General features: G+C 35.3%; 8 protein-coding genes, 1 long non-coding RNA gene and 1 pseudogene across 9 annotated transcripts; 8 read left to right on the plus strand and 2 right to left on the minus strand.

Annotated features, from left to right (window-relative positions):
* The first annotated feature begins 36,195 nt into the window (after positions 1 to 36,195).
* Positions 36,196 to 36,870, plus strand: LOC133322616 (lectin subunit alpha-like). The gene is made up of 3 exons (XM_061531585.1): positions 36,196 to 36,324; positions 36,442 to 36,553; positions 36,626 to 36,870. Exons 1-3 carry the CDS (start codon positions 36,196 to 36,198, stop codon positions 36,868 to 36,870), a joined length of 486 nt encoding a protein of 161 aa, XP_061387569.1.
* Positions 36,871 to 55,290: 18,420 nt separating this feature from the next.
* LOC133322618 (phenoloxidase-activating factor 1-like) lies at positions 55,291 to 60,751 on the plus strand (annotated as a pseudogene).
* Positions 60,752 to 62,211: 1,460 nt separating this feature from the next.
* LOC133322619 (serine protease snake-like) lies at positions 62,212 to 64,706 on the plus strand. The gene is made up of 6 exons (XM_061531586.1): positions 62,212 to 62,269; positions 62,335 to 62,658; positions 62,744 to 62,820; positions 63,721 to 63,833; positions 63,891 to 64,046; positions 64,283 to 64,706. Exons 1-6 carry the CDS (start codon positions 62,212 to 62,214, stop codon positions 64,704 to 64,706), a joined length of 1,152 nt encoding a protein of 383 aa, XP_061387570.1.
* An 892-nt stretch (positions 64,707 to 65,598) lies between these two features.
* Positions 65,599 to 66,196, plus strand: LOC133322620 (lectin subunit alpha-like). Its single transcript, XM_061531587.1, has 3 exons — positions 65,599 to 65,739; positions 65,799 to 65,910; positions 65,967 to 66,196. The coding sequence occupies exons 1-3, from the start codon at positions 65,599 to 65,601 to the stop codon at positions 66,194 to 66,196; spliced, it is 483 nt and encodes a 160-aa protein (XP_061387571.1).
* A 10,625-nt stretch (positions 66,197 to 76,821) lies between these two features.
* Positions 76,822 to 82,157, minus strand: LOC133322621 (non-canonical poly(A) RNA polymerase protein Trf4-1-like). Its single transcript, XM_061531588.1, has 7 exons — positions 81,764 to 82,157; positions 81,341 to 81,721; positions 80,595 to 81,275; positions 80,121 to 80,516; positions 79,678 to 80,057; positions 78,882 to 79,623; positions 76,822 to 76,937 (listed from the first exon to the last, which is right to left on the minus strand). The coding sequence occupies exons 1-7, from the start codon at positions 82,155 to 82,157 to the stop codon at positions 76,822 to 76,824; spliced, it is 3,090 nt and encodes a 1,029-aa protein (XP_061387572.1).
* A 19,052-nt stretch (positions 82,158 to 101,209) lies between these two features.
* On the plus strand, positions 101,210 to 106,472 carry LOC133322623 (myb-like protein A). Its single transcript, XM_061531589.1, has 4 exons — positions 101,210 to 102,017; positions 102,225 to 102,760; positions 104,752 to 106,345; positions 106,408 to 106,472. Exons 1-4 carry the CDS (start codon positions 101,210 to 101,212, stop codon positions 106,470 to 106,472), a joined length of 3,003 nt encoding a protein of 1,000 aa, XP_061387573.1.
* A 7,653-nt stretch (positions 106,473 to 114,125) lies between these two features.
* Positions 114,126 to 205,412, plus strand: LOC133322617 (uncharacterized). Its single transcript, XR_009754060.1, has 3 exons — positions 114,126 to 114,170; positions 114,245 to 114,271; positions 205,270 to 205,412. It is a non-coding gene; the product is annotated as an uncharacterized LOC133322617 (long non-coding RNA).
* Positions 205,413 to 206,673: 1,261 nt separating this feature from the next.
* On the plus strand, positions 206,674 to 212,472 carry LOC133322624 (uncharacterized). The gene is made up of 7 exons (XM_061531590.1): positions 206,674 to 208,289; positions 208,361 to 208,842; positions 208,911 to 208,994; positions 209,169 to 209,476; positions 209,902 to 210,361; positions 211,069 to 211,177; positions 211,251 to 212,472. Exons 1-7 carry the CDS (start codon positions 206,743 to 206,745, stop codon positions 212,470 to 212,472), a joined length of 4,212 nt encoding a protein of 1,403 aa, XP_061387574.1. The 5' UTR covers positions 206,674 to 206,742.
* Positions 212,473 to 220,636: 8,164 nt separating this feature from the next.
* On the minus strand, positions 220,637 to 223,347 carry LOC133322625 (nucleic acid dioxygenase ALKBH1). Its single transcript, XM_061531591.1, has 3 exons — positions 223,245 to 223,347; positions 222,533 to 223,077; positions 220,637 to 221,087 (listed from the first exon to the last, which is right to left on the minus strand). The coding sequence occupies exons 1-3, from the start codon at positions 223,338 to 223,340 to the stop codon at positions 220,637 to 220,639; spliced, it is 1,092 nt and encodes a 363-aa protein (XP_061387575.1). The 5' UTR covers positions 223,341 to 223,347.
* A 2,881-nt stretch (positions 223,348 to 226,228) lies between these two features.
* LOC133322626 (nuclear nucleic acid-binding protein C1D-like) lies at positions 226,229 to 226,717 on the plus strand. The gene is made up of 2 exons (XM_061531592.1): positions 226,229 to 226,462; positions 226,535 to 226,717. Exons 1-2 carry the CDS (start codon positions 226,229 to 226,231, stop codon positions 226,715 to 226,717), a joined length of 417 nt encoding a protein of 138 aa, XP_061387576.1.
* The last annotated feature ends 8,406 nt before the right edge of the window (positions 226,718 to 235,123 follow it).

Genomic DNA, 235,123 nt, shown 5'->3' on the forward strand with positions numbered 1-235,123 from the left:
CAACCAAAATAGCTCGATAAAAAATTCGTGGAAATGCAAATATGCTTCATAAAATTTTTGCAAATTTTTCGCGATTTTCAAAATTTTTTAACCTTTTAAACCTTCCCTGAAGCTCCACGAACATTTCAAGACTAAGATAAGAAAAATCCGTTCAGCCGTTTTCGAGTTTTAGCGAGACTAACGAACAGCAATTCATTTTTATATATATAGATACTAGCTGGCCCGGCAAACGTTGTTTTGCCTTATCAATATTGCATCAATATAAGGTTGGTAAAAAACATTTGCCACTAAGTTTATGTCAATAAAAAGTATTAACTGGTACCCCAATGCAGGCCCAAACACATAACAGTTTATAATTTGGTAGAACTTATTCCACCAAATGGTTTTTCAATAGAAGATCTTGCTTTGTTATTACTCCAACGTTTTTACATTATCTTAATTGTCCCTTTTTGAAGAATTCTTAATTACAATATCATTTTGCTCTTGTCCAACTGTTCTTTTGACTTTTATATTGAAATAAGTATATAAATCGAAAAATTTGAGATTGGGCATACGAATTTAGTGGTTTCGGCACAGTTATAGATGTATTTAATTTTTAAACAAATTGTTTATTAGTTTTCAGATTGCCATTATAGATTTGTATATGTTTGCTATATATATATTATATATATATATAAATGGAGCAAGAAAAATGTATACTAACGCATCAATTGAGAACGGCTGGACCGAGTTGACTCAAAATTTCTTTAAGTTGTCGGAATTATAAAGAAACGGCTGGACCGATTTGACTTAAAGTTTCTGTTAGTAGTCTGTAATTGAAGTGGAAAGATTTTAGTGAAATAACATTTTGAGAAAAATCCGCGAAAATGTTGCAAAATATATTTTGAAAGATATTAGCATTTTCACACATTTTATATCGAACCTTTATGGTTTCATCTTTTCGGAGTTATTTTTGGACATATTTTGGGCGAAAATGGGCAGCGTATATCTTTAAGAAATTATCAATTATGGAAAATTCTCAAAATATGTTAATTTTTTACAATTAATTCGATTGTCATTGCCTTGAAAAATTAATTGCTGTTCGTTAGTCTCGCTAAAACTCGAGAACGGCTAAACGGATATTTCTTATCTTAGTCTTGAAATGTTCGTGGAGCTTCAGGGAAGGTTTAAAAGGTGAGAAAAAATCTAAAACCGCGAAAAATTTTCAAAAAAAAATATTATGAAGCATATTTGCATTTCCAGGAATTTCGAGGAATTTTGGTAGCACCACATCGTAGTTGTTATTTTCGGCGAAAATTAGTAGCGAATCATTCCTTTAATCCTACATTTGCCAATTATTGAAAATTTTCAAAATATTTAATTATACCCTACACAGCTATGTTGTCAGGGTATTATAGCTTTGTGCAGCCCCAAAAGTTTGTAACGCCGCGAAATATTGGTCCTAGACCCACCTTTAAATATACCGATCGTCATATCTCGACTAGCTGAGTCGATCTAGACATGTGTGTCCGTCCGTCTGTCTATTATAATTTGTAAACACGGTACAGGCCACAGTTATGGACCAATCTTCACGAAATTTTTCATGTAGGATGGTTTCTGGCCAATGAAGACCCCTATTGTTTTTGGTAAAGATCAGTTAATATTTAGGGGATGAAATGGACCAAAAACTTTATTTTTGTCGGTTTTTCTGGTCGCTCCAGAGGCCGCAATTATGGCCCAAACACCGCGAATTTTTGCATGGAGAAGGAGATCGGACCAAAGAATAAGTATGCCTGTTTTGATAAAGATCGGTCAATATTTAGCGGGTGGACCCGAACATTTGTGTGAAAAATGACAAAATTTGTATTCTATGGCGTATATATTTACCACTGAAGAACATAGACCCGATAAGTTGATAGTATATCCAGTTGCAGGGCGGAAATATTGCTCTGATCGCTTTGAAATGTTCCAGTTATGGTCAAGGACAACGCCTAAAATGTTAGGTGATGATCAGATAATAATTTTTCGGATGAAGTGGACCGAAAACTTAATTATTTGTACTTTTCGAGTCAAAAGCCGAACATCACAACACAACCCAATGAAAAGAGAATCTGGACAAGTAATTAGAGGGGCTTTACTAACTATTAATAACATTTGCTGACCTCTAGCCAGTCAAAAGTGTGCAAATATCGAGAAATATTGCCCAATCTCAGAATATAGAACCACAGAAAGATAGATTTTCATGGAAGTTGTGTAGGGTATCGTATGGTCGGCCCCGTCCGACTATAGTGCTCCGCTCACTGGTTTTTTCAATTCTATTGACATTGTGTATAAATTTTTTTTATGTGAGAATACAAAAAAGAATTGAAAATTTTATAATTGAGTTTACACGCGATCATTCTATTTAGGGTAAAACAAGGATGGAAAATCAACCATTATATTGTGGTTATATGTCTAATCGTGTGTTAATATCTTTGAACTTATAAACAGAACACCTCACATATAACCTATACCAAAAATGTGTATCAGTAAGCTCAATTAGAAACTTATCAAAACTTGGACATAAATAGAGAATTTTTCGAAAATATGTCACTGTAAGGAAGAGGTGCTGGTGACCTCTAATCGACAAGAGGGTGCAATTATCACGAAATATTGCCCAGACTCGGAATAAACATCCGCAGAAAGTTAGAGTTCCTTGGTGGTTGTGTAGGGTATCATATGGTCGGCTCCGTCCGACTATACTGCTCCGCTCACTGGTTTATACCCTTCACCACATTGTGGTACAGGGTATTATGTCTTTGTGCATATATTTGTAACAGGCAAAAGGAAACGAGATAGACACATGGTTCCTTTTTGAGAATATACATAGAATCCCTTTCTAAGTCAATTTATGCATGTTCGCCCGTCCGTCTTTCCATGTTAAATTGTAATCAAAGTACAGGTCGCATTTATGATCCGAATTGAATGAAATTTGGCATAGATCACTTATATGGCCCAAGGACGAACCCTATTGGAAGTGGGAAAAATCGGTTCAGATTTAGATAAAGCTCCCATATATATTTTCGTCCGATTTAATGGAACCGTAATTGATTGGGTTATTAGTTTTTGGGTTATCGTGCCCGCCATTCGCAAAAGAGAAAAACGCGTTTAAAGTTTGAGAAGCCTTTTAGAGTAAGAATCGGTTTAGATTTAGATATAGCTCACATATAGAGTTTCGTCTAATTTTATGTAAATGGTGCACCAAAGTCCCTATATTTCTTTCGATCTGCACAAAATTTGGCACAGCGCACTTAAATGAGTCTCGAATGATGTATGCTAAGATTCGTGAAAATCGGTTCAGATTTAGATATAGATCCCATATATAGTTTCGTCCGATTCTATGTAAATGGTGCACCAAAGTTCCTATATACCTTTCGATATGCATGAAATTTGGTACAGCGTACTGAATTAGTTCAAGAATGACGTGTGCCAAATTTCGAGAAAATCGGGTTAGATTTGGATATAGCTCCCATATATAGTTTCGCCCGATTTAAGGTAAATGGGGGACCAAAGTCCCTATATATCATTCGATTTTCAAGAAATTTGGCCTAGGGTACTGAATTAGGTCCAAAATGATTTGTGCTAAATTTCGTGAAAATCGGTTCAGATTTAGATATAGTTCCAATATATACCTTGGTCCGATTTAATGTAAATTGTGCACTAAAGAACCAAAGATGGGCCGACCCGCACACAAGTTTGTACAATGTACTGAAGTTACTATAACTTTTCGTGTGTCAAGTTTTCATAAATTTGGTTCAGATTTACATATAACTCCTATATATACTTTCGTCCGATTTTAAGTAAATGGTGTACAAAAAACCCATAGCTAGCCCGAGTGGCAAAACGTAATGAAATTAATATAAGTTAATCTCGGGCAAGTTTCCTTGAAATCGGTTCAGATTTAGTTAATGCATAGCTTCCATATATAATTTCGACCTATTCATGTTGATAGTAAACCAAATAATCAATGGGCGTTTGATTGATATTACATTTTAAACAGTGAAACATACCAAATAGCGTGCGTAAGTTTGCTTAAAGTTTATTTAAAAAGTATGGAATAGATTGCAGAATGGCAAGTGTAAGGATTGACGTTAGTCGGTTTACTTATAGATAAAGATCGCATTTTTAAGTACGTTTAATTTCATGTCAATGTTCCTTCGAAAAGGCGGCATCTGTAAAGACACATATTTAGAATATCCCCAAAGTGATGAAGGGTATCGTATAGTCGACCCAGTCCCAGTACTTTCCTCACTGGTTTCTATTATATTTCTCTTCCTCTCCTTACCATCAATTCAATATACAACAAACGTATTTTCCCCATAAATCCTTCATATTCGAAACGATTATAACACAATAAGACGGCTCTCAATATAGTATTAAAAAATAGTTCGGTACTAAAGTAAATATCCAGAAATTGTGTTGTATTAATAAAAAAGTATGGAATCAATGCGAAATAGCGACGCCAATTGTGTTCCAATTGAAATGACCAGAATTTAATAATACGCAAGTTAGTACTCAACAATGGGACATGTTCAACTGAACATATATTTAAATTTTTAAGAATCTTATGTACTTTCACAATTATTAGTATATTTATATTCACGTTTCTGCTACTGAACTTCGAAGAAAATCCAAGAATACACTGCCAGAATAATATTTTGGTTTTAAGGAATTTCAGTAAGGTTTGCGTGAAGGCTCCGATATGGTTTCAGTATGATTTTGCAGTTTTAGTTTTAATTTCCAGTAATTTAAAAGGTTCCAATATTAATAAATTCTGATTAGTGAACAATTTAAAAAGTTTAATCAACATTGAATCAAAATATATAATTAGGTGGATGCATTTTGCAATATCATGTTAATATATAATTGCTGGAAATAATGAACATAAAAATCAGTTTGACACATTAAATGGAAAGCTATCTTTGAGGAGAGTTTTCAAGTTACAGTAAAAAATCCTTATTTCTTATATCTTTATTCCAAAGCGTAGTCAAAAAAGTTTTTATCCTTATCATCATAATTCTGTGTATCCTTTGAACAATCATAACTACGAGCAATTAATTGAAAATACGTTATTAACCTTTAAAATAGCTTAAAAAGTAGCGGAAAGGGAGGCTTTTATCCATCCGAACGCGAAAAAATGAGCCTGAAGCCTTTAAAAAGTTATAAAAACCTATGTCTCAACATGGTCCACTATTGAAAATTTTCTGCCAGCTGGTTTTTCATATTCGGAGTACTCGAAATGCCAAATTATTGTTACTTTCATTGGAAATTATATTATACTAGCGGACCCGGCGAACTTCGTGTCGCCCAAAAAATTCGTAGATATAAACGCCGCAAATATAATAAAATAATTAAATGTTAAATTTCAATGCAAAATATTTTAATGTAATCCAAATTAATGATGATGGGTTGCCAACACGCAAACAGGCAACTTACAACTAACTGTGCGAAAAACAGGGAATTTCGAGATTAATCCCACTATTTAATCCATGAGTACTCTGGTCTTTTGTTTGAATATTCGTGCTGTAATGTCATGCCGATCTCTGAGAGTTGACCTGTCTGCAAAATATTTGAAATGTCAATCCATTTCGGATTGCAAGTGAAAGTGGTAAATAAATCCGGGTGTAATTCCGTACGTATGTCATCGCGTCATGCATTTGACGTGGGCTTCCAATATAAGTAGTTGGGAGGATGGTTAAACAACCGATGTTGGGCGCATTTCCTTCCGGAGCGATAGTGGGAGCATTATACTGTCTTGCATGCCCCCATTTTTGCAATTGTTAGATTATTTTTGCAATTATTAGATTTCAATAATATATTTGAAAAATATAATGAAAATTATTTTGGTTTGTTGGGGGTAACATAGAGCGGCTGCTATGGCGAATTTGCCCTCGAATCAAATTGTTTTGAAGATTGAAGTAATTGGTAATTTTGAAAATAAAGAGGCGCCATTACCTAATAACTCGGATTGTAGCCGGTTTGATCGACAACTTTGTCTCCAAATGACATCATTTGAAAAATCCATCATATTTTTGTATATTAGACAGAAACTGTTTTGCCTGCATTTTATTACCATAGATCAAGGAATACAATAGCTCAGGAGGATGAACCATATAATGAATCGAACTCAACGCAGCGAACGCCTTTGTAGATGATTGTTGACTCGTATTCAAATCTTGCGCGATTCAAGTCCATATTTATTATTGGTCTTCTTCTATACATATTCAGTCGGATTTGATCCTGTGATTGTGCATTAACTTTTGCATGAACAATGATTTTTTGTTCCAGTAGAGTTACATTATCTCAACAAATAGGCATTAGACAAATAAGTCTTCTAAAATCTACAAATACAGCATAATTCAAGATATTAAAAAAAGCATAATAATAATAATCTATTACAAAAAGACAACTACGGTATTAATGGGCGGAACCCAAGTGAATAATTTTAATTTGTATTTGTTTTTACTTTTTCCTCAATATAAAATGACAATAAAGAAGGAACATGACAAATTTATCACAGCCAAAGACAACGTACAATTTAAAGCAATTTATTAAGTTGTGGCATCCATTCAGCATAGAACCATCAGCTAACTTCTATTATCATGATTTTCATAATTATGCTAAATTTGTAAGAACCGCAAAAAATTTTCTTTTAGAATTTAAATTTATCCATTCGAGAAGCCATTGCGGAGCAACTCCAATCAAACTTACATATAAATAATTACAATGAAATCCAATTTTCATACACAATAGTTTTTTCAAGACAATGACAATCCAATTAATTGTAGAAAATTTACATATTTTGAGAATTTTCCATAATTGACAATTACTTAAAGATATACGCTGCCCATTTTTGAAATGCTAATATCCGACAACTGAAAGACAATGTGAGTCAAATCGATCAAGCCGTTCTCAATTGATGAGTTAGTATACATTTTGTTGGCACCATTTTTATATACATACATATATAGATTTGTAGCTAGAACGCTTAAATTTGATATGGGGATAACTATTTGTAAGCATGTTTAAAATGTGTGAAAACCACCACTGACATTACCGAAGAGTAATGAATTTCGTAAAATTGATATTTATACCTAACATGTATTGAAAATCAGTAGATTTTGTTATAAGAAAGACTTTTCCATATTCTGAACCTATGAAGGTCTAAATGACCATAACGTAATGTTTCAATGTTTTTAAGAAATCGAATTTATGAAATATATGTCTAAGGTATGGATTGACACATTTTTATGTAATTCTAATTTGCTATAGATTAAACTGAGTTTGTTTATAAGAAGATATTACACAAAGTTAATAATACAACATATCGGTTGGTATCATTACGCCATGTATACCAAAAATACAAACAATATGGTTTTTAATGGCTTTTGTTTTAAGAGAACATTTCCGGTTTAGGAAAATAAGTTTCAAGTTTAATTTTTTATTCTGGTTACATAAATTCGGATGCAACTATATCCATATCACCTTTTTTTCCAAAACAATTTCCCACCATGCAATAAAGTCATGTAGTTTTGCAACATTTTGTAAACTCAACTGTAGGAAATCTTGATAAAGTATATTTATAAACAACAGTCAGCAATAATATGCTACAATCCAATACCCACACCGCCACAATCACACACAGGTTAAGTCAATTCTCCCATAACCTGTGTATACTTATGCATTTAATGAAATAAATCTCAGATTTTATTTTCTTCTTAATTTTCGTATGTAAATGATTTATAACTTGGAGAATAAAATTGGTTGAGTACATACTAGGTGGGGATGGTTTGGCGGTGGAAGATAGTTTCGGATAAGGTTATTATCATTTGAAACTACACAGTCATGTAGTTTACAATAAACAGAATCAGTTGGCGGAGCAGTATTGTCGGACGAGGCCAGCCATATGATACCCTATACAACTTCCACTGAGCTCTAAGTTCCTGCCGATCTATATTTCGAACCTTAGTAAAATTACTCGATATTTGCACTTTTTTAGCCGATTAGAAGTCAACAGCTCCTCTGCGGCATCTATTCCGAATAAAAATGTACTCCATAAAATTCAAGTTTTGTTATTTTACACAAAAAAAGTTTGGTTTATTTGACCGTTCATCATCAATACATCCATTCGAACAAGTTGATCAGATCATGGAATATTTATTATAGCCGGCTGATAATTGTTACGTCTAAAGCGACTAGATAAACAGACAAAAACAATTTTTGGTCAATTTCATCCCCAAAATATCATCGACAATTTTAGAAAAGAAAAATGTCTTAGCCATCAGCGTTACATTTCCGCCCTCCAGTGTAATAATGGTAATACTAAACATGAATTTAAATGTCTATCACTCCTCTTGGATATAATGTCAACTTCTCCGGTCTATCATATTCAGGAATAAATATATACCCCATAGAGTGCAAAATTTTCCACTATTCACACAAAAGTCAGGGTTTATTTGATCCGCTAAATATTCCCCTTCTCTATGCAAAAGTTCGGGATGTTCGGGTCATAATTGTGGCGTCTAGGGCGACCAGAAAAAAACAGACAAAAATAAAGTTGTTGGTCTTCTTTGGCCACAATTCATCCTTCATGCAAAATTTCGAGACGATTGGTCCATAAATGTGGTCGGTATCGTGTTTACAAATTATAATGGAGAGACGGAAAAACGGACGTGCTGACACAATTAATTCCGCCCTTTTAAATCTAACCCAATTATAGTCTAACCCAAATATAGTCCAGTTTACTTCGTGTATAAACATCCAATAAACATAAATAAATTGGGATCTAATAATATATTGACGATATCCTACGCCACTTCTCACCCTGGACAGTCTAAGTCTCCAAGGCGTGGATTTGTACAAAATCACAATCACCAAAGGTTTTGTCGAATTCCGAGTAAAATCCAAAATCATGGTTTGTTGATTGTGGAGTCGTTGCACGTCTGAGTCACATAACTTCTCGTTTACGTTAAAAATAAATCTTGAAAAAGAAATTTGAAGCCTGAGAAAAGAACATTTAGTAATAAGTGTTGTAATTGAAACTAAAATAAACACGTTGGATATAGTGAGTGCAGTGAGAAGGATACCAGTGTAACTTTTCAGGAGCCGAAATTCTTTAAAAATAACTTAAATCCGGTAATAAATATTAAACAGTTGCACAATGTGGAATAATCTAAGAAACCCACTAAGAAGTCTTTGTTACTCCATCCCAAGCCTATTCCACTTTTTCAAAAACCAAATGTAGCAAATAATTGGCAAAAACCCTTGCTTACAAGCAGTGGTATTTGTTATTTAAAAATTTGAATTATCGCATTGAATTACCAATTAACATGTTTTATTTCATAGAATAGTCAAAATTCCCACTAAGACGATAAAGGGGGAAGCTTGGAAAAAACATAAGTAAATAAGCTAATGAATATAATAATAATAATATTAATAATCGTTTTTTAACATCCTTGGGATAAAGAAACCCTAAATAGGGTTTTTTTGTTATTGCCATAATAAAGAAATGGGATTTATTTAATATTTTCTTTATCAAATATCTTTTATGAATAACCGGACAAACCTTTGGTTTCCGAATCGAAAAACACTCAAAAGGTTTAATTAGTTACATGTCTTAGCCCGTCAAATATCTTTTATGAATAACCGGACAAACCTTTGGTTTCCGAATCGAAAAACACTCAAAAGGTTTAATTAGTTACATGTCTTAGCCCGTCAATGTTCGTTACATGGGCGAGATTATAAATGTGGTACAAGTCATTCCAGACTCACTTTAGTACCACCATTTACATGCACCATTTACATGAAATCGGACAAAAATATATATGAGAACTTACCTGAACCTAATTTTTCAAAACTCAACACGTGTCTTTCTAGACTCAATTTTCTATCAATGGGACACAATATATATATATATATTTGGAAAATTCCGTTTCAATTGGATAAACTTTGGGTACTTAGTGCACCATTTAAATGAAATCGAGTGAAAATATATAGAAGATAGTATATCTACGATCTCCTTAGATAGAGATTGGAGTTCTATCGTTCAACGAATCCAATTGTATTAAGTTTGAAGAATCCAGAACATTTGTAGATGTTCTATTTATTTCGATCATGGGGCGAACTGATTAATGTGCGAAGCAATAGCCGAAATCGTTATATTTGGGACTACGTCAAGGTATTTTACACTCTGAAAACCCGAACTATAAAATAACATCCACCTAAAGGGGCTACGGTTTTAGGGTTTTATAGTGTTTTTAGCAAGATAAATTATGTAACTTTTGATGTTATCTATGCTGCTGTTATGTTCAAAGAGCAGATAATCTATAATGGAACAAAAAATGAAATGTGCGACCAAACAGACAAAACAAAAGATGACGCTGCGCCGGTTTCAACTTGACCAATGATTTCATTATTTTTACATATTTAATTTAATATCTGTTACAATATATAAATACATCCTCTTTTGTTGTTATTATTCGGTTCTCGCTTTGCACGTACCAAAACAACAACATAATAAAATTACAGGATCAGAGCGAGAAACAATACTCGAAAAAAGCTAACGGGTTATAACCAAGATGAGTAATAGAATGATAACTTGTTGTACGAAAAGTACGCAAGTTTAGAAGAAGAAAAAAAACAAATCCAAGTTATGTTTGGTTTATGCATCGAAAAAAAAACGCAATTCAATTTCTTTTATTAAGAAAAAATTTCCTAAAAATGCATGAAGAGCATAAGTTCAGGCAGGATCGATACTTATCAAATTATGTTGTCTGCTTCACCTTTGAATACACCTCAGCCTTGAATCACATCAACCAAAATAAGAAATAAAATTGCTTATAAATTTTAATGTTTGATCACAAACATTGCCGTATGAGTGTAGGCATTGGTGTAACAAATGTATTCTCTGTCATTTACAGCTAGCAGCAGCAGCAATAAGCAAACAGCTTTGGCATAAACATAAGCAGTTGGTTCTGCGTCGATATACACAACAGCACTTCCTAGCACCATTCAAACTCAAAAATGAGTAGCATAAGAATAATTGAGTGGAAGAGTAAGAGAGTGTTTGGATGTTCGAATCAAAGAAATGCAGTGTTCATTATCACTGCATTTCTTTGATTCGAACATTCGAACAGCATAGAATTAAATAAACGAAAAATTCGAATGAGAATCAAACGAAATCTTTGAGAGAAGAAAGATGCAAATGAGAAATTTAGTGAGTTAACTTTAGCGCAGTGTTGGGCAAAATTAAATTGAGAGCAAGTGTGTGCGAGTGTAACTGAGAATTCACCATTACAAACGACTGACGTAAAAAGAAAGAAAGAGAAAATATGTTTACCAATCGACCCTCTGTTACGGTAGCGTATATGGATAAGCATGCCTGCTTTAGCGAGACAACAATGCTAATGATAGCATATCGCTGTTACCGTCGCCAATTTCAGATGTAAATATACTCAACGTGATCAATGTAAAGAACGCAAAAAGAAAAAAGGAAAACAGAATAGAACTGTTATGATATTTCTACATCTGTAAAGATATCTACATCTGTGGGCGGTGATAAAGCAAAACAAATATCCTACAAGTTACTTTACTTTGGGGACATTGATGTTAATTGTAATGTCTAATTGGGGACATTTATCCCAAAACAAAGGATTTAGAAAAATGTAAACGAATGACTATTGCCACGGACTGCTAGTAAGAGAATGATAGATAACCACTCAGCGTATTTTTGTTTATTTGTTTGGATTACCTCAATGGTATTGTCTTGTGATGTAGTGGGCAAATGTTTTTAATACAGAAATCAATAAAGCTCCATATTTTGACATTAACTCTGCTACATTTTCGGTATATTTACTGTTTTAACCACATTTCCCACAGTAGTTTCCGTACTTTACCATTAACTATTTTTGGGGGCAGAGGAAGATCTATACGAAACATTTTTCTTATGACATAGTCGCCATAAATTGGCGCGCCCATTTTCAATATTTTGAAGGTTTTAGCCGCATTTCTTCATTAGCGTACCTCTAACTTGCAATTCCAGTTTCATAGAAGTTGAGAAACATCGTTGTAGAACATTTTGGTTCTAACTCCATGTTTTGAAAAATTCCTTGTATTCCAATTTTTTTTTGTATTTATACCCTTCACCACACTGTGGTACAGGGTGTTATGTCTTTGTGCATATGTTTGTAACAGGCAAAAATAATCGAGATAGACCCATGGTTCCTTTTGAGAATATGCATAGAATAACTTTCTGAGTCGATTTACGCATGTCCGTCTGTCCGTTCGTCAGTCTGTCCATGTTAAATTGTAAACAAAGTACAGGTCGCATTTATGATCCGAATTGGATGAAATTTGGCACAGGTCACTTAATTGGCCCAAGGACGAACCCTATTGAAATTGGAGAAAATCGGTCCACGTTTAGGCATAGCTCCCATATAAGGGTACCCCCAAATTTTCGGTATTTTGAGGTTCTTGGGCGCGTTTTTTAACTGAATTCGCTTAAATTTTGGTACTTTGAGTTCTTATTGGGTAGCAAATCTCCCTACCAAAAATTATTAATAAAGGTCCATTTTTTCGGATAGCCCCCATATAAGGGTACCCCCCAATTTTCGGTATTTTGAGGTTCTTGAGCGCGTTTTTTAACTGAATTCGCTGAAATTTGGTACTTTGAGTTCTTATTGGGTAGCAAATCTCCCTACCAAAAATTATAAATAAAGGTCCATTTTTTCGGATAGCCCCGATATAAGAGTACCCCCAATTTTCGGTACTTTGGGGGTTTTGATCGCATTTTTCGACCGAATTCGCTGAAATTCGGTACGTTAAGTTTTTATTGGGTAGCAAATCTCCCTACCAAAAATTATAAAGGTCAATTTTTTCGGAGAGCCCCCATATAGAGGTACCCTCAATTTTCGGTATTTTCGGGTTCTTGGGCTCGTTTTATAACTGAATTCTCTGAAATTTTGTACATTGGGTTCTTATTGGGTACCAAATTACTCCACTAAAAATTATAAATATAGGTCCAGTTTTTCTGGTAGTCCCCATATAACGGTACCCCCAAATTTTTGGTATTTTGGGGGTTCTGATCGTATTTTTCGACCGAATAGTACGTTCGACCGAATAGTACGACTCCACTATAAATGATAAATATAGGTCAATTTTTTCTTGAAGCCCCCCATATGAGGGTACCCCCCAATTTTCGGTATTTTGAGGTTCTTGAACCAAATTCTTTTTGTACCCTTCACCACACTGTGGTACAAGGTATTATGTCTTTGTACATACGTTAGTAACATGCAAAAGGAAACGAAATAGACACATGGTTCCTTTTGAGAATGTGCATAGAAAAACTTTTTGTGTCGAATTAAGGACGAAATTTGGCACAGCGTAACAAATTAGGTCTAGAATGATGTGTGTTAAGATTCCTGAAAATGGGTCCAGATTTATATATAGCTCCCATATATATTTTCGTACGATTTAATGTAAATGGTGCAGCAAAGACCCTATATATCATTCGATTTGCACGAAATTTGGCACAGCGTAATGAATTATCTCTAGAATGATGTGTGTTAAGTGTATTTAGATTTAGATCTCATATATATTTTTGTAAGATTTAAGGTAAATTGTGCACAAAAGTCCCTATATATCTCTCGATTTGCACTAAATTTGGCTCAGCGTAATGAATTAGGTCTAGAATGATGTGTGTTAAGTTTCCTGAAAATCGGTTCGGATTTAGATATAGCTCCCATATATATTTTCGTCCGATTTAATGTAAATGGTGCACCAAAGACCCTTAATATCTTTCGGTTTGCACTAAATTTGGCACAGCGTAATGAATTAGGTCTAGATGTGTGTTAAGTTTCCTGAAGTCGGTTCAGAACAATTTAGTATCGGTTGTAGGATGACGTGTTTATGGTTCCAATTTCATTTTACTGGTCCTTTAAAAATGCGACGTCTGTTAGGATTCATCTGTTGAATATACTCAAAGTTGTGAAGGGTATAGTCGGCCCGTCCGACTTTATTACTTTCCTTACTGGTTTCAATATATATTCGACATTTTCTATACCCAGTGGCTACAATTTAGCATTCTGAGGTTTTGGAATGTGAGAATCCTCTATGCAGAAAGTGAAAGCTGTAGGTGTTTAATGTTAAAAATATTTTTCAAAGACTACCAAAGTCTGTTTATGGGCAATATTGCCAATTTTTTAATATTCCATTTTCAAAAAATCTGCTTTTTTGTTTTTGTGGCACATCAATTATTTTTGGTACACATATAGAGAAATATGTTCTGACTCCGAACCCGTTCGCGATCAAACTTTTGGTTGATGCGCGCAAAAGTTATCGAGGTTTTAATTTTGGGCATAAGAAAAAAATCTTAAAATTACATTGACCAAAAACGTTGATATATATCTTCCTCCGTAAAGTAAGAATATTAATATATTATAATAATCGCGATAAAGTTGCACCGCTTCGCGAAATATGAGAAAATTAAAAAATATAGCAGATTACATCAATATTTTCATTATATTAATGACATACACACACACCTAAAAATTAATTTAAAAATATCTACATAATCTAAACACCATGATGAATCAAATGATATCAAAGTCACATTAGTCCGTTTGTATATTACAGCGACAACAAAACAATATAGTGAGGAAAAATATTTGTTTTTGGTTCGAAAAAATAATGTCAGCTTATTTATTTTTTAGTTTTATACAAGAAATTTCAGAAAAAAAATTTGGGGTTATTCTTCTGTTTTACCCGAATTTCGCCGAAAAATTGACATATATAAACTTCTTGTATATAAGTATACACCTTGTGGATTGTAGCAAGACCCTTCGTGGGGTGCTATAGATAAGAATAAATCTTAAAATAAAATAATATTATGAAATATACATTTTAAATTGCGTCTAACTCGCGTAATGCTCAAAATCATTTGATGCGCATGCGGTTTCCAGGAAGTACTGAAGTTTATATTTCAATCCATATATATTTTGCGAAATTTCATTTGACGGCTAAGATGTGCCACACGGGTTCTTGGGCTCGTTTTATAACTGAATTCTCTGAAATTTTGTACATTGGGTTCTTATTGGGTACCAAATTACTCCACTAAAAATTATAAATATAGGTCCAGTTTTTCTGGTAGTCCCCATATAACGGTACCCCCAAATTTTTGGTATTTTGGGGGTTCTGATCGTATTTTTCGACCGAATAGTACGTTCGACCGAATAGTACGTCTCCACTATAAATGATAAATATAGGTCAATTTTTTCTTGAAGCCCCCCATATGAGGGTACCCCCAATTTTCGGTATTTTGAGGTTCTTGAACCAAATTCTTTTTGTACCCTTCACCACACTGTGGTACAAGGTATTATGTCTTTGTACATACGTTAGTAACATGCAAAAGGAAACGAAATAGACACATGGTTCCTTTTGAGAATGTGCATAGAAAAACTTTTTGTGTCGAATTAAGGACGAAATTTGGCACAGCGTAACAAATTAGGTCTAGAATGATGTGTGTTAAGATTCCTGAAAATCGGTCCAGATTTATATATAGCTCCCATATATATTTTCGTACGATTTAATGTAAATGGTGCAGCAAAGACCCTATATATCATTCGATTTGCACGAAATTTGGCACAGCGTAATGAATTATCTCTAGAATGATGTGTGTTAAGTGTATTTAGATTTAGATCTCATATATATTTTTGTAAGATTTAAGGTAAATTGTGCACAAAAGTCCCTATATATCTCTCGATTTGCACTAAATTTGGCTCAGCGTAATGAATTAGGTCTAGAATGATGTGTGTTAAGTTTCCTGAAAATCGGTTCGGATTTAGATATAGCTCCCATATATATTTTCGTCCGATTTAATGTAAATGGTGCACCAAAGACCCTTAATATCTTTCGGTTTGCACTAAATTTGGCACAGCGTAATGAATTAGGTCTAGATGTGTGTTAAGTTTCCTGAAGTCGGTTCAGAACAATTTAGTATCGGTTGTAGGATGACGTGTTTATGGTTCCAATTTCATTTTACTGGTCCTTTAAAAATGCGACGTCTGTTAGGATTCATCTGTTGAATATACTCAAAGTTGTGAAGGGTATAGTCGGCCCGTCCGACTTTATTACTTTCCTTACTGGTTTCAATATATATTCGACATTTTCTATACCCAGTGGCTACAATTTAGCATTCTGAGGTTTTGGAATGTGAGAATCCTCTATGCAGAAAGTGAAAGCTGTAGGTGTTTAATGTTAAAAATATTTTTCAAAGACTACCAAAGTCTGTATATGGGCAATATTGCCAATTTTTTAATATTCCATTTTCAAAAAATCTGCTTTTTTGTTTTTGTGGCACATCAATTATTTTTGGTACACATATAGAGAAATATGTTCTGACTCCGAACCCGTTCGCGATCAAACTTTTGGTTGATGCGCGCAAAAGTTATCGAGGTTTTAATTTTGGGCATAAGAAAAAAATCTTAAAATTACATTGACCAAAAACGTTGATATATATCTTCCTCCGTAAAGTAAGAATATTAATATATTATAATAATCGCGATAAAGTTGCACCGCTTCGCGAAATATGAGAAAATTAAAAAATATAGCAGATTACATCAATATTTTCATTATATTAATGACATACACACACACCTAAAAATTAATTTAAAAATATCTACATAATCTAAACACCATGATGAATCAAATGATATCAAAGTCACATTAGTCCGTTTGTATATTACAGCGACAACAAAACAATATATTGAGGAAAAATATTTGTTTTTGGTTCGAAAAAATAATGTCAGCTTATTTATTTTTTAGTTTTATACAAGAAATTTCAGAAAAAAAATTTGGGGTTATTCTTCTGTTTTACCCGAATTTCGCCGAAAAATTGACATATATAAACTTCTTGTATATAAGTATACACCTTGTGGATTGTAGCAAGGCCCTTCGTGGGGTGCTATAGATAAAAATAAATCTTAAAATAAAATAATATTATGAAATATACATTTTAAATTGCGTCTAACTCGCGTAATGCTCAAAATCATTTGATGCGCATGCGGTTTCCAGGAAGTACTGAAGTTTATATTTCAATCCATATATATTTTGCGAAATTTCATTTGACGGCTAAGATGTGCCACACGTTGCATTGAAGTACCCAAAAACTCGTAAAACGCGAATAATTTCCGAAAACTCCATATGCCATTAACGCGCATCCGATTTCGGTGTGCACCCTAACAAAAACACATCGATCTATACCGATTTCAATGTGGTCCATTAAGAACCATGGATGTGCCAGCTCACACTATTTTTGAGATAAATTGGGTACATCTCTCTTTCGGCTAAAGTTTTTAAAGGTCTCTTTTCGAAAAAGATCAAAAACCGTATGAGGTCATTTATTGAAGCGGAAATGATCCACAGAAAACGCAAATAAATCGGCGATATTTTCAAAAACATTTTTTTGCCAAATTTCGTGTTTTTGGAAGGCCAGTTCCCACCGTTCTAGTTGATGGATTTTCACGAAGAAGATTTTATATCATCCGATATGTAAAAAACCTTATTGCTCGCGGGTACCCATATAATTCAGTTGACAGATCGAAAAATTTGATCCGAAAAATAGGTTTTTTAGAAATTTGTTCGCACAACATTTTCACCTTCGGATGTGCATACTACTACGATTTTTAGAAATTCCTGTAGGCGTATTAAAGCTAGAAGTAAAATTCAAAAAACACTCCAAATCGAGCTTCAAAATGTCAGGATCATTTAAAGGTAGATGCAGTTAAAATTTTGAAAAATGATACATAAGGGGCGTAGTCCCATTTTGTTAGCTTCTAGTTTTACTTTGACACGAAGACCGTGAAATGAGTGGCTTAGTCACAAATCGATAGAGAACATAAAAAACTGGTTCGCCTCAACCTGTTTTTACACAGTTTTTTACATTAAAGTAGACACAGCTTCCTCCAAAATAAATTTTGGAGGTCGATATCATGAGCAGTTTGCAACGACAGTAACCCAAAACTATTCACTTTCTTTCATATACTGAAGTAATTCCCGAGTTATAAAGGGGTGAACCTCCGCTTCAGCTATGTTAAAAAATTGGCAATATTGCCCATATACACTACGCTTTCGATTTTTATCAATTTGGTTATTTATAACTACATGTGTATATTGTTACCAATGTTACCAATTTTAATGAGTATTACGAAGGAACAAATATGTTGGTAATTGAGGAAAGAAAGTTAAATATTTCCAAGAATTTAAGGACCTTTTAGGGAGTATTAAATGACCAAACAATTAAATTTAAATGGGAATCGGAATGAAAATAATTTTACTTTGAAAATATATAAAAGATGCCCGTCACAAACAGATGGAGATAAAGGGATTTTGGAAATTCGTGACCACGCATTTTTCTTTATTCACACTCAACAATAATATTTCCTCTTCTTCGAACTCGAAATATAATAAGTCGATAAGAAAATAGTAAAGTCGTACGGGCTTTGAATATATTCAACAAATACATCCATATAGTCTACCTGTAAACAGACTTAAAGCAATTCATACACATCTCATTCTGCATGCACATTACATTTTATTCGGACAGATTTAGAGTCGTTTGTTTCTAATGAGACAAAATTACGTGAATCTAGAAAAAAAAAAACATTTTGGTGCTCCATTTACTTATGATCTAAATATGAACGGATTTAAATAAAACTTGAATATAAGTTTATTTAAAATCGAACGAGACGTATATGGGAGCTGTATCTTGACACACATTAGTCTATAAGTTAGTCTTGGAAGACAAATTATTGCCATTTTGGGAAAGCAGCATCAATGAAGGACTCGTTTTCAGCAGGACAACGCGCCAGTTCATAAAAGTCGCCATACTCAAATCGAAAAATATAAAAATTTCCGACCAGAATCCCATCGAGAACATATGTGGAATCTTGACTCGTCGTGTCTATGCAGAAAACCGCCAATACCAAACTGTATTTATGTCTAAGAAGTGATTATCGATGAATGGCGGTCAATCGATAAAGATTTGCGAAAAATTTTGATCAACAGAGTGATGGATAAAATGGTTTAACTTATTCAAAATAAGGGAGACCCTACCCATTAATGATTAAAATTATTTTATTTTGTTTAAGTTTTTAAAAATAAATTTATCTAATTTTGTAAAGGTGCGTTTATAGTTATACAACACCAGTAACATGAAACCATTAACATGAAATTGGATGAAATAAAATATGTGATATTTATCAAAATGTGAATCGGACTAGATCTATCCATAAACATGTCATTCGTTTGGGACAAAAGTATGAAAAATCGACTTCTAGAAAACGTAACTATGTTTTTCTAGGCTCATTTTGAACGTTGTGCAAAATTTGATGTCAATCTGACAAACATGAGGAGTTTGATGTACAATTTACTTAAAATCGGACGAAAATATATCTGGAAACTATACCCAAATATGAAACGATTTCAACGAAACTTGTCACAGGTTAATTTATACTAATTTCGGTACGTTTAGTTCCTATCAGTCATATATAGGTTTCTTGGTGCGTCAATTATTTCATATCAGCTATATCTAAATCTCAACCGATTTTTACGAAACTTGGCACACAAAATTCTGGACTAAATTCAGTACGTTATGCAACATAAGAACTTTGGCACATTATTTAAATTAAATCGGACGAAAAAATATATATCTAGATCTGAACCGATTTTCACGAAACTTGGCACATCATTCTGAACCTAATTCACTACTCTGTGCCAAATTTTATGCAAATCGAAAGATATAGAGGGACTTTGGTGCCCCATTTACCTTAAATCGGACGAAACTATATATGGGAGCTATATCTAAATCTGAACCGATTTTCTTGAAACTTGGCACACATCATTTTGGACCTAATTCAGTACGCTATGCCAAAACTTGTACAAATCGAAAGATTTTCAGGTACTTTGGTGCACCATTTACCAAAAATCGGGCGAAACTATATATGGGAGATATATCGAAATCTGAACCGATTTTCTCAAAACTTGGCACCATGGACCGAAAATAACAGTTATTTTTTAAAATGCGAACAAAAAAATCTTCATGTTAGAGACATGGGACACCAATAGTGTCATATACCAATAGATTCGTACTGAGGAGCCCATTAAGGATATTGATTGATCTTGAGAAAACACTCTCAGTTCCCATGTTAAGGATTATTTTTTAACGGAAAAAATAAACTTTGATTTTTAACTGTTAAAAATGATTTTTATTTTTTCCGTCAAAAATAAAAGTCTTTTTGCGATTTTTATTTTTTCCGTCAAAAATAAAAGTCTTTTTGGGACTTTTATTTTTTCCGTCAAAAATAACAGTCTTTTTGGGACTTTTATTTTTTCCGTCAAAAATAAAAGTCTTTCTGGGATTTTTATTTTTTCCGTCAGAAAATAAAAGTCCTTTTGGGATTTTTATTTTTTCCGTCAGGAAATAAAACTCTTTTTATGTAAAGAAGTTTATACAACTTGTAATCAGTTATAAAATTACAATTTATAAATCGCTGTCCTTATTACAATAAGTGTACACATAAGTAATCAAGATCAAAGGTAAAAAATATTTGTTATAAATTTTTAAAAAATAGTCTAGTGTACCAAATCATGAATATAAATTAAAGAATCATTCCCCTGACTATTAGGTCAAAGGTTATATAACTGGTACCAAACTCTATATGTTTATTTAGGTAAAAAGACTTTTATTTTCTGACGGAAAAAATAAAAATCACAAAAAGACTTTTATTTTTGACGGAAAAAATAAAAGTCCCAAAAAGACTTTTATTTTTGACGGAAAAAATAAAAGTCCCAAAAAGACTTTTATTTTTGACGGAAAAAATAAAAGTCCCAATAAGACTGTTATTTTTGACGGAAAAAATAAAAGTCCCAAAAAGACTTTTATTTTTGACGGAAAAAATAAAAATCCCAAAAAGACTTTTATTTTTGACGGAAAAAATAAAAATCATTTTTAACAGTTAAAAATCAATGTTTATTTTTTCCATTAAAAAATAATTAATTAAAGTGGATTTTTTTTATTTAGGTCACATAATAACAGTTATTTTTTACCTGATTTGATATAAGTTATAACCGTTACGGTCCCTGCTTGGCACACATCATTCTGGACATAATTCAGTACGCTATGCCAAAATTCGTGCTAATCGAAAGATTTTCATGGTCTTTGGTGCACCATTTACCAAAAATCGGACAAAAATATATATGGGAGATGTATCTAAATCTGAACCGATTTTTCCCAATTTCAATAGGGTTCGTCCTTGGGCCAAATAAATGAGCTGTACCAAATTTCAGCCAAATCGGATTAAAAATGCGACCTGTACTTTGTTTACAATTTAACATCAACAGACGGACGGACAGATATGCATAAATGGACTTAGAAAGTTATTCTATGCATATTCTCAAATGGAACCATGTGTCTATCTCGTTTATTTTTGCCTGTTACAAACATATGCACAAAGACATAATACCCTGTACCACAGTGTGGTGAAGGGTATAAAAATATATATTTAAAAGCGAGCCTACTGATGGTTCCCGCAGAAGGGGAAGGCCACAAATTAGATCGAAAGACCAAGTGGAAGACAACACCTTGGCACGAGGTTTTTCAAATTGGAGGAAATGCGCACAAAACTTTCCGCATAATATTTTCCTCACGGCGGTAAACCTTCCAATATTTTAAGTAATTAAGCATGTGTGGTATTTCAGTTTATCAATTTGTCGAACTTATTCCACCAAAAATGTTTCAGGAGAATGTAAAGTTTTGATCACTATTCCTATTTTGATCACATACAATTCATAAGTCCTTTGAATCATGAATATTGTTGCAGACGTTCTTTAGTTATAAAAGGTGTAACATTCGTTCTGCGGGAACCATCAGTAGGCTCGTTTTTACATGCCTTTTGAGCTGGAGCCACCGTAGTTGCTGCAGGTCAATACGACGTCCGCGTTTAAATTGTAAAGCTCGTGGTTCATTCGGCGGCGACATTCACGGTCGACGCAGATAAGCCCGTAGATCTTTCGGAAAATTTTCCATTCAAACACCCCAAGAGCTGCCTCATCTGCTTGCGCAAGTACCCATGCTTCAGATCCATATAACAGCACGGATAGTATCAGCGTCTTGTAAAGTGTGAGTTTGGTCTGGCGGGAGGTGGTCTTGTTTCTAAACTGCTTACTTAGACCATAGTAGCATCTGTTGGCCATCACAATCCTTCTCCGAGTAAAGTTAGCCTGCATAGCCGCATTCATTTTATAGTAATGTCGAACGTATACATGACTTTAAACACCTCTGATAGGGCTGTCGAATGCGGCTTTATAGTCGACGAATAGGTGGTACATGTCGACGTGTTTTTAGTGGATCTTTTCCAGGATTTGGCGTAAAATGAAAATCTGGTCAATGGTGGACTTGCCAGGAGTGAAGCCGCATTGGTATGGTCCAATAATGTAATTGACCATTGGCTTCAGTCGTTCACAAAGCACGCCGGATAGCACTTTATATGCAATGGGAAGGATACTTATTCATCTATAGTTTGCACATATCGTATTGTTTCCTTTTTTTGTGCACGGGACATAGGATGCTGAGGTTCCAATCGTTGGGCATGCATTCCTCTAGCCAAATTTTACTAATCAGCTGGTGCATGCTGCATACCAGCATCTGACCACCAGTCTTAAATAGTTCGGCTTGTAACCCATCGGTAACTGCTGCTTTATTATTCTTTAGCCGATTGATTGCTATTCTCACCCCATCTTGGTATACACACTATACAGTAGATATCGTATATAAGCACATCTCATATAAGAAAAAATTGGAAGATCATCAAAAACACCGAGCCTTTTTACATCTTTTCAGTGTAAAAATTGCTTCATATAAGAAAAACGCGAATAAGAAAAACACTGGTATAAGACATGTTTGTCAAACACCAAAGTTGACAAAGGTATTTGAAAACGTTTCATATAAGAAAATATTTAAGATTGTTGGCCACACTGAATATATTTAAATATGATTTTAAATTTGGTAATTTTTGTTTATTTAAATTTTTAGTTTTTAAGATACTGATTTTTTTCTTGCCAAACTATAATTTATAATTTTGTTTTATTTATATTCTTTAAAACATGCTTTTCATTTAAACATTTTACTTTAAGAATATAAATATTCGTATAAGAAATATATTTCATATATGCGTATGTACTCTTATAAGAAACAGCTTTCTTATATCTGATAATTTCATATGAGAAAAAAGCGCATATAAGAAAGAAATTTGTGACTTTTTTTGAGTTTCTTATATCCGATATCTACTGTACCATTATCTCTTATTGGTTCTGGGGTATCGTCTTCACCACCACTATTTGATACAAGAAGCTTTTTAAAATGCTCCTTCCAGATAGTCAACCCGCAGTCTGCATCTTTTTCCAGGTTTCCTTCTTCCTCTCTACAGAAGGATGTGCCCGCACCAAAACCTTAGATTTTGTGTTTTACACGTTGGTAAAATTTCCGGACTTCATTCTGACTCCTGTACATCTTTGTTTCTCCTCTCTCTTTTTCTCCCACCTTTCGTCTATCACAACATGATCAATTTGATACCTCGTTGTTTGATCGAGATGCTTGAATCTGGTGCTGCTAACTACCAAGTTTTTTGTCTTCGTAATCGTAATCGTCTGATATTTTACGCCTGTCCCTTTCCATCGCATTTCCTGTAATGCAATAATATCGGCTTTGTACTTCATGAGTACATCCACCAAAGCGAGAACTGCCCCTGTTCTGTACATCGTGCGCACATTCCAAATGCAGATTCGCAGATCTTGGTCCTTTATAGGTTTGCGGGAGTCGTCAGCATTAGGGGGATTTGGTTTTCTTTTTCTTTGCTTTTTCATAGTAGAAGGGTTTTTCCGAGTGTGGGCTACTAAACCGACGCCTCAACCCATCTTTTATATTTCTTATGGGTGAACTAGCGGCACATATCAGCTCACTATTTCAACAGGTGGTGAAAATAGCTACCCCAGGTGACACCGCGGGGAGGCCAGTGTCAACAATTTAGATGCAAGAGGGACCTAAGTAAGCCTGGACTACGCCATGTTAAAGCCAATTAGAGCCGTTGCTTGGTATCGATCATCCTCTACGCCACTCTTTCCCCTGCAATTAAAAACAATAATATGTGAGTCAAATTGTTGCAATCGTTATCAATGGAAAAATTGTTCACACCATGAAAAATATATTTGAACAATAAAGGCACATATAAGTTAGACATCTAGAGCATCTAATGCCCAATTTTCTCCATGTAGGATTCGAATTTATATATATATACTTCCCGAATATAAGCAAATTTTCAATAATACCCTCCAAAGCTAGCTAAATTGTTGTGGTATTTGTAATCTTTTGTTGCAATTATTGAACATTTTAAATGGACATGTTGGTATATCCTAAATATAACAACGCATGTATTTACAGTTTTTCACAAATATATCTGGTTTTGATTCCTAATTAGAATGCGTTTCAGACTAAGTTTCAGCCAATTATTCAGATATCGTGTGGGTTATACGACATGTGTTGGTTTTATAACATAAAAAAATTAGCTCGCCATTATTTGGGCTAAATACAAAATAGTTCTATACTTTACCTCCAAAGGGTGGGCGGAATTTTGATGACGGAAAGCCGATATAAGCCCAATCAAAAGAATCCATAAATGGAAAAAAGTAGAGATCAATTTTTACGATTGCAATTATTTTTGTTCATTTTAGTGGAACAAAATACAAACGCTCCTTTTTGTAAAGAAGGAACTGGAATTGTTTCGTCTTTGAATTTCTAGTTAATATTGAGCAGGAAAAATATTCCGAAAGTATAATACTTTTTTCTTATTTTTTCCTACAAATTGAACATAGTGAAAACTAAAGGCTGAGGAGGAAAACAGGGTCTACTGAAGGATTCAAACGCAATATCCTCCTACATCTAGTGGACTGGAGTCTCCAAAGAGCAAAATATTAAAGAAAAACTAAATTTTCCGTTAGAGGGGTGTATATAAAATAATATATTTTTCTCCCCACCCACATTTAACATAAAATGTCTTTGACAATAATAGCATTCCATTGTAAGTATTTGGCAAAAGAAAGGCTGGTTTCTTTTGCCAAATATAAGTTTGTGTTTGTTACATACCAACATATGTATTAAGACTATCAATACTTTCGGGACTACTTCAAGTACATATTTCAATTGTTTTCCCTTAAAAGGGTTGTATTTGTAGCTCCTTCTCAAGATTGTATACTATATAAAAACATTTTCTTTACTCAAAACGTGTCCCAAGCATCATCATATTCCAATTCGAAAATACTCCTTTGGAGACTTATACAAATTTACATAACCATTTTCTGTTCCGAAGTTTTACATTTCATTACACTTTCTGTAGCAGTAATCCTATTTATTATCAGTTGAACATTCTAGATTCGTATTCTTGTTTTAAGTTGTTTGTTGTGACCATTAAATGGATGTGGTTTTGACGTATTCTTTGTAATTTTATAATCTATATATATAAAATAGAAAAAAATTTGTTTGTTTGTATGTTACCGATAGACGCAAAAACCGCTGAACAGATCTTAATGAGATTTACACTGTATGTCGGGGCATGGCCTGAAAGTAACATAGGCCATATAAACTTCTAAAATTCCGCGTGGATGCAGAGTTATAGCATCAATAGTTAACATACCTCAAAATTTCTGAACATGTAATATGCGTATATCTTAAGAACCGTTACATGTACCGTCTTTAAAATTTGTCTGAATGACGTAGGTGTTAATACACATCATCCATACAAAATTGAGCGTGGAACGATTGCACTTAAATAATTTACATGAAGGAAATAAAAAATGTTTCGCTTCTAGACTCAAAAACCGTTAAACCGATTTTACTGAGATTTTCACCGCATGTCGTACCATCCCAGGGAAATAACATAGACTATACACACTTTAAAAATTCCGCGTGGATATATATATATATATAAATAATATTACATTGCTATGCTTATATATTAGGAAGGGTTACAGATTTAACTTCAAAATTTGTCTAGGTGAATACCCATCATCCATATAAAAATTGGCGTGACAAAAGGGGGGGGGGTGGTCGAATATATGCATCAAAAGTAATCATACCTCTAAACTAATATATAGTTTCTATGTATATCTTTAATAAAATGGTTCATAAACGTGTGTATTATACTCAGATAATTAGACATCCAATTTTAAATGACCGGGATTTAAAAAATTAATTCAAATCAAGAATTTTCGACTAATAATTCTTGGTCATATTATGTCATTATCAGTAATAACAATAACCACCAGTTAAATAATTTCGTTAAAAATTTGTGTAAAATGAAAAAATATTGACATTATATTTTTTTCATTTTGTCAGTTTGGTTTCAAAAATTTTACATCTATTAGAAAACGTATTAATTCTATAAAAGTATGTATCAACAGTATAAGTGAGACATACAAATGCAAAAAGGCGGATTTTGGATAAAAAGTTATAAGATTCAAAAATCTCTGGTGGATTATCATCACAGCTGACTTGAAATGATTATGAGTAACTTAATTGTCACTCCATCTTCGGAATTGATCTTAGTTACTTAAAAATACCATAAAATTACATGGTAAGTCCAATTATATAGGTTCGGTAAAAATATAAAGTTGTGATGATGTATTCTGTTTGAAACCCTTTTTTTGCAATAAAACAAAGATACAAAATTTCAAGCTAACAAGGATTATGCAGCAAGGATCGTTGTAATATTAATCAGAGCGAAAAAGGGATCCAAACCATATTATGGGCAAACTGCTGAAAATACAGAAATAAAAGTAGGCGGTAATGGGAATGAAGGGTACTACAGTAGGTTTTGCAGAAGGGTAAATTCCATCAAATGGTAGGTTCTTCAAAAAAACATTGCATTTACGTGGACTACCCTATGTTAATACTTAAGTAGGCAGCGAAGCGCCACGGGTTCAGCTAGTTTTTTATAAAATGTCGTTGAGATTTGTTTTACAGGATCTAGCTTCTCAAGTTACTAGCCGACAACACTTTGGGAAAACCTGACAACACATAAAGCGATACGCAGTATGAACTGTAAATTGTAATAGAGTGTCTCTTCGTGAATATCTGAATGAGGAGACGAAGATACTTCCTTCTCTGTCGATGCAGAATTTGGTTGGGTGTTACATAAACATTCACCAAGTCACCATCCCATGGAGAGCTATCCACCGACAAACAATGGCGGTGTAAAAACAATTGAAATCAGAATGGTGCAATCGTCTGTGTCCAAGTAGTTGCTACAAAAACATACTTGTAAAATGTTTGATCTCCATTATCTATAGGATGTACAGTAACTATTAATTTTATTTCATGGGACAACAGCGTTGACTGGAAACTAAATCTACCAACAAATGTGTCTATAGTCTATATATATGTAGTTAACAGCGGAACAAAATTAAAAGGACTTGTCGTAGGTGAATGAAATTTTGCTCATTGTCGAATAAGTGAATCGCCGAACCTTGATAGATTGAGTCAAGATTTGGTACACCTTGGTATTGCTATCATACATATTTTTCCGATTTCTTATAAATGGTATATTGAAGACGCTAAGTCTACCCGATTTTTCACAGATTCTTAAATGACATGTTTATGGATTGATTGAAGTTGGATAATGTATAAATATATAAAACATTATTAATTCCATCAGCTTTAATGCCAATGGTCCTCCAAATATACAACGTCTTCCGATCTGCAGTATATTTTAAACATTCAAGCAAAATCATTAGAGAGGAACATTTAATAAGGTTGGTATTAATCGACATAAAATAATTTTATTCTGATCGTGAGATTTCATAGACTTTCTCTATTTTTAACGGATTCCTTTTAAAAAACGTGTATTATTAAAAATAATATACACTGTAGATTATGAAGAAGCTACGACTTTGTCTGAAATATTTATCATAGATAGATCTCATTACGAGACACACAGCGAATAATCGCATATGCAAATCACTTGCATACTAATGTGGAATGAATTTTCTGCTCTGAAATCAATTTCATACGTTTCTATAACCGTTTATATATAATAGAAGTACAAATTGTACGATGCAGCGGTTCTATTCTTCTAGCAACGGATCCACTTAACTGTTAAAATATGGGCAATCCAGCCAGGATGGCAAGACTAACATAATATGATAACATTTTTCTAAAATTAACTGCAGAAAAAAAGAAGATAATTATGCCCCTGTATTCACACTTACCAGATCAGCGATACCTGATTGTTTCGACATCCGACTGCAAATATATTTCTCACCTTTCAGTAGCCCAGAATGACAGCTTCAGGGGTAATTTAATATTTTAGATACTATAACTCAATAACTCATCTGCCTGTCATTTTCAAAAAAATTTGAACTTTGGATCTGTTTTAGGTCTACTTTTTCCCTAAAATGTTTACTCAGATGAGTACTAACCTAGATGTATTTCTTGGTTTACAGGTAAATTAAATCCTCAATTCTATACATTGTATGTGAGAGGGTTCAAGAGAGTGATATCCCTTCATTCCTCTGATCACCAAATTAGTATTTCGACACATAAAATTGGTTGATTTAAATACCAACTTTGCACCAAAATTTAAAAAGCTTACACATACACATATTATGAACATACTTTATTTAAAACTCCAGTTATTGTAATAGTAATTACTATACACCCTCCTCTTTATGTTCACCAAATGTTTCCTTTTCACAATTTAATTTCTGTTCTGTTTTTTAGCAGTTATTATCCACAAATGATTACAATGCCGATATTGGTAAACTTTTATAGCTAGTATTTCTCTCATTTAATTTCCTTCAAAGTTAAACGAACTCTGTAACTCTAAATAATGTCATCGCACTAAGTACCGATAAGGCATGCAAAATAGTAATATGTGGAGAAGAAAATAAAAAAAGAAGTTTATAATGAGATTTACTTTTTGGCGCCGTCATATGTTGCTTACAAAATTTCTAGCAGTTTGACAGTTATTTGGAAAACACAGGGAAGATAATTTGCTGCTACTGCCACCACCATTGGTGTTTCCATACAATCCTTTGTGGAGTCAGTTGTGAAAATCAAACAGTAAGCATTTTATTACATACTAGCGGGCCCGGCAAACTTTGTCTTGCCTAGCAATATTGTTGATGTATAATTTTCGGAATTTTACGTTTGTTTATATACCCTCCACCATAAGGTGGATTGTACAGATTCTTGTAATACTTTGATGTTAATGAGTGAGTCGGTGGATATAAGGTTATAAATTATTGAATTCGTGAAAAATAAATTTAAATGCACGTATAATTTAGACTTTCGGTTATAATTCAATTTTTCCCAATATATATAAGACTTCCATATAACGGTAGCGCAATATAAAGCTAGTTTTTGTAACCTTCACGATCTAAAATACAACTTTGAAATTTGCACATACATTTCTACTACTTATAAGATATTTGGTATTGAAAATGTTCAACAGAATTGCTTCTAATTTAATATTAGCAATACTTATTGAGTAGAAAATGACCCTAATTAATAAAATATTTACCCAAGAATTCGGACAGCTCCCATATAATGGTATCCCTTAATATTCGGGATTTGGCTGTAATTTTATATTCGCCCAAGTTTTCAAATATCTCCCATCTAATAGTACCCCAAATTTGTTGATGCTGTGGGGATTTTGACACGTTTTTAAATCAAATCGGCTGTTATTTGACATTGGGTTGTTATTTTGTAGAATGAATCCCACTAATGTTATCTATATTGGTCCACTCTTTGAGGTAGCTCCCATATACCATTACTCAAAATATTCGATACAGTATTTTTCGGTTAATTGACCCTACGGTTAATTGGTTTCCACGCTTAATTGAACCAATGTGGGCCAAAAAATATTTCATAGGAAAATACATATAAATGTAATTAAAATTTTGATTTTCCCGCTTAAATGGTTCAAAATTCATGTCATCAAAAATAAATTTCCTTTTACTTTTCACCGGTTAAAAACAATAATTGAAACATAATCTGCCATTTTTTTACATACATATTTGACATAATTTGTGAAAAAGAAAATAATTTGCTAAGAAAAAACCGAAAAAGCGTAATTTTGTTTGGCTTTTTTAAATCATAAATAGTTCCAGTTATACGTGATTACTGTAATTGAACCAAAAATTAATATATATCCAAATTTTTATTCCCATTGTATTACCAATGTGACTGTAATGTTTAATTTTGGATGATCAAAATCTCTTTACCAAAAATTATCAATATTGCTAAAAGCTTTCGAGTAGCCCCATATAATGGTATCCCCCATTGTTTGGCATTTTGACGAAACATTTTTGAGGAAACATTTCAATTTAGGCCCAAACTCCTACATACTCCATTTTCGGAATTGTGAAGACTTTGACCGAATTTTCTCATAGAGTTGGCCAAACGTATTAAAAAGGAGCCATATATGTTTCCCGTTTAATTTTCGGCATGTTAAAGTTCTTACACCCTTTTTCCAACCTGAGTGTCTATAATTTTGAACATATTCTTAAAGAGCATGGACAACCTACTACCTAATAGTGTTGTAACATTGTATTCATATAAATGTCCCAACAGATTTAAGGAATACACAGATGAAAAGTTCGATCTTAACAACATGTTATTAGATCTCCTAATTTAATTTATCGGTAGTTGACATATTGAGGTATTTGTAACTTTATAGTCACAGGTTCAATACGAATAGGTAACATCATGTTTTTTTGATATGAACTTAATGATAGAATTTTGTACAAAAAATATCATCGTACATATGTATATTAGTTTTCTCTGTGATACACATTATTGGTATCGGATATATGCGGTGTTAAGTTTATAAGTTCAAAGATACTAACCAACGAATAGGCAAATAACCACCATATAATGGTGCCACTTGATTTCCATTGGCATAGCAAAGTTTTAGGTACTTTAAGGAATAAAATGTCCCTATGGAACTATTTTTATTATTTTAAGAAAATAATCTTGGACAGGGATCTTACCATCAGAACTCTATTCCGGATGTCTTCTGATTTTCATCCTTGCATTTGTCCCAAATGTACGGGCATTCTATGGAAAACGTGTACATTCAATGATACTGCTCAATTATTTATTGAATTCAAACAAAAAAATTTCAATACAATGTCAATCCAATTGAAAAGAATATTTTCAAAACTTTCAATAATTGACAAATGAAGGCTTAAATGAATGAAACTACGACGTGGTGCAATCATAATAGCTCGATACTAAATTCGTGGAAATACAAATATGCTCCATAATATTTTTTCGTAAATTTTTCGCGGTTTTCAATTCTCACCTTTTAAACCTTCCCTGAAGCTCCACGAACATTTTAAGACTAAAATATGAAACATCCGTTCAGCCGTTCTCGAGTTTTAGCGAGACTAACGAACAGCAATTCATTTTTATATATATAGAAGAAGAAGATAGATAGAAGATTTATAAAGATTCTCACAAAAATATTAAAAATATTAATATGGCGAATATTTCGGTATGTACCGACTATAGGGTGCAAATTAGAAATATACCCTAGATAGGTATGCGAGTATATATGCTAATTATATATTTTTATTTCCAAAAAATAACCCGAAATCAAATGACAATTTGTCAAAAAATTATTAATTGATACGATAATTTACTAGTGAAAACTGCTTATTAATTGGCGAAAGTAGGGTGAATTTGTATAAAAGTCCAAAAGACTACTACGCACTAACAAAAATAATTTATTGTTTTTTTTAAAATATTCCAAAAAAATATTATTGGAAAATCATAATTTTTTCACACGGTCCCACTGTGCGTTGCTGAATACCGCATACCGCACAAAAGGGAATAAAACACAAGCAGCGTTGGGAGAGCGACTATCACAATACAAACAAACCAACACCAACGAACCAACAGTGATAGGTGGAGAGAATAATAAATTGTTGGTACGTTTGTTGTTGGTGATATTTAAATTGAGTGGACTGTAAAATGTTTAATATCAAGAAATAGACGAAGGCGACCAGTACCGCGAAATATTTAAACAAAAACAATTTTTCACTGCGGTATTTTTTCCCTTTTTTAAGCTCACAATAAAAACACTGAACTTACGTACCTTGTTTTTGTTGAGTGTTGATGAGTAGGTGATGAAGGTGATTAATGCGGTGGATGACGGTACACTGATAAAAAAATTGAGTATTCCGTACTTAAATGAAGCCGGAGCGGTGTCAAAAGTACGGTAAGTGCGGGTTTTCTTATACCAAGATGAAAAAACTTGATTTAAGTACGGTTTCTTCTAGTGCGGATTTCTTAATTTTAGCACCATTTGTGCCGGATTGTGCTTGCTTTAAGCTCAGAAGAGTCTTGATTTAAGAAAACTGGAATTGATTTAAGTTAATTTTAGTTTCGATCTAAGTACGAAATATACTTGGTAAAAGATCGCTAGGATTGATTTAATGCTTAATAAAACTTGATTCAAGCGCAACGTGGCCTTGATTTGAGCATTCTATAAATCGGAATTATCTCACAATATTCTTGTTTCAAGAATTTTGTTCCTGATTAAAAGATTAAATTAAGAGTACCACAGTTTGAAATGATAAAAAATATATTTCCAAACTTGATTTAAGCAAAACTCTCACTTGTTCCAATTCAAAAATAAAATTGATTTAAGAAATGGCGGTGATTGAAATTATCCCAAAGTCATTTAAATTGAGTTTTTCGAGCTGAATTTAAGCTATTTTCCGTGTTTGATATGAAATAAAACAATGGCTGATTTACGTAAAATATAGTTTATTTGATTTTTAAGAGAAATTATAAAGTAATACCAAAAATAAATGAAAAATCATTTTTAAATATATATAATACAAAAAACTCCTCATGTTTACCTAGTTGTTGTGTGTCCTTCACTTGAAATTTTGTGACATATGACTCTTGCCTGGATACATAAGTTCGAAATCAATTTGGATCTGAAAAGATAATACGAAATATAAAATCTATGGTGGTAAATTTATCAAATGAGACTGTAATGAAGACTATGTTAAATAATTGCTAATTTTTTGCAAATAATTATATAAGTTAATGCTTACCAAATCAGCAGTTTCTCATGGAACTCTTTTCCTGTCAACCAATTGTCGACTTTGGATTGCACAGAAATTGTTTCGTCATCGATACCAAACTATAAAATAACATTGAAAAATCAATTTAATTTGCCAAATCATATACTCATTAAATTTTATTACCTGCTATTGAAAAGTTTTGAAAAGTTTTGTTTGAAAAGTTTTTCTCGAAATTCTATTCGAAGACCAAGAGGAGGTATTGCTTCTTTTATATCTTCTGTTTGCATGTATTGCAAACTTCTATACCGCACTTGAGCAGCTAAATAAATAAGGATATAAATTTATTGTTAAACCATAAAGATAATATGGAAATATTGTAATTGAAGAATAATATAAAACACAACTAATGTAAAGCGCAACGACAAATAACGATATCAACAAAATTCTTTAGAACTATCAATGCATTTTGCTACATAACACAAAAATAATGAATACACAAAAAAACTCTACATGACTAACGGTATTTCACAACTCAAAACTGAAAAACATAGTAAGCGACGACCAGGGATACGAATAAATTCAATGAGAACGGAATAGAGCATAAAATTTGGATTTGCTTCAACACTCTCTCTCCTTCCAAAAAATACACAATACAACAGACAATAACAGAGACATTTTGGTTTGCTTTCAACTCGCTCTCTCCACTTAGATTAAGTGTGTTGCACTTACGTTAAGAATTTGTAATACTTAAAATATATGCGCGTTAGAAATGCAAGAAGTATATTCTTGATCTAAGAAATTTTGCGCTTATCTTATCGTTTTGAAGATAGCGCTTTTGTTGCATGGTAATATGTGTATACCAAGTAGGTGTTTGTGTGTACACATATATATTTTATACAAACAGTTTGCGAAAGCAAACAGGCGTTGTTGAGCTTTATGAACATTTTCATAAGAATTTTTCGGAAATACACCGTTATTAAAATGTGTATGTAGAAATAGTCAATATATTTGGAGTAAAATATTACATATGTATAAAAAAACACACGCGCACACTTTTATAAACACTTCAAAATATTCGGATATATATTTTATTTTTTTCGCCATCTTTGTTATACTCACCTTTCAAATAATCAAAGACTGATTCCAATTGAAACTCCTGGAGTAATTTGCGCATACGGGAGTCGTCGTCCACAGGAGGCGTCTCTTTCACAGTTGAAAAAACACATTCACTCATTTTTGGGCACACAGAAAAACAATCAATTCTACCAACCGTCTACTGGCACGCGCAAATCGAACTAATACTGTTTTTCCACAATGTTCTGTATCAAAGCTAGAAATGAACAAACGCAACTAAGAAAAAAATGCAGCCGAGAGAGTTTTTGCATTCCATCATTTTCCTCTCTCAAGGCTTGTTATAAGAATGTTCTTATTTCAAGTGATATTCCGCTTACTTTTCATTAGTATCTGAGAGAGTAAATTTGTTATGTGCTCATTGTTTTTCTCTCAAAGCTTGTTTAAAGAATTTCCTTTTTAATTCAAGTTATATATGACTTACTTTTCATTATTAGAAATTTTTTCTTGAATTAAATACAAATCTTAACTTAATATGAGAAGTCAAGAAATTAATACTTATTCCAATAATTTCCGTACTTGAATTTATAAAACTATCCAAAATTGTACTTATTTTAAGAATAACTAAGTACGAATTTTTCTTAATTTTTTAAGTACGATTTTAGTAAAAACTGAGTGTATTCGGCTTAAATTTGAAGTGCCATTTTTCTATCAGTGTATGCACCAAGAACTTTCAAATCGAAATGGCAGGAACTACGGTTTGATATACATTCAAAAAGTTCACTTAAAATCGTTTTTACTCACTACAGCCTTATCATAGAATAAGGTTAGATTAAACCACAATCCTCAAATACTATAAAGAATGAATAGCCCATCCGGATTTTCCCAAGTTATAGCTCAATTGCAGGATTTCTCATTGCCTCCGCGGAATAAATTTGAAAAGTTGAAGATGGTGCCTTAACCCCCTCTATAGTATTTGTAAATAGAGGATCGACTAAAATTTCTGAATGGTTTACTTTATACTGAGCATATGCCTTCTCGGGCATGGTGTCATGGATTGTTCTAAGGGAACAATCAAAGTCTCCGGGGATGAAGGAAATGCAAATGTGATAGTTTTGTGCCGTTCGTGAACGACCTAGTTCAATTGAATTCAGTTTTTATTATTGTCGTTCACTGAATAATTTTGTTTACCAAACGCAGTCGGTCTCTGAACGACGTTGCTCAATGAATGACTCACTCGTTCAGTGGACTGACTCGTTCAATTGAACCACGTCGTTCACGAACGGCACAAGACGAATTCTAAACTATTATACTGAAGAATGCTGGTCACAGTTACGCATATTACCATTCCAATGAAATTTGTGGAAGAAAATTGCCCACACAAATCCGAGAATACAAGTTGTTCGGTCCCCGTTGTTCGGCGTAGGCCATTTGGTGTACACGGTGTCATTTCTGTTCACATTTGCATCTCGTATGACCTCTTCCAGGAGGATTTTAAGCAGATCACACGACAAAATGTCACCTTGTCTGAATCCTCGTTCGGCATTGAGGGAGATAAGAAAACTTCTGATCGATTTCAATGTAAAATTCAGCACCTTGAAACATCTACTGTAATTATGCTGAATGTAATATTTTCCCCCACTCCATTTTATGGATTAAAGCGCATTTAGACAATAGCTTTTATCGTGCATCCAAGAATAAAATATATATTTATTACACAGTCTTATCTACGTCCTTCTGCTATTTTTACTGGAGTTCTTTGTTATTTTGACCCAAATCAAATGTTCTGCAGCCAGTTTAACGCACAAAGAAAAATTTCGCTATCACAAAGATAACACGAAATCTAAAATAAAAAATATATTGGTCAAATATTCAGTTCAATTTTTAAACATTTTTTTCTATTTAAAAGTCCAACATTCGTTGAAAATTTAGCTCCGTTTTCTTTGTGAATTTATTGTAAACAGAATGAAAATCGCTACTGTAATATTTTTTACATTCTGCGCGGTGGCAGGACTTTTGTCTCCAGCTAATGCCGATCTAACGCTGCAACGTGGAATTCAAGGTGGTGAATTTTACATTGAAATCAATCAGAAGGTAGGATTTAATTTCGAGTGTACAACTCGGATTTAAATGACATATGACCTACAGTACATATGTCGGCAATAATCTCACTTCCCACTTCTCTTCCCCATTTATCTTCTCTTTCTTTAGTACAATTGGTTTCAAGCATCCCACGAATGTGCTCGCAAAGGCTTGAGACTCGTTGAAATACCAGACGCCGTCAAGAATGCGGAATTAATCAGTGCACTGAGGACATATGTTGGTATGTAAAACGAGACTTGGTCACACCATTTTCAAATTAAATTTTTTTCATTTTCACACTATTTCAATTCAGGAAATGCCAAAAATTTTTGGATAGGAGCAAATGATGAATATAATACAGCCAACGATTTACAACGTCCTTTCTATTGGTCGTCGTCTGGCGAGCGTGTAACATTTACAAATTGGGCAAAAGGCGAACCGAACAATCATCAAAACAATGAACACTGTGTACACATATGGTCAATAGGAAACAACTTCGAATGGAACGATTTTCCTTGTATTGTTAAAATGGGATTTATATGTGAAAAATCAAATTAAATGTTCAATATATTCTACAATTTTTAATTCATTTTTATATTAGAAGTTTTAGAAAATACTTGACAATTATTTTGAAAGTAATATTTTAGGCTAAAATATGATTCCAAAATTATGGCATATAAAAACAGAACACTTGCACCTTATAGCGGTGAAAGGGAAATTAGTTCATAATATTCCCAAAGGAATTGAAACCTTTTTCCGAATCTAGTGCATTTTCTAACAATGAAAGTATCCGCGGTCGAAGGAAATGCAAATGTTATAGTCTTGTGTAGTTTGAGAACGACCTAGTTCAATTGAACGAATCAGTCCACTGAACGAGTGAACGACATAGTTCAGTTTTTATTATTATCGTTCACTGAACTCAGTCGGCCTCTGAACGACGTTGCTCACTGAACTGACTGCTCGATGAGCGCCGTCGGTCACTGAACGACATTGTATTTTCTTCTACACCTTGAGTTTTGTTCACAGATCCCCTACCTTGACCAACTGAACGGCTTCAAATAAGAACAATTTCATATAAAATCTGTTAAATTGAATGAAGGTGAGTGTAATATATGTTTGTCCGATTTCATGGAATGCGATGCTTAAAAGACCAAATGCTGCAGTAGTGTTTTACGTGTAGCTGGAGGGTCAGTAAAAAATATGAAGCGACATTTAAAAGCAAAGCACCCCCGTTGACAACCGTGGAGCTGGAAACCACGGAAAATAGACAAAGGTGTCCGGAACAACAACTGCACCGAAAACAAGTGTACAGCCGAATATAACCATACCATTATGAATTTCTTGTCCCGATAAACCTTTTTTTATGTAAATATGCGACTTTTTGGACACCTGTTTCTATATGGCCCATAGATCTTCCGGAGAATTTTTCTGCCAAACTCTCCAAAAGCTTTCTCACCTGCTTGCGCAAGTACCCATGCTTCAGATCCATACAACAACACCGGAAATATCAGCGTCTTGTAGAGTGTGAGTAATCATACTTCTGCTGATTTGGAAATATGTTATTTTTAAAATCTTCCCCTCCAAATCCAATAAAGCATTGCATGAATAATTGCAACATATCTTGAATTGTTTTAGCATACAAAACAAAACAATTCGATATTGTTTGTTTTTTATCAAGATAAGAAAAAAATATTTGATTTAATTTTACCGCAGGAGGCAAGCAAGTACACTGAAAAGGCTAATGTCCGATACAAAATAAACTCAGTTTTCTTTGAAAATCAATCGGAAACAGAATGAAAATCGCTACTGTAATCGTTTTGACATTCTGCATAATGACAATACCTTTGCCACCTGCTGGAGCTGTTCTAAGACTGCAGCCTGTATTTCAAGGTAGTGAATTTTACATCGAAGTAGATCAGAAGGTAGGTTTACATTTCAAGCATAGAAGCCTATCGATTAATATATTTGGGGAGAATATACTTTTCCATCTTATAAATGGAATAACCACTTTTTTGTTAGGAGCTAATAAACCGAATACTCTTAACAACAATGAACACTGTGTACACATATTGACATATGCAAAAAATGTCGGATGGAATGATAAGCCTTGTACTGTGAATATGGGATTTATGTGAGAAAAGATAACCAATTGAGTTTAAATTAATATAATATTGTTTTAAAGTTATGATGATTTAAGTACATTATTCGAAATTTGCCTGAAGTTCCAATTCTAGTCACTCGTTAGATTTTGCTACTACCTTTTGCCTTAAGTACGTGTTCAAAACACTTTGAACAGAATTTTGTGTTACATAAGATTTGATCGCTGGAGGGTTTTAAGATAAGTCAATACGTCTGACTATGACGATCTCCGAGAATAGATGGTATAGCTCATGGTGTAGTATAGTATAGGCGATATTCACCGTCGACGCAGATCGGTCCATAGATCTTCCGGAGAATTTTTCCCTCAAACACTCCAAGAGCTGTCCAACTGCTTGCTCTCAAATACCCATGCTTCAGATCCATATAACAGCAGGGGTAATATCAGCGTCTTGTAGAGTCTGAGTTTAGTCTGGCGAGATGTGGCCTTGTTTCTAAACTGCTTACTTAGACCATAGTAGCATCTGTTGGCCATCACAATCCTTCTCCGAATTTCAAAACTGATGCCATTCATTTTATTTATGGCGGTACCAAGGAATATAAAAGCTTTAACTACCTCGAAGCTGTTCCACAGTTTTTCCGAGTCTACGGAACAACTTGTGCGTTCATACCATCAGTTTGGTCTTCACGCCGTTTACTGCCAGACCCACTTTGGCAGATTCCTTCTCAATTTGTTCAAAGGTAGCTGTTACTACTCGCAATTTTCGACCCATTCTGTCGATGTCGCGGGCGTAGGCGAGTAACATATGCCGTTTGGTGTACATAGTGCCATTTCTGTTCACATTTGCATGTCGTATGCCCTTTTCCAGCAGGATGTTGAACAGGTCACACGACATACCTTGTCTGAATCCTTCTTCGGTATTGAATGGCTCCGAGAGCTCCTTTCCTACTTTAACAGCTGACATTGTACCACTTAAAGATATCCTGCATAGCCGAGTATAAATAGTTTACTGATAAGTGTTTTGTGTTTTTCAGATTAGGTTAAGACCTTTGTATTTATATCAGTAGTATTAAGGTATGTACTCGTATATATGACAGTTATTCTAGCATATTTTCAGGGATACACAAAGTCTAATAGTGTTTAGTGATACAATTGTAAACACTAGAGGGCGCAAACGTCGCGAGATATTTTCCATACTATGGAATTAATTTAAATATTCTTCTCCATAGAAAAAATAATATCTTGAAGTACTAATTTTGAATTGTAAGTGGATTTTGATTGGTCAAATGAAACGAAAATTAATAGATTCGGGTCAAATGGGAAGCAATGTCCACTGTGGTGTAACGTGGTTTTCTCGTCGATTGAGATTAGCCCAGTTGTGTCCATGATTTCGGGTGACTTAATGTAACTGGTGATTATTGGGAGCTGTAATAATAGCTAATGCTTAATTTCGCGGAAACCGGCTTGGAGTGCGGCTTGGAGGGCTATTTTACAAGATTCGTATATTCCCAGTCTATACATATTCGGTTTGGAACCACGACAGGATAATATATTTATGAAAGGCAACGACCCCACTACTAATATAATCTGCTTCAATTTCTACAAAATAGATTGAAGAAAATGATATCAATTCTCAATCATCGGATTTTAAGCCGATAGAACACCTTTAGTCATTAATTTTAAAAAGAACGATTTTGATATTAAAGGGCTCCGATATCCCTTTAATATCGAACGAGGATTCAGACAAGGTTACAGTTTGTCATGTAGGTTTTTTGACATCCTGCTCGAAAGATTATACGAGAGGCAAAGATGAACAGAAATGGGACTCTGTACACCAAACAACAAATGTTTCTCGCCTACGCCGATGACATCGATATAATGGGTCGAACATTGCGAGTCTCTGCCCAAGTGGTTCTGGCAGTAAATGGCGAGAAGACCAAGACGTCCAGTAGACTTGGACCAACTGTGGAACTTGAGAACTACACTTCTAGGTAGTCAAAGATTTTATATACCTTGGTACCGCCATAAATAAAACTAATGACATCAGTTTTTGAATTCGGAGAGGAATATTGTTGTGTCGTGATGTTTTATTAATCTGAAGCATGGGTACTTGTGCAAGCAGATGAGGCAACTCTTCGAGTGTTTGAAAGAAAAATTTTCCGATTTATGGGCCGATCTGCGTCGACGGTTAATATCGCCGTCGAATGAAACATGAGGTGTACTATCGTTTGTCGTAAATTCTGTAAAAAAAACTAAGATCACCGAATTCTTTTTAAAAAGCATGATCAAATTAATATGATGTACATTATATCAGGATTCAGTCCATAAAATTGCTTAAAAAAGAATAGTTGTGGACTATAGGCGAAAACCACTGTAGCATGAGAGACATTGAAGGCTGCGATAAGGCCCCACTGCTGCAGTTTATTTCCCAAGTAGATGGATTGTATCGGTCTCTCATCACAGTCATAAACCACATTATTTACGTGCCATAATTTTCAACCATTATTAACGTCTAATCCATCGTATCCACTGTACAATTTCAAAAATTTATTGAGCAAATAAAGATTATACTTTGGGAGTAAAAACTAATCTGGTATTTTGCACAATAATCGAAATCATCGAATTAATGGCATAATAGTTAAAAATTGAAGTTGAAATTCCGATTTTCCATTACACCGATTACGGACACGTTCCTGACCCGTATTTCGATTTTACTTTTATTTTATTGTCAGTTATTCCCTTTTAAATTCAAAACTTTTTGCAGAAACAAATTTTATGATTTTTTTACATATTACGAAGTGTATCGTATGCTCAAAATATCGAAATTTGAGGGTACCGTAATATGGGTGCTACCAAAACATTGAAGCAAATTTGATAATTTTTAGCAAGAATATTTTGTTGCCAATTAGAATCTTACTTACATAGCTGGCTTGTGACAGAACATTGTTCCATAAGACGAGCTTAAAAAAGATTTCCAAGCGCGTCGGTCGTCTTCCTGATATCAGAGCCAGTTTCGTCTACCTTCGTCAGTGGATTCTCGTGGCAGTGTTCTGTGACGTTGATTTGACTCAGCTTTCTTTTCGGTGGATGGGAAGCGTTTTTCTTTTTGGCGGATTTGACAGTCGTCTGATCATCCGGAGATGTTAGTCGCTTCCGCAGAAGTGGAGGAAAGGTCAGGCTTATCCTTTTGAGCCGCTGTCTGCATCTCGCACTTTTTGTTCATCCGGTTCATTCTGGCCACTTCCGCCTTTCTACCCCAGACAACTGATTGTGAGTTTAGTGATATCTTTACTCACTTCCTCTATCATCTTGTCAGCCTCTTCTCAGCCTCTTCTCTCTTCCGTGTAAATCCAATTAAATGTTCATATTAATGGTCAATTTGTTTAATTATTTGTTTAATACCGGGGAAAGGGAAATTAGTTATTGAGTTAACTAGTCTTGGGCAATCTCGTTCAGTTGAGTGATTGAACAAACTAGATCATTTTTATACCCTTCACCACACTGTGGTACAGGGTATTATGTCTTTGTGCATATGTTTGTAACAGGCAAAAGGAAACAAGATAGACACATGGTTCCTTTTGAGAATATGCATAGAATCACTTTCTGAGTCGATTTATGCATGTCCGTCCGTCCGTCTGTAGATGTTAAATTGTAAACAAAGTACAGGTCGCATTTATTATTTATATTTATTATTTAGATATAGCTCCCATATATAGTTTCGTCCGATTTTATGTAAATGGTGCCCCACAGTCCCTAATTATCTTTCGATTTGCACGAAATTTGGCATAACGTACTGAATTGAGCCTAGAATGATGTCTGCCAAGTTTCGTGAAAATCGGTCAAGATTTAGATATAGCTCCCATATATAGTTTCGTCCGATTTCATGTAAATGGTGCCCCAAAGTCCCTATATATCTTTCGATTTGCACGAAATTTGGCATAACGTACTGAATTGAGCCTAGAATGATGTCTGCCAAGTTTCGTGAAAATCGGTCAAGATTTAGATATAGCTCCCATGTATAGTTTCGTCCGATTTTAGGTAAATGGTCCACCAAAGTCCCTATATATCCTTCGATTTGCACGAAATTTGGCATAACGTACTGAATTGAGCCTAGAATGATGTCTGCCAAGTTTCGTGAAAATCGGTCCTGATTTAGATATAGCTCCCATATATAGTTTCGACCGATTTTATGTAAATGGTGCACCAAAGTCCCTATATATCCTTCGATTTGCACGAAATTTGGCATAACGTACTGAATTGAGCCTAGAGTGATGTCTGCCTTGTTTGGTGAAAATCGGTCCGGATTTAGATATAGCTTCCTTTTATTATAGATTGATTTTAAGTAATTGACGCACCAAGGAATCAATAGGCTGATAGGAACAAAACGTTCTGAAATTAGTATAACCTAACCTGTGACAAGTTTGTTTGAAATCGCTTAATATTTGGATAGAGCTTCCATATATATTTTCGCCCGATAGTCCTGTTTAATATACCCATAGTGGTGAAGGGTATCATATAGTCGGCCCCGTCCGACTTTACTACTTTCCTTACTGGTTTAAAAGTGAACTAGGTCGTTCACTTCATTCAGTTGCTTATATCGTTCAAATGGTTACTCAGTTCAATTCTAATTCAATTCTTGTTATATTCGGCAGCACACTTGTTTGCGCTGCAGTTGCTGTTCTGGACACCATTGCCTCTTTTCCGCGGAAACCGCGGAAAAGAGGCAATGGTGTCCGGCTCCTCGCTTGTCTATGGGGGTGATTTGCTCTTAAATGTCGCATCATATTATTTACTGACTCTCCAGCTATACGTAGAACACTACTGCTGCACTTGATCTTATATATTACACGTACCTTCATTCCACTTAACAGATTTTATATGAAATTGTTCTTATTTGTCGCCGTTCAAATTCAGTGCACCTGTGAACAACGCTGCAGGTGTAGAAGAAAATACAATGTCGTTCAGTGACCGATAGCGTTCATTGAGCAAAGTCATTCAGTGAGCAACGCCGTTCAGAGACCGAGTGCTTTTGGTAAACATAATCGTTCAGTGAACGAGAATAATAAAAACTGAACTATGTAGTTCACTCGTGACGAACTATGTCGTTCAGTGGACTGACTCGTTCAATTGAACTAGGTAGTTCACGAACGACACAAGACTATTTTTCAGGATTTTTCGAATAGCGTCAGGGCAGATGGTCTTGCGAAATGGTTTTTTACGCGTTCAACAATTTGCGATTTCTAGTCATTTTTTGAACTTTCATTTTCTCCTGTTACTTGAGAAACAAAGGAAGGTTGTTGAGCATTTTTTCTAGCGGTATTACCGTCATTTGTGCTTCCTTCTCCTGACATAGGAATATCAATGGAAAGGAATGTTAAAAGCAGTGTTGGGCAAAATTAAATTGAGAGCAAGTGTGTGCGAGCGTAACTGCGAATTCTCCATTAAAAACGACTGACGTAAGGAGAAAGAAAGAGAAAATGTGTTTACCCATCGACCCTCAGTTACGGTAGCGTATATGGGTAAGCATGCCTGGTTTAAACCGAAGTTTCAATAGAATAATTCGATTTGTGTATAGACTGCGTCCATGTGAACATGTTACACAGTATGTTTTAGATTTTTTTGGGAGGTTCGTTTGATAGTTTCATCCAAATCAGATTGCTATTATTATTCTATAAAGCATTTAAATATGGATCTCCGCAGTACATTTTGACAAATGCGATTGAACACATTGATATGTCTGAGGTTTAATTCTCTTGTAATGCAGCACTCTTTTGAGGCTTGAATTTGTAGACTTCAACATACATATATGCCATATGCAGAAAGAAACTTCTCTCACGCTATACCAGCGTTTCATAGCAAAATTATGCGTTATTTGCAATAGATAAAAATATCTCTATTGATAATGGCCTAATTTGTATTTGTAAATATATATGTAAGTATAAATCCCATTCCTATGATATATTGAAATATTTTAAATTGTTTTATATACAAATATATATAAGATATATTATATGCCATCAGAAATTGAATTAACCTTGTAATGAAATTGGCAGTAGGGCTTTATGATTATGATTAAATATAAAGAAATGAAATGAGAAATGAAATGAATCTGAAAAGAAGTACCAAAGAACGGTATTTTGGACAGTTAAATCCAATGTGGAGATATGTACAAGGTAGCTAAATCAAAACTACCCTCACCTTATGTGGGAAGGTATAATAAATTATCAAAGAGTGATTTTTTAATAAAAAAAAATTATAATTTTTAACAAAAAAAAATGAACTTACCCCTTTCAAAAGTTACAGCATTTTGCATAGAAAAAAACGATTCCGAACCACTATGCGACGATAATTAACGGCAACAACTGCTCCGAATTTGCAACAAATTAATAAGCACAATTACTGCATTACAGCAAAAAACATCATCAACTGGCACTGGAGTGTTGAACAAAAACAACAACAACAAGACTACCAAAAAGAGAATAGAGGAGTGCTTGTGACTGCATTAAAACACAACACACATTTGATTTAAATATTTTAAACACAATTTCAAAAACGATTTTCGTTAGGAATTTTAAGCTATATTTTTTCTATTTTTTAAAGAAAAACATTTCACAAACACTTGAGATAAATTTTCACATATTTTTCTATTAATATAATTGAAAATATCATGTTTAATCATGCATTGAAACGGGCACACTTTATTTATCATTTTTTCTCGATCTTAACGCACGCACGGACAAATAATCACCGACGCATTGTCAAAAAGCACAATGAAGTTGTGACAATAATTACTGAGAGTGTGCCACACTCTTTTCAAATGCATACGAATGAAACAAAACAACAACAACAACACTACGAAAGAGTTAAGAGAGCAGTGAGACTCCATTAAATGACGCCATATTTGATGGTTGGGGGCATTGGAAATTCACAATTTTAAAACACAATTTTAACAGGGAATTTTAATTATTTTTGGATATTTTTATTACAAAATCTGTTTAATAACAATTAAAGAACAGTTTTATATAATTTTTCTATAAGAAATTCGACAATATCGTGTTTAAAAATGCATTAAAAGGGACACCACTTTTTCTCGATCTTAACGCACGCACAATTAATTTCAGACTAATTGTCAAGAAGGAGCACAATGAAGATGAGACAATAATAATGATTACTGTTATTCCTCTCTATGTGTATGTGTGCGGATGTGTTGTTGTTGTATGCAATGAGTGGGGAGAGCTCCAGTGATTTGAAAGGTTTTTTTTTATACCCTTTAACATAAGGTGTTTGTTGAAATCAACGCAGAGCTCGCAATTTTGAAGATAGAGCTTTGAAATTTTGCACAGACATTGGTAGTACTTCTAGGATGTTTGATATTGGAAATGGGAGAAATTGGTCCAAGTAATCATATATCCAGCTTATTATAGTACAGGGATGCGAAATGAAATTATTGAAATTGTACTGGCTTTCAATAAAAAGAGTACTTTTTTCAGTCCGATTGTACTTTTTATATATTTTTTAATAAAAATTTTGTTGTTATTAACAATTAATAAAAACATACATAAACAAAATTAATTAAGATTTAAAGCAGTCGATGCTTTAAATCTTTAAATCTTTGGTTTTAATTATATTTTGATATGAAAATACCCTTTCCACATTTGTAGATGAATGTGGAATATATAATTACCCTCTAAGAATTTGTGATATATAAGGAAACATATCTTCGTTTCGTTAATTTTTGACTTCAGTCACCATTGACCAATAAGTGCATATATTGTCGTTTTTGAAAGTCTTAAAAATTTCTACATGCATTCTGGCATCCTCAGACTGCATTTCTAATTTGATATTATTTATAATTTTTGTACATATTGCAAGAACAAAAATAACAGTAACCAGTAAGGAAGGTTCAAAAGTCGGACGATACCCTTCGCCACTTTGGGTACATACAAGATATGCTAAAATATAGATATTTGTACATATTAAAAAACGTACACGTACCATTCTGAAATCAATGTAAAATTGCATATCAAAAATGGCTTGCCAGACTTGAATTCTTTGGTGTCTTTTGTTTTTAAACCGTTGCATACACCATTTGGTTTTTGCAACTTTAAGGGGACCCCCCATTCTCGGTTTCAAAAAATTTAGTTTTGTATTTTGATTTAATTCGAACCTACACTAATTCAAGAATGTCCCTATAAATTTCCAAGTGAAAATCTCAAAATTTTTTTAAGATATAGCAGATTTATTGTGTTAGCATCAAGTGACGGCAAGAGGGCTTCTCAAACTTTAAACGCGTTTTTCTCCAAACAGAGTTTTTAATACGCATGACTCAAAACTCAATTTAATACAATTCTCCAATAAATAAGTCAATAAAACTTGGCACACATCAGTCTAGACCTAATCCAGTACTCTGTGCAATTTGTTTTCTCAATCGGACAAATATTGGGATATTGGTGCACCATTCACATAAAATCGGACGAAACTATATATGGGAGCTATATCTAATTCTGAACCGATTTCAATACAACTTGGCGTGTATCAGTCTAGACGTAATTCAGTACTCCGTGCAAAATGTTGTCTCAATCGGAAATATATTGGGAGTTTGGTGCACCATTTACATAAAATCGGACGAAACTATATATGTGAGCTATATATAAATCTGAACCGATTTTCCCCAATTTCAAATTTCCCAAATTCAAATTCCCAAATTTCATTCAAATCAGATAATAAATGCGACCTGTACTTTGTTCACAAAAATACATTGACGGGTGGACAGACGGGCGGACGGAAATGCATAAATCGACTCAAAAAGTGATTCTATGCATATTCTCAGAAGGAACCGTGGGTCTATTTCGAATCCTTTTACCTGTTACAAACATATGCACAAAGACATAATACCCTGTATCACAGTGTGGTGAAGGGTATAAAAAGGGTTTGAAAATTCTGAAATAATAGAATTGAGCCTTAACTTTTGGGAATCAGCTTTGAAATCATTATTAAAATAATATTGAAGTGATTGCCACTGCGCCAAAATTGTTTCAATAACTTCTTGACGTGAAAGCCACCGAGTTGGTGAGTATTTAAAAACAACAGAAATATCTGTACCGAAATATTCCTGAAACAATGAAAAATCATCTCTCTCATAGAACTGTTACAAAAATAATAATTAATATCTTTACTGAATTTATCATTCTGATCGGAAATACTGAATTTGCATAGGACACTACGGTTAAACTATTTCAAATTCATCCATTCGTAACGACAGCGGGGGATGGCGATCCATTTCATATTGTATGTTTAAGCACTTATAATACTTTTAACTGAGAATAGTTTAACTGAGAATAGTTTAGAAATAGTGCTAAATATGTCATTGGGGTGCTATTGTATTTTTGACTTCCAAATAGTGCTAAAATTAGTACAATTGTGCCCACTTTTGCATCCCAGTGATAGTACCTCCAAAAAATTTTTTATAGGCAGCTGTGGGCTCATTTTTCAACCGAAACGACTGTAATTTGGTTTTTTGGTTTTTTCATTGGGTGACAAAACTTCCCACGAAATATGATCTAAACCGAACCACTTTTTAGGGTAGCTCACTTATAGGGTCCCCTCAAAAATGTCAGTATTTTGGGTAATTTTAGTGGCATTTTTCAACCAAATTGGCTGTAATTTGATATTTTGGGTTCTCATTGTATTGGACATTTGTCTACCAAAAATTATCAATATTGATTGATTTTGTAGGGTAGCCCCCAAATAAAAGCACCCCCAAGTTTAGGGTTTTTAGGATTCTGGGTACAATTTGCAACCGAATTGGTTGTAATTTGGTATTTTATGTTATCAGTAAATAGCTTACAAATAATTATCAATATTGGTTAACTTGTTCTGAAATTTGATAATTTTGGACTCGTTTTTTTACCAAATTGACTGTAATTTGACATTTTGAGCTCTCATTATGTAGGAAATCCTCCAACCAAAGATTCTCAATATTGATCCATGTTTCAGGATAGCAGGCTCCATTTATAGGCACTCCCTATTTCAGTATTTTTGGTATTTTCGACACGTTTTTAACCGTATTGAAGTACAAAGACTATATTCTTGCCTTGCGAAGGAAAGGGACTGGCGTAAATAAATCAGATGATTACGACCTGTTTATAGCTGTCATGAAAGGAGACATGAATTTGACTGCAGATTTATGGTAAATAGGTGAATAAAATACCTCATCTCCAGATTCACTCCTGTAGATGAGCGAATTCTATAATCCGTTCTTCTATATCACTCTTATTTGCGCCCACAAACAGCATATGACCGCTGTCCTGGCATTAAAATTCTACTAGGAGATTTTAATGCATGGAAGGTAATATATTGTTGAAGTCAATCAACCTCATATCCAACAACGGCATGAGGTTGATTGACTTCGTGGCAACAAAAAACATGGTAATTGCCAGCACCAGATTCAAGTATATCGATATACACAAGGCCACATGGATTTCTCCTGATCAAGCAACGAGATATCAAATTTATCATGTTGTGATAGACGGAATGCATTCGTCCAGTGTTTTAGACGTTCAACTGATACGAGGAGCAAATATCGATTCTGACCATTACCTTGTGACAGCCAAGGTTCGCACACGTCTTAATGTAGCAGCAAAGATGCGATCTAATGTAAAACGGAAAATCGACTTCGAAAAGCTGCAAACACAACAGATAGCAGAAGCATACTCCGCTCAACTTACCCAACTGCTTGGCGAAAGCACTCCCTGTCCCGATAATAATATAGAAAGCCATGACTGCGTTCGTCATTCCTGCCAAATTAATACGGCTATGCAGGATAACTTTAATTGGCACATGATCAGCAGTTAAAGTCGGAAAGGACTTCTCGGAGCTCTTTAATACCGAACGAGGATTAAGACAAGGTGACTGTTTGTCGTGTGACCTGTTTAACATCCTACTGGAAAAGGTCACTTTGTACACCAAACAACTCATGTTTCTCGCCTACGCCGATGACATCGATATAATGGGTCGGACATTGCAAGCGGTTACAGCCACCATTGAACAAATTGAGAAGCAGTCTGCCAAAGTGGGTCTGGCAGTAAATGGCGAGAAGATCAAGTTGAAGGTATTAACGCGCAAGACGTTCAGTAGATTCGGACCAACTGTGGAACTTTAGAACTACAGCTAAGAGGTACTCAAACATTTTTTATACCATGGTACCGCCATAAATAAAACTAATGGCACAGTTTTTGAAATTCTAAGAAGAATTGTGGCCAACAGATGTTACTATGGTTTAATTAAGCAAATTGGAAACAAGACCACCTCTCGCCAGACCAAACTAACACTCTACAAGACGCTCATACAACCCGTGCTTGTGTATGGATCAGAAGCATTGGTACTTGTGCCAGCAAATGACGTTCGTTAACACAGTGGTTTTCAATTGTCAATTCCTTTGCGTATATGTTAAATAAATCCTCATATAGTAGGTTAACGCGGTAAAAAGTTCTAATGCGAAGTACACCCTTTCGGCAAGATTTTCGATACAAACACCCAACGATACGAGCAAGTAAAAAGAGGTTCTGGTCTTCTCATAAAATGCATACAGGGCAACAATGGAGAAATTGATGCGTATTACTTTATAAGGATTAAGATATTAGTCCACTCTTTAAAGGACGACTGTCATCAATCGGATGTTTCAATGAACATCAATGGAAGACCAAAGTTTGGCTGATTTATGTCGTGAAGCTTTTAAACGTCGCTCTGAAAAAATTCGAAATTTTTTAACCACTGCCTTAGAGACTAGTATTATTTAACCACTGCATTATAGGTCAAACAGACCATTTTACTGGCCAAAGGCGAATTTTAAAAATTGTCTTATCACTTCTTTTGAGTTACAATCGAGTAAGGAACACTTCAAAACAAATAAAAATTAATTTTGTTTTTGCTTAATCACTTATATCATTGTATGGCAAGCTGTCAAACGTGAATTATTAAAATATCATAAAAAATGTGTTCATTTGATATGTTACTTGTTAAGATTTAAAGTGGAAATAAAATATAAGTATAACTATAAGTAAAGAATTAATAAGAAAGTATTCGTTATTTTTTATCAGAAAATGTTTCTATGCATATGTGTATGTGTAAAAATAGTATTAAAATAAGCATAACTTTAGAATGATCGCAGAAATTTTTAAACATTGAGGTTATGAAAGCATTAAATACGTGGGCAACGTTTGGCAATTGAAATAAAAATTGATATTTGTTTATTGAACCCTCCTTAATCTAAATAACCTAATGTGGTTTTGCGGAGTTGTGCGGTTTTGTGCCATTTACCGAAATACGAATTAATTTAAATTTGAAATAACTGGAGTAGAGGTAAATCTTATATTTCGCCTCAAATTTATTTTAATTTCATTATTATGTCAGTTTTCATTAGATTTAAACATATTTCGAACTTGTTGTTATGAAACAGCTAATTTAATATTGAGGGAATATTCTTGGCTGTCCATGACTGCTAGTGTACATAAGGCACAAATTCATTCGACGCAGATAATGGAAATTTGTGGACTTCCATTAGGGGTTCATGGAGAAGATGCTGCTGAATCTAGGCATAAAATGTATAAGGCCGACAGGTTACATCAAGTTCGTAAGAGCAGCCGAATGAATAACATCTTAGATATATTTCCTAGAGCCTTGGATACATTAGATCCTTTAATAACAGCAATTAGCTTAAAGGCATGTAGCAGCGAAAACGTTAAAGCTTGAAATGCTAAAATGTCAAAATTCTATTGATGAATTCGAATCTCTAAAACTAAATTCGACTGTTTTAGAGATTTCAATTCATCAATAGAATCAAACTATTAAAGGTGAAGACAGATCACATGATGAGAGCGATGAGTTGAATGAAGCGGACTACAAAGTATATAAATATTCTTAATGACTTAGATTTAGAAAATGAAACGGACTTTATTTAGTCACTGACGTAGCAAAGTGGAGGGCTGTCCTTGGTGCTCGACACCGCCCGAATTGTTATTGTTTACATTAACTTTTGTTATGCAACAGAAAATTTTTCATTTTTTCACAAATACCAAACTTATCACATAACCCCGCCCCCTTCCTTTTTCGAAAAACTGCATACGACCCTGCATGTGATGATATTCCATAATTTTATTTATTCACAATAATAAGAATATTTATAAATAAAATGTTACCAAATATATGAAATAAATTATTTTTGTCCCCAAAGGGTTAATACATTAATGACTTAAAGGGTTATTTTCTAAAAAAACATTGTTCCTTTATTATTTCCGATGGTTAAGAAAGCTATTCTGGTTGAAATACATTTTTTTTCAATTTTATGACTTTTGGCCACAAAAATTGCCACTTTGACCTATAGTGCACTGCCTTAAAAATAGATTATCCAAAAAATGCTATTTTCAGGCTATTTGACGAGCACTGATTAATTATTAATTATTATTAATTATCTTTTAGGCTGTTCACCGAATACATACAGGACGACAACGGAGAAATTGTCGTACATAACTCTAAAAAAAATTTCAACATTACCAGTTTTCTAAAAATATGTATCCGAAGGTTTTCAATTGAAGAAAGAGGACTAATATCTATTGGCATAGACTTTTTCAAAGCATTTGATACGTTATGACAACATGGAAAGGGACAAGAACTATTGATATCATCTGCTCCAAAAACTGGAACAACGTTAGCCTTCGTGAGAGTTACACAGCAATTTTCCTACTATCACCCTTTGGCAAACTGTTCGGGCAAATCATTCTGTGAAATTTCCACTGTATGAAAGAAAGGCAATACAAAGTGCGGAAGCCTATTTTTTAAAATAAACAAAATTTGTGTATTTACGGTATTCCATATGAGTAAAAGTCTACTATTTTAGTATGCACAAATATTAATAAATTTTATTGAATTTAATATTTTCATCATTTGAAATAATGACAATATTTTGTCCATTATTTTCGCTGCAATTTATTCAGGTTTTTCACATATAAATCCCATTTTCAGAGTACAGCGCTCGTCGTTCCACTGGAAATCTGTTGTTGCCGACCACAAGTGTAAACAATGTTCAGCTTGGTCTAAATTGTCCGGTTGACCACTGCTCCAATATGTAAATGTTACAAGTTTGCCAGATGACCAATAAAAATTAGCGTGGATTAGCTTCATTATATTCATCATTGGCTCCTAGCCAAAAGTTATTGGAATTTCCTAAAATTTTGAAAAAAATATCAATATATATTTTATTGCGACTACAATAAATTCCATTATCGTTTTTCCAAGGCTCCGGGAGAAAATATCCATTTAAACATCAGACGATGAATGTCCTGCATTTGGTGTACTGATATCGTGTTTGTTGTCCTGTATGAATTTATGAGAAGTCGATCACCTCACTTTACTTGTCTGTAGATAGCGTTCTTTCTTGTAGGATAATAAATTTACTATAAGGATGAGGTGACGATCAGAATTTGCTAATTTTGCTAACCGGTCATATACTCAGGACTTATGTTCGCTACATAAATCCACAAGTGATACATACTTGCCAAGACTGAGGAAGCAAATATCCATTTAAAATATCAGATTGGTGGATGTCCTGCATAGGGTGGACTAATATATTGGTTGTTGTCCTGTGTGAATTTTATGAGACTTTACTTGTCCATATGTTTGGGGATTTTCATCAAACACTTTGGTCTGTAAATTGTTTCTTTCGTGTAGGATAATAAATTTACTAATGTCAACTATGAGGTGACGAACAGGATTTGAATTTTGCCATCCCCAAGTGATACATGTTTACCAAATAATTCCAATGCCATTTTGTCATGACTGAAGAAAGGAAATTTCCATTGAAACATCAGATTGATAGATGTCCTGCATAAGGTGGGCTAATATCTTGGTTGTTCTCCTGTATGAAATTTATCAATATACTTGGTCTTATTTTTGGGATCTTGAAGTGGTCTGTAAGATATATTCTTTCCTGTAGGTTGATAAATTTACTGATGTCTGCTTTATCGGTCATTTGTTTTTATAACTATGAAGACTTGTAATTATTCAAATTATTTGTATGCCTCTATATCGCTTTTAAAACCCTCTCAAAACACCGCTAATTCCTGACCCACCTCCAGATTTTATTCAGTGCTTATCTTCGTATTTATAAATTGTTTTATAATATTGTATTCAACGCCTAGTCACACGTGTCTCACAAAGGGTCACTCTAGGGCCAATAATGATAGTTTGTAAGGCTTACTGACTACCTTCTTAGCTCAGTTCAATTCAAAACGCCTAGTAAATCACTACACCTTTAGCGACGGCATATCGATTGACATTGTTTTCCCATTTATAAATTATAATTATGGCAATTTGTTGGCATATATTATATATTTTTGCAATTATTTTGCTATATGCAAATTGTAAGTTTGAATGTTTAGTAAGAAAAATTCCACAAACATATTTCATAAGAAATGTATACTTGTATAGTTGGCACAAGGGTCGAGGGCTATTCTCGACCACAACGTAACGTTATATATCCACAAGATAATTGGGATAATTGTTATATCGATAAGGAGTCTAAAATTGCGGGACTGTGTAAAAATGTCAACGATTGTCCGGTGGTTCTAAAAAAGTGGCAGGAGGATAAAATATATCCAAAAACATGTTATTTTATAAAAACGGAACAATTTATATGCTGTCCCATAACAATGGATGATGACAGGAATGTGAACTCAACCACGTCCCCCACTACTACAACGGAAAGTAGGGGAGACTGGGGCACCTTCGGCTCTTTTTTTTAGAGCTCTATATCTCAGTACTTACTCAACATATATAACAACTTTATGGCTGATTATTTTCCTCAAACACTTAATTATAAAAAATAGTACCAAAAAAATATAAAAACATAGTATTAGTAAAAAAATTTTACAGTTTTGTAAAAAAAGTCAAATTCGCCGAATGTGCCCCAACCCGTGGTAGCTTCGGCATTCGATGGGGCACATTCGGCACCATAGCCATAGCCGGGTAATCGTCATCGCTATCAGTATGGTTGAAATTCTGATCGTCTAAAGACTCTATTTGGTTTTAATACGCCACACAATGTTTGAATTATATGACCTTATTTTCTAGCGGCGGACGTTTACATCTCAAGGTCACACACACCATCAGAAATAAGGGTTTCTATCGCATTTTCGTCAATACAAGCACGTTTGATCTTATATATGCAATTTCGAACCATATTAAAGGATTAGTTTTAAAGACAAACTCAAAAACATTTTAATGAAATAATATTGCACAATCTGTATATGGCCGAATGTGCCCCACTTTAAAATGCCGAATGTACCCCGAATATACTTTTTATAGTTTTTTCATTTTTTTCGATCAGTTTTGTAAAAACATTATATTTTTAAATATTTTTATAATAATGCTCATCGTAGTTAACCACTTTCTAATAATATTGTCTTAAAAATTTAAAAAGTTTTATACACGAAATACTTACGAAATGTAATTGAATATTACAGAAACATTTATAAAAATACAAAAACCCATGTATCTAAATAAGCTTATTAGCTAGAAATTTCAAACTTTGTGTCAGTTATTTATTTCGATATTCGATACCTATGTATCGAAACTAGTGATGTACGGTGAGAGCTTCATATCGAAAACGCGATTGCCGAAGGTGCCCCGATGCCGAAGGTGCCCCAGTCTCCCCTACCAACTTAAAATCGTCTCACATCACTACTTCATCGGAAGAGATTGAAGTGGATCTAAATCTATACCTACGAAGTCGATTAGGTAATTATATAAAATTTTAGCCTGGACTTAGAATTGTGGTAATACCTAATACAGCAATATTTTTTTTTAATTCAATAGAATGTGCGCCTATGACCAGAATTCGAACACTTGTTATTCATGGTACAGCAACCAAGCCAGATGAATTTCCATTTATGGTAAGAAGCTATAAAATTTGTTTAAATAATTTAAACCTAATGGAGTGTAGAAAATCTTCGGCTTATGGGAAGCTATAGAAAAAGTAAAAAAAAATCTACGCTTTATGTGAAAGCTATACTATTTGTTTTTAAAATATATACCCCTCAGCAGTTGTCGTCAAAAAGTTATATAGAAATGCTCTTGAACAATATTTAACCAAAATTATGCGTCTTCCGAATATTCTTTTCAGGCCGCTTTGGGATGGAACTCAAACTTTGATGACAAACCATGGTATCGATGTGGAGGTGCGGTTATTTCACCCAAGTTTGTACTAACGGCGGCCCATTGTGCAGCCATTGGAGGGTGAGGAAAAAAGTCCACATATCTCAGATTTTTTTATTCAATACCTTTTTGTAGGGAATTTCCAAGTGTGGTTCGTGTGGGTGGTTCAAATCTGACAGATCCCTCAGTTCGTAATGTGAAAATAAAACGATTTATCAAACATCCTCAGTATCATGCTAAACAAGTGCGAAATGATATAGCTTTGGTGGAGCTTGACGAAGAAGTGAAAGGGTAAGTACATAATATGTCACAGCCTTTTACCAAAGTTAAGTAATAATTTTTCTATAAAATAAACTTTTCAGCATTCAAGCTGTATGTATATGGCCCAATGCAAACATAAGTACAAATAATGTAACTGCTATGGGTTATGGTCACATCCATTTCGGTGGCATGGGTTCATCACAATTACTTAAAGTACAGACACAAAATGTATGAAAATGAATGATACAAATTCACTTGATCCTGAAGTGCATTTATGTGCTGGTGATCCAGAACGTTTACGTGACACTTGTCAAGGTGATTCCGGCGGACCATTGATTATGGAAGAATTTGATGAAGATTTTAAAAATCAATATATTGTTGGTGTTACATCATTTGGACTGGGTTGTGCTGGTGAACCGCCATCGATTTATACCTGTGTATCGAACTATTTAGATTGGATTAATGATACGTTATATCCATTAAATTTTGATTAAGGGCTGTGGGGCGAAATATACGTACACCTTGTTGATATATTAAATTAAAAATAAACATATTTAAAATTATTATAATCTAAAATAAAAATATTTAAAAATAGGTGTGATAGAACATGAATATGATTTATAGCGAAGGTGGTGCGAAGAGTTCCTTTATGGGAAGCTAGAGAACAATTATTTAAAAAATCTACGCCCTATGGGAAGCTATAAAAAATCTACCACAAATCTGACCACTGCTCCAATATGTAAATGTTACAAGTTTGCCAGATGACCAGTAAAATGGGCGTGGATTAGCTTCACTATATTCATCATTGGCTCCTAGCCAAAAGTTATTGGAATTTCCTAAAATTTTGAAAAAAATATCAATATATATTTTATTGCGACTACAATAAATTCCATTATCGTTTTTCCAAGGCTCCGGGAGAAAATATCCATTTAAACATCAGACGATGAATGTCCTGCATTTGGTGTACTGATATCGTGTTTGTTGTCCTGTATGAATTTATGAGAAGTCGATCACCTCACTTTACTTGTCTGTAGATAGCGTTCTTTCTTGTAGGATAATAAATTTACTATAAGGATGAGGTGACGATCAGAATTTGCTAATTTTGCTAACCGGTCATATACTCAGGACTTATGTTCGCTACATAAATCCACAAGTGATACATACTTGCCAAGACTGAGGAAGCAAATATCCATTTAAAATATCAGATTGGTGGATGTCCTGCATAGGGTGGACTAATATATTGGTTGTTGTCCTGTGTGAATTTTATGAGACTTTACTTGTCCATATGTTTGGGGATTTTCATCAAACACTTTGGTCTGTAAATTGTTTCTTTCGTGTAGGATAATAAATTTACTAATGTCAACTATGAGGTGACGAACAGGATTTGAATTTTGCCATCCCCAAGTGATACATGTTTACCAAATAATTCCAATGCCATTTTGTCATGACTGAAGAAAGGAAATTTCCATTGAAACATCAGATTGATAGATGTCCTGCATAAGGTGGGCTAATATCTTGGTTGTTCTCCTGTATGAAATTTATCAATATACTTGGTCTTATTTTTGGGATCTTGAAGTGGTCTGTAAGATATATTCTTTCCTGTAGGTTGATAAATTTACTGATGTCTGCTTTATCGGTCATTTGTTTTTATAACTATGAAGACTTGTAATTATTCAAATTATTTGTATGCCTCTATATCGCTTTTAAAACCCTCTCAAAACACCGCTAATTCCTGACCCACCTCCAGATTTTATTCAGTGCTTATCTTCGTATTTATAAATTGTTTTATAATATTGTATTCAACGCCTAGTCACACGTGTCTCACAAAGGGTCACTCTAGGGCCAATAATGATAGTTTGTAAGGCTTACTGACTACCTTCTTAGCTCAGTTCAATTCAAAACGCCTAGTAAATCACTACACCTTTAGCGACGGCATATCGATTGACATTGTTTTCCCATTTATAAATTATAATTATGGCAATTTGTTGGCATATATTATATATTTTTGCAATTATTTTGCTATATGCAAATTGTAAGTTTGAATGTTTAGTAAGAAAAATTCCACAAACATATTTCATAAGAAATGTATACTTGTATAGTTGGCACAAGGGTCGAGGGCTATTCTCGACCACAACGTAACGTTATATATCCACAAGATAATTGGGATAATTGTTATATCGATAAGGAGTCTAAAATTGCGGGACTGTGTAAAAATGTCAACGATTGTCCGGTGGTTCTAAAAAAGTGGCAGGAGGATAAAATATATCCAAAAACATGTTATTTTATAAAAACGGAACAATTTATATGCTGTCCCATAACAATGGATGATGACAGGAATGTGAACTCAACCACGTCCCCCACTACTACAACGGAAAGTAGGGGAGACTGGGGCACCTTCGGCTCTTTTTTTTTAGAGCTCTATATCTCAGTACTTACTCAACATATATAACAACTTTATGGCTGATTATTTTCCTCAAACACTTAATTATAAAAAATAGTACCAAAAAAATATAAAAACATAGTATTAGTAAAAAAATTTTACAGTTTTGTAAAAAAAGTCAAATTCGCCGAATGTGCCCCAACCCGTGGTAGCTTCGGCATTCGATGGGGCACATTCGGCACCATAGCCATAGCCGGGTAATCGTCATCGCTATCAGTATGGTTGAAATTCTGATCGTCTAAAGACTCTATTTGGTTTTAATACGCCACACAATGTTTGAATTATATGACCTTATTTTCTAGCGGCGGACGTTTACATCTCAAGGTCACACACACCATCAGAAATAAGGGTTTCTATCGCATTTTCGTCAATACAAGCACGTTTGATCTTATATATGCAATTTCGAACCATATTAAAGGATTAGTTTTAAAGACAAACTCAAAAACATTTTAATGAAATAATATTGCACAATCTGTATATGGCCGAATGTGCCCCACTTTAAAATGCCGAATGTACCCCGAATATACTTTTTATAGTTTTTTCATTTTTTTCGATCAGTTTTGTAAAAACATTATATTTTTAAATATTTTTATAATAATGCTCATCGTAGTTAACCACTTTCTAATAATATTGTCTTAAAAATTTAAAAAGTTTTATACACGAAATACTTACGAAATGTAATTGAATATTACAGAAACATTTATAAAAATACAAAAACCCATGTATCTAAATAAGCTTATTAGCTAGAAATTTCAAACTTTGTGTCAGTTATTTATTTCGATATTCGATACCTATGTATCGAAACTAGTGATGTACGGTGAGAGCTTCATATCGAAAACGCGATTGCCGAAGGTGCCCCGATGCCGAAGGTGCCCCAGTCTCCCCTACCAACTTAAAATCGTCTCACATCACTACTTCATCGGAAGAGATTGAAGTGGATCTAAATCTATACCTACGAAGTCGATTAGGTAATTATATAAAATTTTAGCCTGGACTTAGAATTGTGGTAATACCTAATACAGCAATATTTTTTTTTAATTCAATAGAATGTGCGCCTATGACCAGAATTCGAACACTTGTTATTCATGGTACAGCAACCAAGCCAGATGAATTTCCATTTATGGTAAGAAGCTATAAAATTTGTTTAAATAATTTAAACCTAATGGAGTGTAGAAAAATTATTTCGAAATCTACGCCTTATGGGAAGCTATAGGAAAATTATTTCATAATCTACGCCTTATGGGAAGCTATAGGAAACTTATTTTAAAAAAAATATTTCAAAATCTACAATGGGATGCTATAGAAAAATTATTTCAAAATCTACGCTTGCTGGGGGCTATAGAAAAAATATTTCAAAATCTACAGTGGGAAGCTATAGGAAAATTATTTCAAAATCTACGCCTTATTGGAGCTATAGAAAAACTATTTCAAAATCTACAGTGGGAAGCTATAGAAAAATTATTTCAAAATCTTCGGCTTATGGGAAGCTATAGAAAAAGTAAAAAAAAATCTACGCTTTATGTGAAAGCTATACTATTTGTTTTTAAAATATATACCCCTCAGCAGTTGTCGTCAAAAAGTTATATAGAAATGCTCTTGAACAATATTTAACCAAAATTATGCGTCTTCCGAATATTCTTTTCAGGCCGCTTTGGGATGGAACTCAAACTTTGATGACAAACCATGGTATCGATGTGGAGGTGCGGTTATTTCACCCAAGTTTGTACTAACGGCGGCCCATTGTGCAGCCATTGGAGGGTGAGGAAAAAAGTCCACATATCTCAGATTTTTTTATTCAATACCTTTTTGTAGGGAATTTCCAAGTGTGGTTCGTGTGGGTGGTTCAAATCTGACAGATCCCTCAGTTCGTAATGTGAAAATAAAACGATTTATCAAACATCCTCAGTATCATGCTAAACAAGTGCGAAATGATATAGCTTTGGTGGAGCTTGACGAAGAAGTGAAAGGGTAAGTACATAATATGTCACAGCCTTTTACCAAAGTTAAGTAATAATTTTTCTATAAAATAAACTTTTCAGCATTCAAGCTGTATGTATATGGCCCAATGCAAACATAAGTACAAATAATGTAACTGCTATGGGTTATGGTCACATCCATTTCGGTGGCATGGGTTCATCACAATTACTTAAAGTACAGACACAAAATGTATGAAAATGAATGATACAAATTCACTTGATCCTGAAGTGCATTTATGTGCTGGTGATCCAGAACGTTTACGTGACACTTGTCAAGGTGATTCCGGCGGACCATTGATTATGGAAGAATTTGATGAAGATTTTAAAAATCAATATATTGTTGGTGTTACATCATTTGGACTGGGTTGTGCTGGTGAACCGCCATCGATTTATACCTGTGTATCGAACTATTTAGATTGGATTAATGATACGTTATATCCATTAAATTTTGATTAAGGGCTGTGGGGCGAAATATACGTACACCTTGTTGATATATTAAATTAAAAATAAACATATTTAAAATTATTATAATCTAAAATAAAAATATTTAAAAATAGGTGTGATAGAACATGAATATGATTTATAGCGAAGGTGGTGCGAAGAGTTCCTTTATGGGAAGCTAGAGAAAAATTATTTAAAAAATCTACGCCCTATGGGAAGCTATAAAAAATCTACTCTTTATTGGAGGCTATGGAAAACTTAAAAATATATACCCTTCAGCAGCTGTCCACAAAATGAGATACAGAAATGCTCTTGAACAATATTTAACCTTTTTTCAAATGCTCTTTCCATGCCGCTTTGGGATGGAACTCAAACTGCGATGACAAACGTTGTGGAGTTGCGGTTATTGCATCCAAGTTTGTACTAAGGGCGGTCCATAGTGCAAAAATTGGAGGGGGAGGAATAAAATCGAAATGTCTCGAATTTTTGTATTTAATACCAATCCTTTTTGTAGAAAATTTCCTAGTGTGGTTTATTCAAATCTGACAGATCCCTCAGTTCGTGAGATTACTCACCGCTTGTTTATAATGACTTATCGTTAAATTTTTGTTTCACAGTGTTATATTCACAGTATTTCATCTTCTCATATTTGTCATATCGGTGATTTCTAAAAACGCCTTACATTATTAATTACCTGTCTGGTTCAGCGGCATGAATCAACCCGATCCCTCCATTTAACCCTTTTCCAAATGCTCCATTGGGATGGAACTCAAACTGCAATGACAAACGATGGTACCGATGTGGAGTTGCGGTTATTTCACACAAGTTTGTAATAAAGGCGGTCCATTATGCAGAAATTGGAGGGTGAGGAATAAAATCTAAATACCTCGAATTTTTGTATTCAATACCAACCCTTTTTGTAGAAAATTTCCCAATGTAGTTGGTGCAAATCTGACAGATCCCACAGTTCGTGAAATTCCTCACCGGTTGTTTATAATGACTTATCGTTAAATTTTTGTTTCACAGTGTTATATTCACAATATTTCATCTTTATCATATTTGTCATACCGGTGATTTCTAAAAGCGCCTTACATTATTAATTACCTGTCTGGTTCAATGGCATGAATCATCCCGATCCATCCTCATTCTCTCTTCATTGCATATCAATTATATCGGAGAATCCCTTCCTCTGTAAAACAGGTTCATACTCCAGGCCCGCTAACACGCTTGTTCCCGGCACACATGATACCAATACCGGTAATTTTTGTTGTCATTGTTCATTTTCTTCTTGTTTATATTATAAAAATCCAGTTTCTGTAGCAAAACAAAAAGCAAAAAATTAAGATGACAGAAAAAAGCAGTTTAATGGCTTTAACAGATTGTTTGCAAGCCAGTTCCACAGTTCGATTCAAACCGCCTTTCAAACCACATCGCATAAATTTAGCAGAAGCTGCATTTTAAGTTCTGTATTCAATATGCAAATGGCTTGGCAAATTTTATTTATTTTTGCACTCAGCATCGTCAAAGAAAATTGTGAGTTTTATTTTAGAAATCTTTTAAAAAATACGATTTATTGAAAAAAATCATTGAACTTCCAGATGCAACCCCCGCCATTCGACCCCAGTCCCAACGTGGTATTATTTATCCCCAAGATAATTGGGATGATTGTTTTGTGGATGATGCATCTCGTGTTGCCGGTCAGTGCAAAAGTGTTGAGGCCTGTCCAGAAGTGTTAACGAAATGGCAAAAAGAGAAAATCTATCCGAAAACCTGTTATTTTATTAAAAAGGAACAATTTGTATGCTGTCCATTGGAAAGCATGGCAGCCAGTACCATGGAAGCAATAACCATAAGAACAACACGAGCTACTACATCTGGACCAAGTCTATTAGAATTGACTGGTCTGAGGCGTAGTGATTTGGGTAGGTCATTCCCTTTTAAATTGGAAAGCAAAAGAGAGTTGAACATATTTGTTTAATTTAAAATATAAATACATTTTTATTTTAGAATGCGATCTGAACACAAGAGTACAATCCACAATTGTCCATGGCACACCAGCCAATCCAGATGAATTTCCATTTATGGTAAGAAAAAATATTTAAAAAATCTACACCTTATGTGAAGCTATAGAAAAATTATATAAGAAAACTAAGCCTTATGGAGAGCTATAGAATCGGCTCATCACACATATTGGGCTATGTGGCATTACAAATGTCGTATGTTGATAACTTGTATTTATTCCGCCCTGATGGGAAACTTTCATATGCGCATTGAATTCAAATTTGTCAAAGTTCGACATTTGTCTTCATTCTAGAAACAGTCCTATTCAAAGCAGATTTTTGTTGTAGCGATGGATACATGTTTTTGCGCAACCGTTTTGGAAGTGTGTTGAAGGCTCAGAACGTTGGTCTGGCAACATTTGTGTTGCTCCTAGGACCGAACATTTGTGTTGTTGTTGTCGGGCAACATTTGTGTTGCTCCTAGGACCGAAGTTCGAGCCCTAGCCGTACTCAGCTTAAATTAATTTTTGTTTTTTGAATTTTGCCTTGTAAGGGCAGTGATCATTTGAAGATAATTTTTTTAATGATTATTTATACTCTTTCGAGTTGAGCTTAATGATCTAAGTTTTGCAATGAAAAGGAAAGCCAGAAGAAGAACCTATGTACCCACCATTATGCGACGCGTTTCGCCGTTGGTTAAGCGACTCATCAGGCAAATTGGGTTATGTGGCTTTACAAATGTCGTATGTTGATAACTTGTATTTATTCCGCCCTAATGCGAAACTTACAAGGCAAAATTCAAATAACAACACAAAAAATAGAAAATTTATTTAAAAAATCTACGCCTTATCGGCGGCTATAGAAACATTATTTCTAAAAAAATATATAAAAAAATCTCAGCAGTTGTCTCTCTGAAACGGGATATAGAAATGCTCTTGAACAATATTTAACAAAAATTGTGATTTTTTCAAATTTTCTTTTCAGGCCGCCCTGGGATGGAACTCGAATTTTGATGACAAACCTTGGTATCGATGTGGTGGGGCGGTAATATCTCCTAAATTTGTACTAACTGCCGCCCATTGCGCTGAAATAGGAGGGTACTAAATGGAATGTAATATCTCAATTTTTTTTAAATTGTCAACCCATTTTTGCAGAGAATTTCCTAATGTGGTACGCATAGGTGGCTCCAATCTGACAGATGCCTCAGTCCGAGATGTGAAAATAAAACAATTTATAAAACATCCACAATACAATGCTACAACAGTATATAATGATATAGCTCTTATAGAACTGGAAGAGGAAGCAAAAGAGTAAGAGATAAAGAAATAGTAAAAGTGTATAAAATCGATATCAGAAAATATGATTCTCGTTCTATAACTCAAAGTTTATTTAAATAGTAAATTGGTCTGCCAAATATAGATGTCTCAAGAAAGTTAAACCCAATATTGGCATCAAACTCAAAATTTATTTCAAAAATTATTGCTGGCATTGATTTCACAAATTAATATTCATTTATTTAAATATACTATCTGTATCTTCCCTACAGCGTCTATGCCCCCTGTTTGTGGTCGGAGGAAGCAATAATTTCTGATAATGTCGTTGCTGTGGGTTATGGCCATACCCAGTTCGGTGGAATTGCTTCGGATCAATTACTCAAAACGGATTTGAAAATTGTACCCCATAATGAATGTCAGCAATTTTATGCGGGAAATTCTGAGGCTGCACCCAATGGCATCGCCCCGACTACCCACTTATGTGCCGGTGATCCCGAACGTCTGCGTGATACATGTCAAGGAGATTCAGGTGGTCCGTTGATATTGGAAAAAATTACCGGTAGCTATAAACGTGCATATGTTGTTGGGGTTACATCGTTCGGTTTGGGTTGTGCCGGTGAACCACCATCGATTTACACTCGTGTATCTTCGTATTTAGATTGGATAGAGAGTATTGTATGGTCCAATGCGATATAGATTTAGTAAAATAAAAAAATATATTTCAATCAGCTCTAATTATAAGTTTTTCTTTTATGCAAAAAATATGAATTCTAGAGAAACCCTACTTTAGGAAAAGAGTTCCATTCAAGGCGGACTGAAAAGAATAACATTGGCTGAATAGTGTTCCAGAGCATTTCTATATGATATGGAGTATATTTTGCTTCTAGTCGCCTAGAGAAAAGATATTTAAAAGATCCACGCCTCATGGGAAGCTATAAAATATTGTTTAAAATATCTATGCCTCATGGGAAGATATAGAAAACTGATCCAAAATATCTACGCATTATGAGAAGCTATAAACAAATTATTTAAAGATTCTCAGGCCTTATGGGAAGCTTTAGAAAAATGATTTAAAAAATCTAAGCCTTATGGGTAGCTGTAGAAAAATAATTTTAAAATCTACGCCTTATGGGAAGCTATACAAAATTGTTTAAACAATTTACGCCTTATCGGAAGCCATAGAAAAATTATTTAAAAATTTACGCCTTTTTCGAGGCTATGAAAAGAGGATAATATTTGTTGAATAGTGTTCAAGAGCATTTCTATATTATAAGGGTTATTTTTATTATTGGCACAAACGTTTTGAGTATTTTTGGCCGGTAAGCGTCATTGCAAAAATAGTTTTTAAAAATCTTCGCTAATATGATTCCTTATTTTTCTTCAGTGTATTTATTTTAAGAATTTCATTTCAGTTCTTATCAATTAATTTTGTTTTGCATAAGAAATCAAACAAAACAAAAACTTACGCTCCTTATCAAATAGTCGACTGAGCAGCTTCGAATGTTTCTTAACCGTAGCATTTGTATAAGAAATGGGAATACGGAATTTTCGAAACCCAGTTCAGTATGTTTTGAAACTTCACATAAAAATGTATTCTTTGAAAGTATTTTGCAAAATCTTATTTGTCGCGATATTTATCGGTCTAAAGCTGGAACAAAGTTCTGCATCAGGAACAGGAACACCGCCAGTAAACGTTACAAATGGATTTTATATTGAAACAAGTAAAAAGGTATGTTGGTATATGCATTTTAGTGTAATGGCTTCTTCAACTATTGGATTTACTTGCAGGGCAATTGGTTTGCTGCATTTAATGGATGTTCGGCCAAACACATGAATCTGGTGGTGTTGGACACCAAAGAGAAAACGGAGGCTCTAACAAGGGAATTGAAAAAAGTTTATGGTGTGTATTGATCCGTTCATGTTCTGAAACAGAACTAACTAATCGTTATATTTTAGGTAACGATCATCCGAACATCTGGATTGGTGGCAACGATACCGCAAAAAATCGCCAATTTGTCTGGATAACAGCCAAGAAAAATTTCACCTATACAAATTGGGCTGGCGGTCAACCGGACAATAAACGTGGTGTTGAACACTGTGTTATGTTGTGGGAGAATCACAATTATAAATGGAATGATGGTGATTGTTTAAGTAAAATGTTGTATGTCTGTGAAGAAAGGAAATAGATGGGCAGGGGAGTTTTGTTTTCTTTTGTATGTAAGCCAAGTAAGATTTTTAATCGATCCGAAGTCATATTGTAGTATTAAAAGTAAAAAGAATAAAAAAACGTTTAAATAAATGTAGACAATAAAAAATAGATTTCAATAAAATGGGCACGCCTTATGGGAAGCCATAGATAAATAACTTAAAAAATCTATGCCCTATGGGAACCCAAAGAAAAATTATTTGAAAAATCTGCCTTATGGAAAACCAAAGAAATATTGTTTAAAAAATCTACGCCTTATGGAAACCACAGAAATATGGTTTAAAAAATCTACGCCTTTTGGCAACAAAATCATTTGAAAAATGGCTTTAACGCCTTCAATTGCGGAAGCCCACTGGGGAGAAAAATCACCCGTTTAAATTAAGCTAAAAAAAGAACTATAAAAAATGGGTTGAAAACCCAACCTACTATGCAAAAGCAAAGAAAATGAAAATTAAACCCTCCTAACGTTGACGACCCCCGCAAAAGTATAAAGGACCACGATCTGCTAATCTGCACTTGGAATGTGCGCACGTAGTACAGAACAGGCGCAGAGTTCGCTTTGGCGAATGTACTCAAGAAGTACAAATCAGAAAGGACTGGCGTAAGTAAATCAAATGATTACGCCCTGTGTTATAGCTGTCATGAAACGAGACATAAATTTGGCTGTGGATTTATGGCTAACAGGAGTATAAAAGACCTCGTCTCCAGATTCACTCCAGTAGATGTGCGAATTGCTATAATCCGTATAAAAGCGAAGTACTTCTACATCAGTCTCATTTGCACCCATGCTCCGACCGAAGATAAAGTATATGATCGTTGCCCTGGCCATGACATTAAAATTCTGCTGATTTTAATGCAAAAATCGGAAGAGAAAATATTTTTGGTCCCACTGTCGGAAATATTTGTGGTCCCACTGTCAGCCTCCATGAAGAAACATCAGACAACGGCATGAGGTTGATTGACTTCGCGTCAGCAAAAACGGAGAAAGGAGAAACGTATTTTCAGAAAAAAACCGAAGGCTTTGGTGCAGGCACATCCTCCTTTAGAGATAAAGAAGAAAACCTGGTGACAGATACAGCAGTGAAGTGGATACCAAAGAACCAATAATAGATGACGGTATAGAGTGTATACCACCTAGCCAAGATGAAATCAGAATACCAATCAATCGGCTGAAGAATAATAAAGCAGCAGGTGCCGGTGGGCTACAAACCGAACTATTCAAGACTGGTGATCAGATGCTGGTAAGGAGCATGCACCAGCTGTTTAGTATAATTTGGCTAGAATAATGCATGCCCAATGATTCGAACCTCATAGGAATAAGTATCCTACCCATCGCATATAAAGTACTGTGTGAACGACTGAAGCCAATGGTCAATGACATTATTGGACCCTACCAAAGTGGCTTCAGACCTGGCAAATCCACCATTTACCAGATTTTCACTCTGCCCCAAATCCTGGAAAAAAAACCCACGAAAAACACATCGACATATTCGTCGACTATAAAGCCGCATTTGACAGTCCTATCCGTTCAGAGGTGTTTAAAGCCATGTCTGCGTTTGGCATTCCTGCAAAATTAATTCGGCTATGCAGGATAACTTTAACAGGCACAAGATCAGCAGTTAAAGTCGGAAAGGACCTCTCGGAGCCCGAACGAGGATTCAGGAAAGGTGTTAGTTTGTCGTGTGACCTTTTTAACATCCACCAGGAAAAGATCATACGAGAGGCAAAAGTGAACAGAAATGGCCACCAAACAACACATGTTACTCGCCTACGCCGATGACATCGACATAATGGGTCGAACATTGAGAGCGGTAACAGCCACCTTTGAACAAATTGGGAAGGAGTCTGGCAGTAAACGGCGAGAAGACCAAGCTGATGGTATCCACGCGCAAGACGTCCAGTAGACTCGGACCAACTGTGGAACTTCAAAACTACAGCTTCGAGGTAGTCAAAAATTGTATATACCTTGGCCATAAATAAAACTAATGACATCAGTTTTGAAATTCGGAGAAGGATGGGGGTGACCAACCGGTGCTAATATGGTCTGAGCAAACAACTCAAAAGCAAGGTCACCTCCCGCCAGACCAAACTCACACTCTACAAGATCCTGATACTACCAAAGCTTTTATATGGATCTGAAGCATGGGTACTTGCGCAAGCAGATGAAACAGTTCTTGGAGTGTTTGAGAGAAAAATTCGCCGATAGGTATATGGGCCGATCTGCGTTGACGGTGAAAATCGCCGTCGAATGAACGATGAGTTGTACCAGCTATTCTCGAACATCGACATTGTTAGACGTATTGAGCTGCAGCGACTACGTTGGATAGGTCATGTTGTGAGAATGGATGAAGATGCCCCAGTCCAGAAGGCATATATACATATATATATATATAAAAGCGAACCAGCTGATGGTTCACCCAGAAGGGGAAGGCCACGAATACGATGGAGATCAAGTCGAAGACAACATTGCCGAAAATGGTCTTTCAAACTGGAAAAACTGCGCAAAAGACCTACGCGCCTGGAAATCTTTTCTAAGGCCACGAATACTATGGAAAGATCAAGTCGAAGACAACATTGCCGAAAATGGTCTTTCAACACGCCTGGAAATATTTTCTCAGCTCGGCTTATGGAACGAAAGTTCTGTCACAAGCCGACTATGTAAGTAAATAAGCATTATGGGTTATCGAAATTAGAGTATCATTCCAAAGCGGCCTGAAAAGATGATCGAAAAATTAGAATATTTTTGTGAATAGTGTTCAAGAGCATTTCTATATACAAAATAAGATACTAATGTGGGTGTTGATCATTGGAAAAAATATTGTTCTTAAATTATAGAATTTAAGCATCCCTCAAGACCCCACCCAAAATAAAACACCATAAAATTTTATTTGTTTTTTTTTTGTTTAGGTTTTTAACTTTTTTTCAAATAACCTATATTTTTTTGTTTTTGAAATTTAATATAGGTCTTGGTTTTTTCGAAGATTTTATTGATTTTTTTGTATGTTTTTTCTTGTTGTTTGTTTCAAATATTATTTGTTCTTTTTTTTGTAGTTTAGTTCTTTGTTTTTTATAACGTATTTTTTTATATATAATATATATTTTTTAAATATCATTTTTTTGTGATTTTCTTCTTGTAATAATAATAGTATAATAATATAATTAAATATTTACGTTTTCATTTGTTTCATTTTTAAATATAATGTGTGTGTATATATATACGACGTTTTGTTTGTTTCGTTTCGATTAATTCTAATAAAAATTGTTTCAAAAAAATGAAAATAAAAAATAAAAAGAAAAAACGGTTTAACACTATATAATAATAAAAATTATCAATTATACATAATGATAGTATTAATTAATTAAAAAAAACTGAAGTAATAGCATTAAAAATTAAATAATAAAAATTCACATTTTACACAGTTATTTTGTTTGTTTTTTTTTACAAAGTTAGAAACAATGCTGAGAGAGGAAATGCGGTGGAGGGTGAATTGGAGGGAACTGAAATAAATTAAATAGAAAAAATATATATTACTGTCTAGAAGGTAGGGTAGGGGCAACAAAAATATATAACAAATTATTTTTAACATTTTAACCATCACAATAAGTAAAAAAACAATTGTGATAATTATTTTTTTTTATTTTTTGTCAAGAAATTTTTTTCAAAAAATTCCTTACGACAATTGCTGGGGGGTTTTATAGTTTAGGGATTTTTTCACACCAATCTCTAAATTTCCTCTTTTTTCAGTTTTGAAATTTTTGTTTCTTATCTTGTTTGTTGTTACAACTAATTAATAATTATTATTAATATTAGGTATATTTATATATAATAATATAATTACAAAGATTGTTGGGTTTTGTTTTTTATTATTTTAAATTATTTTTTCGTCTTTCTACACAACATGGTTTTTTATTTTCATTTATTTTTTTGTGAGAATGTTGTTGTTGTTTTCTTGTCTAGCTTAATTCGTATAGTTTTCCTTAAAAAATAGTTCAAAATTTATTTCTTTTTTTATTTGTAAGTTTAGAAAAAAAATTGTTTTTCTTGAAATTTTACACTAGAGATTGTTGTTGGTTTTTTATTTTTAGTTTTTATATGCCTAAAAGTCGATTGTTGTTTTTGTTTTCTTTTGTTTAATGTAAAATTACGAATGTGTGTATGTGATATTTTTTCTTCCGGGAGTTATGTTAGGAAGGAATTTGGGGTGTGTGTAGGCGGCTAGTATATGGCATTTGTATTGTAGGCGGCGACATTTTTTTTTACAACAACATTATTTACTTTCACTTGTTTATTATTTTGTATTTACAGAATATTTGTTTGGGATATATATATATTTTTTAAAAATATATTTAAAGTTGAAAAAAAACTACAAGTGTGCAAAATTTAAACACATAAGTTAAAGCGGCGACAGCAACAGTTTGGGAATTTTTAAAAATCTTTTAAAAAAAATATACACCTCTAGACCGAAAGTGGTTTTGAAATACCAAAACGAGTAATTCGAGATGTACTCTGTAAACCTATAGAAACCACAATTCTGTAACTGAGGACTATTTTATTCTAAAGAAATACATTTTATGTTACTAGAGTCTATTCAATTTCTATAGGAAAAAATTCTCAGTTACTGACAACAATTTTTTGTATAGAAAACAAAAATCCTATGTGACTGACTGAGGACTAATTGTAATCTATAGAAAATCTAATGCTCAGCAACATAGAAATATTTTTTACATAAAAAAACTTAGAATATAGTAACTGAGAATTTTTCCTATGGAAAAAATTAGTCCCTAATTAAAAATTGTTTCTATACAAAAATTGTTGTCAGTAACTGAGAAATTATTTTCTATAACAAAAAAAAAAAAGTCCTTCTAACTAAAAAATTATTTTTTTTAGAAAAAATAGTCCTCAGCTGCAGGGTAATATTTCCTATAGAAAAGAAATAAGTAATCAGTGACTGAGGTATTTTTATTTCTATAGCAAAATAATCAATACTCATTGGAGGAGGATTTATTTTTCTATAGGAAAAAAAAATGTGTTCTCTTCAATTGAGAAATTTATTCTCATATAAAAAAGTAGACAACCGTGATTGAGGATAGATTAATTTCTGTAGAAAAAAATTGCTCTCAGTTACAAAGTATTATTTTCTATAGAAGATTTTTTTCTTAAAAAAAAAAATAGTTGTCTGTAAATATGAGGATTCTATAGATAAAAAATGATGATTATGGTGTGAAATTTTTAGATTACTGTTTTTTTCTATATAAAAAAAATTTTGAAAATTTTTCTATACAGAAAAAAATAGTTTTCTATTATTGCGGATTTTGTTTATAGAAAACAATTTTTTTTCTACAGGAAAAAAATTCATCTGCAAAAAGGATTTTTCTATAGAATTTAGAATTGAAAAATAGTCCCCATTAACTGAGGAACCTATATCGGGCAGCAAGATTTTAAATTTTTGAAAAATCTGTAAAAAGTAATATTTGTTTTTGGAATTACAAAATCTAAAACAAAAAAAAACAGAGCTAGAAAAATCGGACGTTCCCCGCACTAATTGTTGTTAAACACAAAACAAGCAAAATTGTTTTAAGTTCGGATGTTTGGAAATTTTTATACCATTCAGCATAATATGAGCCTTCAAAAAACATAAAATCAGTGGTGATTTTTTTGGGGGCTGGTTAGTTATTCCCTGGCAAATAACTCCCAGAATGGTTTTGTCCTCTTTATGTCAGAGGATGGGGATATGGCAGATATTCAAGCATATGTAATATACTTAAATACGAAAAAATCTCCAAAAATATATAATTTTCTTTTAAATATTTTTTTAAACACTAATATTTTTTTTAAAGAAATTATTAGTAACTTATATGAAAGTTGAATGTTGTTAAACATGAAAAATTCTATTTCCATGAAAAAATTAATATTTTTTCAAATTCATTCAAAAAATTCCAGAGTCAGGTTTCAGATGTTGACATTTTTAAATCCATTTTGTGTAGCAGTTATTTTAGAAATTTCTTAAATTTAAATTTTGTAACAAATAGCTGCTATTGAACACATAATAACAAAATATATAGATATGAAGGAGGATATCTTATAAATAATGGAGGGAAGATACGAATTAGAAAAAAAAAATTATAACTTTAAACATTTCAATGTTTTAATTGCTTAAAATTTATATATTATGGTCATACTTTTCGATATATTCGGGTATGTTCTGGAACTCACGGCGTGTTCTTTTCACTTTACACATACACTTCACCTCAGAAGCTACCTCCTGTTCTGCTTCTCACGTGAATTTAAATTTTGAACTGCGACAAAAATAAACGTCGACATGGTACTTTGCAGAAATAGTGTTGCCATTCAATATAAACTGTATTCGTTTTTAACATTGTTTCTGTAATTTTTTAGTAATTTCTTTAATTCTAACGACAATTTTATTATTATTTTTTTAATATTTTTTTATTCGCAACATAAAATATATGTATGAAACCTCTGTAATAACATTAATTTCTTGATTGATTTAAGGGGAACATTTGGTAACCCTATCTTTTTCGGCCTTACTTCAAATCAGTTGTTTGTGTCAAGCAAGAAATTCAATTGAAGAAAATTTAAGACAAACCTTAGTATCTATTTAAAATTTGTTGTTAATGGTGTTTCATGTTCATTTTGTGATTTTAAACAAATTATACGCAATAATAAAAAATCAATCTATCATAATGTGCGTTTTTTATTTCAAAAAAGATTTTCTTTTATATGAAAAAACAGGAATACACCCGACTCTCACTATGGAAATGTAAGTGTAAAGAATACACCTCAAATGGGTGTAAAGTGTGTTACAGAACACCTCGGCGTGTGTTCGATACACTTCTGCCGTTGAAGTGAATACCAGAACATGCCCGATTGTTTTTTTAATAAAAATTTCATTTATTGCAAACTAAAAAAGTAATAAACAAATTTTTGTAGGGGGGCCAACATTGATAGTTGAAGTTTGGAAAAAATTTGAGTTTCTGAAAACAGGACAACTGAATGCAAGCAAACAATAAATACCAAACATTTCGAGTGGAATATACATATATATATATATAGTTAAACCTATGACTACATGATTTTGTAAATAAAATTAGAAAATGTGTTTTTTTTTTTACTTAGTAAAAAAATAAGAATCAAAAGCTTCAAATAAAATAAATATTTCTTTTTTTCGGTTATCCTTAGATACTTAATAAAATAATTTGATTTTTTTTTTATTATAGAAATTCTGAGAATAAGTTCTAATTTCTATTATTGAAAATTTTGTAGCACTAATTCTGAAATTATTCTCGACGCTGACTGGCACGTCAATCAGTCAATATGTGTACGCATTATTTGACACTAAACATGATATTTCTTGTCTACTAGGACGAGAATTACGATCAAATTTTGAAGCGGCGCTCTTCGGTAACCAACTCGAATTTCGGTAGTGACGTTCACAACTTAATTGAATTTTTAACTCCGGGAAAAAATTGTTTCTATATTCACTTTTTAGTATAACAATCGTCATATCTCTACTAGCTGAATCGAGCTAAAATAAAAATCTTAACCGATTTCAAAAAGCCAAATTTATTGCCTATCTCGTTTCCTTATGCCTGTTATAAAGATATGCACAAAGACATAATACCCTCTCCCTGTACCACAGTATGGTGCAGGGTATAAAAAATATATCCGCTTTAACTTTGAGGAAGAGGAAGAAAAAAAAAAGGAAATTTTAATTAATAATTAAAATAAGTTTATATAGATTTGTTGTTTGCGTGTTTTGGAGATTAGGTTCCTGTGGTTGGTTGGGACGTGTGAGTCTCGAAGCTGACAGCTTAGGCTAATTTTCTTTATTTTTGGTAGATCCTGCCGTAGCATAATGTAATGTAAGTTGTTGTTGTTTTTTTAGTATTTTAAAGTGATTGAGGATAAAATTTTACAAATAGTATCTTTTGTACATGATATAGGGTACGGAGAACAAAATAAAACAAGGAAATGCTACATTGAAGGGAGGAGGGGAATTGATGTCCACAAAAAATGTTTTTTTTATGGATATGGATTATAGGATTAATAGAAAATGTTTGTGGCACTCAAAAAAATAATAATAATAAAAAGTGTTTTGAATTTAACGCCGTCTTCTTCATGTTTGTATAATTAGTGGAGGAAGGGGGTCAGCTACTCTCTACAACTAATAATAAAAGGCGATGATGATGATTATTCTGCGCGCTTAAGGTTTGGGATGGAGGGGGAGGAGCTTATTCTCAAATTTCATCGCTTACAATTTTCGTTGTTGTTGTAATATATGTATGTTTTTTTAATGTTTACATCTATATATAAATATGTAAGTATGTATATATATTTATTTGTTTTGCAGTTAGATAGTAGCATCTATGTTGTTGTCATAGTCTTTTGTTGTTGTTTTACTTATTTTTTGTTTTGGTTTGTTACTGAGAAAGAACCAAAAAAAAAAAAGTAAGGAAAGTTCAAAAATCGGACGGGGCCGACTATATGATACCCTTCACCACTTTGGGTGCAGACAAGAGATGCTCATATGTACAATATCCTTTAGATAGAATAATAATATCTTTAAAGGACCATTGAAATGGAATCGGACAAAATTAACTGCGAATGCAAATACCAATCTGAAAAATTGAATGTCAATCATCGGCCGAAAATATATATATGGGAGCTATATATAAATCTGAACCGATTCCAACAAAACTTTGCATACAACAATCCAGACCTAATTCAATACTCTGTGCAAAATGTTGTCTCAATCGAACCAATATTGGTAGTATGGTGCTCTATCTACATAAAAATCGGACGAAACTACATGTATGGGAGCTATATATTCATCTTAACCGATTACAACTTCGGATACATCAATCTAGACCTAATTCTGTACTCTGTGCAAAATGTTGTTTCAATCGGACAAATTTTGGGAATTTGGTGCATCCATTTACTTAAAATCGGACGAAACTATATACGGCAGCTATATCTAAATATGAACCGATTCCAACAAAACTTCGCATGCTTAAATCCAGACCTAATTCATTACTCTGTGTAAAATTTTGTCTCAATCGGACCAATTTGGGGAGTTTGGAGCATTATTCACATAAAATCTTAACCGATTACAACACAACTTCGGGTACATCAATCTAGACCTAATTCTGTACTCTGTGCAAAATGTTGTCTCAATCGGACAAATTTTGGGAATTTGGTGCATCCATTTACTTAAAATCGGACGAAACCATATCTCAATCTGAATCGATTCCAACAAAACTTTGCATATATCAATCTAGACCTAATGCATTACTCTGTGTAAAATTTTGTCTCAATCGGACCAATTTTGGGAGTTTGGTGCACAGTTTACTTAAAATCGAGAGAAATTACATATGCGAGCAATATCTAAATCTGAACCGATTTTCACGAAACTTAACACACATCAGTATAGACTTAATTCAGTAGGTTATGCCAAATTTCGTGCAAATCGAAATATAAATAGGGATTTTGGTGCACAATTTAAGAAACTATATATGGGAGCTATATCTAAATCTGAAACGATTTTTTCCAATTTCAATAGGGTACGTCCTTGGGCCGCATAACTGAAATGCGCCAAATTTCATTCAAATCGAATCATAAATGGAACCATGGGTCTATTTCGTTTCCTTTTGCCTGTTACAAAGATATGCACGAAGACATAATACCCCCTTCCTGAACCACAGTGTGGTGAAGGGTATAAAAAAGAGAAAACAATTTAACACTGACTGGATGACCATTAAATGGATGTGACTAATTTTGGGAGTAGGTGGTGTGGGGGAAAGTTGTCATGATTAGAAAATGTTTATAAGGCCTTAAAAATTTGTTTTTTATTTTTAATTCCATTTCTTTTTCTTTTTGATATTCATTTCATGAGGTGGAAAATAGTTTTTTCTCACAACTATTTTTTTCTTCTAATTTCTATTAATTGTTGAGGTTATGTTGCCACACATATTAATAATTTTTCGGTATTTGTATTTTTTGTGTGTGAAGAAGCTAATAACACCGACGACAATATTGCTTATCATATTCTAGAGGAGAGCAGGAGCGGTAAAAAGGTGTGAGGAAAACTTGTGGGGGGAAATATTTTAAGTATTAGCTCTCACTACTGTGTTAGGGGAAGACCACAGCTAATAACTAATAAGAGATAGTTGTCATATTTGTTAAAAAAAAATAAATAAATAAAATAAATATTAGTTGTTTTGTTTGTTTGTTTCTGTTCTTATTTATCCATTCGTTTTTTTTTTTCTTTTGTTGTTTGTTTAATATCTTTCTCTCCATATTCATATTTATATATTAGATTTGCTAAATGCTTAAGTTTGTTTGGTTGTTTCTCTTTTTACTTATCTATCTGTTTTTTTGTTGTAGTGGTTTGTTTGTTATTAGTATTTATATATAGTTGGATAATTCGTTCATAAAATGATAAACTTATTTTTGGTGTTGTAATCTCTTAATTTTCTGTAAGTAGCTAATAGGTTTGTATTCTATTGAGATGGTTAGGGGGGAATAGGAGTGTGTAGGAGGAGGATGTCTGTGTTTGTTATTATTGTAGTTATTGGTGGATTTTTTTACTTCCATTTATTCGATTTGTTGGCTTTCTTCGTTTTCTTCTTACCATTGCCACCATTACTGCTGCCACTATTGTTGCTATTCTTGTTGTAATTACTACGACCATGTTGGTGTTCTGTAAAAAAAAAAATAAAAATTAAGTGAGTGGGAATTTGAATAAGTTTTAAAAATGATTTTGAAGAAATATAAGAAATATAATTGCACGTAAAACATTTATTACGCTGTATTAAATTTTGTCTCAATCGAACAAATACTGCGAGTTTGGTGCATCATTTACATAAAATCGGATGAAAATATATACGGGAGCTATATCTAAATCAGAACCGATTTCAACAAAACTTCACAGACATTAAACTAGACTGAATTGAGTAAGCTGTGCAAAATTTTGTCTCAATCGGACAAACATTGCAAGTTTAATGCACCATTTACCCAAAATCGGACGAAATTATATATGGTAGCTATATCTATATTTCAACCGATTTCCACGAAACCTAACACACATTATTCTAGACTTAATTCAGTACGCTATGCCAAATTTCGTGCAAATCGAAATATATATAGGGACTGTGGTGCACCATTTACATAAAATCGGACGAAAATATATATGGGAGTTATAACTAAATCTGAACCGATTTCAACAAAACTTCATAGACATCAAACTAGACTGAATTCAGTACGATGTGCAAAATTTTGTTTCCATTGGACAAATATTGAGAGTTTGGTGCACCATTTACCCAAAATCCGACGAAATTATATATAGGAGCTACATCTAAACCTGAGCCGATTTTTACGAAACTTAACACACATCATTCTAGACTTATTTCAGTACGTTATGCCAAATTTCATGCAAATCGAAAGATATATAGGGACTGTGGTGCAAATTTTACATTAAATCGGACGTAATTATATGAGAGCTACATCGAAATCTGAACCGATTTTAACAAAACATCACAAACATCAAACTGGACTAAATTCAGTACGCTGTGCAAAATTTGGTCTCTATCGGACAAATATTGCGAGTTTGGTGCACCATTTACATAAAATCGGAAGAAAATATATATGGGAACTATATCTAAATCAAAACATCACAGACATCAAACTGGACTAAATTCAGTACGCTGTGCAAAATTTTGTCTCAATGAAATGAAATATTGCGAGTTTGGTGCACCATTTACATAAAATCGGAAGAAAATATATATGGGACCTATTTCTAAATCTGAACCGATTACAACAAAACATCACAGACATCAAACTGTACTTACTTCAGTACGCTGTGCAAAATTGTATCTCAATCGGACAAATATTGCGATTTTGGTGCACCATTTACCCAAAATCGGAAGAAATTATATATGGGAGCTATATCTAAATCTGAACCAATTTTCACGAAACTTGACACACATCATTCTAGACTTAATTCAGTACGCTATTCCAAATTTCGTGCAAATCGAATGATATATAGGAACTTTGATGCACCATTTACATTAAATCGGACGTAATTATATGAGAGCTACATCTAAATCTGAACCGATTTTAACAAAACATCACAGACATCAAACTGGACTAAATTCAGTACGCTGTGCAAAATTTTGTCTCTACCGGACAAATATTGCGAGTTTGATGCACCATTAACATAAAATCGGAAGAAAATACATATGGGAGCTATATTTAATCAGAACCGATTTTCAGGAAACTTAACACACATAATTCTAGACTTAATTCAGTACGCTATGCCAAATTTCATACAAATCGAAAAATATATAGATAATTTTGGTACATCATTTACATTAAATCGGACGAAAATATATATGGGAGCTATATATAAATCTGAACCGATTTTTACGAAACTTAACACATCATTCTAGATATAATTCAGTACGCTATGCCAAATTTCACGCAAATCGAACGAAAATATATATGGGAGCTATAACTAAATCCTCGCCTAAGGCTAGACCTTAAAAAATATTTAAAAAAATCCAGAACTAGGATATGACCTTAAACAAATTTTTTATCCAAATTAATTAAAAAAATTGAATTGTTGTTTTTCACAATTTTTACCTACCGCTTTTAATATTCGATGCCGACACTGACGACGACGATGCCGAATTGGATGGACGTGATTCCGATTCCGAACCAGATTTATTTGAAGAAGAATCTGATATTGTACAAACGGACGATTCCGATGAAATGGAAATAATCGATATGGTCGATGAGGCCGATGTTAGTATGCCATGTGTGGTGGTGGAGGTGGTAGCGGTATTGGAATTATTACGCGATGTGCCCGCCGTCGCTCCCGCTGCTGATGATGATGTGTTGGTTGTTGTGGACGTTACAGCCGATGATGACGATGTGCGTTGTTGCCGCCCATGTTGCTGTAGACGTTGATGTTGTTGTTGCTGCTGTTGTTGATTTGAATAGCGGGTTTTATTGGTGTTGTTGTTGCCACCACCAGCACTTGTGTTAGTGTTGGCATGGCTTGAGACGGCCGTATTGCTGCTGCTGCTACTGCTAGCGTTGGCAACATATTTTGCATTTGACGACGAAGATGCTGTTCCGGTGGTGGTATATTGCTGTTGATATTGTTGCTGCATGGGAGGTGGAACATAAAATTGTTGGCGATAGTAGTGCTGTTTTGTGGTTGGCTGTTGTTGTGGTTGTTGTTGATGATGTTGCTGTTGTCGCGGGGGTGAAGGTGATAAAAGATTTTTCTTATGTTGCTGTTGCTGCTGTTGAGCTGGACAAGAAGGCATCTTAAATTCATGGCCCTGTTGCTGCTGCGGCGGCGGCACCAGTGGCTGTTGTTGCTGTTGCAGGTGTGTATTTGATTTTGTTGTTGTTGATGTTGCTGCCGCCGTTACCACAATATCTGAACTTGACGATGAAACAATTGCCGATCCTGTTGCTGCTGCTGACGGTACATTATGTATCTCATGGAACGATTTTACGGCTAATGTGGGTGATGATGGCATGGCCCCAGCTGAGGCCGAGGCTACGGCCGATGATGATGATGACGACGAAGATATAAAATTAGTTGTGTGTGTTTGTGGTGGTGTTGCTGCTACTACTGTTGGCGTTAGAGGCTGCGTGGTTTGCTGCTGCAACTGCATCTGTTTCAGCATGGTTGTCGCTGCCGACACTGTGAACTGTTGCTGGGCCATTGAGGAGCCCGGCGGCGTTCCAGCTGTCTGCATCTGGACCATTTGTTGATGCTGTTGTTGTTGCTGTTGCTGCACCAAACCTGCAACTATTCATCATGTATCCATCCGGGCAGCTGTGTGAATATTCGCGGCGGCTGGACCACCGGTCATTATAGCGGAGGTGGAATCGGCATCACATTCTTTGCTATCTTCGGAATCATCACCGGACGAGGTGCTGGCACGCCGATGACGCATCGATGACATCGCCGCCGCCGAGTGATGTTGTTGCTGCTGCTGTTGCTGGTGATGGTAGAGATGTGGTATAAGGTGTATCTGCTGCTGTTGACCCGCCGTCAGGGCACCAGCTGGCAGCATTGTGGAAGGCAATATTTGTATTTGCATATATTTGGGTGTGTTCCCCACCACGGGGCCCGGTGTGCCCGGCGGAGGAGCACCCAGTGCTGATACAGGAGAGTGGCGGGCAAGGACCAAATGTTCGAAATGTTCTCGTATCCATTCGCGATAGTCGATGACATCGTCGGTGATACGTATGATGCGTCCTGAGGGAGGAGAGAGAGAGAAAAATTAAGAAATTAGAAATAAATTGCAAAACCCCTGAGACATTTTGAAAAACTCACCCAATATTGAACGCTCATTACAGTCATTGGCCCAATTGTTAAGCGGACTCACAGCCTGCGACAGCATTAAATAGGCATATTCGAATGCTTGTTTAACCTGCAGCGCCCCATACGAACTCCGGCCAATATCATTGCCCGGCGTCAGGGGATCCTCAATGCACAACAGTGACGGTCTATGGCCATCGATCATATCACGTTGTAAGTCTTCTTTGGGTATGTAACGGCCGCCATTCTTAATGGAAATGCCGATTTTCATGTAGTTGAACTTCCGGCCGTACAGCTCGAAAAATTCCAACAGCAAAACACCCAGATTATCAGTCTCGGCATGGATTTGACGCGGATGCAACTGCAGAAAGCTAATGCACATCAAGATCAGTGAATAGGAAGAAATGCCACCGGTGAAGACTTCGTTGAGATCACGTTGCAGTAAGAATTGTTTCAGAACTAGCACCAATTTCGCTAACAGCGGAAATTCTTGTTTGTATTTTTTGATGAGCTCGGCGGACTGGACACCCGACTGCATATTAAATGAAATGTCCACTTTGACCTGGGTTTCACGATCCGTCAGCTTGATAATGGGCACCGAGGCCTTATCGAGTACACGCACCGAATGTGGTTCCGCAATGCCACGGGCAATGAGCTCGGTTTCCAATGTCCTTAGAGGCATTTTATCCCAGAGACCTGAGAAAAAAATAAAAATTTAGAATCAAATCGAATAATTCTGCTTCTCCATTTTCAATACTCACCCAATACCACCAGGTCAATGTCAGAGGTAGGCAGGAATAGACCAGTACGAAAGGAACCAAATATCTCAACAACTGCCGATGGCCATATCGAATGGACAACGGCCTCAATGCGATGTACCACCTCGTTGCGTATGGCATGTTCGGTGGGTGTTGGCAGTACATATTTGTAGAACTGTTCAATTTCCTGATGCAGGCCGAGAACACCACGCCCATAATTACAATCGGGCACACGCCACGGACAACCCTTGTATTTCGATATCAGCTTGTCCATGTGCTTGTTCAGATTATATGTACTGGCCTTGTTGTCGACAATGCGGCCGATTTTCCTGCGTGACGGATTGTAATAGCTGGGACGTTCGTGTGAGGGCATTTTGCTGCCGGCTATATTTGTTGTGCCTGTTGTTGTAGTGACACCTCCGCCGCCTCCTTCTCCACCACCAGGTGTTGTGGCTGGGGTCGATGAGTTATCGTTATTGGTATTCGAATCGAGGGATGTGTTGCTTGAATTGTTGCCGCTGGAATTGTTACCGTTGCCGTTGTTGCTATTGTTGTTATTGTGATTGTTGCTGTTGTTATTGTTGCGCAAGCCACCAAACTGTTGCAGTAGCAGCTGTATGGAATCACGATCGCGTGCTGTTAAATTGGCACCGTTGTTGAATTTATTGCCGCCGCCTTGTAATGATTGCAATTGTAACTGTTGATTTTGCTGTTCCAGCAATTGGCTCATTTCATGCGCATTGGTTTCCCAAATTTTACACCATGTGCGTAAGGCTGGACCCTCCTGTTCCTCTTGAAACCAACCAACAAAAGGATCCATTCAAAAAAATTTAATTTAGGTTAGGTTTCTGTTGTTTAAAAAGCAAAGCAAAAAGCCCTCTCAGAGTGTGGGTGGGTGTGTTTTTAACACAAAAGACAGTTTAACCGTCGTATGTGTCCGGCCAGTAGATTTTTCTAGTGGGCGGACTGGGCAGGACTACTGAAACGCTGCTGCTTTTCACACACACCCAGACTTTTATCTATGACTAGAATTTTATAAAATTTCTATGTTAAAATGGTGCCAGACTTTAGACGTATTGTTTTTCAAGTAGTCTCCTCTTTTTATGCTTCTTCACCTGTTCTTGATGTCCTTGGACCAGCAGCTGACGGAAATTAAGGGGGCCTTGATTTATATATGGCTTTGTATCCTAATAGGAATTAGTGTTAGTCGAAACTCTATGGAATGCCAATGATATGGTGGTGTGGAGGACAACTTTCTTAAAGTTGATGCTCTTATTGAAAATTGTAGCAGTGGGACGGGGATAAATTTTTAAAACTTATCTAATTTGAGGGGAGTTTTTCCTGAAAATAAAATAAAAATATAAATTCAATTAGTTATATCAAAAAAATATATATTTTTTTAATATAAATTTAGTTAATTTATAAAAACGTTTTAATCGTCCATGGAGGGCGTGCTGGATCAACAAAGCACAACAACGAAAATAATCAACGGGTACCCAGTAATGGGACCAAAAATCGAGGAGTTTTTTATATAATATTTTCTTTTCAGGGAAGAAAAAAATAGGACTTCCTATAAAATATTTTCAGATGTCAGAACAATTGCTTATAGAAGCCCAGATGTTGGATGACCAGAAGGTCTTTAAAAACAGGTCTTCTTATAGAAGGCCCTAAAGGTCTTATTAGAAAGACCAGCAATTCTTCAAATAGATGGTCACAAGGTCTTCTTACAAGGTCTTATTTGAATGATCAGAAATTCTTCAAATAGATTGTCAAAAGGTTTTCTTATAGAAGACTACCAGCTTCTCTACTAGAAAACCGAATGGTATACGTATTCATCAAAAAGAATTTCTTGTAGTAGACTAGAAGGTCTTCTTATAGAAAACCAGAAGGTCTTATAGAAGATCAAAAAGGTCTTCCTATAAAAGACCAAAGAGCAGAAGTTCTTCTTTTGGTTTTCATATAGAAGAACAGAAGGTCTTCGTATAGAAGACCAGGAGACCTTCATTTAGATGACCTGAATGTCTTCTTATAGAAATGGTATTCTTCTATAAGATATTCCCAAAAAAGAATGGTAGAAAGTCCTTTTCAAAGAGGAATGCTAGAGGGTATTTTTCACAAAGGAATACCAGGTCTTCTACGAGAACATTGCCAGATGGTCTTCTTATGGAAACATTTCACGTGTTGTTGTAGCAGCTTGTACTGCAGTGTATTTCTTTTTAATCTGTTTTTGCTACAAGTTATGGAAGGCTGCGACCTGTATCGGTTGAGTCCAAAGAGATGATGAAATTATGTGAGTGGGCTTGGCTGGGCAGTTAAATAGGTGGAGCGTGTCATGTGGTCCATTATCGACCTTCCCGTCAATTCGTGCCCAATATGAATTGAGGTGGCTACACAATCCTGATCATAATTGCGCCAAGACCACTCTGGTTAGTTGAGGTAGCTGCTGCTCTTCTACAGCCATCGTAGCCGGGTGATCTCCAAAGATTGTATTCACACCATATTCTCGAATTGCTTCCTCTCTCCATATCATGAAGATCCTTCCTGACATGCCTAGGTAACGATATGGATGGCTACTTCTATAACACCCAAGCAGATATTGCATCGACAACATCTTGTTGTGTTGACGCACAGGAAGGATCGTCGTCTCCTCGTGTAAGTGCTCTATAGGAGTCATGAGGAGACATCCTGTTGCAGTCCTCAAGCGGATATTGCATCGACAGGCTTTGTTGTGTTGCACTGCACGTCAGGAAGGATGCTTTGTATGTCGTTAACAAAGTTTTTTGCCAGCTACACAAGTGCTGCCGAATAGCGACTTGAGAACCTTGTTTCTGCTCGAGCAACTTAACCATTGCCCACAGTTTACTCACACCGCTTCCGATGTTGCAAATTTTCAGACGCTCCATCGACTTATTCCGCTTATACTCCGTGACTTATCTGCTGTCCTCCAACGTAAATTCCCTGACCCTGGAATCTGCTGGAGAAGGAAGGTGGTAACTCCTCGGCGGGAAGAGATCATATACGACTTAGAACTTTTCGCTCTATCTCTGGCGGGATGCTTGACAAACTGTCGGTTACAATAATTTGCACATCTCTTCGGATCAGCCATAGTTTCGTCGTTAAATGAGACTGAGGTTCTATCATATTTCTTAGCCAAGGATCGAGAACAACTTAACCATTGTCCACAGTTTACTCACACCGGTTCCGATGTTGCAACTTTTTAGTCATCACTTATTTCGCTTCAGAGTGGGGATGTTCTATTCGCTATGTCATATTTTTATGCTGCATAGATTTTCTTCTCCTCATGTAGGTGGCTCACATTTTCCATGGGGAGACTCATGGCATTATTAGAGTGAGGTCTGAATACTATTTCAAAATGTTCCAAGGTCTGCTTTACCCATCCATGTTCATACACCAAGGTGTGTGGAATGGAAGTTTTTTTTTTCTCCAAAGTGAGGGGAGGAAATTGATCGAATTGAGTTAGTTAGGTAATGTTTAAGAAAAAACAAGAATAAGGCGCTAATTAATTAACACATATGTTAAATAAACCAAAATCACACACACACATACACCTAACCACCATAAAATAAACATGTGTTTTGGAATCAAGCAGTTATGCTAAAATAAACTGATTTTTTCCAAATGGGGGGCTGCTTCTGTTTGTTACTAATCATATTTTGATTTTGAATTATAACAACAAAAATCAAATGAATATAAAAAAACAAGTTTGACTCTGATAATGAAATGGAAAGTGAAATCAATGACGAAGACGGGAAAATGTCGTCATCGAAATTCTTAACACTTTTTTTTTTGAAAATAAAATAAAAAACGTGTTGTTTTTTATCTATGAGTACGATTTATTAATTTAATCATTGTAAATACTAATGATGATGATAAGTTGATTAGTGTTATCGCAATAACATTTACAAGGAGGTAACATACAATCGGACATTCTTACTGCTGTTTAATTTTGAATGGAATCAATGATTTCTTATCTTTTGCATTGAAGTGTGTTTGGAAGTTTTTCAAAGCCTATGGCCATTAAATGGCTGAAATCAAATAATCTAATTTAAATAAGGAAACTAAACAGGTAACGGACTTCCAATACTATACGAATTTGTTACTTATTTTGAGCATATCCACCTAAATATCGGGTTTGGCGTAAAATCCAATAATTCCCTTTAAGTATTGAGTATCGAATTCTTCTGAAATTATTTGCCAACCAGATATTTTATTGTCATTTGTGTGTGTAGCAGCAGCTGATTAAATTTGTAAACAAACACCTACTGAAAACAATGCCAAATGGAAAAAAGGAAAGGAAATGGTTTCAGGTAAAAAAAGAGAAGAATACAATATCCTAATTATTGTGGTGTTTGCCTTGGAATTCGCCAAAAATAAATAGCCAACAAAACAATAAACAATTTTCCATAAGAAAACAATAGAAGACACAGAATCGGAGTATGGGAAATTGTGCAATATTGTATGTGAAGAGCAAAATGACAGGTTGTATATGTTGCAAACTATCAGCTGATCGTTTGGATTGAATATTTGAATACACTAATACCATAAGCCCGGGAAAAAGATTAGACGTAGTGAACAAAACGTTTAGCTATTATAATAGCCTATGTTGCCCATACATGGAATGCATGGGGGTAGCAGTTAAATGCGGTACTGCCGAGGTAGAGGTGCTTAACGTGTACATATCGCCGATTAATAGCTGTAAACCGCGTTATTTGTCCAACATTAGTTTTCTATTGAAGGGCAATAACCGTCTGGCGCGAGGGGATTTCAATGCCCACCATGAGTTGTGGCATTCCGTCCTAGGTAATGACCAGAGGGGAACAGTGCTGGCAGAGCAAATTGATGGCTCCACCTTCTGCACGGTAAATGAGGATGCCCCCACCAGAATAAAGGGGGAGTATCACAGTTCGCCAGACATAACCATTGTGTCAGCTAGTCTGATAAATGACGTCAGCTGGCAGCCCGTCATTGCTCTTGGCTCAGACCACCTCCCCATAATCGTCTCCATTAGCAGAGAGAGTTCACCAATCAGCGCTTCTGATGTACGAGTAGCAGAGAGGGAATTCCGAGGCATCATTACAGCTGCAGATGCTAGATTTATACCTGCTGGTCGAATACCCGAAATGAGACTTAATTTCCCAGCAGAAGCAGTTGGTCTAGCAAATGAGCGTGACGAGCTCCGTCGATCTAACCCAGCAGATCCCATGGTCAGGGAACTTATGTTGGATATCAGCAACATTGGTACCGAAGTATGTAACCTGTGGGCAACGGTTAAGTCGCTCTCGAACCCTTGAAAGTAGGACGATAGGAGCTCAGTCACATTTAACGACGTAACTATGACTGATCCGAAGAGATGCGCAAGTTATTTTAACCGACAGGTTGTCGAGCATCCCGAGAGCGACAGGGTGAAGAGAAGAGTACTTCGTCGTATAAGATCTCTTCCAGCCTAGGAGGTACCACCACAGTTCACGATGGGTGATGTTGCCTGTGTCATCCGAATCGCGAAGTCATCCTAAAGCGTTGGGCCCTGACGGAATATCCATCTGTATGCTGAAGCGGCTGGACGAGCCAGGAGTCGAGTACTTGGCCAACGTCTCAACTTGTCGATAGCCACACACGTTGTTCCCGAAGCCTAGGGTGGTCTTGCAAATGACAACTGAAGGACTTAACCAGAACCGGCCGTGCGATAGAACAGTGTTGGTAGCGCCTGATCTAACGGAACTGTTTAACCTTTACCCTTCCGGTATTCCACGCCCTCCGGACGGCATTGAAATCGTTACATATGCAGATGATTACACGATCATGGCGGCGGGTCCAATTTTTGAGGATATGTGTGAGGTTGAACGCCTATCTCGTCGTAATTACAGCCTACTTTAAAGCGAGGAATATCAAAATAACCGCCACGAAGTCGTCAGCCACATTATCCACCACATGGACTGCGGAGATGAGAACACCGTTAAATATGCAGATCGAGGGGCATCAAATTGAGGCTTCAAATTGCATTTTTGAAAGAAATTAATAAAATAAATAAATAAATTCCGACCACCAACACCCCCAAAATACTCAGAGTCACATTCGACAGCATGTTTAACTGGTCCGCGCAAACCACAGCTATCTGCGATTAGTTGAAAAGTAGAAACAAAATCCTCAAGTCTCTTACCCGCAGCACTTGGGGATGCCAGCCCCACAGTCCTTTGTAAGAGGTCAAAGCGATAGGTCGGTCTGTGGTAAGCTATGCGGTTCCAGTGTGGTCTGCGAATACTAGTGATACGCAATGGAGAAGTATTCAGACCTGTCAGAACGCCGCCCTGAGGACTGAGACAGGGTGCCTCCTCATGACGGCAGTGGACCATCTTCATGAGGAGACGAAGATCCTTCCTTACGTCAGAATAGCAATCTGCTTTCGTCGCAGTACCTGCTCGGGTGCTTCAGGGACAATCATCCCAACCATCATATGGTGGATAAGACTCCCCTTTCAAGGCGTGTCAGGAAGGATCTGAATGATCTAGAGATCAAGTTGCCTATTGAGCAGGTCTGAATAGCAATCATACTGATGCAGTTGCCACAGCGCTGAATAGATACAGAATGAATGCCGTCCTCAGAGTTCCCCTCCCACCCAGACAAACCAGAGTAGTTTTGGCCAAATTACGTTCAGGAGTCTCAATTCGTATTGGTCAAGGATTGATGATCAGGTGCAGGATGTCTGCCCAGCATGTGGTACGGGCCCTCATAGCACACTGCACTTATTCAATTGCCCAGCCAAATATACTCGTCTCACTCCTGAAGAACTGTGGGTGCAGCCAGTGAAAGTTGGGATCATAATCTGTCATTGAATTTTATCCCTCACTTCCAAGTGAAAAATCAATGAAGTGGCCGTTTATGCATGTATTATTTTGTAGATATGAGACTCTAACCCCCATCTCCGATATAGTTCCATCTTCATTTACAGCTTTGTCAGTTAGGGGTATGGCTACCTCCCAAACACCCCACAATCTTATATATCTTATATTTTTCACAGAACAATTCAGCAAGTGACCGGAAAACACAAGAGGATCGAAATTTAAAGAAAAAATATATTAACTAAAGATAATCCAAAAAAATGGGGGTCTTTGAAAATTTTCATATCGGCTTGTGCAGTCCCAGTGTGTAGCATTTTACTATACAAAAAAACAAAACAAGACCTTTACTGAAATAGAAATACGTAACCAAAAAAAAAGAATATATAAATTAATAATTTTCACAATTATGATTAATAAACTTACTTGTTGTTTGATTTTGATTTGTAATTTTTTGCCAAAAATGGACACAAATATATTGGAGAATAATATATTTGCTGATGTTGGTGTGCTGTTAACTCTTTTTGTCGCGTTATTAGAACACAAAATTGAAATTGAAATAAAATGATGACTTGTTAAGGCAAATAATTGTTGTTGTTTTTGATGATGTCTAGATACTGTCGCAGTTGTTGCTGTTGACATATATCAATATTACAGGTAAAAATGTCTCCAATTGGCTATCAATAATTTTTATTTGGTGAACACACAAATGTCAATGAAAGCTGCTGCTGCTGTGACGGATGAATTTGCCTGATATAGCTTGCTGTCTTCTGAATTCCTTTGAATGACTTAAGACCACAATAAATAACTCTGAATGAATTGAATTCTTAATCACAACAGAACAGCAAATTTGTCAATTATTGCTATTGCTTTGCTATAACAACACCAACAAAAAATAATTAAGCAATAACACAACACAACACGGAATTAATCATCGATTCATTGAGATGAAGAGATACCAAAGCCAAAGAGATTTAATCTCTTAATATATGGCAAACGAACAAAGTTTTGTTGTTGTTTGTTTATTTTTGCTTAATCCTCAATCCTGTCTCAGAATATTCTAGTTGTTGTTGGTTGTTTGCCGTTTCTTTTGTAAATTTCTTTACACCACAGTAGTAGTTTTGTTGCAAAAAGTTCTTCTTCTTTTTCTCACTTCACTTGTGTCTCTCAGCAGCACACACACAAGACAACACCACTATGGCCACTACCTGCTGCTGCCTGTTTGTCTCTCTCTCCCTCTCGTTCAATCACTCTCACACACTACTTGACGTTTTGCTATATGCAATTATTTTTGCTAGTGTAGAGTACTGTTAGAATTATTGATGTTGATGACGATGTTGTTGTTAATTCTCTGCTCTGTTGTTGTTGCAAAGAGGAGTATTATTAATTACAAATAATTGTCAGACTTTTCTAAGGCCATTTTTGCACAATATTTCTTTTCACTTGCAAAAAGCAATTGTTTATTTAAACACAATTGTTTTTATTGTTTTCTTTTTTGAAATATATCGTTTTTTGTTGTTGTGTCTTCTTATTTGTTTCTAGGTGGATATATTTTTCGCGATAAGTCTATAGGCCACACCATTCACTTGTATATATATATTTTTTGTTTATTTCTGCTGCTGATGCCTGCACACATAAAATATAAAAAATGTAATTATTATTCTTGATAATTCTTGATTTTGCACGACTTTTTTGCTTTTTATCATTTGTCCTGTGTATTGTAATAATTATTTATTTTTTTTTTTATTCACTTAAAAAAAATGTTGTGTACTACTACGCCATAATCCGCGTACATGCGAGAAGAAAAAAATTGTCGTAGTAGTTGCCGTCGTACCGTCCGTAGTAGAAATATAACACACAATACAAATAATCAAAAAGAGATTTTTTTGTTCAAAACGACAAAAACACATCAAGTTGAATAAAAAAACGACAACGAATACGACCACTACGGCGAAAAAGAAGCAAAAAAGAGCAGTAGAAAATGAAATTGAGGCAGATCCAACCATGTTTTACGGTTATGACGAAGTCTCGTTTGCACAAATGTGCAAAATGTGAAACGAAAGAAAAACGAAATTCTTTATACCTTCTTCTTCTCAAAGCGAAACTTTAAAACTTCCACAAAACTTAACATCAATGTTGTTCTTTTCTTCTTTCAATTGTTCTCTTTTAATTGATATAATTATTATTATTTCTATTTAATAATTATAATCTATTTTGTCACTATTAATGAAAAGCTCCATTTTTTCTACGCTGCCTGCTCGTGTTTTTTTCTGCTTCTATATCGCCCTCTCACACAATTTTGACATATTAGCACACAAATTGCACAAATGTCAATGTTATAATAAAATGTCAAAAAGATGTTGTAGTTGTTATTTTTGCGTTATTACTACTCTGATGATGTATGGGTATTCGATTACTTTTATAATTCTGCCGATATACTGTAATCGGTATTTTTCCCCTCAACTACTCTTACTTTTTGGCCAATACTGTACGAGGGTATGTGTGAATTTGTGCGCACACATGTGCATGTGTGTTTCTGCTGTATGAATGTTCTTCTTTCTTGCTATTCTGCCATTACTTGTTTCCCGTTTTCCTTGTTCAGATATCTCCTCTTGTTCTTGCTTGCTTGATTTCTTGATCTACCACACGCACACACACAAACACACTGTTGATGGCGATGATGACAACTCTGTGCAGCAATGCGTTTGCCTTTGGTTTTCACGTGAATGTCGTATTATCGCACAATGTTTATTTTAAACGCCATTTTGAGCGTATTGCATTTTGCTGTTATAGCACTTTTTCACACACACGAATTAGTTGCAATTCCAATTGTAAAATTCGCGTTTCGCAGCTGAAGAAAACCCGATAAATACCGAAATACCACGCTCTCCACGCTTGTTACAAAGTAACAAATAGGTATTTGTGAGTAGTAGTCGATAGTCGGTATATGTCAATTGAGCAGCTGAGTTGGTTAGTTTGAACGCCGTTCATTTGTTGTTTTGAGCAACGCCGTTCATTTCTTGCTTTAATTAACGTCGTTAATATTTTATTTTTTAACAGTGGCTTATTTTTTGCTTTCAAAGGGGGGTTTCTTAGCAATTATGTAATAAATTTATAGCTTAAAATTACATTTTATATTTATTAAAAGATATGCCAAAGATATGTTTAAAAGATATGCCAAATTGAGTTGTTTAGTCAAAAACGCTTAAAACAGCGTTTAAACTGCAGCGATTTCGATTTAATTGCTGAATCGAACTTAATTTACCTCGATAAAAATTAAATTAAATCGACTCAATATCTCGATTTGCTGGAAATCCTGTGCTAAATTGAGATAATTTAAAATACAACCCTGTTTTTATACAAAAAAGAAAAATACATAAATTTAAAAATGGAAAGAAAAATTATAACAATGGAAACGTTTTTGCAATGCTGTGATTTTTTGAAATTTAAAAAAAAATACTAAAAAACACAAAAATTCTATAAATAAATTTTATTTTCCTTTGATTTTTTACATGAAATAATTACAGAAGGTAGTCTCATTTGAGAATTGGACGATGGCAACCCTTTTTAATTTGGAACTTAAATACAACACTGTTTGTGTATCAAATATGTATCGCTTCTCCTAAAAGTGTGTGCCCTCTTTAAGGGCAACTCCTATTAAAATTATGAAAATAATGATTGAAATATTGTCATATATGTAAAGAAATAACAGTTGAGAGATCCAATTTATTTAATTTTAATACTAGTCCAAACAGCAAGGATTTGATATCTCGATTTACAGATCAAGCCAATTTAATTTAAATTATGATGTATATTATTATTAAAAAACACATGTTTTTTTATCTATCAAATTTTTGAAAATAGTGATTGAAAAATTGCAAAAAAAAAAAAAAAATAACAACTGGAAAAACAACTTCATGTAATATAATACAAGTCTAATGCGGTGTACACACTAGCATTTTTGAATGGCACTCTTGCCCAAATTTTGCTTGTTTGATAGTGTGGCCTCACATGTTTGTCATTCATCAGGCAACCACAAAAATATTTATGGTTGTTGGACAGTCAGTAATCGATAAAAAAAAAAACTGACAGTCAAAAATGATAGTGTGTACACCGCTTAAATAGTGAGGATTTGGTTTCTTGTTTTACAAATCGAGTACAACGGCAAAGTATAAATGCGGCTTTATCATCCAAAATTAAGTTCTCTCATATTTATTACTCGAAATCATGGTATAATTATAAAAGGTAACAGCAAGTGTTGTTGTACAAAAAACGATACAACAACCACATGGAAATTTGTTGTTGTAAGTTCTACTAGTGTCAACTCATTTGACAGAAAAATGTAAACAAACAAACAAATTATCATCAAAATACTTTTATTTTGAAAAAAAGCTGGGATTTAGTACCTTGATTTATAAGTCGAAAACAAAGTCAGTCTAAAACGTTTTTAAAGTCGATTTAAAAGTAGGTGTATTTTTAGCTACCAGTAAAAAAGCTGATCGAACGTAAAGCGGCATTTATAAAATTTTTTTGTCGGTTTAACCTCCTCTAAAAGGAGTATTTATTTACAATGGAATTGTCAGTTTAAATCCAGTGGGTTAACAAAACCCGATTCAGTGTAAACGTACTATTATTTGACATATAAGTAATGATATAAACTATTTCGATCTGCTGAATTTAATAAATCCGGTAAAATGTAAACGTACTAAAAGGAGGGCAAAGAATGTTGGTATGTTCCAGAACCTGCAAGAATGTAATTTTTTTACTACGATAACAATTTTTCTTTTGTATGGTAACAGACCATGTGTTTTTTCTGTGAAATAAAAATATAATGCCGAAATATTTTTTATGGAAATATTTATTTATTTCAAATGCCATTAATAATACAAAGCCAATATGGCCATAATAATGTATTTATGACAATAATTTATACCTGAGATATATAATACTAAATTGACGAAATATAAACTTAAAATGGCATTTAAGCATTTTTATCCACCATTCATTATCATTAAACGTATATTTTCCATTGTAGTATAATACAAATAATTATTTTTATTATTTCATTTCAAAAAATACATCTTTTAAATCCATCGAAACCGAAAAATAAAAGCCATCAAACATTTCATACAATTTACAAAATACAACCATGTACACATCTCCCAGCTATTGTGACTGCTGCCGCAAACATTCACAATAACCCCTTAATTGTCATCTGTCAAACGCTTCGGAACAAAGAGCACCATTCACAATTAAACAATCGTATAGCGTTCGTTCTCTCGGGCGTAGAAAATTTGTTTCGGTTCATAAAAACAATAAAAAAGTGGAAAATATTTAATAAAAATTGTCAAAAGCTTCGTTAAAACATTAAGCGCACAATGCACAATCAAAAAAGTATGAAATATCAGTAATTAACGGCCGTTGGCTTAAACAATTTGTGCCGTGAAAAACTCGAGAAAATTTTCAACTCTTCTTTTTTTCGGTTTCGTTCGTTCGTTTTTTGCCTTCTCCTCTTTTTGATGCATGTTTTCACAGCGGGATGCTTCTCTAAAAACCAATGAAACAAATGTGAAAAAAAAACAACATACAAGCAAGCCCAATGCGAAAACAGAGAAACAGACAGAGATAGACATATATGTGACGAATGAAATAGTAAATGTAACGATGTAAGAAATACACACACAAAAAGTTCATATAAATTTTTCTAACGAAAAGCAAGCAAAAATGAAGTGAAAAAAGCGACGACAACGATGTAATTAAAAATAAATATACAAAAAAATATTCCAAAGAAGAAATTAATGTGGCAAAAAAGGCAAGGAAATCCTCTGAAAAAGTGTGGAGTGTGTGAAAAAGTGTTTAATTAAGTCAGTGTGTTGATGAAAATTTGAAAAAATCTATGGAAAATTACAATAATTTACATCTGCGGTTGCTCCTCACGTCGCGTTTTTTCTTTTCGGGTTCTCTTCTCCCATTCGTATTTAACTGGCATGTACATCAAATGAAGAAGTATGAATCTCTCGCTCTCTCGCGGCGAGAGTCAGTGTGTGTGTGCGAGTGTTTGTTTGTTTGGCTCACGTATGTGTGTTTTTAGTGTACGCTTTGGCATAATTTTGCAAAAAGTTGTTAAAAAGCAAAAGATGATGAAAAAGAAGTAGTGTGTGATGTGTAGTTGATAGAAGAGAAAAAAGAAGTAGACGAAAAGGAAATAGTTTAAAAAAAAGAAATAAAGAGGAAAATGAAAAGTGAAGTACGTGAGTGTTGTGTGCCTGTGTAGTAGAAAAGGAATTAAGGAATCGTTGTGGCCGTCCTTTATTCCCTTTGCCAGCCTCATCCTCCACCTCCTCCTTTTGAGGATAAATGTGAGGTTGGTCGTCGTGTATCGGTTCTATGAGTTATATTTTACAATTTTAGTGATGTCTTCTTGGAAGATTGTGTGTGTGTGTGTGTGTTTTTTTATTACAATTAAAATATAAAAACAAACTAGAAAAAACATGATTTGTAACCATAGCCAAATACAAAAAAAAAATCGGAATAAATTATGAATAAAATAAAATAATAAAAATATACATTAAATAAAATAAGTAAATGAATAACCAACCGGATGGCCCGAAATACTACAGTACACACACATAATTTGTTTTATAAAGTTTTGGAAGTTGACAGAAATATGTTTGTTGTTGTTGCTGTTATTTCTATTTTTATATATTTTTTGTTCTACCGTTGTATTACTATTCCATGATTACTGGATTATTTTTGTTGTGTTGTTGTATTTCTTTGCGGTTAATAAACTTGCAATGTTTTTTTTCGTCGTCGTTGCCGTCTTTCATCTGCCATCATTTACCCTCTTATGCCCTTCTTCCTTCTTTTACTTCACCCCCTCCCACCAATCAAAACACACAAACACGTTATAATTTTGTTGTTGTTTAATTTTTTGCGTTTAGTCCCCTATGCCCCCGAGGAGGAGGAGACATGTGTGTGTATTAGATGTGTTTTTCCATGTGTGTAGTGGTATTGTTTATTTTTTCGTGTGTATCTTCTCCAAATGTTTTATGTTTTTTTTTTGCTTCCCATTTATTTTTTATTATTATTTTGTTTTTATTCATTTTTGTTGTTGTTGTTGCGCGTATGTGAAGATCATTCGTTGTGTGGTCATTATCATTTGTTGTTTTGTGTGTTGCGCGGGTTTTTTTTCTGTTCTGTTCTTCTCTTCTCTTTTTTTTTTTTCAATTTGTAAATAAGATTTGTTTGGCAAAATGTAAAAATTTTTGACTGGAATATATGGGAGAATATTTTGACATGGATACTTCGATGTCAGGTCATTTTTAATAATCTCTCTTCATTGATCCCAATGATTGTCATGATTAAACAAAACCGATCTCTCTTTCTCTGTAGGTGCTATTAGCAAGCAATTTCTCATTCTTGTGAACCGCTAACACTGTAATTACAAACAAATATATTAGAAAAAAGAAATAAATAAAAAATAATAGTTAATAAATATTTTAATCCTTTTGTGGCGAAGGTTAGCTTTTAATAAAATAAACAATTCATATTGACTGTTTTTTTTTTCTTTTTTTCTCGGTTTATTCGTTACTTCTATCTTGTTGCTGTAGATAGAAGAATTATTTGGCCACAAAACGCCACACAAACATATTGACTGTTTAACGCCGTTAATTAACATCTATAATATTCCCTTTTCAATGCACTCAGTAATTGACATGATTTCCCTCTTATTAAAATACAGTATTTTAATTGCTATCATTGTGTTTTCCTTCATCTGCGAAAAAGAAAATAATTATTCTTGTACAATCCTTCCTTTGTTATGGAAAACATTGTGCAAAGAGCTACTTTATATGTCTATATAAAATAAGCAATCCATATTGGCGCGCTTTGACACGTTTAATTTTGTTTTTTAATGTCATTTCATTTATAATAAGGCCCCCTTTCATTGATCTCAGCGATTGTTTTGATTATGCTACCTTCCTCACTCTCAGTAATTGACATAAACAAGAAATTTCTCTGAGTAAAGTACCGTATTGTCATTTCCTTGATTGTCACTATTGTGAATTGATACTATAGTTTCCTTAAACTATAAAGTATCTTCTTTTTATCGAATACCTTGTTCTTTGTTAATAATTGTTATCCTTAATAATTTAATCTTAGAAACTTCCTTCATTTGTTATGGAAGAGCTGATTTACATGTCTAATAAAATGAGCATGCCATATTGGCAGGCTTTGGCACGTTTAATTTCATTTAATGACATTTCGTTTCTAATCAGCTCATCGATCTCAGTGATTGTTTTTATTAAGTTTTCTTCCTCACTCTCAGTAATTGAAAGAGAAAATGAATTTCTCCGAGTAAAGTATCGTATTGTTATTTAACAATAAATAAAGAGTTTTTTTAGAATACCTTGTTCTTTGTTAATAATTGTTATCCTTAATAGTTTAATCTTAGAAACTTCCTTCATTTGTTATGGAAAACATTGCGCAAAGAGCTACTTTATATGTCTACATAAAATAAGCAATCCATATTGGCGCGCTTTGACACGTTTAATTTTGTTTTTTAATGTCATTTCATTACTAATAAGGCCCCCTTTCATTGATATCAGTGATTGTTTTGATTAAGTTATTTTCCTCACTCTCAGTAATTGATAGAGAAAATGAATTTCTCTGAGTAAAGTACCGTATTGTCATTGCCTTGATTATCACTATTGTGAATTGATACTATAGTTTCCTTTAACTGTAAAAAGTGTAAGAATGTCTTCGGATAATTGATTTTTTATGGAATACCTTGTTCGAGTTTTATTAATATTTAAATTTATATTAATTTGGTGATAATTTAATTATTTTTATGCTTTTATTAAAAATGAAAATTATTCATTTCAAAAATATGAACTTTGAATTTAATAGGTACCATTTTCAATAAAATTTGCAACGATTTTTTATTAAAATAAAAAGTAACGTATCATCACAATCCGGATTTTTGAGTCAAATAGGTCAATCAATCCGGATTATAGGATACGCAATGGGTTGTGAAATGCAGTCCGGATTACCGAATAATCCGGATTGTCGAGGTTCGGATTATCAAGTTTATACTGTACCTTGTTCTTTCTTAATAATTGCTATCCTTTTTAATTTAATCTTATGAACTTCCTTCATTTGTTATAGCAAATCTTGTGCAATGAGCTACTTTATATGTCTAATAAAATTAGCATGCCATATTGGCAGGCTTTGGCACGTTTAATGACATTTTATTTCTAATCAGCTCCTTTCATTGATCTCAGTAATTGTTTTGATTAAGTTTTCTTCCTCACTCTCAGTAATTGATGGAGGAAATTAATTTCTCTGAGTAATGTACCGTATTGTCATTGCCTTGATGGCCACTATTGTGAATTGATACTACAGTTTCCTTTAACTATAAATAAAGTGTATTCTTTTTATGAATTACCTTGTTTTCTGTTAATAACGGTTATCCTTTATAATTTAAGCTGCCATCGCGTGAGGTGGGGTAGAGGTTTTATCCGGCTGAACTGTATATAATATAATTTATTTTCTAATAATATGTTTTCATCGGTCTAAGTGATTGTTATGATAAGGCAATATACCCCTTTTCTCTCTCTCTCTCTCTCTCTCTCTCTCTCTCTATATATATATATATATATATTTATGATTAGAATACCGTACTTTGATGCATTGATTGTCATTATTGTGAATTGTTCTTGTGACCAACTCCTCTGTAAGAAAAGGTATATCCTCATATGTCAAAGTAAATAATAAATCTAATTAATTTTTTTTTATTCATGGAAACATTACTTTATTTGCCTAATATAAATTGGCGTACATATTGGACCGCTTACAAGTTTAGGTGTATGTGTGTAACGTCATTTCAATTATGATTATCACCTTTCAACAATTTACCTAAAGCAGTTTGATTGATGGCAGTCACTATTGTGAATTGCTACAAAGACTTAATCTCTTTAAAGTAGAAGAAATTTAAATAAATATTAATGAAATGTATTTATTTATTTCATTTGTGCAAAGAAATTGCAGTATTTATTATTTTTAAAAGAAAGTATTGTAGTATTTTTTGTTTGTTTTTGCTTTTTGCCTTTGGCGGCAATATATATCAACTATAAAATTTGGTTCCATTAAATATTTGACTTATAGACAATTTGGAGTGTATTTAGAAATGTCTGCCCACCCCATCATAGCATTTTTTACTAAAACGGATTTTGTCAGCAAAATTTAGAGGCAGCCGATATCCAGCTGGTCTCCCTGGATGACCTTATGTATAGGCCTTGTTCATATCCACCACTTATTAGGCATACACGAAAATATTTATGGTTGTTGAACAGTCAGAAAACAATAAAAAAATGCTAATAGTGTGTACTTGTCTTAAGGCTGTTGCATTTTCTCGGCAGTCTACTCGTCTGATAGCCACTATTCCGAACCATCAGTTTGTATTTTTGGTGATATTGAATATATCCATGATATCCACTTAAGACTTATGCCCAAATATCTTTCTTATGCCCAAATATCCGAGAAGGATACAATGTCCTCCTTGAGCCGATTTTGGTCGGTAAGAATCTCTTAGAATTTGTATCGCTTATAACGTCCACATTTTATAGTATCTCGGTCCGTCTTTATGAGTTATTTACACGATTTTTATTTTCTTCATATTCGTGACTGATTGAAGACGGCTTTTTAGAATTTTGCATTTTATTCTTTTAATGTAATTCTTCAAAAAATATAATGATGTTAAAAGTGAACATAACTAATTTTTCTCATACCCCAAATATAATTCATTTAAAATCTTATTGTCGGCTATTTTTTTAATTATTTCTATTTATGTTTAATTAATTAAAGATTTTTCAATTTCTCTACTTCTATTTTCTTCAATAAATTCATCTAATATCACCTGTCATATGTGATTTATTTTAAATAGTCGTTTCATTTCCTTCAAGGTCAGCTGGCTTTTGATCAATCCAATCAAAACAAAAACATTCATAAATGAATTTATATTATGTATAGTTAAAGAAGAACCCCAATTGGGAATCTATCCCTTTGCAAGAATACAACAACAGTAAATGAACAACACTACTACTAACAACAACAACAATAGAAGCAACAACAATAAAAATAATCCACCGACATCCATCTTTCAATCACCACTCTCATTTGGCATACATATTATTTTGCTGCTTCCTTCTTTTCAAAGTATGCAACAAAACAGCAACAACATACATACTACATAACAACAACAAAAACAACAAGAAATACCAATTACTACAGAGATGGCAACTCGTCGTTGTCGAAGTCATTGTCGCTCTCCATCTCCCTCTCTCTCTGTGTTTCAATTTGACTTGACGTGAGTGGCAACCGTTTTTTGTTGGTTTTCCTCCTTGTTTTTTTTGACACCGGGCTTTTTGTAATTGTTTTTGTTGTGTGTGTGTGTGTCTTTTTATTTTCTATTGTACCCTATTTCCCTATGTTCCTATTATTATGTTTTGGTTTGAATAGGCGAGAAATAGAGAGCGAGGAGTAGTGTGCTAGAAGGTATACAAAATAATAAACACACAGTATCATCATCACCACACCACCAAAAAATCCAAACACATTGGTGGCGTACAATAATAAAAACAACAGAGAACATACTACATTCGCTCTCTCACACATGATGTGTAGTGGCTTTTTGTGCTCTCTGTCAAACAAAACAAAAGAATTCTCAGTGATGTGTTAGAAAGAGACAACTAGTTGGGTTTAGTGTACTACGGCGCTATGTCAATAATAAAAGACGAGAAGAATGCAAAAAAACGAAACGAAACAAGAAAAAACATGAATAAAATGAAAAAATAAACGGAAGAGACAAAATAAAAGAAACGTCATAAAAAATACAATAAATTTATGAAAAGAAGAAAACGAAGCTGAACCAAAAAAAGTTTACTAATAATCCTTCTTTTAATTTTGTGTGCTAATTTTTCTTCTTCTTCCTCCTATTTTTTATTAATTAGTTATTGTAATAAAGAGAAGCAAATGAAAATGAAAAAATATAGATGTGATTAAATTGTGAAATGAAAATAAAAATAAAAAGAAGAAGCATTCAAAGCAAATTGTGGTGAATTACGACGACAGCAGCGACAGTGACGACGACGGTATCGTGTAAAACAAGAAAGAAAGCAAGCAAGCACAAGCAAAGTAAAAAAAAAACATTGGCAAAAATTTGGCTGCAGGAAAAAATCACAAAAAAGGAAAATTGCAAGAAAATTGAAAATTAAAGTTTTAATTAAATCAAACAACAGTATAGCAGCTACATACATACATACAAACGAACCACATTACTACTCGTCCTTTTAAGTATTAGCAAGAAGAAGAAGAAAAGCCTCAAGGATTAGCGGCTACCAAAAAAGGCACGGCAGGAATATTCATCGATTTTTTTTTGTCATCTATCCTGCCTTATTCTCAAGTGGAGTTCTTCCGTTCTTCGATCTTTTTTGTTGTGTCGTTTTAGTGCCTCAGTGAGTGGCCCCAGTAGAGGCGTCCGTAAGTTCTCCCCCCGTGTGGCTAGAACTCCCCCCGTCCGACACCAACTAAGGGTACATATATCCGAGGAAGGAAGCAAAAACAACAAAAGCGACAGAAAAGACGACCGAGTTGTTGTTGTCATCATCATCGTTGTCGTTTGTCTACTTGAGATTGTCTACTTCCTCATTACCTTTTCGCTGTGCATCTTCCTCGCAGAAAAGAAAAAAAATACGACGAGACCAGCCAGCCACCGACGACCCCTCTGGTCTGTCCTTTTTTGTTGCAGTGCTTTTCTGTTGGGCTTAGAATTTGTCATAGAAGATTAACCAGCCAGCCAACCCACACAACCTGACGACACAACGGCCTATAGACCGACAAACAGACATCATCTTCAACTCATCATCATTTGCAAAACTGGGTCTCCATCTAATGACCTATCATGTTGTCTTGTTTCAAAGGCAATAAATTACCTTAAATCTTCTACGCTCATCATCCCGTTATGGACAGCAGCAGCAGTAGCAGCCAAAAAGATCAAAAGTCGCCTGGGTCCAATCATTTACCACCGCATACCAGCCATAATCTGGCAGTGGCCGCTGCCGCTCAACATCAGCAACAGAATGTAGTCAGTGGTGGTGGCAGTATTGGTGGAGCTAGTAATACAAGTGGTCTAGGGGCAGGTGGTGATCAACAACTACATTTACCCCCACCCACAGCACAAAACGCCATGAGTAGTGGCAATAATGGAGGCAACAGCAGCAACAACATGGCTGTCCTTATGTCAGGCTCAACAGGAAATATTAGCAGCAACAACAACAACAGTTCAGCGAATATCCAACTAATGGCTGGTAGTGGTAATCTCGCATCATCGGCTGTTGCTGCTTCGGCCTCTATGGGAGGCAATTTTTTTGTTAACAATATTTCCAATAGCCCAGCAACAACGGCCGCCTCCGTCAGCGCCACAACCATGGCGGCGTCTGCTGCCAACAATAACAGTGACTTCGATTCCGATACTGAGCTTTCAATTGTAGCTGCAGCAGCAGCGGCCGCTGCCGCCAATTCCGCAACAAATGGCTACACTTCCAATACCAACAACAACAGCAACAATAATGGCAATGTCAGCAGTAATTCCAATTCTTCCTCCTCGCTAAATGCAAAACAGCAAAGGCAGCAGAAGAGGCGACGTGAACGGGCACTACGGCTACAGGCTGAACGTGATAATCGCAGTGCGACAAATACAACAGCGAACAGCTCGAATAGCTCGGCTGCGGCTGCGGCTGCTGCCAATGCCAACTCCTCCAATATTAATAGTAATAATAGTAGTAGTAATAATAACAACAACAATGGCAGCAACAATTCCACAAATTCGAACAACAACAGCAGTAGTAGTAGTACTAACACACAGTTTCCTAATGCCATTATTAACAACTCGACGACGACGTCGACATTGGTGGTGGGGGCCACAAACGTCGCCGCCGCCAACAATGTTATTGGTGGTGCCGCCGCTGCCACAACAGCCCTATCCTCCTCATCATCCTCTTCATCCTCCTCCTCATCGTCCTCCTCATCATCATCATCGGGTATTGCCTTAACAAATACCACCCCAACGTCATCAGCGACCCAACTGAATGCCACCACAACGGGCACCAACAATCAACATCTCTATCAGGCCAGCAGTGCCAATAGCATGGGCGAAGATAGCAACAATTCGAGTGGCATTTTTACAACAAGTTCCAGTAGTAGTGCCAACAACAATGCCCTACTACCACCCACAGACAGTATTGCATCGCTACTCCTAAATCCTCCCCATTCACCGGATTGTCATTCGGCAGGTGGTGGTATTATGGCCAGTCCCAGTGATAGTGAGGGAGAATCTTTGGACGAAGATCTATTATCGACATCATCGTCTTCGACGTTGCTGTTGCCACGCGACAAACCAATACCACGGCCACCGCCACCTGTACGCCGAAGATTACCCCGTTCACCTGTCTTAGAAGAGGAAATTATCGATGGATTTGCAATATTGGAATTTAAAACCTATGAAGATTTAGAGGTGAGATTTTTAAGGAGAATAACAAATTACCATTCTATGACATTTTCATTTTACTTTTTTATTTATAATTTAGGGGTTCAGATCATGCAGATCTAGATAAGGAGGGATATGTGTAGGTGTTTTGGGTATCAAAGGTCCCAAAGGAGTTTTTTATGTTCGATAGGAGCCATGTGGTGGTTATCACGTCTACAAAATGCAAATATAATTATTTTAATTCAATCTATGAAGGTTCGAATTTCTGGAGAATACGTTTTGGACCAAGGTCTACATTCTATGGCCCATGTTCTATGTAGAAAGACTTCGTTTAGGTCTTCTAGAAATATATGATCTTCCTTAGGGGATCTATATATGGAATTCCAATTGATAGAATATTTTAAGGTCTCCCCACTACTGAATTGCGTATTTTTAGTTTCTATCGACATAGTCGACATCTTTATACCTTCGATAGGCAATCAGTCTGTAAATCAGCTTCAGGCCACTTGTACGAAATATCTTAATTAAGGCGAATTCAAAAGGCCATATAGCAGATCTTCTGAAAATATATGTTCAATATTCAATCTATAAATACCTTCTATTTATAGATTGAATATTTTCCGAAGTAAGACTCCTTTATGGATGTAATCCTACATTTTTAAATTACTTTAGAATTTATTTTGAAAAATCGTTGCCGGGTCTCTCAAAGACTTTCCTTTGGGATTGAATTGTTTTGATACACGAGACTCTTCTTCAGTTATGCTTTAGATAGAAGGTATTTGTAGACTGTATTCCATCTTCAGGATCAGATGCCCTCTATAGACTTTTTTATACTAATAGCCTTTTTTATATGAACAAGAAGCATTTTCAAATTGAAGACCCTCTTCTATAAAAAGATGGCCCTCCAATTGAGGGCCTTTAAAGAGAAGATCATCTTGAGGTATTTTTATATTTTTTTTTCGGCCGAAGTTCTTCTTGAGGTCTTTTTATTGAGGTATTTTTAGATATGATAGATATGCGATGGCGCTCTTAAAGGACCTTTAGAGAGAAACCCATCTTTAGGTATTTTTATTACTTTTTTGGTCTTCAGTAGACAGAAGTTTTTCTTGACGTATTCAATAGGTCGATCGATTAACTTCTTGTGGTCTTTTAGGATATTTATACTTAAGGTCACCCATAATCCAAACATCTGATCCATAAGCCTACTGAAAATACCCTGCCATCTGAAAGAGCAGAAAATTCCTTCCAGGTCTTTTAGAAACAAAAAAAACTCTTACCCTCTTTCTTAAAAATGAAATGATTTTTGTTCAATATCTTCTTAAGGAATTTAATATACAGAAGTTTCTCTTAAGGCAATTCAATATGTCGATTAATCGATTAACTTCTTGATATCTTTTAGGATATTTTTCTTGAGGACATCCATAAGACGAATATCTTCATTAGACCTTCTTTTGACACAATACTCATAGGAGAAATTCTGTGCATAGAAGATCTTCTAATGAATGAAGGCATTCTAAAAAACTTGGCTCTATTGAGAACCTTTAAAATCTTTATATATTTTTTAGACTGAACATATTCATGAGGTATTCAATAGGTCGATCGATTAACTTTTTGAGGTATTTTAAGATATTTCTTTAATTCAATGATTTTTTTAATTCAATACCAAATGAATGCAATGCCGATTTGTACATCATAATATTTTTACCCTGGCTAAATTGACTCCGAAGATGGGAACCATCGGACCACTCCTTCTGGTAGCTCCCCCAGTTTTTCACTTTTTTTTTAAATCCAACATAAAGCGAATGGAATGTCAGATTTGATTCAAACTTTAAACATCGTAATATTTTTACCAAACCTAGATCATGGCCTACGATGGCCCACCCATCGGTCCATACCCTCTGGTACCTTCCCCAAAAAAGTGTCAGAATTTTGAACATTTTTTTAAATTTAATGAAATGAAATCTTAATTTTAATTAAAATTATTTTTTCCTCTCTTTCTTCGCTCACCTCCTCTCTAGTTTGCAATAAAATTGGGCCAAAAACGTAAAGAGAAACGATTATCAGCGCTGGAAGAGCTGACATGCACCTATAGCATTGAAGAAATCAAAATGCCAAAGATCATTGATACGGGACAGCCGCATCCAATACGAAGTGGCAGTGGAGGAAACAGCAACAACAATAATAACAACAACAATGGTGGTGGTATTGGTGCTACAGCGGCAGGAGTTGTCACTGCGGGTTTGGGTTCGTTAAATCTAAATCACAGCAACAACAATAGCAACAACTCTCATCATCATTTACAACAACATTTACAAAAAGATACTAACATGGCAATGACACCGAACAGCAACAACAACAACAATAGTAGCAGTAATAACGGTAGTCATCACAAGGATAATAATAATAGCAGCAGTATTCGTATACCCACAATGAATGTCAATAATCATTCCATGATGATGGTTAACAGCAACAACAACAACAGCTCGAACACAAACATCAACAACAGTGGCCAGAATAGTGGGAATAACAACAACATTAGTGTTAATAATTTAAGTGTTACCACAGATGTGAATATGACATCGTTAACAGCAACAACACCAGTTATGGGAAGTGGAGCACCAACAGCCGGATCGGCGACGGCTGATACATCCAATTCACCCACAACACAACCAATACCCATGGATACCAGCAGCACCACCACCACCCCCACCACGTGGAAGGATAGTAGTGGACAAGCACAGCCACCACCACCCTCCTCAGTGTTTAGTACCCACAATGGTACAGCAGCGGGTGTGTTGGGGGATAACAACACCGGCGATGATCGTAAAACCCCTGCCACCACAGAGAATGGCAATGATAGCAGTATTATGATGGATACATGTGATGGTAATGCAGATGCGGATATGGCCATCCAGCAATCACCATCAACAGGTTTGGGCCCAGCCACACAAACGACAGCAGCGGGAGCTATGGGTGCAACATCAATAGCTTCTTCGGCACTATCAACAAATTCCAATGCCACAAATGCAATGGATACCACCATCGCCACCACAGTGACTTCTAAAGTCAACAGCAGCAACTCAAATGATAAAAGCACAAAATCCTTGGCGCCAACATTACCAGGAAGCCACCATGCTCATCACATGGCAACACCACCAGCATCAGCGGCGGCGGGCTCTTCATCAACCTCATCATCTTCATCTCCGATGGTTGGTCCTTTAACACCAAATATGCAAAGTCCTTCCATAGCGGCGGCAGCGGCGGCCATTCAAACTTCAACACCTCCCTCTTCCACCTCCAACTCCTCCTGCTTCGCCTCAAACGCCTCAACGGCAACAAGTGGTGGCAGCAATTCAATGGAGAAATTGTCGGCCGCCCAATCACCCCAACAACAACAACTGCTGCATTCACATCATCAACCACCACCAGCACCTCCCAGCAGCAGCATGGCCAGCATGCATCATCCGCATCCAACCTCAACGGCAAGTGATAACTTCAAATCAAATAGTATACATCCACATCCTGGTCTGGTTGGGCCACCTTCCTTTAAGTCAATGTCTTCATTGGCCGGCAGTAGCAGTAGTAGCAGTATACCAGGAGCATTTAATGTGAGTACAAAAAAATTTAAAATAAATTTCAAAATACTAACTCTCCTTTTCCTCCTCCTCCTTTAGAAATCAAACGCACATTTAATGGATCAAAAGATGCACAACAGCAGCACCAGCAACAACAACAATAATAATAATAGTAGTAATGAATTTATAACAAATATGGCTGCAGCAACACCACCCTCATCATCAGCATCAGCTGGCAATGTCGTTTCACAACAGACGCCACACACGGTAGCTGCAGCAACAGCGCCAACAGCCCCCAATGCCACACCCACAGGAGGATCACCATCTGCACCACCCCATACAGCGGCCAATACAATTGGTGGTAGCGGTGGGGTATTAAATCAAAAAGATTTACATCATCATCAGCCACACCATCCTGCTGGCGCACCACCGCCGCCCTCACAATCGCCGCATAGTCATCCCACGCATGCACATCACATGTTGTCACATCATATGGCCAGTGCAGCAGGACCGCCACATTCAACGGGCATGATGGCAACATTAATGGGTGGTCCACCGGGTAGTGGTGGTAAACATGGGCATCCCCCACATCATACACCGTTGCAACATCATCATCAGCAACAATTGCAACAACAGCTACAGCAGCAGCAACAATTGCAACAACAACATCAGCAATTGCAACAGCAACATCATCAACAGCAACAGCAGCAGCAACAACACCACCATCATCATCAACAGCAGCAGCAACATCATCAGCATCACCACCACCAACAGCAGCAGCATCATTCACTTCATTCTCATCATCTGCAACATCATCAGCAGCAACACCAACTGCAGCAGCATCATCATCAACAGCAGTTGCAGCAACAACAGCAGCAACACAAAGATATGATGTCATCTTCTGTTGGTGGTGGCAGCAGCAGCAATGATCACAAGGATCGTTTAAGTGATGTAAGTTTTCGTTCTCTGGGGACTCATTTTGAGATCCTCATTATTCACCAGTGGAATTTTATATGGAAGGCATTCTAAAAAAAAAATCCGACAAGTGTGAATCGGCGGAGTTTTTTTGTAGGGAAATGTTCTGATAAAGAAGACAAAGTCAAACTAAAACGCTTTCCTTGGACCTTCCATAGAAAAAATAAACAACTCTTATGGAATGAAGTCTTAGCATCTCCGATAGCCGACGAGGGGGCTCAAAGTAGTCGAATCCTCCCATTGAGACATCTGTGAAACCACCCATTGGCTAAATCCGCTTGTTCTACGGCGAGGTAGTCGGTAACAGATGGTCGAGAGAACCAGGTTGCAGAATCTTAAAAGCTATCTGGCCTGAATTCTCTCTTGCCGAAGAACTTTTTCGCTGTTGTCACATAATAAGAGGGAGATTAAAATCATTGTGGATCTCTCACTTTGAAATGGGACTCCAGCGGAGAGAATGATTACTGTCATATATGTGAGGACGAAGAGGAGATAGAAAAAATTGAACATATCCTCGCTAAGTGGCAAAGGACACAAACGGTTTGAAAGATATGAAATTGATAATCTAGCTTTCTTCTCCAAAATAGACCCCCTTAAGATCCTAGGTTTTGTCAAAAATCTGGCATGGCTAAAATAACCACTTTTTAGTCTCTCTTACTCCTACTATTTTCTTCTCTCTTTCACTCTCTCTTCTTTTCCACTTTCTTTTTACGTATCAAAGACAATAGACTCCGAATGAACGGTTGTTACTAACAACCGTACATCCCTTTCCTAACCTAACCTAGCGTCTCCGATACTTCTCCCTAGTCATTTATTGGCATAACACCCTATAAAATTTGTATAAAAACTAAGGTTTTTCTTGACAGATGTTTCTTCATTGAGGTCTAGATTTATGGCATTCATTCTTGATCCATTTAGGGTATTTTGTAGGAGGAAGGCCTTCTATGGAAATAAATCTTAGCATCTCCGATACTTCTTCCTAGTCATTTATAGGCATAAAAACCTCTTGATTTGTTATAAAAGCGAAGGTTTTTCTTGGCAGATGTTTTTTTATTGAGGTCTAGATCAATTGAAATAAAATAGATGAGGTCTTGCAAAGACTAAAGATCTTAAGGACTTCAATAGACAAGAAGACTCTCTCTTTAGGGCGAGAATAAACAACCTTCTGGGGTATTTTATGCGCAAATGTCAGCTGGCTTTTTATCGACAGGTGTGTGTCATTCTTGATCCGTTTAGGGTATTTTGTATAGGGGAAGACCTTCCATAGTATTTCATTCTTTTACTTCAGGTCTTCTAAATACCAATAAAGATTTTTGTACCCTCTCCGCAATGAATACATATATTCTTCCGTCTTCTATCTTTCAAATGGATTGTGAAATGATTTAAAAGAAATTGTTTACACATTTGTTTTGTTTTTTGCCTTCAACTTGCCGTCAACTTTTTTCTGTTGTATGTTTGAATGTTTGTGGGGGAAGTATCAGAAGGAGTGGATCGGACTGAAGGGTCCCATATTCGGCTATGATCTAGGTTTGGAAAAAGTATAACGATTTGTAAAGTTTGAATCAAATCGGAAATTCTCTCACTTATGAAGGATTGTACCGATTGGTCCAGTATTCGTATATTATCTAGGTTTGGTAAAAATATTATGATGTGCAAACTGTGGATCGATGGGTCTCGTCTACGGATATAATCTAAGTTTGTTAAAAGTATTACGATTTGCTAGGTTTGAAGCAAATCGGACATTCCATTCCTTTGATATTGAATTAAGAAATTTTCAAAAGTGTGCATTGATGGGTCCCATCTTCGGATATGATCAAGGTTTGGTAAAAGTATTACGATTTGCAAAGTTTGGATCAAAATGAACATTTCATTCATTCGATATTGAATTAAGAAATTTTCAAAATTTTGACACCTTGTGGGGGAGGTACCAGAAGAAGATTTGCAAAGTGTGGATCAAATCGGAATTCTCTCTCAACATTCGATGTTGAATTAAGAAATTTTCAAAATTTTGACATTTTGTAGGGGAGGTAGTAGAAGGAGAGGACCGATGGGTCCCATATACGGCCATGATCTAGGTTTGGTCAAAATATTACGATTTGCAATGATTGAATCAAATCGGACATTCCATTCGCTTAGTATTGGATTTATAAAAATTGAAAATGTTGGTCTTTGTGGTGGGAGGTACTAGACCGTAAGAAAGTTCTACAGGAATTAACAAGAAGTAGAAGAAAATCTTCTAAAGCAGAAGATTATGTTCTAATAAATAGATAATCAAGAGGACTTCTTAGACATTAAAAGGAGAAGCCAGACGTGGGAGACCCAGAATTTTACTTACATAAATGATGATCAATAGGTCTTCAAAAATAAAAGTATAAATCTTCTTTTTCAATAGATGATCAAGAGGTTTTCTTAGACCTTAAGATTGCAAGTGTTCAAGGATTTCCTGTTTAGTAGGCCTAGAGGTTTATATGTAGAAGACCTATAGGTTAATTTATATAGAGACCAAGATATAATTTTTGTAGACAACAAGATGGCGCATAGAGAATAACAGGTCTTCCCATATGGAAAATTTTGCTGGGGAGGAGGAGGAGGAGACCTATAGATTTACTTATATAGAGACCAAGATATACGTTTTTTTTATAGACAACAATATCGGTTAGTATTATTGAATGCAATAAAAATTCAAGAGACTTGAGAATAACAGGTCTTTCTGTATGGAAAAGTTTGTGGCCTTTTGTTTAGCCAGATGTGTGTCATTGTAGTATATGTGTATATATTCAATTCAATTCAATTTTATTTAACTTGTAATTGATGTATATTCAAATATATATCTACACCCCGAAAATTACCTAATAATTACTTAATTTTCTTATCGCAATACAATTCCAAAATATTTATTTTCTTTTCATTCTCTGGCTAATAAAGAAAATAAACAAACCAGCAAATAACCCGCTAATAATGTACAACAATACCAAAAAAAATATGTTTACCTAAGGCGGCCTGAACACAACCCAAACGCACACACACACAGACAGCCATACCGACAAATTATATTCTATTCTATTAAATTTATCAATTAAATGGAAAAAAGCGGCTAATTGTCTATAATTTGACTTGCAATTGTTCGCAATCACCTTTTGGCAAATGTGTGTGTGTGCCCCCACTTTTACACTCACTTCCCTTCACTTTACCCTGTCCCCAAAACTTGATGGTGGAGACATGTCAAAATAGTAATTTTAGTTAAATAGTTTTGCAACACACGCTACTTAGTTAGATTGTTAGGCAGATAGTTATCAGATCTGTTAGTTATGTCTCAAACACTTTTGTGTTGTTCTTGTTGTTGACCGTTTTTTTTATTAAGTATATATAATTAAATTAATTTATTGTGTCATTGTCATCATTACTACAAAAAAATTGATAAATTAATTTAATAGGGAGCGTTTTTTTGTTTGTTGTCGTGATTGTCGTTACACCAATAATTATTAGGTTGCTCGATTTGATAGTCGTATATTTTTAGTATTATTTATTCATAATCAGATAATTTTCACTTTTTTGTTGTTGTTGTAATTGATTATAATTATTACATTTTAATTGTTTTTTTTACTGCTGCTGCTACTTATAAATATTTATTTGCCTACCTACCTACCTAGCTTTGTTTTATATTTGTTTCCATTTGATGTTTTTATGGTTATTGTTGTTGTTTTTCTTTTAAATATTGATTTTAATTAAGTGTAGCCATTGATAAGTGTCGTGTCGTTCGTTGTCGCTCCTCGTCATCGTCTTCTGCTGTTGGACATGAGTGACACTTTTAATTTGTTAATGTCAGTTAGTTATTATGAATTGTCTTCATTGATATTATATAAAAAAAAAAAAATGTTTGTATATACATTAGATATTTATAAAATATTTATATCCAACACATGTCCAACATCTAATTAGGTATTTCTATTAAAAAAATTCTAAAATTTAATCTAAAGAAATTTAGAAGGAGGGGACACAATGCAAACAAGTGATTTGTGAAATGATCGCATTCGCATTTTTCCACCGAATTGGCTGTAATTTAGTACTTTGAATTCTTAATAGGTACCAAACCTCTCCATAAAAAAATTTGGAATATAGGTCCATTTTTTCGGTCCCATATAAGGATACCCCCAATTTTCGGTTCTTCGCGCGTTTTTTCTACCGAATTCGCTGCAATTTGATATTTTATAGTCGTATATGGTAACAAATCTCCTTACCAAAAATTATTAATGTTTGCCCCCTTTTTGGGGTAGTCCCCATATAACCCCCCTTTTTATACTCTTCATCCATCACACTGTGGTACAGGGTATTATGTCTTTGTGCATATGTTTGTTACACGCAAAAGGGAACGAGATAGACACATGGTTACTTTTGAGAATATGCATAGAATCTCTTTTTAAATCGATTCATGCATGTCGGTCCGTCCGTATGTCTTTCCATGTTAAAATTTAAATAAAGTACAGGTCGCATTTATCATCTGAATTGGATAAAATTTGGCACAGTTCATTTACATGGCCCAATGACGAACCCTAGTGAAATTGAGAAAAAATCGGTTCAGATTTAGATATAGCTCATATACATATTTTCGTTCGATTTTATGTTAATTGAGAACCAAATTTGCACGAAATTTGGTATATCGTACTAAATTTAGTCTATAGTGATGTGTGTTAAGTTTCGTGAAAATCGGTTCAGATTTAGATATAGCCCCTAAAAAATTTCTTTCGATTTGCACGAAAATTGGCATAGAGTACTAAATGTAGTCTATAGTGATGTGTGTTAAGTTTCGTGAAAAATCTGTTCAAATTTAGAAGTACCTCCCATATATAATTCCGTACGATCTTATGTTATTCAGCCCTACATTTCTTTTGATTTGCACGAAATTTGTCATAGCCTAATGAATTAAGTCTAAATTGATGTGTGTTAAGTTTCCAGAAAATCGGTTCAGATTTAGATATAGCTCCCATAAAGTCCTTATACATCTTTCGATTTGCACGAAATTTGCCACAGCCTACTGAATTGAGTCCAGAATGATGTGTACAAAGTTTCGTGAAAATCGGTTCAAATTTAGAAGTACCTCCCATATAAATTTCCGTACGATCTTATGTTATTCGGAGAACAAAAGCCTCTACATTTACCAGGAGAACTGTATTGATATGTCCCATCTTCGGACATGATCTAGGTATCGTAAAAATATTACGATGTGTAAAGATCTGATCAAATCGTTTGATATTGATTTAACAAAATTTCAAAATTTTAAACCTTTGCAGGGGAGGTACCAGAGGGAGTGGATCGATGAGTCCCATCTTTGAATTATATCTAGGCTAGGTAAAAATATTACGATTTGTTAAGTTTGACTCATATCGGATATTGCGTTCGTATTGAATAAGGAAATTTCAAAATGTTGACACTTTGTGGGGGAGGTATCAGAAGGAGTGGACCGATGGGTCTCATCTTCGAATATGCTCAAGGATTGGAAAAAGTATTACGATTTGCAAAGTTTGGTTTGAGTCAGATATTCTATTCGTTTGACTTCGAATAAACAAAATTTCAAAATATTGGCACTCTGTGGGGAAGGTACCAGAAGGAGTGGACCGAAGGGCCCCATCATCGGACATGATCTAAGTTTGGTAAAAGTATTAGAATTGACAAAGTTTGGATTAAATCGGCCTTTCCATTCTTTTGATTTTGAATAAAAAACATTTCTAAATTTTGACACTATGTGAGGAAGGTTACAGAAGGTGGGCCCTATCTTTGGATATGATCTAGGTTTGGTAAAAATATAAGGTTTTATAAAGTTTGGATTCATATTCTCTCCCTACCAAAAATTATAAATGATGACCAAATATATGAGATAATATATGGATTTTTTTAAACATATTTTTTCATGGTCCACTCTTAGGCGTGATCTACCCTTAGGCGCGGATTTTTTAAACATATTTTTTCATGGTCCACCCTTAGGCGTGGTCTACCCTTAGGCGCGGATTTTTTAAAAATATTTGTTCATGGTCCACCCTTAGGGGTGGTCAACCCTTAGGCGTGGATTTAGAACAAAAAAAAAAAAAAAAATCGTGGTCTACCCTTGGGCGTGGACTTTTTAAACATATGTTAAACATAGACTACCCTTAGGCATGATTTAATACCTCTCACAACTTCTTGTAGGTCTGGGTCTGTATTTAGGATAGATTTTGATGCAATAATTTTATTTTTTATTACAGCTCATGTTTTTTGTTTCTTAAACCTAACCCACAAATTTGTTTGCAAAATAATATTGAATATTATTGTATACAATATCAAATATATTTGAAACACACCTCCTACTTAAAATGAACGCTATCAATATACTTTTTCTCTAGTACCTATTGTTCAAATGACAGACAAAAAAACACTTGAAAATATTTATTTGTTTTCTGAACACTTTGTTTTTTTTTCAATATCAAATTTCAAGTAATAATAATAAAAAATAATAAACCACTCGTATTGGTAGAACTACTACAGCAAGCCATTCACTTCGATGTGGCCCAACGATTAACCAACCGGCTATCATTTATTATTCTAAACATTGTTATTCAATAATAACAACAACAACAACAACCCCCATCAACTAATTCCCATAAAATGTTGTTAAAACCATAATTAGCTGATTTAATCTGGATTGGATTTTTTTTTAATTTTCAAAATGCTTTCCATAAAAATCGTTTTAATTATCACAATTTGTATTTTTTTCTATTTTGTTTTGTTACGTTTTGTTTGCAATCATTAATCTAATCGTTATTATTAATTTTTTGTTTCTTCCCCACAACCCACCCAAACATCAACAGGCGGCGGCAAATAGTAGAGTTAACAATATTGGAAAAGGATTTAATATCGTAAGTTGATAAAAAACAAAAAACATTTTTTTGGTATTCAAAACTAATCTCTATTTTTTTCATTTCCATTCCAGTGTGATAGCGGCAATGATGAAAATAAGGTAGGTGGTATTAAAATTATTTATTTTATTATTTAAACAATTTTTTTTTGTCTACGAAAGATCAAGAGTTTAATTGTTAATGCATTTTAAAAATATCATCGAGCGCGCGGGGTGTGAAATATAATCAATTTATTTTGTTTTTATATTTGACAACTTAATATGGCTCCCAATGACATTATGAATTATGAATGAATAATGGTGGTCTTTAAATAATACCCCCCATCCATTTATTTGAATACTTTTAATCATCCCTCCCCGCCAAAATGATTGATATCCAACACATCATGATACTGGTTTGGTTGATTGTTTTTTTTGTAAAATATCAACATTTGAGGAGGAAATAATTCTTTCCGTTTTTTTTTTTTTTTTGGAAAATCTCTGTCAACATTTGTTATTGCTCGATTTTGATAAGAGTTTTTTTTTCTTCTTGTTTATTATTAATTTATGGCCTCGATTTATGTGGGATTTTGAAATTCCACACGTTTCTAATATTTACTTTAGCGCCATGATTTTTGTTTTGGTTGGTACATTCATTTTGTATGGTGAACTGGCGGAGAAAATAATGGAAATTTTTTGATAACATTATTGAAATATGAATAAAATGTTAGGAATAGGATAGAAGTTAGGAATATTTTTTGGAGGCGGTCTTTTCATGGTTCTAGGCGTTGATTTTTTAAACCTAATTTTCATGGTCTACCCTTAGGCGTGGATTTTTTAAATTTCATTTTCATGGTCTACCTTTAGGCGTGGATTTTTTAAACTTCATTTTCATGGTCTACCCTTAGGCGTGGATTTTTTAATCTTCATTATCATGGTCTACCCTTAGGCGTGGATTTTTTAAACTTCATTATCATGGTCTACCCTTAAGCGTGGATTTTTTAAACTTCATTTTCATGGTCTACCCTTAGGCTTGGATTTTTTTAAACTTCATTTTCATGGTCTACCCTTAGGCTTGGATTTTTTTAAACTTCATTTTCATGGCCTACCCTTAGGCGTGGATTTTTTTAAACTTCATTTTCATGGTCTACCCTTAGGCTTGGATTTTTAAACTTCATTTTCATGGTCTACCCTTAGGCGTGGATTTTTTATAAATATTTTTTAAGGTCTACTCTTAGGCGTGGATTTCATGGTCCACCAATAGGCGTGGATCTTTTAAAATTATTTTTTAAGGTCTACTCTTAGGCGTGGATTTCATGGTCCACCAATAGGCGTGGATCTTTTATAATTATTTTTTAAGGTCTAATCTTAGGCGTGGATCTTTTAAAATTATTTTTTAAGGTCTACTCATAGGGGTGGATTTCATGGTCCACCAATAGGCGTGGATCTTTTAAAATTATTTTTTAAGGTCTACTCTTAGGCGTGGATTTCATGGTCCACCAATAGGCGTGGATCTTTTAACATTATTTTTTAAGGTCTACTCTTAGGCGTGGATCTTTTAACATTATTTTTCATGGCCTACCCTAAGGCGATAATTATTTTCATATATGTTCATAGTCTACAATTAAAGTGGATTTTTTAAAAAATATTTTTTCATAGACAACCAATAGGTGTAGGTTGCTAGAAATATTTTTTCCAGGTCCTGATCTGAACTTAAAATAAATTGTTCGTAGACCTCCAATAGGTGCGGATTATCTTAATATATAAAAGAGCTTAGTGTTAAGTGAAGCTAGAAGCCTGAAATTTTGAGTGTGAGTTGTAGTTGGTGTGTAGGTATGAAATGTACTAAAACGTACGGAATGTCGTATCCTTTGTGTTAGGCGATCGGGAAGAGCTAGAATTCTGAAATTTGGAATGTGGGTCACTGATGCAATGTTAGAAAAGTGTACAAAAGGGTTTTTGAAAATTCGACCTATAAGTGTACGAAAAGTACTAAACTTTACTAAATTTAGTTCCAATCTTGACATTTTATATGGGATGCAGGTTGGGAAGTGGTGCTGATGTATGGAAATGGTTTAAGAAATTCGTACATATAAGTATAAAAAGTACAAAATGGTACTAAATTTGCTACTATTTACATTATGTTGAGTGTATAGAGAATTAGGACTACTATTGGAGTACCGGAATGAGGTAGCTTTAAAAAATTGTACTTATATGTACTAAAAGTACTAAATGGAACTAAATTTGGTGCAAATTAAATTTAGGTGAACAGATAGAGCTGGAGTCTTCAAATTGGGAATTAAAATGACTGTCGGATTGAGGTAGTTTAGGAAAATCGTATTTATTGGTACGAAAAGTGCTATATGGTACTAACTTTAGTACAATTTGGATTTTGCTTGAATGAATAGAGTTGAAAACCTGAAATTTGGAATTAAGGAATTTGGAAGTTCGTATTTATGTGTACGAAAAGTACTAAACGACACTAGATTTCGTACAATTTGAATTTTGTTGGAATATAGAATTGATATATGGAAGCATAGTACTTATGTGTACTAAATGCCACTATATTTGGTACATCTTGATTATGTGTGAACGGATAGAGCTGGACTCCAGAATTTTAGAATTAAAATTACTGTTGCAGTGTAGGATTGAGGTAGTTTAGAAAATTCTTAATTATAAAAACAAAAAGTACTAAATGGTAAATGAGTACAAAAGTACTAAAACTTGCAACTTAGGTTACTGTGGGAGTGTAGGAAAAGCAGAGAATGGTACCAAATCTGGTAAAATTTAGGAAATTGGTAGAGTTGGAATTCTTAAATTTGGACTTATGATTACCATTTGAAAGCAGGGTTGGAATATTGGCGTAGGTTTGGAATATGGGTACGAAAAGTACAGAATGGTACCAAATCTTGTATAATTTGGTTTTTTAATGAACAGGCAGAGCTGGAATTCTTATATGTGGACTTACGATTACTACTTGAAAGCAGGATTGAAGTAAATTTGGAAATTTGTACTTATGAGTACGAAAAGTACTAAATTTGGTACAATTTGGACTTTGGTGGAATTAAGATTACTATTAGAGTTTAGGATTAATTTAGTTTTAGAAACGTTTACTTATGAGTACGAGAAGTACTAAATGGTACAAAATTTGGAACAATTTGAATTTAGTTGAATCCTTTGAAAACTCGAATTAATGTGCACGAATAGTAAATAAAAAAATAATAAATAAAAAATGCATTACATTTGGATTGGGGTAACGGAGAGAGCTAGAAGTCTAATATTTAGTATGGCGGGGAGTTAGAAAGAAGTACCAAAGGGTGGCGGGGTCCCGGGCCGCCCACCTGCGTTCGTCCCTGGTATGAAGAGTACTAAATGGTAATAAACTTGATATTACATGTAGATGTAGTTGATGACAAATTATACCGTATTCACAATTTCCATATCAAGTGTTATTATTTTTTCCCCATTTCCGCATATGAAGTAGCGGACACTTTGCTAGTTAACAATATTTTTTTAAGGTCCAATTAGAGGCCTATATTTTTTAAACATATTTATAAGGCCCAGTTAGCATTTATTTTTTAAACAAATATTGTTTTTTTTTTAATTTTTTCTCAGGATTTTAGCTAAAGGTTTCTTATTTAAATAATTTAAACCTCACACGATCCCTTGAGAGACCCACTTAATCCGTATACTTTAATCTAGTCTAATTATAATGACTTATCTTTTTTTTTTTTTTTTCTTCTCCAAAAACCCAATTTTTATGGGTTCTTTTGGATTTAAAATTAATTTAATGATCTCAACGACTTTTTGGGGTGATAAATTCCATGACAATTAGATCTGATTATAATATTTAAACATTAGCACCTCCTATTCTAAATTAACACCGCCGCCACTCACTCCAGTCCAGTCCAGTCGGGCGAAGTGTAGAGATTACCTCACCAACTAACCAATCTCATAAAAAAGAGGTTGAGGGAAATTAAAACATTGGGCCTCCTCCTCTGTTTTTTATGATTAATTAAAAGTGGAAACATAATAGATTTTTAATGGGATACTTTATGGCTATTATGGCTTGTTCAGAGCTGAATGGGCTGACTAGTCTATGTGGACTGGATGGCTTGTTGGCTGACTGACTGCTGCTCGGCTCCCATGCTATAATAAAATGATCAAATTAATGGTAAATACAACGCATCGTTTAACACACAAAAAATACAAAAACAACAATAACAACACACACACGCAGGGGCAAACGCACAAAAAGTTAATTTGTTGTTATATTTCGAAGTGGAATGGGGGTAAATGGTGGGTCTTTTTGGTATGGGGAACTATAACATCAATAATAAAACAAAGGCGCGAGACGAGCCAGCCAATAACAAATGTGTGTGTATGTGGATCCCCATACAAAAATGAAATAAAAACATTGAGGCTATGAACTGTTTTTTTTTTTTTTTGTTAACAACATTAAAATTACAATGGAAACAAAAAATAATAATAATAAAAACAACAATAACAAAATTTACACATCATCATCATCAACGCCGCTGTTGAAAACATTCTCATAATTTTAAATATTATAATGATGGCCTAAAGGGGGGGGAGCGCAAAGTTTTTGTTTTTATTTTTTGTTTTTATTTTATGCTAATTTCAATACCACCTACCTACCAACCAAAAATCCCATATAATGTTGTGATAATTATGATCAACATGGTAGTAGTCTTAATCAATTTTGCTATAATAACTCAACTAAATAAAAGAGCCAATAAAACAAAATACTTAATAACAACAACAACACTAAAAACAACCATAAAAAACCACAAACTACTGCGGCAAATCTATTTGATGGGAAGACGGACAGACAGACGCACACACATTCGCGGAACCCCTGGCCATATTATAAATAGCTATTTCTGAGATATTAATTTTTTGCTTCAGGTCATTCTCTTGTTCTTCGAAGGTGGTCTTATCAACAGCAACACAAAATATAGTCAATTTGTTAATGCTAATGATGGCCAATAAATAATTAAAAAACAGCAACAACAAAATAGCAAGAAATAAATAAATAAAATAGATTTTTTTTTGGAAAACAATAAATAAGCAATTAGATTTGATTATGAATAGAAAACCAGATTTGAGGGAATTTCGTGAGACATAAATCAAACTGTTTCTTTAGACCCAATGAGGAGTTTTTTTGAATTGAATTGAAAAAGGAAGAAGACCAGCCTTAGGTGAGGAATTTGATAATATTTCTCAAATTATTTTTTATGGTCTACCTATAACCGTGGATTTTTTAGGCGTATAATTTTTTTTTTTTTTTAAATATTAAATTGTGTTTTCTACTAGTCGTGTATTTTTTACTTACTTAGTTGGCTTGTGACAGAACTTTCGGTTCATAAGCCGAGCTTAGAAAGGATTTCCAAGCGCGTCTTGTGCGCATCTCCACCATTTGGGAAGACCACATTCCAAGATGTTGTTTTCTACTTGGTCTTTCCATCTAATTCGTAGTCTTCCCCTTCTACGGGAACCATCAGTAGGCTCGCTTTTCTCATTCTCATTCATTCGCACAACATGGCCTAGACGCAGTAGTCGCTGTAGCTCAAAAATTGTAGAGCTCGTGGTTCATTCGACGCCGATATTCGCCGTCGACTCAAATTGGCCCATAGATCTTTTGGAGAACTTTTTCTTTCAAACACCTCAAGATCTGTCTCATCTGCTTGCGCAAGTACCCATGCTTCAGATCCATATAACAGCACGGGTAGTACCAGCGTCTTGTCTCTTTAACTATCACGAAGCTGTAGTTCTCAAGTTCTACTGGACGTCTTGCGCGTTGATACCATCAGCATGGTCTTCTCGCCGTTTACTGCCAGACCCACTTTGGCAGACTCCACCTCCATTTGTTGAAAAGTGGCTGTTACCGTTTGCAATGTTCGACCCATTATATCGATGTGATCGGCGTAGGCGAGTAACATGTGTTGTTTGGTGTACAGAGTGCCATTTCTGTTCACCTTTGCGTCACGAATGACCTTTTCCAGCAGGATGTTAAAAAGGTCACACGACAAACTATCACCTTGTCTGAATCCTCGTTCGGCATTTAAGGGCTCCGTTTGGTCCTTTTCGACTTTAACTGCTGCCCGTGTGCCACTTAAAGTTATTCTGCATAGCCTTATTAATTTTGCAGGAATGCCGAACATAGACATGGCTTTAAACACCTCTGACGAATAGGTGGTCGACGAATAGGTGGTATGTGTCGATGTGTTTTTCGTGGGTTTTTTTCCACGATTCGATTGAAAATGGATAGCACTTTATATGCGATGGGAAGGAGACTAATTTCTCCATAGTTGACATATATCGTCTTGTCTCCTTTCTTGTGCACGGGACACAGGATGCTGAGGCTCCAATCATTGGCCAAATTGTACTAATCAGCTGGTGCATGCTTCTGACCACCAGTCTTGAATAGTTCGGTTGGTAACCTATCGCTCCAGCTGCTTTATTGTTCTTCAGCCGATTAATTGCTATTTTGACCTCATCTTGGCTAGGTGGCATACATTCTATATCGTTATCTCTTATTGTTTCTGGGGTATCTTCTTCACCGCCGCTATTTGATGCCAGAAGCTTTTCAAAAGGCTCCTTCCAGATCCTCAATACACTGTCTGTATCTGTTCCAGGTTTCCGTAGGCGTGTATTTTTTAAAAATTATTTTTTTAAGGCCCAACCATAGTCGTGGATTTTTTAAAAATATTTTTTTCAAGGTCTACACTTAGGCGTGGATTTTTAAAATTCTTTTCAAAGTCTACATTTAGTTGTAGATTTTTAAAAATATTTTTAAGGCCTTGCCAAAGGAGTAGATTTTTATTTAAAAATAAGTTTTTCAAGAACAAAAAAATCCAGCCTAAGGCCTGGATTTTATTAAAAATACTTTTTCAAAGACCAACCATAGGTGGGAATTTTTAAAAATATTTTTTCAAAGACCAGCCAGTTTTTTTTACAATCCCACATTAAAAATATTTCTTTAATGTATGCGTAGATTTTTAAAAAATATTGTTAAGGCCTTTTGCCTAGATTTTCGAAAATATTTTTTCGAGCCACATATCGTATGCTTCGTTCAAACATCTTCAAACATTTGTCTATCTCTCATCAGTCTCCCCAATAGCAACAACAACACAGACCATCTTTAAATAACAAAAAAGAAAACAAAAAACTTTAATTTCGCCTTGAAGCTAACTAAATATGCTAATTTGTTGCTTAACAGATTATTGACCTCGTCGCCTGCTGTTTGTGCACAGGCAAAAAAATACATATTTTTGCAAATTGGATATTTTTAAACATTTTGTTTTCAATATTTTTTAAATATACACAAACATCAATATCAATAAAAAACCCGAATTGTATATTAATAACGATTTTTTTTAATTTTTTTTCGATGGAGTGAAAAAAACCTGCTAACATTTGAAGACTTTGATCATCAATTGATTGCTTGCTTAACTTTCTCTTGTGCGATCCCCTCTCCTCCTCCCAATACAACAACGTTCATTAAACTCGAAGTAAAATTGTAGGAAAAAAATCATAGCGACATGCAAATTGTTGTGTCGTGTCGGGTTTTTGTTTTCCTTTTTTTTTGGGACCGTATGTCCGTTCCCATTAAATTGTCCGATTACCTCCCTGATTGACTTTCTCAGCAACCATTCATTAACTATGAATCTCAAAAAGACAAAAAATCGAATTGACTGGAGGAAGCTCTGGCATACATCGGCTTTATGCCTTGCTCAGCTTATTTCAATTTTCAGCTTATTTAGCAATTTGGCTAAATATCACAACGCTCGTTAAACTACAATAACAATTAAAAACAATAAAAAATACATTGGACACTGAAAGCCATAAAAAATTAAGAAAAAAATAGAAACAAACCACCAAATGATGTTTTATGTCGCTAAAATGATTTTTTATAGCAAAGTTTTTGTTTACTATAACAAACACTTAGATGAATAATTTTTTTCGCAAAAAAAAAAAAAATTAGCTGAATAACTTTTTTCACAAAAAAAAAAAAAAAAAAAAAACTTAGCTGAATTACACATTTTCGTTATAAATTAAATAATTAGGCCATCACATTACGTTTTCCGTTGAAAAAACATTTGCTGAATTACATCTACACATGATAAAACTTAGCTGAATATGATTTTTTATACCTAAACATCACTCAAATTATATTTTAGGACTTTAAAATGCATTTTCCTATAACAAGGTTTATTTTACAATAACAAAATCGTGGCTGAATAAATGAAAAATTAGCTGAATTGTGTTTATTACACGAAAAACTTAGCTGAATTACAATTTTTTGCAGTAAATTTGTTTTTTATGACATCTCATAATATTTGCTGATGAAAAAACCTTTGCTGAATTACATTTTTCTATGATAAAACTTAGCTGAATTCCAATTTTTATTATAAAACCTCACACAAATGAAGTTTTATGTCGTTAACATACTTTTTTCAATGAAAAATTGCACAATTATGATAAATGATTCAAAACGAATCATTTATCATAAGTTGGCGATTTTCAAAATAGAAAAAATATATAGTATATGGTATAAACGAGAGTTGTATGGAAAGTTCGGGTCAGCCTCAAATATGAGGTATAAGGGTGTTTCAAATATTTTTGTATCCCTCTACGTGGATTTAAAAAAATATATTTTTCATAGCCTACCTTTAGCCGAGAATTTGTATACCCTACACAACTATGTTGTCAGGGTATTATAGCTTTGTGCGGCCCCAAGAGTTTGTAACGCCACGAAATATTGGTCCTAGACCCACCTTTAAGTGTACCCATCGTCATATCTCGGCTAGCTGAGTCGATCTAGACATGTGTGTCGGTCCGTCCGTCCGTCTGTCCATTATAATTTGTAAACACGATACAGGCCACAGTTATGAACCGGTTCTGGCCAATGAAGACCTCTATTGTTTTTGGTAAAGATCGGTTAATATTTAGGGGATGAAATGGACCAAATACTTCAGGACCAACTATGTTGTCAGGGTATTATAGCTTTGTGCAGCCCCAAGAGATTGTAATGCCACAAACAACACGATACAGGCCACAGTTATGGACCGGTTCTGGCCAATGAAGACCCCTATTGTTTTTGGTAAAGATCGGTTAGTATTTAGGGGATGAAATGGACCAAATACTTCAGGACCAACTATGTTGTCAGGGTATTATAGCTTTGTGCAGCCCCAAGAGATTGTAACGCCACGAGATATTGGTCCTAGACCCACCTTTAAGTGTACCGATCGTCATATCTTGGCTAGCTGAGTCGATCTAGACATGTGTGTCGGTCCGTCCGTCCGTCTGTCCATTATAATTTGTAAACATGATACAGGTCACAGTTATGGACCGGTTCTGGCCAATGAAGACCCCTATTGTTTTTGGTAAAGATCGGTTAATATTTAGGGGATGAAATGGACCAAATACTTAATTTTTGTCCGTTTTTCTTGTCGCTCCAGATGCCGCAATTATGGCCCTAACATCGTGAAATTTTACATAGAGAAAGGTATCAGGCTAAAGAATAAGCATGACTGTTTTGATAAAGATCGGTCAATATTTAGCGGGTCAAATGGACTCTGACTTTTGTGTGAAAAATTGTATTCTATTTGTATATTTGCCCCTGAAGGACATAGACCGGAGAAGTTGACAGTATAGCCAAGAGGAGTGGTTGACCTTTAAATTGATACCAATTATATTGTCGTATGTACTCAGATGAGGGAGTTACTTAAATATTTACAGGAGCTAACGTACTGAGATATTATTAATGGGTTACTATTACCATACAATAGGTCGGAAATAAAAAAATGTGATTCCATGAGATTCCAGTTATGGTCAAGGACAATGCCTATAATTTTCGGTGACGATCAGATAATAATTTTGGGATGAAATCGACCGAAAACTAATTTATAAGCCGAACATCACAACACAACTCACGTTGAAGGGAATCTGGACAATTAGTTAGAAGAGCTGTACTGAATATTAGTAATATTCGGAATATATGTCAGTGTAAAGAAGAAGTGGTGTAGACTTCTAATCGGGCAAGAGGGTGTAAATATTACGAAATATTGCCTAGGCTCGGAATAAGCATCCGCAGAAAGTTTGAGTTCCGCGCTAGTTGTGTAGGGTATCGTATGGTCGGCCCCGTCCGACTATACTGTTCCGCTCACTGGTTTAAAACATAGTTTTCATAGTCTATCTTTAGGCGTGTATTTCTCAAAAAATATTTTTCATGGTCTACCTTTAAGCGTGGATTTTTTAAAAATTAATTTTTCAGGGTCTACCCTTAGGCGTGGATTTTTATGTCTTTGTGCATATGTTTGTAACTGGCAAAAGGAAACGAGACAGACACAGGGTTGCTTTTGAGAATATGTACAGAATCACTTTCTAAGTCGATTTATGCATGTCCGTCCGCCTGTCCATGTTAAATTGTAAACAAAGTACAGGTCGCATTTATGATCCGAATTGGATGGAATTTGGCATAGGTCACTTATTTGGCCCAAGGACGAACCCTATTGAAATTGGAAAAAAATCGGTTCTGATTTACATATAGCTCCCATACATAGTTTCGTCCGATTTAATGTAAATGGTGTACTATAGTCCCTATATATCCTTCGATTTCCATGAAATTTGGCATAACGTAATGAATTGAGTTTAGAATGATGTGTGTAAAATTTCTTGAAAATCGGTTCTGATTTAGATATAGCTTCCATATATAGTTTCGCCCGATTTTAGGTAAATGGTATGCCAAAGTCCCTATATATCTTCCGATTTGCAGGAAATTCGGCATAGCGTAATGAATTGAGTTTAGAATGATGTGTGTAAAATTTATTGAAAATCGGTTCCGATTTAAATATAGCTCTCATATATAGTTTCGCCCGATTTTAGGTAAATGGTTCCCCAAAGTCCCTATATATCCTTCGATTTGCACGAATTTTGGCATAGCGTACTGAATTAAGTCTAGAATGACGAGTGCTAAGTTTCGTGAAGATCGGTTCCGATTTAGATACAGCTCCCATATATAGTTTTGTCCGATTTTAGGTAAATCGTATGCCAAAGTCCCTATATATCCTTCGATTTCCATGTAATTTGGCATAGCGTAATAAATTGAGTTTAGAATGATGTGTGTAAAATTTCTTGAAAATCGGTTCCGATTTAGATATAGCTCCCATATATAGTTTTGTCCGATTTTAGGTAAAAGGTCACACATTTTAGTTCATCCAATTTCATGCTAATGGCCCTTCATTATATATGTTTGACCGATTTTAGGTAAAAGGTCACATATTTTAGTTCATCCAATTTCATGTTAATGGCCCTTCTGTTAGGATGCATTTGTTTAATATACCCATAGTGGTGAAGGGTATCATATAGTCGGCCCCGTCCGACTTTGCTATTTTCCTTACTGGTTAAAAAATATATTTTTTCTGCACTGTGCAAAAAGTTCAACCAGGCGATAAAAATTCAATTACATGTCATGTTATTACTAATTCTCTATGCGTTTTTTTCTCGTATCTTATAATAGTTTTTACACCTCGTTCGGCAGCCTAACTCTCCTTTTCCCCGCTCTTTCACACTTCTCTCCACCCTGGTGTGTGTTGTAAGTTCGTGATGAGGTTTTTCATTTGCTTTGTGGTTTTTCACGATACTATTAGATGGTGTCGATGGTGTTGTTGCTATTTTTTGCTGCTGCTGTTGTTGTTGTTGCTGCCACAACAAAAAAGGTCAATTTGCACATATTAAGTGCAAATTAGTAAATTACATGTTGTGTTTTGTTTTTTTTGTTTAGTTGTGTGTCTAAGTTGTTAATATTGCCTGCCTGACTGCCTCGTCAGGTCTGCCTTTTACTCTCCTCTATACCAACCACTCGCAGGTCGTCATCATCATCATCGACACCATACCCCATTAACGTTGCTCGCTGCTGCCTGTTGTTGTTGCCGTTCACATGCAAATTAAACGATAAATTAGCAGACAAAAGAGTTAAGCTCTTTTTTACATACTTACACAGCTTAATTTTACACTTCGTATTCGTTTTTTTTTTTTCTATTTCATTTTTTTTGTTGTGGCGGCATTTGCCGCCTCTTATGTCAGTGTTGTTGCTGTTGTCAGCTTGTCTCGGTTACGCTACTTTGGCTTTACACATTTTGAATGAATTATTATTAAGAGGCTAGAGGAGAAGTAAGTATGGCAATAGATAAAGAAGTGGTAGGTAGGTAGGTTGGGAATGGTTGCGGATTTTGGTACCACAAATACAGAAATGAAGAAGTGAAGATGGGGAGATGTGAGAAACAGAAGATTAAGGTTTTTGTTCTCGCCTCTGGGGGTTTTTTTTATTATCATATAGTACACTAAGACCTGGGTGTACCATCAAAATAGATTGTAGACTTCGAAAAAATATTTTTAAAAAATCCACGCCTAAAAGTAGTCTTTGAGCATAAAAAAATTAAAAAGTCCTATGTCCTATGGCAGAAATTTTAAAAAAATTCTTAAAACCAAGGAAAGTAGTAAAGTCGGACAGGGCCGACTATATGATACCCTTCACCACATTCTAGAAATACATCCTTACAGACCTTGAATTTTTGAAGGACCATTGACATGAAATTCGACTCTGTTAAATGTGTGATCTGTGTCTATATATGAACCGACTCTAGCGTCTAAACGAATTGAGATAAAGTTGTTTGCATAAAGTTGTCTCTTGTCTGCAGAAGATGAGCTTTATCGGTCCACGTAATAACTGTCTCCACTAAAAATTATCAATATCGGTCCACTTTTTCGGGTAGCCCCCATATAACGGTTAACCCAGACCCATTTCGATACATTGCGCGTAATATTGTGCCAATCGAACACACTTTAAATCTTTGGTGCATCATTTTCGAAAAATCGGACGAACATATATATGGGAGCTATATCTAAATCTGAACCGATTTCAGTAAAACTTGGCACACGTTAGTCTATCCTAACTTTAGTGCGTTGTGCAAAATTTCGTGCCAATCGGCCTAAATTTGACTCATTGGTGCACCATTTGCGAAAAATTGGACAAACATATATATGGGAGCTATATCTAAATCTGAGCCGATTTCAATAAAACTTGGCACACGTTAGTCTATCCTACCTTCGGTACGTTGTGCAAAATTTCATGACAATCGGTTTAAATTTGACTCTTTGCTGCACTATTTGCTAAAAATCGGACGATTTTCAATAAAACTTGGAACATGTTAGTCTATCCTAACTTCAGGACGTTGGGCAAAATTTCGTGCCAATCGGTCTAAGTTTGACACATTGGTCCACCATTTGCGAAAAATCGGAGGAACATATATATGGGAGCTATATCTTCAATACGTTGTGCAAAATTTCGTGCCAATCCGCTTAAATTTGACTCTTTGGTGCACCATTTACCTTAAATTCCGGCGAACATATATATGGGAGCTATATCTAAATCTGAATCGATTTTCGCGAATCTTAGCACACGTCATTATAGACTTAATTCAGTACGCTATGCCAAAATTCGTGCAAATCGAATGATTTTCAGCGACTTTGGTGCACCATTTACCTTAAATCGGGCGAAACTATATATGCGAGCTATATCTAAATCTGAACCGATTTTCAAGAAATTTTACACAAATCATTCTAGACCCCATTCAGTATGCTATGCCAAATTTAATGGAAATCGAAGGATATATAGGGACTTTGGTGTACCAATTACCTAAAATCGGGCGAAACTATATATGGGAGCAATATCTAAATCTGAACCGATTTTCAAAAAATTTTACACACATCATTCTAGACTCAATCCAATACGCTATGCCCAATTTCGTGCAAATCGGAAGATATATAGGGACTTTGGCATACCATTTACCTTAAATCGGGCGAAAATATATATGAGAGCTATACCTAAATCTGAAACGATTTTCACGAAACTTGGCACACGTCATTCTAGCCCCAATTCAGTACGCTATGTGAAAATTCGTTTAAATCAAATGATTTTTGGGGATTTTGGTGAACCATTTACCTAAAATCGGGCGAATCTATATATGTGGGAGCTATACCTAAATCTGAATCGATTTTTACGAAACATAGCACACGCCATTCTAGACTTAATTCTGTATGCTATGCCAAAATCGAATGATTTTCAGGGACTTTGGTGCACCATTTACCTAAAATCGGGCGAAACTATATATGTGAGCTATATCTAAATCTGAACCGATTTTCAAGAAATTTTACACACATCATTTTGGACTTGAGTCAGTACGCTATGCCAAATTTCGTTCCAAACCAAGGATATATAGGGACTTTGGTACAGCATTTCCATTAAATCGGTCGAAAATATATATGGGAGCTATATCAAAATCTGAACCGATTTTTCCCCATTTCAATAGGGTTCATCCTTGGGCCAAATATATGAGCTATGCCAAATTTCATCCAATTCGGATTATAAATGCGACCTGTACTTTGTTTACAATTTAACATGGATAGACGAACAGTCGGACGGACAGACGGACATGCATACATCGTTTAGAAAGTGATTCTATGCATATTCTCAAAAGGAAGCATGTTTCTATCTCTTTCCTTTTGTCTGTTACAAACATATGCACAAAGACATAATAACCACCCTGTACCACAGTGTGGTGAAGGGTATAAAAATCCACGCCCATGGTTGGGCCTTTAAACAATATTTTTAAAATATCCACACCAAATATTTAAAAAAAATATCACCCTCCTAAACCTAGGCCCAAGTGTAACAAACCCGAAAGTGTGAATATTTGCACATGCCGGCATGCTTCGTATTCATCTTCTTCTTCCCATAGATGCCTCTAGCCATGTTTGCATGGCTAAATGTTTATCCGCCTGTCCGTCCATCCGTACCTCTGTATCTGCGTGTTATACGCTTGTATACTATTTTTTGTTGTTTTTGTTTTGTTTTCATGTTTGCCCTCAGTGTGTGTCGGTCGGTCGGTCGGTTTGTTTTATTAGAATTTTGATGTTAGTGTAAACACAATCTTTTTAGGTTTTGATGTTTTATTTGTATTTTTTGCTTTTCATAATAACAAACAGCCAGCAACAACAACAAAACATAAATGTTAACATATGCACAATGATTCGGGCTGCCACATACGTACAAACATACATATAGACATATAATAATATCATCATGTATCGTATAAACGAGAAACAAAAAAGTTTCATGTTTTCCTTTAGAAGCGTTTTAACAGCAGCAGCAACAACAATAAGAACAACAACAACATTTGTTTAACAACAAATCTATTTGCTGCTGTTGTTGTTGTTGCATGGTTTTTTATGAACTTGCAACGATAATACCTTGTCGTCGTCGTTGTTGGTTGTACCAACAATCGTGTCATACATGATGGCAAACAACACATTCGAAATATAAGAGCACACACATGGACGGACGGACGGACACTCATACACTCTTTGTACTTAGGTTATAGTCGTCGCATGTCGTAGATATGTATGTACGTCGTCGTCGGTACAAAGTGTGTAATATAAAACCTTAAGTTTTAAAAGTTTTTTTTTTGTTCTGACTCGGTTGGATATATTTTTTTGCTGCTGATGTTTTGAAGAAGAAGAAGAAGAATGAGAGGAGGTGTTTTTTTTGTGTGGGAAAATATGTTAGAAGGACTTAGTGTCGTGTTGATGATTGAGACACAGAGACGTATGTTTGGAGTAGATTCTAAAAGGGAGGGTTAAATAATTTCTTCTGGAGATATATAGTCTATTCTTATGGCTATATACCTGAAATGCATGCTCCACAGAGGTATTCTAAAAGCATGATATATTGCAGAGGCTCGAATAGGATTTTTTATGAGATATTCTATAAATAGTAGGATTTTCCAATATAGAAAATATAGGTATTTGATCAAGCTTTCAGCTTTTGAAATACGATAGAGCTAATAGGCAGGATTCTAAAATTCTTTAAAAGGGCTTCAAAGAGGACCACTCGAGCACCTCCCTTCTATATATACACGATTTCTTGAAGGTCTTATAATGGAAGAATTTTCGACAAAGGTTTATTTAAATATTTTTTGTAGAAAGAAGACCTTCAAAAGTTCAAAAGCGAACTTCAAAAGCGCTCCCATAAAGCTTTCAACAATCTACGAAGATACTTTCAATTACACTACTTACTTACTTAGCTGGCTTGTGACAGAACAGAAAAGATGCCTGGAAATATTTTCTAAGCTCGTTCTGTCACAAGCCAGTCGGCCTTTTTCGCAGTTTTTCCAGCTTGAAAGATCATATTCCGGCAATGTTGTCTTCCACTTGATCTTTCCATCTTATTCGTGGCCTTCCCCTTCTGCGTGAACCATCAGCTGGTTCGCTTTTATACGCCTTTTGGGCTGGGGCATCTTCATTCATTCTCACAACATGACCTAGCCAACGTAGTCGCTGTAGCTCAACTTGTCTGAATCCTCGTTCGGTATTAAAGGGCTCCGAGAGGTCCTTTCCGACTTTAACTGCTGATCTTGTGCCAGTTAAAGTTATCCTGCATAGCCGTATTAACAATGTCGATATCCGAGATTACCTGGTACAACTCATGGTTCATTCGACAGCGATATTCACCGTCAACACAGATCGGCCCATAGATCTTTCGGAGAATTTTTCTCTCAAACACTCCAAGAGCTGCCTCATCTGCTTGCGTAAGTACCCATGCTTCAGATCAATATAATAGCACGAGTAGTATCAGCGTCTTGTAGAGTGTGAGTTTGGACTGGCGGGAGTTGGCCTTGTTTCTAAACTGCTTACTTAGGCCATAATAGCATCGGTTGGCCATCACTATCCTTCTCCGAATTTCAAAATTGATGTCATTCGTTTTATTTATGGCGGTACCAAGGTCTATAAAATCTTTGACTACCTCGAAGCTGTAGTTCTCAATTTCCACAGTTGGTCCGAGTCTACGTTGCGCGTTGATACCACCAGCTTGGTCTTCTCGCCGCGTTTACTGCCAGACCCACTTTAACAGACTCCTTCTCAATTTGTTCAAAGGTGGCTGTTATCGCTCTCAATGTTCGACCCATTATATCGATGTCATCGGCGTAGGCGAGTAACATGTGTTGTTTGGTGGACAGAGTGCCATTTCTGTTCACCTTGGACTCTCGTATGATCTTTTCCAGCAGGATGTTAAAAAGATCAAACGACAAAATATCACCTTGTCTGAATCCTCGTTCGGTATTAAAGGGCTCCGAGAGGTCCTTTCCGACTTTAACTGCTGATCTAGTGCCACTTAAAGTTATCCTACATAGCCGTATTCATTTTGCAGGAGTGCCGAACGTAGACATGACTTCTGAACACTTCTGAACGGATAGGGCTGTCGAATGCGGTTTTATAGTCGACGAATAGATGGAATGTGTCGATGTGTTTTTCGTGGGGTTTTTCCAGGATTTGGCGCAGAGTGAAAATCTGGTCAATGGTGGATATGCCAGGTCTAAAGCCGTATTGGTATGGTCCATTACTTTCATTGGCTTCAGTCGTTCACACACAGTACGCTGGATAGCATTTTATACGATATGGGAAGTAGACTTATTCCTGTATAGTTGGCACATATCGTCTTGTCTCCTTTTTTGTGCACGGGACAGAGGATGCTGAGGTTCCAATCATTGGGGTAGCCCTCATATAAGGGTCCCCAAATTATTGAGTATTATTTTGTGCATGTTTTTCAGCCGATTTTATTGTAATTTGGTATTTTGGGTTCGCATTTGGTGAGAAATCTTTCAACCAAAAATTGTAAACATTGGCCCAAGTTTCTGTGTAGCCCCCATACAACAGTACCCCCGATTATTCGATATTTTGGAAATGTTGGATAAATTTTTCAATCAAATTGGCTCTAAGTTTATATTTTAGATTCCCATTGGATGACAAGTCTTCCCACCAAAAATTATTGAAATCGATCCATGTTTTTGGGTAGCCCCCATACAAGGGTCCCCATAATTATTCGGTATTTTTGGGCACGGGTTTCCAACCGAATTGGCTGTAATTCGGTATTTTGGGTTCTCCTGCGGTAGCAAATCTCCCTACCAAAAGTTATTAATATTGGTCCAATCTTAGGAGTAAGCCCCATGTAAGGGTCCCCACGTTATTCGGTATTTTGGTCACTTTTTTCAACGAAATCGAAATCGTAATTTGGTATTTTAGGTTCGCATTGGGTGACAAACCAAAAATTATACACATCGGCCAAAGATTCGGCTTAGCCCCCCTATTAGGACACCTCCAAAATTTCGATTTATTTGAGGATTTAGGACACGTTTTTCAATAAAATTTTCTATAGCTTGGTATTTTGGATTGCCAATAAACAATAAAGCTTCCAACTGAATATTATCTAAATTGGTCCATTTTTTTGGCCCATGTTTCGGAGTAGGCCCATATAAGAGTCCCTACCAAAATGCGGTATTTAGCGGATTTTGTATAAGTTTTTTTTTTAACTGAATTGGCTGTAATTTAATATTTTGTGTTCTCCTGGGGTAGTAAATTTGCATACCAAAAATTATTAACATTGGCCCAAGTTCGGTGTAGACCCTATATAAGGCACCTCGAAATTTTCGATATTTTGAGGAGATTTGACACGTTGTTTATAATTTAGTATTTTGTCTATAATTTCGGAGCCATAAACTATGCTCAGATTTTTTTTAAATCATATTTTCGGAAACCTAAACTAGGCCTAGATATTTCCAATAATTTTTTAAAGCCTAAACTACGCCTAGATTTTTTTAATTTATTGTTTCTGATGTCTAAACTAAGATTAGATTTTTTAAAAAAGAAGGCCTAAACTAGGTTTAGATTTTTTAAACCATATTTTCGGAGGCCTAAGATAGCCGTAGATTTTTTAAATATTTTTTTCAAATAGCCGTAGATTTTTTCAAGTATTTTTCTGAGGTCTAAAGTAGCCGTAGATTTTTTTAAGTACTTTTTTCGGAGGTCTAAACTAACCGTAGATTATTTTTTTAATTTTTTTTTTAAGTTTTTATACCCTCCACCATTGTATGGAGGGTATATTAGTTTTATTTTTCCGTTTGTAACGCATCGAAATAATCATTTCCGACCCTATAAAGTATATATATTCTTGATCAGCATAAAATTCTATGACGATCTATGCATATCCGTCTGTCTGTTGTAATCACTCTAGCGTCTAAACGAATTGAGATAGAACGCCAACATTTTGCATAGAGTCGTCTTTAGTCTGCAGGCAGGTCATTATCGGTCCACGTTTAGGCATACCTCCCATATAAGGGTACCCCCAAATTTTCAGTATTCTGGGGTTCTTGAGCGCGTTTTTCAACCAAATTCGCTGACATTTGGTAAAATAGGCTCTTTTTGGATACCAAATTTCTCAACTAAAAATTATAACTTTAAGTCCACTTTTTCTGGTAGCCCCCATATAACGGTACATCCCAATTTTCCGGTTTGGGTTGGTTTTGGCCGCATTTTTTCACCGAATTGGCTGTAATGTAGTACTTTGAGTTCTTATTGGGTGTCAAATCTCTCCACAAAAAATTATAAATATAGATCCATTTTTTCGGGTAGCCCCCATATAAGGGTACCCCCAATTTTCGGTATTTTGGGGTTCTTGAGCCCGTTTTTCAACCGAATCCGCTGAAATTTGGTACTTTGGGTTCTTGAGCGCGTTTTTCAACCGAATCCGCTGAAATTTGGTACTTTGAGTTCTTATTGCGTAGCAAATCTCTCCACAAAAAATTAGGAATATAGGTCCATTTTTTCGGATAGCCCCCATAAAAGGGTAACCCCAATTTTCTGGATTTTGGGGTTCTTGAGCGCGTTTTTCAATCGAATTTTCTGCAATTTGGTATTTTGTAGTCATATATGGTAATAAATCTCCCTACCAAAAATTTTTAATATTCGCCCCCCTTTTTGGGGTAGTCCCCATATAACCCCCTTTTTTATATTAAAATGGTTATCTGATTTGTTCCGCGTTTTAAGTCTCTGATGTAATCATTTCACCTGCGGAGGATATCGAGATAAACAAGTAGAACGTAAGGTTCGATAATGAACTATAACCCGCATTTAGACCTAGGCCCTGTAAGGAGGTTCTACAAAAAGTGGACCGATATTCCCCATTTTCGTATTTGAACTAAGATTGGAAGAAATAATAAGACGGACAAAGTTTGGATGAAATCTAAATTTTTTGAAACGGATTTGGTCCAAAGAAACATGGGGTCTAGAACCAATATTTCGATTAGCCACATTTTCACCGCGTTAAAGTGTATACACCCTCAATAGCGATAAATCTGAGGGTATAATTATCCATTAAAAATTTCTGATTTTTTATTTTTGTTTATATAATCCCTTTTTAGAAATGTCGGTATAGGTCCACTTTTTGGTATGTTCCCTATATTTTCATTTCTAGTACCAGTCAGTATATCTATTGTGGAGGGTATCCAAAGTTCGGTCCGGCCGAACTTAGCGCTTTTTCACTTTTTTTTTTTAAGCCCCAAAAAATTTGTTAGCCCTAAAAATACCCTCCAGTTCTTCTAAAATATCCTCCGATTATTAAGTCCAGATTGTTTGTTTGATATCACCAGTGTATTTGTTTTGTTATTTTATAATAAATATTTGCGGTATATTTATACCTTTGATGGTGGTGGCGCGTTGGCTGGCCGAGTGACTTGTCATATACCTGTCTGTATATAAATAAACAAAACAAAACACTTTTCGACAACAATAACCCTCTCTCTCTCTCTCACAACTCATACAAGATAATTCCCCATATCGACTACTGTGTCGTCGGACCCGGCGCTTCTGTTTATATATTTATTTTATTATGTTGATGGTTTTTGTTGTTGTTGTCGTTGTTTTACTACGATTATTATTCTTGTTGCTGTTCGTGTTGTTGTTGCTGCTGTTGTTGTTCATACTTTAAACAAACATGAGATTACAAGCAAGTGCTTGTCATACACTTTTGTGTATAGCCATAAACGTTGTTGTTTTTTTCTCTCTTTTTTTTTTGTTGAGAACTGTTGTGTATTGTTGTTGTTGTTGCTGGTTTTTTGCATTTGTTATACTTTTTTGTTATTTTGTTTAACAAAACGACTTGAACATGATGAGACACTGGGATGGGGTTGGGTTGCTTTGGTTCGCTCTGGGTGCTTGGCTGACTGACTGACATAAGTGATAAGTGTGATGTTTCTTTTTGTTGTTGTTGTTTGTCGATGAAACTTTTTTTCGTATGCACATGCCATGTCATGCCGTGCAGTTGGTCTTGGCGGCGATGTGGATGGTGAAAGAAGGAAGGTGTTTTTTTGGTGGCGGGAGTGGCTGGCTGGCGCCCTACGGTTCAATTCGTTTTGTTTGTGTTGTGTTGTTGCAGCTCAGTTCAGCTTAAAATTGCACTGCACATTTTACAGACAATTTGTTTGCTGGCTTGGCACATTTACTTGATTTTTTTGATACCTTTCGTTTGGCTTTCCTGCTCCCCCTCCCCCCTTATCGCCTTTGAGTCTTCAAGTTTAGTTTGCTGTTGAGGAGTTTTAGGGGCGTTTGGGTTTTTTGTCGTCATCGTTTAAGTTTTGTGTAGCAAAAAAAGTTATGCTGTAGTTTTGTTGTTGTTGTTTTTTATATTTTTTTTCAAATCCTTAGTTGTTCATTTCATTTATAGGAGGGTTATTGCAGCACATCACAGCTTATTGCAATTCTTTTTCATTTAAGTGAAAAGATTGAAGCAAAGGTTCTTGTGTTTCGAATTCTTTTTTTTTCTTTTTTATTTGAATACAACTTTTGTATCGAGTTTTGCATACAAATGTGATTTTTTTCATTTTGTCTATACAAATGGGATTTATGCTGACTTCGACTATTCTGGGGATTTTTGTGGGAAAAAGAAATATATGAATGGGGAGTGTGGTTATTTATCGAAAAATGAGGTATAACTTAGCAAGAATTAATCGAAATTATACAAATTATCTAAAAATCTATGATTTATCTATATCCAAAATAAAGATAATTTATCTTAATTATGAAAAATGCTTTTAAATGATCTGATAGCTGGACATTTCATATATAATTATTAATTTATCTTAATTTTAAAATTTAATCTTTATCTAAAATGCTTTATATATATTTTAAATTATAAATATTTATCTGAAATAGACGTAATGGTAGAATTTAAAATATTTTTTTCGGAGGCCTAAAGTAGGCGTAGATTTTTTCAATATTTTTTAAAGCCTAAGCTAGACGTAGATTTGTTAAATCATTATCTAAAATATATAATTTATCTTATATATCAAAAATAAAGATAATTTATCTTAATTATTTAAAATGTATTTAAATGATCTGAATCCTAGATATTTTATCTCAATTATACCAAATGAGGATAATTTATCTTAATTATCTAAAATTTATCTGCTTTATCTAAAATGCTTTTTTATATAAATTTTTCCAAATTATAAATTTTCAAGATTATCTAAAAAAATTTAAATTTTTTACCAATTATCCAAATTATCACACATAATTTATCTTAAATATCCAAACGGATGTCTAAAATGGCCGTAGATTTTTAAATAATTCTTTTCAGAGGCCTAAAATAGCCGTAGATTTTGAAAATAATTTTTTAAATTTATTTTCATCATTTCTTAAAAAATTTTAAATTTTTACCAATTATCTAAACCGTGCAATTTTCCTAAACTACCTCAATCATTCACTCTAAAAGTGATTTTAACTCCAAATTTCCATATTCCAGCTCTATCGGTTCATCTAACTCCAAATTTGGTAACATTTAATACACATTTTTTTTAATAACCAAATTGTACCAAATTTAGTACCCATAAGTATGCATTTCTAAAACTACATACGCCAGTGCTACGCTCCAAAAGTAACCTTATTTTGAAATTTCAGCATTCCAGCTCTATCGGTGCACTCAAATCCACATTTGGTACCATTTTTTGTACACATTAATACTAATTTCAGGATTCCAGCTCTATTGGTTCACCCAAAATTTAAATAATACCAAATGTAGTATTTCGAATTTCGAAAACATTCTACATAGCCTAATCCTACACCCCAAAAGTAATTTTATCGTCAATTTTCAAGATTCCAGCTGAAACGGTTCACCCAAATTCACATTTGGTACGATTTAGTACAAATTTCCAAAACTTTCTACATCGGTTCACTTAAAATTTATATTAAACCAAATTTTGTTCACATTTCCAAAACTTCCTAAATAGCTCATTTCAATCCTCTATACAAACTAATCCTGCAAAACTCCAAAAATGTCAAGATTCAAAATAAGCTCTATCCATTTCACCCAAATCAAAATTTCCAACCTGTATTCCATATAAAAGTACACAGTACGAATTTATTACCCATAAAAGGATTGTACAAATTAGAGTACAAGAGATTTTAGAATTAGATAATTTATCTGCGATAAAATCCAAAAAAGATCTTTTAGTCATTTTCTCGAAACAATTATGAATGATATTCGGACACTTATAACTATATATTTTATTTATCTAAAAATAAAAGAAATTTATCTTTTATTTTAGATACATATAGAATTTTTTTTAGATAATATACCCAAATTTTCAAAAAAAAAAAAAAAAAAATACATAATTTATAAAAGGCTCAGTCAAATTCTCGATGAAATTCGAACATGTATAACTATATACTTTATTTATCTAAAAGTAAAAGAAATTTATTTTTTATTTATTTTAGATAAATTTATATATTTATTTTTATTAGGTATTATACCCAAATTATCGATCCAAAAATAATAACAATTTATTATTATCTATAAGAGTGAACCTTTTTAATTAGATAATTTGATAATTTTCAAAATCTAAAAAATTGTCAGAATTTTGATGGAAAACAATAATTCCAATAAAAATTTGAACCACACTCTAATAACCATCCTAAATTACTTCATTTTCCATTGCAAAATAATAAATCGTTGAAAATTGCATTTTAAAGCATGCTTATCTACAAAGAGAAAATCTCTAGTTCTTGTTCCGTTTTTTCTCTTCCTGAAATACAGCTCGCTCTCCCCCTCTCTTTCAAACTTTCTCGTTAAACCCAACTCCAGCATAGATGACAGAAAAAAATGGCAACAGTTTTTTTTCTCTTCCTCTTCTACTGTTCTGAACCACTTTGTATCATTTCCAAAACACACTTGTTTGTATGTGTGTGCGCGCGAGTAATTCACTTGGCCTCTGTGTATGGCAGTCAGAGAGTTGCTATGTATGTCCTTGTACGTGTGTGTACACAACCCACAGTCGGGAGGATATGAATATCTGCGATTTTGTGTGTTTCCCAACAGCATTTTTACACAGTGTTTCAGAGTTATTGTTCGGTTCATTTTCCAGTTGTTGTTGTTGTCGCTTTGTTAAGCCATGTGTAAAGTCCACACATATCCTGGCTTCCTGGTCGGTAGGTTCGGTCGTTTCGGTGTATTGTGTTGTGTCGCATGCCATATGAATAAATTTCTGTTGCAATTTTTTGCTTTCAGTTTCTACTTCTTTGCCTGCCAGTGCTTGCCTAGCACAACACGGGAAATTTGTTGTTGCTTTTTTGAAGTTTTTCCTTTTTATTGCTAAAAGGCATTGGTAGCTGCGGCTGTGTAAAGTGCCTCTAAGAGAGTTAAAACACACCATACATTTTTTTATTGTTGTTGTTGGTGATTTTATACTCTACACCATAAGGTGGTGAGAATATTAAAATTGTCATTCCGTTTGCAACAATTCCAAATATTCTACCCCGGAGAACCTATAAAGTATTTGTGATCGGAATAAAATTCTGTGGCGATTAGGACTTGTATGTCCGAATGACTATTGGAACCATGATAGAACTCACAATATTTAAGATAGAGGTTTGGATTTTACACATACATTACTACTACTCCTAGGATGTTTGGTAATGAAAATGGGATATATCGATACACTTTTTGGTATAGGTCCCATATAACGATACCTCAGAATATTGGGTATATTTAACACATTTTTCAACTGTATGGGCTGGAATTTGATTCTCATTGGGTGACAAATCTTCCCATAAAAAAATGATCGACATTGATCCACTTTTTATAAGTGGCCTCCATATAACCGAACCTCACAGATTTCAGTATTTTGAGGAGCTTTAGTACATTTTTCAACCAAATTGGCTGTAATTTAGTATTTTGGGTTCTCATCATGTGCCAAATATCCCTACAAAAAATTATAAACATTGGCCCGAATTTCGGCGTGGTCCCCATATAAGGGTCCTCCCATTATTCGGTATACTGTGAGCACGTTTTTCGACCGAATGGGCTGTAATTTAGTATTTTTGGTTCTCATTGAGTGTCAAATCTTCCTACAAAAAGTTATGAACATCGATCCACATTTTTTGTACATTCCCATAGAACGTTACGTCCGATTTTTTTTATTTTTTGAATCGAATTGGCTGCAATTTAGTATTTTGGGTTCTCATTGGGTAGCAAGTTTTCCTACAAAAAAAGTAACCATTTTAGTCCCCTATTTGGAGTAGAACCCATATACCCGAACCTTAACATTTTTGATATTTTAGGGAGCTTGAGTAAAATTTTCAACCGAGTTGGATAGAATTTGGTATTTTGGGTTGTCATCAGGTGGCAAATCTTCCTACCAAAAATTATCAATATTGGACCAAGTCTCGGGGTAGCCTCCATATAAGGGTCCCCCGATTATTCAGTATTTTGGACACGTTTTTCTTCAATCGAATTAGCTTAAATTTGGTATTTTAAGTTATCATTGGAATGTATATCTTCCCACCAAAGAGTATCAAAATCGGTCCACGTTTTGGTATAGCCCCCATATAACCGACCCTCCCAAATTTCGGTAATTTGAAGATTTCAGTCATGTTTTGTAAATCGAATTGGCTGAAATTTCATTAAGGGCTTCTCATTGTGTGACAAACCTTTCCACCAAAAATTATTAAAAATGGTCCACGTTTTCATATAGACCCCATATAACCGAACCTTAAAAATGTGGATATTTTGGGGAGCATGGGCAAGTTTTTCAACAAAATTGGTTGAAATATGGTATTTTCTGTTATTAATGGGTGAGAAATCTTCCTACAAAAAATTATCAAAATCGATCCACTTTTTGATATAGATCCCATATAACCGAACCTTTAAAATTTCGGTATCTTGAGGGTTTCAGAGAATTTTTGTAAACCGAATTGATTGTAATTTCACATTTTTGGTTCTGATTGGGTGGCAAATCTTCCTACGAAAAATTATCAGAATCGATCCACTTTTTGATATGGACCCTCATAACCGAACCTTCGAAATTTCGGTATTTTGAGTGCGTTTGTCATCCGTATTGTCACTAATTTGATATTATGAGTTATCATTGGGTGACAAATCTTACCATCAAAACTTTTTAAAATAGGTCTACGTTTTTATATAGACCCATATAGCCGAACCTCCCAAATGTCGGTATTTTTAGGGGGGCTTGGGCACGATTTTCAACAAAATTGGTTGTAATTTGATATTTTGGGTGATCATTGGGTGACAAATCTTCTTACCAAAAATGATCAACATCGATCCACTTTTTGATATAGACCCCATATATGCAAACCTTCCAAATTTTGGTATTTTGTACAAGTGTTTCAACCGAATTGCATCGAATTAGATATTATGAGTACTCATTGAATGACAAATCTTCCCACCAAAATTTATTAAAATCGGTCCATGTTTTCATATAGACCCCATATTACCGAACCTCCCAAATATCAGTATTTTAGGGAGCTTGGGCACGTTTTTCAACCGAATTGCCTCTAATTTGATATTTTGGATTCTCATTGGGTCGCTAATCTTCCTACCAAAAATGATCAAAATCGGTCCATGTTTTTATATAGGTCCCACATAACCGAACCTTCCGAATTTCAAATTTTGACGATTTCAGATATGTTTTCTACAGAAATGCCTCTAATTTGATATTTTGGGTTCTCGTTGGGTGGCAAATGTGCCTACCAAAAATTATCGAAATCGATCCACTTTTTGATATAGACCCCGAACCTTCCAAATTTCGGTATTTTGAGGTTCTCAGACAAATTTTTCCAACCGAATTTTCTGCTAATTTCTAATTTTCAGTTCCTATAGGTTGATAAAACTTCCCTTGGTCCCCATCGATTTTCAATATTTTGTATTTTCACCTCATTGTGGAGGGTATAATAAGTTCGACCCTGCCGAACTTATCGAAGTTTCTACTTGATTTTTTTCTTGTGTCTTTTTTTTTGTTCCCCAGAACCTGGTTAAGCCAGCCGAGTGAATAAGTCAGCCTGACAACCCAACCAAACCAACAATCCAGCTAGGCAGCCTGTCCTATCCTGTTCTCTAAATCTCTGGTTTGAGGGCTTGTGGCAGTGGCGGTGGTGTGTGGTTTCGGTGGTGGAAGTGGTGGTGTTTTACACTGTTGTTGACGTGACATACCATAATGTTTGTGTTGGCCTTTTTTTCTCGTTTTGTAATCATACATCATGGGGTCCTGCACTTAGCCAGCCTGCCCCACCACAAAGACAGGGGCTCAAGTTTTTTCTCTAAGTCTTGGATCATTTTATTTTAGGCCCGTGCTATAGATTGTAAGGCAGGCAGTCAACAACGAACACGAACCTTGCACTCTGCGGAGACTTTTTCTAACATTTCCCTTCTACTCTCTTCTGCAACCCCTCGTTTTTTGTTAAGTGACTCTATGGATCTGTTGTAGCTCCTTTATGGCCATAATCCATTGTAACAATATTTGCTGCAAAACATACACACACACCATCACGCTGACTGTAACATTTTTATTATTTTTGTGCAATAAAGCCGGCAATATATGTTCGTTCTCCACTAGTACCCAGGAACATATAACATGCACAGAGAATCAACATATAGACCCTCCACTGCTGTTACTCTTCTTATCCTCCACCTCATGCTCCATGGCACCACAGTCCACAGCAGTATTACATTGAGTACTTTATGGATATTTGTACAATTCGTCGTACATACCTGAAGCGATACGATTGAAGCGAACAAAAAAATCTCCATGCAGGAACACAGCATAACATAAACATTAGTATAGCTCTTTTTTGTTGTTTTTGTTGTAATCCATGCTTATGCTGGGTCGGTGTTACAGGCATCCAGGCAGCTAACCAACCAGCCAGCCATCCATCCATCTATCTTTTTTACTGCCAGTTGAGACCCAGGAGTTATAAATCCATCTATACATTCGTTTTTTTTTTTTTGCTTTGTGTGTGTCTGTCAGTAAGTCCACCTTTTGGTTCGATGGTTCGTTTAGATTTGCTTTGCCTTTTATTCGGTGGCCCAGCAAAGGTCTATGCTTTTCAGGTACGAGGGTAGGATTATAAAGTTTCGGTTGTAAATATAATGATAATTATGTCCTAAGATATTATAATCTTCTAAGATGTTGGGTATTGAAAATGGGGCATATCGGTCCACGTTTTCGGGGTGTCCCCATATAAAGGTTCCGCCCCATTTTCGATATTTTGAGTATTTTTTCCCACGATTTTCAATCGAATTAGCTGTAATTTGTTCCCACCAAAAATTATCAACATTGGTCCAAGTTTCCGGGTAGTCCCCATATAAGGGTCCTCCCATTATTTAATATTTTGTGCACGTTTTTCAATTGAATTGCATAAAATTTTGTATTTTGGGTTCGCAATTGGGTCACAAATCGCCTACCAAAAATTATCAATATTGGTCCATGTTTTGGTATAGCCCCCCCCCCCCATAACGGTAACGTTAACCCCATTATTCGACTTTATTTTTGGTGATTTTGAGCAACTTTTTTAATCGATTTTGCTCCAATTTGATATTTTGTGTTCTCTTTGAATAGAAAATCGTCATACCAAAAATTATCAGTAACGGTCCATTTTTTTAGGGTAGGCACTACAGATCGGTACCCTCATTATTCGATATTTTGAGGATCTTGAGTAAAATTTTTAACCGAATTGGTTGCAATTTGATATTTTGTAGTCTCAGTGGGTGACACATATTCCTATCAAAAATTATCTGTATCAATTCACGTTTTCGCATAGCCCCCACATAGCCATATTTCAAAATTTCGATATTTTTAGGATTTCAGACAAACAATTTTTCAAACGAATTGGATGCAATTTGATATTTTGGGGTATCATTGGTTGACACATGTTCCTACCAAAAATTTTTTTATATCGGTCCACGTTTTCGTATAGCCCCCATATAGCGATACCCTAAATATTCGCAATTTTGGGGGAGTTTGGACATGTTTTTCAACCGATTTGGCTGAAATTTGATATTTTGTGTTCTCAGCGGGTAGCAAATTGTTCTACCAAAAATTATCAAAATCGATCCACATTTAAGGATAGTTCTCTTATAAGGTACCTTTCAAGTTTCGATATTTTGGGGGGGCTTGAGCACATTTTTCAACCAATTTGGCTGTAATTATCATTGGTATTATGGATTATCATTGGATGACACATCTTCCCACCAAAAATTATGAAAATCGATGCACGTTTTGGTATAGCTCCCATATAACCGTACCCCTAATATTCGATATTTGTATAATTTTACCTTGTTGAAATTGCCCCCCATTGTCCTAAATCGTCATATTTCATACTTAGCTACATGAAGTATGAGCAATAGATTTCCAATGTCGATCATACGCCACCTATGTCGAACATGGTTGAAGTTATTCTGAAAAAAACCTTCGACTTATGTTCGGCATAGGTGACGTATGATCGCCATTAAAAATCTGTTGCTCATACTTCATATAGCTATGTAGGAAATATTACGATTTAGGACAATAGGGGCAATTTCAACAAGGTAAAATTATACAAATATCGAAAATTGGTGATACGGTTATATGAGAGCTATAACAAAACGTGCATTGATTTTGATCATGTTCGATTGGAAGGTTTACTACCCAATGAGAACCCATAATACCAAATTATAGCCAAATTGGTGGACAAACGCGCTTAAGCTCCACAAAATATCGAAATTTGTAAGGTACCCTAGAAGAGAACTACCCTTAAATGTGGATCGATTTTGATAATTTTTGATAGGAAGATGTGTCATCCAGAGAGAATCCTAACTAGACTAATTAGAGATAATTCCAATGAAAATTGTGCCGGAAATCGTTAAAATACCGAAAATTGAGGGTATCGTTATATGGGCGCTATACCAAAACGTGCATCGATTTTGATAATTTTTGGTAGGGAGATTTTCTACACGCTGAGAACCCAAACTATCAAATTGTAGACAATTCAATTGAAAATCGTGTCCGAAATTCCCTAAATATCGAAAATTAAGGGTTCCGTTATGTGGTGAAACGTACTTCGATTTTGATAATTTTCGCTAGAAAGATGTGCCATCCAATGAGAACCCATAATAACAAATTACCGCCAAATTGGTGGGAAAATGCACTCAAGCTCCCCAAAATATCGAAATTTGGAAGGTACTCTAAAAGAGAACTACCCTTAAATGTGGATCGATTTTGATAATTTTTGGTAGGAAGTTGTGTCATCCAGAGAGAACCCAAACTAGACAAATTAGAGAGAATTCCAATGAAAATTGTGCCGAAAATCGTCAAAATACCGAAAATTGAGGGTACCGTTCTTTGGGCCCTATACCAAAACGTGGATCGATTTTGATAATTTTTGGTAGGAAGATTTTCTACACGATGAGAACCCAAACGATCAAATTGTAGACAATTCAATTGAAAATCGTGTCCGAAATTCCCTAAATATCGAAAACTAGAGGTTCCGTTATGTGGTGAAACGTACTTCGATTTTGATAATTTTCGCTAGAAAGATGTGTCATCCAATGAGAACCCATAATAACAAATTACAGCCAAATTGGTGGGAAAATACACTCAAGCTCCCCAAAATATCGAAATTTGTAAAGTACCCTAGAAGAGAACTACCCTTAAAAGTGGATCGATTTTGATAATTTTTGGTAGGAAGATGTGTCGACCAGAGAGAAACCAAACTGGCGAATTAGAAACAATTCTAATGAAAATTGTGCCGGAAATCGTTAAAATACCGAAAATTGAGGGTACCGTTATGTGGGCGCTATGCCAAAACGTGGATCGATTTTGATAATTTTTGGTAGAGAGACAATTAGAGCAATGCCAACTTATAGAAAAAGTTCGAGCCATAGAAAATTCCTTTAAAATTTTGGATAATCTTATCTTCCTGTACCTTTTATTTTATTTACCTCCCGTCCGGAAAAAAATATTTCATACCTTTACAAATTGGATATGCCTACCCACCCATCAACTAATCATTTTTATTTTTTCTACACCCTCTGCTAATAGTCAGTCTGTCAATCACTCAATCTCTCTATGACTAGAGTAATTTTCAGACTCATTATATTACGACCTCCGACGCGCTGCTTACACTAAATGGCCACAACAGGAGGGCGTACAACATGACTCGGCTACTTAGCACACACACACAACAGCAACAACAACACCTCCAACAAATTATATACTACGGATACCAAATTGCAATTCCCTTAACAGCAAATCGTATTTGTCTTAAATTCACCCCCCGACCCCCCTCAAACAGAAAATAAATTTCAACGCCTTTACGGATCTTGAATGTTTGTCGAACGCTCACACCACACCCCTCCACACACCTAACTTTCGCAATACAACCAATTATTTGTTTATGCTGGAAAAACCTTTGTTGATTCGCTCACCCACCCCTCTTCCTGTTTCCTTCCTCTGCGAACATTTTTTGTACACCAAAGCCATATTTACTCACTTAACTGTTGGCAATAACCAACAACTAGCAAAAATCCGCTACTAAATAGCAGCAGCTACTAAATAATAGCAGGCAGGGGCAGAGCAGGGCTCAGGGTACTACACAGGGGTCGTGGTAATAGCTTTGCAATAGCTACAGTGAATTTGGCCCCTGGTGACTTTGTCGTAGCTGCTATACAAAAATCTGAGCTATACACTATTGTGTGTTGGTACAACGAAGTGCTGGAAGGGGGAGAAGAAGGAGGAGGGGACCCCAATGTTTGATGTTTTCAGTCTGTGTGCGAACGTGTGCCATTCGTTCATTCATCCATCCCGTCGTTGTGGGAAATGAAAATGGTACAAGCTAATCAAATATTAATATGATTTTATAACACAGTTAGTGTATTATGCCAGGGCAGTCAAAGTACTACCAACACACACACACCAACACACACCCACAAACACATAAACCCTCTTCAATGAACTTTACTGTGTATGTGTGTGGTGCTACAATAATAATGAAAATCTCCAACCCATCCTCCTGCTTTCCAAAACAATTTTTTTTTTGCTTCCTACCCTATGTATGTGGTTTCCATCGTAGTCGGCTTGTGCTTGCCTTTTCCCAACATGTCAGAGGAAACATCATCAGGACATGCCAGTAAAACCAAGCCAACCAACGAACCGAGCCAGCCAGCCAAGCAATCATCCAACAAATCTATTCATTTGAATTTTTACTCCCCCTCCGGGAAGGGGGACAGAAATTCTTTGTGAAGTAGACAATATTGTTTCGGAAAAAGTACTTTTGATTTTTATACATCCCGCCCACCCCTTACTCTTGGTATTCATTTTGGGCACGTTTCCCTCATCAGGATGTGAACACCCAATTTTGTGGCCACCGTACAGTGGTTCAAAAATCTATTTTTTATGTCAAGACTTAGCCGGAATTTAGTTATTGGAGGCCTCATAGTGTAACAAGTATTCCAACCAAAAATGATCGGTATTGGCCGACTTTTTAAGGTAGCATCCATAGGACCGAACCTCCCAATTTTCGGTATTTTGGGAATTTTGGTCACGTTTTTCAGCCGAATTAGCTGTAATTTTACATTTTGGGGTCTCATTAGGTAACACATGTTCCTACCAAAAATTATGAAAATCGATCCACTTATTCGCCAAGCCCCCACATAACGATATTCCAAAATTTCGATATTTTTAGGATTTCAGACAAGTTTTTCAACCGAGTTGGCTGTAATTTGTTATTTTGTTGTCATCTTTTGTTGACACATGTTCCTACCAAAAATTATGAAAATCTATCCACTTTTTTAATATAGGCCCCATATAACAGTACCCCTATTATTCGACATTTTGGAGATTTTTGGCACCATTTTTCAGCTGAATTATCTTTAATTTGATATGTAAGGTTCTCCTTAGGTAACAAATGTTTCTACCAAAAAGTATAAAGATCGGTCCATTTTTTAGGGTAGCCACCACAGAACGGTACCCTCATTATTCGGTATTTTGGGTATTTTGGACACGTTTTTCAGCCGATTTGACTGTAATTTGATATTTTGGGATCTCCTCGGGTGACACATGTTCCTACCAAAAATTATGAAAATCGGTCCACTTTTTCGTATAGGCTCCATATAACGAGATATCCAAATTTCGATACTTTGAGGATTTCAGACAAAATTTCGCATTAAATTGGCTCTTATTAGATTTTTTGGAGTCTCATTGGTTGACACATGTTCGTACGAAAAATCATTAATATCAGTTCAGTTTTTCGCATAGCCACCATATAACGATATTCCCAAATTTCGATATTTTTAAGATTTCAGACAAGTTCATCAACCGAATTTGCTCTAATTTGATATCTTTGAGTCTCATTGGTTGATACATGTTCCTACCAAAAATTAGGAATATCGATCCACTTTTTATGGTAGTTCTCTTCTGGGGTTCCTTTCAAAATTCGATATTTTGGGGAGCTTGACTGCGTTTTTCCACCAATCTGGCTGAAATTTGTTAATTTGGGGTCTGACTGGGTGGCACATGTTCCTACCAAAAATTATTAATATCGGTCCATTTTTTCGCATAGACCTCATATAACGATATTCCAAAATGTTGATATTTTGGGGATTTCAGCCAAATATTATTCACCGAATTGGCTCTAATTTGATATTTTGGGATCTCCTTGGGTGACACATGTGACACCAAAAATTACGAATATCGGTTCACTTTTTGGGCTAGTTCTGTTCTAGGGTTCCTTCCAAAATTCGAAATTTTTGGGGAGCTTGACCACGTTTTTCCACCAATGACTATAATTTGTTATTTTGGAGTCTCATTGGGTGGTACATGTTCTTCCCAAAAATTATCAAAATCGATCCACTTTTTCACATTGCCCCCATATAACGAGGTTTCAAATTTTCGATATTTTGAGGATTTCAGGCATGTTTTTTCAACCGAATTGTCTGTAGCTTAATACTTTAGGTTCTCTTTGGGTGACCAATGTTCCTATCGAAAATTATCAACATCGATTGATTTTTCGGTATAGGCCCATATTGCCCGAATTTGCAGTTCTTTGGATATTTCAGACATGTTTTCCAACCGAATTGCCTCTATGTTAATATTTTGGGTTCTCATTAGGTAGCAGACCTTCCTACCAAAAATGTTCAATATCGATCCACATTTTGTTATGACCCCTATATAATGTTACTCACTAACTTTCGGCATTTTGAGAATTTATGACACTTTTGTCAACCGAATTGTCGGAAATTTGATATTTAATGTTCTCAGTGGGTAGAAAATCTCCCTACCAAAAATCCTAATTTTTGGTATTTTGAAGATTTCCAACACGGTTTTCACCCAAATTGCTTCTAATTTGAGAATTTGCTTTCTCTCAGGATAACACATCGTCCTACCCGATAATTATCAATATCGATCCACATTTTAGGAGTATTTCTCTTATAGGGTACCTTCCGAATTTCTGTATTTTAGGAAGCTTGGTCAAACTTTTCAACCGATTTGCCTATAATTTTGTATTTTGTGTAGCGATAGCGAACCCTCCTACGAAAAAATATCAACATCGATCTACTTTTTAAGGTTATGGCAGTTACGGTTCTTTCCAAATTTCGTTATTTTGGGAATGTTTTTTTTTACCCGAAGTGAATGTATTTTTTAATTATTTTTTATTTATTTATTTTTATTATAATTTTTTATTTATTTATTTTTATTATAATTTTTTATTATATTTTTTTTATTATATTTTTTTATTATATTTTTTTTTATTATATTTTTTTAACTTTTGTTTCTCTGAACCACTGTGCCACTTATTCAAAGCACATCTATGCCCAACTTACCCTAGTATTCATTTTGTGCACGTTTCCCTCATTCGGATTTTTTGCACCCCATTTTTACCCGCAAGACATAAAGTAAACAATTCATAAAACCAACAATTCATAAAACCAACAACAGTCGACAGCCAACAGCAGCAGTCAGTCGAGCAGTCAAACAATTGATATTCAATATGTACTCGACGATTATGTTTTGTTACTAAAATAATAATAATAAAAACTTTGTTTCCAATTCCTCTTGAGATATTAATATATCGACCGGGCTCACTTTACTCCCCACTTTATTCTTGTTTGATTTTGTTTGAAAAATACCCCCATGGATGATGATGATGCTGACATTGCTACTACTATTATTATTACAACTATTACTGTTTGGTTGGCGCACACACACAACCTTTGTTGTTTTTGTTGATTGTTCGCCTTGTTCAATATAACGTATTTACACTACTCTCTCCCCCTTTATAAACTCTCACAATCACTCTCTCCCCCTCCCTCCCTCCCACTTCCACCCATTCACTCGGGTTGTCATACATAAACATTTAATCCCCCAAAATATGTTGATGATGATGATACTCTACCGTTGACGATGGTTGTGATAGCAAAGGATATAGACCCTTTTGTGTGCACACACATACACACACACACACGAACTGCACATTTATACTCCTTGCATGAATATTTCAATATTTTGTATTCATCACATAGTCAACCATCCACAAACAACAACAATAATAACAACGACAATGATTTTCATTGCCGTTACGAGAACGACGACGACGACGAGCATCAGTTTTATGTCTGTTATCCTCCTCATTGTTGTTGTTGTCGTCGTTGTCATGCTCATCGTTTTCCAATGGCCGCAAGAGAGTAGGAGAAAATACCAAACCAAAGAGAGGAGACGGAAGGAAGCATACCGACCGTTGCCGTTGTGTGTATGAGACGACAATTGTGAACAGTAGAGATTACTGCTGAATGGCTGGCTGGCTGCCTCACAATAACAACATAACGTTGTGTTATTCATCATCCTTTTTTACTTACATATATACTCTTCTATTGTATACTGATTTTCATAGAAACATGACAACGAAACGACAACAACAGCAACAACAATGACAAAAAATTGGTTTATTTTGCAATGTTTATGTGTGTCGTTGTTGTTTTTTTTTCCTTCATAGTATTCATTTGACTGCCATAAGGGAGCCACATCAACTAGGAGTGTAAGAACGAGAGAGAGAGAGAGGCATAAACAGAGTAAAAGTGTATCACCAACATTGTGTGGGAGTATTTTGTTGGTGGGGTAGAGAAGGAATAATAAAGAGACGACCACTTTGTTGTCATGAATTTGCATGAATGGAAATCGTCTTTTTTGTTGTTGTTATACTAACAACATAGGATGCTTGCTGATGATGCTGCTGTTGTTGCTTGCTTGCTAAATAATAACCCAATAGGATATTTGTTTTTATGCAAATCCAATCGGAATTTTTATTCACACATAAACAAAACAACCCAGTAGGATTTTTTGTTGTTGTTGTTGAATTTATTTGCATTGGAATTGGAAATGAAGGAAGAAACTACACATGTTGATAGAGAAATGAACCTTAATGTATAGTTAAATGTGAAATAATATACAAAAATAGTGAAACTTTATCCATAAAAAAATAAAAATAAAAATTCGTAATATGAAAAATTGTAATACAAATTTAAAATAATATAAAAAACAATATACTATATAAAAATAATAATATACAAAACATATAAAATAATATGCATAAAAAATAAAAAAATAATAATATAAAAAATATAAAAATTAATATATATCAAAAAATAATACAAATATTAAAATAAATATTTATACCACTAATAATTCATACCACCAATAAAAATTAAAAAAAGAAGAAAATGAAAAGGTCAACTTAAAAAATTAAAAAAAATTAAAAAATTTACTGCCAGACCCACTTTGGCAGACTCCTTCTCAATTTGTTCAAAGGTGTGCTGTTTGGTGTACAGAGTGCCATTTCTGTTCACTTTTGCCTCTCGTATGACCTTTTCCAGCAGGATGTTAAAAAGGTCACACGACAAACTATCACCTTGCATGAATCCTCGTTCGATATTAAAGGGCTCCGGGACGACCTTTCCGACTTTAACTAAAAATAATATTAAAAATTAAAAATAAACATTAAAAATAAAATAAAAAGTTTAAATTAAAAAAAAATATCGCGCCGAATTGTTTATAACCTCCAAGTAGATATTAACTGTGATTTCAACAGACAAGACGACGGACATGGCAAAGTCATCGAAAATTTTTATATTAAATAAGAATACATAATTATTTTAAGGGGTCTCTGGGATGAATATTTGGATTGTGATGCAAAACCTAATGGTGTTGCGAATGAGCAATCCATTTTGAATATTTATCATACGCCCCTCCAACTTCTACAATATATAACCTGGAATTCCATTTTCGACAACCTAATACTTATTAGTATTAGATTTGTTGTATTTATCATACGCCTCAGTCACTACTCATAATTAAAGCAAAATCGTAGATGTATGACTTAATAAATTTCAAATGTTAATCATACGCCCACAAGTGCGAACTGAGTCCAAGGTATCTTTATATAAGAAATGTACAGCTTCATAGATGATTTAAAAATCTGTTCCATAGCCCTTACATTTTTTCCTCTTATTTTTTTAAACGCCCCTAGTGCCGCCAAAGTTACATTTTTCCTACTGGGTTATTCTTAATTGTTCTTCCCCTGCATTTCTCACCCTCTACCTCTCTCTCCTTTGGTTCCTCATGTCTCATTTACAAATTTTATCTCTCAATAATACCACACAAAAGGAACTGCTGCCATCCATTCATTGTCGACATTGTCGTTTCCTTGTCAAAATCCTGGAAACACTCAATCCGCCCCACACCCTCCGTAAAAGTTGAGCCGCCTCCCCAACATTCATATGCATGACATGATGACAAAGATATGTTCATGTTCCAATATTATGTGTTAACTTTGCCAACCATAAACATTTTATGGGGAATTTTATACAAAACACAGACACACACATACACACGAGGGCAAATTCTCACACACAAACCACAATTTCTTTCATCCAGGAAGCTTTTGCTGAAAAACATATGTGTGAATAACAAAGCATCAGAGGCTGTGGCAGCATCCGAGAGTTCTGCACACAGATATTTAACAATGATGATGCTGCTGTTGAGCTGCCCTGCCTTTGGCTGGGTTCGGTATATCCATGGTAGAGAGTAGTAGAGTATCTTGAATAACATAGCATTACGAAGGTTGGATGGATACAACCATTCAAACCTACATCCATTTAGCTGACAAAAAACACATAATCATCCAACCAACCAGCCAGGCATTCATCCATCCGTCTGTACGAACAACCATCCACAGCCAAGCGAAAAAAAACTATCCTCCGGAACACTATTATCCCATGCATAGTGATAGAGGATGTTGAAGAATGAAAAGTATCTGGTGTCTAACATCAACAATTTGTCATGCATATAGATGCTCCGTTCGGTATTTATTTCACCCATCCTCTCCCCCCTTACAATTTCACCTCTCCCTTATCCCGAAGTGGCTTTATAAAGTCCTACAATTTTTTGCAAAAAAAAACATAACTTTCATTGCTCCTTGTTGTTGTAGAAACCGACCCATGTATTGTTGTTTTTGGCTGGCTTTCTTTTTTCCCTACCTTCACCCCCTTCCGAACTTCTCTCCTTTGCTATCAAACAATGGCGCTGGAACAAATCCTCGCACACAAAAACAGCAGCAGCCCCAACAATAACAACACAAACAATGATGTTGAACAAATCAACGTTGCAAAATGCTTTAACATGATTGTGCATGGCGGGATGGATGGCAGGCAGAGGGTGGTAGGATGGATGCCTGACTGCCTGCATTGAAAAAAAATTCTGAAAATAAAACCATTGGCTTGTTGTGAACAGCAGACCCAGGAGGGGTATTGGCTCCTCTTAACATCGTTTAACTTTACTTCCTACCGACATTGATCAAACGAGAAGGCGAACGAGCGCCACAGTTCGGAAGGCAGCCAGCCATCGCACCACACACAATGTCTGCATTATGGCGCTGAAAAGTTTTTTCCTTCATTTTTTTCTCCTTTTCAATTTCATTGCCCATTTTTTGTGGCTATGAACCTTTAAGCTCTGGGGCCAAGTTATGTGGTACCATACAACGAACGAACCACACAATCAACCGAACCCAGCCAACCAAACGAACCAACCACTCAATATAACATCTCTCTAATATGCCAGATAATAAAAACGACCCCTTGTTGCAGATTTTTTTCTTCTTCTTCATACTGGCTTTTGGATGGTTGGGTATTATCATCAGTTTTTTCCTTTCCTTCTTTCCTTTCTTTTATTTTTTTCCCTTGTTTTTATGGGCGTTTAAATGTCTGTGCTGTGCTTCGGCTTTTTTATATGAGTCTTGGTCCATCCTCTCCCTCGATGCGACCCCACAAATGTTATTAAATTTCAATTTTACACGAAGCTTGGCTGTTGGTTGGCATCCAGCTATAAAAAACCTGACAAACGGAGGACATAACAACAACAACTACAACAATAATATGGAACAAAAAACATCATCCATTTCAGTTAGTCAGATTTTTTTTGGTTGGACTCCTTGTGCGCCGTGTGGGTCTGTTGCTCCACCAACGTGCTGACGATGATGGTATGTTTGGCTCATGGTCGGATGGATGGATGGATGCTGAGGCATGAATGGCGGTATTTCATTGTCGTTTTACTTGTACCAGGGACGTGGAGTTCCAAAGGGAAATATTTTGCAAAAAGGGTTCAGTTCGGTTATAAGGACTCCCTTTTTTTGCCTGAATGAGCTGGAGAGCAAAATATCGGGGCAATGAGTCCTTGAAGACGAATTGAAGCCAGATTTTTTTTTTAGGTAAGTCTTAGGTAAGCTTGTCGAATGTTTCTTCATCAAAGCTGAATTTTCCGACGGTGTGGCGGCTCAAAGATATTTTCCCTTCCGATTTTCGCAATAAAATCACCTAGCAGAATTTTAATGTCATGGCCAGGGCACTCGTAAAATATGTCTTTGGTCTGCTCATCTTTGTCTTCGGTCGGAGCCGGGGGCGTAAATAACACTGATGTAGAGGAACTTCACTTTTATGCGGATTATAGCAATTCGCTCATCTACTGGAGTGAATCTGGAGACGAGGACTTTTTATTCTCCTGTTGACCACAAAATTCGCAGCCAAATTCATGTCTCGTTTCATGGCAGCTATAATACAGGGCGTAATCGTCTGATTTACTTACGCCTGTCCCTTTCCATCGCGAATCTTTTTTAAAAATCCACGCCTAGAGGTCTGCTGATTCTTCACGAAATCTTCTTTAAAAATCCACGCCTAGAGGTCTGCTGATTCTTCACAAAAACTTCTTTAAAAATCCACGGCTAGAGGTTCTTCACAAAATCTTCTTTAAAAATCCACGCCTAGAGGTCCGAGGATTCTTCACAAAATCTTCTTTTAAAAATCCACACCAATAATATCGGCTTAATATCGACAATAATATCGGCTTTGTACTTCTTGAGTACATCCACCAAAGCGAGAACTGCACCTGTTCTGTACAAGGTGCGCACATTCCAAGTGCAGATTCGCAGATCGTGGTTCTTTATACATTTGTGGGAGGGCGTCAACATTAGGCGGGTTTGGTTTTATTTCTCTTTGCTTTTTCATAGTAGGAGAAGGGATTTTCCGAGTGTAAACAACTAACACTACGCCTCAACCCATTTTTTAACGTACTTATGGGTGAACTCGCGGCACATATCAACTCACTATTTCAACGGGTGATGAAAATAGCTACTCAGGTGACACCGCGGGGAGGGCAGTGTCCACAATTGAGATGAAAGAGGAACCAAGACAAACCAGGACTTCACCATGTTAAAGCCAATCAGGGCCGTTGCTTGGATTCTATCATCCCCTACGCTTCCCGGGTATACAGGGTATATTTATAGACGGGCAGTTTTTCTAAATTGGAAACGAATAGAAGTATTTATATCGATGTTGAACAATTATCGATAGAAACACCTCCATACACCTGATGTTTGAACGCCTCAGCAGCACATTCTGAGGACAAAAAATCCACGACCACACTTTTTTTTCTTATTTATCATGTTTCGACCGGTGTGTTTCCAATGATACCGATTTACCAACCTACAATTAAAAACGTCGTATAACCATGGCGTATGATTTACTAAAGTGCAAATATTGCTCATGCGCACGCCCTTCCCCGCAGCCAGAAACAGAATCGATTGTTTATAATCGTTAAAAAGTTCATTCTCTGCGTTGTCTATTTTAGAGTACATAGAGTATTCTGTCTAATGGGTTCCCTATATATAAAAGATCAGCAATCTTTATAGATGAATCGAAAGACCGAAGTCTCTATATAGCTGAGCTGAGGGCCGGAACTCTTTATAGACAAGTCTACGGAGTGTCTTTAACACACTCTAAAAAAACAATGTTCTTCCGCGACCAATTATCGAAGTTCATTCTGATAGAAACACTTCCAAAAATATGATTTTTAGACGCCTCAGCAGAATATTCTAACGAAAAAAATGTTGCCCACACATTATTTTTTTATATACCATGTTTTGGCCGCTTAAAAATGCGATTACTTGAACCGATGTTTCCGATGATACCGATTTATCGACCTACTTTGATGAATCAGAACTGGCGAAATTTAATTTAATTTCTCCCTCCCTCTTTTGATTGTCCAAAAAATTGATATTTTATTGAAAAAACTCATCTTATTTGAAATTTGATTGACATGCTGATCATTTCATTGTCCACATAGTCGAGTGCAATTTTCGTTCTCTCTCTCTTTTCTGCCCTTACTTTTTACATTATAAAACAATTTTCAATTATCGCTTAATTTGCTAAATCATCCAATATTTATCTGTAATCCAGAGTTGAACAGAATTAAATTGAGAGTTAGTGTGTGAGATCGTAAGTGAGAGATCCCATTCAAAAATGACTGGCCAAGAGAGAAGTAAAGAGAATACGTGTTTAGACATCACCGCTATCGTACTATTTTGTGCATTAGTGCTGTAATCTCGACAACTCTCAATTTCTTCTAATTTTGTGCTCTCTCACAAGCCCTGATTCAAATTATTTATATTTCAACTTCAATGCAATATCAATTGTAGTTTGATTAAATAAATCTCTCCTTGTCTATTACTCTCTCAATTTAGCTGAGAGAATTACATTTTTCCTTTCCATATTTCTGTTATTATTTTTAATGCCCATTTAAACGCCAATTGTCAATTCCATTCATCCATGGCGCTCTGCAGTCTCTTCTGATTTCTCTCTCTCTAGAGATAAGAGCATCTCTCTTGCCACACTCTCAATTTAGAGAGATTTACAATTCTCTTTTCCAACTGTTTGTTATTATTTTTAATTCACATGTTATTACTTAATTTGGCAGAGTCTAATTGGCGTTCCTTTATTTGTCAATTTTTTCATTCTCATTTTCAGTAGTCCAATTGTTTGGTGATTCCTTTTAAAATGCCCTTTTGTGGTTTATAACCATTTGAATTGCTTTATTTATCATAAAAATACGTAACTCCTGATCTCCCTTAATGTTTTTCACATTGTCTCTTTATTAACTCTCATTTTCTCTACACTTCCATCTCTCTCTCACTCTCACACACTATCACTGGCCAAATTATTTCCTCGCATTTCTTCTAGTTGCAATATGACATTCATGCACAAAATAGTACGATAGCGGCGATGTTTCAACACGGATTCTCTTGTTTTCTCTTTTCGTCAGCCATTTTTGATGATGATCTCCCATTTACGCTCTCACACACTTACTCTCAATCTAGTTCTATACAATACTGCAATATGATTAATGGCAGCTTTCTTTGTCTCCCCTTTATACAGAGAGAGAGAGAGAGAGAGAGGGAGTAAGCCTCTCTTTCTCAACGACTCCCCATTAAATATACTTGCACAAACACGTCCCTGCATCACGTCTAATTGTAAATGTGGTGCTCTACTACGACATGATGCTTTTTGCTGCATTTATAACTGACAATCAATGTTAGGTATACTCCCACTCTCTGCCCTACTCTCTCTCTCTCTCCTTGTACTACCGTGTTGATGCTAAGCTCTCTCCACGAAGCCAGAAAAAAAAACGATGTGAACAACAAAATAACTTTAGTTATTCGCACGGTGTTCGTTCGTTCGTTGTGTGGTGGTGCTACGATGGTGTTGAACTGTTTATTATTGTTTTTGTTGTCGGTTTTTTTTTCATTATTTTTCTCCTTGTTACTTACTTAATGCTTGTGCTGCTGTTGCATGCATGCTCCAAAGGGGAAGAATTCATATCAACGGCGACGATGCCTGCCTGTTGTTAACTATGATGTTCTTCATGGTCGTTGTTGGTGTGTGTGTTGATGTTGCTGATGCTGCGGCTGTTGATGTTGTTGTCGTTGTCCATGTCGTTTTGTTGTGAGTGAGTGCACAGAGCAGTACTTAGTGGAGGAGATTGTGTAAAAAATTATACGCTTCGTTTGTTAGTCATTTTGTTGGTTGGTCGGGTAGTTGACGATGAGGAGGTTTATTTCAGCAGCCAAATACTCATGGTCTTGTGATATAGAACGACAACAGCAACAACCGACAATGATGATGCTGTTGCCTTGTCTAAATGACTGCTTTTAGTTGAGCTCTTCTGTGGCTGATGGGGATGCGCTGATGTTGCAAAACATTTTGTCGTTTTATGTGAACCATACACAAGTTCACACTTCTTCCTCTTCATGTTCCTTAGCATCGTTGGTCGTGGTTGTCGTTTGACAGTCGGTCGTCAAGTCATCTCGTTGTCATGTGAACCAACCACGGCCAACCACCATCATCATCAGCCACTTTGCCCGTTGCTTGGTTGGTTGGTTCGTTCGTTGCTGACGACGTTGATGATGATTACCATGACAGAGGAACGACATAGATGATGATGCTGCTGTCTTGTGCCACTTATCCTCAAAGATTTTTTGTTGATGTACACCACGTAGTCATCGCCATCGTAAAAGAGCAAAAGATTAAGGGATATTATCTGTGAAACGAAAGAAAAACATATGAACTCTTGTTGTCGTCGCCATCGTCGGTGGTTGTGTGTAAAATGATTTACAGTTTTTCTTCTTATGACGTTTTAGTTTTATTTTTCGCGCGCATTAACAAGCAAGATTATCATCATCAACTCAACTAACTCATTCACGATGGCAATCTTCTTCTCCCTCCCTCTCTCTCTCTTTAACATGACAGTAGATGATTTATAATTTCACTTTATAATCACTTTAATCTAGTGACAATATTGTTTTTCGTGATTTTTTTTTTCTCTTTTTTTTACTTTCTAATTTTTTGAGAGGGAGGAAGTTTGGTGGTGGTGGTGTTAATGACATGTAGTAATACAAATTGATGCCATGATCTTTTGCTAACTGTAGGTGGGAACAGTGATGTCAATTGTTGTGGAAAAAACGTTGGATTTTTTTACTTTAATATTTTTGTTGTAATTTTTTATTTTTTAATTAGAAGTTTTTTATAAGGCGGGTTTAACGATATTTGTTACAATGATGTCAAGTTTTAGTGCTTTCCCCTGTTCTCTGCTTATGTGACAGTGATGCCAATAGATGTAGGGAAAAAACGTCGAATTTGTTTTAAGGTAATATTTATTTGAATATAATAAATTTATTCTTTGATTTTTTTTTACGATATTTTAAAGACTGATTTTACGATATTTGGGAAAGTGATGGCAATTGTTTAGAAAAAACGTAATTTTATACGATTTCAACATAAAATTGAAATGCTTGGGGAACATTTTGTACCAAAAAAAAAAATATGTTGAAAGAAAATCTATAAAAATTTTCTTAAAAGTAAATGGAAATACCAGAATCTCGAAGTTCTAGAAAAAAATTGAAATCATTTTCTATCAATAGACAAATTATGTAATTTTAGAAATGTATTTTGAAAAAGTATTAAAACGTAATTAAACGTATTACGTATTTTGTACATAAAACATACGTTATTAAAAAAATTGCGTAATTTAGAAGAAATAAAAAATTCTCAAAACAAACATTAATTTTTATTTGGAACAACGTCTTTCGGGGAAGAATTATAAAATAGGAGAATAATTATAGAATAATCATCTTTTACATATTTTAAAACAAAAATAACAGTTTTTTTCAATCGACCTTCAAAATACATAAAAAATACTTGGTAAAATATATATGAAGTTATAAAGACCTCTATAAGACAATTAATTCTAAAGATCGAGTCATTTTTTCTTTCAAATTCACGAATGAAGTAAAATCAAAAATTTCAAAAATTATTTGAAAAATCACAATTAAAAAATGTGTAAAAAATCGACGAATTTTAGTAATTTGCCCAAAATCCACAAATTTTGGGAGACTTAGAGAATTTAGGAAACATATAAATAACATATAAAAAATCCAAGACCTTTTTTTTAACTCATAAATTAAAAATAACTTTTTTTATGTACCGCCAAATTTTTAAATATTTCAAAAAAATATATTTTTATATATTTATATTTATGAATTTGAAATTTTATCAGTAATTATTAAAAAAATCCATATTTTAAAATCTCTTAAAGACATGTCCGAATTAAATTTTGAACGTTATTAAAAATATCAAATTCTGAAATTTAAATGGATCAGTTTTTTGTTTCATTATTTAAAAAAAATATTGTAATTTACAAAATCCAAATTTTTCCAACATATATTCCCTATAATTCAATACATACACTATATTACTAGATGAACTTTTACTTGTTTTAAAATTTAATGTATTTGTTTATTTTATTATCCATACAACTGCATATTTGCCATCATAAAAAAACGCTAAATTATCCACATTGTCATTATTGAAGGTGCAAAAAAACAGAACGATGTTACAATTATTTCATAAATCTTTGTAAAAGACGTATCAATTGACATTCAGTTGTTACTTCTTTTCATTTTCCTTGATTTCAAATGCAAAGATGTTAGCTCACACTCACATTGTCTATCCTTTATTAAATACCGCTACATTGACAACATTGCGATATAATCGCCAGAATATATTTTTCATGCTTCCGAAAGAAAAACATTCATCCTTCATTCACATTTTGTTAATCTTCACATCTTGCTGCTACCAAAAATAAAATTTTCAAACCAAAACCTCTCAATTGGCAAAAAATTTTAATGTCAGCTGTTATAGTTTTAATTTTCTTAGATATCAATTTAATTTGATTTTCTTGTATTTAATCTCACATATTTTCTATTCTTTGAAATACCCGCTACATGTGCACTCATAACAGTTAAAAGAAACTAAGCTATCTCTCTCCATCATTTCTCTTCGTTTAAAAAACCGCTACATTGACAACACTGTTGTTTTAGCCGATATTATTTTCCCTGCTCTACGAAATGGAAAAAATTTCATTTTCTCTTCATTTAAAAACCGATACATTGACAACACAGTTGTGATGTTATGAGATGTTATTTATTACTGCTACGAAAAGAAAAACATTTCATCATCATTGAAATTATTATCATCCTTCACGTCTTTCACTTTTCTTCATTTGTCCCCTCTCTCCCTATAGCTTTTAAAAATTATTTTTAATTATCTTCTTTAAAAATCGCTACATTGACAACACTTTTGTCCATGCGATGTTATTTATTCCTCATTGAAATTATCATAACCCTTCACATTTTGATCTTCTTCATTTTTCCCACTCTCTTACTCTACCTACAGCTTACAAAAATGATTTTTATTTATCTTCTTTTAAAACCCGCTACATTGACAACACTGTTGTTCATGTGATGTTATTTATTACTGCTACGAAAAGAAAAACATTTTATCATTGAAATCATCGTCATTCTTCACACCTTCCACTTTTCTTCATTTGTCACCTCTCTCCCAATAGCTTTTAAAAATAATTTTTAATTATCTTCTTTACAAATCGCTACATTGACAACACTGTTGTTCATGCGATGTTATTTATTCCTCATTGAAATTATCATCACCCTGCAACATCTTGCTCTTTTCTTCATTTTTCCTCTCTCCTACTCCTCCTACTGCTAGCCAAAAACAATTTCTCTTACTTCACACAACAGTTATTATCAACAACTAATCTCTCTGTTATTATTTTTTGTCTTGCATTAAATGTTACTCTCTTTGCTCTCCCCCCATTTTTTGTCGCCTTTAAGCATGCCAACCAACCAAACTACTACCTTCCTACCAGTATTTTTAAATTGTATTTTAATGCCAGGCGATTTAAAAAGTTGTTATTGTTATCGTCGTCGTCGCCAAAGTTGTTTTTTTTTTTTTTTTTTGCTGCTGCTGCAGCCACTGTCCGCAGGCTCGGCTATTATTGTCGGTAATTTTCGCTTCGGCGTGCGCATATCATAAATAGTAATCATGTTTCATTCAAGTAGCCTTTTTTACGATTTATTAAATTACACGCATTATTACGATTACAACAGTGGCGGCAACGGCGATTAGAGGCATTTCTCAACTGCCTCCGTGTGAGCACACACAATCAAACACACATATATAAATATGGTATATCCACACTGTTGTGTGGAGTGCATCACAAACACTCAACTTCACTCCACTCTACCACAACACAATATCGCCACTTTACTTGGCCATTGAAACGAAGGAATGAACGAACGACCATACCGTACCAAACCGACCATTTACTAGGGGTACGTACCTCACCATACACCATCACCACTGCTTGCCGGCACTTCACTTTAGGCCACTTGAAAATAATACCGACAGTTGAACGACGAGGGTATACAACCAACGATGACAACGACCAAACCACAATATGCACCAAACACACCAAACCCCCCGATCATACATACACTCACACACACCCAATCGAACACCACGTACGTACACAATACTTATATTTCAAGTACCACTTCTCGTTTTTATGACAAAAACAACAACAGCAACAACGACGACGACAACAACAGCAACGATATCTGCAAATAACACCCATAGAATGAAATGAAATAAAACTCCCGGCAAGAAATAAAAAAACAAAACCAACCATGCCAAAAACTGAACTCAACTGCTGAACGGCAACAAATCTTTGTGTGTGATAACAGCAAAACGATTATTTTACGCTAACAGACAAGCAAGCGAGCAAAAAATTCGAAACTTCTCGCCATGCAGTCAGCCAACCAACCGAGTAAGCAAGCAAAAACATATGTAGGTATGTTTGTCCGTGTTTTATCTTGCTTGGCTGGTGGTTAAATGGACAAACTACTGATCTTCTCTCCCCTTCTTCGTCTTCTTCTTGGCTCCCTTTTTGTGGCACACAATAGAACGGTGTATGGACGGAAGGACAGTTGGATGGCTGGCTAGTGTTCATAGTCGTCGTTCCTCCAAACTCTTAAATGATGACAACAACGACGACGACAAAACCCAAAGTAACTTGTTCGCCAATAAAGGCGAACAAATGAAAGAGGACGGACACAACATAATAGCAGTGTAAAGTTGTTTTTGCCTGTGAGCTCTGAAGACATCACCATCGACACAGCCATATCGCATTTGACGATAACCCCTTCAATCTGCTGTTGCTGCTCCTTGGGCTTCTGGCTATGTGACGAATCTCAATGTAGCAAAGATGTGTTTGGCTTTTAAGTTGACTCCGTTTTGAACAAGAAGAGTTGATTCCATCGTTTTTGTCGCCTTGTCGTCGTCGACAAGCATACAAAAATATGTTTATATATTTATGTGTGTACCCCTCCATAGCATATTATACTCGCCTGTGGTACTACTTTAATGCTCTGGAGTGTAAAAGTGACGTTTTTGTTATGGCTGAAGTTGTTTTTTTTTTTCGAAGCTTGAATGGTGTTCACTCACTTGAAAGCTCAACCTTTGGCACGTGTTGTAAATAAATAATTGAATAAGATGTCAGATGGCAATGGGGGCATTTAAGAGATGCCAATGAATTTATGTGGCAAGGAAAGAGAGAGGATGGGATAGAGAGTGAGGCTTCTCTTCTTTATGGAGAAGAAGTTTCAAAGATCAACTATAATATAAAGCAGGCATGCTTACCCATATACGCTACCGTAACTGAGGGTCGATTGATAAATACATTTTCTCTTTCTTTCTCTTTACGTCAGTCGTTTTTGTTGATGTTCTCTCAGTTCCGCTCCCACACATTTACTCTTTATTTAATTCTGTTCAACTCTGTTTTTAATGGTGAATTCTCAGTTACGCTCGCTCACACTTGCTCTCAATTTAATTTTGCCCAACACTGGCAGTATTGTATAGAACTAGATTGAGAGTAAGTGTGTGAGAGCGTAAATGGGAGATCATCATCAAAAATGGCTGACGAAAAGAGAAAACAAGAGAATCCGTGTTGAAACATCGCCGCTATCGTACTATTTTGTGCATGAATGATCAAACATGACTGACGAAATAAAATAAGAGTATACGGATTTATCCATCAACGCTATCGGACTATTTTGTACATTAGTGATCTGTCTATACCATGTCTCGGCATTGGGCCGCACATGTGCACTCACAAAAAGCGCGAGCGTAAACAACCACCAATCAGTCTCGTTTGAGCTGTTGATGAAGGTGGTTGTGTTGTCGCTTGTTTTTATGATTTTGATCGTAGCAATGTATTATTGCAGACACAATAAATGTATTATTGCAGACACAATAAATTGCGAAGTTTGTCGAGAGAACGAAAGTTACTCTCGCACACTTTGTGTCTGTGTGACCAAACAAATGCATATGTATATGTGCCGACCGCTGGTCTATACCAGTGTTGGGCAAAATTAAATTGAGAGCAAGTGTGAGCGAGCGTAACTGAGAATTCACCATTAAAAACGACTGACGTAAAGAGAAAGAAAGAGAAAATGTATTTATCAATCGACCCTCAGTTACGGTAGCGTATATGGGTAAGCATGCCTGGTCTATACTAATAAAAATTGGAAAATCACTAGGTGGAATCTTGAAATTTGAGATGAGGATTCATCATAGTTCAAATTTGTCAGATAAGGCTGGGTTTTTGTAAAATCGTACTAGAACGGCACGAAATGTACTAAAAAGTACTAAATGTAGTACCATTCATATTTGGCTAATCGGTAGAAATCGAACACTGAAATTTGCATTGAGGGCTATTGATGGAGATAGATGTAGCAAAGGAGTCTTTGGACATTCGAACTATAAATATCCGAAAAGTACTAAAATGTACTAAATTTAGTACAATCTCGTATATTAATAAAACAGTTAAGTGATTGACTTAACGATTCATCAAATCCAGGCAAACGGCTAAAGTTAGAATCTTGAAATTGTGTGTGAGATAAGGCTGTGTTTTATGAAAATTCATACTAGAGCGGTACGAAAAGTACTAAATGTGTGGATGGAGTGTAGAATAGATGTAGCAAAGGAGTTTTTCGACATTCGAAAAGTACTAAAATGTACTAAATTTGGTACAATCTCACTTCACTTAACGATTTATCAACGCCCAGCCGAAACGGCTTAATCTTAAAATTTGGGATGAGGTAGTCACTCTTAGTTTTTTCGAAATTCGAACTAGAACGAAAAGTACTAAATGTGGTCCCATTTGTATTTGGAGAACGGGTAGAGCTAGAACTCGCCTCTAAATTTGGAATTAGGGTCACTGATATAGTGTAGAATAGATGTAGCAAAGATTTTTTTTTTTTTTTTTTGAAATTCAAACTATAAATATTCGACAAGTACTAAAGTGTACAAAATTTGGTACAATCTCGTATATTAATAAAAGAGTAACGTGATGACTTTACGATTCATCAAAGCCCAATCGAAACGGCTGAATTTTAAAATTTGGAGTGAGGTGGTCACTCATAATCCCAAGGTATCAGATATGGCTGGGTTATTTTTGAAAATTTTTACTTGAACGGCAAGAAAAGTGCTAAAACGTACTAAATGTGGTACAATTTGTATTTGGCGTTGATTCATCAACGCCCAGACAGATAAAGTTGGATTTTTGAAAATTCATACTAGAACGACAAGAAAAGTATTAAAAACGTACTAAATATGGTACCGTTTGTATTTGGCAAACCAGGGAATAGGAACTTTTAAATGTGCAATAAATGTATGATAGATGGAGTGTAGGATAAATGTACGATTAGGATATGTAGAAAGTTTTGGAATTTTGTACTTGTGTGTGTATACTAAATGTTACTAAATTTAATAAATGTTGGATTTCGATAAACAGATAAGCTGAAATCCTAAAATTTCGGATTATAGGATTGGGATATGTAGGTAGTTTTGCCATGTTGTAGTAAATTTGGTACGAGTTGGATTTGAAATTCAAACTTATGTGTACTAAATGCAATTTGGATTTGGATGAACCGATCGGTCTGATAAATTCTGAGTTTCTCGAGCGGAACAGTCGCCACAATTTAGCCAATTTCTCACATGGCATCAGACAATATTTACGAGATGGAAAATGTCCAGAATGTTCACCCTTAATACGGATATGTTAATTAACCAAGATTGCCTTGAACTTAACGTACATGATAATAGAACAGTTAACATTAACAATGGGTACTCATTTTTGAGAACAAAAATCAAAACAATCAGAATCGTATTAAAGAACTCAATGAGAAGGGAAGCATAAAAAAATCTCAGACATTCTTTAAAACCCCCAAAAGGGATGAGAACCGGTTTTGTTATTATTTTAGGATGATTCCTTTTTAAAGGGTCTTTATCTTTATCTTTTTTTTTGATTGAATTTACAAATATTTTTAATCATACATAATTAGAGAACAATACAATCTTATAAGAAACAAAGGAATTGGGTTTCTTCAACCCTTTTGTTGTTTATTGTTTTAAATAATACGCTAAAGTGGTTTCCAGTTTTGAAAAAAATATATCCTTGATAATTATAGGGAAAATAGGGTGATGATATACATGTTGTTTTTTCGGGGTGAGAATTTGAGAACATCTTTTCTTTTTTTGTTGAGGCGTAAATTGAGGATTGTGACAGGCCGTTTAAGAAGGTCATTTGTTATGCTTAAATTGCGTTAAAGAATTAAGTGTGAAAATGAGAAACACATCCCGACAATCAAAGGACCCCATCTTTTGAGTTTATAAGGAAAGCATCAATATGTAGATATAAGAATATTTTTTCGAAAGCGTAAAATGCGCACTACAGATGCGGATTTTTTATACGCGTATCCAAACGTTTAAGAATCAAATAAAAAGAGAGGGGAAACAGGCAAACAAGCAAAAACTCAAAACATTGTCAATACTGAGCTCGGCTAGGATTTGAACCCAAGACAAATGTTGCCAGACCACTTAGCGTCCTAAACCATAACCAACACACCTTATCGCAGTCATTGATAAATATTTTTTTTTTTTAAATCCACCTCTTATTGTAGACCCTTAAAAAAATTGTAGACTCTAAAAAATATTTTTAAAAAATCCACGAGTTATGGTAGTCTCTAAAAATGCTTAGAAATTTCCCCTCATAATTCTTGTTGAAGCCCTCTGCCTCATGAACTTAACAAGTTTGTACATACCTGTATCAATCAGAGTACAGAGCACTACTACTCCTCCTCCTCCGTTCTTCCAAGCTCAAATTGCTGTTAACTTGGGTATGCGGACGGACTCTTGTTGAAGAAAATGATTGTTCAAGTATTTTATTATTGCAATACGACAGCAGCAACAACAACAACTATAACAAAGTCGCAAAGGATGGTTAGTGCATGGACGGACAAACAAATGGCTGTGTTCGGGACGGACATAAGGAATATTAAGTAAGTTGAATATAGCTGCTACTTTTGATTCATTCCTTTACATTACACGCTGTTGTCGTTGTCGTCGTCATCGTTGTTGCTTCTGGGCTAGATGGTGGTCCTTTACCTACTCCCCCCACTTCCATTGACTTTTCCACGATGCCCTCAAGTGACTACAAGCATGAGAAGAAGTATACTTAAGCCATGAAGTGCTTGCTCGGTTGGTTAGTTTCAATTGGATGGGTTTTAAATGCACACTCAAACACACACGAACACGCTACAGGATTTGTGTGGATGATGATTACTCTCGTCTGTCCAACCATTCGTTTGTTCATTCGTTGTATATTTAGTTATTTGTAGTAAAAACTTTTCGGCAATGGAGCTTTTTTTTTGTCGTTGTACTGTGAAACGACTAACTTTGGTTTGCCTGCCTGTGCATGGTTGTCTTGAATTGTTGGTGGGTTGTTAAAATTCCCTCTACTGTTGATGCTCTGATGTTCGTTCGTTTGTTCATCGGCTGTGCTTGTTCATGATAATGTGTACTAGGTGTGTGATTATTCCTCCTCCTTCTTCTTTGAAACTGCAACGACGACAACGACTACGATGAGGGACGACTACGATGAGTGACGACTACTATTCGCTACAGTAGTCTGGGGGTTTATTGTGTACAACACACATATAAAAAGCAACAACAACAACTATATGATAATGTCTATGAGACTTGAATTGCAAACAGGCAAGCCAGCCAGCCAAACCAAGTCAAGCTCTTTTTGCCGCTGTTGCTGTTTTTGTTGATGAGAGAGTACCTCTACTTTTGTTGTTGTTATTATTTTTGTTGCTGTTTTGGTTTTTGTGTGCAAATGACGGTTTCTGCCAAACGACTAACTCACTCGTTGTTTGTCGTTCGTCTGTCGTTTATACAACAGTTTTGGTTGGATCTTTTACTTAACCAAGCCGACTGACGATAACAGCAGCAACAACGACAACGATGGCTTATTTGTGTGAACATGATGGCTGCTTTTTTTTTTTTTTTTGTTTTGCTCGTTCACCACCCGGCTTGCTCTTGCTTGCTAACTTGTCTCTACTCTACTATGCATGCCTGTCTGCCTTCCTTTGCTGTTGCGGCTGTCGCATTCAAGTGGAGTGAAGTGTGTAATGTGTGAATGTTTTTTTTGTTTTGTTGGTGTTGTTTTTGTTGTTGTTGCTGCTGCTGTTGTGTGATTGCCGCTAATTTAGATGCTTTAGCAGTGATTATATGGCATTTTTCGTATTTATTTATTTATTTATTGTATTTGCCTTAATTCACCAGGTACTAAATAAGTAAGTGGTTTGCTGTTATTATAGCTGTTAAATTTGGTGTATAAGGTAATGGCTTGGCTTGGATGGCTAGGTTTGCCTGGTTGGTTGGCAGTTGTTATCGTTCCTCGTCGTCGTGTTATTATTATTACCCTCGTTTGTGTAGTGACAGAGACAGAGGCAAGCCAACAGCAAGCAACAACACGCATCGTTGCATATTTATATTGCACTTTGTGTGGTGTTTTTTTTTTTTTTTTGCTACTCTCGCCACCATAGTGCAAATGTGTGAAAGAGCCAAACATGGTCGTGTCGTTGCCATTGTCGTCGTCGGGAGTGTGTGCTTGTCCCCCACTGCAGAGAGTGGTGCATTTAATACGAGGACTTAACAAAAGAGGGGGACACATTACACACACAAATTATGAAGAGCACTGGAGCATATGTAATGATGGAATTATATTTTGATGCATGCTGGCTTGCTTGCTGGCATGCATGCATTGCTACAAATGACTGTTTGGTGGAGAGAAGAAGAGAGGGATGTAGTGTAAGCGCACAATAATTGGTTAGTACAAAATATTTACAATGTTGTCAATTAATAATTTGCAAGAGAAAATCACCGAAATCATAAACATGTGAAAGTAATGAAAAAATAATGGAATGATTAAAAGAAAATGGAAAGAGTTAAGGAAATTAAAAAAATCAAACAAGAGAGATGTAAGTGAGAGGAGTAGGAAGTGAAAGTACATTGGGGAGAGTAGAATATTTACAATATTGTCAATCAATAATTGATGATGGAAAATCACCAAAAATATTTTTTTTATTGAAAAATACATTCAGTAAAATACAAGCAGTATTGTGGGGAGCACAATAATTTCGGAGTTGCCAATCAATAATTTGGAATGGAAAATCACTAAAAAAATTAAATTCTTAGTTTTTTTTTGTAATGGAAATATTAGTGTCTTGATTGATCAAATTTAAGGCGTTAATACAAATATTGAAAACATATTTTTTTCATGCATTGCAACAATAGAAATATGTGTGAGAGGAGCAGGAGGCGTATGCTCAATAATTGGGTAGTAGAAATGATACAATGTTGCCAATCAATAATTTGTGATGGAAAATAGCCGGAAAATATTAACTCAAAGTTAAATGTTTTCCAAATAGAATAAATAGCCAAAAAAAATGGAAGGTAAAGGCTCAACATTTTTATTTACTTTTTGTTGTTTTTATAAAAAAAACTATTGATTAGTGTTAAAAGGGTGCTAATGTTTTGACAAAAAATAAGTTAATGATTTTTTTTTTAGTTTCGATCAAAATTTGGAACATAACCAAATTTAAATTTAAAAAATAATTTAAATTGAAAAAAGATACAAAAAATTAATTTGAACAAAAACTTAAAATTTAAATTTAGTTTCGACCTTAATTTGGAATTTGAACAAAAATTTGAAAAAATATAAAAGGGATTGATATTGACATATCTTAAATTTCGACCAAAACTCGGACTTCGACAAAAATTTAGATTTTGCTCAAAATAAATTTAATAAAAAAAACTGAAAACGAAAAGAGGGTAACCAAAAGGATAACCATTGATTTCGACCAAAAGTTGAAATTTGAAACTCCAAAAATAATAAAATCCGATCAAACTTTAATTTCGACCCAAATATGAAAGATGACCAAAAATCTTAAAATTGCAAAAAAAAAAAACATTTATTTAAATTTTGGGTTCAAGAATTTTGATTTGGTACAAAATCGACCAATTTTGGTTAATAAAATTTCTGGTACCGATTGATAAATATTTGCTTTTTTGAATGACTGTTTTATGAACATTTAAATTTGTTTTTATAAGAAATCCCCAATAAAATTCAAACCGACCAAAATTTTACATTTTTTAAAAAATACCAAATTTAAAAATTTTGGCCATTAAATCTATTTTCTACTACTGTGGGTTCAAAAATAAATTAATTTGGTACAAAATGACCAAATTTTTAATAAAACGACCAATTTTTTTTACACATTTTTGATACCAATTCATAAATATTTGCTTTTTTGGTCGAAAAATGAATTTTTATGAACATTTACATTTGTTTTTATAAGAAATCCCCAATAAAATTCAAACCGACCAAAATCTTTACTTAAAAAAATCCAAATTTAACGATTTTGGTCATAAAACCTATTTTCTACTATTTTTTGTGTGATTTTAAATATATTATCTCATTCTGTGTTCAAAAAGAAAAAAAATTGATTTCGTATAAACTGACCAAAATTTTAAAAAAGCGACCATTTTGTTGATTTCTTAAAAAATTCCCAAAATTGACAAAAATTAAAATTCAAACCTAATTTCTACTACATTTTGTGATTTTAAATTTATTATCTCATTCTGGGTTCAAAAACATTAATTTCGTACAAAATGAGGGAAAAAATTAACAAAATCGACCAAAATTTGTTCTTACTAATTTTTGGTACCAATTCATAAGTATTTGCTTTTTGTTCGGAAATTTAATTTTTGTGGAATTTTCTAAGATATTCCCAACAAAAATTTAAACCGACCAAAATTTTCCAAATCTTTACTTTTTACTACCAATTGATTTTTTATTGTTGTTTTTGGTTGGCAACCCTCTGTTTATTGCTGGAACCATAAAACTGACTGACTAGATGAAAAAAATCATTTGCTGAAAATTGTATGCTTCTTGTTGTTGTTGTTCGTGTTGGCATGCCGTTGAAGAGGAATATATGCTTCGATGATTCGTTGGTATGCAATGAAGTATGTGGGGAATACATTTCAACAACAACAACTACAGCAACAACAACAACTGACTTGACTGAGTGCCACACATTGCAAAGGTCCATCCATTTGGAACAACATTCGGTCGGTCGGTTGTTCGTTTGTACGCTGTGTTGGCTCACATGTTCGATTGTACATTCATTGGTTTGGCCTGCCTGCCCAGTCCTCTTTAGTTTTTCGGATAACCGGGGGTAGCCTAGCTGGCATGGCCCGGCTTGGCTTGGCTTGACTCGATTCGACTCCACTCTATTCGATATAAGTAAATTATAATGTGAAGTGCATAAATGCCATATAAAAGTGTGTACGTGTGTATGTCGGAGTGTGTGTGTGTGTGTGTGCATGCGCTTTTTTGATGGCTATGTTTTAATGGCTACAGGCACACAGAGTCAAACATGCCAACATACAACGTTGATCATGGACGGACAGGAATTATTGGTTTGCTTGCTTGCTATTGCTCCTCTAAAACATGGAGTTGTTGAAGTTCAGTTGAGTTGACTTGACTTGGTGGACGGACACACAAACTGTGTGTACTGACGGTGATGGCATGTGTGTGTCTGTCGGTTTGTCAGTTGGACTCCACTGGAGTTATGTTTTGTGGAGTTATTGCCTGCATTGGAATGATGGCTGGCTGCCCGAACTGGCATGCCTGCCATAGCCATACCAGAATTTACTGCACTTAGTTCGGTTGCTGCTGCTGCATATCATGCTACTACACCATGGTATGATGGTATGGAATGGTATGATGATGGCATGGTGACTGCATATTCATACCAATGATGATGATATGACCGACCGGCCTGTGTGTGTGGTGTTGTTATTGTCGTTTTTTTCATTAGTATTGCCAATATCTCTCTCGTTATGTTTGCCATACTCGTCGTCGTCGTTGTCGTATTTTTGATAGCCATACCTATGCTGAATATCAAATTATATTGGAATTGTAGAGATGGAGTGTAACGAGAATGGTGAGATGGAGGGGGAGGTTCCTCCAGCCATAGTTACAACGAGGACTGCTACATATATTTCTGACCTGATTTATAATGTATCCATGGGCTCCGAAGCAGTTGTAAAAACAGTTCCATACAACTTCGATTGAGACTCCTAACAAAAATATGGGGTTTTGAGCCTTTAACAGCCTCTTCAGGATGTTTGCTATTGCAAATGGTAAAAATTGGTCCACCTTTTTATTTAGACCCCATATAGCGGTACCTCACACATTTTGGAATTTTGGGGATTTTGGCATGCATTTTTAAGCAAATTGACTGTAACTTGGTATTTTAAGTTCTCATTGGGTAGAAAAAAGTCGTACTAAAAATTAGCAATATTGGTTCACTTTTTATGGGAGACCCAACATAAGGGTACCTACCGAATTTCGTTATTTTGGGCATAATTTTTAACCAAATTGGCTGTAATTTCATATTTTGGCTTCTAATTGGGAAGAAAATCTCCCAATCAAAAATGATCAATATTGACCCAAGATTCAGGGTAGCTGCCATTTCGGAACTCTTTGAATATTGCGGATTTTGGGCACGTTTTTCAACCAAATTGCCTATAACTTGGGGCTATGGGTTCTCATTAGGTAGAAAATGACTCGACTGAATATGATCAATATTGGTCCAGGTTTCAGGGTAGCTACCATTTTGGGACCACACGAATATTCCCGATTTTAGGCACATTTTTTGAAACAAATTTGCTATAATTTTATATTTTGGATTATAATTGGGTTTGAAAATATTTCTACCAAAAATTATAAATATGGAACTATGTTTCAGGGTAGCTCCCCATTTTGGAACCCTAGAATATTATTCCGTATTTTGGGATCGTTTTTCAATTGAATTGCCTGTAATTTCATATTTTGGGTTCTCATTTGGCTTACAAGTCTTTTTACAAAAAATTGCAACAAATTTCAGGGTTGCTCCCTATTTCATAACCCTCGAATATTCCTAATTCTGGGCGCTTTTTTCAACAGATTTGGCTCAAATTGGATATTTTGAGTTCTCATAGGGTAGCAAATCTTCCAAATAAAAATCACCAATATTGGACCAAGTTTAAGGGTAGCTACCATTTCGGAATCCTCAAATATTCCGAATTTTAGGCGGAGTTTTCAACAGAATTGCTTGTAATTTGGTATTTTGGGTACGCATTTGATTGCAAAACTTTTTACCAAAAATTAAGAATATCAATCCACTGTTACATATATCCCACACATAACTGTACCCCCGATTTCCAAATTTTTAGGATTATACACACGTTTTTTAACCAAATTGACTATAATTGGATATTTTGGGTTCTCATTGGATGCCACATCTTCCTACCAAAAATAATCAAAATCGGTTCACTTTTTAATATAGCTCCCATATAAGATTCCCTCTAATTTTCGATGTTTTGAGGATTTTAGGAATGTTTATCAATCAAATTGACTGTAATTTGATATTGTATGTTCTTCTTAGATTTAAAATCTTCAAACCAAAAATTATGAAATTTGGTCCACATTTAAGGGTAGCTCCCATGTGACGATACCCCAATTATTCGGTATTTTGGGGATCTTGAGTACGCTTTCTAATCGAATTGGCTGAAATTTGGTATTTTGGGTTCTTATTGGATGACACACCTTCCACCCAAAAATTATCATTATCGGTTCACTATTTAATATAGCCTCCACACAATGATACCTCTAATTTTCGGTATTTTGAGGATTTCCTGCATGCTTTTCGACCGAAATGGCAGATTTTTGGTATTTTGAGTTCTCATTGGATGCCACATCTGCCTACCTACCTCCCCATACAATGTTACCTCAAATTTTTGATATTTTGGGAATTTCCGATCCGATTTTCAACCGAATTGGTGCAAATTTGGTATTTTAGGGTATCCTTAGGTTAAAAAAAGTCCATACCAAAAATTATGAAAATTGGTCCACTTTTTAGGGTAGCTCCCATATAACGATACCTCGATTATTCGATATTTTGGGGATCTTCCTACAAAAAAACGATCAATATGGGTCCACTTTTTGATATAGTCCCCATGCAATGGTAGCTCTAATTTTCGGTATTTTGAGGATTTCCGACACACTTTTCGACCGAATTGGCAGAAATTTAGTATTTAGGGTTCTCATTGGATCACACATCTTCCTTCCACAAATGATCAATATCGGTCCATTTTTTGATAGAGTCCCCATACAATGGTACCTCTAATTTTCGGTATTTTGAGGATTTCAGATCCGATTTTCAACTGATTTGGTTCAAAACACACATCTACCTACCAAAAATGATTAATAAGGGACCACTTTAAGGTATAGCCCCCATATAATGGTACCTCTTATTTTCGGTATTTGGGGGATCTTGAGTACGCCTTTCAACTGAATTGGCTATAATTTAGTAATTTGGATTATCATTGGTTGACACATCTTCCACCCCAAAAATGATCAATATCAGTCAACTTTTTGATATAGCTCCCCATACAATGGTACCTCTAATTTTCCAAATGGGTTTAAATTTGGAATTGTGCGTTATCATAGGATAGAAAAGCCCTTACCTAAAATGATTAATATTGACCCCAGTTTCGCGGTAGTCCCCATATAAAGATGACACCATTATTCGAAGTTCTGGTCACGTTTTCAACTGAAGTGGCTCAAATTTTATATTTTGAGTCCTTAAAGGATGTCAAAAAATTTCAAATATCGGTCGATTTTTGGGTATAGCTTCCATAAAAAACACCGATCGAGTTTAGATAGAATATCTATTTGATGATAAAGTCTATAATAATTTCGGCCCGGTCGTTTTTAATGATTTTTTTTGTTTATTTTTAAATTCCCCGCAATACCACAAAAATATCAAATAGTCCCAAAATATATGTAGCAGCCCTCCCATGGCATCTGGCCTGAGCTCTTTTGGTTGCTGCACACAAAGTCATCCGGCTGTCTGTCTGTCCCTACAAATTCCTACACATTTATTCTGCTTCTCTGATATGATGGAGTGTGTAAGCTTTTGTGGAATTCTTTCCACTTTTTTCTATCTATCTCTCTATCTGTCCGTCCATTCATCCATTTCAGTTCTGCTCTGCAACTCCTCATATTTGTTTGAATTCTACGTGCCTTTGTGGTTTTTTGCTTGTAACCCAACGAACAAAAAAAATAAACCTCAATAAAATCTTCACGTACTTTTTTTCCTAGTTTTTTATTAGTTTTTTTTTCTGCTTCTGCTGTTATTTGCTTGCCCCCCACCAGCTAGCCAGCCAGCAAGCCAACCAAGCACAGCAACAAATCCATAAACCCTTGTCCATTCAATTCAGCCAAAGCATAAATTTCTTTGGAATTTTTCTTTTGGATGGCTTTACTGGCTGTTCGGTTGGCACATTACAACAACAACAACTACATATAGTACATACTTTGGTTTTTTGTTGTTGTTGTACTTTGCTTCCTTGCTTTATCGCCATCATGGTCGTCGGCGTTGATTTTTTTTATCCATACACTCCATATTTCCCTTATTTGAATTCAATGCAATTCTATTTTAAATTAAACTACTCTTTTGTTGAACGATGTTTTTGTTGTTGCTGCTGCTGTTTTTCAGCTCCTTACAATTTCCTTTTTTCCACAAAAAAAAGAAACAGCAGCACTTTACTAAACTTTCCTTATCCTCTTTTCACAAAAGATTTGTGTTCACAAGCCATGAAGCAAACAAAGCAGCAGGCAACAAAAACAACAAAAAAGAAATCCCCAAAAAACCCTCCAACAACAACAATAACAACAGCAACACTAAATAAAAACAAATCATTCCAAAAAGTATCCAAAAGAGCCAAACAACCATCCACATTTATTGTGATTTTTTAGCTTCTCTTCTCTTTTGTAAAGGAACGATGACAACAACATCAAAAAGAAAACAAATCTTTTCTTTACATTTCAGATGGGGGGATTACAGTTGTATCTCTCTCTCTCTGTTGTGTGTGAGATTTTTTTTTTGTTTTGGAGAATACGAGTGCCTCCGTGTGTGTGTCTCCCTTTTATTATTTTTTTGCTTTGGCTGCTGTTTAAGCATGAATTGAAATTTTAATACTGCCATTTACTCACACAAAAAACATGGCCAACGTACGTACGGCACTTTGTGGAGAGCCAGCCATATAACTCACAACATTCCAAACTCCCCTCTCTCTCCACCTCAGCCCCCACCCCTTGACAATTCATTATTGCATACGGCTTTTGTTTGGTCGCCGTCGTCGACTACCACTACTTTGTTGGTGGTACATGTTATTGTTTTGTTTTGTATTATTGGGGAGAAAACGGAAGAGAGAGAGAGAGAGAGCATAACAAATTAACAGGGTTGCCCATGTAGTATGGTTTATAAAAATTTTTTTCCTTATTATTTTTTTTTTTTTAATTTTACAAAAAACATAGGCGAGTCCATAATTACTTCTATAAAAACGAGATTTCTTACTACCGCAGCGATAAAACAGCCCTCATAACATTACAGAGTCTTCATCGTGCTTTACGGTCGGAATTGTGAGCGTAGGGTGCACGGCTTTATTCGATATGCGACCAAAAAAAAAATTAATTTGCTTTCACCAGCAAAAATAACAATTTTTTTAAAAAAGCGATATTGGATATTTTGGGTTATTATTGATTATTTATCAAAATCGATTTTATTTTTAGGATAGCTACCATTTCGGAATATATCGAATTATCAAAATCGGTTTAATTTTTAGGATATTTGAATATATCGTATTTTGAGGGGCGTTTTTCAACCAATTCGGCTGTAAATGTGAAATTTTGGGTTCTCATTGGATGAGTATTTTGGGTTCATATTGAACTAAACATTCAAATTATCAATTATAAAAATCGGTTCAAATTTTTTTAGGGTAGCTAACATTTCGGAACTTAGAATATTTCGGATTTTAGTGCGCGTTTTCCAACCAAATCGGCCGTACTTTTGTATTTTGAGTTCTCATTGGATGACAAATCTTAATACTAAAAATTATCGAAATCGATCCAAGTTTTGGTATATGCCCCGATGCAATGGTACCTTTAATTTGTGGTATTTTGGGGATTTCCGGGGGCATTTTTCAACCGATTTGGCTCAAATTTGGTAGTTTGGGTTCTCATTGGATGACACATCTTCCTACTAAAAATTATCAAAATCGATCCACGTTATGGTGGGATTTCGACACAATTTTTTGGGGGGATTTCGACACAATTTTCAAACGATTTGGCTCAATTTTGGTAGTTTGGATTATCATTGGATGACACATCTTCCTACCAAAAATTATCAATATCGGTTCAAATATTTCCATAGTCCCCATACAATGTTACCTCTATTTTGTGATATTTCGAGGATTTCCGACAAGCGCTTCTACCGAATTGGAAAAATTTTAATATTTTGGGATCGCATTGGATGACACACCTTCCTACAAAAAATGATGAATATCGCTCCACTTTTTCGTATATCCCCCATATAACGTTATCTCCCTCAATATTTGATATTTTAGGGATTTTATAACCGATTTCCATAACGCAAAATTATTTTTTTTTGTGTTCCTTAATTTCAATTAGATTTTCCAGTTTTTGCGATTTAGGAATGGGTTTTCATTCTTCGAATTGTTTCTGGGATACATTTCTTTTCCAGATATTTCTCTGCGATTTCAGCACGTTTAGGTGCATTTAGCATTGGATAATCGATCACTTGTCGGTGAAACCAAATTTCGTCTCTTATATTGAAGAGGAAAGACAAAAAAGGATCTTTAACATTTTGAAATCCGTATAATAGGTCTAGATATAAAACATTATATAGGTTGTCTATATACCAAAAATCTGCCTCCCAGTTTATCTTGAACAGAATACCCGTCAATAATGTATTTAGACAAAAATTCGAATTTACTAATTATTTACGTTATTTAAAATATTTTAATTTTGTATTTTTAATAATTTATTTTTTAATAAAAAATTCGAACGATATATTATTTTATTATTTATATTTATTTTAATTGCGAAATATTCAATTTTCCATCGCTATTTTCCATTTTTATCAAAATTGACTTGATTTCCCCACAAATACTTCATTGTTTACATTTTCCTATATTTGGCAACCCTATTATAACAATAACTGAGCTCAAACAACATATATCTGAGTACAATTCACACAATTCCTCTCTCTCTTGTGCTCTCTTTCACTCTCTCACTCGGTGTATCTTTTTTGTGTGTTGTTCAAAATCAAAGTTGTTGGGTTGTCGAGTGCTTAGCAAAATCTTACGGATTCAGAGTGTATCGTGATATGAAAGCAACTGGAGCTTTTTTCCCTTTGGTGGCTAACGCGCGTACGTGTTACATACGGACATAAATACCTACAAACATAAATACAGTGTCGTTATTAGTCCGTTTAACGTATTTGGGAATTCACTACAAAATACAACAACGTCGCTTTACATAACTCGACAACTACAAAAAAATAAAACGGGTACGCGGTACGCTACACCAGGAATTTGACGTTCGGTCGTCCGTCTGACGTTTGTAAATCTGTGTGACCGTCTAAATCTGACCGTGTGTTTCTTCGTTAGTTTTGGCTTGTCAAATTGATTTGTTTGCCAATCCACTCGCGCTCGGTTTGTCATCTGCCTGCCAATTCGTGTCATATGCTGTGCCCCATCGTATTTTGTTATTATTATTCAGCGTATTTTCTTGTCACGGGATATCAAAGTTTGCATTCAAACCCCCAAAAAAAAAATCACAATTCACGTTTCTTCATACGCTGCCGCCGTGTGTGTTGAGTGAGAGTGTGTGTAAAACAACGGCGTTCAAAACACGATTTGTCTGTCGCAGCAGGCTACGTTTATTTATTTTTTATTTCCCGAGCCATCTCGTGAGTGTGTGTGTCGGTTGGTTTGTGTGCAAATTATTTGCTGCGTATGTGCAATTTAATATTATGATTATTTAGTCACTAAATAAAAAAAATACAACAAAACAAAAAAAAGCAAAGCAAATAAAAATACAAAAATAACAACAACAACAAAATAAATCACAATAAAAAGCAAATATTTATTTATTTATTGTTTGGAAATCATTGATACTGTGTATGCCGCCGATGTTTGCATTATTTGCCGTTTTATTATTATTTTATATTCCGTATGTGCCAAATTTGATGAAAGAATTGTGGATAGACCACCGAAAAATAATAAAAAAAGCAATAAAATAACAAAAAAAAACCTGACAAATGGACATTTACTTTGTATTGGCCTGCCCTGCCTTGCCTGGCCCAACCAGCCAAACAACCAGTCAGTCAGCCAGCATTTTGGATAGCTAGCGCTGACTGGCAAAAAGTGAACTGCTGGATGGACTGCTGTTGATGAATAAATAACAACAACAAAATCAAGCAAAAAAAAAACCAACAACAAACGGCAAATAAACCCATTTACGTTTCATGTCATGTCGTGTGTTATGTTATGACTCTGACGACGAGCACTGAGTACTGTAACAGCAACAACAACAAAAACAACGACGAGGTATCACACGACGGTGATGATGATGGTTGTGTATTTTTTTTTTTTTACATTTGGGGAGACTTTAGTACTCTTTCACTCTGTGTAATAACAACAACCCAACCAACTACAAATAAACATAGAAAAGAGAAAGAGTGGTGGTGTACACGACCCCCCTCGTTATGTGTGTGGAGTACAAACAACATCATTATGACGAACGACAACGATGATTATCACGATGTTAATAATGATGCTGCGCTGCTGTGTGTGTTTGTGCATCTCTTCGTCATGGAAATATCCATCAGCTTAGTAGTGTGTTGAGCTACTCGTCGTTGTTCACAGAAACAACAACAAAGAACCTACGAACAGTATCAACAACAACAAATTCGTACATATAACTTTTTTTCGGCTGTGCCAAAAAGAAAGAAGTATTCGTATGGTTGGTTATGTGCCGACTGTGTGCATGCGAGTGTGTGCTTGGTTTTTTGGGGGGGCTACTCTTGTTGTTTTGTTTTTTCTCTGTGAGTGCCATTGCTGTTGCATTGGTTATTCATGTGCATGCAAGTGTGTGTTTGGGTTTTTGGGGGGCTACTCTTGTTGTTTTGTTTTTCCTCTGTGAGTGCCATTGCTGTTGCATTGCTTATTCATGTGCAATCTTCTTTGCATCTCTATGGGAGTGAGTGCTGCATGCATATGTGCGTTCGTGTGTGTGTATATCAACAACCATTGTGTACAAATTCATTTTTTTTTTTTTTGCCAATTCACAATTTGGTATTTCATAGCTCCGATTTTTTTTTGCCATGTGTGTATTTTGCATCGTTTTGCAAATTTTTTGCCACAGTCGTCAGTCAGTCACATCGATTTGTGTATTGTGTGTAAGAGGTGGGGATGGCTGGCATGGCATGCACAGTTTGGCCTGGCGTTCTCCTCGTCATTGAGTCGACAAGTATTAACAGTGTGCGGTTTATTTTGCCAAAGCTGCTTTTATACACATAATAACAGCAACAACAACAAGTACTACATTACATTCTCTTTTACTGTCTCTATTGGATGCGTGTGTTAGGAGGGTCTCCTGTCATTTCGATTTTGTGCCCTGCTGCTTATTAAACGGTATATTGGGGTTGTCAAAGGATTTGTGATATAGGACCAATACTTCTTAGTAAAAAGAGCATCTGGTTTAAAAAAACGAAACTATTTATTTTTACGATAATTATTTAACCGGCTACCGAAAACAGAATTGTAAACGGTACAAACCGTATTATAACCGGTTCATAGTAGAATTTACCCAATTTTTTTTAAATGTTCGGATATATATTTTACCACAATTATTTACCCGGCTCAGAGAACCAGATGTTGGACTATAAAAACGGAATTATAACCGGTTCTAAGAAAAAAAACCGAATTGTAACAGGATAAAAATGTATTACAACCGGTTCTTAGTAAAATTTACTAGATTTTTTTTGTTAATTGTCAGAGCTCACAATTATTTTCTCGGCTAACTGAACCGGATGTTCGACTAAAAAAAACGCATTATAAACGGTTCTTAGAAACAAATACCTGATTTTTTAAATTTACCGCTTTAATTTTTAACCCGATTATTGAAAATTCATTTTTTATCAATTACGGCTATAAAACCGTATTATAACCCGATCTTGTGGCCAAATCTTTTACTCGACTATAGGTTTTAAATACTAAAAACTCCACGTTGGAACTGGAAAAGGCAAAACCTATAAAAGAAGGGTTTTGAGGGTTAAAACCGGATATTCAACTGTAACCGGTTCAAAGAAAAAGTTACCTAATATTTTGTTTTAATTCACCGGATTTTTTCTTAATTCGAGGTGAGAACTTGAAAAAGAACCAATTTCGGGATTTGAGGATTAATCCCGGTTTTCCGACTATAACTTCGTAACAGAAGTTATATACCATGATCGATAATTTTCATAAGTATTAATATTGTGTTAACAGTGGTACTTTATATTGCGGGTAAAAAAATCCGGTTTCGATCCGGTTATAACCGGATTTCGACTATAATTTCGGAAAATAAGTGACATCGGATCGAACTTTTTTTGGGAAGCCTTAAATGATGAATATGAATATTGTATCAATCGTTTTACCCAATATTGTGGATACAAAAATCCGGATTCGAACCGGTTACTTTGAAACAAATACAAGTGAAGTGGCGATTTTACTGCGTTTTTTCGATAGATACGTTTCAACGGGCCGCATTCTCGTAATGTTATGTTATAAAGTGGCAATTAAAAACCGCATCCGAACCGGCTATTAAAAAAATAAACAAATTAACTTTAATTTGATCGAAAGTTTTTTGTTATAGAAGTCTTAAAATGAGGTGAATTTTGTGCCAATCGTTTTACTCGATTTTGTGGATACAAAAACCCGGTTACGAACCGATTACCTTGAAAAAAATACAAGTACAGTGGCGATTTTACGGTGTTTTTCGATAGATACGTTTCAACGGGTCGCATTCTCGTAATTTTATGGTATATAGTGGCAATAAAAAACCGGCTCCGAACCGGTTATTAAATAAAAAATAAAAAAATTATCGACTTTTTTTGTCAAAAAAAAAAAAAATAAATAAATAAAATTAGTTGAATATTGTGGTACAAAACTCGGGTTCGTACCGGTTATATTGCATTTATTTGAAGTGTTATGGTAATATTCGGTTTATTGATAAAAACGTTTCAACAGGTCGAATCACAATAATTTCATGTGATATTGCGGGCACAAAGAACCGGGTTTGAGACGGTTTTTTTAAAGTAGAGTACATTAGGCGATTTTTTCTTCGATTTGGTAAAAAAACATTAAAAGATGTCATATACCAATTTTTTTACGTGATATTGTTGTAACAGAAAACTGGGATTGAATCGGATTTTTCAACAATTTTATGTATGTTGAGCTATATTACTCTGATTTGATTAAAAAAACTGTTCGCTTTTCACTTCGAAATTAATATACAATTTACGGTTTTTTGGAACAATTGACTATAATATGGCTACTTTACTTTGGCTTTTCGATAGAATGAGAATATATCCGGATCCTCGACTTTTTAATCTTGGTAGAAGAGTACCTACTGACTTTAGACCAGTGTTGGGCAAAATTAAATTGAGAGCAAGTGTGTGCGAGCGTAACTGAGAATTCACCACTAAAAACGACTGACGTAAAGAGAGAGAAAGAGAAAATGTGTTTACCCATCGACCCTCAGTTACGGTAGCGTATATGGCCGAGCATGCCTGCTTTAGACGCAGGCAAACTTGCATGTCCTACCTTTTCAAAAACTAGTCTTCCGAAAATTTTTATCGCATAGGGTACCTTGGATTTTCTGTACCTAGAATCGAAACCTCAATCTCTAATTTTTTGCATTTTCAAATATTTTTTTTTTCTGTTCTGTCCCCCCTCACAAACATCCATTGTGCTCAACGAGGGCTGTATTTGTTGTTGTCGGTTGTTTTCTACATGGATTTGTTAGATTGCTGCCCGCCCGGCCTGGGGTCTTTACAATTCATTCGGCGTATTGTGTTCATTGAATTGAGAACTAACTGACTGGCTGGCTGGCTGACTAGCTATGCCCATGTAGTACAAATCTGACTAACAAATAGTTTGACTACCAGTCAGCCAGCCAGGCAGCCACTTTGAATGACGGCTTGGCTGGCTGTTGGCTTCCCTTTTTGTTGTTGTTGTTGTTGTTGTTGTCGTGTTTTGTGTTGCCCCATTGTGGTTGATTGTGTTGTGGTTGCATGTTGATTGCCTATCGCAACGCAGAGTATCGTATTCTTCTTCATCGTCATCATTCTCGTTCCAATCGACTCGATATACCGGCAGCATTGCGTTAGTCTTCTACTATGCCCTCTACTATTTTTTTGTTGGCGGGGGAACCATGGGCCTTTGCCTGGTGATGGTCTGGCCTGGCATGTAGTGTAGAAATGTTCACTGACATTTTTGGTGTAATAGCACTCAATTTTTTTTTTTTTTTTGTTTGCAGTTTTCGGCAAAAGGCCAAAAATGACAAAACAGGAACACGAACAAAAATTTGCTCCTCCCTTCCACTTCTTGGAGTAGTCGTTTTTGTTTCAGGAGGGTTTTTTGTGTTCTTCTTGTTTCGAAGTTATTCGTCCATATAATCACTATCCGGATACAATTGTCATTTGCTGACATTTACAATGGATATTTTTCTTCTTCTTCTTCTTCTTCTTCTTCTTCTTCTTTTTGGCATCGACCATAGAATAGAGATGTTATTTTTTTATTTGGGTAGGAAGGAGAACATTAGGGTGGGGTGGGAGAAGTTGTGGATTTGGAACAGCATTTCAAAGAAATTTTGTATAAAAAATGTCTCTATTGCGCTCAGAAAAATCTGGTAGCCATTTAAATAATTATCAGATCTTTTGGAAGCCTAAAATCCCCTTCTTCTAATATGCCATTAAAACAAATGTATACAAAATCCATGTCTCTAATATGTCCTTAGAAAATCGACACATCTAAACGCCCTTTAAATAAATGCAGAACGTTTGAAAAATTCCAGGTCTCTTATAGACCTTTAAATAATATATTCCTGTAATAGGATTCGATAGACCTTCAAGAAATATAGGTCTTAAAAAATTCACTATTTTATTTTAAAGGCCATTAAGAACTCCAAGCTTCTAATAGACATTTAAAACCACTAGTTCTAATTTAAAACCAAGACATCTAAAGAATCTTTAAAAACAACACTCCTGTAATAAGCCTTTAAAAATCCACTCCTCCAAAAGACCTTAAAAGATTGCGGCCTCTAATAGGCTTTCAAAAAATCAGACCTCCAACAGACTTTATCCAGGTCTTTTATAGACCTTTTATAAATCTAGTCATCTAATAGACCCTGGTTCTCTAATAGACCATTAAAAACACAGGACTCTAAAATAGCTTTAAAAATCTAGACCTCTTATAACCCGTTTACAAAATTCAGGCATTTAGTAGTCCTCTAATATACCTTTGAAAAATCAAGGCCTCTTGAGGCCTTTCAAAATCTAGGCCTCTAATAGACCTTTAAAACCCAAGGCCATTTATAGAAATTTAAAAAAATTTAGTCCTCTTTTAGACCTTTTACAAAATTCAAGCCTTTACTAGAGCCTTGTCTAGGTCCCAGAAAAATATTTTTAAAAAAGCCAGACCACTTTTAAACCTTTAAAAATGGAGGCCTCTAATAGAGCCTGGTTTAGGACCTTGAAAGAAAAAGATTGGTTAAAAAAATCCAGGCCTTTTATAGACCTTTAAAAAGTCAATCCTCAATTAGAGCCTTTTTTAGGTTCCTGATTTTTTTTTAATGCAGGCCTTATATACGCTTAAAAAATGCAGGCCTCTTTTAGAGGTCCCTGAAAAAAATATTTTAAAAAAATTCAGGCCTTATATACCCTTAAAAAAATGAAGGCCTCTGTTGGAGTCTTGTTTAGGTGCCTGAAAAATATTTTTTTAATCCAGGCCTTTTTTATACCTTTAAAAAATCCTGACCTATAGTAGAGCAATGTTAAGGTCCCTGAAGAAAATATATATTTTTTTTTTAAAGCAAGGACTCTTTTATACATTAAAAAAATGCAGGCCTCTAATAGAGCCCTGATTATTTTTTTTTTAAATCCACGCCTCGAATAGGCCTCTGAAAAATATTCTTTGAAAAATCCACGCCTCGAATAGGCCTCGAATTGTCCTCTGAAAAATATTCTTTGAAAAATCCACGCCTCGAATTGTCCTCTGAAAAATATTCTTTGAAAAATCCACGCCCCGAATTGTCCTCTGAAAAATAATCTTTGAAAAAACCACGGCTCGAATTGTCCTCTGAAAAATATTCTTTGAAAAATCCACGCCCCGAATTGTCCTCTGAAAAATAATCTTTGAAAAATCCACGGCTCGAATTGTCCTCTGAAGAATATTCTTTGAAAAATCCACGCCTCGAATAGGCCTCTGAAAAATATTCTTTGAAAAATCCACGCCTCGAATTGTCCTCTGAAAAATATTCTTTGAAAAATCCACGCCTCGAATTGTCCTCTGAAAAATATTCTTTGAAAAATCCACGCCTCGAATAGGCCTCGAATTGTCCTCTGAAAAATATTCTTTGAAAAATCCACGCCTCGAATAGGCCTCGAATTGTCCTCTGAAAAATATTCTTTGAAAAATCCACGCCTTAAATGGGACTTGAAAAAATATTCTTTGAAAAATATTCACGACTCATGTGGGCCTTGAAAAATATTTTTTTTAAAAAATCCTAATATTTTGAAAAATCCGCGCCTCATATGAGCTTTTAAAAACTATTTATAAAAAATCCACGCCTTTGATAGACCCTTAGGCAGACCCATGAACAATATTCTTTAAAAAATCCGCACCCGAAAAGTCCTGAAAAATATTCTTTAAAAAATCCGCACCGGAAAAGTCCTGAAAAAAAATTCTTTAAAAAATCCACGCCATTTATGGGCAATGAAAAATTATTTTTTGACAAATCCACTCCTCTCATGGACCTCAACAATTATTCTTAAAAAATCCACACCTTGTTTAGGTCCTTGAAAATTACTCTTCAATAAACCACTTTTTTTATTGGGTTCTGAAAACATATTTTCATTTTTAAATACTCATCTATCTCACTTTCCTTCCCTCATCATTTAAAATAACCCCTTTTTTTAAAAAAAATATTAGCCCATAAACAAATTACACATTAACACCAGACAGATGGTTTTTGTTGTTGTTGTTGCTGCTGCTGCTGGGTATTGAAATCACATCCACAATAATTATTTATATTAAATTATTACTTTGATCTGATTATCGTTCGATGTGCGAGTATGTGTGTGTGGAGGGTGATGATGATGATGGTCGGATGTCTGTCTGTCTGTCTGCCTCTGATGATACCGGCAATCATCAAGCAAACGAGCAATCCAATTCAAACCAACCCAACCAGCCAGTCAACCATCCATTCACTTTCCACATTGGATATCATCTATCTGTGCTATCATTTATTTAACCGCTCTTTCGCTCCCTCTCTCTCTCTCTCAGCCCCCCTCAAAATATTTCAAGCATTTTATAAGGCCATAAATAAAAATTAAACATAAATTGCAACAGAAATTCAATTTAAAACAACAACAAAAAATATTTTCATAGCAAAAATGGAGGGGAGCAGTGGCAGTAGAAAGAGAAAAATTGATTAAAATTATCTGGCGGACAGACGGCCTGTCTGTGTGCCTGAATGGATGGATGGTTGGATGGCTGGCTGGCGCTTTAATAATAAATGTTCACCCTCGCTTTTGATTTTTTTCTCCCACTTCGTCGAATGTCTGCCATCATCACTGGCAATCAGTTCATTATTAAACTGATAATTGCAACAAAATTCTGGCGTTGATCCCACCAGCGTTATGCTGGGAGCTTTCCCCTCGCGCCCAATGATGACTGACTACCGCCTGTTGTTGTCGAGGATTATAAAATTGTGCGAAGAGATGGTTGTGTCGATACACACTGTGTTTGGCCTGACATCATCATCATCATCCTCACCCTCATGTGCCATCATTCTTCACTATCACCAATCGAAATGTAAAACAAAAAAGAGGAGGCCATATCATCATCCTCCTCCTTTTTATTATTTCATATTTTTTTGTTTTGAGCTTTTTGTGATGAAATCTTGCATGCATGCCAATGGTGTATTAGGGTGGGTGGTTAAATATTTATTTAAAAGGAAATATTTTTGCTTTAAAATTTAAAACTTTTTTCAGGAACATTTTTTTCCGAATATGAAAACAAAAATAAAATCTGCTGACTTCGAATTCGTCTAATTAAAAAAAATATGGAAATCGAAAACAAAAGATATACATTAGAAAGCCTAAGAATACAACAACGAATTGTCAGATCAATAAACACGAATAAAGACCAAGACACTACTAAGCTTCAGTATTCAATTGCAATTATTTGGAAATCACCAGTTCTGTGATATATAAACCTAAGCTAGTCTTTAAAAAATCTACGCCTTTGAAAGACCCTTGAAAAAAGTCCTAAAAAAATCGACGACTTTGAAAGGCCCTAAAAAAAATTCTTAAAAAAATCCACGCCTTTGATAGACCCTTAAAAAATAGTTTTGAAAAATCCACGCCTTCAACAGACCCCTGGATTATATTCTTAAAAATCCACATATTTGAAAGACCCTTAAATTCTTAAAAAAAATCCACGCCTTTGATAGACACTTGAAAAAAATAAAGACTTCTAAAAGAACAAAAGTAGTCCTTAATAGTCGAATAGCCCTTAAAAATCCCCTCCTATAAAACACCATAAAAATCCAGGCCTCTAATAGGCCTTTTTTTTAATTTATACCTCTAAACAACTTTTAAAAATTAGCGCCGATAATAGACTTTTAAAACCTGCAGGTTTCCAATATTTTGTTTAAAGAACCGAATCCTCAACTAGAGCTTCGAAAAAATCCAGGTCTCGAATAGACCTATAAAAATCCACTCGTCTAAAAAACATTTTAAACTCGAGGCCTCTAAAAGACATCCCAAAAAATGTGGGCCTTTACAAAATACAGTCCTCAAAAAAAACCTCGAAAAGACCTTTAAATATCGAGGTCTGTTATTATTATCCATAATACTCCTTTAAACATCCAGGCCTTTAATAGATATAAAAAAAATCACTCCTTTCAAAGTCCTTTAAAAAAATATAAGCTTCGAATAGAACTACACTAAAGACCTTGAAAAATCTAGGCCTGTAAAAGACTTTTAAAAAATCAAATCCTCCTTTAAACATCCAGGTCTCTAATAGACATGTAATAAAAATCACTCCTCTAAAAGACCGTTAAAAAATATAAGCTTCGAATATAACTACAAACATTCCCTCATCTAAAATACCTTTAAAAATCTAGGCCTGTAAAAGACGTTTAAAAATCCAATCCTCCTATAATAGACAAATAAAACTCACTGCTCTAAAAGTCCTTTAAAAAATATAAGCTTCGAATAGAACTACAAACATCCCCTTCTGCAAAAGACCTTTAAACATCTAGGCCTGTAGAAGACTTTCAAAAAAATCCAATCATCTCATAGACCCGTTAAACATCCATAACACTAATAGACCTTTTAAAAAAGGCAAGCCTTTAAAAATCCAATCCATCCAAAATTCCACTCCTCCAAAATACCCTAAAAAATCCTGGCCTCGAATAGTTCTTTTAAAATCAAGGCCTCTATAAATGCCTCAAAAAATCCACTCCTCTGAAGTATCTTTCAAAATTGAAGCCTTTCAAAAACTTCACTCCTCCAAAATACCCTACAAAATTCTGGCCTCGAATACTTCTTTTAAAATCATGGCCTCTATAAATGCTTCACTCAAATCCACTCCACTGAAATATCTTTCAAAATCGAAGCCTTTTATTGACATTTAATGACCATTAAAAATTCAGGCATCTAGTAGACCTTTAAAAAATCCAGGCTTCTAATAGACCTTTCAAATTCCGTTCCTCTAAAATAACTTTAAAAAATGAAGGCCTATAATAGTTTATAAAAAAGTCAGGCCTACAACCGACCTTTAAAAATTCACGCCTTTGAGAGACCATTGGAAATATATTCATTGAAAAATCCACGCCTTTGAGAGACCCTTGAAAATATATTCTTTAAAACTCCACACCTCTCAGAGACCCTTATTCTTTCTTTCTTTAAAAAATCCATGCCTCGAATAACCCTCTGAAAAATATATGGATATTCAAATATCCATGAACAAATCATCTTTGAGAAATCCTCGCCTCGAGTAGTCCTTTGAAAATATTCTTTAAGAAATCCACTCCTTGAATAGTCCTCTAAAAAATACTATTTTAGAAAATCCCCAACTTTAACCCTCACCAATTGTAATTCGTGAAAAAAATATCCTTTAAAAAGACCACTCGAAGTTTAGATTCCAAAAAAATATTCTTTAAAAAGTCACCGCCAAGCTTAGGTCCCCAAAAAATATTCTTAAAAAATTCACGCATTGCTCAGGTCCCCTTGTTTAGGTCCTTAAACAATATTCTTTTGGTTCTTTGGATCAACGCCGTATATGGGCCTCCAAGACACATTTAGGTTCTAGAAAAATATCTTTCAAAAAAATGCTCATCCTCAGAATTTTTTTCATCATTGATCCCACCTTAATATTTTCATTTGGTTATGTTTCTGCTTGTTTTTTGAGTATCGATGCACTTTTTCGTCGACTAGCTACTGATAAATAACTCTTGGCTCTTGCGTTCAATTTGCCATATGCCGATTTTTTTTCTTTTTCTTCTCAATATGTGTGCATGCCAAAAATATACTCGGCAATTTAAATATAGCCAAGCATGCATACCCACCCAACAAAGCAAATGTCAGAGATTTCAACAATGTATCAACTATTTCGAATGGAATTTGAACAAAAATCGATTACGATGTTGTTTCAATATTGAAATGAAAGTTGAATTTTATTAAAAAAAATCGAAGTTTCTAATTTATGAGATTTTTTAGTTTCTTCAGACATGTCGGAACGAAATCGGAAGAAATTCGAAAAACTTTTCAGAGCGAAAATTTGTCTTCTTCACATCATTTTTAGTGAATTGATGTAGTTTTTATGTCTTCTGATTTTTACAAATCAAAATTTTAAACGAATTTTTGGAATTTACTTCTCCAGACTATTCTGACAAGAATCGTAAGAAATTCGTATGTGTGTTCTATAAACTTTTTCTTTACAAAACATTTAGTTTGTTGGGTATATTTTTCTTGTACGAAGCATGTTTACAATGTGCAAATACAAATCAATTTGTAAAAGCAATTTTAAATTTTATTTTCTTCAGAAAATAAACAAAAGTGACAAAAGTCGTAAGAAATTCGTATATGTGTTCTATATATTTTTTTCTTTACGAAAAATTTAGTTTGCTGGGTATATTTTTTGTACGAAGCACGCCCACAAAGTATGTATGTCGGCTGGTTTCTCTTTTGCACATAATACTGCATTGCCTTGCGGCAGGTTAACTGGCCGCTGGCTAGCTATGCTCTGAACAGCAGTCGAAGACCTAAATGATTGCATCAAACAACAGCACAAAAAAACACAATTCACGTAGTGGCTCTTATTGTGGCATTTCGTTTAAAAAAACTTGACCAAAGACCAACCAACCGGTCAGAAGAACGGAGACCATCGTTTCCTCCTTGTCCTCGTTTAACTTCAGTGTCGTCATGGTAGCAATGAAAAAAAATATTAAAACGATGTTATCACATCTTCACACAGTGGCTTACATTTTGGAGAGGGACTTACATTTCGGCAGGCTCCCTACGGCTTGAAAATGCGGATTTAGATGTTCCATAGAAATATTTTTAAAAATACACGCCTCTAAGACATTTCACAGGTCCCCTAAGCTTGAATTACGAATTTCAAAGCTCGCGAAAAATATTTTAATGTTTAAATCAGCTTGAATTGCGGATTTTAAAGTTCACTAAAAATTGCCGATTTCGAAGTTCCAGATTTTTTTTAATCCGCGCTTTTATTGAGCTCCCTAGAAATATTTTAAAGTAATTCCCGATTCTACTAAAGTCCCTAAAATATCTTTAAAAAAAGTCCACGCCATGGGCCCATACCTGTAAGGTCTTCCACACAGGTTAAATAGTTAATTTTAAGTTCAGTTAATTTATAAAAATAACTCTTCCTTCATTTGGAACCACCACCATTAATTATCGATGCTTTTACACTTTACTTGCCTGAACCGACCATCCTTCCCCCATGTTCTATCTTTGCTAACCTACCTCCTCTGATTCGGCCTTATTGTGTTAATATCTGGTCTTGCTTCTTTTCATTTAGATTTTTTTCTTAGGTCGGGGGGAATATTTGCCTGCCATCTTCGATGGTCAGTTGCTGGCCGGGTACGATTCCGGCAATCATCATTTCATTCCCTTAGCTGGCTGGCTTGTCCGTCCGTCCCGTTCATTAACAACCTCACAAAAAAGTTTGAAGCTAGAGCTCTTCCCTCCTCAAAGTATGTTCGAGTTTTTTCCCTGAGGTTCAATTCTGCCCTTCTTCTTTTCCTCCACATAGCATGTCGCATTGTCACTTTTGTTGTTGCTGTTTGTCTTGTCGCGGTTGCTGATTTTTATTCATTTGCAAATTTGCATAAGTACGCGTTGCGCATAACAACGTCTCAGCTACGGCGACAACGACGAAACAAGCAATGAAATACCAACAACAACAACTGCAAAAGCTATTAACTACAACAACAAAAATAATAAACAGAATTTACTTTTTTGTTTGAATTGCTGGCTGATGTTTGCCCCCTTCCGCCAGAAAAAAAAATTTATTTGCTGTCAAACAACAGCCAACCAAACCCCAAGGCAGGTCCGTCCAAGAAGCAGAAATACTTGCCAATATTATTATCGTAGCAGCTCTGTGCTTCTGCTTCTTCGTCTTGTTCATCTGTCTGTCTGCCTGCCTGTCGTCACATAATCGTTTGCAATATATTCATTCCTTCATTTTGGTTAATTTTCTTCATCTCCACCTTTGTTTTTATGTAGCCGCCACCGTCGCCCCGCCTCTGTGTGTGTGTCAAGTGTACAAGAAGTCTATTATGTCGGAATTTTTTTTACGATTTTTTTTTGTCGTCGACATCGACATGTGAATGCAAAAAATGTTTGAATGCTGATTTTCTTTCGCTTCTTTGTTTTTGTTGCTTGTCAGATTTTTGTAAAAGTTTTGGGGAGGTAGACAGTGGTTAAAATGTGAAAAAAAGTAAAACATTACCTCTCTAATCCTCGCCTTCCCAATTGTGATGAAGATAGCGTAAGAGTAATACGTGCCTTACCCTTGATCTATGCCAGGCTTGCCATGGAATATCTGTTTATTCCTAGAGTCCCACCTTAGTTCTCCTTCCTGTGCAAACTTTCAACTTCTTCACATGCAGTATCTTCTCCCACATCTAAACAGACATTGCCTTGTAACACATGTAACACTTGCATTCTGTAACCTTACCGTTGATCTTGTCCAGACTTGCCTTCCACACTTTAAGTCCCATAATCCTTCTCCTCCCTGTTGGAAACATCCCACTTCTTTAGAAACAGTGTCTTGAAGAGTGTTGAGGCGGGTCGTTCATCCTGACAAACCTAACTTTTATACGCCCGCGTCGGGTGCGAACTTCAATTTTTGTAGGTGACTCATAAAAAGTTTATGGTTGACCGAATCTTTGACCTCTTTATGAATCTTTTTACTCAGCTTGATGGATGTATTGCTGTCGACGATAACATCGTAGCCCAGAGTTTTACGGTTATGAACGCGTTATTCCATCCTCTATTATTTTATTTTGCAGAAGTGGATCCAGTTTTTAATTCCATAATTTTGTTTATTATAGATCTCGTTACTCTATTGTCATTGATCAGATTGTAACACAGCTCTGTATAGAGCTTCCTGGTTACCTTTACCCTCCCAAACTTAAATTATCTTAAAACTACCTTAAAATGTAATCTTACAACTATAACTATCTACAATTCTTATATACAGGCTAAATATCGGCGTCAAATATGTGGTACCTCCGCTGGTAGTACATCAGCCGGTAATCATCATTATATAGGATTTCACTGTATCGCAGCTTCAGCAAAGCTGCAGGTAGGGAAAGGTGTTTCCTTCTAAGTATGGAGTGGAGTTCTTCGTTGCACTGTAGGTATTGTTCCACTATCCCGCTTTCCAAAAGCTGGCTCCTTTCCAGGAAGTTTAGGGCATAGTTAATCATACAGACATCGATCTGTTTGAAGTCCTCAGTTGCATTGTAGATGTTCCTTTTAGCCGGACGTCTATAAATTCCATTGTTGGTCTCATTCCTACGCATAATGCCAATATATTCCTCTACCACATTTTATTCCTTTCCATTTGGGCTGACGATATGTCTGCCAATGCTGCAAATGGGTGGATGATGGGTGGGATCGCTTGCTTGTATTTTCCAAAAGCTGATACCTTTCCGGGAAGTTAAGGGCACATTTCATTATGCAGCCATCGATCTAGTTAATGTCATCGGTTTGCTATTGGCCGGACATCTATAAATTCCATTGCTATCCAGTGTTGGTCTCATTTCTACGCATTTCTCTCCCACATTCTAATCCTTTCCATTTGGGCTGACGATTTGTCTGTCAATGCTGCAAATGAGTGGATGATGATAGGTGGAATCACTTGCTTGAATATTAGCAATTTTACCTCCGAAGAAAGCCCTCCTTGTTTTTGGCAGCCAAAGTTCATCGTTTTGCCCTTTGATAGCACATAATCCACATAACGGCAGAAGTCGAATCTTTAATACAGAATGATTCCAATGCACTTCGTCTTATCTGAAAGTTCTATGAACTCATTTTATAATTGGTATGTTTTTGTCGGAAGCTCTTCGCAGTGGACTTGGGTTTGTCCTTGAAAACCACCCATACTGATTTTCTAACATTGGGGACTTCAACCCCATTTGTTATGGTAGTTGTGAAGTGTTTCCATGTACATATTTAATCTTTTCACATTTCTTCCAAAGCGACCTCGTAGTGCAAGTAACACATTATGAGCAGTCCTGGTATGTCACATACGACTAGGTTTAAATAACCAGTTTGTGATACCTAAGATCCCTGTTGTTCAGAAATCTTATCTTCTACTCTCACACGAAAAAATCGATACTTTGTATATCCTTGAAATTTATTTTTTTGGACCACCGAAACACATGTTCTAACATTGAACCCTTTATATGTCGAAGTTGTTGTGAAGTGTTTCTATGTACACATTCAATCTTCTTTTCAAAGTGCTTCTAAAGAGCCCTTGTAGTGCATGTAACACATTTTATCTGATTTTCTTTTACCCAATAACCCGGTTGGTGCGACGCAGAATAAAATGCTCCAGTAATTTCCCAAAGGGCGATAATAGGGATCGACTTCTTGTAATTTCTTTGCTCTCGTATACCCTTTTCTGAGTTACTTATCCTTAAAAGATAAATAACATTCTAAGGTTACATTAAATTAAATAAATAAGGCTTACTTAGTTCAATGCTGGAAGTAATTTGAAACTAAAATAGTTCAATGTTTCTAATTTTCTCTTGGTCCACCAGTTACTTATTTAAATGCAAGCTTCAAACCTGTAATTGTAAAATGAATTTTTTTTAATATTTTCACAATTATTTGCCAAGAACAAACTCAAAAAGCTCCAACCTCCGCATCCACCATCTCTGCACACAATTAGCGCCAATTTACCTCACTATCGCTATAATTGTCTAAAATGGGCTCTTTAATTTTTTCCCCTTTTTGCATAACAAAGTAATTTACTCTCTTGATCTCTACTGCAAACAGCAACAACAAGAACAACCGAGAAAAAAATGCAACTCTATTCATTCAATTATCTATGCCGAACTAATCACGCACATTAAACAACAACCACCAACTTAACACAAACGTCTATTTGTTGCAGTTGCTTTCAAACCGGTTAAGTTGTTAGTTGTGAGAGAGATTAGGTTTAACTCTTTATTGGCTTTTATGGCGGTTTGTTTTTTTCCTCATTTCTGCTAACTGAAAGCATAACAAATTTATCACGCAAAAAAGGCAATGTTCCACTGTGTCCCGTCTGGACCCTCCATCCACGTTTATGGTCTTGGGAGTAGTAGTATGTAGTTTGTCCATTCTGCATATATTGACTTGTATTTTGGTGTAGTGCCTGCCTGCCTTTGCTTTTTGGGTGGTTGTCCAGGGCAAAGGAAAGCCCCCTCAACCACACCAGATTTTACTGCTGCCGCTTCTACTGGCTGGCTGGGAGGTATGGTTGGACTTCCCTGCCCGGCCTGCGGTTCATAAGGCGACAAACAATAAAGTCTTGCTGCTGAGGTTTCATACTTCTTCTCCGATTGTGTGTTTATTTATTCTTCGTTTTTGTTGTTGTTGTCGATTTTTATCCGTATTTTTTTGTTTGTGCCTCTGCGTTAGCTTTTTAATATTCCTTGAACGTTGTGAATTTATTTGCAAACACCACCACCACTCGATTTGTTTTCTGTTCACTGCCTGTTTGCCTTGCCCTACCCTGCAATGGCTTTTGTTTGTGTTGTTTTTGCCAGCTCTTGTTTGTGCGTTTTTTTTTAGTAGTGCGGGTCCGGCCAAGTCATTGAAACACATTCTCAAACCAAAAAAACTTTTGCACACACACCGTGCACACTCAAACATGCTGCTTAATTCCTCGGGACCAACCAACCGACCGACCCTCCACCATCATCCTGCTCCTCGATGATTTGCATTACGACTGGCTGTTGTTTGAAAAGCCACCCGTTGTGCTTCCCAGCCTGCCAGCCGGCCCCCTCTCTTTTTTGTGTGTTATCCGAGTTATTTTCTTTTCCTCCATCCTCTCGCCTTCGTTTCCTCCTTATGCATGCCTTGTTTAAAGAGTCATATAAACGAACGATCCAACCTTCCTGCTGTTGTTTTTGTATTCCGAACACAACAGCCAGCCAGCCATTCATCCATCCATACATTACCATTTTTATGAGTTGACTGAGCATATAAACGACTACCAAGGACGGACGGATGGACAGACAGATTTACGAATGAGGAGTATAACTTGCCTTGCTTGGGCTTTGCTTTTCATTCTGTTTTTTTTTTCTCGGCATACAAAAAAAGCATTGCTGTGATGTGTTGTGCTTTGGTGTAAAAGTGCTTGCCTTGTCATGCCATGCCAGCCAACCGGCCTGATTGTTGTTTGTGTACATTGTACAGAGTAGTCGTAGTAGTACAACGATGATGAGTGCACACACACAGTACGTTCGTGGCCCCTTGCCAAAAAAGCCGCAAAAAGAAGAGGGGAGAGAGAACACACGAAGCACACACAACAAAAAAAGTTTTTTTTTTTAATACCTCCTCGTCGACACACTCCATCAATTTGTCTTAATTTATAATCGGTACGGATTACAGTGTTAATTACGTTGCAGTGCAACATTACGACAACGACGACGACGAGAAGCATGCCGACAAGTCGCTTTAATTTTTGTTGTTGCTGTTTGTGTGCTTTTTGCCTTGTGTATTTTATTATTCCGTAGTTCTCACTCGAGTCTTCATCAACGGCGATGGCGGCGGCGTCGTTGTTGCCCTGTGTGGTGCTGTGCTTATGTGTGCACGTTTGTGTGTGTTATAAGCACTTTTTAATGCCTTTCGGCTTAAATACTGCCGCCATTTGCCCACGACTCTCTCCGCTCCCTCTCTCTCATCCATCATCTATCTCATCAAATAGTCTTGAGTTTTGTTTCGTGTGTTGTGTGAACTGCTGTGCTTTGGGATTTACTACTACTTTGTTGTGTGTGTGTGTTTGTTTGTCCGTTGGACTGTCAGTCAAATTCTCTGTCTTCTTATTATGGTGTTGCCAGATATTTAAGTTAATTATAAAATTGATGCAATTATAAACAAGCTGCCTTTTTTTCTGCTGATTTCTCAGACTCCCCCCTCTCTTTTTTGGCTCCTTTTTTTGTGTATGGGTGTGATGGTTTTTGTTTTGGTGAAAGGAGGGGTGGATACTTCTTAAGTTAAATATTTTGACAGCAATAAATAATTGAAATGTAATCATTTTTATATAGAGAGAGGAAAAACAATCAACAAATTAGGTGTGTTCCCGCACTCAAAATGTGGTAAACAATTTTCAATTTTAAAAAGAAGAAAATCGAAAAAAAATAATATTTAATAGAAAAATATTGGCTTTCGACACCATGTTTTCTTGGGGCCAAATCCGTTTCAGACAATTAAGAGTCGTCCGTCTGGCTGACTAGTGCGCATGATGACCCTCGAAGGGTGTAACCGATTTCATTAAAACTTTGCACAAAGTTATACTTTTTCCAAACTTCAATCACGTTTGAAGATGAGGAATATCGGTCAACTCCTTCTGGTACCTCCCACACAAAATGGTCAAAATGTTGGTGAAAATTAAATTTTAAAATAACATGCGAACGGACTATCCGATTCGAATTAAACTTTGCAAAAACCTAATATTTTTATCAAGCCTAGATCGTGTGCGAATATCCCACAAAGGGTTAACATTTTTCAATTTTTATAAATGCAATATTAGGCTAATGGAATGCCCGATGTGACCCAAATTGTACACATCGTAATAAAATTACCAGGCCTAGATCATGTCCAAAGATGCGACCCGTTGGTCCACTCCTTCCGGTCCAACTCCCCCACAAAGTGTCAACATTTGAATTTTTTTTTTTTATAAAATATCATACGATTTTCACGAAACTTAATACACATCATTCTATACTCAATTCAGTTCGCTATGCTAAATTTCGTGCAAATCGAAAGATATATAGGGACGACTTTAGTACACTATTTACATTAAATCGGTCGGAAATTTATATGGGAGATATATCTAAATCTGATCCGATTTTCATGAAACTTAACAGACATCACCATAGACCCAATTCAGTACGCTATGCCAAATTTCGTGCAAATCGAAAGAAATTTAGGGCCTTTGATACACTATTTACATAAAATCGGTCGGAAGTATATATGGGAGCTATATCTAAATCTGAACCGATTTTTCTCAATTTCACTAAGGTTCGTCCTTGGACCATGTAAATGAACTGAGCCAAATTTTATATAATACGGATTATAAATGCGGCATGTATGAATCGATTTAGAAAGTGATTCTATGCATATTCTCAAAAGAAACAATGTGTCTATCACGTTTCCTTCTTTCAAGGACCTTAGGCGTGCCTTTTTTAAAAAGAAATTTTCAAGGACCATATCCTGTACCACAGTAACATTCCATTGTTATTTTCTTCTGCCATCTCTCTTAAATTTCCTCTCTCTTTCTCTCTATCATTTTCTCACGTGTAAATATTTTTTTAATATCATTATCTAATCCTTTTTACTTACAAAAATATTAGGAAAAAATAAATTATCTTCCTCCGCAATCTGGCATCACTTAAAACTGCCACTACTAACAACCATTAATAACAAGCCAAAAGAACACAGACATAACTACTACCACCTAACTATCTATCTGTCTATCTAACCAACTAAAATCTATTATATCTCTACTCTACGATGGAAACGTACAACTTATTCACTTTATAAATATATATAGAAGAAAAGAACTGTTGAATAGGAATCTGCCAAAAAAAATAGCAACAACAACAGAAAATCCCCCATATCTCTACAGTACGTTCCATTACAACACTTTGAAACAAACAAAAACAAACTAATGCATGTTTTTATCAAAGAGTATTGCTGGCAACACATCATCATCATCGTCACACAGAGAAAGCTTAAACTTCAAGGAGAAAGGTACTCTTACTCACTCTCTCTTCTCTTCCCAACACACCACCCTCACAACCACCCGTTACAATAATAACAGCATACACAAAGAGTGCAGCACCAACAACCACGTACACGACAAACCAAACCATGCAAAAAAATAAGCTCCCCTTTTCCCCACCCTCTCCCTCAATCACTCCCTCTGTTTAGCACCATAAAAGATGAAGGCATTCAAAGCATCACACATACATTAACACACACATACACACAGACCCAAGTGTATGACAGGCTTAAGCATTCAAGTAGTAAAGTAATCGCTTCTCTAATTAAGTGCTTTACTATGCGCGCCACACAGCTTAAGTGGGGGGATTTTTCTCGTTGTTGTTTTTGTTGCTGCCATAGCTTTCATACGACGTTTTTTCTATGATGTTGTTATAGCTGTTGTTGTTGTTGTTTTTTTTTTCTTACTCTTTGTAGTCATTGAGAAAAATTACTCTGCTGTAAAACAACCCAGCAACCATAAGTGAACAACCAAAAGAACCACAAAAAAGCGGCAATAGCAACAACAACAAAACTGCTTCGGCTTCATCGTCGTTGTCGGTTGCTGTTGCTGCTACTATTAAATAGTACAAACAAGAAAGAAATGTTTACAAACATTGACATCAAAGGCCACATTTTGCTGCCATAGAGAGTGTAGAGAGTGGAAACGAGCGCGCAAGGGGGAAACTGAGGATCTGCAATGAAAATGAATTTTATGTTGGGTGTTGCTTTGCTATGCCTTCGTTTCTTCATTCCTCTTCCTCCTCCTTGGCTATCTGGCATATGGACCTTTGTTGGCAGCATTTTTTGTTGCCTCCCCTACCTTAGGTATGCAGGGTATATTCTAGTTGGATTTTTGTTTGTAACATATCTTGAAAAATTTTGTTGGAGATCCGGGAAGAATTTTCATATTTAGGTAGATTTAAGGATTTTCGGCATTTAAAGGTCCTAACCTCATTTTCCGATCGAAGTGGCTGTAATTTGGTTAAAGGTTCTGGATGCTATATCATTTAAAGTAGGTCCACACTTAAAAAAAAATACTTCGTATGTACTACTGTAGGATTTCAGGTTGCTAAAATCGACAGAAACTTGGTAAAATGATCAATTGTTGAAGACCCTAGCTTCATTTCTCGATCTCTGGAAGTGGCTGTAATTTGGAATTTCGGGTGGTTTGGTTAGGAGACCTTCTTACAGAAAATAGTATGGTAGGTTAAAATGTTGACATAGCCTCTAGGTCTAGGGTCTAGGTCGCTTTAAGTTATTTTCGGCCGCTTTTTCGAACCAATATCCAAATAGAAAAGGGGTAAAAATCACAATCAAAAATCACCGGTTTTGTTTTTGTGGGCATATAAGGGTCCTTACGGATTTTCAATATTTCTGGAGATATTAGAATCATTTTCCCAACCAAAAAACTCATACTTTTGCATTTCAGGTTCTCGGAGGGTACCCAAAAAACTCTTGACATACTATTTGGAACTTTAGGTCCAGATTTCGTATAGCAACCATTTATGCATTCTCGCTATATTTTTGTTATTTTTAATGTCTTCGAATCATTTTTTGACACTCCAGGTTCTCAGATAATAAAATCGATCCTTCAACCTGAAAGTTTTCCAAAAATAGTTTGATATAATGATCCCGACAGTTTTTCATTTATACTCCGAGTATAAAAATACATCCAGTTAGAAAATTCTATATATAGGTGAACGTTTTGACATATCCTTCATATAAGGACACCGATGTTTGAAGTCGCCATATATAGAAGACCAAATATATTTTTCGTATTATTTTCTCAATCGAAGTAGATGTTATTCAGCATTTCGAGAATAAAAACACATCTTGGAGAATTATTTTTGACATTTTGTCATATTCCCAAATGTGGGGTCCTGACCTGATCCAAGAAATGTTGATGGTTTTTCAACCAAAGTGACATATGTACCACGATCTCAAAGGAAAAAAATCCGCCATTGAATTTCAGGGTCTGCCCCGAAATTGTTTGGCATTTAGGGTATCTGAGGGGACAAATTCGCCCTGACAGAAATATATTTTTTTTAATATATAAACCATGTTTTGGCATCGCATCGAAATTGTTTGGCATATATTGACAAATTCGCCCTGACAGAAATATTTTTTTTTTTTAATATATAAACCCTGTTTTGACATCACATCCCATATATTAGTCCCGCCAATTTGGACAATTTGAAGGTTCCGGTTCTAATTTTTTAAAAAATTGCAAATAATTTGAAAATTTTGGGTTATGAAGGCGTTGAACCCCCTACATAAGTTAATATATATCCAATCGAATCACAAACTCCCGTAATGATTCCCAGGGGAAAATTTCTTTTTAATATAGAACCATGTTTTCACATAACTTCCGATATATTGATCCCGCCAATTTTGGATACCTTAAAGGTCCTGATTCCATCTTCTGAAAAAATTTGCAATAATTTGAAATTTTGAGGCTATGAAGGCGGCGTTAATCTCCTACATAGCTCGAATTTTTGCATAGACGTTATAAAAACTTCGGCCCGATCCGGAACTAAATTTCAGTTGTACTATTTTTCAAAGCTTTTTGTAAAATAAGACAACATTAGACCCTAAAAAACCTAGAGAATTGAGTTTATATGCTTGCATTTTTTGGTTGACTAGCTGGATAGTTGGCTTACGGAAACGTCTCTACTGGTCTGCTTTACCAAGGTTTTAGAAATTATTGTTTTTTCCTCTGCTCCAATGTAATTTACTTTTGCAAATAGTTTTTTGTTCATACGCAACCTGACAAAATTTGTAGCCTGGTCGGCTATAACAACCAAAGCCACCAGACACCACCCTCCATCTAATTTTGGCTATTTTGCACAAACTTTTATGGTAACCACATTCTCCGAACACATACATACCAAGTTTTTTTATACCATTTAACGCGTTTCCAGGTGTGGTCAAAATGAAATCCCACATTGGGAATTTTGCAAAATAATCACTCACCTTATTTTATTTCTTTTTTTATTTGCTTCAGTGGGCAATAATAATGGTAGCGTCACCACCACAACCTCCGGATGTTTGGAATAAATGTGTGACAACAAAAATGTTTTGTAAGTGGCGCTAGGGGAATTTGAAAATTGTGGCACACAAATGAATATTTAAATGCAAAACCAGCGCGCCAATAAAGTTTAGCCGCCACCAAGACGACCAGAAGACCGCACAACCACCACCAGAGTACTACACAAGAAATCGCTGACGGTGCGGTGTCACAATTTCTCTTTGTTAAATTCCTTTGGGGTTGTTCCTCTTCCCCTACTTCGAATCGTAGTCGTCGTCACAGGTCGTATTGTTTTAAACTTTACACTTTCTGTGTTTCTGGTTTGGGACATTTCACTTCTGTCCTGTGCTGTCTTGGAAATGTTGACACATGACACCTTAACTTTGTAAAATATCAAGTAGGAGGAGGACGGTATATCAGATAGGTATGTGTGGGTAATGTCTTAATTTTCTAAACAAAACCACAAGCTTTTTCCTCATTCAGTTTTATTTTTGTGGCGCCAGAGAATTTGCGAAGAACTTCTAAGGGAATAATTTACAAAGGTCTTCAAACAGACATTTTTGCAAACATCGAGAAGTGTGCTAAAAATTCGAACTACAGGAGGAATTTTTTTTTTATTGCAAAACATGAACTTCGAGAAATCTCTCAAAAATAGGAGACTTTCTAGAAGAAGACTTCCGCCGGTCAAAAATCTCCGAGAGAACTTCCAAAAAACGATAGAGCCCCTTCATTGAGGCAGATTTAAAAAATGCTCATTGATTTTCATACAAAAAGTGCGGAGTTACCGGACCTGAAACCAAAGTTGACCTTGGGCGCTCTTTTAAAAAATAACCTTACTTCTTTAAAAAAGTAAAAAAATGAATAATAAGACACTTGCTGTAATGATAAAGAGAAGAGAAGAGAGAGAGCCAATTTTGTTCAAAGATAAAGAAATTAATCCTATAAAAGTACGAAGATTCTTCGAAAAATCGCTTATTATTAATTATCTGAAAGTTTCCTGTAATTGTAATTTAATTTTTAATAAAATCCCTTTAATTCTTTAAAAAAAAATTAAACAAATTAATAATCAGACACTGTCTGTAATTGTAAAGAGAAGAGAGAGAGAGAGCCATTTTTGTTCAAAGTTCTTTAATTCATTTACAAAAGTACAGTGATAAATTTCCAATTCCGCATAATCACAACGGCAACTACAGTATCATATATTTCCAAAACAATATAAATATTTCAAATATTTATTTGAAATTAATTATTTTTTTAAATACAGATCCAAAGTCTCATCTTGTGTGCTCTTCCAAAAAAGACATGTCAAAAACAAAGAGAACCACGTTTATTAAGACGATCGATATAATCACAGCTAAAGTGTAAATTACAAAAAAATGTAATAAATTAATACAATTAATTAATAATATAAAAACAATTTAATATCAAATTAAATAAAGTGAAATAAGATAACAAGAGCACATCTCTTCATATGTGTAACTGACAAGCAATTGCAAAATAAAGAGAGAGAGAGAGAGAGAGAGAGAGAGTTTACCGGCAACTCTTCAAAAGCAAAGAAATACTTTTAATTGTGTATATACATTTATAAAATAACAATAATAGTAAATAAAACAAATTAAAGAATTAATAAACACTTTATAATATAATGCCAAAATAATAAAAAACTATAAAATAACAATAACAAATTGAACAAGTAAAGAGCCTTCTCTTCATATGTGTAATAAAGCAATAACAAAGTGGGAGAGAGCGCATACTAACAAATCTTTAAAAAACAAATAAATGACAACAATTCACATATTTTTATAAAATAATAATAAAGAAACAGTGAAAATAAATATAAAATTATTAATTTTTTATAAAAAATGTCCAAACTATGCAAATAAAAATTAAAACAAATAATACTAAATACAATTCAAAGAGAGCAATGACCTCAGACTCCTTCATACGTCTTGTGCTGCAGTGTAAATACGGCCGTAAACAAACATTGGGATAGTACAGAGAGAGACGATCTCTTTAGTTGACAACACCAGATGATTGTTGGTGACAATCAATCAATTGCAATCAATTAATAAATTAAATAACACATTTTAGCGCAATAAAAGCCAAAAATTATTTAAAAAAAAATTCCACAAAAAATCATCCCCGGAAGCCTAAAAACTACAGAAGGCACTAATAACAACATTATTGTGAAAATTGTGCTTGGAAAAAACAAACGGCCCCCCGCCCCCCATACTTGTTGTTTTGCATTAGTTGTCTAGTGGTGTTGTTTGAACATTCCGTGTCAATTCGATTTGTGTGCCGCCGCCAACAACAGCAGCAGCAACAAATCGCACAAAATTACACGGAACACGACATTAAAGACAAGTTAACAAAATAGCGATTATTGTACGTGTTGAGTCTTCCAGTAGCAATGCACAACAACAGGATGGTGTTTGTGCAGCTGCTGCCGCTGAAACAGCCGTTGCCGCAGTCGTTGTTGGTGCGACAGCAGCAGCATCCACAGCAACAATCTCCACGAAAAATTCGACTGGCAAAACAACGACAACAACATCTGCAGCAGCAGCTGCATCGACAACAGCGCCGGCACTCAATACGGCCACAACCATGCCATCCACTTCAACGGCGGCTAATAGCCGTCTTACTACATCAACTGCTACAACTACAACAGCTGCAGCAGCAGCATCGAATGTTGGTGGTAAAACAGCAGCAGTCTCCTCCTCGGCAACAGGAGGAGGAGGAACCATTACCAAAACATCAAACAAAACCAAACAACGCCAGTCATCAAATACAACAACTAATGCCTCCGGCAAATCGACAACATCAGCAAAGAACAATACAACGGCTACAACAACAAATTTATTGTCTAACAAAGAAACTGGAAATATTGCCGGCGGGGGCTATATGGTGTCCACATCATCATCATCATCTTCCTCATCCACAAAAAATGTTGAATCTTCAGCGAAGGCAAGTACAACGACTCAGCAGCAACAATTGCTTATACTGTCGTCAAATTCGTCGTCTGGTGGTGGTAATAATGCAACAACAACAAAAGGGCAAAAGGTGAGTTATTTCGGTTCTAGAATTCTTCATCTAGGAGGAGGAGGATTATAACCAAAAACAAAACCTTTGGTCTCCAAGTGTTGAAACACACCAGCATACAATTTTGAGTTTATTTTATTCAAAATAAGAATTTGGACAATCTCTAATACGAATTTAGAAATTTCAGTATTTATGAGCATAGACGGATGCTCATAAATACTGAAATTGAGTAGGAATTAAAAAAACCCTAGGTCTCCCCGCTATAAAAAATCAACTGCCTACAATTTTGGGTTTAAATAAGAATTTATAAATCTCAATACTCTTGATCTTTCGTTTATATATTTTTATGATTTACATTTACAAATTCAAATCAAAACACAATTCTAATCATTTAATTTTTCTTCTTCCTCCACAGGGTCCTGAAAAGTTAGGAGCCATTGTATTTCCCTCGACGCCCACTCAACAAATTACAAATGCAACACCGAGTCCTACAACACCTCGAAAATCATCAGATTATCCTCTGCAGGCGACAAGTACAACAACGCCACCTGTTGCAGCGGCGGCCTCGACATCTGTGACAAGTTCCAATACAAACTCCTCCAGCGGCACACCATCTTCTGTGGCTGGTCATGTTGTGTCCGCGTCATCATTGCAACATCAAAAATCACCCGCTAACAATGAACAGAATTCCTCCAACTCCTCCCAACAGCAGCAGCAACAACAACAATCACCAGCTCCGACACCCACGCAACAACAGCAATTTTCAATACCCACCAGTGGTGGTATGTTGCCTGGTGGACCACTATCTCAGGTGGGTGGTGCGAACAATGTTTCAATGTTGGGAGCACCTCATGGTCATGGTCTGGTGCACGATGGTCGACCACCTTCAACGGGCGCCATGGGTCCTGGCGGATCTTTACCGCCACCACCACCACATTCGGTATTTGGTCCACCCGTAACATCAGCTGCTGGCGATAACAACAAATCTTCACTGGGACCACCATCACATCCCTCACATAGCAGCAGCGTACAAGGAGGATACCCGTCTAATATAAATCAACAACAGCAACAACAACCTCCACTGCATCTCAATGATCCCCGCAATGCCCTCTCATCACCCTCATCATCAGCGGTACCATCACCGCATCCACATGGTTCTAGTGATAGTCCCTTTGGACCAAAACATTTGGCCGGCTCACCATCTGCTCCGGCTGGTAATCTCATGTCGCCTGCTCCACCACCGCACAATGCGTCGCCGTTACCAGGTATGCATCCCAAGTCATCCGGTTCTGCGTTAGCTCCCAATTCACCAGCAAACATGCAACTGCCACCTGGTGCTCAAATGCCGCCATCGGCAAGTGGAGGATCGCCATTAATTCCCGGTAGTCCTTCAATTGGCGGCTTTAATGCAGCGGGATCAATAAGTAGCCGATTGGGTCCTCCGCCTCCGACACATCCATTCCCTCCCTCATCACTGCATTCCAATGTCAACGCTGCGTCGAATCTGGGACTAAAACCAAACGAAACGACGCCGGAAGGACGCGACAAAGGCCCAGTTAGTGGTGGTCCTGCTCCACCGCCAATGATAAACGGATATCTGCCGCCATTTGTTAACAGTGCTGGACCACAATCTAGGATCTCACCACATCCAAATGCAATGCCGCCAACGGCAACACCACCTGCTACTGGTATAGCACCACCTTCGTCGTCATCATCATCTTCTTCGGCTGGGGTAATGACGAGTAAATCATCTCTACCCATTACAACTTCCGCCTCGCCCCATTCCTCCGCCGCCTCTGCATCCTCCTTGGCTTCCTCCAATGCACAACAACCGCCGCCATCATCTTCTTCAGCTTCAACACTTCCTCCCTCGTCGATAGCCACATCCATGGCCAAGTTTCCACCACACAGTGGTAGTGGATTGCCTCCATTACAAACAACTGCTGGCCTTTTTGGCCCAGGAGGTCTGCCGCCTCATGGTTTACCGCCTGGCGTGGGACATCCTGGAATGTTGCCCGGTGGCATACCTCCCAATGGTATATCTCCAATGCTTTTACACGCATCGCCATATCGCCCGCCCTATCCCAATTATGCACTCTATGCACCCTACAGTGGGCTACCGCACAGTCACTATTTGCCCCCTGCAGTGCCATCGCCAAGTGCCTCGCCACGGACAAGTCGAGAATCTCCCATGATGTCACAAATGACCAAACCAGCCAGCTTAAGGCCGCCAACGCCAGTCAGCAGCCAGCCAAACAACTCTGCATCGTCGTCGGCAGCACCACCATCATCGTCGTCATCGTCGACAGGAGCGGGACAATCAAATAGTGCTAGTGGTTCCAGTACGCCTACCAGCTCAACTCCAACCACAGTGTCTACGCCCACGTCAATGCCACCTGTGACAGCAAGCTTAAGTCATGGCCCAGCGACAGGACTGCCAACACCTGCAATGCCCTCGCATCTGTTGCATCATCCACATCTTCCATATCCAGGATCGTTGCCTATGCCGCAGCAAATGCTGGGTGGTCCTCCGCCACCATTTCCACATCCCCAGTCGGCGGCAATGTTATCGCATCATCTGCCCATTTCCTCCTCCCACCCAGGTCACAGTATAGCAAGTGTAACGACCACAACCTCTGCCTCCACACCACTCAGTGCAACACTGAGCGGAGGCAGCGGCGGCGGGGTCATCAATAGTGGATTAAATCCACCAACAATGTCCAGCAGAGATGGAGCCCAAATACTGCATCCACCGCCACCACACTTGCTGACGCATCCCCATTTGGGGCCGCCACATATGCCGCCACTTCCGCCTCATATGCTGCCAACGCCACACTCAGCTCTTCTGCGAGGAGCCTCACCAACAACCACCCCATCTACTCCTCAGAGCAGTAGTAGTAGTAGTCAGCCGCCTCAACCTGCAAGTTCTGTTGCCTCAACTGCTGCGGCCACAAATTCAGCATCTGTGATTCACAAGGGCATATCACCGCAAAGTGAAAGTCCGTCTAAAGAGCGTAGCAGCAGTAGTAGTAACACCAGTAATGACAGTCTCGCCTACCTTCCACGTTCGTCTGTTGCCAATACTCACCTCAGTGGTTTTCCTCAACCGCCACCACCAACATCAACGGCGGCGGCATATTTACCAACGTCAATGGCGGCGCCCACATCATCATCAGCATCGTCGTTATCACTATCCACAGCGTCGTCGTCGATAGCATCGTCCTCCTCGATGACGACCTCCTCTACACCATATTCCGTTGCTTCCTTGGCTATATCAAATGCCTCCTATAGTTCCACGGTTTCGTTGCCTACAACAACATATGCTGCAGCTGGCGGTATGCCCATGATGACTTCACAACAGCTGCCACAACATGCTCCTCCGGGTGGTTTACCCTATCCGGGTGCTCCAAAACATTCGATGTGGCCGCCTCCAAGGTAAGTTTTTTTAGTTATTTGAAGAAGTTTTTTTTAATTATCCTTTTAATGTTTTATTGTTGTTTTTACAGTTCCTCTTCATTGTCAATACCACCTCCGACATCAGCTGTTACCTCACATCCATCTAGTTTGGCCACAAGGCCCACGCCACCGCCTCCAACTGTGGCAGCCACATCCGTGACGGCAGGCGGCTCGTCGTCAATGCAGCCACCACCCATTTCGGTTTCACCGCACACAGCGACAATGCATTCCTCATCGGCTTTGGCACCACCACCGCCGACAATACCTGCTCCTGGTAGTGGATTTCATCCACAATATTTTGTGCCTCCAATGCCAACAGTTCCTGCGGCTCCGCCGGTGTCGTCCTCAGCAATGATGGTTGGTGGTGTACCGCCAATTAGTTCCATAAGCAGTTCACTGGCTGTTAGTTCGGCAATCTCGGCACCAGCATCCTCAGCAATGATAACCACGGCGGCAAATAGTGCACCGGTTACCACAACCACTCAAAGTTCGGCACCACATCCATTTTCGGCGGAATCGTTATTCCAGCCGAGTAAGAGTAAGTTGGAGTGGTTTTCTGGTTTCCTTCAATGGGTGGTACTAATTTTTTTTCACTTACAGATGATCAAGCCGATCTTTTGAGACGTGAATTGGATAATAGGTTCCTGGATCGTAGTACACAACAACAGCCAGCTGGCGTTCATGGTGGTGCTGGTTCTTCGGCCAGTGGTCAAAGTGCAACGACGGGAGCAGCAGCCGCTTCACCCTCAGTGGCATCAAATGCTTCACCGGCTAGTGTTCCCCCACCACCACCCACATCGAGTAGCGGCAGTTTAGCAACGGCAACATCAGCCGTTCCACACGGCCCCTCAGCTGCAGCAATACCATCACCGTATCTAAGGCAAGAATTGCATCATCATCAACATCAGCATACCCATCTGCATCAGCATCAACAATTATTGCCAACAGCTATAGCGGCAGCTCCGCCACCAGCGCCGGCTCCTCTCTTTCCTCCGCCTCTGTTCAAAGACATTCCCAAAATTGCTGCCGTTGATTCGCCATTCTATCGTACGGGGTTGGGATTGCCCGGTTATGCGGGCTACAGTCCAGCCGGGTTAATGCATCCCGGTTTGGGTGGTGCTACCCCGTTTATGCCACCCAGCCATTTAACATCATTTGCGCCAAAGGTAGGTTTTTGTTTTCCGCCCAATTTTCGTTTTTCATTTTCTTCATTCATTCACATCATTTCATTTTTCATGTGTTTTCCTTACCTCATATTTTCATGTACCCATCTTAACTATTAAACCCCATATTATCCATCCAAAACATCATCACATAAATACTCTAAACCAAAAAAAAAACTCTTACACACTCACTCACATACAGACGATACAACCCGCGCCCTCCTCAAATCCACATCAGCAATCTCAACCGCCTTTACCAACCAATATTGTTGAATCCTCCTCAAAATCTATTAAGTTTACGGTAGGTGTTGCAAATTACTTCCATAACATCATGCATCGATCATCTTGAAAATCTAAGTTTTAATTATTACCTTTGAATTACCAACATAACCTCAAATTATTAATTGCCATTTATTTTGTTCTTACAGAAAACTGGCCGTTGGAATGCCATGCACGTTCGTATAGCGTGGGAAATTTACTATCATCAAAATAAACAAAATCCCGATAAATTAAGCTCAGCATCGGCAGCATCAGCATCAGCGGCCTCATTAGGTCCCGGCTCGGGTAGTAATCCATCAACACCGGGTATTACGGCGAATAATAGTAGTAGCAGTGCCAGTGTTACGCCAACATCAACGACCGTGTCACAAAGTAGTATAGCTGTATCATCGGGTCTAGGTGGTGCTGGACCCTCACCATCGGCAATGTCATCGCTAAGTATGAAAGCGTCGCCAGCCTTAACATTAAGTGCGGGAGCATCACCGCATCTAATGCATCGACCTGGTGAATTGCCACCAACTGCTTATGCCTCGGCATTGCCGGGACGTTCGCCGTTTGAGACATCGCCATTGTCGGCTAGTTTCATTGGGGCACCGCCCAGTCATATAGGTAGGTTTTAATTGGCAATTCTATAAAGGTCGTTTAAAGAGGGTAAAGAGGACTTTAAATGATTGGCTCTACAAAGAAGGTCTTTGTCATGCCTGGGCCTTCAGAACTTCCACATAAGAAGACCTCTTTATTTATATTTCTTTATAAGTTGACCCAAGGGTTTTCTACAAGAGCATCTTCTACCATCCCATAAGGTCTTTTATGACCATACCCTTTTGGTCTTCTATGAGCAGATTATTCTGGGCTTCTATAAGCAGATTATTCTAGGTTTCTATAAGCAGCCACGTTCCTCTTTTTTTAAAGGTCATAGGCAGGTCTTTCTCAGACCTTCTCGACTTTATTTAGAGTTTATTTATCCTTCAGAACTTCCATATAAGAAGGCCTCTTTTTTTGTACTTTTTTATAAGATGAGCCAAGAGTATTCTACAAGAGAACCCTGTGTCATCCCATAAGCCTTTTGGTCTTTTATGACCATACCCTTTTGGTCTTCTATAACCAGATTATTGTGGGCTTCTATAAGCAGATCATTCTGGGTTTTTATAAGCATACTTCCCGGTCATCTATAAGGAGACACGTTTCTCTTCCTTTCAAAGGCCATAGACAGGTCTTTTACGGAAGGAAAATCTGTCTCAGATCTTTCGTATAGATTTTAATCAGAAAATGTAACCATTTTTTCTAATCCTGCATCTTTTTGTCTATTTTTTTAGGTACTGCTGTTTCCCCATTTGGCCGTTACGTAGGACCATTTGGTTTTGGCCTATCTCCATTTGGCAGAGAAATACAATTAGGTGGTACCCTGCACGATCCTTGGAGAGCGTAAGTATTTTTTTTAATTTATTCACAAGCAGAAGAGAAAAAAATAAAATTCCCCTCCCTCTACTTTCCACAGAGCTGCTTTACAACAACGCGCTGTGCCTTATCATCCGGGAGCACCACCTCCTGGTTGGCCCATGAAACCCGATACCACAGCCTTAGATAATGCCCGGCGAGAGGCCGAAGAACGCGAACGAGAACGTGAAATGCGTGAACGCGAACAACGAGAACGTGAACGACAACGTCAGCGAGAACGTGAGGAACGTGAACGCAAGGAGAAGGAGGAGAAACTTAAACGGGAACAACAGGAACGTGAACAGCGTGAACGCGAGCGGGAACGTGAACGGAAGGAGCGTGAACGCAGAGAAATGGAACGCCGCGAAATGGAACGTGAACGTATGCTGCAACAGCAGCGCATCAACGAAAGCAATAAATTGTCGCAAGCGGCGGCAGCAGCAGCGGCTATGAATCAGGCGCGCGAACGTTCACCACATCGCAGTGTCACAGATATGCAAGGTGGCCCTGGTGGTCCAGTGGGTGGTGAAATGCGTATTAAAGAGGAAATGCCACGAACTAAAGAAGAGCAGGATGCTATGATGATGAGAGCCTCAGCCGCAGCAGCGGTAGATCCTCGTTATCATAACTCGCTGGCAGCTGCCCAGGCAAATGCGGCAGCGGCCGCCCATCATGCCTCATTCATGGCCAGTCGTCATGGGCCCCATGTGGGACCACCACCTCCACACCTAACAAGGACTATGATGGCACCAGGTCTTGGTGGTCCACCCATGACTCACTTTGGTCCTCCAGGTCCTGGCTGGCCTATGGATCCCTATCGTGACCCCTATGCAATGTCTGCCTTACGTTATAATCCCCTAATGGAGGTGGCTCTTCGCCATGAAGAAGAACGCCACAAAGCAGCAATGAACTTGTATGCAGTGCAATCGGCGGCCCATTTGCGTGGCAAAGAACCATCCCCCATACCACCACCCTCAGGTGTAGGAGGACCATTGGGTCCGCCACCACCTCCCCATCATCGTATACAACCTGGTCCACTGGGACCACCGCCGGGATCAATGGGCCCAGGTGGGCCAGGTGGACCTCCCGTCGTACCCACACAATCATCGCTGAGCGGTAAACCTCCACCGACACTGGGTGGTATGCCACATCCCATGGTGGTGGATCCGTTAATGCAACCCAAAAAGGAGGAACCCGGTGGCGGCGGTGGTGGAACACCGCAGACGGTAATGGGTATGGCACCCACAGCAACAAATCCAGGAAATAATCCGCCAGGCCGATGATAAATTGATAAATGTGCTGCGGCCAAAAGAGATGTCATCGATTTAACCTAGACGGGGCATTTTTTGTATATAAAGCAACAACTGAGCAATGCAGCAGCAGCAGAGGAGGAGGACATGAAGACGACGGATGAAGTACAGGAAATATCATCAATAAACAAACACACAAACAAAACAAGCTTGAAATGAGACCAAGTAATCTTTAAAAGAAAACAAACAAAACCCTAACAAACACTGTATTATAAAACTAAAAACCAACAACAAGAACAATTTATTCCCAATTGTGAATCTTAAAAAAAAACACTGTGCATACCTTTTTTCGTATTTTCCCCCCTACCTATATAGTTTTTCTTCTTCTATATATTTTTTGGGGAAAACCCAACGTTGTATAAAAGTAAATTTTTATTAATTATTATTATAAACTAAATTTTCCCTCTCCCCTTCCAAAACTAACAAATTGCATTCTGTAGGAAATCTACTTCTACTACTTATTTTTTTTTTTACAAAACCCCAAATCCCCTTTTTGTTTTTTAGGCTCCTCCTTTTAAACCCCCATTTTGTTTGCATTATCCTTTTTAGAATGTATTATTGTATTGTAAAAAATGACTATTTAATTCCAAAAACAAACAAAACAAAATCTTAAGATATTGAAACTTTCTCAAATACACACAACTCTTGTAATTGTTTATAACATTAAAAAAACAAAACAAAAAGAAAAACAAACAAAAAAGCTGAAACAAATTAACAAAGTATATAAACATGTATGCAATATTATATACTATATACATATATATATAAATATATTTATAAGTAAGAAAGTAAAGTAAAACAAACAAAACAAAATTATGTTTAAACAAACAAATATTTTACACCAACAGCCAAGTGTAAACGTAATTGTATCTTTTTTGTGAAATAGTAATTTAATTTTTTATATATATAATTTTGATATTGATGGCGACGAGATTTTTTTTAAGATGACATTTTAGTGTTTTCTTTTTATTATGTATGTAATTTGTTAAACTAATTTTTGAGTATTTTTCCTAATTTATACAAATTTGTGTTTTTTTTTTAATATTTAATTGATTTTCTTTAAATTATATTGTCATCAGAAAAAAATAGTATTTTTTGTGAAGTCGTCCCTCTGTGTTTAGAAAAATAAACCATAATTAGTAATTTTCCCTTTTTTTGTACCCACAAAAAGTAATGAAACATATTAAAGTAAATAATATGCCAGATCTGTACACTATATACAAATTGTCTTTATATATTTCAATATTGAATTCATCGACAGATTCAAAAGAATATTAATCAATCGATGCTTTGAAGGAAAACTGTGTGATGAAACTAAATTGGTATGTAGGTATCACCCAGGTATGTAGGTAGCCCAGGAAGAAATATGAATTATTGCTTGACAATGCAGTACCTTGAATCTTCTTGCAATGCATTTAGTAGACGGATAGGTCTAAATGTTATAATTAATCACGACATGTTTTGTCTAACAGAATAAATCCACTTAAGAACAGAAACACATAGTCCTTTTCGGAAGAGTGAACCGAAACATTTTTTTTACATCCAGGGAGTCAAGAGTCATCATTTTATTTAGAGTGTTTCGGAACTAGTTTCTGTTTATAATCTATTAAAACGTTTTCATTGGCTTTGATTCCATTCTTAGCTAGAAATTCTCAAAACATATGAGTAAATATCAGAATTGGTATGACTATTTTTTTACAGGAAAAAAATGCTAAATACTTATGAAAACTTAAAATATGTTTTATATAAAACTTATTGACCAATATTTTATACATAAAAATCTGAACCGAAATTGAATTACATTTTCATTGAAAATAAATTCGACAAAATTTTTAACAATATTTTTTTTTATAAAATCGGTTATCTGTTTTTTTTTATCAGACTGTGATTATATTGGTCCGAATATTAAGGAAAAATCGATCCATTTTTTTTTTAAAGAATTTTTTTTGGAGTATTCCATTTAATGAAGTGTTTGGAATCGCTCATGGCCCTTTGGGTTAGGTTCACGTTTATGAAATAAATTGAATTAAATTTTGAATTCAATTTATTTCATAACATTTTTTTTTCTATATATTGGTCGATTTGGTTTAAGTTTTATTTTAAAAATTGGAAAAAATTCCAAATTTGATGAGGTAAAAAATTGGTTCAAAATTTGGTCATTTTTGATTTTTCCAATAAAAATGGTTATCAGACAGTGAATTTAATTTATTGGTCCGAATATTAAGGAAAAATCGATCCAAAAAATTCTTAGAAGAAAAATCGACCGCTTTCTTAAAAAAACAAATAAAACCAACCAATTTTCACGGAAAAAATTGGCATTATTTATAAAAAGGTAAAAATATAAACCGAAATTGATTTTTTTCTTTTTTTGAAAATTAATTCGACCAAATTTTGAATAATATTTTTTTAAAAAAATCAGTTAAAATTTTGATAGAAAATAAATTCAGGCATTTTTTATTAGACAGTGAAATTATTGATTGGTCTGAATGTTATGGAAAAAAATCGATACTTTTTTTGTAGAAAATTTGTAGAAGAAAAAATCGGTCATCTTATATACAAATAGAGCGAAATTTATTTTGACCATTTTTGGTTTTTTTTTTCAAATTGGTCGATTTGGGTAAAGTTTTGTTTGAAAAATTGGACAACATTTCAAAATTGATGTGGTAAAAAATTTGACAGAAAAACAAATTTTCAACATTTTATAGAAGAAAATCCGCTTTTTCAATAAAAAAAATATATTGGACCATTTTTTTTACAAAAAAAAAAAAAAAAAAAAAAAAAAAAATTATATTAAAAAATAATAGACCAACATAATTTTTTGTACAGAAAAATTAATCAAAATATGAATTGGTTTACAATTTGATAAAAAAATTTTTTTCTTATAATAAAATTAACAAATTTGTACGAATACAATTTTTAAGCACATTTCCTTATTGAAAAATATTCCACTTAAAAATCCGCTCATCTACTAGGAATTTTTTTTTAATTTTTTTCTGTTGAAATTCTACAAATTTTGATTAAAATATGGCAAAAAAAACAAACAGTCCTTTTAGAAAGGCTTTAAAAATTGAATATCCTTTAGAAATTTATTATAAAAAAATTATTTTTTTTTTAAATTAAAATTGTTTTTAGTTTTTCTCACCGTTTTTTAAATAACCTGTGACATTTTTTTTTTTTGTTACTATTTTATTATTCGGATTCAAATCTAAATAATTGTATTTTTTTTTTTTTTCAAAATAAATTTTAATTAATTTATATTAGATTTTCTTCTATCGATTTCCTCGCCTAAAAAATATGACCTCATCATCATTCATCGAGCAATATATCAAAATACTTTTATTGATTCAAAACAACAACAATTTCAAAATTTTATAACATTTAAATTGCTATATCTTTAAAAAAGATACAATTTCAGTATACACTTTTAAAGCGGGGTGTAAATTTATTATTAATATAAAAAATAAAGTCAATACCATGGTAAAACACAACAAATATAAATATATATATATATATATATACAAAAATTATATATAAAAAACATTATATAAAGAAAGAAACAAACCAACAAGAAAAGCAAAACAAAACTATTTTATTTTTTTACTCTATATATAAATATTATTTTTTTACTAGTAAATAGGACGCTTCGTAATTAGAGCATTTGTATTATTTGTATAGTTATTATTATTACTATTACTACGACAATTATTATTATTATTACTATTATTTATATATCATGTACTAAATGTTGTTCAAATGATAAAGAAAAAAACAAAACAAAAAAGAAAAGAAACACAAACACACAAAATAAACAAAACTGACTATTTTTCCTAAACTGAAATAAAACAAAAAAATCCTTTTTCCCAAAAAAATCCCCACATCCCTTCCCCCCCAAATGCCTATACTTATATATAAACAAAAAAATATATATATAGGAAATAAAGCATTCAGCAGTAACGTAACGTAAAAAAATAAAAATCAAATGATGTTAACAAATTTGCTATAAATAAAAAATAAATACAATTTATACTGTTATACATATAAATGAATATACATTGTAGGAAAAAAAACAAAATTTTTAGTAGTTTTTTTTTTATAAAAAAATAGGATTCTCCACAACTCTCTTTAAAATAAAAAAAGAAAAACCGAAAACAGATTAAAAAATAAAACTATCAATTAAAAAAAATTATATATATACATACAATATACATATATATATTCATATATATATATATATATATATATAAATATTTAACAACAAAAACAAGAAAATAATATTTCTATAAATAAAACAAATAAAAAATTAACATTCAAAAAAAATCATATATTATTAAATTATAATTAAAAAACAAACAACAAAATCAACTATCTTTAAGTAGCTTTACGGATTATTTATAAAAACAAACAACAAAACAAAAAATTGAAAACAAAAAGAAAACAACAAAATATATACAATTATTAAAACAAAATCCAACAACAAACATTTTGATTATTATTGATTATCATGCAAAAAACTAAAATTAAATTCAAAAAAACAAATTTTTTCGCATATTTATATTTCTGTAATTTAATTGTAATAAATTCCAAAACAACAACACACAACCACAGCAACAGAAATGAACAAGAAACAAAAAAAAAACAAGGAAACAAACGTATGATTTAATAAAAATGAAAAGAAAAAAATATATAGGAAATTTCTGTGGTAGTTGTTTTCTTTGTTTCCACGTTCAAAAAAAAAAAAAAAATAACAAGTGAAAAAGCGTTAAGTTCGGCCGGGCCGAACTTTGGATACGCTTCACCATAGATATACTGACAGGTACTTGAAAAAAATTATAGGGAATATACCAAAAAGTGTACCTATACTGACATTTCTACAAACCGATTATGGTTCCAAATATTGGTCCCAGACCCCATGTTTCTTTGTACCAAATTTGTTTAAAAAAATTTTTGATTTCATCCAAACATTTCTTCCAAAATTAGTTCAAGTTCGAACATGGGGAATATCGGACCATTCCTACTGGAACCTCCACACAGGGGCTAGGTCTAAATGTGGGCTAAAGTTCATTATCGAACCTTACGTTCAACTTTTTTATCTCGATATCCTCCGCATGTGAAATGATTGCATCAGATTATTAGAACCAAACTCAAAACACGGAACCAATCATATAACTATTTTAATATAAAAAATGGGGTTATATGGGGACGAACCCAAAAAGGTGGCGAATATTAAAAATTTGTGGTAGGAAGATTTGTTACCATATACGACGACTACAAAATACCAAATTGCAGCGAATTTGGTTGAAAAACGCGCTCAAAAACCCTAAAATAGGAAAATTGAGGGTACCTTTATATGGGGGCTATCGGAAAAAATTTACCTATATTTACAATTTTTTGTGGAGAGATATGGTACCTATTAAGAACGCAAAATACTAAATTACAGAACATTCGGTGGAAAAATACGATCAAAACCCCCAAAATACTGAAATTTAGGAGGTACCGTTATATAGGGGCTACCAGAAAAAGTAGACCTATATTTATAATTTTTTTTTTTGTGGAGACATTTAGTACCCAATAAGAACCCAATGTACCAAATTTTAGCGTATTCGTATGGAAAACTCGCTCAAGAACCGCAAAATACCCAAAATTGGGATGTACCGTCATATGGAAGCTATGCCTAAACGTGGACCGGCATATTCCATCTTCGAACTTGACCTGCCTGCAGACAAAAGACAACTTTATACAAAATTTCAGCACCCTATCTCAATTCATTAGAAGATAGCGTTATTACAACAGGCGGACGGACGGACATGGCTAGATCGTCTTAGAATTTTACCCTAATCAAGAAGATATATATACTTTATAGAGTCGGAAATGCATATTTCGATGAGTTACAAACGGATAATATAACCTCCATACTATGGTGGAGGGTATAAAAACCATCCAAGCTAATGGTAGGTATCTGGAAAAACATTTAGAAATCCACGATCATTGTGGGAAATTGAAAAAAAAATATTTTTTTGTAAATCACGCCTATTGTAGATCCTTAAAAAATAATTTTTAAAAATCCACGCCTATTGTGGATCCTTAAAAAATAATTTTTAAAAATCCACGCCTATTGTGGATCCTTAAAAAATAATTTTTAAAAATCCACGCCTATTGTGGATCCTTAAAAAATAATTTTTAAAAATCCACTCCTATTGTGCATCCTTAAAAAATAATTTTTAAAAATCCACTCCTATTGTGGATCCTTAAAAAAACAATTTTTAAAAATCCTCGCCTATGGTAGGTAGGTCATTGAAAAAATATTTTTTTAAAATCCTCGCCTATGGTAGGTCATTGAAAGAATATTTTTTTAAATATCCACGCCTATGGTAGGTCATTGAATGAATATATTTTTTAAAAAATCCACGCCTATGGTAGGTCATTGAAAGAATATTTTTTTTAAATCCTCGCCTATGGTAGGTAGGTCATTGAAAGAATATTTTTTTTTTTAAATCCTCGCCTATGGTAGGTAGGTCATTGAAAGAATATTTTTTTTTAATCCATGCTTATGGCAGATCCTTGAAAAAATAGGCAATGGTAGATCTTTGCAAATATATTTTTAAATGACTCGCACCTTTGGTTTCTTTAATTTCTTTTTATTGATCGATTGAGACACCCCTCATAACATGTCTCTTGAAAGCCAAATATCTAATTGACCTTAAAACCACAAAGTCCCAGTCAACTGAAGCCAAAATCGATATTTTTCCAATTTTGTTAAATATCAGTTGTATATATGCTTCCTCAAATGTATTTATTTCCATACAGATAATCTACACAATCTCACCGAACCACTAGTGAAAATTTTATGCAAATACCTCAAGTACTTACGGAGTTATAGCCATTTGAAGTTGACCTTGTGTCAAAATATAGCGGCTACACGATTCTGTTTGCCTAGTACCACAAAAGGAAAAAATTAAGAAATTGCTTCTGGCAAAAAATAGAAAATTAATGAAGACAGTATTGCCACATCGTTTGCTTTGTGTGTGTGTTTGATGTTCATTTGCAAAATGTGAGCATACTTTCAGGCGCACCTTTAAAATAGATATGCGTCTAAAAAATTCAATGACAGTGTGTTTTAATGCAACGCCTAAAAGTATGCTAACAATTTGTAAAACAGCTTCAAACACCCAAAACACAATCTGGCAATACTGCCACCTGCATTCATTTTCGATTTTTGGCTATTTGCAATTTCTTCAGTTTTTCCATTTGCGGTACTAGGCAAACAGAATCGTGTAGCTGCTATATTTTGAAACAAGTTAAACTTTAAATCGCTATAACTCGGTAAGTACTTGAGGTATTTGCATGAAATTTTCACAAGGGGTTAGGGGAAATATTGTAGTTTTTGTATGTGTGTCAATGAAGTGGATATTGCAAAAACAATAACATTGAAAATTGGTTTATAAAAAATCTACGCCTTATATTGGTCTTTAAAAATATATCTACGCTTTGTATTGGTCTCTAAAAATCATATATGCCTTGTATTGGTCTTTAAAAAGTATCTACGCCTTTCCTTGTTCATCGGCATTATGTATAGTGTGTGGAGCCCCTAATGTTTAAAAAAAAGGGAATTTTAAAATGTCAAATAAATAAAAATATTCAGTCATATTTTCTATATCAAAAAATTAAAAAAAAATCACAAAATAATGAGCAGAAGCCTTGAACTCGTAAGCAGCTAATAAAATAAGAAAAATCGTTCTGTTTCAAAATAATCTTTGAAATTTTCTCCTCGCAGAATAAATCCCGTTCATCAACAGATTTCATTGGGCGCCATTCCACTCTACCATGGAAAGTGTTGTGGCCATTGATATTGGCGACAAATATGTGTGACCTCTTAGCTCTATGCCATTTGATGCCCAGCCATTCCCAGCACATTACCAGACCCTATATGCTGTCCCAATTTCGATTTAATAATAAAAAACAAAAATCTAAGTAAGGTGGTCCAAGCATAATTTCTACTTTAATATCGGAAACCATTAGTTGTTGTCATTGGTGGTTATGGCGCTTGTGACTAATGCATTTCCACAAAACATTGCACGGTATTTTACAAAACTAAAATAAAATTTCATCAAAAAAATAGATAAAATTATTTTTCACGATTTCAGCTTCCACATTGTTGTTTTTGATCATTTAATGTTCTTTGATTTTGATATAGCACCTGTCTTACATTAATATTGATACGAGAATCGTGTAAATAATTTTTAAACGGTAGCCAAAAGGCATCATCGGTTATCTGATGATATAGTAGTGGATCCATTCCCCATTCAAGGGCGGCTTGGGTTTCGGTACTCGTTATACACGGCACTTCGGTACGTAAACGTTTGGAGGGTTGTGTTGGTGGTTCTAGACTAGATTCTTTGGTGGTTTTTGACAACGGTTCGGTGAGATTGTTCCATGTTTCTTCTCTCGCCTTCATGACACGAGGTACAGCATGATAACAGAGACGTGATTCTCGAGACATGACCAGTACATCACCACTTTCAAGAAATAATGCTGTGGGTTTCTCTTCGCGTGTTTGCCCGCCAATTAGGAATATTGCTGTTTGACCGAAACTGAAATAAAAAAGAAAAAAGTGAATATTTTCTATTTTAAAAAAGTAGAAAAAATCGTTAAGTTCAGATTGGGAATTATGCTAAAACATTGAACATACCGAAAGAGAACTCCAAAAAGTTAATTAGAGCCAATTCGGTTGAATATTATCCAATAGCGATAATTTTTGGTATGAAGATTTGCCACCCAAAGAGTACTCCAATTATTAAATTAGAGCCAATTCGGTTGAAAAATGTGTTCAAAGTTCCCAATAATATGGTAGGGTTATATGGGGGCTTCCCGAATAAGTGATCCAATATTGATAATTTTTGGTACGAAAATTTATCAACCAATGAAAACTCTAAATATTAAATTAGAACCAATTCGGTTGAAAACACGTGTTCAAAATATCGAATAATGGGGGTTCCGCAATATGGGGCCTACCAAAACATGGACCAATATCGTCAATTTTTGGTAGAGATTTTATACCTAATAAGTAGCCAAAATGTCAAACTATAGCCAATTCGGTTGAAAAACGTGACCAAGCTCCCAAAATGTCGAAATTAGGGATGTATCGTTATATGGAGGCTTCCCGAAAAAATTATCCAATATTGATAATATTTGGTATGAAGGTTTGTCATTCAAATAAGAACTCCAAATATTATATTAGTGCCAATTCAGTTGAAAAAACAAGTGGTTCCGTTATATGGGGGCTACCCGGAAACATGGACCCATATCGTTAATTTTTGGTAGACATGTTTTCTGCCAAATAAGAGTATAAAATATTGAATTTCAGCCTATTTGGTTCAAAAATGTGGCCAAGCTCCCCAAAATATCGAAATTTAGGACTTATCGTATAGGGAGGCTCCCCGAAAAAAAGTTATCCAATATTGATAATTTTTGGTAGGGAGATTTGCTACCCAATGAGAATGCGTAATACCAAATTACAGCCAATTCGGTTGAAAACTTGACGAAAATATCGAATAATGAGGGAACCGTTGTAGGGGAGCTACTCTGAAACATGGGTCAATATTGATAATTTTTGGTAGAGAGATTTTGTACTCAAAAAGAATCCAAAATATCAAAATATAAGCAAATCGATTGAAAAACTTGGTCGAGCTCCCAAACATACCGAATAATTGGGATTTCGTTAATAGGTAGTTACCCTGAATCATGGGTCATAATTGATTGATTTTTAGTAGAAAGATTTGGTACTCACTGAGAACTCAAAATATCAAAACATTGGTAGCTATATTCCATTTTCAACATCATACATCCTAGGAGGCGCAACATTTCGAAGCTATATATTAAACATTGGGAGCTCTCATGTAATTCTAACGGACATATACTTTTATTCTTGGATTCCTGGTGAACATTTCAAGGTGTTGCAGACGGACTCATAAATTCAATATATAAACTCCACCTTTCGTGGAGGTAGCGATTAACAATGAAATTTTAAAGTCTTTACCTTATCGAAAACAATGGTGCCTCTAGATTTTGTTCTGAATGATCTGTGTGACCGGCCAGTGTTGTTCCAATGGGATAATAATTCACAATTGCTGCCTGCGCTTGATAGTTACTATAGCCCAGTACCGAGGCAAAGAAATTACTCAATTTAGCCAAATCTTCGGGGAATTTTGTGTGCATTTCCTCACTATAGACTTTTGTATCCCAATCGTGATGATAACCCAGTGTCGTCCATCTCATGGAGATTTTCATACGTCTCGCTTCATCTTTATCTTCACAATTTTGCAGTGAACACCACCAATCATCGAGCACTGATTTCTGAAATAATCTCTCATTTAAGTTGACACGATTCGGTGCCCTCGGATAGTCCTTTAAACTTCGTGCCATCCAATATCGTTGCCCTTGCGCTGTGAAAGCATGACGTATTACCAACAATCCTGGATGATTATTTAATGTAAACAATTTCCAATGATGTACCGGCTGCAGACCCAATGGCAATCCCAGTGAGGCTGTCTCTTCACAATCGTTTAGGTGGAATTCTTTAACCTGCAAAAAAGGTCGAATAATCATTATGTATTATTTTACAATATAGGCGACATGATCGGTTTTTGTTGTATTTCACTTGCAAGGAATATGCGAAGCAACTAGTATAGGAAAGACACAACTCGAATAAAGGAATATAAAAATAGATTTGCATGCAAGCAAAGTATTACCTCCTCATCGTTTTGTTGGCCACTGAAATTGATGACATCTTTAAAATCAGGTACAGGCCATTTAGATTTATAATATTTAAAGCTTTCCTTAAACATTGTTTCGATCCCTAAGGGCGGTATAGTTCCAGAAAGTCCAACCAATTTGTCCAATTCCGTTGTTGCGTTGAGGCGTACAGCTAAAGTGAATGAAATTGAACCAACCCAATTTAAATACGTTCCACCACACACTACTAATAGAAGTGGACATTGGAGAATGTCTGATAAACGATCAGATCTAAACAAAACGTGGAAACCACACATCAGTTTACGAATGTGGTGTAAAGCATAATTCCCAATTTCATTATGTTGTTTAGAAAGAGACATGACATGGAATGTCAATCAGCTGATCGAGGTATTTAAGTCGACTTTCCACTTATCGATTAATCGATTTTTTATTTAATGCGGTGTACACTGTGAGCAAGAAATTGGAACAAAAATTCTGCTAGGACCATCGATATTCCAAACATGGGTGGGGCCTTCATATGGGGCTTATGTCAGAACATGGGAAACCCACTCTTACTTATGGTATGTTCTCGTGCTGCAAGTATCTACAACTTTTTACTACGATAACTAATTTTCCTTTATGTTATCGAAGAAAATAGTAAAATCTAGTAGATTCTTGCAGTACGGGAACAGACCATTACTTAGCTGGCTTATGACAGAACGGCTGTTCCATAAGCTGAGCTTAAATAAAGATTTCCAGACGGGTCGTTCTTGTGCGTATCTCATCCAATTTGATAGACCATTTTTCGTGATGTTGTCTTCTACCTGATCTTTCCATCGGATTCAGGGCCTTCCCCATCTGCGTGAACCATCATTTCGCTCGCTTTTATATGCCTTTTGAGCTGGGACATCTTCATAGCTCATGATTCATTCGACGGTGATATTCACCATCGACGCAGATCGGTTCATAGATCTTCCGGGGAATTTTTCTCTGTCCGCTTTTTCACAGGCAGATTTTTATTTGGCCAATTTTTTGTTTTCTCTTTTGAAATTTTCGCTTGCTTTTCCATTAGCAAATTTTTCTTTGCCAAATTTGCGAATCAAAATACAAAAGAAAGAAAAAAACGCCAAAAGTGTTTGCATTTTGAAGACTTTTTTAATATTTTATTTTTTTTTATATTTTATTATATAAATTGCAAATATTAAAAATTAAATTTCACTTGCACAAATTAAAGCAACAGGTTTGTAAACAAAAGCCGGCTGTGTGTCAGTGAAGCGAATAGGTCCAAGAGGAAATGTCAATAAAATTGATTTCAACGAACAGAGCAAAGCAGAATTTGCGTGTACGGCAAATTCTGAACAGGCAAATTTTTGTTTTTCTTCCTCGCACCCCTCTCGCCTACAAACTCAGTATTTGCCAAATAAAAATTTGCCTGTGGAAAAGCAGACTCTCAAACACTCCAAGAGTTGCCATATCTGCTGTGCAAGTACCAATGATTCGGATCCATACAACATCACGGGTAATACCAGCGTCTCGTTGAGTGTGAGTTTGGTCTGGCGAGAGGTGGCCTTGTTTCTAAACTGCTTACTTAAACCATAGTAGCATCTGTTGGCCAACATTATTCTCCTTTGGATTTCAAAGCTGATGCTATAAGTTTTGTTTATGGCGTTACCGAGGTATATAAAATCGTCGACTGCTACAAAGCTGTAGCTTTCAAGTTCCACAGTCGGTCCGAGTCTATTGGACGTTTTGCGCGTTGATACCATCAGGTTTATCTTTTCGCACTGATATGGTCCAATAATGTCAATGACCATTGGCTTCAGTCGTTAACACAGCACGCTGGATAGCACTTTATGTGCTATCCAGCGTGCATTATACCATACTAACAACCAGGGACGTACGCAGGGGGGCGGCCCGGGGGGCCCGGCCCCCCCCCGAAATGAATTTTTTTCACAGTAAATTTATGTTTGCAACATCGAATTTTTCCATTTTGCACTACCGGGCCCCCCCCGAAATGATATCCTGTGTACGTTGCTGCTAACAACCCATGGTATAATAATAGAAGGTAACAGCAAGTGTTGTTGTACAAAAAAACGATACAAAAATCACATGGAAATTTGTTGTTGTAAGTTCTACTAGTGTCACCTCATTTGACAGAAAAATGTAAACAAACAAACAAATTATCATCAAATTATTTTTATTTTGAAAATGAAATATTTTTGAATCCTCAAAATAAAAATTGAAAAACATGAAATGTATATTTCTATCGCTTCCACATCTTTCCTATAATTGAGCCATTACCATATATATGTGTAACACATATGAAAATGCTGGGAATAGCGAGTGGTTCCTTGAAGAAAGATTTGCTTCCTCAAACTTTCCCAGCAGGCAGATTGATTAAATTGAATACGGGAGGACATTTAATAAAGAACAAATTCGAATTGAATGCGTTCCCAGTTTTCCTGTTGGGTGATTTTTAAAAACATAATTTGTCAAATTCATATTGACACTAGTTGGAATAAAATCAGCTGGGATTTGCTGTTACCTTTTATAATTGTACCATGCTAACAACCATTCATCCCTAACCTTTGGTCTGTTCCCGCACTGCAAGAATCTACTACTTTTTACTACGATAACGAAATTTCCTTATGTTATCGAAGAAAATAGTAAAATCTAGTAGATTCTTGCAGTACGGGAACAAACTCGATCATTTCCTCCGAGACTCATTCCCAAATGTATTTTGTTGGGCTTTCCACTATCCGCAACGGAGATGAATCCAATAGCATTCATCTCCGTTTTTTGTAATCTGGTATAAACATGACATAAGTTATTAATCAATAGATGTTATCGATAAAATTGCCATCGAATTGGTGTCACCTCTATTTGACATGTGTTTGTTTTGATACACTATTTCTTCTTCTGTTCCAAAAAGAATACGAAATTAAATTTATAAGTGAAATATTTCACATCTCAACATATCCAAAAATCAAAACACAACAAAATGTCTAATCGCGACTACGCCGAACTACGTAATGATGATAAATTCATCAACTGTGTGGAAAATTTCGATGCCAGTTTGGACAAAATTGAGGCAGACCTGCAACTGGCATGCGGTTTCAAGGATTACGATGAGCTGTCGACCCAGGAACGTGTAAAACTGGACAATTATTTGGCCTATTCCATAAATTCGTTGTATTGGATGTATGTCAAATTGCAGGGATTGGATCCAAATGAGGTAAGTGGAATTAATACACAGTTTGGGTATGAATCGAAATTCATGCAGACTTTGTATCTCTTTTTTCTCTAGCATGGTATAAAAAATGAGTTGTCGCGTGTGCGACAAACTATCTTGAGAGATAAACAAATCTATGAACGCAATACAATACGTCCCGTCTTGGATAAAGGTGCTGCCGGCCGTTTTATTAAACATGGTTTACACATACGTTATGACAAAGATGGCAAGCCGATACCAACGAATAATGATGCGTAGGATGATGATGATGATGATGATGATAACGATGTGTAGATGTAGTTATATATAGAATACTAATAATAAGAAATTGAACGGACTTTGAATACATAATTAAAATAACCATAGATTTCTTTTTATAGACAATAATAAAAGGAAAGGGAGGGTTTGTCAAAAAGAGTGCGAGAACAGGACGTTAAAAACTATTAAACAAAGTCCTGATAATTACCCTACCAATACTGGATGGAACAGCCCTACACCTCTCCATTGAGGCGAAGTACCTCGGCACAAGGAGAGGTCTCATGGCGCTCTATTCAAGCAAGAACTCTATAGGGAAAAGCTCTATTCAAGCAAGAACTCTATAGGCTGGAACAACAACTGTAGCGTTTTCAGTCAAATAATTATGGCGCAATGATCTTAGACCAGTGACTAAATATGTCGATAGTCAAGCGGACCCACAGGCTATAAATTCTACCGCTGCTCGAGAATGCAGAAATGTTTTGCTAGATATAAGTCTTTTTGTTAGACTTTGTTGCGTTCCCGGACATAATAGGGAATGAAATAGCTGACGAGTTTGTTCGTACTGGCTCGCAGTTAATCGACATACCATTTGAAAAAAAAATTGAATTCAATATCATAATAATGGAATGTCTGATTTGATCCAAACTTAGCAAATCGCAATATTTTTTCTAAACTAACATTAAATTCCCATCGCATATAAAGTGTTATCCAGCATGCTGTGTGAACGACTGAAGCCAATGACATTATTGGATTATACCAATACGGCTTCAGGCCTGGCAAATCCACCATTGATCAGATTTTCACTCTGCGCCAGTTCATGGAAAAAACCCACGGAAAACATATCGACACATTCCACCTATTCGCCGAATATGAAGAAACATTCGACAGCCCTATCCGTTCAGAGGTGTTTAAAGCCATGTTTGCATGGCATTCCTGCAAAATTAATACGGCTATGCAGAATAATTTTAACTTTTACAATATCAGCAGTTAAATTAGGAAAGGACCTCTCGGAGCCCTTCAATACCGAACAAGGGTTCAGACAAGGTGACAGTTTGTCGTGTGATATGCTCAACATTGCTGTCGAATGAACGAACCATGAGCTATACCATCTATTCTCAGATGGCCAACGACTACGTTGGCTGGGCCATCTTGTGAATATGAATGAAGATGCCTTAGCACAAAAGGGACATATGAAAGCGAGCCAAGTGATAGATCGCGCAGATGGGGAAAGCCACGAATCCGATGGAAAGGTCAAGAAGAAGAAGACAACATCTACGAAAATGGTCTTTCAAATTGGATGAGATGTGAACAAGACCGTTGCGCATGGAAATCTTTTTTAAGTTCGGAATATGGATCAACCGTTCTATCATCAAGTCAGTTAAGAAAGTACATTAAACTCTAAGATTAGGTCTATAGGGCAACCAAAGATGATAAACTCTTTGAAAAATATATACTTAATATAAAGCGAATAATAAAGCCTGTACTTTACTTCGTAGACCTCTGCAAACTATAGACTGGTGGGTGATGTCTTTAAAGATGGTCCTGGTAGCGATGTTCTGACTCGTGTGTATATTAATGATCACTACACACCTGCAGCTGCAAACCTCAGTTCAATATGTGCTAAACTTCGCCGACTAAATGTTATCTCAAAATTTAGGATTTTAAATGGAGACAAAGTTTTGGCTGAAATAACCGACTCTAGTGGCGCCAAGATGAAGAGAGATACTAATTATTGTAGCTCGCTGCTACAGCAATCTAACTCATCGTCCGTTTAGCAAGAACGTATGTCTAACTATTATGATCTCATTACCTTTTTTTACATGATCAGCTGTGTAATAGTATTTTAAAAAGTATTTTAGATATTAAAAGATGTATTCATATGAAATGTTAATAATTTTTTTATTAATAGTATATTTCGTTTGGCCTCCCACCGCTTACTCCTTTAATCAATATGATGTCTTCTAATGGTAACTTAGGTCCTATAGTTAGTAGTAACGCGTATATTAAGTCTGTTTTATTACCTTTCCAAAATCAATTAAAAATATCTCATTGGAACTGTAGAAGCCTCAAGCCTTCGCTGAAAATCAATGAAATTAGGACTATTCTTAAAGATAATGTTTTGGATATTATTGCCGTGTCAGAAACTTGGATGTCACCAGACATATCTGATGCAGTAATATCTATTCCAGGGTACAGAATATTACGCAACGATCGCATGATTCCAAATAGGGGTGGAGGTGTCGCTATCTATATATCAAATGGACTCCGTTCGGAAGCAGTTTTTTCAGTTTCTGTGCACAGTTGTGAATCTCTCTTTGTTCGGTTGGAAGTCAATAACTCTTACATTTTATTTGGTGTTGTGTATTTACCATCTGGTAACTTAGATGATTTTGAATGTTACCACCATGACCTATTTTCACGTTATTCTAATATTATTACTGTTGGCGACTTTAATTGTAACGTATTTAATGCACAGAAATCTGACATGCTTCGCTCGCTGTGTTCTCGTTTTGATCTGTCTGTTGTTCATAATTCGAAGCCCACACATTTTGACTTAAGAAGTAGATCAACATCGCTTATTGATTTTGTACTAGTTAGTGACATATCCTTGATAACTTTTTCTGATCAAGTTCAATCCCCTGCGATCTCTGATCATTCTTTAATATTTGCCTCTCTGGATTGTAACTATAGAAGACAAATGGATTTGATTGAATACCGAAATTTTGCTGGAGTTGATTGGGATAGCATGATGGTATTTCTGAATGAATATGATTATGATAATATTTACAATTCAATTGATGTTGAGTCTAAATATGTACAATTTTCTAATCTCTTAAGTAGTTTATTCTCGTTTGTACCCATTGTAAGAAAATCAGTTAATCTTCGTGATGATAAGTGGATTGATTCAAGGGAAATTAGGTTTGCGAAGTCACTCAGAGATTTGGCATATACTGCATTTCAGCATGATAAAACTGAGTTGAACTGGAAGACATATTGCCGCTATCGAAACAAAGCCAAAGGTGTTATGCGAAAAGCACGTAGGAATCATTTTTGCAAAATTTTTAAAGATATTGACTCGTCTGAAATGTGGAGATTTTTAAGAAATGCTGGCTGTGTTGGTGGTGATGATTTTAAATTTGATATTGATCCCAATGAGCTTAATACTTTTTTTGTAGGTGACTCAAATTCTAATGATATGATTACAATTGACCCTGAAATGGACTACAACGATCGTTTTTCTTTTACTTGTGTTAATGAGGTTGACGTATTTTCTGCCTTAACTAAGGTTAGATCCAAGTCTTTGGGGGTAGATTGTATTCCAATATCGTTCATTAAACTTGTGTTTCCTTATATATCTAATATTTTCACTGATTTGATTAATTGTATATTAATGACTTCTTCTTTCCCGCAAGCTTGGAAAATTTTTAAAGATATTGACTCGTCTGAAATGTTGAGATTTTTAAGAAATGCTGGCTGTGTTGGTGGTGATGATTTTAAATTTGATATTGATCCCAATGAGCTTAATACTTTTTTTGTAGGTGACTCAAATTCTAATCATATGATTACAATTGACCCTGAAATGGACTACAACGATCGTTTTTCTTTTACTTGTGTTAATGAGGTTGACGTATTTTCTGCCTTAACTAAGGTTAGATCCAAGTCTTTGGGGGTAGATTGTATTCCAATATCGTTCATTAAACTTGTGTTTCCTTATATATCTAATATTTTCACTGATTTGATTAATTGTATATTAATGACTTCTTCTTTCCCGCAAGCTTGGAAATGCGCACGCGTCGTACCAATACCAAAAACTAGGAACATAAGTGGACCTGAAGATTTTCGCCCCATTTCTATTCTTCCAGCTGTCTCTAAAATCATTGAACATATTATTAAGGACCAAATGTTACAGCACTGTTCCAACCAAATTTGTGACTCTCAGTTTGCTTTTCGAGCAGGGCATAGTACAACGCATTTACTTCTAAGTTTAACAGATCACGTTCGAGAGAATATCAATATAGGAAAATTCAGTGTTCTGGTTTCACTTGACCTATCTAAGGCATTTAATTCCATCAACTTCAAGCGTTTGATTCATAAGCTCCTACATGAATATAGATTTTCTAATTCTGCATGCACACTCATTCTTTCGTACCTGAGCAATAGAACCCAGTTTGTGGCCTATAATGGTCTTCAATCAGATTTGTTGACTCTTCACTCTGGAGTCCCGCAGGGTTCCGTTTTAGGACCCTTGTTGTTTATTCTTTATGTGAATGACCTACCTGCCTACACTGATTTTGCAGAATGTAAAACGTTTATGTTTGCTGACGACATTTTTTTGCTATTTAGTGGTCAGCCTTCCTTTCATCAAATATGTCAAAGCAACATAAACAACTGTCTTCGGAGTGTGGAAGGATGGACTTGTAATAATTCGTTATCTATTAATTCGTCTAAGAGCAAAGCAGTAATGTTTCGGCCGTCGATTCGTGCTTGCCCTCAATTTGATATATATCTTTAGAATGATAGAATATAACTCTTAGACAGGCTGAAATGCCTAGGTGTAGTTATAGACAGTGAACTTTCATTCAAATACCATATTGATTCACTTTATGGTAAGGTTATGTCATCTTTGCGTAAAATCTACGCTTGTAACATATATCTACCCATTCGTATCAAAAATAGAGTTGGTCATGCGTTGTTAATGTCTCATATTAACTATTGTTTGGAAGTCTTTTCAGGTACCGTGGGTATTTACTTAGATAGACTCAAGAGACTTGTTAACACCATTGCTCGTTTTGTACATAACATCCCTAGAAGGAACCATGTATCTGAGTACGTTAAGAAGTTTCTTAAATGTTCTTTTAATGCATAAATTGACCTTCGCAATTTGTCATTATTTTATAAGATGGTCAAAAACAGGAAACCTACATCGTTATATAGATCGTTTGACTTCTCCCACTCTTCTAGGAATCCCCAAATATTTATACCTAGAATTTGGAAAAATATTTTTTGTCGATCGTTTTTAGTTCGTATAGCTCGTAGCTGGAACGTATTACCTTTAGAGCTACGAGTTTTTTCACATTCAAATAACATGTTCAAGCTAAAACTAATTGAATTGTATAATGCCTAAAAAAGAGTTATTAATTTTTGTATTGTGGTTACTGCTACCTAGGACTATTATTGCGTTATTGTTGTATATATATACCTTCTTTTTTAATGGTTGGAGGCCATACCTAATACTGAACCCAAACTTTATCTCATCAATTAATATATTAATTTTTATATATACATGATTTTTATACTCAGATGTTATTATATTATAGTGTAAATTTTTGGCCTTAAAGGCTTTGTATTACATGAATGAATTAAATAAAAAAAAATAAAATAAATATCTGTCGCAACACTGACTGACTGTTTTAATTAAAAAAAACGGCGCATATTTTAATATAACGTATAAAAAACAGTGAGGAAAGTAGTGAGGTCGGACTGGACCGACTATATGATACCCTTTACCACTTTGGGTATATTGTACATATGTATCCTTACAATTGCATGTCAATGTTCCCTCGAAGAAACATACTCATGCCTTGATACACGCTATTCGGTACGTCGCACTGTTAAAAATTTAATCTCAGTCAGACACCCGTTTGAAACACATATGGTAGCTAGCTACATCTGCACTAATTTCAACACAACGCAATAATGTCATTCAAGTCTCAATCGGAATCTAAATCGATGTTCCCGAAACATACCACACGCCATTCTAGACTCAATTCATGCAAATCGAAGGATATATAGGGATTTTGCTGCACCATTTACATAAAATCGGAGCAAAGTATTTTTGTGGAGCTATACCGAAATTTGAACCGATTTTCCCGAAACTTAGTAAACATCATTCTAGGCTTAATTCAGTACGCTGTGCCAAATTTCGTGAACATCGAAAGATATTTAGGGACTTTGATGCACCATTTACCTTGAATCGGACGATTATATATATGGGTGCTATATGTAAATCTTAACATGATATATAGGAAATATAGGGATTTTGCTGCACCATTTACACAAAATCGGAGGAAAGTATATATGGGAGCTATACCGAAATCTAAACCGATTTTCCCGAAACTTAGCACACATCATTCTAGGCTTAATTCAGTACGCTGTGTTAAATTTCGTGCATATTGAAAGATATTTAGGGACTTTGGTGCACCATTTACTCGGACGAAAATATATATTGGAGCTATATCTAAATCGACTTTTCCCAATTTTAATAGGATTTGTCCTTGAACCAAATAAATGAGCTGAGCTAAATTTCATCCAATTCGATTCATAAATGCTACCTGTACTTTGTTTACAATTTAACATGGACAGACAGACGGACGGATGGACGGTCATGCATAAATCGACTTAGAAAGTGATTCTATGCATATTCTCAAGTGGAACCATGGGTCTATCTCGTTTCCTTTCGCCTGTTACAAACATATGCACAAAGACATAATACCCTGTACCACAGCGTGGTGAAGGGTATACAAATAAAATAAGTCAAGGGGCCGAAATGGTTACCTCTTGCCTTGCGGATGTCCATTTATTTTCAGAGTTTTAAAATAATAACCATATTGCTAAAACATTTAAACTGAATGGGAAATTTAAGGGTCATAGCGAAACTTTGGATGTCCATATTTTTGCATGTATGGGTTATTAACATGTCCCCTAGGTATACATGAGGAAAAAATTTCAAAATGATCCGCGACCGTTCTTTGAACTTAACTGAAACCAAAAATCTAGTCCCTTACTTTTTGTTTTGTTGTTTCACTTGCTTTTCGATTCGAAGAGATTTTGAAGAGAAAACATTTAAACTGAATGGGAAATTTAAGGGTCATAGCGAAACTTTGGATGTCCATATATTTGCATGTATGGGTTATTAACATGTCCCCTAGGTATACATGAGGAAAAAATTTCAAAATGATCCGCGACCGTTCTTTAAACTTAACTGAAACCAAAAATCTAGTCCCGTACTTTTGTGTTTTGTTGTTTCACTTGCTTTTCGATTCGAAGAGATTTTGAAGAGAAAACATTTAAACTGAATGGGAAATTTAAGGGTCATAGCGAAACTTTGGATGTCCATATTTTTGCATGTATGGGTTATTAACATGTCCCCTAGGTATACATGAGGAAAAAATTTCAAAATGATCCGCGACCGTTCTTTGAACTTAACTGAAACCAAAAATCTAGTCCCGTACTTTTGTGTTTTGTTGTTTCACTTGCTTTTCGATTCGAAGAGATTTTGAAGAGAAAACATTTAAACTGAATGGGAAATTTAAGGGTCATAGCGAAACTTTGGATGTCCATATATTTGCATGTATGGGTTATTAACATGCCCCCTAGGTATACATGAGGTAAAAATTTCAAAATGATCCGCGACAGTTCTTTGAACTTTACTGAAACCAAAAATCTAGTCCCGTACTTTAGTGTTTTGTTGTTTCACTTGCTTTTTGATTCGAAGAGATTTTGTGCATAGTGCGTATAGTAGATACAATTCTTATTATAGAATTGAAATGAAGAACATTTTTAAAATGTCGTTCATTGTCCCCAACCGACAGAAAAAAACTTTCACTTTTTATGACCTTTTTTCACAATGTAACAAAAAAACACAACACATTTTACATCGCTCTATACTGTAGAGTATACAGATGATGGTGCCAGCAGAAATTTTCTTTATTTCGGGATACCACCCGGCATGATGTAAAATTAATAAATGAAAACGAAATTATATGGGTTCCAATGATACACAATACACACTATGTGTGTAGGTATTTACCCTGCAGTGAGGTGCAAATGATTAGGGGGGTGTGTTTTGTTTTTTTTTTTTTTTTGCCGCTGCTGCTGCTGTTCGTGGTACATGCCTACATATACATTTGTGTACAAATGTGCTTGCTGGCAATATGACTTGTTTGTTTTTATGACGAATAACAACGGCTAGCGGTCGAACTGGAAGGTGACCTTTTGCCTTTGGAGTTTTAGAAATAAACAAACAAATAAGAATTTTAATCAAATGAAAATATATTTTCACAATATGACACAACATCATTTCTGCATGTTGGTACAATAACTTGGGACCAGTTAAAGGGCCCAGGGTTTTGAAATTTTTACCATAGGTACTTTCTTACTTAGCTGGCTTGTGACAGAAAGGTTGTTTCATAACCCGAGCTTAAAAAAAATGTCAAAGCACGTCAGTCTTGTGCGCATCTCATTCAATTTGAAAGACCATGTTCCAAGATGTTGTCTTCTACTTGATCTTTCCATCGGATTCGTGGCCTTCGCTTTCTGCGAGAAACATCACTTGGCTCGCTTTTATATGCCTTTTGAGTGGGGGAATTCTCATCCATTCTCACAACATGGCCTAGCCAAGGTAGT

This window comes from Musca vetustissima, unplaced genomic scaffold, assembly GCF_032173495.1.
Source record: "Musca vetustissima isolate MV318-11 ecotype Yass unplaced genomic scaffold, APGP_CSIRO_Mvet_v1 utg11391, whole genome shotgun sequence".
NCBI classification, from domain to species: domain Eukaryota; kingdom Metazoa; phylum Arthropoda; class Insecta; order Diptera; family Muscidae; genus Musca; species Musca vetustissima.

Bases quoted from the DNA above. Each gene is read 5' to 3' on its own strand.
- LOC133322626 (XM_061531592.1), top strand. From the start codon at position 226,229: ATGTCTAATCGCGACTACGCCGAACTACGTAATGATGATAAATTCATC. The intron at 226,463-226,534 runs GTAAGTGGAATT...TTTTTTCTCTAG, and splicing joins AGGGATTGGATCCAAATGAG to CATGGTATAAAAAATGAGTT.
- LOC133322625 (XM_061531591.1), bottom strand. From the start codon at position 223,340: ATGTTTAAGGAAAGCTTTAAATATTATAAATCTAAATGGCCTGTACCT. The intron at 223,078-223,244 runs GTAATACTTTGC...CCTTTTTTGCAG, and splicing joins GCCAACAAAACGATGAGGAG to GTTAAAGAATTCCACCTAAA. The intron at 221,088-222,532 runs GTAAAGACTTTA...TTTTTATTTCAG, and splicing joins GCACCATTGTTTTCGATAAG to TTTCGGTCAAACAGCAATAT.
- LOC133322621 (XM_061531588.1), bottom strand. From the start codon at position 82,157: ATGGATCCTTTTGTTGGTTGGTTTCAAGAGGAACAGGAGGGTCCAGCC. The intron at 81,276-81,340 runs GTGAGTATTGAA...TTTTTTTCTCAG, and splicing joins CATTGACCTGGTGGTATTGG to GTCTCTGGGATAAAATGCCT. The intron at 80,058-80,120 runs GTGGTCCAGCCG...GAATAGTTGCAG, and splicing joins CACCTCCGCTATAATGACCG to GTTTGGTGCAGCAACAGCAA.
- LOC133322623 (XM_061531589.1), top strand. From the start codon at position 101,210: ATGGACAGCAGCAGCAGTAGCAGCCAAAAAGATCAAAAGTCGCCTGGG. The intron at 102,018-102,224 runs GTAATAATAGTA...CTGCCACAACAG, and splicing joins CAACTCCTCCAATATTAATA to CCCTATCCTCCTCATCATCC. The intron at 106,346-106,407 runs GTACAAAAAAAT...CTCCTCCTTTAG, and splicing joins ACCAGGAGCATTTAATGTGA to AAATCAAACGCACATTTAAT.
- LOC133322620 (XM_061531587.1), top strand. From the start codon at position 65,599: ATGTATTCTTTGAAAGTATTTTGCAAAATCTTATTTGTCGCGATATTT. The intron at 65,740-65,798 runs GTATGTTGGTAT...ATTTACTTGCAG, and splicing joins ATATTGAAACAAGTAAAAAG to GGCAATTGGTTTGCTGCATT. The intron at 65,911-65,966 runs GTGTGTATTGAT...GTTATATTTTAG, and splicing joins GGAATTGAAAAAAGTTTATG to GTAACGATCATCCGAACATC.
- LOC133322619 (XM_061531586.1), top strand. From the start codon at position 62,212: ATGCAAATGGCTTGGCAAATTTTATTTATTTTTGCACTCAGCATCGTC. The intron at 62,659-62,743 runs GTAGGTCATTCC...TTTTTATTTTAG, and splicing joins TCTGAGGCGTAGTGATTTGG to AATGCGATCTGAACACAAGA. The intron at 62,821-63,720 runs GTAAGAAAAAAT...TTTTCTTTTCAG, and splicing joins CAGATGAATTTCCATTTATG to GCCGCCCTGGGATGGAACTC.
- LOC133322616 (XM_061531585.1), top strand. From the start codon at position 36,196: ATGAAAATCGCTACTGTAATATTTTTTACATTCTGCGCGGTGGCAGGA. The intron at 36,325-36,441 runs GTAGGATTTAAT...CTCTTTCTTTAG, and splicing joins ACATTGAAATCAATCAGAAG to TACAATTGGTTTCAAGCATC. The intron at 36,554-36,625 runs GTATGTAAAACG...ATTTCAATTCAG, and splicing joins TGCACTGAGGACATATGTTG to GAAATGCCAAAAATTTTTGG.
- LOC133322624 (XM_061531590.1), top strand. From the start codon at position 206,743: ATGGCCAAGTTTCCACCACACAGTGGTAGTGGATTGCCTCCATTACAA. The intron at 209,477-209,901 runs GTAGGTTTTTGT...TTGTTCTTACAG, and splicing joins TAACATCATTTGCGCCAAAG to AAAACTGGCCGTTGGAATGC. The intron at 210,362-211,068 runs GTAGGTTTTAAT...CTATTTTTTTAG, and splicing joins GGCACCGCCCAGTCATATAG to GTACTGCTGTTTCCCCATTT.